At 36.5% G+C, this 288,358-nt stretch overlaps 3 pseudogenes; all 3 read right to left on the reverse strand.

Moving 5' to 3' along the window:
- LOC103694694 (transmembrane protein 106B pseudogene) lies at positions 39,191 to 39,840 on the reverse strand (annotated as a pseudogene).
- On the reverse strand, positions 197,077 to 197,623 carry LOC103694695 (ribosome biogenesis regulatory protein homolog; annotated as a pseudogene).
- On the reverse strand, positions 200,546 to 202,221 carry Tmem106b-ps4 (transmembrane protein 106B, pseudogene 4; annotated as a pseudogene).
- Positions 202,222 to 288,358: the final 86,137 nt, after the last annotated feature.

Below are 288,358 nucleotides of genomic sequence, written 5' to 3' on the forward strand. Positions count from 1 at the left end.
TTAATAAATTTTTAAATGTCCATTTATGGATTTAGGAGACATTATTTCCATGTACACATTCATCAGTGGACTTAGGTAAAAATTAGTTGAAAATCTAAAACACTATATATCAAGAAAATCATAATTAAATGGACTACATATATACAAACAATATTAAAAATTGAACTAACTCAAATGACTTAGAATCTCATCATAAGTATTTATCATCCTTAAACATTAGAAATGTGCAAGTAAAAACTATTCTGAGATATTTTTTCTTATCTTTCAGAATAACTTAATTAGTAACACATAAGAGAACTAGGTTTACCGGCTAATGGAATAAGTGGAATATTTCGATTCTCTTGGTGCCAATTCAAAGTTCTTTAGCAACTTTGAAGTAAGTATGACATTTCTTCAGGTAGTTGGGAATGTTTATACCTCAAGAAAACACTCCAGAGCATATAGCCAAATGTTGATTTTTCCTAATATAGAGACTGGTGCTCCACCATGTTCAGTTAAATTCTATTATAATATTTTAAATTTGCAAATATTAAAGTTTTCCCTTAACAGATGAATGCTAAAAGAATATATGGTGCATTTTCAGATTTGATAGCTACTTAATAACTACAAAAGGAAAAAGGAAATATGTAATTTTCAGGACAATGTATGGATCTTGTAAAAGTAACTTGGATGAGGTGATCCATATTCACTTTAATTTTAATATAAATTCTTCAATCTGTGTAACTGAATGATCGTTCATTGTAAGAGTCTAGGGAAGTGGGCAAGACTATCCTCATTTTGCGAAGTACAAATTATATTTATAAAATGTTGTATAAAAATAACCATAGATTTATTATAGGTGAAAGTACAGAAGAACAAATAGTGATTGGGTTCATCTATGAGAAAATCCAATAATAATTCACAGAAATTATGGAGTTTAACTTTCAGTAAACCTATGAAAGAGAAAATGAGTATCTGGTCTATATGAAGATATATACATACATACATACATACATACATACATACATACATACATACATATTAACACTGAAAGCATCATTCCCTGTACTTGTCTTTCTTCCTTGAATCCCCCAAGCCATTCCCATCCTCCTTTTTTCTAAGAAGGTGCTCTCCCACCTACATATCCAATTACACTTTAGCCCTCTAGCATCTCCCTTCTCTGGGAGATAAAGTTTCCACAGTGCCAATTGCATCCCGTCCCAGAGATGGCTGATGAAACAGAATCCACGGACTGGCCCACGTTTACTCTTGAGTTAGTCATAAAGTTCCTGAGCCTCTGAAGGGTAAACTTAATTGATACTGTTGTTCTTCATATTTGGTTCCAATCCATTTCAGCTCCTTCCATCATTCCACTGTTTCTCCTTTTGTGGTCATATGGCTCAGTCATATTGTTGGCTCTACATATCTGCATCTGTCTCAGTCAGGGGCTTGTAGAACCGCTCAGAGGTCAGCCATATCAGGCTCTCACCTGCAAGCACATCTTGTCATTATAATAGTGCCCGATTTTGTAGTCTGTGAATGAAATTGTTCTCATGGTGGCTTGGTCTCTGGATGGCCTTGCCTTCAGCCTCTGCTCCTTTTTTGTGTTTGCATTATTTTATACATAGTAATTATAGTTTATAATTTTTGAGATGTGCGATTGACCACATCTCTCCAGTAAGGGTTATGTCTTGTTACAGGAGGGAATATCTTATGGTCATATCTCCCATCTGCTAAGTATTTTAGATGACAACATCCTAGTAGTTTTGTAGGAGTCTCTTCAGTCTCTAACATCTGGAACTCTCCAGGGGTTGCCCAACTTCCACAACTTCGACTAATGTTTTTAATTTTTTGCATTCCCCCTTTCCTCTGGATTTCTCTCCTGTTTCTTCCCATTCTTGATACTTCCTTTTGTACATGCTTCAATCCCTTGTGCTAGTTCTTTACAGCCTTCTGTCTCCCATGATTATTTTGTTCTAAATTCTAAGTGGATTTCAAGCATTCAAAATTTGGCATTCTACACGGTTAACACCCAGTTATCATTAGGTTTTATTGTGGTTATTCTTAACTGTGGGGCTAACACACACTTGTCATTAAATACATCCCTAGTTATGGCCTTTTTGATCTCTGTTATTTCACTATTTTCCAGTTCCATCCCTTTACCTACTATGTTCTTGCTGTCTTCATTTTTAATACCTGAGTAGTATTCCTGTGCATAAACACGTAAAGTTTATATATTCATGTTACAGTTCAGGAATATCACAGTTGTGCCCCGCATACAGTTATTGTAAGTCAGGCTGCTATGAATTTATTCAAACACATGTCCTTGTTAAATGTAGATCTTGTTTGATTATATGTGGATAAATGATTTTCATAGCTGGTTCTTACAGTAAATGGATTTGCAATTTTCTATGAACTTCCACATTGAAATTCATAGTGGCTATAGAGGAAGTAGACCCACAGCAATGGAGGTTTGTTCCACTTTCTCTACATCACAGCCCTCTCTGCTGCTGCATAATTTTTTTTCTTTTAGTCATTCTGATTTATTTAAAGGAGAATCTCAAGTTTGTTTTTATTTGCCTTTTTCTAGTAATTAAGGATGTTGAGCATTTATTGATGTGTTTCTTGGGATGTGAAATTCCGGTGAGAATTTTGGTTTACCTTTCTACCCAGTTTAAAAGTAAAAGTTATTTGTTTGTTTGGGAATCTAACTTTTTGAGTTCTTTATATATTTTTGAGTTTTAGCACTCTCTCCGATGTAGGCTTGGTAAAACTCTTCACAATGAGTAGGTTCCTGCTTTGTCTTATTGGCTGTGTGCCTTAATGAAAGTTTTCAGTTTTATTATATTTCTTGTATTCATTGTTGTTTTTCGTGCACGATTCTGTCGCATTCTGTTGTGAAAATTATTCTCTTTAATTTGCAGTTTTCTAGGCACTTTCTGACACTTTCCCTTCTATTAGCTTGTGCATATCTTGTTTATATGGATGGACTTGATAAACTTGGACATTTAGAAAGACATAGAAATAGATCAATCTGCAGTCTGCAACATGCAGACCACAAGTTAGAGTAGCATTATTTCTTAAAACGCTCTCTGTTTTCCATTGTATTATTTTGGAATATTTGTCAAATATCAAGTGATCAAATGTGTGTGGGTTTATTTAAGGATCTTCAATTCTATTCCACTCATCTACCTGCCTGTGTTAAAAACACAAATTTTTCACTCTTTCTCTGAAGTACATCTTGAGGTCAGGAATGGAGATTCCAACATAATTTATGATATTACTGAGATTTTTGGGGCATTCTTGTTTTGTCTGTGACGTATTAAGTAGCAATGTAGTTGGAGGTTTCTTAATTTGGAGTTTCCTTTTGTTTAGATGACCACATTTTTACTATGCTTCTACTACTGCTCCATGAACATGTGGAATCCTTCCATCTTCTGATGCCTGGTTTGCATCAGAAGTTCTTTCCACAGAGACTTAAATTACTTGTCGTATGTTTTTCACTTGTTTAGTTCAAGTTTTTCCAAGGTATTTTATATTATTTTTAAGCATTGTGAAGTATGTTGATGCTTTAATGTCTTTCCCTGCACATTTCCCCTTTGTGAAGAGAAAGGACATTTTCATTTTGAGTTAATTTTATATACAGTCAATTTGATGAAGTTTTTTTTTTTAAACAAGTATATGAGCACCCTCCAAGGAAATGCTGGTTTCTTCTGTATACTATCAATTCATATGCAACGACTGAAAAATTTTTCATGTCTGATTTGGATCCATTTGACCTCCTTTTGTTGTCTAATTTCTCTAACGTGAACTTTGAGTTCTCTATTTTGTAAATAGGAAAATATTGGAAACTGCTGTCCCTGAGTTTAGTGGGTTGCTGCATGTTCCTCTCAATTTAATTTGATGTTTGCTGGTTAGCTTTACATTTCCTCGATTATTTTTGTTTTGTGCCTTGCAACAGAATCAGGTGACACACCAGGAGATGTTCTCTATATTGCCTCTGTTAAAAAAAGTGAAGATCAGGGAAGACAAATACTGAAGACCAAAGAAGCTTTTCAAATCTAGCTATGCAAGCACCCCATCACTGTCCAGGTGTCCTATTTAAACTTACTCCAAACATAACCTGTTCTCCCCAGAGGCTGGCCTCACATAAATATCATATGACTCTGATTATGAGAAAAAAAAACATGTGACTCTGCATTAAATGATACATCATGACAGTACTTCTTCAAGCAACATATAGGCAAATGTGATTCAATTAACTATTGAATGACAGAATCAGAGGGTGGTTAAATTAAGCAATTTATTTAGAACACATTTTTCCACAGATTTAAAGTTTCTCCAGCCCTATTTAATGAGACAGGAAGTGCTGACTTCCTGCCCTCTTTTCAGATATTTTTCATGACCCAACTCTTACATTGTGTACATGATCTCCTCTTATCTTTGATCCTGAACTGTATTATGAAGGGAACTGTAAGAAATTGGTGCAAGAGGTACGGGCAATGTGCTATAGAATGTGAGCTGAGAATGTCCAGCTTTGTTCTTAATAGTGTTTGTTTACTAGATACCAACTAAATGGAAGCATTGATTTCCAGCAAAATAATCCTGTCATCCAATAGATACCAGACTAAAGGACAGGTTTATCTGATCCATTGAGTTTTGATAATGCCTACCCTGGCTACTAGGGTTTACAGATACACCAAAGACTCTATACATCAGAACAAATGAGGGACTATCCAATAATAAGGAATGAAATAAAAAAAAAATTCTGTCGACTTTATCAGAGGTGAATTTTCATATAGACTTCAAACTTCTCGATGCTTCTAAACAATTTGATCTGTTTGTTCATGGAACCAAACATACAGCAAATGATATCTAAATATAACTCAGGGGCATGAAATTGCCCTAAAGTATACATGTGCAAAGTTCTGAAACCTATAACCCCTACCTGGCCTATGTGTCTTAAAGCTATGGTGGCTTCTGCTATAAGTGAATAAAGCAGATAAGTTGACTCTGGTTTAGGAACTTAAACACATATCCTCCATAGAGTTTTGTCTTTCTTTATAGGACAGGGGAGTTATGGCTGTTTAATGCATGTGTAAAACACAGCAGGTGCTTCTCATGAGTCATCGTAGTGTGTGGTTTGAGAAACACTCTAACATCAGCCCTGTTCTTCTATGGCCTCATTATGACCTAAGAGTTGTACCTATCTATGACTGTATGTGATAACAACCATGGTCCCTGGCATCTCTCTGTGTCTATTTAATGGATATTGTTTCAATTGATGAAAACCTTGAGTCATTTTTTTCTTAAATGAGAGCACCATCATTAACATAGAACCACATACACATGGACTCCAGCAGTTATTGTAACTGAAATGATTTGCACCAAACTGCATATCCAAAATCTTCTTCACAAATAGTTGAAATTATCACACTGACTAAGATCAGACTGTGAAAATCGAAGTCTAACATCATATATCATTAAAATCACCATGCTTTTTGTTATGTACACATTTCTCCTATGATATAGTGAAAGAGGTATCCTACTTGAGTATTCATAAAGTAATTGAAGTGATTCTGTATTGGCAAAGGAACTGCAGATCTAAGAGCTCCTGGAAAAAAACTAGCATACACACCCCAGAAGAACAGAGGGAAGATAATCAAACACAAGGCTAAATTAAATGAAGAGAGACAGAGAGAAAGATACAATGAGTCAAAAAAGACAAGATCTTGTTCATTTTAAAACTCCATAAGATATTTAAACCTTTAGAGAATCTATGGTGCCTGTATCCAAAGTAACAAAATCATTAAGGAAAGGGAGAAATAACAACATAATATGAGGAAATTAAGAAAAAAAAACATGTCTCACTAGAAAATCTTATACTCAACAGAACTTGGAAATTTAGGGAAAAAAAGAAATTGTAGACAGGTACCATGAACAAATCAAGTTCAGTTAAACTATCCACCCAGTCCCATAAAATTTAAGGAAATTGTAGTCCTTATAATACTCCCAACCATATAGTCTTGCACACATAATATCACGAAGTATCTAATATGGAAGGAGAGTGTACAAATCATTTTTGAAGCTTTAAAGACAGATGATTTGCATCCAATCCTAGATATTCTATTTTTATCAAAACATTCACTTCCATGAGAAATGCAAGAAATGTTAGTGCAAAATATATGTAACCACTCACTGTATTGGCATGCAATCAGGGTGTAGTGTACCTCTCCAAGTTAATGAACCCTGTAGCATTAGGCTGGCCCACTTGTCTAAGAGCAATGTTTGCTACCATTATTAGAGAAATTTATTCTTAAACTCATATAACACCATGCAGTTGATACTCTCTTCAAAGGAACACCAGAACATTGGAATTTTAGTGCATGTGTGAAACAGTAGCAGGTTCTATTCCTGACCCATCCTGGAGTCTGGATTGAAAAAAAAAAACTGCCATCAATCCTGCTATTCTCTTATCTGATGTTGACTGAAACATGCATATCAATGATTATATGAGGAAGCCAACATGGTCTAAATAATCTGTCTAGATATATTGGACACCTTACTTCCTATGAAAGTTTCTGATGCATATTCTCAAAATACACCAACTTCCAGTCGGTGCCTCCCTTAATTCATATTCTAGCACTGACTAGAAGGGAAGCAAACTAGTCACTTCAATGTCAAGCTCATTGACAAATGTGGCCAACTACTGAACTAACCTACATTTCTTGCAGTTCTAGCTGTTCAGAACAGTTCCAGAGGGGAGAGCACTACTTTCTCCTCTTCCCTCCTTGGTGCCACACTCCATTTTTCTTGCATCCTAAAGTAGGCATCCTGGAAAGCTTCTTGGCTCTAAAGCCTCCTGGACGTGCCCCTTTTCTCTTGAATTCTAACTCATTTACATCCTCCTCGCAGCCTCCTTTTGTCCTCTTTCCTATTGCATGTCGGTGACCCCAAACCATTCCAGCTCAAGTTTCTTGCTGTTTACAACAGGAAATAGGTCCAAATATTTCTTCTTTTGGGCTATGAAGTCCTTAAAGAGGGCAGAAACTTCCTCTACTTCTCTTAGCCCCGGAGCACTTTCTTCTTGGGGAGGATCTCCTGGAAGTGTCCCAACAAAGCACTGGTGACCATGGACACATGAATGGTGCAGCCCAGCTCCTCCTTACTCTGGTGTCTTGTAGGGTGCATGCTGGCACATCTTGGCATCTGCATTTTGAACATGCAGGCCAGGTTTCACTGATGATTCAGCTAGTTCTTGGGATGAATTATTTCTTGGCCTGAGTCATCTTGAAGAACTAGTCATTTCTTGGGTCAGTGCTCTCAGGCTCCTAGATCAGACACTCCTTAATGTCATCCCAAGTGCTTGCAGCCACAGGTGTGTCCCCACTCACTATTCACCTCGTTCAACACAAGGTTTGTCCTCCTCTTGGGATGGATGCCCTTAAGATGATTTAAGTGCTGCTGCCTGTCCCATGCACTTGCAAGCACACTTCCACCCCCTCCATGTGCCTCGTCGGTAGCAACCACAGTTTGTTGAAGAGAAGCTCCATGTTTTCCATGACAGTGCCCACAGCTCTGCCTCCAGTGAGGGCCTGGCCTTGCACAGCACAATAGGGAGGGTTGCTGTCAGAAGCCAATACGTTACCTAGGTCAATCTCCAGCTCTAGTTTCTTGTGCTACATGATGTGCTGCAGCTTTTCTGATTCCTGCTCTGCCTTGTTCAGCAGCTCCTCAGCACACTGCCTTTCCATGCCTTTAACTTAAGGATCAGACCACTCATTTTTGGTCATCTTAATTTTTAATAATGGACAGACTTTAAATAATGGACAGAAAGTTTACAATTGGATGTTTGCCCTATATCTAAGCACCTATGTTGCCACAACAAGGTAGTTTAAAGGTATAGGGAAAAATGCTGGCCTCTGGAAAGCAGTAAAAACTGTGGGAATTGGACTGGATACCACATGAATTGACCCTGGGTTTAAACATTTAAGGGAGAAGAATCTCCCAAATTCCAGGTTTTCACATCATTGGCTGTTAAGAAAGATGGTCTCCATTTCAAGGACTTAACGAACTCTCCCTATCCTCAGCAACTGAGTTGTAATGAAGTAGTGAGAACTCTGAAGCTCTGGAAGGAGAGTGTTTATGTGTGTTCCCTGGCTCAAAAGTGAGTCTTTGGAAAAGGTACTGTAGGTACTGGTCAGTCTGTGTAGGGTTAGCGAGCATGTAGGCTATGGCTTTTCCCAGTGATATCATCAGGAGTGCCTTCTCTGGAAATTCTCTTGTATCCAGGGGAACCTTAGAATCTTCTGTGATCTCACCAGTGTTGTGGTGACACAAATTGCCAGTGTGCTATACTTTCATAGCCTAATTGTTTCAGAAGCAGGTCTTCTCTCCAGGGTGCTCAGTCTATTTTGGAAGGAGAATCATATACTTGCAGAGACCAGACTAAGATAGAATGAGGCCAGCCTTCTATTATGTTGGAGAACATGACAAATAGAATAGTCCTACGTAAGGCCCAATGAGTACTTGCAGGGGTTGGGGATGTTCCTGGAGGAGGTTGGCTTGAGTTGGTACTTGCAGGAGTAGGACTTATGATTTGGAACCTCAGTCTTCCTAAATGGCTGATCAAGACAACAACAATTTCTGATCAGTAGTTTGACCGAGAGCCACAAATTAATATATGCAAAGACGCTTACTTGGAACTCTTTAATTACATGGGAAGTGTCAAAGAACACTAGGATGAGCCTCTGTAAAAATAACAAAGTGTCTCTCTCAGGATAAGCTGTTGAAGACCTTCATTCTTAGCAGTGTCCTGTAGGTTACATGGGTAAGTGATAGCAAGAGGGATACTCTCCTGCTCATGTATCAAAGTGTCATTTACTTTGTACTTGAACATGCATGATAAGAGATTCAAGTCATTACGCAGTTTGGAATCAAGGACATTCATGTGTCATATTAGCTGAGAATGTCCTCCAATTCTTCCTGTTTGGGCCAGCTTTTGCATTTATGTGGCAGAGGAATGGCACTAGGAAGTGTCATTTATGTCTATAATGGCATATGTCATCATATGGCTAGGATGGTGGGGAAGAGGGACATAGCTGAGTTCAGCTTAAAAGTAGCTTTCTTGCTCTGTCAGAGAGTCAGTGGATCTCTCAAAATCTTCATCCTCAGACTTCTGTTTTAGACTAAGCATAGTTTCTCCTGGCACTATGTCTTCATACATGCCAGTTTACTTGTGTTTACATACAGAGTTTGATCTGAAGGCATCATCCCAACCTTCCACAACCCTTGATGAGGAGAGTGCTTGAAGCATTTAGAGAATATGGAAATTGCTCTCCACAAAATGCAAAATGAGAGAAAAAACTCTGGAGAATACTGGCATATTACCCAGAAAGGACTTAAATGAGAGGTAATCTCAGTGAAAGTTATTAGTTGAGTGTTTTGAGGTGTCTTTTAATTTGATGTTTCCTCACTTTTCAGTTGTCTAAATTTCCATGGTGTCGTCATAGTGAAAATCTTTTTCCTGATTGTATTTTAAACACAGAATGTGAAGTTCAGATAGGAGTGTGATGGGAGCACAGGTTATTTTGATTCTGACAAAGTTAAATCATACCCTGTGGCCTGAATCACAGTCTGGGAATAAGGGTTGTAGTGTGTGGGCTCTCATTTTGTGTTTTAAGAAGGCTGAAAATGTGTTGACTTACAGGAATTTCTCTGTGCTATGTTTATGACCAATCATTGTTGTAGCTGACCTGGATGTGCTTGAGGTCCTAAAGGTCATGTGAACAGCTGGAGGGGCATATTACCACTTGCTGCCTCACAGTGTGTGACTGGATTTTCAACAGACTATCTTTGGTTTCTCTGATTTTATTCATTGTCCTTTAAGATAATTTGACATCATTGCATTTATTTGACATTCTAATTGTATTTGAGTGTGTGTGTGTGTTTGCGAGTGTGTGTGTGTTTGTGTGTGTGTTTGTGTGTCAGTGTTTGTGTGTAGTGTATTTGTGTGTGTGTGTGTGTGTGTGTGTGTGTGTGTGTGTATGTGTATGTGTGTTTGAGTGTGTCTATCCCTGAAGATCTGACCATTCTATGTTTTTGATTTGGCCTGAAAATTAGTCTGTCTCTATTTCCTTGGTATGATAGTGATGAGACTGGGAGCCTTACTTTGAGCAGTACAAATTTCACCTCTTTAAATTTGGATGCATATTGCAATTTCCTGGTGTGTTTTATACATTCTTTTTCCTACATATACTGATTAATTTCCTTTGGTTTTGGTTTTTGTGTAGCAATAGATTCTTCGATTGAGAATTCTTTCCTATGAACAGGAAAGTTGTCTTCTGCAGTTTATGTCAGAGATTTGTCTTTAGTACAGTGCCCTGGGATATTCTTGGCAATCTAGACTATTCCTTCACGCCTCCTCAGAAGCTCAGGCTGATCAGTTCCCTCCTTTTGTTTGCTGGGTCCTCTTTTCTCAGTTCCATAATAATAAGTTTAATAAGAACCATACCGACCCAGAACCAAGAAGCAACTGGGGGTCAAATCCTAAGCTAGCGTAGTTCAAGATTCAGTCTGATTTTATGTAATCTTTGGATTTCAGTTCATAAAGTTATTTGATCCTTGGAATAACTCCTACCACAGGAACAACTTTGAGTCTGAGATGCTCATGATGCAACAACAGCAAGTGATTACTGACCTGCAGAAAATTCTCTGGAATATCAATGAATGTTGTACAAATCTAATCAACTCACAAAAGAAAACTGATGAGTAATACACAGGGTGTGACCCTAGCACTAGGAATAGAATCTGTCCACACATTCTTGTCTTTTAACTAAAGTGATGATCAGGTTCTATATTTGAAGAATTCCAGGATGTCTGCCTTTAAAGGAGTCTCTAGGATTCTTACTTGTAGTTATTTTGGCCAAAAATAAACAGCCAGTGAATATATATATTCACTACAACAAGAGGAAACAAATTTTCTAACCTGATTTTAAACTGCTCTTAATGGGGTCTTGATCACTATTGTAACTACTTATAGTGGGAAAACTATCCAAAAACATTGGCATTACTTGGGGTAAAACACATGAATGAAGAACATGGATGTAAGGAGAAACTGCTGTGTGAAATCCATGTACCTAAGTGCCAAAACCTCTGACAAGGGCTCTTCTGCCCTCTTTTTCTTGGTGTATAGTGAGTGAACCCTAGAAGGTCATGTGGCTTTTTGCATCTTCTCAACATCCTGGACATTTCAATCATTACCTGCTATCAATTTCTTTCCAGATTGGCCTAAACTTGGCTTATTATTCTTTGGCTTTGGAGGTTGACCTGGAATTTTTTATTTGAAAGATTAATTTTTGTAGAGTTGAATTTACAACCAAGATGTTCAGGAGTTATGCCTAGGTTTTATCACATCTTTCCCTCAGACAGACCCTTAGGCTCAAAATAGTCCAGAGCACTCATCCTGTGTTGTATCCATGGCACTCATAACTATTGTTATTCAAAATCATTTGATCTGAGTGAAATCTATCTTTAAGGAGGTTTTAGAAAAGTGATGACCATCAGACATTGCTGGGGCTGTCAAATGAGAACCCATGTACAAATCTTCTGAAAATTCAACCTTTGATGCTGAAATTCCAGAACAAGAAGTAGGTGTTAGCAGAGAAACTGTGGGACATTAGTTTTGTAGTGGTAAACCTCAGAGTGGCCTTGAAGTGGAATTGTCCAGATATCTATCAGCCAGCAAGTGAAAATGTACAATGTTATCCAGCCCTTCCAAGGATTTTTTCTGAGTTTTGTTATACATACAACCATTTGGCATTAAATTAGTCAGTCTTATCTGAGTCAAAATATATCTGACAGGATCTCCCTACAATTCAAAGCATTTTTCCTTGGATTGTGGTTGTGGAGATTTCCTAGTTGTTTGTGCTGATAGTTTTGGTTCCCATGTCAGGTATGATATGGTAAAGGGAACCCCTATTAGTAAATGCTGCTCATTTTGCATTCACTGGGGAATAGTGAGTCAGAGGACTGAAGAGGTTCATATGTCACCACCAATGGTCCATTGTCTGAAATTAAGCCTACTGTCCAGAGCCGTGTGAAATTCCTAAGCAGGGTTGGATAACAGGTCAAGATACCTATTTTGAACTTCTTGTGTTCACTATGTACATATCCCTTTTTTTTTTTGCTTTTTTTCCTTAAGTTACATTAGTAACCTGGGTGATTTCTTATATTACATTTAATTGGGACACTAACCACATTCTAAAAGTACTCTGCTTGTATTTGTGAACAAATGTATTTGGTTGAATTCAAAAGTGTGTACGTCTGGGTGTGTGTCTGTGTGTCTGTTTGTCTGAGTGTCTGTATACATGCATGTTACCATGGGCAATATAATCTTCTAATGACCAATATGAGGAGACAAAGAAAGGAAGACTGCAGGATCCCCTGTAGCAGAAAGAATTGGTCACTGAGCAAAATGAATTGGCTGAGAAGATACATCATCATATCTGTGTCACTGAGATTATTTAAAAGCACGGGATGGGAGGACTCAAGTAGATTACCTGTACTTGTAAACAGTCCTTTCAGGTGTTTAACTTTCTACATAGTTCTCTGCAGTTGTCAGCTAGGAACAATTCAGAATATTGTTCTCCTACATTTAAAAAGAAATTCTGTCCACTATGTATACGTGATCCATATAGATTCTAGCTATTGTATATTCATCCCTCCCATCTGAGCTCTCTAGTATTTTCTGAGCCCATTGCCATTAAGTTTCCCGCAAATAGTTTTAGAATACTGATAAACAAAGTAGTGATATAGTTTATTTTATGCATGAGCATATCCTTTAGATTTCATTGCCTTCCATTGGGAAGATTTTCAAGCAGCATATTCTTGCTTTAATATCACTTTAGTGTGCATGTACTTCCTGAAATATTGATTCTTTGGCTCTTGACAATTATTGAGTTTTAAAGTGGAACCCAGGCAGATTTCTACAGTGGAGGAATACTGATTGCCTTCATTTCAGTTATGGCCAGGGGTCCCAACTCTTTCTATTTTTTTTTCTAGGTTGCCATATCTCTCCTTTACTGACATTAAGACATTGCAACATGATATTACACTATAAAACATAAGGATGATTGGTGTAATGTGCTGTTCACAATTCTATTTGTAGGAGTTTTTAAAATCTGAGAAAATATGCAGCCCTGTGAGACCCCTTTTCCTATTTTCTTGGGCATTAGAGAATGATCTCAGATGAAAAATCATACTGTATTATCCTGCTGAATTGTGCTGTTGTGTTTTGTATAACTGACATGACAAGTCCCCACCAGGCATTTTCCACTATTTAGTATGAAATACTCCTGTAGATGCTAGAACTGTTCATAGATCAGGACTCTAGCTCTCAGGGACAGAACTGTCCACTCGGAGCACTAAGTGTGCAAAAAAATGACAAAACCTAATTCATCTGATTCCTCATAACAGTAGCAATTTGGTTTGCACTTGAAAGAACATGAGGCATCACATGGAACATGCCTCATGTTTAACGATTTGAGGACTTCTAAATCAACAACCAACCACTCTGATTGAGGCATGTCTTCACATACCTTCGAAGAGATTTTTACCATCTTGCCTGATGATCTCCTATGTTTGCAAGGTGAGCAACTGGCTGTAGATGTATGTTGCAATAACTGCAACAATTGAATGCTGACTAAGGTACCTACTGTATTTGGTTTTTGGTTTGAATTTTGATTTTTTTATTTTTTTGATTTTCCTTGTTTACATTTAAAATTTTGTTATTTATCTGTTACTTTTTTATTAATTAAATGCTATATTACTCAGGATATATATATATATATATATATATATATATATATATATATATATATCTCATTGACTCCTCAATTTAAGTTGTTGTTTAGTAAATTAATGAGGGGCTATAAATAAAAAGGTGACCTCTACACATTCGCTCATAATAACCTCCTGAGTCATGTGTGGTTCTTCTTACTGTAACAGCACAAGTATAAAGCAAGAGTGTTTTTTTGCAATTCTCATGCATCTTAGGATTCATCACTGGTTTACAGACAGGCAGAGCTGCACAGGAAACTGTATTCTCGATGTAGTTTGTGTTTCATGCTCTGTGGATCCCAAAGTCATGATGAAAAAAAATCCTTGCTGTATGCTGGCACTCTGAAATTAAGCTACCTTTATTATCAAAAACAAAGCAGATACTGAGAAGTATTTCTCTAATACATTAGAGAAAATAAAAATATTCAATATGTGAATATAAAAAGAGGTCAGGACACACAGAGATATATGCCTGTGGATTCCTTCAAATATAGAATCAGCAATGACTGCAGATTTCAATAATTCCACCAATTTTGTAGGAATGAAGTGTTTTATTATTGTTGGTGGTTTGTTTTTAGTTATTCTTGATAATGATATTGTTGCTGAGTTCTATTTGATATATATTATAGCTTCTTTTGTTGAGGGGGTGTTTCGGGTTTTTACATTTTCATTGGATAATTTTTATCTATTTTTCAAATATTTTGCCCCTTTCCAGTTTCCACTAAGAAAACACCCTATTCTCTCCCCACAACCTCTGCCTCCATGATGGTGTCATTACACCAGACCATGCTCTCCCTCCCCCTTACCATGTTTATTTGCCAGCAATTCTGGCAGTGGAAAGCAAAGGGCAGTGGATTTCACGCAGACCAGACAGAGGATTGTTATTTGCCCCTTAGGTCCTCTGGGATTCAAATTCTCAAAAAGATGATAGATGTTACAGTCCCTGTACTTTTGTTATTCCTTGTGTGGTTCATTATTTGGACTGGATAACACCCAAATAAAGGGAGAAGTTTTTTGAGACCTGTAGGGACACATACAGGAGAAGTCATGCTAATGGTCTAAATTGCCAGGCATACCTCTAGGAGATTAGTGTGCTCAGGATCATGCCTTAGCATCTCAGCATTGTCAGGGTAGGAGTAAATCTCTCATATCTCATTCTGGAAGATATCGCAGACTGATGTCAATCAGATGAAATGAAGAAGTGAAGAACTCTCCTGGGAGTGGAGCTGGTGAGTAATGCCTGTTGATGCACAATCGAAGCAGTGTTTAAGGGCAAGATTCATACTAGATTTGGGATATGGAGCCTTCAGCAGAGACCACATATCTCTGGTAGAGAGTGTTTGTTTTCTAGACAAGGAAGGGTGAGGGGTGGTAAATCCTGCTCTTTCACAACATTAGATCTCACAATATAATATGAAGTGTTTTCCTCCAATCAATAAGTGATTACTGTGGTGTTGCCAGAATGACATGACTTATAAGACCATATGTAAGAGACATGATGCTTGGAGGAACAAATTTCATGTGCCTATAGATTTCTGCTATCAAACCAATGTCAAGACAAATCTACTATTTATGAATGACAGAGAGATTTACACAGAGTACCACCTTACAGATACAGAGCTACTTATGTACCATTACTGAAGTGATCAGAATGCGAGTTGTCTCAGCAAGTCCAGCAACTGGAATCCAACTCTCCAAACCTGAATTCCTTCTATAAGACCCATGTGGTTTAAGGAAATTACAAACCTGCCACACATTATCCTCTGATTGTAACGTTTTATGGAGGTGCAAGTTCTTAACCCACAGAAACTAAAAAATCTAGTTAATATTCCTATCTTATGGTCTACTTCATCCATCTAATATAATTCTGAAGATGTATTAGTTTGTGTTTCATTTGACGGATTTACTTGGCTATTTGCCCTGAATCTATAGAAACTAGGAAGACCTGATTTAGAGCATTTCATACCTTGAAAAAATTGGTTTAGGGAATGTGATCTTTGAGAATATGCAACTGAGCTGATTCTTATTTTTTGCCTTATTTTCAGTTTTTTTGTTTACATTTTAAATGTAATTCCCATTCCAGTTTCCCCTCAAAAAACCTGATATCCCAGCCCTTTCCTGTTTCGATGAATGTGATCCCTCTCCAACCCACATCCTGCCTCCTCTCTCCCACCATGATATTTCTCTAATCTATGGTATTACCCTTGAGAGTCCCAAGGGTCTTCCCTCCCATTGATGTCAAAATAAGCTATCCTCTGCTACATATTCACAGCAGATTGGTCATATGTCCATCTCTATGTTTTCTTGAGATGGTTTATTCCAGGAGAGTTTTGCATGGTCTGGTTTTTTGATATTGTGTTGTTCTTATGGGGTTGCGAATCCCTTTAGCTGCTTCAGTCCTTTGTCCAACTCCTCTGTTGGGGACTCAGTTCACAATTCAGTGATTGGCTAGAAACATCCGCCTCTGGTTTTGGCAAGCTCTGGCAGACCCTCACAGCAGACAGCTCTATTAGGCTCCTGAAAGCATCCATTTCTTGGTATGTGCAATTTTGCCTGGGTTTCGTGCTTCTATTCGGTCTGGATTCCTACAGTTTGGCCAGTCTCTTGACAGCTTTTCCTTCAGGCTTTGCTAGATATGTTTTCTCCATATGTCCACCTGTTATTATTTTTGCTTTCCATTCTATGTTCTGAAGCATCCACACTTTGGTCTTCCTACTTCTTGAGCTTCATGTGGTTTGTCAATTGTATCTTGGCAACTAGAAGCATCCCTTTAGTTTCAAAGCAAACATGCAATATATTATGATGTGAAGTTTCTCCTAGTGTCAGAGAAGCAAAGTTGGAGGCAGCAATACAAGGAAACAGGAACAAGAAAGCTTCCATTTAGTTAAGTCTTTGAGGTTTCTCAAAACACCAGTTTTAACAGAGTTGACTAATTGTTGGATTACTGGTAGCTAATTCATAGTTCTCTTTGCACTTTATGTATTTTAATCCACAATATTTTACTGTTTATTTTCAAACAGTTGGTAGGGGAATTTCTGACAGATTTTTTTTCCAAAGTATGCTTTTTACTGGTATAAAGGAAACCTAAAGACATTTGTGTATTTATATTGTATTCTACATTTCTTAATGTATTTATCAGTCTTAAGAGACTGTGATACATTGTTAGATTTTTTTGTAACACCAGAACACAGCCACGAGGTCACCTGAGATCTGAGTATGTGAATAGGCAGGTGTTCTCCAGGCAGTGGAAATTAGCATTAGAATACAGATAACTTCAAGGCAAGCCACAACTTTGGAAAGCAAAACACAACCTCCAACAAACAATCTAGGCTCCAAGGCACCCAAGGTCTATCTATTATGTTACAAAGTTTGACTCTCAATTCTTACATTTGGACGCACAATGGTGTGGTCTCCAATACCACAAGGGACAATGTTCTAAATTCTTTTAGAAGCCTGGTTTTTAGGATAAGAGTTCCATAAAAATATTACCTCAATTTAGACCTGTTTCCCTGGGTCGGCTCATGTCACATGTTATCTAGAATGACTCCATCCAGATTACCAGCTTTATGTCAACTTTCTGTTACCAATATTATACGTTTTTAACCATATCTAATAACTTGAAAGCCAATAGTCCATAACCAAGGCAAGTAGAGCATATTTATACATTTAAAACCAATGAGAAACAAAATTGAAGTGGCTACACCTATCTTTAATATATAGACCAAACATCATTTTTACCCTTTTATCTATGATTTTAAGAGAAGCACCTTGTCACCTGTTGAGTCAAGTAATAAGTCAGGGATTTTTTTAAGAGAAATAGCTATCAACTCTTGTATGAAGAAGCTGTTGGCGCTTTTAAGATCAGCTCGTGTAGACGCTTAGCTTCGGGTCAGCTTCTCCAGCTAATCTAGACAACTGGCTCTAGGCACAGGGCTCTAAAAACCTGATTGAAACTGTTTTTTATTCATTTGTTCCTTTTTGAAACGAGTTAAAACCAAGTCAAGGTGTGCACGACCAGCAGATAAAGTTTTTACCATTTTTTCTTTTGAACATGAAACATAAAACATTTAAACAACGAGAAACAAAAACCACAGACATACACTGACAGACATGGGGACATCCTGGTGCACCAGAGACAAACAATAGACAAATAGGGGAAAAAGCCAGATGGTGTTCAAGGCGACTATCCACTCGAGTGGCGCTGATATGGGCGATGGATTGTCTCAATTCCTGGACTAGTCCACCAACGTGTTGAAACCCAATTCTGTAAGATACTCTGGCGGTGGTAAGACCGCAGGGGGGCCTGGTGCTTGAGATCGATCAGTTTGTTGCATCTTTTCACTATCCTCTGTTTCTGACGCTTTTCGCCCTTCCCCCAACACTATCCGCTTTGCTGTTACAGCTGGGCAGTTCCCACGCGACCTCTGACGCCGTTTGGCGGTAGCTAGAAACTGCATTCCACAGCTTCTGGATTTCTTCCATGAAACGGAGGCTTCCTCTTGGCACCAGCGATGATGTAGCTTTCTGTGTCCCGGTTTCTCAGCACCAAATGTCCCGCGCGTGACTTTTCGCCAGCAAGGAGCACGCGGACATTAGAAATCCTTACTGTGACCACTTTATCAATCTTAGAAAAGGAAAAGCCTTTTTAGATTTTTTAAAATAGTTTCACATAATATGTAAATGAGACCACTTTGACTTCTCTCTTTTTTCATTTTTTCCCCTGGATAATCTTCACCTGTTGAATTGTTCTAGCTCAAAATACACATTCTGTACTTCATAGGTATGAAAAAAGTGTATATTCTTGTCTTGTTCCTGACTGTAGTGGAACAGCTTTGAATTTTTCACTGTTTAACATGATACTAGATTTGGGCTTGCTGGATCTTACCATTGTTATGTTGAACTATATCTTCTATAGCTATGGCTTCTCAAGGACTTCTGTCATGACTATTACATTGTTGATAAATGTATTTTAAACAAAACTTGTATTTATGGACTTAAGAAAGCTTACGTGGTCGAAGATTTTCTTTTTAATTTTCTCTTGAATCTGTTTATTGATAATATGTGTGTATAAGTAGAAATTAGTCTGCAATATTCTCTTCCTCTCTTTTCTGTCACTTGACTATGATTCTATCTCCCTCTCTCTTTCCCTTCCTGTTTGCCTCTTTCTCCCAATGTTTCAATCCCTCTCCTTTTTTTCTGTCAATTGTTGGGTATTAACAGATTGAAAATAGGTTCTTAATGTATGTGATCTTTTTGTCCAATTAATGGAATAGTGTAAGAACCTTTAAATGATCTTTAAATGTCTAATCAAATTGTAATATTGAATATTTGAAGTCCTATGACCTTTTAGGTGGGAGATTTTAAATCCATGCCTCTATTGGTTAGTATGGTTCTGTTTAAATTATGCACATTTAGCTGATTTAATATGGTTATATCAAATACATCCAGTATATCATGAATACTTTAAAACAATATTCTAGTTTTGGCAATGTAAATATAAAAATACAGGTGTTTTCTCCATGTTTTCTTTCTTCTCTTAAATTTTATTAATTCCACCTGTCCTTTTACCTAGCTCTTTACCTTGCCAAAGTTTATGACAATCTTGTTAATATTTTCCAAGAGCGAACTCTTGCTTTCATTATGTTTTTGTCCTCATTTTATTGATTTCATCCGTGATGAGTTTGATATATGTTTTACCCTTTCCACGAGGCTCAAAGTCATCCCAAGAGATGGGGCAAAGAGACTGTAGCTTCCCAAATTGAGGGTTTATCAGAGCAAAAGGATATCTTCAGGATAAGAGGAGTGTTGCCCTCATGACACTTACCAGCTGTGGTACCCTGCAGAACTTCAAGCTATTCAACAGTCAAGAATGCAGTGAAAAGACCTGAGGGCTCCTACTGCTAACTGCCATACTATGGACAGTTATTTACTCTGTTGGATGGTTGAACAATTATTTGTAAGGGTTTATCATGGAGCTAGTATACAATAATTTATTGTGGAATATATAAAAACATAGGATTCAAAGAAGTAGAGTGAGATGTAGGAGGCATAAATGGGAATATTATCAAACTACCTGGGTGGGAATTCCCAAACAATAAAATATTTAATATATATTTCTCAATGTTATGTATGTAGAAAATGTTTTATTTTTAGGATGTTTCATTAAGTTACTTTACAGAATTCTATTAACCACAACATGTCTGCCAATTCTGTGAGCTCTATGAGAGAGCATTATCTAATGTGTCATTAATAAATTTTAAAAGAACATCCACAGAAATAGTAAATATTATTTCCATGTACACATATAACACTGGGTTTATATAAAACATATTCATAAAACAAGTACACTATATATCAAGAAAAACATAAAATGGTCTACATATATAAGCATAATTTTCACAATTTAAGAAATTCAAATTAATTAGAACCTTAATAATTATCATCCATAGACATTGCAGAAATGCAAAGGAAAATTATTATGACATATTTTTCATACCATTTAGAAAAAAATAGCCTATTAACACATAAGAGAGCTCATAAGAGTTTAATGGGTTATGGATCAAGTGGAACATTTCGATTCTCCTGGGGGCAATGCAAATTTCTTTAGGAACCTTGGAAATCAGTATAATGTTTCTTCAGGAAGGTGGGTATGGTTATACCTTGAAACACAACTCCAGATCATATAAGCAAATGTTGATTCATCCTGGCATAGAGACGCTTGCTCCACCATGTTCAATGAACCTCTATTATAATATTCAGAATTTGAAAATATTCGACTTGTCCATTAACAGATGAATGCATAAAGAAAATGTGGTGAATTTTCAGATTGGATTGCTGCTTAATAATCGCAAAAGGGAAAAGAAAAGCATCCCATTCTCTGAAAAATAAACAGATTTGTAGAAGTCATCTGAATGAGGTGGTCCAGATCAAAAAGTACAAATGGGATACATATTCACTTTAATCTGAATGTTAATTATTCAATCTGTGTAACTAAATGATTAGATTATTGTAAAAAGCTAGAGACATGGGCTAGTCTGTCCTCATTTTGAGAAGTACAAATTTGCTTATGGATTGCTGAGGGATCCTATCAGTGAATAGAAAGGGTGACGAAGCAGGCAATATAGAGAAGGACACTTAATATTAAGGAACACTTGAGGCATTGAATGGAAGCCTAAGGGAGTAGAAATACAAATTTTTATTTCAATATTTGTGAAGGTAGCTTAAAATTTATTTTACATGCAAGGACAGATGACAAAATATTTATGCGTCCATCTATGTGAAATTTCAAAAAGAAGTAAATCACAAATTTATGGAGTTTATATTTCAGTATACCTATATAACAAATAATGAATATGTGGTCCATATAATATATATATATATATATATACATATGTATATACATATTATATAAAGAGACAGAGAGAGAGGGACAGACAGAGAGAGAGAGAGAGAGAGAGAGAGAGAGAGAGAGAGAGAGAGAGAGAGAGTTTACATTAAAAATGGCTTTCCTCAAATTGGTCTTTATTCATTGAATCCGCCAAGCCATTCTGATCATCATTTTTTCTAAGAGGGTGCTGAACCGTCTACATACACAATTCTACTTTAGCACTCTAGATAAAGGTGTTTCTCTTGGATATTAAATTTCAACTGCAGCAATTGCCTCCCTACTCAGAGATGTCAGACACAATTGTCTTCTCCATATGCTCTGCTCTCTATGTAGCAGAAGCCATGGACTGGCCCAAGTGTCCACTTAGTTTGTGGTAAAATTCCTCAGCCTCTGAAAGATAAACTTAAATAAATACTTATGTTCTTCATATTGGGTTCTAATCCTGTTCACCTCCTTCAGTGTTCCTCTCCCTCTTTTTTGTGGTCATCAGGCTCAGTTATATTGTGGGCTTTGAATACCTGCATTGTTCTCAGTCAGGTGCATGCAGATCCCCTCTGTGGAAAGCCCTATCAGGCTCTCACTGCAAACACATACTGGCAACAGGAATATATCCAGGACTTTGAGTGTGTTAATGAAATTGTTGTCACAGAGGTGTGGTCTCTGGATGGCCTTCCACTAAGCCTTTGCTTCTTTTTCTGGCTTTCATTATTTTAGGCACAATAATTATAGTTTATATTTTTAATATGTGGGTGCACCCACCCCTCTAATGTGGGGTATGTCTAGGTTCAGACGGCAGAATCTGTGGTCCTCTCTCTCTGTTGCTCAGTATTTCAGCTAACATTATCCTAGTAAGTTTGTAGGAACCTCTAGCATCCCTAGCATCTAGGATTTTTCAGGGTTTACCCAAGTTCCACATCCCCCACTGATACTTATTGTTATTCATTCAACTTTTCCTCTGGTTTAATCTTCTGTCTTCCCATAGTTACTACTCATTTTGTCCATCCTTCTATGCCTCTGACTAGTTCCATCCACCCCACTGTCTCTCATAATCATTTTGTTCCCTATTCTAAGTGGGTTTCAAGCATCAGCAATTTGGCCATTTACACTGTTAACAATCTTGTGACCAAAGATTTGTATAGTGGGCATTCTGTACTTTTGGACTAACATTCACATGTCACTATGTACATGCCATATTATGTCCTTTTCAATCTCTGTTACTTCAATATTTTCCTGTTCCATCCCTTTGATGTCTTAATTTTTAATACTTAATTACTATTCCTTTTTTATAAACATAGCAAATTTCTCCTTTAATACTTCAGTTGAGGTATATCATATTCAACCACTTGCATTGTTATATATGGATCATGTTTGAGTGAATGCCAAGAGGTGAGTTGTGTAGCACGGTCTTCCGGCAAAGCTCTTTGAAATTTTCTCTGAACCAACACGTTTCTATCTAAATTGGCTATACAGTTAGTAATCCCACCAGCAATGGAGAAATATTCCACGTTCTCGGCATTCTGGTCCCTTATGCTACTGCCTTATTTTTTATGTTAGCCATTGTAATTGGTGTAATGTACAATCTCAAGATCGTGTTGATTTGCCTTTTTCTGATAACTAAGGATGATTAACATTTCTTGGTGTATTTCTCAGGAATTGAGATCGCTCTGGTGAGGATTCTTGGTTTACCTCTTGACCCCCATTTAAAAGTTGGGTTATTTTGTTGCTTGAGTGTCTAACTTTTTCAGTTTTTCATATGTTTTGAATTTTAGCACTCTCTCAGATGTAGGGTTGGTAAAACTCTTTTTCAAATCTGTAGGTTGTTGTTTTGCCCTATTGACATTGTCCTTTGCCTTAACGAATGTACTCAGGTTACTAACATTTCATATATCAATTGTTGATTTTAGAGTCTGGTCCTTTGGTATTCTGTTCTGAATAATTTCTCAGATGCAAATGTGTTCTAGGCAGTTTCTTGGAATTTTCCTTCTATCAATTTCTGAATGTCTGATTATATGTGGATGTCCTTGATTGACTTGTCCATGAACTTTATAGTGGGAAGTAGAAATGGATCAATATGCACTGTGCCACATGCAGATTCCAGGTAGGTTAGCATCATTTCTTAATTTGCTTCCTGTTCTCCATTGAATTATTTTGGCATCTTTTAAAAATTCATGGGATCATAGGTGAGTGGGTTTATTTAAGGGTCTTCAGTTCACTTCCACACATTTACCTGTCTGTGTTAGAAACCCTATGAAGTTTTTGTTCACTATTTCCCTGTAGTATCTCATGGGGTTAGGAATGTTGATTCACACACAACGTCTTATATTATTGGGAATTATTTTGGCCACCTTGTTTTTTCTTTGAAGTATTGAGTTGCAATTTTGAGGCAGTTTGTAGTACGTTTTGTTTGGATGACCCTTCTTGACTATGCTACTTTTTCTGATCCATGAGCATGGGGAATTCTCCCATCTTCTGGGATCTTCTTTATTTCCTCAGAGAAAGAAATTTCAATTTTTTGTGATATGTTTTTTCATTTACTTGGTTGGAATTATGCAAGATATTTTATATTATAGTATTGTGAATGATATTGTTTCTTTAATTTCTTTCTTGCCCATGATGTTGTAAAATATAAAAAAAAAATAAAAGAGGTACAGTTGTCTTTTACTTCGCTTGGTCTGACACGGTGGTGCCCCAAGATATCTGCTAGATCTAGGTGGAAACACATCCCAACTCCTTGGCAGCCCAGTGACTCCGGCTGCCACACACTTGGCTACACTCAAATCATCACATGAAAGAAGACACAAAACAATAACCTTAGATTCATTTGATAAGATATAATTTCCTACCTAAACATACAAAGCCCAGTACCATTCATCCCTTAACAACATTGATAACAACATGTAAATACACAGAGCAAGATATTTATATCTGCCTACATTATCCTGCCACAGCTTCCATGCTTCTCCTCCTCCTCTCTCCTTCTCTCTTCATTCCAGTCTCCTCCTCTTCCTGCAAACTTTACTCCTGCCCATGCATCCTTCTCATCCAATGACAGTTCTCCTCCTATCTCGTACCTGCCTCACCTGTGACATCATCCCATATTTCACCCATTTTATCTATTTTAAAAATCTTTTTTCTCAAATATAAGCTGAGCACAACTATTATTATTTTGTAATTAAAAGAATAAAATATATCTAACACCCAGTCAAAGACTATATCAGATAAACAGAACATTTAGTTATGCATTCCACCTTAAGAAAGGCTTAATATCTATATTTTATCTTGGCTAGCTAGTATACTGTCTGATAACTATCTAATAAAATGTGTTTATTCAGATTTAAATAACTGGATAGGCTATAGACTATAATCAGTCTTTACCCCCATCAGAAATATGAGAATGACCAAATATCTATACACATAGGAAGCCTAATATGGCTCCTAGAACTGAGAGGTTGTAGATACAAATCTCCATTAGCACAGTTACCCGTTAGCAACATGTAAGTCAAGTCTTCAGCCTTCTGGCCCAAAATCAACCTGCAGACTCTTGAAATGCAGATTTTGAAGGGTTGATCACCCTGTCTTGGCACAGTTTATCAGTCAACTATTCTGCATAATTTGTCCTTTTTTTTTGGACATGAAGATGAAACAGGCAGTTTTTGAAGATGAAACAGGCAGTTTTGTCAAGTGGCTGCCTAGCCACAATGTATTGTCTCATCTGGAGGTAGAGATGTTCAAATTCTTCGTTAAATCCGCCAAAGAGGAACTGTTAGGAGCAGCTGTTTCTCAAGAAAGATAAATAACTTTAAATCTCAATTTTTTTGGATTCCTGACATTTTTAAAACTACCTATATAAGACAATTTTACTGTTTTCTTTCTATCTTAATAATATCTTGAAAGTACTCTCACAAAGTCAACAATATATTTGCTATTTGGCCCTTAAAACACATGTGTAATCAACTCAGAAATTTGTAATGACATCAATAAAAGGACTGACTCTAAACCTTGTACTTTTAAACCTTTAATTAATATATTCTATATCAAAGCAAAGATATAATTTCAGTTTAGTTAAAAAAATGAGATTATATCGGTATAAGTTAATCTAGTTAATTCCTCCCTGTTAAATTACAACCAACTCTAAATTCCTCATAAAAACAACTTTACAATAACCACTTTCAGCACCTCAAAGTCCATGGAATTGGGGTGACGACTCCTTTATAACTTCTTAAAGCTGTCTATGGGTATTCAGAAATACTATGTGGTTGGAGGTAGGAAGAATGAAGCAAATGCTGTAGCTTATGTGTCCTGACTGGATGCAGCTGAAAGTCCTTGTGACCAGGAATCCAAGTAGGCACACTCCGTAAAATACAACACTCAATACCAAAGTTTAGAATCAAAATTTCATTTTGTTTTATTCCCCTGCATTAATTTTTTTCATTGTCAACCTCTATCAAGTCTGATCAGTGTGACTCTGTGAGGTCTTCAGACCCTAATCACACTTTTTAAAAACACAAAGACAAAACCTTTTCACCAAAGAACTGTTTTCCTTAGTATGTAACCAGAAAAGCTTGTCTCTTGCACTCTTTTCCAGAGTAATAATATAACTATAAAACTCAAAGTCATGCTCATTATGAAAATTAAACATATTTTTAAAAAGGAAGTAAGGTAAATAATGAGCGTGATAGGCTTTTGTACTCTGTGATATCAGGAAATTAACCCAAATTCTTGTGTAGCACCTGTTAAGAGAATCTGAGCTTCCTGTTGTGGTAGATATAAAAAATAACCACAAATCCTCGCTATCTGGCATCAGTGAGCCATATGGCCTTTAGTGGGTAATTCATAAAGCAAATCCAATACTTTCTATCAATTCCAATATTAATAAGAAAGATATCAAACCAAGACTTAACACCAAAATATATCCATCCGTTAAGCTCTCTACCCGGATTCACAGATTTTCCTTTAACTTTAATAACTTCTGTAATATATGTCTGCATTCACTCTTGCTGGTTTTACAGACATTTATCACAACTGGCTACATGGAGTTATTGACCAATTTTTCCCTGTATAATTTCAGAACCATAGAAGAAAATCTACACGATTTGGGTAATCTCTTTACTCTCCTTAAAACAAATTTAAACACCTTCTATCGATTCTAAAACCAATAAGTAACTTAAAAGTCAGGACTTTACTCAAAATATATCCATCTGTTAAGCTTTCTACCCAGAGCCACAGATTTTTCTTTAACCTTAATGACTTCTATAATATATGTCTGCATTTACTCTCCCTGGTTTTACAGACATTCATCACAAGTCTCTCCTTGGAGGGAGTGACTAATTTTTCCCTATCTAAGTTCTGAACCGTGGATGAAAATCCCAACCTTACTCAGGTAATTTCTTTACACTCTTCTTTCTAAAAACAGACTTCATCACCTTTTAATAATACCTTGTAACTAAGAAGTAGCTTGTGTAACTAGGATTTCAACCCAAAATTCCCATATAGCCCACATTAAAAAGAATATGAGTATCCTGAAAGACTTTCTAAATGGTTTTCTTTTAAAAAACAGCTTTTAATCTCTAACTCTCTGAGCTACCATTAGTTATCACACATCCTGGGACCTACAACCCACAATCCTAGGCAACTTCCCTGTTTCTTTGTTAAACACTATGCCCTTGAGAGATCACATGACTTAGCATGGCACTGGCATCATCTTATTTATAAAATATAAACTTTCAACTCTTAGGATTTCTACTGGATTCTTGCCCTTCACATTAGTTCTCCATCTATTGTTGAAAAAATATTTTTGTGAAGAGAAAGGCCACTGTTGGATTTGAGTTAATTGTGTGTATAATCAATTTGAAGAAGTTAGTTTTTTTTCCAAGTACAGAATTACTCCAATAGGATATCTTGGTTGCTTATGTATACTATCATATCATCTGAGAAGAGTGAAAATTTAACTTCTTCCAGTCTGCTTTGTATCCATTTGATGTCCTGTGGTTTTCTAATTGCAATAACTTGTAATCTGGGTCCACCATTTTCTAAATAGGTAAAAAGAGGAGACCACCTTGTTTTATCTCTGAGATTAGTATGATTGCTTGATGTTTCTCTCCATTTAATTTGATGTTTGCTATTGGTTTGTTGTATATTGCTTCTGGTATGCTCAGTTATGTGCTTGCATCAGGATCAGCTGAGACATCAAGAGAATACTCTCAAGGAGAAGTCTAATTGCTTTTCTCAAAAAAGTGAAGATCAGTGAAGACGAAGACTGTGGACCAAGGAAGCTTTTGAAATCTAGCTCTGCAAACACCCCTTCACTCTTTATCAGTCATATTTATATTTATATTTATATTTATATTTTCTCCAAACACAAGATATTCTCCGCAGAGGCTGGTCTCTTTAAAACATCACATGATTCTTACTACACAAAAATCATGTGGCTCTGCACTACATGATACATCCAGACAATACTTCTCCAAACTGCCTTTAAGCAGAGTTAATACAATAGCCTTTTGAATGACAGAATCGTAAGGTGGTTAAAGGGAGTAATTTACTTCGAACTGATTCTCAAGTATATAAAATTTCTCCAGCCCTGTTTGATGAGATAGGAAATGCTGACCTCCTTCCCTCTTTTTAGAAGTTTATCATGAAACAAATCTTTCAATATGTACATGATCTCCTCCTATCTTTGATGCTGAACTATATTATAAAGGGGCCTGGAAGAAAACTGTGCAGTAGGTAAAGGAAATGTGCTACAGAGTTTTAACTGACAAATCCAACTTTGATCAGAAGAGGATATCTACATTAGATATCAACTTAGAAGCAAAGCTGCCCAGCAAAATAATCCTGACATACTATAGATAACAGTTTAAGAGACAAGTTTATCTGATCTAATGGTTTTTGTTATTGCATACCCCAGAAACTAGGGCTTACAGATATAACAAAGCCTCCATACACCAGTACAAATGAGGGACTTTATTTCCTAGTAAGGAATGAAGTGAACAAATGTGCTTAGTTCTTTTAACAGAGGTAAATTTCTATATATTCCTAGAACTTTCAAGATGCTTCTGAATAATTTGAAGTGTTTTTTTTTTTTTTTTTTTGAAAATAAAGTTACTGCCAGGTTTCTTTTAACAAAACCCAAGGCCATGAAATTACCCTGGATTATTCATGCCCAAACTACTATATCATAAAATGTCAACCTGCTCCATGTTGGTGAGAGATATGATGGTTACATCTATTAATGAAAGAAGCAGATATGTTGGGTCTCATTTAGAATCCTAAACACATATCTGCCAAAGAGTTGTGTCTTTCTTCATAGAGAGAGGGAGCTCTGGCTTTTTAATACATTAGTGAAATATACCAGGTACTCCTCCTCAACCATCCTGGATTACATTTTGAGAAACCCACTGACATCAATCCTGTTTCTCTGTGTCTTCATTATGACTTAACGGCAGTATTCATAAATGATGGTATGAGATAGAAACCATTGTCCAAGGCATCTTTCTATACCTACGCATTCTCTCAACAGATGAAAAATTTTACTCATTTTTTTCTTACATGTTAGTAAGATAAATATGGGCTCAATAAGTTATTGTAACTGAAATGTTTTGGACTAAAACTTATAGGAAGGTCTTTCTTCATTTAGAGAATAAATTTTGACTCTCACTAGGATGGTCAGATTGTGAAAAAGGAAAGTCTATCATCATAGGCTAGGAAAATCACTATGCATTTTTTTCTGCATATTTATGCTATGATATACAGGGAAAGAAGGATCCTCACTGCATGTTCATAAAGTAATTGGAGTGATTCTATACTGACATTTGAACTACATACCAAAATGCTCCTGAACAAAAAATAGCACACACATGCCAGAAGAGTAGAAGGGAGGAAATAAACACAATGCTGAATTCATTGAAAGAGAAACACGGAGAAAGTATATATGCTCAACAAAACCACGAACTTGTTCTTTGAAAATCTTTATAGGATGGAGAAACCTTTAGAATAGTTAACTAAAATGCAGAGCGATTTTACCCATAGTAACAATATCAGTTAAGGAAAGGTAAAAAGCAACAAGAGATGTGGAAATTAAAAAAAAATCGTGTCTCATTATAAAAGCTTACACTCAACAGAACTGGGAATCTAGCAAAATATGAAGTTATAGACAGATACCATGTATAACGTTAAATCAATTCACTAAGTCTCTAATGTGGAAGGAGAGTGTACAAAACTTTTTGAAGCTTTAAATAGAGCTGATTTGTACCCAATCTCAGAACCTCTAAATTTCCCTCAATATTTTCATCCATAAGATCATGATGTAAATGTTACTGCAAATTGTGTGTAACCACTCACTATAGTGACATGCAATCACTGTGCAATGTACCTTTCCAAGTGAATGAACCCTGCAGAATCAGGCTGGCCCACATGTCTAAGTTCTGTGGTTACTAAAACTATTAGAGAAGGGAATTAGAGAAGGGAAACTTAAACTCGTATAACATGAGACAGTTGAGGATCTACTCAAAAGAACAAAAGAACCTTGGATTTTTATTGAATGTGTGATATAGTAGCAGGTTGTATTCCTGAACCATCCTGAAGTCTGGATTGAAAATCCACTGCCATCAATCCTGCTATGCTCTTACCCGAAGTTGATGCAAACATGCTAACGAATGGTATGATGAAACCAACAAGGTCTACATCACCTCTCTAGGCTTTTGGATACACTACAAATTAAGGAAGGTTCTGAAGCAATGCTCTATATAGATGGTAACACCTTCAATAAACATTAAACCAGGAACAAATGGACTTTGGTGGGTTACTGCAAATGAAATGTTACAGACACTAGAGTTAGAGCCAGAATACATAGTGAAAATGTATATCTGCCATCACATGAGAGAAGAGTCACTATGATTAGTTACTACCCATGTGTATGGTATGATCTAAAGGGAAAGAAGTATCCTCATATTTTCCAGAAAGACATTAAAATCAAAATGTAATTCTTAGCTTTTCAGGTAAATATTTGCATTCCTCATGATTTTCTTGGTCTCAGGTCTTAAGATATCTAGTTAATGTCTGCATAGAGGACAGAGGCTTACAGGGTACTGATTTGTCTGCCCAAAACTGGCCAAAAGAACAGTGAGATATACTAACATTCTGATGACATACTGTGACTCACTGTTGTCTGAGACTCAATGGTATAACCATGGGAAAATTTAGAATGTACAAAGAAGAAAAGGAGAGCTTAAGCTCAAAGGTTAGTGTTGAACACAGAAAGGATTGCTATGACAGAAATTATTGGCAGGGTTCTTCTAACTAATATTCACCAGGATCCCTGTCTGGGTTCCCCAATGCTGAGTTGCTAACACTTAAAAATGTTGTAATTAGCCTTTTAAGGCTGTTTCTGTATATCTAAGCAATGTGTTAGGTTTGTATTAATGTAAATCTAAAACAATGATATTTCTTTCAGAAATGGGCATATATGAGGGTCTGATACAATGGTCAAGATGGGGAGACTGACTTCACTGATATCTGTCTGGAAGGGGAAGTTAAGTGTACATGATTGTTTTTAATGAAGTTTTTTCTAGGTGGGAAGATGTTTTCTCCACAAGACTGAAAAAGCTCAAAAAATACCTACAAGTTCCTCCAGGTACTGTTCAACGATTTTAACCACTCCCTCAAGATTGTTTTACATAGTAGCTAAACATTCATAATCAAAACTGAATAATTAAAGGTAATGATAATTGTATTCATGGGAAATTAATTGTCCATGTGGAATTCAAAGTTAAGATCCAGTGAAAATAAAGAAAAGGACGTTACAGGTTGCAGTAGTAAACTCTCATTATTGTCCAAGGAAGGGCGCATTGGCCTACCACTTACCTTTTACCGTTTGTACCACATACATGGAGATATTTTTCTGTCTATTTTATGATTGGAATACCTCATTCATTATTTCTCAGGCTCATACTTAAGCAGTTGGCCAAAATCAATAACTAATTATTTTTAATTTTCCAGGTGCTGTAGTTCTCCATGTAGACTATTTGCTGAACTATCTCAGAGATCCATTGACTTACTCAATATACCCCCACCCACCGTTCCCATTTTGACCTTTGTGATTGTGATACTACCTGCTCAAGGGTGTTGCCAAAAATGAGGAAATCAATTTGAAAAGGTTTTACATGATTTTTCCACACTTTCAACTTTATAGTTAGTCAGCATTTTACCATGACTTTTACATTTGATGTCTGTTCTGACAAAGCACGGAGAATTGGGCATAAGCCTGTGGGATTAAAAAACACACATATTTGATTCATTTGTATCATAAGAATGACAATTTTGTAGATTTATTCATTGAATATATACACCAAGATCACCTGGTGGAAAAATTCTATGAATCACAGTGGGAAAACCAGGCTGCAAAAGACCAAATAAGTATCCCAAATTTACTGGGGAGAAATCCAGGAAGACCAGCCTAAGTCCCAGGAACAAAGACTGAGAACAAAAGAAAGGAATGAATGGACCATCGCCCATGTGTATTCCCAGGTTTGTCTCTTGGGGCCCAGGGTTTCTTCTTTTAGAAACAAAAGGCTTCTACATGCATCAGCATTGCTCAACAATAGTCAAACACTGTAGGGGACCCAGAAGTGTCTGTCAATGGGGTAAACACTTCTGCGGGGACCAGGATGGTCCAACATGTCCCCCTAATTTTTATTTTAATTATTTTATTTCCAGTCTTAGGAAATTTTGGGGTGGTAAGCTCTTTCCTTTCTCTACAAAAATCTCTTCCTGTCTCAGAGTTTCCTTTCTTTGGCGAGAATTGGTCCCAAAAATTTGCCCATCATTGGCTTACTGCTTCTTGTGAAGTTTGAGCCCAATAAGGGCAGAGGGATTGTCTCCTACCAAGGAAAGCAAAACCTGCTTAGTCACAGCCCAAGATTTGCAGTGCTGTTTGCACATGTTATAAGAAGCAAAAGCTGACTGCTACAGTGCCCTAGGACCATGTACCAAGGGCCACAACATGGAGAACCATTGTCAAGCTGTTCCTTTTGATTTATATTTAGAATTCCCAATTGTCAGCAACTACTCCCGAAAGTTTGCTCTTTGTGCAGACACATAGGCTGCAATAGCAATGTCTGGTATAATAGCAGTGAAAATGTAAAAGTCTTTACCAAGGCACTTAAAGATCAGCCAACCTTCTCCCAAATAACTGTCAGGCAATGGAACCATGCCTAAGAACCGCACAACCAGGGAAAAGTTCTATATAAATGGCATTCCTGCAAAGTCACAGATTGAAATGGCAACATGAGTCACAGTGGCAATAACTACCGTGAGAATGAGGAGAGGTAGAGGTAACAGCTGGAGTTTGATCTTCTTCTCTGTCATGTAGCAGTACATGGAGTGTCTGAATGCAGGTCATGGTGGAACCGGACAAAAAGCAGGGGTAACAATGACTGCAACAATGACAAAATCTCCGTGACAACACAACATGAGGGGTAATCCTCCATGTTCTTCCAAGGGCACAGGAATGACTCCAGGAATTCAAACCACAAAAGCTAAATGTTCATGCTCCCACCATCAGCATGTCTCAACAACTACTCTGGCAGCTGGCACACTCTAGCAATATCCTGGAGAAAAAATGCAAATATGACCTCTTCTCCATATAAAATAACTGAACTGGATCATGCCATATGGCAATATGTAGATCCTCCTATTTAACCTAGACAGAAGTATGCCTAGTTGTAGGGTTCCATAAACACTCTAAGAGTTTCTTGGCATTCAAATTTTAAAATTTAAAATAAAAGGACCATTACAGTGACAAAATTACTTGATTTAGGGCTATTAGAAATTCTTTTGTAAAACTTTTAAATATCATTTTATGGCTTCTCTAAAATTTTAAGGAAGCTCACTAAATGAAAATGTTGCATAATTGCCAGGATGTAAAGAAACAGCTTAAAAACCATCATCTAAATCTAACTTGAAATGGCAGTTGGAATAAGTAAACAGATTGTAGTTTTCTCACAAGTTCCATAGCAATCTCTATCTGTTTGACTTTTTCTATTTACAAATATGTGTGAGTTAGTCAATATAACACTGGCAATCTTTAACCACAAACTTTAACTTCTCTTTGTGATACCAGAGCATAAACACAACTTTGGAAACAAAAACTCAACCTCAATCAAGTAATCGACTTTCTACATTTGAGTCTGTCCAAAACTATGAGTCTATGCCTCATGCTACAAAGTTTGACTGATAATTCCTTTGTATGAACACACGATGTTGCAGTCTCCAATACATTAACAAAGAGCCATTGCCCTAAAATTTTTATAAGTTTGATTTCTAGGATAAGAATTCCATAAAAAATATTATCCCAATTTAGACTAGTTTCCCTGGATTGGCTCATTCCACATGTTTCCTAGAATGACTTCATTGAAATAAGGTGACTTTATATTACCAATACTACAATTTTTAAGCATATCCAATAACTTAAAAGCCAATAGTCTATAACCAAGGCATGTAGAGCTTATTTATACATTTAAGACCAATTAGAAACAAAAATGAATTAGGTACACATATCTTTAATATTTATATCAAACACCAATTTTACTTTTTCTGATTGTGATTTTAAGAGAAAGATTTTGTCACCTACTACGTCCAGTCATCAAAGTCAGGGATGTTTGTAAGAGAAACAGCCATCAGCTCCCTTATCAAAGAAGCTGAGAAGCTGCTTGTACCTTTAAGTTAAGCTGGAACAGACACTTAGCTCCTGGTGTATGTCTCCAGCTGACCTACATTTCTAACTACAGGTGTAGGGCTCCAAAGGCTGATTGAAACTGTTTTTTATTTATCTGTTCCTTTTCTGAAATGAGGTAAAACCAAGTCAAGGTGTGAATGACTAGCAGATAAAGTTTTTACTATTTTTTCTTATCAACATGAAACACAAAACATTTAAGGAAAGGAAAACTGCAGACATAAACTGACAGACATGGAGACCTTTGTACACCAAGGACAGACAAGAGACATAGATGGAAAAAACTAGATAGTGGACAACCAAAGGGACCCATATAGCCTTCCTATGGAACCCAGAACCGGAAATAGGCATTTCTACAACAGGAGCTAGCAAAAAGGAAAGATGTAGAGCTTATTTTGACTTCCTTCTGCCCCTAGGAGAGCTCTGAAAAAGCTTAAGCTCATTTTCCTTCTCTTTTTCCAAAGCAAGCATGGGGAGTCTGGGAGGACTGGTTTTCTAAAAACCCTTTCTGTCTCATGTCTAGGATGTATAAACTAGCCCAAAAACTAAAATATAGCTCTAAAAGAACACATACACAAAAACACTTTACCATGACCTTGCCCTTCCCCCCCCTTTTTTTCCCACAAGATTTGCTTAGGCCAGCCCAAATCACCAAGGCTGTTTCTGGTCCATCTTACCCCAATTTGTCCTTCTTCCTTTACCAACCTACCTTCCCAGATGACCTGTCAGAAAACCTCTTTTCTGATCTCGGTGAGACCTCCATTTGTCAATGCCCACTCCAGCATGGCACCAAGACCTGGGTGTAAGCCTGCAGAGTTAAAAAACACACATATTTGGATCATTCATATTACAAGAATGCTAATTCAGTAGGTTTATTCACCAAATATATTGCCAAAGTTCACCTTGTGGAAAATTCCCGGAAGCAAAGCCTTAAGGCTTCAGTAAGGAAAGAGCCAATTCATGCTCCAAATTTTTGGGAAGAAATCCAGGAAGACCAGCCTAATTCACAGGAAAAAAAAAAGAAACTGAGATCTAAAGAAAGGAAGGAATGGACCATTGCCCAGGTGTACTACTTTGGCAGGGCTTTTTTTTTGTTAGGAAAAAAAGCTTCCAAATGCAACAGCAGGGCTCAGCAGGAGTCAAACATTGCTAGGGACCCAGAAGTGTCTGATCAGGAGGTCAAAAACTACACAGGACCCAGAAGTTTCTGATAAGGGGGTTAAACATTTTAGGGGACCCAGGAGTATCAGGCAACACTCTTTTCAAGAAGGCAGAACCCTCAGACTACAGTGTCTAAGGGACCCCCTCAGGCACATAAGGAAACATGAAAATTGAGTTTTCACTTGATCTGAGGCTTCTCATTCCCTATCTATCCTTCTTTTTCTTAGCTATATTATGAATAGAGGATCTTGGTCCAAGTCACAACTAATGTGTGCATGGACCTTGGAATTTTGGAAGGTAGATATTAGAGAAGAGATGGTTGATGTCACTACATATCAGGAAAAATTGGGCTGAATTTGGGCTCACTGATTTCTAGTTTAAATTTCTGATGTTATGGGATATGCTGACAATGTGGGACTTTAACTTTTTTACAATGCAAATAGAAGTTGTTTAAGATAAAAAAGACAATGAAATAGGGAAATACATCCAGGACAGAAGTAAACATGTAATCTTTGGTTAAGGTTACTCATTTATAATCTCAGCATGAGTTCTGATTGAGTTCCAGGCTGCCTTGCATGGCAACATAGCAAATTCCAACCCAGCATTTGCTAAAATCTAAAACAATAGCCAATGGAAAAAAGAAAAAAGACACCAGCTACAAACAAAATGACAACTATTTTTTTTGAATAACAATGTTAAGTACCATTATTTAGTGTGGTTCTAAAATTTTGCCCAAATGTACTACGTAAACAATCATCAAGAAGCACTATACTTTAATTATAGTTGGTGCCAAAAGAATTGTTGAATTTTCCTAATGCAATGGGCCTTTTTATTACCATTGTAACTTTGTTTTCTTGCAAGCACAATCCATAGAGGTAACCAGGTCACAGGCTTCACATATAACTTCTACTGACAATGAAAGTTAAAAGCAACACCAGGAACCAGTACACCTTTACATACTTGTAGTTTCTACCCATTCTTGCTGTTTTGATCAATATACAAGCTTTTTTAAAAATAGGCAAAAATATAGAAATCAATCTACTATAACCTAGAAATTTAATTAAGCTTTACATAGCATCAAAGTCAAAATAGAAAGTCAAGTCTTAACTTCTTCCTGGTTCTTAACCTATTATTTCTGTAATTCTCATATTCTCAAAATACACAAACTTCAAGTGTGTGTCTCCATTAATTCACACTGATTCAGAGGAGTCAAACCTCTCCCTTCAATATCAACCTCATTGAAGTAATCCTTCACTTCTGGAACCAGTCTACAGTACATAGTTTTAGCTTTTTAGAACTATTCCAGAGGGAAGATCATTACTTTCTCTGCTTCCCTCCTTGGAGCCACACTCCTTTCTTCTTGACACCTAAACAGGTGGCCTGGAATGCTGCCTACCTCATAAGTCTCCTTTCTTTTTCTGTCCCTGATTTGAAAATATACCGTTTCTCTTGCCCGAAGGTCCTAGCTGGCTGCCCCCCTTTACTCTTGACATTTTTGCTCTCTTTCCTACTCTTGGCAGACTCCGATTGGTCATCTTCCCTTATCTCCTTGTTGTTGGTGCTTGACACATCCAGCTGAGGTTTATTTCGATTTGTTACAAGACATAACTCCAATTGTTTCTTTTTCTGGACAGCAAAGTCCCCAAAAGAAGCCTGAAACTTCTTCTTTTCACCTAAGCCCCAGGGTACTTTTTCCTTGGGGCATCACTCCTGGAAGGAGCTCTCCAGAAACACTGCAGACCTTGGACAATTGCATGGTGCAGCAGCTCCTCCTTTCTCTGGTGTCTTACAGTGTAAAGGCAGGTTGAGGTTGGCATTTGCATCTTTTATATGTGGGCCAGGTTCCACAGATGTTTCAGCTAATTATTGGCCATGTGTTCTTTCTGTACCTGAATCCTCTTGGAGAACTGGTCTTTCATGGGGTTGGTACTCCTAGCCACCTCGATCAGCCTCCCTGAGTGTCATTCTGTGCAGACTTGTAGCCACAAATCTGTCACCACTGGCCATTCACTGGCCATGTACTCCAACTTGCATACATTTAAAAGTGTAGGAAAAAATATGGGCCTCTGGGACACAGTAAAAACTGTGGGAATTGGATTGTATTTAACATGAATGAACCATGTGTTTATACAATTCAGGAAGAAAAATCTGCCTTGGCAAAGGTATTTAGAACTTTGGGTTTGAATAAAGATATTCTATCCCTATCAAAACCTTAAACAACTCTCTGTATCCTTAGCAACTGAGTGGTAATGAAGTAGTAAGAACTGAGTTGAGCTTAAAGATAGCTTTATTGATCTGTCAGCAATTCACTGTACTTCTAGAACTGTTGGTCCTCAGATTTCTCTTTGACACCAAGCATATTTTTTCCTGCCACTATGTCCTAATATATGCCAGTTTACTTGTGTTTTCTACCAACAGAATTTCCTCAGGAGGTATCATTCCAACACTCTACCACCCCTGTTGAGGAGGAGAGAATGAAGCATTTGAATAACCTTAAAATATCCACAAGATGCAAAGGGAAAGAGAGAATATTCACATATTACCCCTGAAAGAACATAAAGGACAGGTATTCACAATGCATGTTTTTTGTGACTGTCTTGTGATGTATGTTAAGCACAAATTTCCTCACAACACAGTAGGCTACATCTCCATTGTATCCTAGTGTTCAAAATCATTTTCCTGATTGCATCTTAAATACAGAATGTGAAGTCAGATAGGAATGTGATGAGGGCACAGGCTATTTTGATTCCTTATAAAAGTAAATCATAATGTCTGGCCTGAATCATAGACTCGGAATATGAGTGGTAGTGTACAACTGTCGTTTTGAGCTTTAAGAAGCTTGTACATGTGTTGACTTGTAGGAATTTCTAGGTGCTGTTTTTATGACCAATTGTAATTGACCTGAATGTGCTTTGGGTTCGATAGTTTATGTGAGCAGCTGGAAACGCCCATTCCCTCTTACTGCCTCACAGTATATGATGGTATTGGCTACATGGGTATCATTGTTTTTCTATGATTTTGTTCACTGTACCTTGAAATAATGCCACATCATTGTATTTATTTGATATTCAAATTCTATTTGTGTGTTTGTTTTGCATGTGTGTGTGTGTGTGTGTGTGTGTGTGTGTGTGTGTGTGTGTGTGTGTGTGTGTGAATTCCTTAAAGTCTGGGGATTCTATGTCCTTGATTTGGCCTTTGAATTAGCCTGTTTCTATTTCCAGGGTATGATAGTGACGGGACTGAGAGCCTCAAATTGAGGACTACAATATTTCACCTTGTCTCACATTTGATGCAGAATGGTACCTCCTAGTTGCATTATAAATTCTTTCCCCTTTAAATATGGATAATATTCCTTGTGGTTTTCGTGTAGCAATAGATTCTGTGATCAAAAATACTTACCTAATAACAGAGGAATAGTGTTCACAAGTTTAGGTTGGAGCCTTGACTGTGGGACTGTGGCACAGGGTCCTGGAAGGTACTTGGCAAGCTATTCTATTGCTTCAAGCCCCTTTATGGAGCTCCAGCAGATCTGCTTCCTCCTATTGTTGCTGGCTCTGCTGTAGCCATGTCCATAATAATGAGCTTAATAAGTGCTAAAAGGACCCAGTACCAAGGGGCAAGTGTGTGGCATGTCCTAGGCTGGTATAGTAGAGGGTTCAGCCTAAATTCATGTAATCCTTAGATCCTTATTTCAGGACTGAATTAAATTTTTGGTAGATGTATAGATTAAATCTATGACTTTTATATAATTACTTTTTGAGTTCTATGTAAGTCTCAATATAGATTAAATTTATTACATAAAATTTTAATATTGTAAGTAAGTCTCAATTTTTCACCTTGTGAAGAAAGGTGGCAAGAAAGTCAATCACTCAACTTAGGATGGAGGATAAGCTCTTGTTAGGACCAAATCTTCAACAAAGAAAATAAAAAGTTCAGAAACTGAACAAAGATCAAGTTCGGCTATCTTCACTATCAACATCTCAGTGTAAACTTTAGACATGCTCAACGAAAAATGTTCTTCAAGTTATCACCTCCTAACAGACTGATGATGTCTCTGGTGTGTTATTGCATCCATCCCCATCTCCTTTTGCATTTATTGTTGTGCATGAAAGACATTTATATATTCAGATTGGGTCAACTGTTAAGTTGTGTTTTATCCACCATCAAAATACTGGTAACTCTCTTGAGATATCTTCTCAGTGTCCCAAGTATGCTGTTGTGACAGTAACTTGCATTTTCAGTACTATGCTGTATACTTTCCTGGAGACCATGATAGAGAAATCATGCATGTAACTGATTCCGTCTACAATAACTGTGGGTACCATATTATCAACGTGCTTCACATCAAGTGGGCCAATGTTAGTTACATTGTTTGTGTGCTTTCTCAGTCAATATTTTTGAAAACTGAACTTGAGCAATTCTGTTGATTTTTTCAACTTCAACAGAATAATAGTTATTTATTACATTAAGCATGCTGTGATATTTAAATCTACGGTTTGCTTTTCAGATCTTAACTGACAAAGGCTGATTTTACACCCATGAACTTCACCTCACTAGATCTTAGTAAAAGAACAACAAACAAACATACAAACAAACAAACAAAAAGCTACAGCCAATCCAGACAGGAGCAGGCAGAAAAACACAAATACCCTCACATACAACTGTTTCTCTTGACCACAACCACTTATCACTACACAGAATCAATGACACCAGTTGGTTTTCTTGACAGAATGTGAGAGTCATCTTTGTTTTTTCTGTCTTTATTAAGCACTCTAGTCAATTCATTCCTCATAGTGTCTGTTGATGTGACTCCATCATAGCAATCTTTTCTATTGGAATACAAAGGTAAAGGACTCCCTTAAAAGGAATGCTAGATCCCCTTTGTTTCCTCTCCGCACTCTCAGTGTTTATGTCTTGGTGCTTTCAACTCAACATAGATCTCAGATGCCCTGAACATGAAGTGCTGTGTAGTCCCAGAATGCTCAGGCACTGGCAAGCTGAAGGACTGCTTCACAGCGTCCCTCTTCCTAATTTCCATTCATTATCAGAGCACAGTGAAGCTGCTGCTCTTTCCACCAAGAAGTACCAGTCTAAGTATGGGTAAAAAATCATTAAGATTAAATGAAAAGTGATAAATCACTCTGTGTGTGTGTGTGTGTGTGTGTGTGTGTGTGTGTGTGTGTGTGTGTGTGTGTGCAGAAGCTTCTCCTCCTGAATGGCATGGGAGAATTAGACTTCTAGAGAAAAATTATCTATGCACTCCAGAAAGGATCTGACCAGATGTAGTTTATGGACATCATAATTCTCAAACTCTGAGGTAGTGGTCCTTAAATTCTTACTTCCCTTCTCAAAAGATAGATGTTACTTCCTCCTTTCTAGAAAGCTACCATTCTAGCTGAGGACTGAAACAGGGGCCTTTCAGTTATCTTCCACAAAATTCCAACTTCAGAGATGGACAGAAACTTCCCAAGATGGTTCAACAAAGAAGGGATCTTAGAATAGATAAGTTTTGTGCATAGTGATTAAACAAGGTACATTTTCTGATTCTTCCACCATTTTCTGATGTCCCTTTAACTGGCAATGCTTCTGTTTCAATACTGAGACCTCTTAATTAAAGTGTCTCTCACGTTCACTCTTCACTTTCAGATACTCCTGGTCTCCCAATCCTAAAACAAAACAAAACTGTCTTTTCTATTTGTCTCATGATTATTTGTATAAGGAGAACTGCTCATTTGAAAATAGTGTCTATGTATGTGTGTCGCTGAAGTCCATCAGAATTCACATTGGCAGGAGGCTTTTCTACCAGTCCTTCAGAGGGGTATAGGCTCCTTTGTGAACCTTGGTTGGAGCTGAAGCCTGGGCCTTAGCTGGAGCTGTGGCCTCTGCCTTGGTCCGAACCTTTGACTTTGTCGGCCAGAGCCTATGACACTTGGCCATCTAACTTCAAATCCTCTTCCCAAATATCAGGTGAGCAATAAAAGTCAGATAGCGGAAGTTCTGAATGGGTCATTTTGGCACCTTGGGCTTGATGGCGTCAGGCTTCATCAGATCCTTGATGTCCTCTGCTCATGCACTCACTATCTTTGCTTTGTTGGGCTTCATGTCAAGATATATGTTCCTCCGAGTCTTGGGGTGAGTTCCGCTAAGAGATTCATATCTTAGTGACTCGTGTTTCTTGATGCCATTTCTGTGCTCTTTGAGGGACTGGTTATAAGTAGTGTTGTTCTTGGACTTGGCTTTGTCTGTACAGTAAGTTGAGGCTCACACAAACCCTAGGATAGGAAAGGAAGGAGCAAAACTGAGGTTTTTCCCAGACTGCACTGTTGCTCTGACACCAGTGGATCTGTGCATCTGTAATTCCTTAAGTGGGCATGTGAGGAGTGACATAAACAAACAAGCAGGCAAAACTTGTACCTTTAAATACTTAAAAAGGAAAAGTCTCTGTAAAAACCCTCTCTGTCAGTCAAGTTCCCTACAAATGATTAATTGCAGCTACTATTTTGCAATATCTCTTTCTGTTATAGGCATCTCCTTTTCCTGTTAACTTTTTACATCATGACTTCCTCGTGTTTCACCTTTTATGCTTCTTATGTGGTAAAAGTTCTCAAGAGAAGAACATATGAGCTTAGTGCTTTGCTTAGATGGCGTGTACTCTGCCTGGTAGAAATAGCTTCTACCACTACAGTCCTTTAATTTTGTCTCCTGCATGTCAGGTTTGCTTCTGAACAAAAAGCTCTTCATTTCACAAAGCCATAATCCTCAGTAATGAAAATGATCCTTTTTTTCTCTTTTTCAGATCTGGGGACCAAACACAAGGCCTTGCACTTGCTAAGCAAGTGCTTTACCACTGAGCTAAATCCCCCCTGAAATGATCTTTCAAATCTTTCAGTTCTTTATTCATTTGTAGTCTGAAACTGTTTTTTTTCTACTAAGTGATGTGTTTGATGACATGTGCATATGATTTAAAAAACTGTGATTATGAGTGCTGCCTCCAATATTTAGTCTATTAACTTTTCAGTCTTCCCCTTATTAAATTCCTATGATGACTAATTCTGCTTGCTTTTATAATTTCCTTATTCTAATTCTTACTAGTCTCCAACCCCCCCCCACCTTTTGGAGAGAAACAAAGCTCCTCTTATTATCTATATTTCTTTGACAATTTTGGCTTCCTACAATTACATTAAGTATATTATTTGTGCAACTTCAATACTTTATCATGAAACTATTATTTGATAATTATCTTTAATTGAATTCTAAGGTCTCATAGAATTTTGCAGTGGGGATAGAGAATCTTTATGATAATGCTTCAATTTCATCATGACACTGAACCTATATGTAAAAGTCCATAGGTTATATGGTGCAGAGAGATGTGCTTATCTGTTTTTGATTCCAAATTTCCTGAAAAGAGAGTCCTAAGTGAGTCAGATACCTGGCTCATCTATTGGTCCTAGAAACTGAACCCTGGTCTCAGGTATATGTAGAAAATACTCACTGATGAAGGCCTTTACATGGCAACATCTATCTTAGGTTCTGAAAAAAAGGATAAAGGGAAAGTAGACCTGTTTAGAATGGTTCTTTGTATCCACTCCATTCTGGGTTGCCTGTAATGTGACAGGTCAGTTCACAAGGCAACAGCAAGCAGCACCTTGATCCACTCCAGAGATGCACCATGAGTCCAATAATGTTGGGATCACAAACATGAACAGAGTGGTGGAACTACATACCATATACAGCCAGGTCTCTGCCATGGCTTGTGTCAGCAGGAGGGACCAGGAAGAATGTCAGAATTTCTCTGCTGTGCCACTCTCAGGGAAGTGAAGAGCAGGGAAGACGCAAGACTTATATGTGTTGCACATCTACCTCTATAACCAAGCCAAACTCAGTCTCTGTCACTTCAGTTGAATCCCTTTTATACTCTCTCCAAACATCACATGCCTTCCACTTGTCTTTCCTCTGCACCTATCTTGCCTAACATGTGTGTCTTTTTGTTTGATGTCATTCTAACAAGTGGCCTGAGTTCACAGAAGTGGTAGAAAACTGCAGCATACCACAAGAAATTTGTGGGAGCATTTCACTTAATGCAGTACCAACAAATACAGTTCAATTACACAATGTGGGTTAGAATAATACATTTGTATTGTTAACAAAGAATCCTTCATCAAGTATCCTTTTGCTTACTTACATTAACATAATATCCTTTCACCTTGTTTCTGTCAGTTACACATTCTTTTATGTGTTTGCCCCATCAAAACATTATCCAACAGATTTTTAAAAAACTATTTTATTTCGAATTCTTACGTTTATTTTATTTCAGTCAGAAAGCAGAAACCCTGCTGCCCAATATAAGCTTGAAGAAGGACTAATTGAGCAATTGAATGTAACCAATTGTCAATCAAAAAAAGAAAGTGGAAGTGAAAGACTGGAAGGATGTAAGTGGATATGTATATATGTATGAATACATGTGTATACATATACATATGAATTTATGTATATATGTATCTGTTTGTGGTTTGGTTTCCTTGGGAAAAAATTCATGTTAAGAAGTAAAACAAAGAGAGTTTACTTTGGTTTATCCTGGTGAAAACAACATGGTGGCAGACGGTTTAAACTGTGCAACATGCTGAATTCACAGACATGGAGGAGAAAGAAATGAATATTGTCACTCCACTGACTTTATCTTCTTCTCTTTTTAGATTCAGATTATGTACCTACTTTATGCCAACAATCATGGTGTTGGGAACAATCTTTTCTCAGTCAGATATTTCTGGAAATCCTAAGGATATGTACAAGTTGATCATGATCATGGTGATCATTAATATTATTAGTCACAGTTTATAAAGAAACAAGGGAGGCTACCTTTTCAACTATGTTGAATACACATTATTTCTTACACATTTTCCAAATAGCAACATATTGCTAGGTATATTTTATGTTTATTTGTTTTATTGTTTTATTTTTTAGAGATAGTTCTGGAACTTGCTCTAGAAACCAGGCTGGCCTCAAGCTCTGGGTTACACCTGCATCTGCCTCCTAGTGCTATGATTAAATACATTCACCAATATTGTCAAGGGAAGTAATTCTTTTTAAAAATATTGTATTTTAAGTTTTAATTGTATGCATGTCTTTCTCAGAGTGGGTATGTATATAAGATTTCAAATGCTTATAGAAAACATAGTCCCCTGTAATTGAACTTATCTGGATCACCCAGATATTGGTACTAGAAACTGAATGTCAATCCTCCATCAAAACAGTAATCCTTAACCACTGAGACATCTCGCCTTTCTTGAGTCTTCTTTAAAAGATAACTTTTAAATACACAAGGGAAAAATTACAGATAATAGAAGTGACCAGAAGTTTAGAAGCTGAAAATCAGAAGTGAGTCTATAATATGATTGTTAGTGTCAGATTCTCTTAAGGACTGGACATGGGAAGGAAAACACACCAGGAAGATCCAAGGCTTACTCTTCAATTCCCAATAAAGAAACCAGATAAAGGTGTAAGCACATAGGCGGACATGTCCTCCTGAGTTGCAGGGAGGAGGATGGAACAACCATATACATGTAGAGATGGGAGAGAAATAGAAGTGGAGAAGTTCATATGCTGTGAATAGAGGCCAAACTGGAAAAGTGATGGTATCAATGCCCAACATATCAAGAAGAGACCAAAATGTCTACAAAAAATACCCATTCAGTTGGTTTTGTTCTGTCCAACTACTCTTGGGACTGGGGCCTGACCTGGATTGCTTAGTACAATGACCTGAGTTTACTTTTTTGTTTTTTGTTTTCTATTATTTCAATTAACAATTTGTCCTGCTTCTCTGCAGGACCTATTCAATTAGCTACATCATATTGTCAAGTACTTTTGCAGAGAGGCTCAGTCAGAGCATGACAAATACAGAGTCAGATGCCTTCAACCAACCATTGAACTGAAAATGTGGTTCCCATTGGAGGAGTTAGAGAAAGGACTGAAGAAGCTGAAGTGGTTTGCAACCCTGTGAGAACAACAATACCAACCAACCAGAGCTCCCAGGGACTAAACCACCATCCAAAGAGTACACATGGACAGAACCACGGCTCCAGGTACATATGTAGCAGTGGAAAAACTTATTGAGCAACAGTGGGATAAAAAGTCATTGGTCATGACAAGGCTGGACTCCCCAGTGAAGGGAATGTAAGGGTGGGGAGGTGGGAATGAATGGGTGGTTTTGTGGGGGAACACCATCAAAGAAAACTGTAGGGATAGAATGGGGATTATGGAGAGGAAACTTGGAAAAGGGATTACATTTGAAATGGAAATAAATAAAAACATTCCAGTAAATTATGAAAAAACGGAAAAATTATTCTTAACTGACCTTGCACATTCCATACAAATATCTTTACAGAGCAGAAAGAGGTGAAGTATGGGGACAAAGTGTCCCTATTATACTTAGTTAGGAATACCTGGCTGTTGACAGGAAATTGTGTTCTGGAACTTAGAAGGAAATCCAACAGCACCCACATTCCACCTCAAACAAAATGATGAACACCACTACTTACATGTGGAGTTTACAATCATAGGAAATGCCATAATTTTATCTGCCTTGGGGTAGGATTTGTTGGACTATGTGTTTGAGCATTCTAACAATAAAGACCGTCCTAATGCAGTGTGAGGTAAGATCTCACAGAGGGCTCCTTTGCCAATCAGAAATATGCCACCAAGGCACTGTCACCCCAAACACCAGAGGAAGGAGATGCACCCATGTCCCCAGCATAAACCATGAACCTTATCCAGTGTTCCTGGCCATATAAAGGAAAGGCACAGCACATGCTCTAGAGCATCACATTGGAGTCATCATGGGAGGCAGATGCTTGTACCAAATTGATGCAGCAAGGGATGCGGACATTTGCACTCGGGAATGTGGAGACTCCTTACCTTCTGCTGCCTCCCTCCTGACCTGGAAAGCACAATGGGCAGTGGTGGCATCTGGGATGGTGTTTTGACACAGCATGGAAGGTGAGTCACTCCCGGGCCCACCCCATGAAAGGGGAGATGGAGGAAGAAAAAGACCATAGAAACCTTACTGAAACAAAACTTCGTAGAACCAACACAGAGCTTCAAACATAACATCCCATTTGGCCAGTTAACAAACTGAATGGGAAATGGAGATTTACAGTACAATATAGAAACATAAATAACCTTACAGGCCAAATGAAAGAACAATTACAAGATTTAGAAGACATTTTCCTAAGAATAAGACAAAAGGCAACCTAAATGGCTAATCACTGTAGATTTTACAGACTTTTTTGGAATTCCTTTACACCTTAATTCTAGGAAACAACTATATTTTCATAGGAAGGAAAACAATAGCAAATTACCAGGGTCCCACAAGGATATAAGAACAATTCAATCATAGTACATAATACAATTTGATGGGAATTATATTCATTTAAAAGACCACAGGAAGTCACTCTCAATTTGTATGTAGATGATTTCTTCCTTATAAATATCAAATGAGAAGTAGAAAACAGTAGCTGATTTAATAGCACACTTCACAAACAAAAGATGGACCATCAATAATGATAAGCTGAATGAACCAGGAGAGGAAATAAAATTCCTCGAGGTAGGGGTTGGGGAGTTAGCTCAGTGGTAGAGCGCTTGCCTAGCAAGCGCAAGGCCCTGGGTTCGGTCCCCAGCTCCGAAAAAAAAAAAAGAAAAAATAATCCCTCGAGGTACACTGGTCCATTAAAGGACTATCCTACCACTTGAAGTAATTAATAAAATAAAATTAAAACTTATCAAGTTTGCAAAATAAAACAGAATCACAACATCTCATAGGCCTTTTGATATTTTTTAAAATAAATACCTTATTTACAGTTGTTGCTCCAGATACTATATAACATAATTAAAAAACATCTGACTTCAGCTCAGGACTGCGCCCGGAAGAGATAGTAAAGACCATAATACAATATACGCAGAAATACAATAATTTAATCTATCTTAATATAGATGATACTGTAATAATAGATATTCTATTTCTCTATCCCATTCCTTCTTGATCTTGTCCTTTTATTATTTTTATTATGTACTGATTTGTCCCTCTCACTTCCCCATCAATCATGTATGCATGCTGGCTCATAGTTCTCAACAGAGACTATGAACAGGTGTTATAAGACCACAAGAGAAGACAAATGCCAGCCCAGTACTATATCCAGGAAAACTCTCCACTAACATAAATGTAATTGTGATAATAGAGGAAGGAAACAGCATATTCACACAGCACAAGGAAATAAAAGCAGTGTTAAGACATGTCTCTCCAGTAGCTAATTTTCTGCCTAAAAACAGATAATATTTTCAGAAAGATATAATGATGTAAGAAGAATATGGGTGCCCCTCCTCGCAGGATAGTAAGTAAAGGGTGCATAATAAGTAATATAATGAGCTATAACATGTTGCAGTAGGAAGAAAAATATGATTTGAGCATATTATTGATCATGGAGAAACAATCAATCCAGGTCAGATGTGCCTTGGGATATAACAAAGCCATATAGCACCTGGAGAGTGGGTTTAGCAGTAAACAGCCTCAATGTTGCCTCCATAAGAAGCCTGGAGCTAGGACCTGAGGAAAGTAAATATTGGAGAAGCAATAGTTGAGACCACAGAGCAGCAAAGAACTGTGAATGTTGAACTTTGTTCACTGATGTCTATTTTAATTTTCTGGTTATATGGGAGATTGTAAGGATGTGTGAATTTATCATTTTTTTTTATTTATGCAAAGGTAAGTATATTAAGATAAAAAAAGAAGTCATGCCAGCAAGGCACAGTGTTCAGTTCTCACAAGCCTCCCACAGAAACTCCTGTCTTCACATGTGATTCCTTTCTAGGTATGAAACAAAGAGTATGGTAAAAGACATCATCACACATGTTACAACTTCACAATGATGAGTGCTTCAGAGGACTACACGATTTCGTATCTCTGAGGAAAACATTCTTGGAATGCAATCTATGTATATGGGAATTACCTATTTTTTTTTACTGGATGTAGGTTATTAATTTTGGCCAACTGCTGTTTTCTTTTGAGGCAGTTTTTCTGTTCTTCTTTATTGTTTTTGTGGTGCACACTTGCTCTGCTCACTTTCATATACCAAGTTGCTGGATTTGCAGACATAAGATTGATTTTTTTTCCAATGGCGTATACTCCTCATACTTACAGTGCTCTTGTGCTCTCCTCGGACCAGAGTCTAAACCACACTAGGAGAGGGTTGGACTAGGTGGGGAATGGCCACTCCATATTAATTATGCAGCTCTTATTGTTATATGAAGTCAACTGCACTTGGAAATCTAAAGGACACAGGTACACACACACACACACACACACACACACACACACACACACATATCCTTGGAAATAATGGGAGTCATATCCCCACCTCTGCTATGAGCAAAGAGATGTGAGTCCCTTGGATATAATAAAGGTACAGGTCTAAGCCCCAAGACTCCAGTGAAGTTTCAGGAGTTTCCATATTGCAGTGGTTGTCAACTGAGTACTGAATTGCCCTCAGGGTGTATTAGGCAATATCTGGAGACTTGAGAGGGAGTTTTGTTCCTATTAGTTAACAGTTACTGAGGTGAGGGGAAGAAATTTCTGTTAAGTGCTCTATCCCTTGGGAACTTGCTCACTCTCTCATAAGTGAAACCCAATCCAGTCTCAGGCTAAAAATCGTAATTAAACTCCATGTGTTATGATCAAAACCAGGGGAATAAAAGGATATGAAAGTAGAAAGAGCAATGATAAGGAACAGAAGAAGAAGAATAGGAGGAGGAAGAGGTGGAAGAGGAGGAAAACAAGAAAGAGGAGGAAGAAAAGGAGGAGGAAGAGAAAGAGGAGGAAGAGGAGGAAGAAGAGGAGGAGGAGAAGGAGGAGGGTGGAGTAGAATGTGGAGTTGGTTTAGATGGAGTGAGAGAGAGATGATGGGAAGGAATCTTACTCAAGGATATTAAACCCATATACTGTCAAATAGATTTTAAAGAGTTTAAATGGGGCAGAAGAAGGGGCTCTGTGGTAAAAAGCACTGATTTTTCTTATAGAGTTCCTGATTTTCATTACCAGCATGTACATGGTGGTTTGCAGGTATCTGTAATGGGAATCTGCGATCTTTTTTGGTGTGTTTTTAGGCAGTGACAGTGTACCCACATACATGAAAGACAAAGATTTTTTTTAAAGGTTTAAATGACTTAATTCACTGAGTGCAATAAAGTAACTGTGTGTGTGTTTGTGTTTGTGTGTCTGTGTGTGTGTGTGTGTGTGTGAAATTAAGAAATTATATTTCAGAAGTACATACAAGCAGACAAGTAGTAGTGGAGGTGAGCTTTGCAATCACTCCCCACTTATAGGGCAGGATTTTTCAAGAAATATAATTAAAAGGATTAAATTATAAAAGACACCACTGGGGCTAAAGTCCTGGTCAAAGTCTGATGAGTGCCTAGCATACAAAATGCCCCTGGGTGTACTCTGTAGCCACAAATGAGAGACAATGACACTATTGAAAATGTGTTTGCCGGACAGGACAAGCAAAGAAGAGAGAGCAAAGAGGTTTGGTAATCCCAAAAGTGCGTAGGAAGCTGGAATTTAAGTCCTAGGGAAGTACCATGCACAATGTTTCTTAACACAGGCGAAGGAATGTGTTTTCTGCTGCCTGTCGTTATGAGGAAAGCTTGTTATTTCTGAGAGATAGACTTAAGTCAGAGGCAAAGAGTTGTCCCCAGGATTCCTTGAGACCCTGAGACTATCAATGTTGGAACTTCTAGAGTGAGTAGTTGATTGGCAGGGGCCAAGGCACAGATGTCTGTCACAGAGACCAGTGCAGTATCTCTTTGACCAGAAACAACATGTTTCATGCTAGAAGTTACAGGACATTTTCTCTACAGGACTCCTTGGAAGTACTGCCAGTTTTAGAGGCCAGTGGGTCTTGCCTGCAGTTCTTATGAAGTAAAATGTAAGCAGGCTGATGACCTACAAATGAATTTGACAGCATTATTCTGATATGTTTTTATTTTCCAAAAGATGTGTGCTGGATTTGTCTCTCAGTGGTACTTGATTAAATCTGCCAAAATCATTAGGAAAAGTGTATGAGGTATGAGTACTAGGATTAAAGGCTTACAACACCATATCCAGCCCTATCATCTGGAACAAAGGGAGCAGCTAGAGGCTATGAATGAGTGGTGTCAACATCAGTGGAAGAGTGAGTGTATACACCAAGATGATGTACTGTGCGTGTGTGCTACAGTGATCAATGTCATTCCAGCTAGAGATGAGATTCAGCCTTTGTGGAATGTGAGTTTGCTTTGCTGGAGTAAACTTACTGGAAAACTTTGGTTTTGTTTTGTTGTGATTGATCATTGACTTGGGGTGGTTTGCCTTCCTCTCTGAGCATGGTAACCAGGATGCCCTGGACAATCAGAATAGTGCCAAAATCAAAGAACTTTTGATAAAGTGCTGGGGCTATATAGCACCCATCTGGATTGACTGCCTTCCTGCCCAAGACTTGGAAAATCATAGCAGTGTTAGATGGCTCTTCCTCCTGATCAAAGATATTACCCTAAGTAATGCCCCGATTGTTTTCCCTCTTCCATGGCACAATCAATAAAATCAAATAAAAAATAAATGAAGTTACTGGTTATGTATTTGAATAAGGCAAATTCTCCCTTAATATATATACTAGTCCCACTACACCAACATATATCTCCAATTCTGTGGCAGACCCAGTGTGTGCAAACACCACACAGTTTCTTGAACTCAATTAAACAATGAAAGAACATACCACACAATAGCTTCTGACTCAATTGATAAAACATAATTTGATCATCTAGACATACAAAATCCTACACTCATTCACACTTTAAGAATAATAATAGCAACCTGTAAATACACAGAGAAATTTTAATATTTGTGGCAATATCCTCTCAGCTCTTCCCTCCTCTCACTCCCATCTCTTCCTCCTCTAAAACTTTTCTCCCTCCCTTCCTTCCTTCTCTCCCAGTGATAAGCTGTACCTGCCTTCACATGTATAGTAACATCACCCTACAATCAGAGGTGCAGAAAAAAGGAAATGCTGTAATGTTACATTCTTGTTGTTCTTGTGGAGGACTTTTTATGAAAATAATAAAAGTCCTATTTTCTACACCATATTCTGACCACAGTTTCCAAACCCAAATCTCCTCCTAGAGCCTCATCACCCACACATAATCTCTCCTACCTGCGCTTACGTTTTGATTATACATCCATTTGAGACATCATTGGAGAGAAACAATAATACCTTCTACTGTGGTTTCAATTTGGAAGTGATATTTTGCTAGGAATTTCAGTATTATTTCTTTCTCCTTAATAGATCTTTATTTTGACCTATTGCACAGCCTTGTTTTGTAAAAAAAATAATTTAGCAAATACACATGTACCAAGAAGGGGCTTTGGGCTAATTTTGAAGAAAGTATTTTGAAAATTTTCCTTAGGAAAGCAAAGTTGAAACAAATCTACACAAAGGGGTCACTAGAGTTAATTAGGATTACTTGTGTATATAGAAAATTTTTTCTTTGTTTTCTTTTTCTCTTTTCTGGAGAAATTCAGCTGGTCAAGTTGGTGTACATCATTAATACCAGTACTTCTCTTTTAAGAGATTTTTCTTCTTATTTACAGATGAGCACTAATTGAAGGATTGTTTAAATTTAAGAATTATCTTTTGTTTGTTTCTTTCTATCCTCCTTCCTTCTTCCTTGGATTGATCTATGAAAATGAAAAGTTTTGTCACATAAGCATAAGTAACCTCTAGCTCATACTATTGTAAAGTAGGAAGAACTTCCTGACCAAAAAGTAGAATAAACAATAAAAATGGCTACCAGTTCCTCTGCCTACAGGTGACACAGGGAAATACTAGAAAGGTGATACTGTGATGATGTGAAAATTTAGAGCCACGTTCCTTCAAATTTGTCAGTGTTCTGCCTTCAGTTTCTTGTGGATAGAGATTTTTTCAGGAATTCAGATTGTTAAATCATAACATTCAACAATCTTCCGATCTTATTTATTGTGTGTTTGCTTCTTAGTCCTGGTCCAAACACAAATCTTTGTCTCCATTTTTGTCCTTGTTCTGTCTCCCAAACACTGGCTCTCAAGTTTCTAAGGCAATTAAGGGGAATGGAAATCCAAATTAGATATGCTGCCCTTTCAGCTCTCATCGTTCACAATGAAATGGGGGTACTGATTAAGATAAACTGCAGGAGTAAATGAAACAGAAACTCCTGCTGCTAGGAAAAAGAAAGAAATTGGTGCCTTAGAAGCTGAAGAGTAAATATGAGGAAAACCTTTCACTTTGATATGCTTCTCAGATGTTCTCCCCATCCAATCAGACACAGAATTCAGAACACATAGAGATTTATTACATCCTCAAACAGCTGTGACAAGAGAAAGGGAATACACTGTCCATCATTTTAATCCAAAGTGGCTCTTTCAACAGTTATATTTATGTATCTGAATAGGCTTATTACAGTAATTCTCAACCCTACTGGGTCAGAAACCCTTTGTGATCGAATGGCCCTTTTATGGGGTTCAAATATCAGATGTCTTGCAATCAGAAATTTACAATAAAACTCATAACAGTAGCAAAAGTTACAATGAAGTAGCAATGAAAATAATTTTGTGTTTGGGGTCACAATAGCATGAGGAACTATATTAAAGATTTGCAGCATTAGGAAGGTTGAAAGCCTCTTCCTTAATGCATGGGTGTCAATTACAATCATAATTTAAGAGCAAGCATTGGGGCTGGGGCAGTTCCAAGCATTTGCCCTTGGGCATCACTCTCGGAGCTTTGCGAAGCAGACAGACAGACATCAAATCATGATTTCAGATCTCGCTTGGAATTCCATTCTAAGGGCAAATTTGTGTCCAACTAAAAGAACTCATTTTTGATAGTAAACATGGGCACTGTTGAGGCCAGAGCAGAGCACGGTGATAGAACTTTTGCCTAGCATTCTTAAGCACAAGAATCAATCCTCAGCACTTTAGGTAAAAGGAAAGGAAAACAGGGGGAGCAGAAAAGAATAAAATCCCTGGAAGAACTGAGAGATAAAGCAGTGTGAGCCAAACAGCTGAATAGTATCCAACTAAGTACAGAATCATAATACTATATTCTGCTGTGATCTCTTTCATTTGTTCAGTGACTTGTATGGGATCAACGTTATCCAAGAATATATACAACAGAAAAACTAATTTACAATGAAATATTATAACACATCCTATTATAAAATTCCATTACATACCATACCATATGTTCCCTGTGCCACTCTCAATTCTAGTTTCATCTTAGTTTGTCATTCAGTAGTAGCCATTCTGCATGCATTCAACCAACACTCATATGTGTGCTCAGAGGGCAGTCTTTAGAAGATCTCATTAGCATGCTTCAGTTTTTAAATATGACTCAGAATCTTCTCTTTCAGTTTTGAAAGTTAAGTTGCATTCAGAAAGTCTTCCTGCCATTACATAATGGAGAAATGTGGGACACACTCCTCATAAATAGATCATCAGGCACAGATGGATAATTAGACATAAATAATTGTGTAGGAGGAGAATGCATATTCTGAATGCCTTGCCATGAGAATGACAGGATGCATCAGTGGATAGAGGTGCTTACTGCCATGCTTGATGACCTGAGTTCCAACCTGAGAACCCAAGTGTTAAACGGAGAGAACCAACTCCCATGGATTTATTTCTGAAATGTAGTGGCAAACATCACACACACACACACACACACACACACACACACACACACACACACACACACACACACAAACACACACACAGTGAGAGAGGCGGGAGACAGACAGACAGAGAGAGAGAGAGAGAGAGAGAGAGAGAGAGAGAGAGAGAGAGAGAGAGAGGGAGAGTAGAGAGAGAGAAATTGATTACTTGATTAATATCTAGAACTATTATCACATTTTATATTTTAAAGAATCTTCAGTTCTTTCCTCACGAATATTTACTTGTAAATAAACTCTATTATTCTCTAGTCCTCTTGGCTAAAAAATATTTCTTTTTTTTTGTTTTGTTTTTTTTTTTGTTTTCTTTTTTTTATTTTTTATTAACTTGAGTATTTCTTATATACATTTCGAGTGTTATTTCCTTTCCCGGTTTCCGGGCAAACATCCCCCTCCCCCCTCCCCTTCCTTATGGGTGTTCCCCTCCCAACCCTCCCCCAATTGCCGCCCTCCCCCCACCAGTCTAGTTCACTGGGGGTTCAGTCTTAGCAGGACCAAGGGCTTCCCCTTCCACTGGTGCTCTTACTAGGATATTCATTGCTACCTATGGGGTCAGAGTCCAGGGTCAGTCCATGTATAGTCTTTAGCTAGTGGCTTAGTCCCTGGAAGCTCTGGTTGCTTGGCATTGTTGTTCATAAGGGGTCTCGAGCCCCTTCAAGTGTTGAGAGATTTTTAATAACTACTTCTTTTTCTTTAGGAATTATAGGATTGGTTAGATGGTTTATCTGTTACTGATTTAATTTCATACCTGGTGATTGTCTAGAAATTTTTCTATTTCTATATTTTTCAGTTTTTGTTAATATAGAATTTTGCAGATGGATCTGATGGGTATTTTCAATTACCTCAACTTCTGTTTCTATGTCTCCCTTTTCATTTCTAATTTTGTTAATTTTGATACAGTCTTTCTGTCCTCTGGTTATTCTGCCTCAGTGCTTATCATTCTTGTTGATTTTCTCAAAGAACTAGCTCTTGGTTTTGTTGATTCTTGGTACAGTACTTTTTTCTTTCTACATGGATAATGTTAGCCAGGAGTATGATAAGTGCCTGCCATCTACATCTCTTGTTTTCATCTCCTTCCTCCTCCTCCTCCTTCTCCTCCTCCTCCTCCTCCTCCTCCTCTTCCTCTTCTTCTTCTTCTTCTTCTTCTTCTTCTTCTTCTTCTTCTTCTTCTTCTTCTTCTTCTTCTTCTTCTTCTTCTTCTTCTTCTTCTTCTAAGCTTTATGCTTTGCTGTCAAACTGCTCATGTATGCTCTCTTCTGTTTCTTTTTGCATTCACTCAAAGCTATACGTTTTTCTCTCAGGGCAGCATTCATTGTACCTCATAAGTGTGGGTAATTGTGCTTTAATTTTCATTAAATATTGAAAATATCTTTAATTTATTTCTTTCTTCCATGACCAAGTTATCAACTTTTAAGTTAGTGTGGAATTTCTGTCCTTTCTATTGTTTTTGACCAACGGACTTAGTCACTAATTATATGATAGGATGCACAGGATTATTTCTATTTTCCTGTATTTCTTGATGCTTGTTTTGTTACTAACTTTGTGGTCAAGTTTGGAGAAAGTACCATGAGGTGGTGAGAAGTTACATAGTTTTCTTTTCGGTAGAATGTTGTATAAATATCTATTAAGTCCATATAATTCATAACTTTGGCTAGTTTCTCTATGTATCTGTTTCATTTCTGTTTTCATAATCAGTCCAGTGATGAGAATGGGGTGTTGAAAATATATACTATTATTTTTCGAGGTTCAATATGTGATGTGACTGTGTGATTTACTTGTGTTTGCCTGTATTTTTTAAGGAAGCTATTTATCTTTTTCTTAATGGCCTCCATCATCATGATAAATTTTATTTTACATCTAAATCTGGCTCTCTGCAGTATTTGCTTTGGTGAAAGAACTGTACTCTTATCATGCCATGTAGTCCTGGTTTCTGTTTCTAAGGTTTCCATGCTTGCCTCTCACCATCAGCTTTTCTGTGGTGTTAACTTGTCTTGCTGACTGTGACTGTGGCTTGATCAACCTTCAGGCTTGTGTGTCAGAACTTCTATAGACCTCCCTTTTTTCAGCAGGATCCGGGAAAAGAGAGCTCTGCTCTCATGTATATAGGCATTCCTGGCTACTCTTTTTCAGCTGGTCTCCCTGGAAGAAACAAGAATTCTACACTTGCTGCTCATATCCCTTTTTACCCAGGGGTCACAAATGGAACTAGGACATTTCCTCTTGGGTCAGGAATGTGTGAAAAATGTTACTGTCTCTTCTCCGGGTCAAGTATTCTCCACTATGGGATTTGGGTGCAGGGAAATGTGTTACCTCTTCAGTTCATTTCCAGGTGCAGCCAGAAACTAGCAGCATCCTGACAATTACTATTCTAATATTTCAATATCCAGAGACATTATGCATTTACTTTTTAGGCTAGGTATGTGGGCAGAAGTGGGCAAAAGGGGCAGATTGTCTTGAAGTCAGTATGGTCTGTTTTCTGAGAGTTCAGCTCTCCCCCAATATGCAATTTGTGTGCAATTTGTGTGTTATCTGTTCATTTCATTTCTGGACACAGTCAGAAAATGAATGTGTCTTCCAGAAGAATTCTTCTTTGTGTGTCCTGAATCCACCAGGCAGGTTACTTGGAACAAAAAACTTAGTCTTATTTTTGCTCTCATGTTTGTAGGTGCTCCAGTTGACTTTCTTTTACCTCTCATCACAGTTTGAAATCTAAGGGTCTTGCCCTTAACTGGTCCTTGGTCTTGGAACTCAAGGGGCACATATGGCACTAGGCAATTTCTTTGTCAGTCAGGCATGTGGGCCGAATGTAGTTTTCTCCTCTGCAATCTCAGGAGTGATGGCACTTCTTGTCTCCAATCCTTTTAACCTGAAGTTGTGCTTTATTTTTCAAAGGATTTTCCAATATCTAATGGCATACTCCTGAGATTTTTTTCCTTTGAGCTTGTTTATATACTGGATGATATTGATGGATTTCCATATACGGAAACATCTCTGTATCCCTAGTCTACTTGATCAAGGTAAATGACCATTTGATATATTCTTGCGTACTAATTCTAAGGATTTTGTTAAGTATTTTTTGATATATATCCATGAAGAAATTTGGCCTAAAGTTCTTTCTTTGTTTTGTACACCAGTAGATTCATAGAGCAAATTGGGGAGTCTTGCTTCGGTTTTGATTTTGTTCAATGTTTTGAGAAATATAGGCAGTTGGTCTTGTTTGAAGAGCTGAGAGAATTCTGCAGTAAAACCATCTGGCCCTGTCCATTTTTTTGAGTCGTGGCTGTGCATGACAGTGCATATTTCCATAAAGATTATGAAAGGGGTTTAATGGCTTAATGACATCAGTTTATTATCAGTAGCCAGTATATGTCTATAAAATCATACATTTCTTCTAATTTTTTTCATGAAAGTATGGTTTTATGGTTTTGAAGAAGGATCTGGAGTTTTATTTTATTTTGTTTTGTTTCATTATAATTTTTCTCAGATTCTTCTGTTATGTTTCTTTTCCCTTTTTATTTTCCAAATTTGGATAATTACTCTCTGCTGTCTTCTTTCCCTGACTAAGGACTAGCTATCATGTTGATTTTCTGAAAGAACAAGATCCTACATTTCTGGATTCATTGCATAAATCTCTTTGATTCTACTTGGTTTATTATTGACCTATACTTGACTATACCCTTCTTACCTTCTCAGTTTTAGAGCTTTCAGATTGGCTTTTAAGCTCCTTGCGTATGAATAAACCAATCTATATGGAGTCATGTTATTCCCTTTCCCGGTATCTGGGCAAACATCCCCCTCCTCCCTCCCCTTCCTTATGGCTGTTCCCCTCAAAACCCTCCCCCCATTGCTGCCCTCCCCCATAGTCTAGTTCACTGGGGGTTCAGTCTTAGCAGGACCCAGGGCTTCCCCTTCCACTGGTGCTCTTACTAGGATATTCATTGCTACATATGGGGTCAGAGTCCAGGGTCAGTCCATGTATAGTCTTTAGGTAGTGGCTTAGTCCCTGGAAGCTCTGGTTGCTTGGCATTGTTGTACTTTTGGGGTCTCGAGCCCTTTCAAGCTCTTCCAGTTCTTTCTCTGATTCCTTCAACAGGGGACCTATTCTCAGTTCAGTGGTTTGCTGCTGGCATTCGCCTCTGTATTTGCTGTATTCTGGCTGTGTCTCTCAGGAGAGATCTACATCCGGCTCCTGTCGGTCTGCACTTCTTTGCTTCATCCATCTTGTCTAATTGGGTGGCTGTATATGTATGGGCCACATGTGGGGCAGGCTCTGAATGGGTGTTCCTTCAGTCTCTGTTTTAATCTTTGCCTCTCCCTTCCCTGCCAAGGGTATTCTTTTTCCTCATTTAAAGAAGGAGTGAAGCATTCACATTTTGATCATCCGTCTTGAGTTTCGTTTGTTCTCGGGATCTAGGGTAATTCAAGCATTTGGGCTAATAGCCACTTATCAATGAGTGCATACCATGTATGTCTTTCTGTGATTGGGTTAGCTCACTCAGGATGATATTTTCCAGTTCCAACCATTTGCCTACGAATTTCATAAAGTCGTTGTTTTTGATAGCTGAGTAATATTCCATTGTGTAGATGTACCACATTTTCTGTATCCATTCCTCTGTTGATGGGCATCTGGGTTCTTTCCATTTTCTGGCTATTATAAATAAGGCTGCGATGAACATAGTGGAGCACGTGTCTCTTTTATATGTTGAGGCATCTTTTGGGTATATGCCCAAGAGAGGTATAGTTGGATCCTCAGGCAGTTCAATGTCCAATTTTCTGAGGAACCTCCAGACTGATTTCCAGAATGGTTTTACCAGTCTGCAATCCCACCAACAATGGAGGGGTGTTCCTCTTTCTCCACATCCTCGCCAGCATCTGCTGTCACCTGAGTTTTTGATCTTAGCCATTCTCACTGGTGTGAGGTGAAATCTCAGGGTTGTTTTGATTTGCATTTCCCTTATGACTAAAGATGTTGAACATTTCTTTAGGTGTTTCTCAGCCATTCGGCATTAGTCAGCTGTGAATTCTTTATTTAGCTCTGAACCCCATTTTTTAATAGGGTTATTTGTTTCCCTGCGGTCTAAATTCTTGAGTTCTTTGTATATTTGGATATAAGGCCTCTATCTGTTGTAGGATTGGTAAAGATCTTTTCCCAATCTGTTGGTTGCCGTTTTGTCCTAACCACAGTGTCCTTTGCCTTACAGAAGCTTTGCAGTTTTATGAGATCCCATTTGTCTATTCTTGATCTTAGAGCATAAGCCATTGGTGTTTTGTTCAGGAAATTTTTTCTAGTGCCTATGTGTTCCAGATGCTTCCCTAGTTTTTCTTCTATTAGTTTGAGTGTGTCTGGTTTGATGTGTAGGTCCTTGATCCACTTGTACTTAAGCATTGTACAGGGAGATAAGCATGGATCGATCTGCATTCTTCTACATGTTGCCCTCCAGTTGAACCAGCACCATTTGCTGAAAATGGTATCTTTTTTCCATTGGATGGTTTTGGCTCCTTTGTCAAAAATCAAGTGACCATAGGTGTGTGGGTTCATTTCTGGGTCTTCAATTCTATTCCATTGGTCTATCTGTCTGTCTCTGTACCAATACCATGCAGTTTTTATCACTATTGTTCTGTAATACTGCTTGAGTTCCGGGATAGTGATTCACCCTGAAGTCCTTTTATTGTTGAGGATAGCTTTAGCTTTCCTGGGTTTTTTGTTATTCCAGATGAATTTGCAAATTGTTCTGTCTAACTCTTTGAAGAATTGGATTGGTATTTTGATGGGGATTGCATTGAATCTGTAGATTGCTTTTGGTAAAATGGCCAATTTTACTATATTAATCCTGCCAATCCATGAGCATGGGAGATCTTTCCATCTTCTGAGATCTTCTTCAATTTCTTTCCTCAGTGTCTTGAAGTTCTTATTGTACAGATCTTTTACTTGCTTGGTTAAAGTCACACCGAGGTACTTTATATTATTTGGGTCTATTATGAAGGGTGTCGTTTCCCTAATTTCTTTCTCGGCTTGTTTCTCTTTTGTATAGAGGAAGGCAACTGATTTATTTGAGTTAATTTTATACCCAGCCACTTTGCTGAAGTTGTTTATCAGCTTTAGTAGTTCTCTGGTGGAACTTTTGGGATCACTTAAATATACTATCATGTCATCTGCAAATAGTGATATTTTGACCTCTTCTTTTCCGATCTGTATCCCCTTGATCTACTTTTGTTGTCTGATTGCTCTGGCTAGAACTTCAAGAACTATATTGAATAAGTAGGGAGAGAGTGGGCAGCCTTGTCTAGTCCCTGATTTTAGTGGGAATGCTTCAAGTTTCTCTCCATTTAGTTTAATGTTAGCAACTGGTTTGCCGTATATGGCTTTTACTATGTTTAGGTATGGGACTTGAATTCCTATTCTTTCCAGGACTTTTATCATGAAGGGGTGTTGAATTTTGTCAAATGCTTTCTCAGCATCTAATGAAATGATCATATGGTTCTGTTCTTTCAGTTTGTTTATATAATGGATCACGTTGATGGTTTTCCGTATATTAAACCATCCCTGCATGCCTGGGATGAAGCCTACTTGATCATGGAGGATGATTGTTTTGATGTGCTCTTGAATTCGGTTTGCCAGAATTTTATTGAGTATTTTTGCGTCGATATTCATAAGGGAAATTGGTCTGAAGTTCTCTTTCTTTGTTGTGTCTTTGTGTGGTTTAGGTATAAGAGTAATTGTGGCTTCGTAGAAGGAATTCGGTAGGGCTCCATCTGTTTCAATTTTGTGGAATAGTTTGGATAATATTGGTATGAAGTCTTCTATGAAGGTTTGATAGAATTCTGCACTATACCCGTCTGGACCTGGGCTCTTTTTGGTTGGGAGACCTTTAATGACTGCTTCTATTTCCTTAGGAGTTATGGGGTTGTTTAACTTGTTTATCTGTTCCTGATTTAACTTCGATACCTGGTATCTGTCTAGGATATTGTCCATTTCCTGAAGATTTTCAAATTTTGTTGAATATAGGTTTTTATAGTAAAATCTGATGATTTTTTGAATTTACTCTGAATCTGTAGTAATCTCTCCCTTTTCATTTCAGATTTTGTTAATTTGGACGCACTCTCTGTGTCCTCTCATTAGTCTGGCTAAGGGTTTATCTATCTTGTTGATTTTCTCAAAGAACCAACTTTTGGTTCTGTTGATACTTTCTATGGTCCTTTTTGTTTCTACTTGGTTGATTTCAGCTCTGAGTTTGATTATTTCCTGCCTTCTACTCCTCCTGGGTGTATTTGCTTCTTTTTGTTCTAGAGCTTTTAGGTGTGCTGTCAAACTGCTGACATATGCTCTTTCCTGTTTCTTTCTGCAGGCACTCAGCGCTATGAGTTTTCCTCTTAGCACAGCTTTCATTGTGTCCCATAAGTTTGGGTATGTTGTATCTTCATTTTCATTAAATTCTAAAAAGTTTTGAATTTCTTTCTTTATTTCTTCCTTGACCAGGTTATCATTGAGTAGAGCATTGTTCAATTTCCACGTATATGTGGGCATTCTTCCCTTACTGTTATTGAAGACCAGTTTTAGGCCGTGGTAGTCTGATAGCACGCATGGGATTATTTCTATCTTTCTGTACCTGTTGAGGCCCGTTATTTGACCAATTATATGATCAATTTTGGAGAAAGTACCATGAGGAGCTGAGAAGAAGGTATATCCTTTTGCTTTAGGATAGAATGTCCTATAAATATCCGTTAAGTCCATTTGGCTCATGACTTCTCTTAGTCTGTCGACATCACTGTTTAATTTCTGTTTCCATGATCTGTCCATTGATGAGAGTGGGGTGTTGAAATCTCCCACTATTATTGTGTGAGGTGCAATGTGTGTTTTGAGCTTTAGTAAGGTTTCTTTTACGTATGTAGGTGTGTAGGTGCCCTTGTATTTGGGGCATAGATATTTAGGATTGAGAGTTCATCTTGGTGGATTTTTCCTTTGATGAATATGAAGTGTCCTTCCTTATCTTTTTTGATGACTTTTAGTTGGAAATTGCTTTTATTTGATATTAGAATGGCTAGTCCAGCTTGCTTCTTCTGACCATTTGCTTGGAAAGTTGTTTTCCAGCCTTTCACTCTGAGGTAGTGTCTGTCTTTGTGTCTGAGGTGTGTTTCCTGTAGGCAGCAGAATGCAGGGTCCTCGTTGCGTATCCAGTTTGTTAATCTATGTCTTTTTATTGGGGAGTTGAGGCAATTGATCTTGAGAGATATTAAGGAATAGTGATTATTGCTTCCCTTTATATTCATATTTGGATGTGAGGTTATGTTTGTGTGCTTTCATTCTCTTTGTTTTGTTGCCAAGACGATTAGTTTCTTGCTTCTTCTAGGGTATAGCTTGCCTCCTTATGTTGGGCTTTACCATTTATTATCCTTTGTAGTGCTGGATTTGTAGAAATATATTGTGTAAATTTGGTTTTATCATGGAATATCTTGGTTTCTCCATCAATGTTAATTGAGAGTTTTGCTGGATACAGTAACCTGGGCTGGCATTTGTGTTCTCTGAACGTCTGTATGACATCAGTCCAGGATCTTCTGGCCTTCATAGTTTCTGGCAAGAAGTCTGGTGTGATTCTGATAGGTCTCCCTTTATATGTTACTTGACCATTTTCCCTTACTGCTTTTAATATTCTTTCTTTATTTTGTGCGTTTGGTGTTTTGACAATTATGTGACGGGAGATGTTTCTTTTCTGGTCCAATCTATTTGGAGTTCTGTAGGCTTCTTGTATGTCTATCGGTATCGCTTTTTTTTTAGGTTAGGGAAGTTTTCTTCTATGATTTTGTTGAAGATATTTACTGGTCCTTTGAGCTGGGAGTCTTCACCCTCTTCTATGCCTATTATCCTTAGGTTTGATCTTCTCATTGAGTCCTGGATTTCCTGTATGTTTTGGACCAGTAGCTTTTTCCGCTTTACATTATCTTTGACAGTTGAGTCAATGATTTCTGTGGAATCTTCTGCTCCTGAGATTCTCTCTTCCATCTCTTGTATTCTGTTGGTGAAGCTTGTATCTACAGCTTCTTGTCTCTTCTTTTGGTTTTCTATATCCAAGGTTGTTTCCATGTGTTTTTTCTTGATTGCTTCTATTTCCATTTTTAATTCCTTCAACTGTTTGATTGTGTTTTCCTGGAATTCTTTCAGGGATTTTTGCGATTCTTTCAGGCATTTTTGCGATTCCTCTCTGTAGGCTTTTACTTGTTTTCTAAGGGAGTTCTTCATGTCTTTCTTGAAGTCCTCCAGCATCAGGATCAAAAATGATTTTGGAACTAGATCTTGCTTTTCTGGTGTGTTTGGATATTCCATGTTTGTTTTGATGGGAGAATTGGGCTCCGATGGTGCCATGTAGTCTTGGTTTCTGTTGCTTGAATTCCTGCGCTTGCCTCTCGCCATCAGATTATCTCTAGTGTTACTTTGTTCTGCTATTTCTGACAGTGGCTAGACCGTCCTATAAGCCTGTGTGTCAGGAGTGCTGTAGACCTGTTGTCCTCTCTTTCAGTCAGTTATGGGGACAGAGTGTTCTGCTTTCGGTCGTGTAGTTTTTCCTCTCTACAGGTCTTCAGCTGTTCCTGTGGGCCTGTGTCTTGAGTTCACCAGGCAGCTTTCTTGCAGCAGAAAATTTGGTCTTACCTGTGGTCCCGAGGCTCATGTTCGCTCGTGGGTGCTGCCCAGGAGGCGGCAGCAACCAGGAAGACCTGTGCCGCCCCTTCCGGGAGCTTCAGTGCACCAGGGTTCCAGATGGTCTTTGGCTTTTTCCTCTGGCGTCGGAGATGTGTGTGCAGGGAGCAGTCTCTTCTGGTTTCCCAGGCTTGTCTGCCTCTCTGAAGGTTTAGCTCTCCCTCCCACGGGATTTGTGTACAGAGAACTGTATATCAGGTCTGTTTCTATCAGGTTCCTGTGGTGTCTCAGGCAGGGGTCCTGCTGCTCCTGGGCCCTCCCCCACGGGAGCCCAGAGGCCTTATACAGTTTCCTCTTGGGCCAGGGATGTAGGCAGGGGTGAGCAGTGTTGGTGGTCTCTTCCGCTCTGCACCCTCAGGAGTGCCCACGTGACCACGCTGTTGGGTCTCTCTCTCACCGGGTCTGGGAGCAGAGAGCTGCTGCGGGCCGGGATCCGCGGGTGTGGGACTTCCGGTAAACACAGAACGTGCCCGGTCCTAGAGAAATTCTGCTTCCTTGTGTCCCAAGCTCACCAGGCAGCTTTCTTGCAGCAGAAAATTTGGTCTTACCTGTGGTCCTGAGGCTCATGTTCGCTCGTGGGGTGCTGCTCAGGGGCTCTCTGCAGCGGCAGCAACCAGGAAGACCTGTGCCGCCCCTTTCGGGAGCTTCAGTGCACCAGGGTTCCAGATGGTCTTTGGCTTTTTCCTCTGGCGTCCGAGATGTGTGTGTAGGGAGCAGTCTCTTCTGTTTTCCCAGGCTTGTCTGCCTCTCTGAAGGTTTAGCTCTCTCTCTCACGGGATTTGTGTACAGAGAACTCCAGAACAATTAATTTTTAATTTTATTGTATAGCACTATTTTAGCTGTGCACTGTGTGTTTATGTATGCTTTGACTTCCTTTTCATTAAAGTCTATAAAATGTCTTTAATGTCTCAATTTCTTCCCTAACCAAGTTATCATTGAATATAGAGTTGTTCATCTTCCAAGTTTAGCTGGGTTTTCTGTTGTTTTTCATGTCATTGAAGACAATAATTATTCCATATTGATCTGGGCTCATAGAATCCATGTGGATAATTCGATTGATATATATCCAATAAGGATTGTTTATGTCTGATTATACATAAAGGCTTGTTTATGTCTGTTTATTATTGGTTTTCTCTAAGGAAGACAGAAAATGAAACCTGTTTAATTAGATCTTTCAGTCCAGCTACATATGTAGACACATTTTTATCCACTGTCTGGTAGTCAGTCTGTGTGTCTGAGTGTCTTTAGTCTGTCTCTGTGTGTACATGATGCATGTATGTGTATATCATCAAATTCAGTTTGCCAGACTTCTGCTATACACATTTGGTAAGCAAAGCATCTCGTCTACAATAAGTCAAATAAGCACTAATCTTCTGATAAAGATTCCTACAATATTAGCTGGGTCCTCTTGGTATCATTTAATGTCTCCTATCTCTCACTGGATTCCACATAGAGTAATATTTGTTCCTTGACCAAGTTGGAGAATAATTCATAAGTACGTTATACTCCATCCACTACACATTAGACAAACTCTTCCAGTAATCCATCACCTTTTGAAGGTTAGCTAGCATCCTAGGCACAAAAACTGAATAAGTTTACCCTTCTCTTGCTATGTTTTAAAACAATGATTCTATTTGGAATAATTATTAGACTCATTGGGGAAATGATCCCATCCCACAACTCCCTGTACCCACATCTTGTGAAGAAGATGGAAGAACACCCAGAAGTGTGAAAAATCCTGAGACAAAGTGCAACTTCTGAGGAATTTTGACCACATCCTTAGACCAAGAGGAAACTGCATATATCTCAGAAAACAGGAATATAGGAACAGATACCTGTAGGTATCAGTGGTTGTGGTCTGTGTCCAGAACTGAACTGACATGGTCAAACAGCTGCTTGCAACCAAATCCCAAGGGGGTGAAACCTGGACCCTTGAAAGGGCAGACACTCCTTAAAAATTAGAGGAGACTAACCTTTACTCCCATGAACAAAAATGGAATCACCTAGTGCCAGCTGTGCCCACTGATCTCTAGGTCCTATGAGCCATCAGGGGTAGAATCTGTCTGAATTCTGCAAGCTTAAGGGATGGAAGGTAGTCACCAGGATTGCCTACACACCTGTGAGCAGAGGCATAACCAACTTTTCTACTACAAGTGACCTGATGGGTGGATTCAGGACATACAAAGAAGGTAGTCCTCTGGGACAGGATACTCCAGATTGCTGGCTGTGCCCTGAAAAATTTATTTCATCCCACAGCTATATATGCACAAATCCTGTGGGGAAGAGAGCTGTACACCCAGAAAGGTGGATCATCCTGAGACTGCAGGACAGACTGCCATTTCTGAGGACATTTGACCACATCACTCAACCAAGGGGAAATTGCATAGTGCCTCAGGTCACAGAAATATAGGCAAAGTAAGGTTCAGGTACCTGAGCTTCTAGTCTGTGCTCTGAATGGAATAGAACCGGTCAAACAACTCCTTGAATCCAAATCCTATGGTGGAGAGAGTTGGACCCTCTGAAGTGTGGACACTTCTGAGAAATCAGAGGAAAATACCCTGTGCCCACATCCCAACCCAAGAGGGAATTGCCTAGTTTCAGCTGTGCCTCATGAGTGCAGGTATTAGTGGCAGTCAGTGGCTGGACACTTTTGATTACCGCCTGCTTCAAGAACAGAAAGAATGTCACCAGTAGTGCCTACACACTTGAGGGTTCTAAGAAAAGGCTGAAAGAAAACAGGAAAACAGTTCTACAAGAGTATTGACATAGAGGCCTACAGAAGGGTCAAACCACTGTCAGAAACAACAAAACAAACTAACAACAGAGACATCCTGATGGCAAGAGGCAAGCACATGAACCTAAACATCAGAAACGAAGACAACTTGGCATAATCATAGCATTTTACTCCCACCAAAGAAAATACAATATTCAAACAAATCAGAAGTATAAAATTTAGATTTAAGAGTCACATTTTATGGTAATGATGGAATGCTTTAAGAAGGACATAAATAACTCCTGTAAATAAGTTCAGAACAACACAGGAAAACAAGTAAAAGCCCTTAAAGTGAAAACACAAAAATTACTGAAAGAATTGAAGGAAAACACAACTAAATGGGTAAAGGAATTGCACAAAGTCATCCAGGATATTATAATTTAAATAGAAACAATAAAGAAAGCACAAAGGGAGACAACCCTGGAGATAGAAAATTAAGAGAAGAAATCAGGAGTCATAGATGCAAGTGCACAATACAAGAGATCAAAGAGAGAATCTGAGGGACAGAAGATACCAGGGAAACAATTGACACAATCTTCAATGAAAAGGTGAAATGGCTAAAGCTCCTTTCTTAACACATCCAGGAAACCCAGGACACAACGAAAAGTTCCAAACTAAATAAAATATATATAGAAGACAGTGGAGACTCCTAGTTTTAATGGCCAGTAAATATGTCCAAAAACTTGTAGGAGAAAAGAAAAAGATACCAATAAACAAAGAAACTTACAGAGCACAAAATAGATTGGACAGAACAGAAATTCCTCCAGTTACATCATAGTCAAATCACCAAATAAACAAAACAATCAAAGAATATTTAAAGCAGTAAAGAGAAAAGATCAAGTGACACATATACAGATATATAAAAATTGCATCAGACTTCTCACCAGAGATTGCAAAATTCAGAAGACCCTGGAAAAATGTCATACAGATCCTAAGAGAACACAAATGCCACCACAAGATACTATATCCAGCAAAACTCTCAATATTAATGGAAAATACAAAATATTACACGATGAAACAAAATTTAAACAATATCTTTCTACATATCCAGCACAACAAATGATAATAAGTAGAAAACTACAATAATAGCTGGGAAACTACATCATAGAAAAGCAAGAAAGTTCCCTTCCAACAAAACAGAGGAAAGACACACAAATATAATTCCACCTCTAACAAGGAAAATAACAGGAATTAACACACACTATTCCTTAATATCTTTCAGTATCAACAGACTCAATCACCCCCCACCCAAATTAGGCATAGAGTAACAGACTAGATATATAAAGGGGACCCAATATTTTGCCCCATACAGGAAACACATCCACCTCAGAGACAGACAGTATGTCCGAATAAAAGTCAGAAGAAGAACTTTCCAATTAAACACTCTAAAGAAACAAGCAGCAGTATCCATTCTACTATCTAAACAAATTCATTTTCTAACAACAGTCGTGTCTGGGGAAGCTGGCTCTCCACCTCTAGACTGGCCACAGAGTCACATGCATGACTTCGTCAATCAAGGCAGATGCTCTTACCTCTCTTGAGCGCTACCGAATCAGAATCTCTGGGGTGATTGCTAGAAGTCTGAATCTGTGGCAATCTTCCAGGCTAAAGCAGGTCACACCTAACATCTTTATCTAAAATCTATCGATACTCTAGGATCTATCTAAATCGATACTCTAGGATATTTCATATTTGTCAAAGGAAAAATCCACCAAGACAAACTCTAAATTTTAAATATCTATGCTCTAAATACAGTGTACCTACATTCATAAAGAAACATTTATAAAGATCAAATCATACATTGAACCTCACACAACATTATTAGGAGATATTAACACCACACTGTCATCAATTGACAAATCATTGAAACAGATTAAAGATAGACAAGGAGAAATTAAGAGAAGTCATGAACCAGAGGGTCTTAACAGTTATTTATAGAGCATTTCATCCCAAAAGAAAATGATAGACCTTCTTCTCAGCACTTTACATAACCTTCTACAAAATTTATCATATAGTCGGTCAAAAAAAACAGGCCAAACATGTACAGGAATTTTAAATAATCCCTTGCATCCTATCAGATAGTCATGGACAAGGACTGATTTTCAATAACAATAACAATGATGAAACCCAAATATACATGGAAGGTGAAAAACACTCTAATCCATCATAACTTGTTCAAAGCAGAATTAAAAAAAAAGAAATTAAAAACTTCTTAGAATTTACTGAAAATGAAGGCACAGAATACACAAAATTGTAGGATACAATAAAAGAAGTGATATCAGAAAAACTCATAGTTCTGAATGCTTACAAAAAGAAACAGGGGAGAGCATACATCATCTGCTTGATGTAACACCTAAAAGTAAGGAAGGAAACACACCAAAGAAGGGTAGAAAGCAATGAACCATGAAAATCAAGGCTGAAATCAACAAAGTAAAAGCAAAAAATGTGGTGAGGATGAGTGATGAATACCCAAAACTGCAGACATCCTAAGACCACAGGACAGACTACCACTTCTGCACACCTCTGATCATATTCCTGGTCAAGTGAGAAACTGCACAGTGCCTCTGGTACCAGGAATATAGGAACAGTCAGCTGTAGTACAGACAGTATTTGTGGTACTTGTCTGTGCACAGGACTGAATTGAACTGGTCAAACATCTCCCTGCACCCAATACACTAGAGGAGAGAAGTGGAACTTCAGATGTGTAGACACTCCTGAAAATTCAAAGTAGACTACCCTCTGCCCATAGTCAAGATGTAAGAGGAATCACCTAGTGCCAACTGTGCCACCTGGGTGCAAGGGCCTAGAAGCAATAAGGGGTAGGATCCTCCTGATTCCTGCCTCTACCTAGAGCTGAAAGACAGTCAATTGGAGCACCTATGCACTGATATATAAGAACGTGTTCTGAGAAAATACTGAAAGGAAAGAGGAATACCATTCTACAGGAATTCTGACACAGAGGCACAGAGGAGGGTCAAGCCACTCTCAAGACAAGCAAACACCAAAGACAACCCAATGGCTAGAAGAACTTAAGCAAGAGAAAATAATAACGCTTTTCATAATCAGAGCCCACTTCTCCCAACAAAGAAAATTCTGGATATACAAACATGCTGGAAAAGCAAGGTTTAGATTTAAAAATGACATTTTATGATAATTATGGAGAATTTAAGGACATAAATAACACACTTAGAGAAATTCAAGACAGTACAAGTAAACATGTAAAGGATCTTAAAGAGGAAAATCAAAATTCCATGAAGGAATTAACAGAATACACACTGTAGAGTTGAAGGAACAAAACTGTCCAGAATTTAAAATGGGAAAATAAAAACAATAAAGAGAGCACAAAGGGAGACAATCTTGGAAATAGAAAACCTAAGCAAGAGACAAGGAGTGCAGATAGAGGAAGCTCATCAGAATATAAGAGATAGAAGAGAGAATATCAAGGGCAGGAGATACAATAAAAATTATCAATGAAACATTTATGGAAAATGAAAAAGGCAAAAGGTTTCTAGCCCAAAGCATGTAAGAAATCGTGGAAATAAATAGAAGATCAAGCATAAGGATAATAGATAGGGAAGACAGTAAAGACTAACAACTTAAATGGCCAGTAAATGTATTCAGCAACTTTATAGAAGAAAATTTCCCTACCCAAAAATAGAGATGCCAATAAACATATAACAAGCCTGAGGGACTCCAATAGATTGGATGAGAAGAAAAACTCCTCCCCTCACATAGTATTCAAAATTTTAAATGCACAAAAGAAAGAAATTGAAATCACTAACCGGAAAAGATCAAGTGACATTTAAAGATAAACCTATAACAATTGCACCAGACTTAATACAAGAGATTATGAAAGCCATAAGATCCTGGACAGATTTATACAGACCCAAAGGGTACACAAAAGTCAGTCCAGGATATTATATGCAGCAAAAATATCAATCAACATAGACAGAGAAAACAAAATATTTCTTGGCAAAACCAAAATTAAACAATATCTTTCTAGAAATCCAGGTCCACAAAGGGTAATAGATGGAAAATTCAGGAATAGAAATTATTCCACACAGAAAAATAAGATTACAATATTCTTGCAATTAAATCAAAAGAGAGACACTCAACCATGGTTTCATATCTAAGAATTTAAACAACAAAGACAATCACTATTCCGTAATATCTCTCAACATCAAAGAACAAAATTCTCCAATAAAATGACATAAGCTAGCAGAGAAGATACAAAAAGAGGACCCAGCATTTTGATGCATGCAGGAAAAACAAATCAGATAAAAAGACATATACAGTCTCAGGATAAATGAATGGAAAATAATGTTCCAAGCAAATGTCTTCAAGAAACAAGATGGAGTTGCCATTCCAATATCTAATAAAATTGACTTTCAATCAAAAGTCATTAAGAAAGGTATGGAAGAACACTTTATATTTATCAAAGAAAAAATCCAGCAAGATGAACTCTCAGTCTTAAATAACAATGTTTCAAATGCATGGGCACCTACATTCACAATAGATACCTTCTAAAGCTCAAAGCAAACATTGCACCTTATACAATAATAGTAGGAGATTTCAACACCCAACTCTCATCAAAGCACAGATCATGGAAATAAAAAAAAAGAAACATAGAGAAACTATCAGAAGTTTTGGAACAAATGGATTTGATAGATATTTATAGAACATTCCATCCTAAAACAAAAGGATATACCTTCTCAGCACCTCATGGTATCTTCTACAAAATTGACCATATAGTCAATCCAAAGGAGTGCTGAACAGATACAGGAAGATAGAAATAATCCCAAGCATCCTATGAGATCATCAGCGAATAAGATTGGTCTTCAATAACAGCAATAACGTCAGAATGTTTATATATTCAGGGAAGTTGACCAACAATTACCCAATGACTAAATGTTCAAGGAAGAAATAAAGAAATAAATTAAACACTTCTTAGATGTTATTGAAATTGGGGATAAAACATACCCAAAATTATGGGACACAATGAAACTGATGCTGAGGGGAAACTTGTAGCTCAGAGTGCCTGTAAGGAGAAACAGTAGAGAGCATATGTCAGCAGCCTGATATCATACCTAAAAGCTCTAGGAAGAACAGAAATAAATAAATCCAAGAAGAGTACAAGGCAGGAAATAATCAAGCTCAGTTGAAATCAACCAAGTCGAAATCAAGAGGACTATACAAAGAATTAACAAATCCTGTATTTGGTTCTTTGAATAACATCAAGATAGATAAACCCGTAGCCATACTAACCACAGGTCACAGAGACTTTAATTAAATTAACAAAATTAGAAATGAAATGGGAAATATAACAGTAGAATCTGAGTAATGGAGAAAAATATGATCATCATCTACATAAATAGCCGATATTCAACAAAAATGGAAAACCTTGAAGACATATATAATTGTCTAGCAAGATATGAGAAGCACAAGTCATCTACAATCACATAACTCCTAAAGAAATAGAAGCAGCCATTAAAAGTGTCGCAACCAATAACTGCCCAGGATCAGGTTGGTTTCAACGAGAATTCTATCAGACCTTCATAGAAAAACCTCATACCAATAATGCTGAAAGGCAGTATTACAGACCAAGAATGATAAACCTGTCTGGTATTGGTACAAAGAAAAGGAGGTAAGATCAGTGGAATAGAATTGAAGATCCAGAAATGAAAATACACACCTAGGTTCACTTTATCTTTGTTGAAGAAGCTAAAACCATAAAACGGAAAAAAGCATTTTCAGGAAATGTTTCTGGTTCAACTAGAGGTCTGTCTGTTGAAGAATGTAAATTGATGCATTCTTATCACCCTGTAAAAAGCTTCAATTCAAGTAGATGAAGGACCTTCAAATCAAGCCAGGGTCAGACTATTAGAAGAAAAATCTGGTAAAATCTCCATCACATGGGCATTCAGAAAATATTCCTGAACTAAACACCAACGGCTTATTCTCTCGATCTGGATTCAACCAATGGGACCTCAAAAAATTGCAAAAATTCTGTAAGGCAAAGTACACTCTCATCAGAACAAAATGGCATTCAACTGACTGGGAAAAATCTTTACTAATTCTACATATGATATGTAAAATATATATCAAGAAGGTAGACTCCAGAGAGACAACCTTATTAAAAGATCACGTACAGAACTAAACAAAACATTCTCAGTTGAAGATCACCGAATGTCTGAAAAGCACCTAAGGAAAGGTTCAACATCCTTAGGCATGAGTGAAATGCAAATTAAACAACCCTGAGTTTCCACATCACACCACTCAGAATGGCTAAGATAAAAAATTCAGGTGACAATACATGCTGGTGAAGCTGTGGACAAAGAACAATCCTCTGTTTTTAATGGAATTGCAAACTTTTACACTTTATAATTCTGTCTGGAGTTTCCTCAGAAAACTGATCATTGCACTGCCTGAGGACCAATATATATTTCTCCTGGGCATACATCCAAAACATGTTCCAGCATACATCCTACACACATGCCATAGCAGCCTTATTTATAATATCCAGAAACTGGAAAAAAAAAAGTACCACTTCGACAGAGGAATTGATACAGAAACTCTTGTATATTTACACAATGTAGTTCTACTCAGCTTAAAAAAAAAGACATCATGAAATTCAAATGGATTAAACTAACATTTATTACCATGAGTGAGGTAAACCAATCAATGAAAAACAGAGTGGTATTCATTCACTGATAAGTTGTTATTAGTCCAATAGCCTGAATATCCAAGATACAATCCACACATCACATGAAGATCAAGAGGAAGGATAACCATAATGTGGATGCTTTACTACTTCTAAAAAGGGGGAACAAAAATATTCATAGGAGACTAGATATGGTGGAAAAATTGCAGTACAATCTGTAGGAACAAAAGCCATTTAGAGACTAACGTGTGACATATATATATATATATATATATATATATATATATATATATAATGTCCATCAAAACTAGATAGGATTGATGGAGCTAAGGAGTGCATGGTGTCATGTTATATCTCATTAGACTCACAGCCACAGCATATCAAACACAGATGTGTATGCTAACATCAAACCACTGAACTGAGAATGGGAATCCCACTGGGTGATTTAAAAAAAGTATTGAAAGAACTGAAGGGGCCTACCACCACATAAGAACAAGAGTGCCAAGGAATCAGAGATACAAGTGACTAAACCACTATCCTTATACTATATATGGAATGGACCTTGGCTCCAACTGCATATGCTGCAGAGGATGGTCTTTTGGTAACCAGTATGAATCTGCCAAGTTGGACCCCTACTGTACAGGAATGTCATGGGACCTGCAAGGGGGTTGGTAGAGGACGTGAACACCCCTGTAGATGATGTCAAGTGGGATTGGATAAGGGACTGATATTTGAAATGCAAATAAAATCTATAAAAGAGAATGAAAAATGAGAAAAAATAAAAGGAAATAAAATGAAGACCCAGAAATGAACCCGCACACCAAAGGTCACTTGGTCTTTGACAAAGGATCTAAAACCACCCAGTATAAACAAGATAGTATCTTCAAAAAATGTTGATGATTCAGCTGGAGAACAGCATGTTTAAGAATGAAAATTTACCCATTGTTATTATCCTGTATAGTTTATTTAGTTCAAGTGTACAAAGGACCTCTACAGAACCAGATCCACTGAAACTAGTAGAAGAAAAGTTGGAGAAGAGCATCAGCAAGTGGGTACTGAAGAAATATTTCCAAACAGAAAACCATTGCCTTATGTGCTGTGATCAAGAGTTGTCAAATGGGACCACATAATATTTCAAGCAAAGGCCATTTTCTTTAGGACAAAACAGCCCTTGGGAAATTGGGATAAGATCTTTACCAATGGGCATCCAAGAGAGTGCTAATATCAAATTTATATAATTAATTCAAAAAGTTAGACTCAAGAAAGTCAAATAACCCTATTTAACACGACCAGTACCCAGTTAAATTAAGAATTCTCAGCTGAGGTATATGGAATGGGTGAGAAGTTCCAAAGGAAATGTTCATTATCCTTAGTCATCAGGGAAATGCAGATCAAAACAACCCTGAGATTCCACCTCACACCAGCAAGAATGGCTAATATCAAAAAGTAAGGTGACTGCAAATGCTGGCAAGGTTGTGTAGAAAGAGGAACTCTCCTCCATTGTTGGTGGAATTGAAGATTGGTACAACCATTCTGGAAATCAGTTTGGAGGTTCCACAGAAAATATGATATGGAACTACCTGAGTACCCAGCTATACAACTCTTGGGTATATACCCAAAAGATGCCGCAACACATAACAAAGACACATGCTCCACTGTGTTCATAGCAGCCTTATTTATAACAGCCAGAAGCTGGAAAGAACCCAGATACCCTTCAACAGAGGAATGGATACAGAAAATGTGGTGCATTTACACAATCGAATATTACTCAGCTACCAAAAATAATGACTACATGAAATTTATAGGCAAATGGATGGAACTGGAAAATATCATCCTGAGTGAGCTAACACAATCACAGAAAAACACACATGGTGTACACTCACTTATAAGTGGATATTAACACAAATGCGCAAATTACCCTAGATGCACAGAACACATGAAACTCAAGAAGAATGACTGAATTGCAAAGGCTTTACTCCTTCTTTATAAGGAGAACAAGAACACCCTTGGGAGGGAAAAGGGAGGCAAAGTTTAGAACAGAGTCAGAGGGAACAACCATTCAGAACCTACCCCAAATGTGGCCCATGCATGTACAGTCACCAAACTAGATAAGATAGATGAAGCATAGAAGTGCAGGCTGACAGGAAGTGGTTGTAGACTCTCTGAGAGACATAGCCAGAATACAGTAAATACATAGTCGAATGCCATCAGCAAACCACTGAACTGTGAACCGGACCCTGTTGAAGGAATCAGAGAAAGTACTGGAAGAGCTTGATGGGGCTCGAGACCCCATATGAACAACAATGCCAACAAACCAGAGCTTCCAGGGACTAAGCCACTACCCAAAGACTATACATGGACTGACACTGGGTTCCAAACACATAGGTAGGAATGAATAGCCTAGCAAGAGTACCAGTGGAAGGGGAAGGCATTGGTCCTGCCAAGACTGAACCCGCAGTGAATGTGATTGTTGGGGGCAGGGCGGTATGGGGGGATATCGGGAGGGGAACACCCGTATAGAAGGGGAGGTGGAGGGGTTAGGGTAATGTTGGCCTGGAAACCGGGAAAGGGAAAAGCAATGAAATGTAAATTAGAAATTCCCAAGTTAATAAAGATGGAAAAATCAGACACACACAAAGAAACAGACACACACACACACACACACACACACACACACACACACACACACACACACACACACACAAACATCCATTTGATCAATAATGTCAGGAAAGTATCTAGGTCTTTAATATACTCTTTATACAGTATTTGCTGTATAGATGAAAATGTGTGTATGTGTGTATGTGTTTATGTGCGTGTTTGTGTGTGTGTGTGTTTGTGTATGCACGAGCGCACATGTGTGTGTGTGTGTGTGTGTGTGTGGTATGTGTGTGTGTCTGTTGTGTGTGTGTTTCTCCATCTTTAACGCAATCAATAGAATTTCACCAAATACAGCAACTTTAAATTGCAAAACATGGTTAATATTTTTATATTGCACTTTTGATTAGTCTGTTTATGACCTGTTGCCCATTTAGCATCTTTTAGATTGTATCTCATGATCTCTTATTCTTGCTTTCTCTATTAGACGGATCCTGTCCTATATTGAGTAAGTTTATATCCAGGGATCATCTGATTTCCTGTTTACTAGACTAATTCAGGCAGTTGATTCAATCGTGATTATGAGGTTACTCTTGTGTAAAAATGTTGTTTTATGACCTCACCAGCAGTATATAAGGCATGGAACAAGCAATTCAGCTTTCTGTCATAAGGCAGAGAAAGAGCTATGAGGTTCTTTTCAAAGACTGTTCTATCTTCTTTGTTAAAACCTCTGTTGCAAGATTTTGTTAGTATAAGTAACAGAAAATTGCCATGAACCTTGAATTCATATTTCTTGGGAGCATTGTTCTTCCAACCATTTTGGTCTTCCTCAAGATTTTACTAGAGGTAAGCTGTATATAGGCAATTGTAAGAACATTGACATAGGACAGAATGTGGGTGGGCAGATATTTATAAAACCATGGAAATACTGAAGGAACTACTGAAATGAAAGAATTGCTCCATTCCTGCATGATAGATCTGTTACACTTGATCCATTTCTAGTTTGAGATATAGAAGTTTCTAATCACCGTCTTCAATAATCATTGATTATAAGACAAATTTAAATGACTTATAAGGTATTAAACTCTGTACAGAAACTCTGACTCAGCCTGAATTGACAAAAACACTTAAAGTACTTGATACTCAGCATCATATTAAACTTGGGTGAATTCCCTTACTTCCTCTCTTTTGTACAATTGCTTATGTTTACTTCTTTTTTTCTCCTAAATATATGTTCTCTGCTATTGACCTAATGTCACAAAAGAAAAGACTTTGAAAGAGTATCAATGATAGATTTGGGTTTGCTAAATAGAGATCATCATGGCTCTATGAGGAAACCAAATGATTTTTTCTTATATATTTCTATGCACAAAACATGTTTTCTATTTTCTTGTATGTTGTTAGTATACTTTCTACTTTCAATTTCCTTTTTCTATGCAATTTCAAGTGCCTTCATTTATTGATTGTGGCTATTTATGAATATATTTTAGCCCTCTTCTAAAAATCCCTTTTTAGATTTGCAATTTTGGAGTATATTTTCTATCTTTCTTTTCATTTCAATTCATCAAAAATATAACTTCACTATACTAAACATAATAACGTTATAAATCATGGAATGCTTTAAAAATTCATTTTCTCCATTTTTCTTGGGTATTTTTGTTTGGTTGGTTGGTTGGTTTGCTTTGTTTTTGTTTGCATGTCTTTGCTTTGATTTTGAAATTTGTTTTTTTTTATTTTTTTACTTTGTTTATTTTCCTATTGCAGATTTTCAACTATCTCTCACTTTGAGCTTGGAAATTTGACACTAATTTCAATTATATTCATATCCAATTTTTGTACATATGCTTTCTTTTGCTTGTATCAACTGAAATGCAACTGAAGGACAATTTGCCATAAAGATCACAGACATTGCTGGATAATAACACTGAAGTTCTCTAGGTAAGACATTTCAAACTGGCCTCCATTTTTTTTTGATTCAGTCTATGCTTCCCTGAATATTACATGTCTGTGTTGCTCTTTAACAAATTGCTATCTATATCTCTTAGGTAATTATGTTCATTATCAAGTAGAAGTTATTATGAGCATGACCACAAATGTCTAGGCTCCATATATAAACGACATTTTCATTTTACAGATAACACTGTACAAATAGCCACCAAAGTTAGCATTTTGTATAGCTGTAAGAACAACACCTTCTCAGTAAAACAGGAACACTGCTGTGACTCTTCTGGTGAACAATTTCTATCATGTTATGGCAACTACATCCCATATTCAGTAGCCATGTTCAGGCAAATCCTAGTTCATCTGGACATCATAGAATGACAACTGGCTTGAATAAAGAAAAATAAAGTCCTATCTGTGAGAAACCCATTATTCCACTTAAATGCTAAGCAGATATATACTATGGATGTCATAATAGACAGAGTGAAACCAGCCAACAAATTGTTGAAATAATTAAATACATTTTCTCTTTGTAAATGATTATTGGGATTTTAAAAACCATTCTTATTGTTTAATATTTTTATAGTTCAGTTATTCTTTCACAATCTACCATCCTAGACTTCCTCATCCTGTCTACAAGAGGTTGTCCCCATCTAACACTCACCACACCTTTCCTCTCCTATTCCTGAGGCTTTAAATCTATTTAGGGTAATTTATTGCTTATCTCATTGTGACCAAACAAGCAGTCCTCTGCTGTGTGTGTATTGCTTGTTTCAGGTACTGTAACAGAGCTGCCTGGTGAATGGCTCAAAGTTTGAAAGACATTGTTGTATTCCAATTACTTGAGAGTGCTAATCTTCAATGAGGTAACTCTCGTCTTATGTTATAATGGATTTTTCATTAATTCAACCACATTTGTCCCCACATTGATTTTGTGGAGTATAAATTATTTGCAATTGTTACAGTAAATCAATTATTAGGTCTGCCATAGTGTAGCAAATGTAGACTCCTGTCTTTAACAAGAGTATAGCTTCAGTTAGAGTGTCAGGAGTGGGAGCCTTCTCTTTAGCTCTATCTCAGTTGGAGACTGTTACTGAACACCATTTCCTTCAGCCTCTTCTACGGTACATTTCCTACAGTTTATTTTTTCCTACTTATTGTATTTTTTTGTTTGGAGGGATGGAATTTGGCTTCACTCAAGATATGAGGTGACGGACACATGACACATGACAGGTAATCAGTCATGAAACAGAATGTAGATTGTAATTAATGGGTTGTTTTAGTGGCAAACCATTCAGAGAAAAGCCTACCTATATGAACAAGTTATCTTTAAACTTGTTGTGAGCCTGAGTCTTAATCTGGAAGCTTGGGATTGCAAAAATAAGACTTAATTTCTACAGATTCTAGAGAAGAAACTAGCTTCATGTCTAAATGTCCAGAGTTTAATGTTTAAAGGTTATCCACTAACTTATTTGGTGGAGACTCTTCTAAGGCAGAAGAGCATTTGGCTGCTATGCCAGGCCCCTCTCAGCATGCACATTTTAGTATGAACAGTACTAGACATATGTGGTGCATCCTTATGTGGGGCAGACTCTAAAGGGCCATTCATTCAGGATCTACTCCAAACATTGTCCCATATTTCTATCTATGCATATTTCTGGCTCCCTCTTCTAAAAAAGATTGAAACATCCATCATTGTTTACCCATCCTTCTTTTTGTTAGTCGGTGAATTTTATCTTTTATCCAAGATTTGGGCTAATATCCTCTTATCATTGACTTCTCACCACAACTACTTTCTCTGTGTGTGCATGTGTGTGATTGATTTACTTTGCTCACCGTGTTTTCTAGCTCCATCTCTTTGGTTATGAATTTCATGAAGTCATTGTTTTTAATTGAAGTACTCCATTGTGTAAATGACTATATTTTCTGTATCCAATACTCTTTTGAAGGATATCTTGGTTCTTTATAGGTTCTGGCTATGTGTGTTTGTTACATGTTGCAACTTCTTTTTGGCATATGTCCAGGACTGGTATTGATTGGTTCTCACGTAGTACTAAATCAAATATTCTAAGGAATCTTCAGGTAGATTTCAAGAGTGGCTGTATCATCTTGCAATCAAACCTACAGTGAAAAAGAGGAAGAGTGTTCCTCTTTGTCTACATCCTTGTCTGCATCTGAGATAACCTGAATTTCAGCCACTCTGACTGTTATAAAGTGAAATATTAGGGTTTTTTTAATTTTCGTTTTTCTGATGGCTAAAGATATTGAACACTTCTTTAGGTAATTCTCCACCATTTTATATTCTTCATCTGAAAATTTGTTGTTTAAGTATGTATCTTAATTTTTAATTACTTGATTTTACTGGGGTCTAACTTCTTGAGTTCCTTGTATATATTAGATGTTAGCTCTCTTTCCGACGTAGGATTGGAGAAGATCTTTTTGCTGTTTTGTCCTAATGGGAGTCTCCTTTGTCTTACAGAAGCTTTGCAGATTTATGATGTCCCATTTGTTAAATCTTGATATTAGTGCATAAGACATTGTGTTCTATTTGGAAAATTTCCCAAGTGACCACTTGTATATTTGGGCTTTCTGTTATTTTTATTGTTGTCAAAGACTGGCCTTAGTATGTTGTGATCTGTAATTATGCACGGAAGTATTTTAATAATTATTTTTATCCTGTGAGTCCTGTTTTGTGACCAATTGTATGATCAGTTTTACAGAAGCCACCATGAGGTGCTTAAAAGGTGTCTTTTTTTCTTTGTTTTTTGGATATACTTTGTTTTTTGTTTATTTCTTTTTTTTATTGTACTGAACTTTTCTAGAGTTATCTGTTACATCTGTTTTGTTCATAACTTCTTTTAATTTTTCTATGTCTTTTATTTTCTGTTTCCAAGATCTGTTCATTTATGAAGAGTGTGATATCAAAATCTTCCATTATTATTGTGTGTGTTACCTTGTATGCTTTCAGATTTACAATTTTTCGTTTATGAATGCAGGTGCCCTTTCATTTGGAGAATAAATAATCAAGATTCAGTGTTCATTATAGGTATTCTCAATTTGATGAATATGAGGTGTCCTTCCCTAACTTTTTGGTAACCTTCGGGTGTAAGTTGATATTATTTTATATTAGAATGGCTAGTCCTGCTTTATTCATTGGACTATTTACTTGGAATATTTCCATCCTTCTTCTCTTAGGTAATGTCTCTCTTTTCAATAATGTGTGTTTCCAAAATGCTTCATAATGCTGGGTCCTTTTTAGATGTTTAGTCTTTTAGTGTATATCTGTTTAATGGGGAAGAAGATACTTGATATTAAGAGATATTTAAAAATGGTGATTTTTTAAAAGGTAAATGTATATTTACTATTTATGTGGCTCCCTTCTTTTGTTACAAGTAGATTTCTTTCCTGCTTTTTCTAGGGTGTAGTTTCCATTCTTGTGTTGGAATTTTCCATCAAGTATTGTTTTTCAGAAGGATATTGTTTAAATTTCGTTTTGTCATAAAATACATTGGTTTCTCCAACTAAGTAATTTACAGATTTGCTGCATATAGTACCCTGGGTTGGCATTTGTGTTCTCTTAGGGTCTGTATGAGATCTGTCCAGGGTCCTCTGGCTTTCATAGTCTCTGAGATGCTTGGTTTAATTCTTATAGTTCTGCTGCTACATGTCACTTGACCTTTTTCAATTACTGTTTTTCTATTCTTTCTTTGGTTTTTGCATTTGGCGTTTTAACTATTATATGATGGTTTGAATTTCTCTTCAGGTCCAATCTACTTGGTGTTCTATAGCCTTCTTGTATGTTTATGGGCATCACTTATTTTAGGATATGAAAGTTTTATTCTATGATTTTGTTTGAGATATTTACTGGGCCTTTAAGTTGGAACACTTAATTTTCCTCTATACCTGTTTTCCTTATGTTTGATTTTCTTATTCTGTCCTGGAGAAAGGACTAAAAGAGCTTGAAGAGGCTTGAGACCCCATGTGAACAAGAATTCCAAACAACCAGAGCTTCCAGGGATTAAGCCATTAACCGTGAACTGAGGCTGGGCTCCATATTCATACATAGAAATCAAAAGCCTAGAAGGCGTATCAGTGGAAGGGGAAGTCATAGGCCCTGACAAGGCTGAACACCTAGTGAAGGGGAATTTTGCAGGGAGTGTGGTAATGGGGGAAGGATATGGAGGGGAACATCCACATAGAAGGGGAGGTTGATAGGCTACGGTGATGTTGCCCTGGAGACTAGGAAAGGGAATACCATTTGAAATGTAAATAAGAAATATGCAAATTACTAAAGAGGGAGAAAAAATAAGTGTTCCACTTATAAAGGAAAAAGGATGGACATGTAAATTATATGAGCAAAACAAAACAAAAACAACAACAAAACATACAAACAAACAAATCTTGTGAGCCAAAGATCCTAAATTAAGAAGCCCTGAATTCTACCCAGATTCCTGAAGCACAGGGTTCCTGAAGTAATAAGTACTATGTTAGAGGGCATTAGGTTTTGTGACTTTTTGCAACACAATAATGATGAAAAGGTCCACTTTTTTCAAATTCATGAAAAGAGTGCAAGGATCATGAAACCCAGTATGACTTTATGAACAAAATTGCAAACAAACTCCAATTTATTTTTGATGAAGCAGAGAAATTTTAATAGTCAAAACAAATAGGAAGTGTGGAGTTAGAGCACTCAGTAACTGCCTATAGAAGATTCTGAAGGGCAAACCTCCAAACCTTGTCCATTCGCTGCAAGAATTATGAATGATTTGGTACTCCTAACACATTTGAAACACCACTGTTTTATAATTAAATTTCCAATGTTTTGATGGTGTTGTACACAAATACAACTTATTCTTTTAATTGGATTTTAAATTTAAACTTCAAATATTATACTTTTCAGGGTTCCCTGGACATATCATCCAGAAAAATCACCTCCCTTTGATATTTAAAAATACCGAGACCCATTCCTTCTCCTTCCTCCCCCTCCCACTCCAGAACACTATGTGACATTGTAAGTCCAACCTTGTCAAGACCATGGGCTTCACCTTCCCTTGGTGCCCAACATATGCAGCTGGAAATATGGCTCATCTTTCAGTAGGGGTTTAGTTCCTGGGAGCCCAGTTTGGTTGGTATAGTTTTTTTAATGGCATTGCAAGAGTCTGCATCTCCTTCAATCCTTTCTCTAATTCATCGAAAGGGCGGTCCCTTCCCAGTTCAATGGTTTGAGTTTGCATTCACCTCTCTATTTTTCATCCTCTGCTTTTGTCCATGAGGAAACATCTATATCTGGTTCCTGTGAACTTCATAAGTTCATATCCTTCATATAAATATCTGCCACATATGGTGTAGTTTTTGAATGGCCATTTATTCAGTCGCAGCTACAAATTTGCCTCCACATCCATCATATGAGTATTTTTCTCTCCCCTTTGAAGAAGGACTGAAGTAACCACACTTTGACCATCCTTCTTCTTGACGTTCATGTGGTCTGTGGGTTGTATCTTGAAGAATTCGGACATATAGGCTAATATCCGATTTTAGGTGAGTGCAAGCCATGTGTATTCTTCTCTGATTGCGTTACCTCACTTTGAATAACATATCCTAGTTCATTTTATTTGGTATATGCCCAGAAGAGGAATAGCTGGGACCTCAGGTAGTGCAATGACCATTTTTCTGAGGAAACAACAGAATGATTACTGGAGAGGTTGAACGAACAGTGGAGGATTGTTCCCCTTTCTCCTTATCTTAGCCATCATCTGTTATTTTATCCTAGCCATTCTGAAAGTTGTGAGGTGTAATCTTAGGGTTGCTTTGAATTTCATTTCCTTGATGATTAAGTATGTTGAGCATTTCTTTAGGTCCTTCTCAGCTATTAGATATTACTCAGCTGCGAGTTCATTGTTCAGCTCTGTACTCAGATTTTTATAGAATTATTTGAATCTCTGGAGTCTACCTTGTAAATTTCTTTGTATATTTTTGGTATTAGCCCTCTATCAGCTCTAGGATGGGTAAAGATCTTTTCCGAAACTGTCGTTTGCCTTTTTTTTTCCTGAGGACAGTGTTCTTTGTCTTACAGAAGCTTTTCAGTTTCATGTGAATCCCTTTGTCAATTCTTGATGTGAGAGCATAAGCCATTTGTGTCCTCTTTAGAAAAACTTTTTTCCATTACCCATATGGTTGCAACTGTTCTCAATTTTATGATCCATTAGTTTGCGTGTACCTGTTTTGATGTGGATTGTCTTGATCCACTTGGACTATAGCTCAGTACAGCGCAATAATACTGCTTCAATTTTCATTCTTCTACAAGCTATGGTCCAGTTGAACCAGCACAACTTTTCAAATTGCTCTTTTTTCTATTGGATGGTTTGTCACATATCAAGTGACCACAGGTGTGTAGGTTCATTTCTGGGTCTTCAATTGTATTCCAATGATCTACCTCCCTATCTCTGTGACAAAACCACACAGTTTTATGACTATTGCACTATAATAGTGCTTAAGGTCAGGGATGTTGAGTCCCGAGAAGTTGTTTTATTCTTGAGGATAATTTACACTGTTAAGAGTTTTTTTGTTATTCAAAATGAATTTGCAAATTGATCTCTCTAGCTCTATTAAGAACCAAGATGGAATTTTGATGAAGATTGCATATAATCAGTAGACAGCTTTTGTCAAAAATGTCATGTTTACAATATTAATCTTGCCAATCCATGGACATGGAAGGTTTTTCCAACTTCTGAGATCTTGATTTTCCTTCTCCAGACACTTGGGGTTCTTCTAATACACATATTTCACTTGTTTGGTTAGAGTCACACCAAGATTTTTTTTATTACTTGGGAGTATTGTGAAGGATGTGATTTCACTAAATTCTTTCTCAGCCTGTTTATTCTTACAGCAGACGAATGCTACTGATTTTGTTTAATTTTATACTCAGACACTGCGGAAGTTTGTTATCAGGTTAAGTAGTTCTCTGGTGGAACATTTTGTGTCACTTAATCATATCATGTATTATCACTTATCATATCATGTGCAATTAGTGATAGTTTCTTCTTTTCCAATTTGTACCCATTTGACCTCGTTGTGTTGTCTGATTGCTCTTGCTAGGCCTATGATTACTATATTGATTAATAAAGGAGATAGTGTGTAGCCTTGTCTAGTCCCTGATTTTAATGGGATTGCTTCAAGTTTCTCTACATTTAGTTTAATGATCGCTACTGGTTTGCTCTATATTGCTTTTCTTGTTAAGGAATGGGACTTGAATTCCTTACCTTTTCAGGACTTTTATCATGAAGTGTGGTCAAATACTGGCAAATGCTTTCATAGAGTGTAATGAGATAATTATGTGGATTTTTCTTTGAGTTAGTTTATATAGTGGATTATGTTGATGAATTTTTATGTATTGTCCAACTCCTGAATCATTGGGATGAGGCCTACTAGATAATGGTGGATGCTTGTTCTGATTTGTTTTTGAATTCAGTTTATGAGGATTTTATATAGTATTTCTTGCAGCAATATTCATAAATCTGCCACTTGGTTTTCCACTTGCTTTTTATTGCTTCAGGAAATTGGCCTGAAGTTCTCTTTCTTTCTGTGACTTTGGTATAAGAATAATCGTGGATTATTAGAAAGAATTTAGTACTGCTCCATCTGCTTCAAATCTGTGGAATAGATTGGACAGTATTAGTATGAGGTCTTCTATGAAGGTCTGAAAGAATTCTGCACTAAACACATCTCGTCCTTGACACATTTTGATTGGTAGACTTTTAATAACTTGTTGTTTTACATTAGGAGTTATGGGGTTGTTTAGATGGTTTATTAGTTCCTGAATTAATTTTGGTACATAGTCTCTCTCTTGAAAATTGTCCCTTCCCCCCATATTTTACAGTTTTGCCGAATATAGCCCCTTGTAACAGGATCTGATGATTCTTTTTGTTTTCTTTTGTTTTAATTCCACAGATTTTGTTATTATTTCTCTCTTTTCTTTTCTGGTTTTATTAACTTGGATACACTCTCAGCATACTCTTGTTAGTCTGACTAAGGCTTCATGTTGATTTTCTCAAAAAAACAGATCCTGGTTTTGGTGATTCTTTGTATAGTTCTTTTTGTTTCTACTTGGTTGATTTCATCTCTGTGTTTAATGTTTTTCCTTCTTTCTTCTCTTCTTGGGTTTGTTTGCTTCTTCGTATTCAAGAGCTTTTAAGTGTGCTTTCATGCTTCTAATGTATTTTCTCCCTGTTTCTTTTTGCACTCACTGAGTACTATGAGTTTTTTTTTCTTAACCCTGCTTTCATTGTGTTCAATAAGTTTGGTTATGCTTTTGATTTTTTTCTTCATTTCTTCCTTGATCCAGTAACATCAGGTAGGGTTTTAATCAAGACCCATGTATATTTGAGCTTTGTGTCCTTTTTGTTGTTATTGTAAAACACCCATAGTCCATGGTTATATGAAAGGATGTAAGGGATTGTTTCAAGCTTCTCATACCTGTTGAGACAAGTTTTGTGGCTGACTATATGGTAAATATAGGAGAAGGTACAATGAGGTGCTGAGAAGAAGGTATATTTATCATTTTAGGAAGAAATGTTTTATGAATATCTGTCATGTAGTTTTGGTTGATATCTTCTGTTAGTTTTTCTATGTTTCTATTTATTTTCTCTTTCCATGATTTGTCTATTAATGAAAATGTGTTGTTGATATCTCCTACAATTATTATGTGAACGTAAAACGAGATTTGAACTTTAGTAAGGTATCCTTTATGAGTGTAGCTGCCCTAGCATTTGTAGCATAGATATTCAGGATTGACAGCTCATCTTGGTGAATTTTTCCTTTGATGAATATCACGTGTCCTTCCTTATCTTTTTGATAACTTTTGGATGAAAATAAATTGTATTTGATATTAGAATATGTCTTTTTATTGGGAAATTGAGTTCGTTTATTTAAAAAGAAATTAAGGAATAGTGATTTTTGTGGAATTATGATTTTTGGTTTTAAGTTTTTTTGTTTGATTGTTTGTTTATTTGTAACGAGATAACTTTATTTAGGGTATAGTTACCCTCCTTTTCTTGCAATTTTCCATATATTATCCTTTGTAGAGCTGGATTTGTAGAACGATACTGTGTAAATTTGATTTTGTCATAGAGTATATTGTTTTCTTCATCTATGTTAATTGTTACTTCTGTTGGATATCATAGTGTCAGCTGGCATTTGACTTCTCATAGTGTCCATATGACATCCTCCTAGGATATTCAGGTGACTCTCACAGACTCTGGTGAGAAGTATGGTATAGCTTTTATAGGTCTGCCTTTATATGTTACTTGGCCTTTTTATCCTTTTGCTTTTATTATTCTTTCTTGTTTTTGTGCATTTGGTGTTGAGAATATTATGTGACAGGAGGGATTTCTTTTCTGATCCAATATATTTGGAGTTCTGTAGGCTTCTTGTATGTTTATGGGCATCTCTTTCTTTCAGTTAAGGATGTTTTCTTCTGTAATTTTGTTGAACTTATTTACAGTCCCTTTAAGTTGGAAGTCTTCAATTTCTTCTGTACATATTACCCTTAGGTTTGATCTTCTCATTGTTTCTTGGATTTCCTGGATGTTTGTGGCTAGGAGTTTTTTGCATTTTTACATTATCTGTGAGGAATGTATCTATGCTGTCTATGTTATCTTCTGCCCCTGAGTTTCTCTTTTGTATCTCTTGTATTCGTTAGCTATGCTTGCATCTATAAATCCTGATCTCTACCCTATGTTTTCTATCGCCAGAATTGTCTCCCTTTGTGCTTTCTTTATTGTTCCCTTTTCTATTTTTGACTCTTAGACAGTTTTGTTCAATTCCTTCATCTGTCTGGTTGTGTTTTCCTGTAATTCTTTAATGGATTATTGTGTTACCTCTTTAAGTGCATCAACTCTTTACATCTTTTATCCTGCATTTCTTTAAGGGAGTTATTTATGTCCTTCAACACCATCATCATAAAGTTTGATTTATCCTTAAATCTTGCTTTTCCATTTTATTTGGATTTCCAGAATTGGTTATGTTAGGAGACCTGGGCTTTCAAGATGCCAGGCCGTCTTTTTTTCTGTTGCTTAGTTTCCTGTGCGTGCTTCTTGCCATCCAGTTGTCTATGGTATTTGCTTGTCTTGTTGTCTCTAAAATAGATTTTTAGCCTCATCTACTCTTCTGTGCAAGCACTCCTGCACATGATTTATTTTCAGCTAGATCTGGGAAGAGAGATCTCTATTCTCAGGTGTTTATACACTTTTGGCAAATGGCTTTGAACTATCCATGCAGGCAGAAAGAAATGTCCTGCCCCTTAGTGCTCCTAGGTCCCTGTGCTCAAGGGAGACAGCTGGCATTAAGCAATTTCCTCTTATGTCATATTTGAGCAGAAGGTAGATGGTTTCTCTGAGTTCCCAGAACTGTCATTACTTCTGAGGGTTCAGTGCTCTCCCCCATGGGATTTGTGTACAGCATGTGGGGGACTGGTAGAGTTCATATCTGGGAACTTACAGAAACCAGCAAGTTCCTGGTACTGACAGCTTTTATATTTCTCTGCGCAGAAGCACTATGCAGCTTCCCCTTGAGCCAGAATGTGGGTAGAACTTTACAGAAGTGTCAGTCTGTTATGAGGTCTCAATATTGTTTACAGATCTTGCAATACAACTCTATCCTTAATGGCATATGGATGTAGGTTTTTCATTTCTTTCTTTCTTTATTCTTTATTATATGTTTTACTTTACATTTCAAATGTTATTCCATTCCTGATATCCCACCCATAAATACCCTCTGCCACCACCACCTTCACCTTCTTCTGAGTGTTTTTCCTACACAACCACTCCCACTGTCAACCCTGACATTCCCCTACATTGTCTTGTCCAGCCTTGTCACCACCAAGACTGTCTCTTCCCATTTGTGTCCAACAAGGCAATCCTATCCTACATATGCAAGACAGAGTGAGCCATATGTCTGTTTATGTGTACTCTTCGGGTAGTGTTTAGGCCCTGGGGACTCTGATTGTTTGATATTTTTGCTATTGTTGAGTGTTTGCAAGCCCTTGAAACTCCTTCAGACATTTCTCTAATACTTCCAATGGGGACCCCATCTTGAGATCAATGATATCCTGGTAGCATTCACCTTTTTATTTATCATTCTCTGGCTGACTATCCATGTAAACAGCTGTATCATGCTGTTGTCCACATGCATTTCTTGACTTCATCACTAATTAAGTTATGTAGCCCAACATATATCAAGTATACATGTTTTACAATGTTCATAACAGCCTTATTTATAATAGCCAGAAATTGGAAAGAACACAGATGCACTTCAATATAGGACAAGATACAGAAAATGTGGTACATCTACATTGGTGGAGTTCTACTCACCCATCAAAAGCAATGCGTTCAGAATCTTCTCATTTGTTAAGCTAAACATAGTAGGTATTAGCTTTATTTGTGCTAAAAAATGTACAGTAGGCAAAGGTAAAGTCAGTACATAACTTGTTGTAGTTGTTCCATTATCTTTAAATCCCTACAGGGTCGAGAGAGATGACTCTGTAAGTACCTTTTTACTATCATGTACCCGTCCTTCTCACATTATTATATAGCCTACTCATTTGTAAATCACAAGCTCATTCAGATATTTAGCTGTGGGATTCTGGATTTATTTCTATCTGATTTCTATCTGATACTGAATGAAGTCTCTCATCAGCTAGTCTCTCAAAAGCTAGATTTTTTGAATGTAAGCATAGCAAAATATCAAGTTTCAGACTTTGTCTGTCTTACATGGAATGAGTGCCAAATTGTCCCAGAGGATGTTATCTTTGTTTGTTTAATATTTCTGTTCTTAAAGTTTCTGTTTCATCAGCATGTCTTGTTAACAGGGAAATAATTATGTCAATGGTTTACACAGCGTGCTGAAAAGAGCACTACAGATTCCATATACCCTGTGTAGGTACCCAGCAGCCAAAATCAAAATTACAGCAAAAGTGTGTTTTTTCAGGGAGGTAGAGTAAAAGAAACACCCCTCCATTGTTGATCATAATTACACAGACATTTTGAAAATCAATATGGGATTATTTTTCAGAATATTGAGAATTGTTCTTCCACACTGAGATCATTTACATATATCCCAAAAAGTGTACCAGTCTACAATAATGACATATATACACATATTTCACAGAAGTTTTTCTTTTTTTTTAAACAGAAACATTCTTTAGTTTATTAAATAGCATTAGTTTACTAATTCCACTTATATATAATGAATAGACACAAATATTTGTTCTCTTGATCTTTAAAATATTTGGCTTTTTAGTAACTAGATTGTTTAAACTCCTTTATTTCTAATGCTAGAAATTGGAACCATTCTAACGAATCCTCAACTTAAGAATGAATACGATTATTTTGCTTGATGTACACAGTTGAAAATTACTGAGCTACTAAAATCAAAGTCTTCAAGGAATTTCAGCAAATATTAGTAAGTAGAAATTAGTACCATATGGGAGATTATACAGACCAAGCATGATGAGTATGGTAGATACTCATTTTAAATGTAAATTCCATTACACATAAAGGGTGGAATGGCTAATATGAAAACTATGTAAAATAAGTAATAAATATAATTCAAGACTGTCCACAAGGATCTTAAAAAGCAGGGGAATATAGTCATTGTAGGCAGATATGGAATGGGATTTGTGCCACAGTGGATAAGGAATGGAATAAGCTGTGGTTTGAGGAGTGGGGAGATGAGTAGTAGGAGCGGGTTAAAAATCATTAAATTAATTCAGAATCAAGTGTGAGAATAACTGGAGAGTTTTACCAGTGGAATTTCTGTGAAGTACGTGGATGCGGGTATAAACTACGGTACTAATGATGATTAATTTTTAGATGGTTTCAAATATTTCCTTGTTGTTATTTGGATGTGGGGTGGGGTGGAAGTGGTATTATATTACAATCACAGTACTCACTTTTGCTTCCAAATTCCAAACCACCATATTAAACTCTGCTTTCTGTTTCTTTCATATTGTATGAAAATGGAAATTACAATGTCAGTTCATGAATACTCAATTTTTTTAAATTCTTTCAATATTACTTTTTGAATTTGAATTTTTTGCGGTAATTTTTTATTTCCATTTCAAATGTTATTCACGTACCAGCATTCCTGTATATAAACCACCTGTTTTATTCCCCCTCTCCTTTTCCTATGAGGTGTTGCCCCATTCAGCCACCCACCCTTTATTAATCCCTCCCCTCATATTCCCCTATATTACTGGATCCAGCCTTCTTGGGGGTCTGCAGATTGTATCTAGAGCAATTCAAGATTTTGTACTACTATCCACTTTTCATTGAGTGCATATCGCATCGTAGTCCAGTTATCATTGAGTGCATTGTTTGATTGTTTCTTGGTTTATTCTTTGGGAATATGTGTGTGTGTGTCTGTGTGTGTGTGTCTGTGTGTGTGTGTCTGTGTGTGTGTGTGTTTGTGTGTGTGTGAAAGGGGGTAGCTCACTCAGTATAATATTTTCTAGCTCCATCCATTTGCCTAGGAATTTCACGAAGTCATTTTTTTTTTTTTTATTTCTGAGTAGCACTTCATTGTGTAGATGTACCACATTTTCTGTATCCACTCCTCTGTTGACTTACATCTGGGTCCTTTCTACCTTTGGGCTATTTTAAATAAGGCTGCTATGAACATGGTGGAACCTGTATCCTTGTTTATGGTGAAGAGTATATTTTTTGAGTATATGCCCAGGATGGTAGAGCTGGCTCCTCAAGTAGTATAAAATCCAATCTTATGAGTAACTTAAAGATTTATTTCTAGAGTGTTTGTATCATACTGCATTCCCAAAAATGCAGGAGTTTTTCTCTTTCTCCACAACCTTGTTGGCTTCTGTTATAAACTGAGTTTTTGATCTTAGCATGTGTGTGGCATGGAACCTAAGAGTTGTTGTGATTTGCATTTTCCTGATGACTAAGAATGTTGAGCATTTCTTTAGTTACTTCTCAGCCATTAGGTATTCCTCAGGTGAGAATTGATTGTGTAGCTCAGTACCACAATTTTTAATAGGCTTAATTGTCTTTCTGGATTCTAACTCCTTACGTTCTTTGTATATTTGCATATTAGCTCTCTATCAGATGTAGGACTGGTAAAAATCTTTTCCCATTCTTTTGATTTTTGTTTAGTTCTAATAACAGTACACTTTTTCTTACAGAAGTTTTTCAGGTTTAAGAAGTGCCTTTTGCCTATTGTTAATCTTAGAGCATAATAATCCTTTGCTATTCTGTTCACAAAATTTTACCTAGTGACTATGTGTTTGTGGGTCTTCCCCACTTTTGTCTATTAGTTTAAATGCATCTGGTTTTATGTGCAGGTCCTTGATAAACTTGGATATCAGCTTTGAAAAGGGCAGTAAGAATGTTTCTCTTTGCGTTCATCTACCTGCTGACTTACACTTGAATTTACACCATTTGTTAAAAATGCTTTTTTTCCAATGGTTCATTTTAGCTCATTTTTTAATATAAAGTTTTCTAGGTATTTTAGTTTATTTCTGTGTCTTGAATATTCTTCAATAAATATATCTGCATGTCTGAGTACCAATAGCATGGATGTTTGTTTGTTGTTATTGTTGATTTTGGTTGTTGTTTTGTTTTGTTTTATATTTTGTTTCTGTTTTTCTTGTTGTTGTTGTTGATTCCAGAATTAATTTGCAATACAGCTACAGGTCAGGGATGGTGACTTCTCCAGAAATTTGTATGTTGTTGAGGATAATTTACTCTGCCCTGTATTTTTGTCAATCCATTTGAATTTGCAAATTGCTCTAGTTCTTTTAAAAATTGAGTTGGGATTTTGTGGAGATTGCATTCTTTCTGTAGATTGCTTTTGGCAAAATGGACAAAGCACCTCTACATCCAATCCATTTTACAGTATCTGCAACTGAATTATAGAAGAGGATTATGAGTTTTCCTTCTAATTTTTTTCAGAATAGTATACATGAAAATGAAGAAGTAGTCCATGACCCTTACTGTAAGCAAGGGAAGAGTTCACTAAAACAGGTCATGATTTTAACCTCATTACATTGTTTACCCACTTAAAACACTTTTTGTTTTCTAGTCCATTAGAAGCAGAATTACTGCTAAGCCTTAGCTGTTATGGCACCACTTGCAATCTTAGAATTTTCAAAATCTAATAAAATAGGTTTTTCTTATTTTTTTTTACATTCCTTCTAGTTCACTGCATACCCACCAAAGGTAGTAGTGGGAAGGAAAGTTTAATTGAGCAGTGGAGGAGGAGCAACTATACAGGAACACATATTTGGGAAAATTCAAATCTTCCTTGACAGGATAGCAGCAATTCAGTAACATGAAACACCATCTTTAAACCTGTCCACTTCATTTGTGTATTAATGAAAAAACATTAGCAATTAGATCCAAAAGAAAGGATGAGTCTCTGCCAATCAACCTGAATCCATGAACACATCAAAATCAGTTCATAAATCCAGAAGAGTTTTCTTGTACATTTCTTTCCATGAAGAAATCATGACTAGCTAAAAGGGCAAAATGATCACATGCTACAGTGTCTTCAGTGAAGTAAAGCATGAATAAAGTTCAAAAAGTTCAGCAAAGCATGACAAATAGAAAAAAATATGTAACCTTTTCTAATGAAGACAAGTGAAAACAAATCTAATGAAAACTAATATAGAGTGGCAACGCCAAGCATTGCACAATGCCCTTCCCTTTTTTTGTTATTATTATTTCTTTAGTAAAGTTTGTGGGCTCTGTCAAGCGTCTATTCTAGCAAAAAATATATGCCTTCTTTTCAGCCAACCTATAGAAAAATACATCATTTTCTTTTCACAACAAACTATTAACTCATATTTGTGATTTGACACAAGAAAAACAAGATGTAAAACAAATAATTCATCCTCTCATGTGCTTGATCAAGATTATTCTCTCATACATGTCTTGTGATTAGAAAACTTCCAGAAAACATCATATGAAACAACTGATCTCTAAAGAAACAAATACTTTACTTCACATACCAAAGTCAAAATAAAAATTTAGTTAAGATATCCCTTAATTTTGTATTTCTGTGTTTTCAAGAGCATTTATCAGTTGCAGAAGGCTCAATTAGGCTTGCCTCACAGGCAATATTCTTACTCACAGTCATTTCTGCTCAGGCATGAATGTCAAGTTCAAGTCTACAGTGTTTAGTAATTATCAAATTCAGTTTCAGTTTTACATTGTCTTACACATCAAACTTTTTCACAAGCAAGTCTGTTTCAGAGAGCTGGCTTAAATTAAAGTGGATATCTGGTAGTCTTAAAGATAGAGAGTTCATAACATTAACATTTTTATATGTCAATGCGAAAAGGACATACTGAAAGCTTTGAATATCTGTAGAAAGTATGGAAGGAATTCTTGAGAATATAGGGGAATAGGCACTCACCTAAGGCAGAGTTAGGCTTCTGTTTCTAAAGGACACTTTTGATATAGACATTGGTGAAATAGAGAAAGAAAATGCAGTATCTGCAATCACTGCGGATAGCAAATGGTGTTCTGATTATTGGGTTCATTTTTTAAATTGGAAAAAAAAGTCTGAAAAGATACTACTTTGCCTTTTTTTTGAGCCTAAAAGATGTAGCAATAAACAAAAGGTTTTTAGTCACTTCAAACAAGATTTAACTGTAACATGCAATCAAAGATCTCTTAAACAAGGAACAAAGGAATTTTACAAACAAACCATGCAAGAATCATCATCCATTTACCCAATATGTCCTGGGCAGAAAGTTCTGGTGTATTGCTCTGAAGGACAAAAGAAAGAAACACTTTAAGACAAGCAAAGTTTGAATATTATAAAGTGCATTTAGCCAATATAATGAAGTAGGACATAGAAAGACATCAGGAACAAACTGAGAAGAAATAAAGTCTTTGTTTATAAAAAAAAAGTCTCCTTTTAAGTCAGAGTCCAGTAAATATGTAAAACTTAGAAATAACAAATATATAATAATAATTACCAAAACACAAAAACAAAACAAAACCAAAACAAACAACAGCAAAAAACAGCAAAACATAATGTACACTGTCCAAAAGAAGCAGACAATTTGGTACAGTTTTGGAAACCTAATGAGAGACAAACAACTAATTTAGGGTCAGTCACATTTAAATTCGTCTGGGACCCTTCTGTACACTGCCCTGTGCCTCTGCTTTATGTGGGTTGAATACAGCCCATACCACTGTTTGTTTCATTGTTAGGTTTCTGTAGCCTATATAATCGCAGATTATTTGACACTGTCTTCCAATGAAGTGTCTGTCTAGTTTGATTCTATTGTTTATTTTCCTATCTCTTTGATAGTACTTCTGAAGCTCCATCTCATGTGGGTCTCTGTGCCTCTACATTTCTTTCCATTGGCAGCTGAGTGAGGTTTCTCAGGATATAGTTATGCTACTCTCATATCTGAAAGAATAATAGAGTAAAACTGATGATGTCAGGGATTTTTCACAACTTTTGCCAGTCATTCATTTTCCATTCACTCTGTGTTCTATCTTTGTCCCTATATTTCTTGAATGTAGGGCATCAATTGAATGAGTTGTAGTTCTTATTCTTTCCATGTGAGAATAGCCTGGCTACAGGAGGAGGCCATAGTCAAGATTCATGTATCCCATTAATAGCACTCTTAAATAGAGTTGCTTTCAAAAATACCATAAGGCTTCCCTATTCCTTGCTCCATATTAGTATTTGACTACTTCAACATCAATATTTATATGAGAAACTGGTCAGGAATTATCTTCCTTTGTGAAAACTTTGTGGGCTTTATATGGTAAAGAACCAGATAGTGATTTTCTACAGTGTTGCTTCTGTTTATATTTCACAGAATTATTTGACAAATATTTGTAGTCTTTCCTCCTTGAAAGTCTGATAAAAATCTGTACTAAATCTATCCTGCCCTGGATTTTTCTCTTAGTACTTTTTAAAAATTAGCTTCTATTTTCTTTGGGGTTTATAGAAATATTTCCATAGGTTATACATTCTAAATTTTACTCTGTTGTTATTTCAATTTTTTATCTCTGTTGAGTACAAATTCAAAGAAAGACTTAATGCTTCTTTTAATTTCTTTTGTGTTTGTCACTATGTTTCTCTATTCATTTCTCATATAGGTAATACTGTTACTGTTTAATTTTTTTAGTGAGAGAGTTTGAATAAACGTTTTCCAATGTTGTGGATTTTATATCTTTCTTTTCTAGTATTTCAAATTGTATTCCCCTTTTTGGATTCATGGGCAATAAACCCATATTATGTATGCCTGCCCTTTTACAATATGTGTTTCCCCTCTCCAAACATATCCCGTTTCCCACCTCCCTGCAATGACATTCCCCTACACTCGTGTGTCATGTAATGGCAGAAATAAGGGTTTCTCCAATTGGTGACCAACACATCTGTTCTTTTCTTCATATGCAGCTGGAGTCATGTGTCTGTTTAGGTGTAGTCTTTGGTAGTGATTTAGTTTCTGGGAGCTCAATTTAGTTGGTATTGTTCTTGAGGTGTTGCATGTTCCTTTAGCTTCTTTAATCATTTTTTCTAATTGCTCCAACCCGAAGACACCTTCTCCATTCAACTGTTTACTGCAAACATTTGCCATAGTGACATGCTCTGGCTGAAACTCTCAGGGAAAAGCTATATCAGGCTTCTGTAAGCATGTACCTTTTAACTTCATTAATATTATACAGTTTTTGGAGATACATAAACATATGTATATCATACATACATGCATACATACATACATACATACATACATACATACATACATATGGAGCAGGTTCTCACTCGCCATTCCTTCAGTCTCTGCCCCAATCCTTGTCTTCATATCTCATCATATGAATATTTGTGTTCCCTGTGTTAAGAAGGACTGCAACATCTGCATTTTGGTAAACCAACTTCTTGAATTTCATGTGGATAGTGGATTGTATCTTGGGTAAATTGAGTTTTGAGCTAACATCCATTGAGACCATTGCTGGACACAGTAACCTAGGTAGATTTTTGTATTCTCTTAGGGCATGCTTGACATCTGGCCAAGATCTTCTGGTTTTCATATTCTCTGATGAGAAATCTAGTGTAATTATGTTATGTCTGTCTTTTCATGTTCCTTGACCTTTTTCCTCTATGCTGTTTATATTCTTGTTTTGTCTTGTGCATTTTTTGAATGTTGGTTTTGTATTGTTTTAATTATTATTTATTTTTGTTTTGTTGTTTTTCACTATTGTGTGTCAGAAGAATTTCCTTCCTTGTCCAATCTTTTGGACTTCTGCAGTCTTCTTATATGTGTTTCAGCATCTTTCTTTAGGTTATGGAAGTTTTCTTCTATAATTTTGTTAAAGATGTTTTTTGCCCCTTTAAGTTGAGAGTGTTCATTCTCTTTGTTCCATAAAATCTTTAGGCTTGGTCTTCTCATTTTATCTTAGCTTTACTGAATATTTTGGGTTAGGAGATATTTTTATTTTATATTATCTTTGATAGCGTGTTCAATGTTTTATAGGATATTTTTGGCCCCTGAGATTCTCTTATTTATTTCTTATGTTCTGTATGTGAGCCTTGTGTCTCTGAATGCTAAAAACTGTCTTAGATTTTTCTGTCTCCTGGGTTATCTCGCTTTGTGCTTTCCTTATTGTTTCTAATTTCCATTTTTAAATCCTAAAAGCTTTTGTTTAATCTCCTCTCTTGTTTCGTTTGTTTTTCTGTAGGGATTAATCCCTTCTTTTCAGGATATTTATGTTTCCTCTTTAAGGGCATCTCTTTGTTTACCTCTATTGTCTGTATTTGTTTAAGGCAGTTATTTATCTTCTTCTTAAAGTCTTTATCACCATCATGAGATAGGATATTAAATTCAATCTTGCTTTAAAAGTGTGTGTGTGTGTGTGTTAGAACATTCATTATTTGCTTTGGTGGCAGAACTGGACTCTGAGGATACCAAGTAGTCTTGATTTCTGTTGCTTCAGTTCCTGTGCTTGCCTATGTCATGAGGTTTTCTCTGGAATTACACTGTTTTCCTGTCTTTAACATTGTCTTGACTCTCTGGTAGGCTTGTACATCTGCAGTCCTTTAGACCTGTTTTCTTTTATCAGGGTCTGTGAATAGTAGCTGCTTCTTGGTTTGTGACATGAAGCCCCCAGGTGGGTTACTTAGCATAGAAGAGTTTGTATTACCTCTGTTCTCAAGTATTTCCACACTACTGGCAACAGAATTTAAGCTCTTGGTTTAAGCAGAAACTAGAAGTGACCTGCCCCAGACTGCTCCTAGTTCCCAATGCTCAGAAGGAACAAAGTGCACAATGCAGGTTTCCCTTGAATCAGGAAAGTGTGGAGAAGTCATTGTCTCCTCTTAACTCTGAGGATTTTTACCACTTCTGTTAGTCTAGCACTCTCCCCCACATGAGAATGCAGGGATCCGTGGATCCAGTTCAGTCCAGTTCCAGGCTTGGGCCAAAACTGGAAGGTACCTGCCAGTGATTGCTCCTATATTTCTGTATCCAGAAGCCACTAGACAGCTTCTTCTTGGACCAGAAATATGAACAGGAGTGAATGTCTCCCCTGAGTTCTCAGGATTGTCCGCACTTCTGAGAGATCAGTTGTCTCCCACTCAGAATTTTGGTACAGAGAGCTGTGGTACCAGTTCATCTCGGTGCATATGCAGAAACCTGAAGTGCCCTGTCTTAGAAAACTTCTCCCTTTGCATGTCTTCAGACCACCAGAGTTTTAATTGGAGCAGAAGACTTGGTCTTACTTCTGGTCTCAGATGAGTCAGTTCTCCTGGTGACTGTTTTGGTTCTAGTAACAGTCAGAAACCTGAAAGGTCTGTTCCTAGTTTCCACAAGGCACAGAAGACATTACATGTTTTCCTCTTGTGTCAGGATTTTGGGCAGAAGTAGTTATTTCTTCGGAGCTCTTAGGATTGTCCTCACTTCTCAGAGTCTAGCTCTCCTTTACTGGATTTGGGTGCAGTTCTTGATTTCTTAAAGATCCAGCTTATGGTATCTTGATTTTTTGTTTGTTTGTTTATAAATGATTGATTTCAGTCACAGATTTGATTATTAATTCTTTGGGCCTTTTTGTATGTTTTTTGCTATTTTGTTTTGTTTTGTTCTGTTTGTTTGTTTTCCCTAGAGCTTTTATGTTTTCTTTAAACTGGTAGAATGAAAACTCTGCATTTTCTCAAGAAAGGCAGATAATGCTAACTATGTATATTCCTCTTAGCCCTGTTTCATTGTGTCACACAAGTTTAGGTATGTTCAACCCTCATTTTTTTGAAAGCTAGTATTTCTTGGATTTTTCAATGATTCTTTTTTTTAACCTGGTGGTTATGTAGACGGTTTTTCTTTTTTCATTAATATTTAGTCTTTTTGTTGTACTCCAGCTTTATTTCATGCTCTTCTAAGAAGCTGTATATTCTGTACCATTTTTTAAAATATGTTATAGCTTACTCATTTGACTGATCATATTGTCAGTTTTGAAGAAGGTTCCGTGACGTGGTTGATTAAAAGTTATATGCTTTCAGGTTTAGGTGAAATGTTTTATAGGTCTTTTTGTCCACATTATATACCTGTTTAGTTTTTGTATTGAAGTTCTGTCAATTGTTGAAGTCCTGTGTTCCTGTATGCCACAATTAATATGTGGTGTTCATTCAGTGATTTAAGCTTTATTAATGTTTCTTCTTTGAATGAGGTTCTCTTTGTATTTTCTAAGGAAATTTCTTGAGAAATGAGAAAAATCACTTGATGCATTTTCTTTCCTCTGATGTGTATGCTTTTGCCTCTTATCCTTGGTTTGTTTTAGATGCATATTTATATTATTAAATATGGATATGGCTATGGAAGTTCATTTCTAGGGGGAATTTTCTTAGAAAATGTATTCAAGTCCTTTTTTCTGTGCTTGTAGATATCTATGTTGCTGAGTTCTGTTTCGTGTAAACTGCAGAATAATGAATTCTGTTTAAAAATTCATTCTGTTAGACACAGGCTTTTGTTAGAGAATTGATTTTATTGATATTATGAGATATTAATGATCAACAATTCATTTTTTTCTCATTATTATTTAATGAAGGTGTGTGTGTGTGTGTGTGTGTGTGTGTGTGTGTGTGTGTGTGCGTGAATTTTAGTGTGTCTCTTCTTTCTCTTGGGCTGGTGCAAAATTAGTAATTTATTTATTTCATGGTACATTTAAGCACTTTAACACTTTGTATTAGAGTTTTCCTTCTAGAATTACGTACAGGGCTGAATTTGTGAAAATGAATTTTTAAAATTCGTTTTTATTGTGGAATATCTTAGTATATCAATCAATGTTGACTGAAATTTTGCTCAATATATTAGTCTTAGCAAATTTCCTTTTCCTCCTAATGTCTGTCTCAGCACTTCTAGCTTTTAGAATCTCTGTTAGGAATTACAGAGTAAATGAAATAATCTTCAATAGTAGCTGACTTTACATTTTCTGTTGCCAGTTTTAATATTTTTATTTCTTTTAGGTTTCAAATTATTCTGATGTAATAATATTAAAAATTCAACATAGGACATCTTTCCAACCTTGGAACATTTATGTTCCTTGACAAAATTGTGTGCAACATTATCTTTAATATGGGCCATACATGGTAAAATTATGGGACAACTGTATACCCGCTATGATGTTCAAATATACCTTTCTATCAATAACCACAGTTATGTATTTCTAGTTGCTATGTTTCATTCCTGCAGCTCTTAAGGAAATTGAGCATCTCTCTGTTACATGACCTCATGGCCTTTAGTCCATGGTGACTCTTTATCTTCTTCCTAAATGTCCTTCTCCTTCCTTTAGGCTTCTTTCTGCTTCTCTCTCCTTATGGTCCTCTCTCCTAAAGCACATAAAACCTGAAGACTACATGTGTGATTTCTTCCTATACACTTGCTGTTTGTATCATTATTAACTAACTGAATTTAATATTGTGTCAGGGTCTCATTCAGTGACTAAATGCAGATTCTAGGATTTGGGATCCAGCATTTTTCATTACCATAGAAAACAAAAGAGAAAACCTCAACATTATACAACAGGATAATTTTCTTTTCAAAGACATTGTAGTTTGTATTTTGTACAAGTGTATGCTTATAGTCATCTCTATGATTTTGTGCAATATGTTTTCTGCTGAACAAATTCTCCTCTTCCTATTATCCGAAGGATTTTTCTATATTGTTCTATTTTATATTTCCCCTGGTTGTTTTGTTTCATTAATATTTTAGATTTTACATTTTTGTCCTCTGGTATATATGTTTCCTTTATACCTTCTATCCTTACATTCTTTTTTTCTAGCCTTTCTGCTTATTAGTGATTCCTTTATGTTTGCATCTTTTTATCTTTGATTTCAATCTCAAAATCTGAGATTGCCATATTCTCAGAAGTTTTCATTTTCTAATGTTTCTGTTGTTGTTGTTTTGTTTTATTTTATTTGTTTTTATTTGCTTCTATTTCTATTTTAATTTCTTGAATAGTTTTATGCATGATCTTTATTTGCTTGATTGCACAGTGCTATAATTTTTGGTATTTATTTTATTTCTCCTTAATGTCCTCTAATTCTTGCAGTGGATAATCTTGTGTTTCCTTAAGAAATGTAACAATGCAATGTTGAACAACCTCTAAATTTACAGACTAGATTTATGATCACATTGCACTTCATTTTTGGTATGATAGCCAGAATTTGTTGTAGGTAGATCTCTGGGTTCTGGTATTTTGTCAAATTACCTTGGTTCAAATTCATTGTATTTTTATGCTTTTATTTAGCCCGCCCTTCCTTCCTCCCTTCTTTCCTCTCTTTCTTCTTTCTTTCTTTCTTCCTCTTTTTCTTTCTTTCTTTCTTTCTTTCTTTCTTTCTTTCTTTCTTTCTTTCTTTCTTTTGGCCCTTGGTATTGGTTGTAGATTCTGGTACCCACAAAACTCCTATGCAAAACAGAAATATCTGCAGGCTAAAAAAGGGATGCCAGGTAACACAACTCCGCTGATTATATATAAGGCAGACAAATATATCAAGCAATTCTCAGGCAGTGTTGTAAGTTTGGATACCCACAGATACCTATAGAGTAGTAGAATGCTTCTGGTAGTCACCAAGGATCCTCAGCATATAAGGGTGATCCTAGAGACAGATCGTGTTGGTTAGAAATCAAGACTCAAATTTCTTCTCTTTTTTGTCTCAATTTTCCTTGACTTTTTTTTCTTTTTTTAAATGTAGTGAACTACTCTTCTAAATAATACATTTATCACAGCATGATTTTGTCTATGGGTTTCTTTAACTGCCTCTGTCCATTCTTGTTTAAGACATTTCAGTATACACTTCTGTCATGTTTCTGTCTTAATTAAAGAATAATAGCTATGTTTTCCTTTATAGAAGCCTTGTTCCTCCACATCCCATAATCGACTGAGTCTACAAGATATCCTCCACTCATCAGGCTTCCATTCTCCCCACAATTGTTTGATGTTCCTATTTTACATTTCTTCTACTCTCTTTCTTTTCTTTTCTTTTCTTTTCTTTTTTTTTTCTTTTTCAGAGCTGGGAACCGAACCCAGGGCCTTGTGCTTGCTAGGCAAGCTCTCTACCACTGAGCTAAATCCCCAACCCCATTCTTCTGCTCTCAAATGCAGTTTGGTTCCCTTTCTCAATACAACTCTAAATATTATTTTTTTTTTCCTTTTTAATGGTATAAATTTTTTGCTTGCTCCTGTGTTATACTCTTGGATACATTTCCCAAGACGCCTTTTTTCTCTAGAAAAGGTGTGCTTATAAATTTCAATATTGAGACTTACACAATTCTATTATGAAATCATGTTTTACAGTATTGTAAATTTTCTTCCTTTGGCTTGCTTTTTTTTATATTTTGCATACTTATTTTTTCCTAATTCTAGAAACAGTTTTTAATTTCTCCTCTGATCCAGTTGTCATTTAGTAGAGATTTGTTCAAATTTTTGGAATTTATAAACTTCATTTTGTTTTAGTAGATTTTTGAAGTCTAGTTTTAAATTCAATAAGAACCAAGGAGTTATTTGAATTCTCTATATTTGTTAATGGATGATATGTGAAAGGAAATATATGCAATTTGGGCCAGGTTTCCATGAGGTTCTAAAAATGAATAGTCATTTCTGTTTATATTTGGCTCATAACCTTGTTTACTTTCATATGTTATCTCTTTAGGGTACCTCTTATTGACCTGCAATTGATTAGTATAATATTTTGAAGTGTCTCATACATCCATGTGTAGTTTGATGTGAGATTTAAGTTTTAATTATGTTTCTTTTACATATGTGGATATTCTGATATGAGTGCATTTGTATATTATCAAGTATTTTAGCTTACAGCTTTTAATTATGCTTACTTATTCAGTAAATTGTTATTGTTTTGATTATTATGAGGAGGAATGATTTACATTTATGGTAAAATATAATTGGTGATTTGTGAGTTCCTTGTATGGTTGTAGCCAGCTCTTTTTATAGGATGGGGAAATTTTTCTCTTTGATTTTGTAGAAAAATTTTTGTAGTCCTTGACAGTGTGAATTTATCTTCAACTTTTGTCAATCTTACATTTGGTCTGTACATACTTTACTAGATTTTCTTGATGTTTTAGGTCAAAAATTTCATAGGGTTTACATTTTGTTTATCTCATGTATCACTATCTTCTATCATATGTTCTAACTCTGATTGTTTTCCCTTATGATTTTTTTATTCTGTTCTTGTTGGTTAAGTTTTTGAAGCTGCTCTCTTTCCTGTATGTTTAATCTGCAAGATTCCTTCACTTTATGTTTTGCTTATTATTTCTGTTTTATTTTCAGTTCATGACCAGTTTTATTTATTTCCTTTACCTGTTTCATTGAATGTTCCTCGACTTGCTTTGAAAATATTAGAAATGTTAAACATCTCTTCCTGTTTTATGGAATTTACCGGTTTTCGGTGAGGCAATATATTCATTTTCTCTTTAAAGCCATATATTTTATTTCAAAGGTTGTATTTAAGGGAATTTTCTTCTTCATCTCTTGTCCTAGAAAATTAAGTCCATGCTGTAGTGTGACAGTACTGCTCTTAATGTGTTATGTTGCTGTTACTCTTGTTTCTCATGTATTTGGAATATCGTTTAGCCATGTGCTTAGCCATTGAGAATTCTGGGTAAAGAATTAGACAAGCCTTATATGATTATTCCCCAGGGAGCAGTGCTTATGAGGGCAATCATGAACTAACAGTTCATAGTGCAGTAGGTCTGAATTTTTTTTTATTTTAGAGGTCAATTGGTGGCCAGCAGCAGTCCAGTCAGAATATATTGCTTTTGAAAGAGTACCTGGCACAGCGGAGATCCTTATGCTCCGAGGGTATTGTCAGAGGAATGGAGTAGCGATTTGACCTGCGCGTTATTTGGTTTTTATTTTTTATTTTATTTTTGTCTTTTTTGTTTGTTTGTTTGTTTGTTTGTTGATTTCTTAGTATGTTTTGGCAGGGAGCAGCAGTAGAAAGGTCCATTCTAAACTGGCAGAACTATATCTAAACACACAACCCCTAGGGTGGGCCAAGAGCACGCTCAATGCAGCTTGAGATGTCAGAGTGGACAGAAAAAGACTGTAAATTTGTTCTTTCTCTAAAGCACTATTTTATTTATTTATTTATTTATTTATTTACCTATTTATTTATTTTTGAGAAACAAAATCATGGAAAGTGGAAAGGTCCAGGGAGATACCCTGAACTTTATGCAGGTGACCTTTGATGAAACACACAACATTGAGAATATGGAAACAAAAGTGCCCAGGTAAATTATCAAGGTAGGATCCGTATTGGATGAATGGTGTCAACAACCTACCTAGAAAGTTTTTGTCCAAAACTGTTCATGTTTAATATAATAAAAAACAATTTAAGGAAAAATAATGTTGGAACTGTTAACAAATAATGTGAAAAACATAGGATTCATCTAACCAGTAGAGATCAAATCCAAGGCAACTCTTTGTTCACTTCAATGTATCTAAAGGTACTGAACCACAAAAGCCTTCAGATCCAATAACATATACTCAATGATACCCATCTGAGGTCTACCACACAGAAGCAACAAAGTTGAAACCATATCAGTATACACTGAAACAGGAACAAACCAGGACCAAAGCCATTCAAATACTAAAACCCCTGAAAGTAACATAGGCACCTAAACTTAGAGATAGACCACACATCAAAAATATCTATATTTCTACCAGAAACTCTAAATATCTTAACTGATTTGAAGTACAAAAAAAATCTTATAAAAATTATAGAGGTCTTTAAATGGCAAATGAGTAAGTACATAGAAATATTTAGTAACATGCAATAAAACATATGAAATAAATAAATAAAACTGAGTATGATTTGAATAAAAGGAAAAAAGGACCAATGAAGAAAATAAATCGTGTGGTAATCAGAAAGATGGTAGCTGTGAGAAGAGATTTGTAAAAACTGATGTAAGGAATACCAAAACAATGAAGGAGATGGAAATGGAAATCTCAGATATAGAAGATAAAATTAAACAAAATGATACATCAGTCAAAATATAGGTAATGCAAAAAAGTTTCTGGCAAAATCATACAGGATATCTTGAATATAATGAAAATAAACTAAGCCTAAGAATAATAGAAATAGAAGTTAAAGAATCTCAGCACCAAATCCTTGAATATATTTTCAACAAAATTCATTAACAGAACATTTTTGAAATTAAGGAAAGAAAGTGTATAAAAACACAAGAATTTGACTGAATATCATTACTACTGGATCTTAGAGAAAATCAAATATCCACAACACAACATCTACAGAACAAATAAAGAATATTAAAAGTAGCAAAATGAAATATTCAAAAAATAATACACATGAAGAACAATTAGAATTATATTTGATTTGTCAATAGAGAATACCAAAGGTAGAACTTTCTGGGCAGATTTCTTATATCTTCTAAAAAAAAAAAACAGATGCTGAGTAAGACTACTACTATATCTATAAAAAGTCTCAATTACAATAGACTAAGAAATGAGACATTTCAAGACAATTCAAGTTCAATCTATTCCTATCCAAAAATCTGTCCTACATAAATATTACAAGAAAAAACATCAACACAATGAGGATATCTTCATTCAAGAAAATTCAGAAAATAAGTAATGCAATATTAGTAAATGCATAGGAAGGACATATTTGAATTCACACACACACACACACAAACACACATACACACACACACACACACACACACACACACAGACATACACATTCCACCAACATCAAGGTTTCCAGAATTAATATTGACTTTTCAGTAATCTCTTAATTTCCCAATAAATAGGAAAAACCAAATATAACCGATTTAAAGAGTGAGAGTGATTGCAAAATTAGATAAATGCACCAAACCCTAATATTATATACAAATTTTATATTTGCTGTTTAGAATTTGTGAAATAAATGTTTAAAACTATCTTTTCTCCCTAATATTTTCAAAAGGAATTCAAAAAAGATCAGTAGGACACAATAAAATGATGTAGAACTTGAGTGCAAAGATATATCCAAACATCCCAAGATTAGATGCCAAGATGAACAAGACTTCTCCGCACACATATGCATGTGTATGCACGGTAGAAGGTGATAGAGACACTCAAGAATATTACCATACTGCATGTCAAGAAAGTTCCTTAATTGAATTCATCAAGCAGATTATTGACTACAAAATCCTTATTCAAGCTTTCTACACAATGATAATGTGGTGATGCTCAAAGTTTTAATCAAAGTCAGCAAATGGAGGAGAAACTACTAGCCATACAGCACCCAGAATAAATTGGATGAGAGAGGATATGGCAATGTTGTTTTATCTTTTCTGTTTCATTCTGTTGTTGTTGCTGTTGTTGTTGTTGTTGTTGTTGTTCTTATTAGTTTGTTTTTCGATTTGTTGATTTTTGTTCAATTAGGTTTTTTTGTTTGTTTTTTGTTTTGATTGTATTTATTTTGATATTTGGCTTGTTCTTTCTGTGTCCACGTTTTACTTTTTGTTCACTATAGAATTTAGATTAGAGTGTAGAAGTGAATGCACAATTCTAACTGAGGCCTATAGTATGTAAACTGATTGTTCTCTGGATTCTTTTGAAGCTGTACTTTGCTACTGGATGACACAATTAGATTTATGAGGGTGTTCCAATACTCTTATGTTTCATTGGTGCAAATGTTCATTTTAAGTTAGAAATATTCTATGTATTTTACTATTTTTATATGTGATTATTATGTATACAACATTTTGTTTATATTTACAATTATTTATTTCCCTTTCATCATCAGATTCTTAAACTTTCCTATTTCAATAGGTACATATTTTTAGTTTTTATATATTAAATTCTATTAGAATATTGTTTTAACACCAGTGATTTATTATTGCATTTCAGTATTTCATTTTGAATAAATAGTAAGCATTTTGTTACATGATTGAATAATTATCAGCATATTGGGGTGTTTGTGGAAAGAAGAACATTAATGTGTTTGTGTTACATAATACCAGTCTGTAGTTCTGGCATTCTTGCCAATCTGAAATGACAATAGACTTTTAGTATAGCGGAATTAATTTAGTACTGTAGAATATGAATTCTGAGTGGAGTGTCTCCCACAAGGTTTGGCAATTGTTAAATATATATTTTTGATTGAACAAAAGACTAACAGTAGAGAAAGATAATGCAGACCTGGCAGGATAGTGAGAAGTTCGTATGTAGGGAGTGTCTCAGGAATTGGCTGAAGAATTGAACAGGAAATAACACAAAAAGTTATAATCTTGGAAGAGAGAGGAAAAAGTATTTATGTTACTGGGGATAGTTTCCTTGACCAAGCACAGTAGGAGGATTATGAGAAAGACTTGGCACTAACTCTAGAGCCTTTAGTACATTAGTGTTTGGAACTGGATAAAGACATGCGAAATATTATGTAAATTAAAAACGATTAAACATGAAGACTATCCAGAGCCACTATTGGCAGAAATCCTGTAAAAAGGGAGAGAGGAAGACCAATGGGTGGTGAAAAAAATGAAACAAAAAATGGGCTTGTGAGAGGTGCAGGCAATTACATACCCAAACACCAAGAAAATAATTGTGCAGCATATCACATAGGAAACAATATTACATCAGTAATTGAAAGTATATCCCAGAAATTAGCACAACCATAACACTGGAAAGATAGAAATTGCAATGAGTGGCAAAATATGCTAAATGGACAGATCACTAATTCATACTAAGGACAGATGTTAATGCAATGGAAAATTGGAAGGAATTTGAGTTACCTACATAGTATAAATAGAACTGCCTTAAGTTGCAGGTAAAAGTTTGCTAGCTTATACCAGGGCAGCCAACAATGAAATTCAATAGCACACGTTGTGATGAGATGAAAGATACTATTGTTGAATATAAGCCCCCACGATAATAATGAAGAAAGATATCTCAATATTCTTTCCCAGAATTCATGCACATTTATAAGCATATAAATATATGTATATGCACAGGGATTTATGCCAAGAATTGAGTACAGTGTGATGGTCATTTTCTTCAGTGGATATGAGTACAGTCAGGTCATGAAGATATTCTCAGATCAATCCTCAGTGACATGTTAGAGTTTATCACAATGTAAAAATTGTCATCAACCCCATTATAATATTCAGGTTTTCGTGCAAACAGAGTACTCACTGATAAATGAAGAATTCCAATTCAAATATATAATACTGAGTCTATATACATAGTTTTTCGTTTATCCCTTTGGCTCTTATTATGGCTATATTTGGTTTAAATGGCTCTTCTTTTCTTTTTTCTTTTTTACCATTATTTATTTTTTGAATATTTTATGTATTTATATTTCACACATTATCAGTTTACATTTTTCCCCACCTGAACATACCTAATTCATTCACAATCACCCTAATTCTACGTTGGTGCTTACTCACCGTTCTTCCCTATCCTTACCTCAGTATCGTCGCATTCCCATACTCGAAACTTCAAGTGTTTCCTGCATGAAGAGCCTCCCCTCCAGTTGATGCCAGACAAGATCATTCTCTGATACATATGCTACTCTAGCCACGGGTCTTTTCATGTGTACTCTTTGGTTGGCGCTTTAATCCCTGAGAGTTCTGGGCTGCATCCTTGGTTGATATTGTTGTTCTCTCTATTTGGGTGCATAGAACTTCAGCTCCTTCAGTTCTTCCCCAACTCCTTTGATTCCAGTGTTCAGTCAAATGGTTGGTTGCTAGATTAAGTCACTGTATTTGTCAGGGTCTGGCAGACCCTCTCAGTAGCCAGCTTAACCATGTTCCTGTCACCCAGCAGTTCTCAGTATCTGCAATGTTTGGTTTTCATGTCTATATATAAATCTGTGGGGTGCAGTGGGGAAGTGACAGACTCTGGATTGACATTCCATCAATGTCTGATCCAAAATTAGTTGCTGTATGTCCTTTTGACAGGAGCAGTTCTGGGTTAAAAAGTTAGAGATGAGGCACCAGCAAGACCTGAAGAGACCCGGTCAAAAGCTCCCTGCACCCAAAACCACAGGAGAAAGGGAGAGCTAAACTTGCAGAAGGGGAGACAGGTCTGGAAAGACAGAAGAGACTATACTCTACCTGCATTTCTGACTCTAGAGTAAAATATCTAATGCCATCTGGGACATTGGTGCATGGGGCCACCCAGGAAAAGGTGGGAGAGGCCCTTCTGGTTGCCACCCTCACAGAGACCTCAAAAGCAGTCCCCCAAAAGCATCTTCAGCTCCAGGACCACAGGTAAGACCAACTATTTCGCTCAAAGTGACCTGCCTGGTGGACTCAGGACACAAGCCCACAAGAAAAGCTGAAGACCAGTAGACAGGAAAGATTACATGCCTGAAACTGGAGAATTCTTTTCCCATAACTGGCTGAAAGAAAACAGGACAACAGATCTACAGCACTCCTAACACACAGTCCTATAGGACGGTCTAGCCACTGTCAGAAATAGCAGAACCATATAAAACCAGAGACAACCTAATGAGGGGAGGCAAGCACAAGACCCAAAGCACAAGAAACCAAGACTATATGGCATCATCACAGCTCAATTCTCCCACCAAATAAAGCACTGTATATCCAAACACACCAGAAAAGCAGGATTTAGATTTAAAATAACATTTGATCATGAAGATGAAGAACTTCAAGAAAGACATAAAGAACTCAATTAGAAAAACACAGGAAAACATAAACAAGTAGAAATCTATAGAGATGAATCACAAAAATCCCGGAAAGAATTACAGGAAAACACAATCAAACAGATGAAGGATTTAAAATAGTAATAGAAGCAATAAAGAAAGCACAAAGGGAGACAACCCTGGATATAGAAAACCAAAGGAAGAGACAAGAATCTGTAGATAGGAGCATCACCAACAGAATACAATAGATAGAAGAGTGAATCTTAGGAGCAGAAGATTCTATAGAAATCATTGACTCAACTGTCAAAGATAATGTAAAAAGGAAAAAAAAAGCGACAGATCCAAAGCATACAGCAAATCCAGGACTCAATGAGTAGATCAAATCTACAGATAATAGATATAGAGGAGAGTCAAGACTCCCAGCTCAAAGGACCAGTAAATATCTTCAGCAAAATCATAGAAGAAAACTTCCCTAACCTAAAAGAGATGCCATAAACATATAAGAAGCCTACAAAGCTCCAAATAGATTGGACCAGAAAAGAAACTCCTCCCATTGCATAATAGTCAAAACAGCAAATGCACAAAACAAAGAAAGAATATTAAAAGAAGTAAGGGAAAAAGATCAAGTAACCTATAAAGACAGACCTATCAGAATCACACTAGACTTTTCACCAGAGTCTATGAAAGTCAGAAGATCCTGGAGAGATGTCATACTAACCCTAAGAGAACACAAAGGCCAGCCCAGGTTACTGTAACCAGCAAAACTCTCAATTAACTTACATGGAGAAACCATGACATTCCATGACGAAATCGAATTTACACAATATCTTTCTTAAATTCTAGTCCTACACAGGATCATATGTAGTAAAGCCCAACATAAGGAAGCAAGGTACCCCTTAGAAAAAGCAAGAAACTAATCATCTTAGCAACAAAACAAAGAGAAGGAAAGCACAGAAGTATAATCTCACATCCAAATATGAATATAACAGGAAACAACAATCATTATTCCTTATTATCTCTCAACGTCTATGGACTCAATTTCCCCAAAAAAGACATAGATGAAAAAAGTGAATAAGCAATCATGACACTGCATTCTGCTGCAAAAAGGAAACACACCTCAGAGACAAAGACAGACACTACCTCACACCGAAAGGCTGGAAAACAATTTTCCAAGCAAATGGTCTGAAGAAACAAGCTGGAGTAGCTATTCTAATATCGAATAAAATTAATTTTCAACCAAAATCATCAAAAAATAGATGAAAGGACACTTTATGTTTATCAAAGGAAAAACCACCAAGATGAACTCTCAATCCTAAATATGTATGCTCCCAATAACAGTGCACCGAATTTCATAAAAGGAACATTACTAAAGCTCAAATCGCATATAGAACCTACTTCAATAGTAGTAGGAGATTTCAACACTCCACTCTCATCAATGGACAGATCATAGAAACAGAAATTAAACAGAGACATATTCAGATTAAGAGAAGTCATGGACCAAATGGACTTAACAGATAGAATATTCTATCCTAAAACAAAATGATTTACCATCTTTTCACAAACTCATCATACTTTCTCCAAAATTAACCATATAATTGGTTATAAAACAGGCCTCAATAGATACAGAAAGATAGAAATTATCCCATGCGTCCTATCTGACCACCATGTGCTAAAGCCCATCTTCAACAACAATAAGGGTAGAACGCCCACATATAAAGTGAAATTGAACAATGCTCTACTCAATGATAACCTGGTCAAGGAAGAAATAAAGAAAGAAATTAAAGACTTCTTAGAATTTAATAAAAATTAATGTAAAACATACCCAAACTTAATGGGCTTAATGAAAGCTGTGCTAAGAGGAAAACTTATAGCTGCGAGTGCCTGCAGAAAAGAACAGGAGATAGCATATATGAGCAGCTTGACAGCACACCTAAAAGCTCTAGAACAAAAAGAAGCAAATACACCCAGTAGGAGTAGAAGGCAGAAAATAATCAAACTCAGAGCAGAAATCAACCAAGTAGAAACAAAAAGGACCATAAAAAGGTTCAACAGAACCAAAAGTTGATTCTTTGAGAAAGTCAACAAGACAGATAAACCCTTAGCCAGACTAATGGGAGGACAAAGAGACTGTGTCAAAATTAACAACGTCAGAAACGAAGTGGGAGACATGACTATAGAATCAGAGGAAAATAAAAAAAATCATCAGATCCTATTACAAAAGCCTATATCCAACAAAACTTGAAAACCTGCAGGAAATGCACAATTTCCTAGTCAGATACCAGGTACCAAAGAAAATCAGGAACAGATAAACCATTTAATTAACCCGATAATTCCTGAAGAAATAGAGGAAATCATGAAAGGTCTCCCAACCAAAAAGAGCCGAGGTCCAGATGGGTTCCATGCAGAATTGTATCAAACTTCATTAGAAGACCTCATACCAATACTATCCAAAATATTCCATAAAATTGAAATAGATGAAGTGCTACCGAACATAGAAAGAAAACTTCAGAACAATTTCCATTATGAATATTGACGCAAAAATACTCAATAAGGTTCTGGCAAACCGAATCCAAGAGCACATCAAAACAATGATCCACCTTCATCAACTAGGCTTCATCCCAGGCATTTAGAGATGATCTAATATACAGAAAACCATCAACGTAATCCATTATATAAACAATCTGAAATAAAAAACCACATTATCATTTCATTAGATACTGAGAAAGCATTTGACAAAATTCAACACCCTTTCATGATAAAACTCCCGGAAACAATAGGAATTCAAGGCCCATAGCTAAACATAGTAAAAGCCGTATACAGCAAACCAGTAGCTACCATTAATCTAAATGGAAAGAAACTTGAAGCAATCCAACTAAAATCAGGGACTAGACAAGGCTGCCCACTCCCTCCCTACATATTCAATATAGTTCTGTAAGTTCTAGCCAGAGAAATCAGACAAAAAAAAAGGAGATCAAAGGGATGCAGATCGGAAAAGAAGAAGTCAAAATATCACTATTTCCAGATGATATGATTGTATATTTAGTGATCTGAAAAGTTCCACCAAAGAACTTCTAAACCTGATAAACACCTTCAGCAAAGTGGCTGGGTATAAAATTACCTCAAATAAATCAGTAGCCTTCCTCTAGACAAAAGAAAAACAAGCCAAGAAAAAAAAAATAGGGAAATAATACCATTCATAATAATCACAAATAATGTAAAATAACTCAGTGTGACTTTAACCAAAGAAGTAAAAGATTTGTATGATAGGAACTTCAATCCTCTGAAGAAAGAAATTGCAGAAGACCTCAGAATATTGAAAGACCTATCATGCTCATTGATTGGCAGGATTAATATAGTAAAAATGTCCATTTTACCAAAAGCGATCTACAGATTCAATGCAATCACCATCAAAATACCAATTCAATTCCTCAGAGAGTTAGAAAATTACAAATACATCTGGAAAAACAAAAAATCCAGGATAGCTAAAACCATCCTGAACAATAAAAGGACTTCTGGGCGAATCACTATCCCCAAACTCAAGCAGTATTACAGAGCAATCATGATAAAAACTGCATGGTATTTGTACAGACACAGAAAAATAGACTAGTGGAATACTATTGATGAGACAGAAATGAACCCAAACACCTATGAATGGGTGGTCATTTTGCTCTGTTCTAAACTTTACTTCCCTATTCCCTGTGAAGGGTATTCTTGTTCCCCTTTTACAGTATGAGTGAAGCATTCGTATTTTGTTCATCCTTCTTGCGTTTCATGTGTCCTGTGCATCAACGGTAATTCGAGCATATTGCTATCCACTTATCAATGCATGCATACCATGTGTGTTTTCTGTGATTCGGTTACCTCAGTAGGATGATATTTTCCAGTTCTATCCCTTTGCCTATGAATTTCATAAAATCATTATTTTTGATAGCTGAGTAATATTCCATTGTGTAGATGTACCACAATTTCTTTATCCATCCCTCTCTTGAAGGGCATCTGAGTTCTTTGCAGCCTCTGGCTATTATTAATAAGTCTCTATGAACATAGTGGAGCACGTGTCTTTTTTATATGTTGGGGCATATTTTGGGTATATCCCCAAGAGGGGTATAGCTGGATCCTCAGGCAGTTCAATGTCTAATTTTCTGAGGAACCTGCAGACTGATTTCCAGAATGGTTGTACCAGTATGCAATCCCACCAACAATGGAGGAGTGTTCCTCTTTCTCCAGATCCTCGCCAGCATCTGTTGTCCCCTGAGTTTTTTATCTTAGCCATTCTCACTGGTATGAGGTGAAATCTCAGGGTTGTTTTGATTTGCATTTCCCTTATGACTAAAGATGTTGGACATTTCTTTAGGTGTTTCTCAGCCATTCAGCATTCCTCAGTTGTGAATTCTTTGTTTAGGTTTGAACCCCTTTTTTTAATATTGTTAATTTTCATAAGTACTTTATGTATTTTGAGTATAAACCCTCTATCAGTTGGAGGATTTGTAAAGATCTTTTCCCAATCTGTTTGTTGCCATTTTGTCCTAACCACAGTGTCCTTTGCCTTACAGAAGTTGCGCAGTTTTATGACACCTCTTTTGTCTATCCTTGATCTTAGAACATAAGTCATTGCTGTTTTTTTCAGGAAATTCTCTTCAGTGCCCATTTGTAAGAGATGCTTACCTACATTTTCTTCTATTAGTTTGAATGTATCTGGTTGGATGTGGAGGTCCTTTACCCACTTGGACTAAAGCATTGGACAGGGTTATAATCATGGATTGATCTGCATTCTACTAAATGCTGACCTCCAGTTGAACCAACACCATTTGTTGTAAAAGCTATCTTTCTTCTATTGGATGGCTTTGGCTCCTTTGTCAAAAATGAAATGACCATAGGTGTGTGTGTTCATTTCTGGGTCTTCAATTCTATTCCACTGTTCTATCTGTCTCTGTACAAATACCATGCAGTTTTTTTCACTATTGCTCTATAATACTTCTTGAGTTCAGGGATGGTGATTCCCCTGGAAGTCCTTTTATTGTTGAGGATAGTTTTAGCTGTTCTGGCTATTTCATTATTCCAGATGAATTTGGACATTGTTCTGTCTAACTCCATGAAGAAGTGGATTGGTATTTTGATGGGGATTGCATTGAATCTGTAGATCGCTTTTGGTAAAATGGAAATTTTTACTATATTAATCCTGCCAATCCATTAGCATGGGAGATCATTCCATATTCTGCAGTCTTCAATTCCTTTCTTCAGAGGCTTGAAGTTCTTATCATACACATCTTTCCCTTGCTTGGTTAGAGTCACACCGAGGTATTTTACATTATTTGGGACTATTATGAAGGGTATAATTTCTCTAATTTTTTTTCCTTGACTTGTTTCTCTTTTGTCTAGAGGAAGTCTACTGATTTATTTGAGGTAATTTTATACCCAGCCACTTTGTTGAAGGTGTTTATCAGGTTTAGTAGTTCTCTGGTGCAACTTTTGGAATCACTTAAATATACTATCATATCATCTGCAAACAGTGATATTTTGACTTCTTCTTTTCCAATCTGTATCCCCTTGACCTCCTTTTGTTGTCTGATTGCTCTGGCTAGAACTTCAAAGACTAAATGGAATAAGTAGAGAGAGAGTGGACAGCCTTGTCTAGTTCCTGATTTTAGTGGGATTGCTTAAAGTTTCTTTCCATTTAGTCTAATGTTAGCAACTGGTTTGCTGTATATGGCTTTTACTATGTTTAGGTATGGGCCTTGAATTCCTATTGATTCCAGGACTTTTATCATGAAGGGGTGTTGAATTATGTCAAATGCTTTCTGAGCATCTAATGAAATGATCATGTGGTTTTGTTTTTTTCAGTTTGTTTATATAATTAAGTTGATGGTTGTCTGAAATTTAAACCATCACTGCATGCCCAGCAAGAAGCCTCCTTGATCATGATGGATGATTGTTTTGACATGTTCTTGGATTCAATTTCCATGAATTTTATTGAGTATTTTTGCGTTGATATTTATAAGTGAAATAGTTCTGAGATTCTCTTCTATGTTTCATCTTTGTGTGATTTATGTATAAGAGTAATTGTGGCTTCATAGAAGGAACTAGGTAGCACTTCATCTGTTTCAATTTTGTGGAACAGTTTGGAAAGTATTGGTATGAGGTGTTCTATGAGGTCTGATAGAATGCTGTACTGAACCCATCTTGACCTGGGCTCTTTTTAGTTGGGAGAACTTTAGTGACTGATTCTATTTATTTAGGAGTTATGGATTGTTTAAATGGTTATATGTTCCTGATTTAACTTTTTTACCTGGTATTTGTCTAGGAAATTTTCCATTTCCTGCAGATTTTCAAGTTTTGTTGAATATTGGCTTCTATAGTAGGATCTGATGATTTTTTTAATTTCCTCTAATACTCTAGTCATTTCTCCCATTTCATTTCTGATTTTGTTAATTTGAACACAGTCTCTTTGTCCTCTCTTTAGTCTGGCTATGGGTTTTTCTATCTTGTTGATTTTTCCAAAGAACCGACTTTTCATTCTTTCGATTTTTTGTATAGTCCTAGTTGTTTCTACTTAATTGATTTCAGCTTTGAGTTTGATTATTCACTGCCTTCTACCACTACTGGGTGTATTTGCTTCTTCTTGTTCTAGAGCTTTTAGGTGTACCATCAAGCTTGTGATATATGCTCTCTTCTTTTTTTTCTTTTTCTTTTTTTTTCTGCAGGTAACCATAGCTATGAGTTTTCCTCTTAGGATGGCTTTCATTGTGTCCCATATGTTTTGGTACCTTGTACATTCATTTTCATTTAATTCTATGAAGTCTTTAATTTCTTTATTTCTTCCTTGACCAGGTTATTGTTAAGTAGAGCATGATTCAATTTCCTTGTATATGTTGGCGTTCTTCCTTTATTTTTGTTGAAGACCAGCTTTATCCCGTGGTGGTCTAATAGGGCACATGGGATTATTTCTATCATTCTGTATCTATTAAGGCCTGTTTTATGACCGATTATGCGGTCAATTTTGGAGAAAGTATGATGAGTTTGTGAGAAGAAGGTAAATCCTTTTGTTTTAGGACAGAACGATCTATAAGTATCGGTTAAGTCCTTTTGGTTCATGATTTCTCTTAGTCTGTATTGGTCTCTTTTTAATATCTGTTTCCATGATCTGTCCATTGCTGAGAGTGTGGTGTTGAAATCTCCTACTATTATTATGTGAGGCGTAGTGTGTGTTTTGAGCTTTAGAAAGGTTTCTATAATGTATGTAGGTGCCTATGTATTTCGAGCAAAGTTATAAAGGATTGAGATTGCTCTTGGTGGATTTTTCCTTTGATGAATATGAAGTTTCCTTACTTATCTTTTTTGATGACTTTTGTTTGAAAATCGATTTTATTCGATATTAGAATGACTACTCCAGCTTGCTTCTTCAGACCATGTGCATGGAAAGTTGCTTTGCAGTCTTTCACTCTTAGGTAATGTCTGACTTTTTCTCTGAGGTGTTTTTCCTTTAGGCAGCAGAATGCAGGGTTCTCATTGCATTCTCAGTTTATTAATCCTTCTTTTTGTTGGGAAGTTGAGTCCATTGATTTTGAGAGATAATAAAGAATAGTGATTGTTGTTTCCTGATATATTCGTATTTGGGTGTCAGATTATATTTGTGTACTTTTCTTCTCTTTGTTTTCTTGCCAAGACGAGTAGTTTCTTGCTTTTTCTAGGGCGTAGCTTGCTTCCTTATGTTGGGCTTTACCATGTAGTATTATTTGTAGGACTTGAATTTAAGAAAGAAATTGTGCAAATTTGATTTCCTCATGGAATATCATGGTTTCTCCATATAATTGAGAGTTTTGCTGGATACAAAAACTTGTGATGACATTTGTGTTCTCTTAGGGTCTGTATGACATCTCTCCAGGATATTCTGGCTTTCATACACTCTGGGGAAAAGTCTAGTGTGATTCTAGTAAGTCTGCCTTTATAGGTACTTGACCTTTTTCCCTTACTTCTTTTAACATTCTTTCTTCATTTTGTGCATTTGGTATTTTGACTATTATGTGATGGGAGGAGTTTCGTATCTGGTCCCATCTATTTGGAGTTCTGTAGGCTTCTCGTATGCTTATGCCATCTCTTCCTTTAGGTTAGGGAAGTTTTCTTCTATGATTTTGCTGAAGATAATTACTGGTCCTTTGAGCTGGGAGTCTTGACTCTCCTCTATATCTATTATCTGTAGGTTTGATCTTCTCATTGAGTCCTGGATTTGTTGTATGTCTTGGATCAGTTGCTTTTTTTTTTCCTTTTTACATTATCTTTAACAGTTGTGTCGATGATTTCTATAGAATCTTCTGCTCCTAAGATTCACTCTTCTATCTATTGTATTCTGTTGGTGATGCTCCTATCTACAGCTTCTTGTCTCTTCCTTTGGTTATCTATATCCAGGGTTGTCTCCCTTTGTGCTTTCTTTATTGCTTCTATTCCTATTTTAAATCCTTCATTTGTTTGATTGTGTTGTCCTGTAATTCTTTCCGGGATTTTTGTGATTCCTCTCTATAAATTTCTACTTGTTTATGTTTTCCTGTGTTTCTCTAATTGAGTTCTTTATGTCTTTCTTGAAGTTCTTCATCTTCATGATAAAATGTAATTTAAAATCTAAATCTTGCTTTTCTGATGTGTTTGGATATACAGTGTTTTGTTTGGTGGGAAAATTGAGCTGTGATGATGCCATGTAGTCTTGGTTTCTATTGCTTTGGGTCTTGTGCTTGCCTCCCCTCATCAGTTTGTCTCTGGTTTTATATGGTTCTGTTATTTCTGACAGTGGCCAGACCGTCCTATAGGACTGTGTGTTAGGAGTGCTGTAGATCTGTTTTCCTGTTTTCTTTCAGCCAGTTATGGGGAAAGAATTCTCCAGTTTCAGGCATGTAATCTTTCCTGTCTATTGGTCTTCAGCTTTTCTTGTGGGCTTGTGTCCTGAGTCCACCAGGCAGGACACTTTGAGCAAAAAAGTTGGTCTTACCTGTTGTCCTGGACCTGAAGTTGATTCTGTGTGGGCTGCTTTTAAGATTTTTGTGAGGGTGGCATCCAGAGGGTTCTGTCCCACCTTTTCCTAGGGGCCACATGCACCAGGGTCCCAGATGGCGTTATGTATTTTACTCCATAGTCAGATTTCTATCTGCATGCCCTTATCCAATGCAGAACTATTTTTCATGTTTAGTGACCCTACCTAAATGATCTGAATCCCGAGGAGGGGGAGTCTCTTAATGAACATTGCTTCAGTCTCTACTCCAAACTTTTTCTTCATATCTCCTCTTATAAACATTTTTCCTCCTTATCAGAAGGACTGAAGCTTTCCAACCTTAATCATCCTTCTTCTTGAATGATGTGGTATGTGGATTGTTTCTTGAATAACCTGAGCTTTTGTGCTAATATTAAGTTATTGATGAGTGTGTTCCATATGGTGTTTGCTTTTCTGTTTTTTTGTTTGTTTGTTTTTGTTTGTTTGTTTGTTTGTTTGTTTGCTTACTGGATTGGTTTACACCACACAACATGTAAGATGGTACTTTATAGTTCCATTCTTTTGCCTATGAATTTGATGAAGTCATTGTTTTAAATAGCTGAGTGTATATGTACAACATTTTTGGTATTCATTACTCTGTTGAAGAACATGTCTGTTTTTTTCCCAGCTTCTGCCTATTATAAATAAGGCTGCTGTGAAAATATTGCAGCATATGTGTATTATATGTTTTTTTCACATATAGGTATATGTAGAGGAGTATTATAGCTCGGTTTTCAGGCAGTACTGTGTCCAATTTTCTGAGGAACCTCTAGAATGACTTGTACAGTTCTTCTATCACCTTTCAATCCCACCAAAATCGGAGGATTGTTCCTCTTTATCAACATCTTCATTAACACATGTTGTAACCTGGTATCTTGTTCTTAGACCTTTTGCATGTTAAGTGGAGGAGTCTCAGAATTGTTTTTTTACAATTTTGAAAATTTTATTGACTATTTTATTGCGTTGATATTCATAAGTTAAACTGCTCTGAATTTCTCCTTTGTTTGGTCTTTTTGTAGTTTAGGTATAAGCATAATTGTCCCTTCATAGATGGAACTGGTTACTGTTTTTTCTGATTCTATTCCATGGGACTATTTGGAGTGTATTTTTATGAGGTCTTCTATGACGGTCTGATAGAATTACCTACTAAACTCATCTGGTCTTGGGACTTTATTTTTGTTTGGAGATTTTTAATAAGCTTCTATTTTTAGGAGTTCTGGGAGAGTATAGGTGTATTTTTTTGATCACGATTAATTTTGGTACATGGGAACTTTAGAAATAATTGTCCATTTCATCTGTATTTTTCAGTTTTGTTGAGTAAAGGCTGTTATAGTAGGACCTCTTGCGTTCTGGATTTTCAGTATGTTTTGGTTTAGGAGCTTTATGTGTTATGTTATTCAATTTCTTTGACAGTTGTATTACTGTTTTCCATGAAATATCCTGAACCTGTGAGTCCCTCTTCTGTTTCTTTTATTATGTTTATGATGTCTATGACATCTGATCTCTTTCCTAGAATTTTTTTCTCTAGAGTTGTTATCCTTCATGATTTCTTTAATGTTTTCATTTTCATTTTTACATCCTGGATGGTTTTGATCCATTCCTTTATCTGCTTTATTTTATTTTCCTGGAATTCTTAAAGAGAATTTTGTGTCTGCCTTTTGAAGACGTCTACTTGTTTAGGTGTGGTGTTATGTATTTCTTTAAGGGAGTTATTAATGTACCTCTTAAAGTCCTCTATCATCATCATGAAATGTGGTTGTAAATCCAAATCTTGATTTTATGGTTTGTTGCCATATCCAGTATGTTCTTTTGTTAGAAAACTCATCTGTTATGATGACAATATCCTTGGTTTCTGTTGCTAAGATTCATGAGCAGGCCCCTTGTCATCTGTTCCTCTTAGGTGTTGTCTAGTCTTGCTGTCTCTTACACTGGCTTGAACCTCCTATAAGCCTGTGTGTCAGCATTCTGAGAGTCTGGGTTAAATCCAGCAGGATATGGGTCCTGGGAGTTTTGTCATAGGGACACCTTCGGAAGTAGGAGTCGATGAGAAAAAATCCTGCCCCAGAATATTCTTCGCTCCCTATGTCTAGAGGTCTCCAGGGGGCAATCTTCTTGGAGCAGGAATGTGATGAGAAATAGTGATCAACACTAATCTTTCAGGATTGTCAGCCCTTCTTGGAGTCCACCTCTCTCTCCCACTGGATATGTGTTAGGGTAGCTGAAATCCTGGGTGGTTTTAGGCTACAGGTGAAAACTGAAAAGATTTGTGTCAGACTGCTCCTGGTTTTCTGTGTCCTTACTACTGCAGGTGTTTCTCTTGAATCTGAAGTTGTTATCTTACCTCTCTTCTCAGGTGTGTCAGATATTTTGATATGTATTCATCTCTTGGTGCATGAAACATATTTTCTCTTTTTCTTTTTTGTGTTTTGTGTAGATAAGTTATCAGTGGATCAGTGACTTCACTGAACAAATTAGGTATTGTTCCTCTTGTTTCTATTTTGTGGAATAATGCAAAAAATATTGGTACTAGACTGTCTTGGAATGTATCCTGCACTAAAACAACCTTTTTTTTTTGAAGAGGTTTCATTCTTACATTTCTTGTATTTCTGATTATATTTCATTAATGGGTTTATGACAGTTGAGTCTTTTTAGCTGATCCTGATTTAAATTTGCTACCTAGCATCTGACTGAAAAATTATCAATTTCATCTATATTTTCTAGATATTTTTATTATATAACTTTTTAAGGTAGGATATTATGATATTTTAAAACTTCTGTTTCAGTTCTCCCTATAAATTACTAATTGTGTTGATTCGGGTAATGTCTCTGTACCCTTTAGTTAGTATTGATAAGGTATAACTATCTTGTTTTTTGTTCATTGTTTTTTTTTTTTTTTTCAAAGCACCAGCTCCTGATTTTGTTGATTCTTTGTATAGTTCTCTTTATTTCTGTATGGTTTTTTCAGTCATGACTTTGGTTATTTCCTGCAGTTTTCTTTTCTTGGTGTATTTCCTGCTTTTGTTACAGCATTTTAGAAATACTGTGAAGCTGCTAGTGTAATTTCTCTCCATTTTCTTTTTGGTAACACTGAGAGCTATGAGATTTCCTTTTAGTTTTGCTTTGTTTTCCATATATTGAGCATATAGTTGTTCAGTTTTCATTTGTTTGTGTAATTTTTTGTTTGTATGTTTGTTTGGTTGATTATTTTGTTGTTAATGAAGAACACCCTCAGTACATGGGTGTCCAATAGAATACATAGGATTAATTCAAAGTTATTTTACTTCTTTAGGGTTGGTTTGATGTGAACCTGATATTATGGTCAGTCTTAGAAAATGTGCCATGTGTAGATATGAATAATTTACATCCTTTTGTTTTAATCTTAAATATTTTGTAGATATCTTTTAATCCATTGAGTTCATATTGTCTACTTTTTTTTTTTTTACTTTGTCCTTGTTTAGTTTCTGTTTCTTCGTCTTTCTTTTGGTGAGAGTAGAGAGTTGAAATCTTCCTTATTCTTATATGATATTCAATGTGTGTTTTGACCTTCAATACTGTTTCTTATACAAATGATGTTTCTGACTTTGGTCATAGAGGTTCAGAATTAATATTAAATTTAGGTAGATTTTTTCATTGATCAGTATGTTGTGTCCCTCCGATTTTTTGATAATTTTTGTTTCACAGTCTATTTTATGAGATATTATAATGACTACTTCAGCTTGTTTCTTGGTGACTGCTGCTTAACAGTTCTAGACATTCATTTTGTAGTTTCTGTCTTTCTCACTGAGTTTTATTTCTTATATGTAGCAAAATGCTGTCATGTAAACATACCTTGTTTATTACCTTAAGTGCTTTTTGATGAAGTGTGGGAGGACTTCAGTCCCATGATGTTAACAAACACGAAGGAATAATGATTTCTGCTTCTTATAATTTTTGTTTTTAGAGGTAGAATAATGTTTGTGTGGTCCTCTTTTTTTAGGTTGGTTGTAATTAGAATGTTTTCATGATTTTCTGTAGAGAATAGTGTTTTCATTGTTTTATTTCCATTATCTTCTGTAGGGCTAGATTAATGGAAAATATACTTTAAATTAGTTTTGACACGCAATACCTTGGTTTCTGCATCTATGCTAATTGTTTCTCCATCAGTGCAAGCTATAAGAACTTGGCCTGGATTCTTTATTCCTCGTTGCATTTATTACTTTTGACCAAGTCTTTTAGAATGTGCTGAGAAGTCTTGAGTGGCTCTAATATGCCTCAGTTCATAGGTTTCTTGTCTTTATTCTCTTAACTCATTTAATAGTATTAATTTTTGTGTACATTTTGTTTTATAATTATTATGTGATGGGAGGAATTTCTTTTCTGAACCAATATGGTGTGTATTCTGTAGTCTTCCTGTGTGTTTATGAACATCTCTGTCTTTAGATTAGTGACATATTTTTCTAAAATTTTGTTGAACTTATTAGCCCATTGACTTTAAATCCCCACTCTCTTCTATTAATATCATGTTTGGCTACTTCTTTGTCCTGGTTTTCTTGAATATTTTGATTTAGAATATTTTTGATTTTTGTATTTTCTTTGACTGTTGTGTCAGTGTCTTCTACGGTATATTCTATTTCTGAGATTCTCTTCCTTCTACTATATTCTGTTAGTGATGCTTGTATCTGTGACTCCTCCTCTGTTCCCTAGTCTTAGGTTTATAGAATGAACCCACTTTTTGTTTTGTCTAATATATATGTATGTATGTATAGATATATATGTATACACACACACACACACACACACACACACACACACACACATATATATATATATATATATATATATATATATATATATATATATATATATATATATATATATTTGTTTTAGTCATAGATGGTTTGGTCCAATTCCCTCTTCTGTTTCACTTTTTTTTCTGTGTATTTCTTTAAAAAAAACATGTTTTATCCTTAAGAGCTACTACTTGCTTACCTGTGCTCTGCTATATTTCTTTAAGGGAGCTATTTTTTCCCCCTTTTTTTCTTTCGGAGCTGGGGACCGAACCCAGGGCCTTGCGCTTGCTAGGCAAGTGCTCTACCACTGAGCCAAATCCCCAACCTTTATTTTTTCCCTTTTTTTAAGAACAATATTTTCTTCCTGATATTGGCTTCTACATCACAATCTTGCCTTTTAGATTTGTTGGACTGCACAGTGCTATTATGTTTTGGGAGAACTGCATATTGGATTTATGAAATAAAATAGGTTTCTCTTACTTCTTTGGCTTGCCTCTCATTAAATGATTTCTCTGGGGTTAAGAGACTTGCTATCTCTGACTGAAGCCTGTCCCTCCTGTGTACCCGTAATTCAGGCTTTGTCATAACAGCTACTGCATGTGATATCTCTCGGTGGGGGCAGGTTGACAGAGGATAGAACACAGCTTCCATTGCCAGTAATGGTGGAAATCAGAAGGAACTGCAATGATCCTGCCTCTCCTTGTTACTGGGGAAATTCCAGTTAAGTCAAGTGTGGGTATAAGAGTTACCCGTCTCATCTCTGATCTTAGATGTTTCAGAAATCTTGTGTCTAGCTGACTGTGGGTGTGGGGTAAATGTTTTCCACATTTGGAGCACAGATTCTGCTCCTGGGCACAGATGCAAACCTTAGTTTTGAAAATATTTTAAGTCTTGCACCCACAGGTATAAAACAGTATGCTGTTTTAAAATGTTAAATTCCTTTCCTGTTCGAATATAGAAGAGTAAATACTCAAAAAGCACTGCGGAGATCAAGTTTGGTTATAGTGATAGATTTAAAGGAACGTATGTACATAATACCTAAAATTGTTAACACCAAAGTCACTTGTTTTTCATTTTAAAAATTTCAACAAAAATACAACATTGTAAATTTTAAAAAAGTTGTTAGTATTTGACGGAAGAAATATTTTGTGTTATTTGTGAGTAGAAAGATTTAATATAAATTCTCAGAAGTAACATCATTTCTAACTCAAGTGCATAATACATTTTCTTCAGTTGAAAAATAGTCTACTAGAATAAGATTTGATTGTTTGCCTTCTTGGTTTAAGCTACACCACTGGAATTTCTCTTTCATGTAAGATTCTCTACCTCATTTAAAAACTATTTTTTCTCAACTGTATTTTTTTAATTTCTGAAAAGTTATTGAAGACATTATTAGAAAGTGAAACAGTTCTGATATCTATTAAGATATAAACACCCCAAGCTTTTTTCTTATCCAAAGGACATTAGAACAGAAATTTTAGATGTTATTGCTTAGAGTCTTAATTATACTATAGAAAAAATTGACTATCTTCTGATGATTGTATCATACCAGGTAAATATTGGAGTTTCTGAGAAATCTGAAAATTTATTAGATTTTAGCATTGTACCCCATGATAAGGTAACACTGGTCCTTTATCATTTGGTAGTGTGGTATCATTAAAAATACATAAGGGATGGTATCATTAAAAATACATAAGGGACACAATTGCAGAAGAAATAACTGTGTCTTATTGACTCGTGAGCATTATTGAGAGTCCTGGTACAGGAAATATTTAAAATTACAAGAAAATATCCTGAAATATTATTGGATGAATCAGAAATATATTTGTAGAGGAAAAAATAATAGAAAGGGATAAATGTGTCATTTTATAAATTATATACTATTTATATACAATACATGTATTGTACATAACTATAACTACAATTGAGATCTACTTATGAATACCAATAACTGTTATTCAAATCAAAAAAGTTTATTATAATTCTTTCAGCATTGACCATGTGGTAGTGCCATACACATAGCTTAAAGCAAACTATATAATTGAAATTTATTGAAACTATATCGAAATATACTAAGAGAATCATTAAAAGCACATTGCATGCTTATTTTTTTCCTTTTATGAAATTTGAGATGCAGACATTTTGGACTACTCTTATTTTCTTTTCTGCTACTGAAGAAAACATAAAATATATGAAGAACAGCAAAAGAGAGCTCTGAAATTTTATGTAAGATGAAGGAAAGGGAGTGATAGACTTGCAGGATATAGAATTCAGAGGAAGATGAGAAAGAACAAAAACATGGAACTTGGAGTAAAATAGAGGTCGAACAAAGAGCAAAAAAGGACTGTACCAAACATCTACACATTTGTGGCAGAAATGAGCTTGGTCTTCACCCAGTGCTTCCAATGCTGAGGTAGAACATTCATTGAATACACTGTGTGCCTATCAAGCTTCCTTTCAACACTGTGCTGTCTGGTCAGCCTTCAATGGTAGATGGCATGACTAGATATGAAGTGATTTAAAATGACAATATGGGTTTAAATGCTTTGTGGCACTTCTGTTCTCAGAGTTAAATGAGCGGGTAGATTTACAAATAGAAAAATCTGATTGGGATGGGGCATATGTGAATATATATAATATATTTATAATATATATATGTGAATATATATAATATAATTATATATATATTATATATATATATGTGTGTGTGTGTGTGTGTGTATACCACACATTCCATTTAATTTGCCAAAAATAATGTCTATTTACACAAATATCAAAAATATCAAAGAAAAACCTATCTGTACATGAATATAAAATAAAATAACATAAGATTACATATTGTAAGAAACTGACATTTATAAAGAAAACTCAATTTGTGAATCGTGCATATATTAGGATGAATTAGTGAAATGATAAACTAAGTGTACAGTAACTGTGACACAGTAAACACATGCCTCATTTTCTTTTTTCTGTGTACATTTTTGACAGATTATTTTAATGTCAAATACCACTTGTATATCTTACAAAATTAGAAAATAATGAAAAATAAGAATGAGTTTTCACAAGATCCATAGTAATAACAGACATAAATCTAGAATAATCTTATTCAATATAATTTTCTTTCACATCAATGTTGCCTCAATTGTAACAAATGTTAGAGGACTGCACTTATGGTTTATAAAAAAGCTTTTACTAGATAAATGCTTATATTTCTACTTATGTTGCCCTTCTACTAAAAAATCATAAAAGAATAGAAGAGAAAATAGGAAAAAATAGGAAAGTTCAAACAAAGCCAAACAAATTGATATACTAAAATACTTCAAAAGATAACATGGTAGTGCTGTGCTTATCTGTTAATGTATCAATAGGAAGGCTACATAATGTGCTTTATTTTACCTTGTACTAAACATGTAACCAGTGTAGTTTGAGTATTTCCTGGTTGTAACTAGTATTTAGAGTGTCAATACCCATTATTGCCAAACAGTAGATTCATAAAACATTCATAAAACTGTATCAAACAAAAATATGTCAAGTTCATGTTGGAAACATATATTCTTAGACAATATAAATAACCTATGAATACAGCAAATTATGTGATACCACAATTTCAAACACAAAGTTCAAGGTTTGTCTAACACACACACACACACACACACACACACACACACACACACAGAGAGAGAGAGAGAGAGAGAGAGAGAGAGAGAGAGAGAGAGAGAGAGAGAGAGAGAGAGAGAGAGAGAGAGAGAAACATACTCATGTTTAAAGAAAAAAGTCATTCCCGGTATACATTTTATTAGTTAGTTTAGTTCCTGTTATTTTTTTAATGTATTCAGCTAGAAGGAAACTTGAAAATAGAAAAGACTCACTTTAGGCTGCTTTTTATGAGGAATAGATTTATCAGAAAATGAAAGGCATGACACAAGACTTAGTCCCTGGAAGATCTGGTTGGTTGGCATTGTTGTTCTTATGGGGTCTCTAGCACCTTCAGCTCTTTCAGTCCTTCCTCTGATTTTTACAAGACTGGGCACTTCTCAGTTAAGTGCTTTGCTGCTACAATTCATGCTCTACATTTGACATATTCTAGCTGTGTCTATCAGGAGAGATCTACACATGGTTCCTATCCACTTGCACTTCTTACTTTAATCTATCTTATCTAGTTCGGTGGCTGTATATGTATGGGCTACATGTGGGGCAGGTATGAATGACCATTCCTTCAGCCTCTGTTCTAAACGTTGCCTCCCTATACACTCCTATGGGTGTTTTTGTATTCCCTTTAAAGAAAGAGTGAAGCATCCAGGTATTGGTAATCCTTCTTGAGTTTTATGTTGCCTGGGCATCTGGAGTATTTCAAGCGTTTAGACTAAGGTACACTTATCAGTGAGTGCATACTCTGTGCGTTTTCCTGTAATAAGATTACCTCACTCAGGATGATATTTTCTAGTTCCATTCAGTTGCTTATGAATTTCATGAAGTCCTTGTTTTTGAGCAGTACTCCACTGTGAAAATGTAACATATTTTATATATTCATTCCTCTGTTTAACGGCATCGGGGATCTTTCCAGCTTCTGGATATTATAAATAAGACTGCTATGAACATAGTGGTACCTGTCTTTCTTGTATTTTGGAGCATCATTTGGGTTTATGGCAAGGAGATGTGTATGTGGGTCCTCAAGTAGTACAATGTCCAATATTCTGAGAAACTCCAGACTGATATCCAGAGAGCCTTTACCAATTTATAATCCCATCAACAATGGAGGAGTGTTCCTCTTTCTCCACATCCTCACCAGCATTTATGTTTCTTCTCAATCTGAGACCTGACCAAGAAGACCTCTTCTCTACATGAGTTTGGGGCCTTGTATGAGCTAATGTATTTTACCTGATTGGTGGCTTAGTGTCTATTTATAATTCTAGGTTCCATATTAATGTAGACCCTTGGTGTTTAATGGTTGACCTCTTCCTTAGCATATTCAAACCTTTCCATAATTCAACAAGTTCATTGTTCATTTGCTTTCTTCACTTTAGATCGATGAAAATATCTGGATCTGTCTCAGGCAGCTCATTTTTGTGCCTCTTGGAAAATAATAGGTTCCTGTCTCTAAGCATAACACAGCATCATTTTTAATGTCAGGTCTCGAACCTTCTCCTTGAGATGGAAACTAATTTGTCTTGGTCATTGACCCTCCTTTCCCTGAAACTTTTTTTATTTTTGACAATGTATTTTATTTAGACAGGAGCAATTCTGGATGAGAGTTTTTTGACTCTGAGATATTAACCAATTGCTCCACTTGATGATCCATTTGTCTACTGTATTTGGATTACATTTCATCTAAGGTCCCTGCATTTGTGTCTTGAGAGTCTGTCACGTATTGGGTCTCTTCAACTAAAAACACTCTATGAATCCTGGTTCCAATCTTTCACATGGCCCGTGGAGAATGTCTTCTTCCCTCTTCCTAATTCATGATCATTTTACAATTTTTGACTCCCTGATCCCTTTACCACTCAGGTCTTGTCCTTTCTCTGTTTTCCCATGATTGCTTTCATCTCTCTAACAAGTGGGATGAAGGAATTCTTACTTGGTCTTGGAGCTTGTTGAATTTTGAGTTCTTTGGATTTTATCATGTGTATTTTGTGCAGTTTTCCTAATGTTCTCTTATCAGTCAGTTCTTGTTCCCCTTTTAAAAAAGAGTGAAGCATCCACATTTTGATCATTTTGATCAAGTATTGAGTTTAATGTGCTCCGTACATATATGACAATTCGAGTATTTGGGATAATCACTTATCAATGAGTGCATACCATGTGTGTTTTCCTGTGATTGAGTTATCTCACTCATGATGATATTTTCCAGTTCGATCCATTTTCCTATGAATTTCACAAACTCAATGTTTTTGAGGTGGAATCTCAGTGTTGTTTGGATTTGCATTTCTCTTATGACTAAAAACGTGGAACATTTCTTTAGATGCTTCTCAGCCATTTGGCATTCCTTAGGTGTGAAGACTTTCTTTAACTCTGAACCCCATTTTAATAGGATTATTTGTCTCCCTACAGTCTAACTTCATGAGTTCTTTGTACATTTTGGATATGAGCCCTATATCAATTGTAGGATTGGTAAGGATCTTTTACCAATCTGTTGTTTGCCATTTTATGCTAACAATAGCATTCTTGGCCTTACAGAGCTTTATAATTTTTGGAGATCCCATTCGTCGATTCTTGATCTTAGAGCATAATCATTTGGTGTTTTTTTTTTTTATTTTTTTTCAGGAAATTTTCTCCAGTGCTCATGTGTTCAAGATTCTTCCCCATGTTTTCTTCTATTAGTTTGAGTGTATCTGGTCTGATGTGAAGGTCCTTGATCTACTTGGTGTAGGGAGCAGCACATATAGATAAAAGATGGTGCTGACATGTGGTGGTGGTTTGTGGTTAACACCCACAAAGCGTATGTCCTGGCATTTCTCAGGTAGCTATCAGGCTGGAGTGATATTAATGCTAGTGAAGTATTTCATGTTCCACCAATCCCTAGAGGACAATTATATAGCCATAGCCTGTTTTGTATATAAGGCTGGTGCCTTTGTTGATCGGGGTCCCCATATCAACAATGAGGTGTTCTTGCAAAAAAGGCTGTGGAGAATAGTCCAACGGTGTTGCGTCTTCCTTGCTGGACGAGGTGGGCATTGCAACTGGTGGCCTTTACGGAGACCTGAGGATATCCTCGTGGATTCAGAAAGTTTCAACCTCAGGACGGCAATGTCAGTAAGTTCCTGGATGGGACAAAAAAGCTCCTGGATAAGGGACAATAAAGTTCCTGGATAAGGGACAATAAAGCTCCTGGATAATGGACAATAAAGCTCCTGGGTGAGGGACTATAAAGCTCCCGGATAAAGGGACAATAAAGTTCCCAAGTATGGATAATAAAGTTTTCTGGATTAAGCAGAGATGATGAAAGCCTTGGTTTAGAGACAAAAAGGTTTGTGGAACACAGCAATGTTTTTTTTTTCCCCAATTGATCCTCTGTGAATTGGACTAGCACTTTTGCTTTTACCCTTTTTGTGTGGTGGTGTTGTTTCTGTTTGAATTACCACCATCCCGGGCATGAGTGCATTTGCTGGGAAGAGCACACTAATGATGAACTACAAGATCATATGTAAATAAACACATCAGCCCACCCTGCTCATAAATAAGCTTGTAAATCTTGGGAAATTCACACTCCACCCTGCTCCTGACAGCTCTTCAGGAGCTTCTTGGTCAGGGTAAGCTTAAAATCGAAAAGAAAATCGTGTTGAGTTTTCTTCATGAATGTGACCGTTGTGCTCCATGGTTTATAATGTCAGGATTTCTTACTTTGAGAGCATGGGACAAGTTAGGGAAAGATCTAGATAGCAAAATAACAGAGGGCAAGCTTAAACCAGGGACAAAGCCACTTTGGCGAATGGTCCATGCCTGCTTAGAAGATAAACGATGTGAAGAAGCTGCTAGGACAGGTCAGAAAATCCTTATAAAGCAACAAGAAAGTATGTCAGAAGGAGAGAAAGTTTTGAAGGAAGGAAAGAAAAGAAATGGAGGAAAGGAAGTAAAAGAAAAGAGAGAAAAAACCAAGGAGAGGATAGAGGAAGACAGGAGTAATAGTCCAGACCTAGAGACAAAGAAAATATATCCTTCTTTAAAGGCATTGATCTTGGGAATATCTAGTGACTCAGAGCTTTGGAGAATGACTTGGCAGACCTTGAGGAAGAAACTGCTTGTAAATAAAAGTTCCCCAGATAAGGCCTCTGGCTATGGAGCAAGTGTAGTGAGTAGGAAATTTAATTTTATGGACCCTGCTCTAGTGGCGGTGGGTTGGTTGATAGCCAACATAATTTTTTGAAACATAGTGTTTTATCTGTGCTTCTGCTCGCAGCCCACACAGGAGGGGGGAGCGAAACTAGTTGTGGAGCTGCTGCAGTGAGCATGGGGATTCTCATCCTCACCCAATTTTTCTGGCTCTTCAAGAGCTGTTTGAAAGAAAAAGGCTTAGGATGAAAAAAAAGCAATATAGATTGATTTCTTAGTGAGTGGGATGCCATTGCACCTTGGTTCACTGTCTCTGGGAATCTCACGGAGGACAGCTGTGATAAGCTGGAGAAGGATTTAGATTTTGCTTGGGAGAGAAGAACCTTAAAGGCGGGGGAGGACTCTAAGTAAAACAAGAACAAGAAAGGAATTTATCCATCCCTCAAAGAACAGGATCAGAAAAAAAATTCCAGTTACTTTAGTGGCCTGACCTTCAATATTTGCTCATAGAAGGAGAGCGTTCATTGAGAGAAGTTTTTCAAGGGAGCCTACTTTATCTTCTAGCCTTATTCCAAGAGAGGATTTGATCTCCAACATTAAGTTACCTTTCCCGATGGTCATGGTTAAGATAGAGTGTGCCTTTGATGCTATTCCCTCAGCAGCCAGTTTCTGCCCCTATGGTCAGAATACCCCACGTTTGGGGACAAGGGAGATCCTGAAGTAGTTTTAGAAAAAGTCTGCAGCAGACTGTGAGTAACTTTGTTTTGCCAGATAGAACAGGTTTTACTCTAAGATGATAAGAGGAGAAAGTCTTGGCATCTGCTTTTCAGCTTCCTCCAACTGGAGGCTGTGGCCAAGATCAAGATTAATGTTTTCTTTTCCATGGGCCTTTAGCCCGCTGAGACAGTTTGATAAAGGGCTGCTACTGAGGTCCTGAAAGTCCCAGGTGTACTGGTTACAATTCTTTTGTCAGCCACTTGTCGAAAAGATCATTTAAAATCATTGAATGACTTTCAGAAGTTACTAGGAAGCATAAATTGGATTCGACTCTATATTAAAATGCCCAATGTAGAGTTACAACCACTCTATGAGACCCTGGAAGGGAATTCTCAGCTTACTTCACCCTGTGCTTTAACCAAGGAAGCACGATTATCCTTAAGGAAAGTAGAAGACAGACTGGAAAAGGCATTGCTAAGAAGGTACATGGAAAAGGAAGATCTCCTTTTCTGTATACTGAGAACCTTTCGTCAGACATCAGGAGTGCTATGGCAACAAGGACCGCTTCTTTGGATTTATCCCCATATTTCTCCTAATAAGACAATTGAATATTACCCTTCTACCTTTGCACAGGTTGCTATGTTAGGTGTAAAATCTTTCATTCAGCATTTTGGTATTGTACCCAAGAAAATTATTATAACTTATACTACAGCGCAGATGGAAACATTGTGTGCCCTGATAGATGATTGGACCATATTACACTGCAGTTTTGATGGAGGGTTTGACAATCATTATCCTAAGGATCCTTTGTTCCAATTTTTTACTGAATATCCAGTGATCTTTCCTAAGGTCACTGCCTAAGAGGATGTGCCTGGAGCGTTAGATATTTATACAGATGGCTCCAAAACAGGTGTAGGTGCCTATATGGTTGATTATCAAGAACCAGTATTAATTCAATACAGTTCAGGTACCCCCCAAATTACAGAATGTAAAATTGTATTGGAAGTTTTTAAAATATTTCTTGATTCTTTTAATTTAATTTCTGATTCTGCTTATGTAGTTAATGCTGTGCTAGCACTTGAAATTTCAGGGCCAATTAGTTCAATTAGTACTGTATGTCAAATTCTTTTAGAATTACAAAAATTTATTTGGGCCAGAAAAGATAAATTTTTCATACAACATATTCAAGCTCATACTAATTTACCTGGTCCCATGGCGAGCAATAACGCCCTGGTGTATGCTAGTATTCGTAGAGAGTTTATTTTTCATGCAGCTCTGGTTGATCTCACTAGAGAATTTCATCAAAAGTTTCATGTTCCTGCCTTCACTCTTCAACAAAAATTTAAAATCTCTAGAGCTGCAGCTCGTGATGTGGTATTACGTTGCCAGAATTGTGTTCAATTTCACCACACTTCTCAGGTGAGAATTAAACCTCGTGGTGTGATTCTGCTAAAAATTTGGCAGATGGTGGTCACACACATATCTAAATTTGGAAATTTAAAACATGCTCATGTTTCTCATATGTTCCATATTATACATGCCACTCTGATGACCACGGAAAAAGCTCGTAATGCCATTAGTCATTGCTTAGAGGCCTGGGCACCCTGAGGAAAGCCTCATAGTCTCAAGACAGACAACCGGCCTGCCTACTGAAAAGTCCTTTCAGGCATTTTGCCAGACAATGCAGATCAAGCATACTACAGGATTACCCTACAATCCCAAGTGTCAAGGAATTGTGGAAAAAGCACATCATACCTTAAAAGAGCTTACACAAAAACAAAAGAGGGAATTGCCAGTGGCCGAACACCAAAAGAACAACTTTCTTTACATTTATTTACTCTAAATTTCTTAATTTTGGATGCGCATGGCCACTCTGCTGCGGATCGCCATGCTGCCACTACACCTATTACTAATGAGGAAGTAAAGTGGAAGGATGTGTTAACTGGAGAGTGTTATAGCCCAGATCCAGTGATTTCGAGATTGAGGGGAGCTGTTTGTGTTTTTCCACAGAATCAAGACAATCCAATTTGGGTGCCTGAGCGTTTGACTCGAAAACTGCCTCCTGCTACTCCTGACAATGGAACTACACATTCTATTATGGCTGGGAATGGTAATACAGGTTGATTCACTCACTCTGTGGGCTATTGACAGATCCTGGCCAGTACTTATGCCAGTTCATAGCAATTCTACTGTTTTGCCAAGTTTTTTCTCCACCTCCTGTTTGCATGATGTTCCCTGTATAGTGCCTAATGGAGAATTGCCCACTTGGCATCTGGCTTTCTATTAGCTAATCAATGAATTGATTTAATTCAAGAACAAATTGAAGCACTATATCATATGACACAGCTGTCCTGCGTTTCCTCCCTTAGAGATTTATGCATTACTCATTTGCAAGCTAATTTTTCTCAGTATTCTCAACAGAGCAAACAAATCTCGAATTATCTGAAAGAAAACTGGTCCATGAAAGCGGAGCACCTATCGAGACAATTGTTGATGCAGATTGCTGTCCTTAACAACACTAGATTTGAACCTATCACGTTTGGAGATTTCACCTCATGGATTACCAATGCTTTTTCTTTTTTTAAAGAATGGGCTGGCATGTTTCCCTGGGGTCCATTGTCCTTTCAGGATACAGAGAATATCTATGGCTTTTCTGCCGTTTACAACGAGAACATGCCAGACACAAAGCAATCGTTTACCAGGCTATGGTCGACATTGAAATTGGTGCTTTTCCCAACATATGGCTGGCCTCTTTGAAAAATTAAGAGTTGGCCCTAGATCGTATTTTGTCACTGTCATGTGAAGTCATTGTATCCAGAGACAGGCATCTTTCCTTGGGCTTGGACTAACCTAAGACAGGGGCCCGGTAGCGATAGGGTAACCCAGTTTGGGAAAGCCAAGCTTCCGAGAGGAACGACCTAAGACAGGAGCAATTTCAATATTGACGTGACACCCTGATCTAGACCAGTAGTAGACAGAGTTGGCTACACCCCGTATGAACATATGGGCTGGTCAAATGCTCTCTGCCCAGTTTCTCCCCCAATAAAAACACACATGTAGACCAGAATTGTGTGTTACAGAATAAGTTCATTTATTGCCATTGGGATGCAGTCCTAACTGCAAGAGTGGCTCGCCATAGCCGAGCTGGGCACTCTGTGAGACGTGTTTGATCTCTCTCAGACCACTACCGCCATCTAATGGCTCTCTTTTTTTTAATAATACAAAAAATGGAGGAGTTGTAGGGAGCGGCACATATAGATAAAAGATGGTGCTGACATCTGGTGGTCGTTTGTGGTTAACACTCACAAAGCGCATGTCCTGGTATTTCTCTGGTACCTATCAGGGTGGAGTGATATTCATGCTAATGAGGTATTTCATCTCCACCAATCCCTAGAGGACAAGTATATAGCCATAGCCTGTTTTGTATATAAGGCTGGTGCCTTTGTTGCTCGGGGTCCCCATATCAACAATGAGGTGTTCCTGAAATAAAGGCTGTTGAGAATAATCCAACGGTGTTGCCTCTTCCTTGCTGGACGAGGTGGGTGTTGCAACTTGGACCTAAGATTTGTACAGAGTGATAAGAATGGATCAATCTGGAATCTTCTACCTGCTGACTTCCAGTTGAACCAGCATCATTTGCTGAAAATGCTACCTTTTTCCCCTTGGATGGTTATGGCTCCTTTGTAAAAACTCAAGTGACCATATATGTGTGGATTTATTTCTAGATCTTCAAATCTATTCCACTGGTGTATCTGCCTGTGTCTATACCAATTCCATAGTTTTTATTTCTATTGCTCTTTATTACTTCTCGAATTCAGGAATATGGATTTCCCCCGGAAGTACTTTTATTGTTGAGGATAGTTTTAGCTATCCTGGGTTTTTTGTTATTCCAGATGAATTTACAAGTTGTTCTGTCTAACTCTATGAAGAATTGGATTGGAATTTTGATGGGAATTCCATGAGTCTGTTGGTCGCTTTTGGTAAAATAGTCATTTGTACTATATTAATCCTGCAAATCCATGATCATGGGAGATCTTTCCATCTTCTGAGATTTTTTCACTTTCTTTCTTCAGAGGCTTGAATTTTTTATCATACATATCTTTTAATTGCTTGGTTAAATCACACCAGGGTACATTATATTACATGGGACTAATATGAAGAGTATTGTATCCTTTATTTCTTGCTCAGCTTGTTTCTCTTTTGTGTAGAGGAAGGCTACTGATTTATTTGAGTTAATTATGTACCCAGCCACTTTGCTGAAGGTGTTTATTAGTTTAGTATTCTCTGGTAGAACTTTTGGGTTGACTTAAACATACTATCATATCATTGGAAAATAGTGATATTTTGACTTCCCTTTGATTTCTCTTTGTTGTTTTATTGCTGTGGATGAAACTTCAAGAACTATAATGAATAATGAGTGAATAGGTGTGGGCAATCTTTTCTTGTTCCTGATTTTAGAGGGATTGCTTCAAGTTTCCCTCCATTTTATTTAATATTAGCTACTGGTTTCCTGTATATGGCTTTTACTATGTTTATGTATGGGCGTTGAATTCCTGTTCTTTCCTGGAATTTTATCATGAAGGCGGGAATTTTATCAAATGCTTTCTCAACATCTAATGAAATGATTTTGAGGTATTTGCCTTTCAGTTTATTTATAGTGGATTATGTTGATGGTTTTCTATATACTACACCATCCCTGCATACTTAGAATGAAGCCTACTTGATCATGATGGATGATTGTTTTGATTTGTTTTTTAATTTGGTTTGTAAAAACTTTATTGAGTATTTTTCTGTCGATATTCATAAGGGAAATTGGGCTGAAGTTCTCTTTTATTGTTGTTTCTTTGTGTGGTTTGGTTATAAGAGTAAATGTAGCTTCATAGAAGGAATTCAGTAGTGCTATGTCTGTTTCAATTTGAACATTATTGGTAGGAAGTCTTATATGAAGGTCTGATAGAATTCTGCACTGAACCAATCTGGACACAGGCTCATTTTGATTTGGAGACTTTTAATGACTACTTCTATTTCTTTAAGAATTATGGGATTGTTCAAATGGTTTACCTGTTCTTGATTTAACTTCGCTAGCTGGTCTCTGTCTAGAAAATTGTCTATTTCCTCAAGATTTTAAAGTTTTCTTGAATATAGGCTTTTGTACTATGATGTGATGATTTTTTGGATTTCCTCTGATTCTGTTGTCATGTCTTCCTTTTCATTTCTGATTTTGTTAATTCGTAAACACTCACTCTGTCCTCTACTTATTCTGGCTAAGGGTTTATCTATCATGTTGATTTTCTCAAAGAACCAGCTTTTGGTTCTGCTGATTCTTTGTATAGTCCTTTTTTTTTTTTTTTTTTTTTTTTTTGTCTACGTGGTTGATTTCAGCAATGAGTTATGAGTTTGATTATTTCCTTCCTTCTACTCCTCCTTGGTATATTTGCTTCTTTTTGTTGTACAGCTTTTCTTTCTTTCTTTTTTTTTTTTTTTTTGGAGCTGGGGACTGAACCCAGGGACTTGCACTTGCGCTAAATACCCAACCCTTCTTATAGAACTTTTAGGTGTACTGTCAAGCTGCTGATATATGATTTCTCCAGTTTCTTTCTGCAGGCACTAAGCTATGAGATTTCCCCTTATCACATCTTTACTTTTATCCCATAAGTTTGGGTATGATTTACCTTCCTTTTCATTAAATTTTTAGAAGTCTTTAATTTCTTTCTTTATTTCTTCCTTGACCAGTTTTTCATTGAGTAGTGCTTTGTTCAACTTCCATGTATATGTGGGCATTCTTTCCATATTGTTATTGAAGCTCAGCTTTAACTCCACTTGAACTGATAGAATGCATGTGATTATTTGTATCTTTCTCTATCTGTTGTTGCCTGTTTTGTGACCAGATATATGGTCAATTTTGGAGAACATACCATGAGGTGGTGAGAAGAATGTATATCCTTTTGTTTTAGTATAAAATGTTCTATAAATATAGGTTAAGTACATTTGGTTCATAACTTCTGTTAGAATGTCAATGTCTGCTTAATTTCTGTTTCCATGATCTTTCCTTTGATGAAAGAGGGTGTTGAAATCTCATCTACTATTGTGTGAGGTGAAATGTTTGGTGTCACTTTTAATAAGATTTCTTTTATGTATATAAGTGTCCTTGTATTTGGAGCTTAGATATTTAGGATTGAGAGTTCATCATAGTGGATTTTTTCCTTTGATGAATGTGAAGTTTCCCTCTTTACCTTTTTTGATTACTTTTCTTGAAAATCGTTTTTGTTTGATATTAGAATGGCTACTCCTGCTTGCTTCTTCATACCATTTGCTTGGAAAGTTGTTTTCCAGGCTTTTACTGTGAGGCAGTTTCTGTCTTTGTCCCTCAAGTGTATTTACTGTAGGCAGCAAAATGCTGGGTTCTCATTACATATGCAGTTTGTTAATCTGTGTCTTTTTATTGGGGAATTGAATCCATTGATCTTGAGAGATATTAAGGAATAGTGATTGTTGCTTCTTGTAATCTTCGTATTTGGATGTGAGGTTACGTTTGTGTGCTTGTCTTCTATTGTTTTGTTAAAAATGATTAGTTTCTTGCTTTTTGTAGGTTGGAGCTTGCCTTCCTGTGTTGGGCTTTACCACTTATTATCCTCTGTAGGGCTGGATTTGTTGAGAGATATTGTGTAATATTATTTTTCTCATGGAATATCGTGGTTTCTCCATCTATGATAATTGAGAGCTTTGCTGAATTCATTAACCTGGGTTGCTATTTGTATTCTCTTAGGGGCTGTATGACATCTGTCAGTGATCTTCTGGCTTTCATAGTCTGTGGTGAGAAGTCTGGTTTAATTCTGATAGGCCTTCCTTTATATGTTGCATGACATGTTTTTCTTACTGCTTTTAATATTATTTGCTTTGTTCATTTGGTGCTTGACCAATTTGGTATGTGGTGGGAGGAGTTTCTTTTTTTGGTTCAATCCAATTGGAGTTCTATAAGCTACTTGTATGTTTGTGGGCATCTCATTCTTTAGGCTAAGGAAGTTTTCTTCTATAATTTTTTGAAGATATTTACTGGTCCTTTTATTGAGAGTCTTCATTCTCTTCTATACCTGTTATCCTTAGGTTTGATCTTCTCATTGTGTCCTGGATTTCCTGTATGTGTTTGGTCAGAAACTTTTCCATTTCACATTATCTTTGATAGTTGTGTCAATGATTTCTATGGAATTTCTGTTCCTGAGATTCTCTCTTCTAACTCTTGTATTCTGTTGGTAATGCTTGTATCTACGGCTCCTTGTCTCTTCCTTTGGTTTTCTACATCCAGGGTTGTCTCCTTTTGTGCTTTCTTTATTGTTTCTGTTTCCATTTGCAATTACATCACCTGTCTTATTGTGCTTTCCTATAATTCTTTTAGGGATTTTTGTGTTTCCTGTCTAAGGGCTTCTACTTGCCTACTTGTGTTTTTCTGCATTTCTCTAAGGGAGTTATTTAAGTCTTACTTAAAGTCTTCCAATATCATGATCTAATGTGATTTTAAATCTAGATCTTGCTTTTCTTTTGTGTTTGGAAATTCAGTGTTTGGTCTGGTGGGATAATTGGTCTCTGATGATGCCATGTAGTCTTGATCTCTGTTGCTTAAGTTCTTGCACTTGCCTCTTGTCATCGCATTGTCTCTCGTATTACTTGTTTTTGATATCTGACAGTGGCTTAACTGTCCTATCGGATTGTGTCTCAGGAGTGCTGCATACCTGTTTTCTTTCAGCCAGTTATGGGAACAGAGTGTCCTGATTTCAAATGTGTAGTCATTCCAGTCCACTGGCTTTCATCTGTCCCTGTGGACTGGAACAAGTATGAACTTACCCTATTTTTTCTAGGTCCCTGTGTGCAGAGGGCCCAGATGGCACTAGTTTTTTTTTCCTCTACAGTCAGAAATGAAGGCACAATGTAGTCTCTTCTGGTTTCCCAGGCATGTCTTCCCCTCTTAATGTCTAACTCTTCCTCCCACAGGATTTCTGGGTAGGGAGCTGTTTGACTGGGTCCTTTCATATCTGGGCACAGTCTGGAACACAGGGCTCCTGCAGTTTGACTGCTGCAATCTTCTCATGGCCAGAGGTATTATACATTAAGGATGTTGGCAAAGAGGGGTAGAGTTGGTATTCTCTCCTGGTCTGCAGTCCCAGGATTGCCCATATTTCTGTGAAACACTCTCTTTCCCACGTGGTTTGGGAACAAGGATTTGTGGGATAAGTGAGGTCTGAGCGCAAGATAGAAACTTAAAGTGTCTGGTCCCAGACGAATTTTGCCTTTGTGTTTCCTGAGTCCAGCAGGCAGGTCACTTGTAGCAGAAAAGTTGGTCTTACCTCTGTTCTCAGGCCTGAAGTCACTCCTTGGGGCTGGTTTCAACTGTAACTGTAGGCAGGAACTACAAGGGACTGCTCCTACATTTATTGGGTTCCTGTGCACAGGAAATCCAAATGTTGCTACAGAGTTTTCCTCTGGAGTCAGAAATGTGGATAGAGAGTGGTCTCCTCTGTTTTCCCAGGCATGCCTTCTCCTCTGAAAGTATAGTTATACCTCCAAAATAATTTGGCTGCAGGGAACTGTTTGACCAGGTCCTTTCAGCTCTTGGTGCAGTCTGGACTGCAGGGCTCCTGAAGCTCTCCTTTTTACTTTTATGCCCCTTTCTTATGCAGGACACCTGTCTCTATGTGACTCTACAGTTGTTCCATTCACAATTGTGTGTGTTCTTAAAATAACAGTCAGTCTCAATAGAATGTACCTGTTTAGAAGCACATTCTTCTTGTTGCTGGTTTGGAAAACAGACCATCCTGTATGAGGTTCCTTAATTGTTTACAAAGCAGTACGGATGATACATGCCTAGGACTTTGCTCTTGTTCTAGGGCAAGTTATAACCTAGAATTACCACTGTGTGGGTCTGCTTTCTCACACAGACAGGGTTTTTCCCTGGGAAACAATGCCAGAAAACCCTTTGTGCACTTTCAGTTCTTCAGTGTGAACACTTGGAAACTTACCTGACTCTCTCCATCCAGGATTTCAGTCTACCTGAGTGAACTCATTTTACTGATTAGACTAGTTATTGGCCATTGGCTACTCTTTTCTTTTTTGTATTTTTCAGGTCAGTCTGTACAATTTGTGTGTATTATTGTGAATCTTTATTTATTTGTATAGTAACTATTGCTGTATCTGTTTACTTTTTAATTGTGGGATTCACTTTGCATTAATTTCTATGTTGTCTCAGGTATAAAGACCAGTTAATGACTTCTGGTTCTTCACTTAATTCATATGTATGTGATGATTACAGTATTACCTACTTCACAGAATAACAATGAGTACTTGAGTAAATAGATGTTGACAACCACAGGTTGAGTTTTCTATGCTTTGACCAGAGGCCACAGTCTTTGTACAGTGTCTTATAGTTGGTCTCCACTTTAATTTTTGAGTCAAAATTTCTACCTGGATTTGAAGCTTTTCATTTTACTGAACTGGCTGAGTCCTATCATCTGTCTCCTGTCACACAATGATGGATCTAGAAAGAAGTATGCAGCACTGCATCAGATTTTATGTAGATAAGGATCTGAACTGAGGCCCTCATGCTTGCAGTCCACGAATGTTACTTACTGAGCATCCTGCTATACCTTAAAAACAAGCAAGCAAGCAAGCAAACAAACAAACAAACAACACAAACTTTCAAAATTTTTTTCCTTCCTTCTGCCTGTTGGCAGCAATGGCTTCTTTTCCTTCCTTGTTTCTTCTTTTTCTTTGTCCATCTTTCTTTTTCTTTGTCCCTCTTTCTTTTTCTTTCATCTTCTTTCTTGCTTCTTTCCCCTCTGTTCTTCCTTCTTATTTCTTCTTTCTGCCCACCTGCTCTTCCCTTCTTTCTTCTTCTTTCTGACTTACACCTCTCTTCTTCTTTCCTCTTTGTCTTACTCTTCCTGTCTTCCTGCTCCTCCTCCATCTTTTTTCCCTGTATCTTTTTTTTGTTTCCATCTTCATTCTTTTAGTGGCAAGATTTCTCTGTCTAGTCCTGGATTTCCTGGAACAGTCTGTAGATGATGCTAGCCTCTACCACAAGAGACCTACCTACCTCTGTCTCCAGAGTGCTCTTATTAAACCTGTGTTACCATTGCCTGAATTTTGAAAACATTTTTTATTGTTACTTACACTATGTATTTGTGAACAACAAAGTTTAAATCTATATGCTTTTACAGCTAAAATGGTGGCAGAAACTGACAAGTTTTATTTACTTTTACACAATATGACCATTTTAAAGAAAGAACTATATTCTAAGTCCTGCAAGATATTTCATAACTGTACTTTACAGGCTGAGAGTATTTACAAATAGTTGAAGCAAGAATGGATTAATTAAGGGTTTGATGGATTATCTTCACTACAATGGGAGTTACTGTATCCAGGGAAGGACAAACCACCAAGTATCTCTAATAAGTTTGAATTTTACCTCTTTCTAAATAAAGTTGTTATGGTTTATAGAACTTGTAGGTTTCATAAAACTCCAAATACATAAAAGGTATATGAGATTAAATATATTTCTGCAGGGGAAATATTAGCCAGCCAGACCAGCAGGAGTGTGATGTGGTAGAGAAAAATAGAGCTGTTACAAATTGAAAAGGTTGAACTCTTGCTCTTAGTATGTAATAATCTACAAATATCTTTCCTCAATCTCAGTCATTAAGAGCATCATACTTTTCTGGCTTAATTTATTAGAATTTTATTCAGTATATTTTATGAATTAATTTTACTTGCTTATTTTATTACACATAGTGTTTCCTGTAATAATAAATATTCCATAATTTCATGTCTGAACAGTCATGATTTGCTCATGAATCATATTAAATTTTTGTGGGATAATCAGCTCACCATTTTTGTGCTCAATTATGATTTAGGATAACGTCTGTCATTTCAATTTGGGTCTTGGATAGTGACTTCTTCTCAATTTATGGCCAGTTATTTCAGCCTATATATGGTAGAACTGAAGTTTTCAGAAGCTAGAGGGATCAGTGTTCACTAATTTTCCATTGGTCAAAGATTACTGTGCCCATTTCCAATATAAAGTTAATTTAAGAGCTATCTATGAGATGCAACATATGATCAACCAGATAAGAAAATAAGACCTTTATGAGACAGGTGGTAGTGGAGCATGCCTTCAATCCCAGCACTTGGAAGGCAAAGGCAGGCAGAAACTTTGAGTCCTAGAGCAGCATGATCCTCAAATAGATTACCAGGATGGCGAAGGCTATATAGAGATTTCCTATCTTGAAAACCAAACTAAAACAAAGAAAAGAGACTTTTATTATTAGGCTCTGGCACTGGATGATAGTGTTAACAATAACTGAAGATAACATCATTAACAATTACATAATCGTCTTCAACTTTACGCACCTGTTGCATGCATTGAAACATAGCTCAATAGAATTGTACAATTTACAACATTTTAACAGGTTTCAAGAATAATTTAATTATTTCAAATTGAACAACAAGACCAATGAAGAAAAAGCTTATTGTCCTTTGTTGTATTTACACTTCTTTATTTCCAAAATAAAATTCTGAAGCAATCTGGAGGGGTCAAGGGCATCACAAGAAGATTTACAGAGCATGTTATAGAAAATAATTTAATCCCAATCTAGGGTTTCTACCGTGCCTTTGATCATTCCATTCCTGAATGAGAAACACGTCTATTATTATTTACTCTAATGCTTAATCAGCACTAGAACTGAGCAGCTATCTAAGGTCTACGCTATTAGAGTCTACTTTTTATCAATAACCCCAAGTTATTACTTACATTTTTCATCTGGACTATGCTGAATTACAATTGGTCAGCCCTCAGAAAAATGCTTTTCTGACTCCTAACCAATTGAGTCTTTCTCCTCTTTCCACCTTCTAAAACTCCTCCTACGTCTCCTCTGGCACCAATCCCAGAAAGAGACTAGACCACCAAACATGGAGAATACAGGGGCTCGACCTAAGACTCATTCCCATTTGTAGCAAATGTGCTTCTTGTCTTCATGTTTGGCCACTAACAAGAGGAACAAAGGCTCTCTTTTCCCTTGTTTACTGCCTTTGAATAGCCTTCTCGCTGGATTGCCTGGTTGGGTCACAGTGGGAGATAATGTACTGGTCCTGCTGGGAATAGCTATTTCCAGTGGTACTCCATTCAAGTGGGGCTCTCCTTTTCCATAGAAGAAGCAGATGGGACATTCGGGGGGAGTAACTTCTATGGGTGGAACTGGAAAGAGAGTAGGGATGTATGATTTTGATGTACATTGAACAAAAAATAATTATTGGTGAAAATACCAAATTAAATTCTGCATACTTCTGATGAATTTTGGGCCTTGGGTGATTTACAAGAACAAATAGATACAGGATCTTGTAGACATTCACATAAATGAACTTACAGAAGATCAAATTAAGAAATATTTGACATAAACACATTCAGTAAATATAAAATTATAAAGCATTCTCACTAGCACATATAAGCATAGTATGTCCCTTTACCTACAATAAAATATTACAATAGTGAAAACTTCAATACAATATTTAAAATTGAATAGAGTGAATTATTCTTAAGACACAGTATTCCAAATATTTAAAGGCTTATAAAATATGCATATTACTTTATTCAAGAAAAATAATTTAACATTTTAAAATGGTCATTGTGTTTCCAGACATTGAATAAATTTCCAGACTTTTTTGATCAGTTCAGGCTGCTAATATTCCAGTACAAAGAATTGGGACCGTGATAGAATATTTTATGAAAATTTCATTTATGCATATCAAAGTCATGTAAATTTATGACATAATAAGTGTTTCTTAAAGTGCCTATTGATTATCTTTGATACATTATATGTAAGAGTTAGAATAAGATATAATATTTTATAGCAGATTGATGGTGTTTATAAAGTTCAATACATTATACAATACTTGTATAACTTCATTATTAAACATGAACAAATTGGAATCAAAGAAGAATCTTGGCAGCTACAGGTTTTTCTAACTAGCTTCCTTCTGCTTTAATAAAATACTATGACCAAAACAAATTCAGGATTTAAAACCTTTATTTCACCTTATGGTTGAAGTTCAGTTTGAAGAAAATTTAAGGCAGAAACACAAAAGTAAATGCAAACCTATCACACATAAACAAGAAATGAGAAGTTAAGACATGTGGTACACCATCTAATGAAAAAACTTTTAATTAGTGTTATGCAGGAGACACCAGGTCACTGCATATATGTTTTCAGCATGTTCATAGATAAATTTTCAGCACATTATGGAAAGGAAAATATGTATGCACCAACCCCCTCTCCCAGAGCAGCACAAGGAGAAAACTTAATAGGAAACAGGTACTTTCTCAGTAAATCGCTGAAATCCAATACCAGTTGTAGCACTTCATACAAGTCCTAAAAACAATAACAGGGAATCCAAAATAGTGTACCGAACAAAACTGATGATTTAAGGATAGTGGAAATTTTCTATGACATTAAAACCTAAACAAACAATATTCAAAAAACTAAATAAGGGAGATATAGTAAATAATATTTCTCCTTGAAGTTGGAATTTTGTATCGCAGAGAGAGTTAGATTGTAGCAACTCTTAATTATTAAAGAAAATACATGAAGAAAACACAAACAACAAGAACAGTATTACGACTACTTACCAGACATATCAATACTTGTAAATATCTGTGTCATCAATTCTCCACTCAACGGAAAGATCAAGAAAGAATGGGATAAAGAAATATAACACATAGACCTATATATGTCAGTACATAGAAACATAGATATGTATATGTACAAACATTTTGTAAAAGTTTAGAAAAGAGACATAAGGAACATCCATTCAGAGCCTGCCCCACATGTGGCCCAAATATATACAGCCACCAAACTAGATAAGATGGATAAGATGGATATGCAGGCCAACAGGAATCTTATGTAGATCTTTCTCGAGAGACACAGCAAGGATACAAGCAAATACATAAGCGATTGCCATCATTAAGCCTCTGAACTGAGAATGGGCGCCCCCGTTGAAGGAATCTTAGACAGGACTGAGAGAGCTTGAAGGGGCTTTACAATTCATATGAACAACTATGCCAACCAACCAGAACTTTGAGGGACCAAGTCATTACCCAAAGATTATACATGGACTGATCCTGGACTCCAACTGCATATGTAGCAGTGAATAGCCTAGTATGAGAATGAGTGGAAGGGGAAGCTCTTTCTCCTGCCAAGACTGAACTCCCAGTGAACATCCCAGTGGAGGGATGGTGGTAATGGGGGGAGGATTGGAAGGGGAACACCGACACAGAATGGTAGTGGGAGGGGTTAGGGGAATGTTGGTCCAGAAACCTGGAATGGGAATGACAATCGAAATGTAAATAAGACATACTCAATTAATAAAGACGAAAAAAAAAGAAACGGAGATATGTTATTTTGTACACACAGACAGACACATATAAATGAGTACATATTTGGTGTAAAGAGCAGAGTTCCCATCTGCCACCCTTTATTTTTAGACTCAAGCTTTTCAAAGCTTCTTAGAATAAAGTTCTTTATAAAATTACCATACAGAAAGCATGTTAGGCAAAAGGGAGTTAGAGAAGGATGTTGATAGTAAGTTCAAAGCAATATTTCATACTCTGAACATATAAGTTCAAAGCAAGAGTATAATATAGCCTTATCTCTTAAGGTTTCATATATATTCATACTCCATATTCAGACTCATCAGAACATCCCATTACCGAAGGTTTTGAGACACCATGTCATTGATCCGAATTGAACTTAGGAAACCTGGAAGAGCAATAGGTGGTCTTTACTGCTGATCTCAATGATCATTAATTTGTTCCATTCCTATTTCCTTCCTAATGCAACTGATGAAATCTCATTTAACTCCTTATAATGCTGACTTTTCTTACTATCCTGTGAGGAAGGAACCCATATTCTTTATTATTACTTTATTATATCTTTCTGAAAAAAATGATTATAACATCATTAAATATTCTTTGTAAAAATATTTGAACCAAATCACGAATTGTATAAAGTCATCAATTCATCTAAATAACATTATTTCAGTGAAAGTTCCTCTTCATGTGGCTCTGCAGATAATTTGTCGAGTTGGGTGGGCAGATGCTGAGGAATCATTAGCATATGTAAGAAGGAGCAGCAGGTCATGAACATCAGAAGGGAGAAGTTCTTGGATAAAGTGTCTGTGCCCCATGCCTCTCGGACTTCACACATTATAGGGCATTCATAAAGATGGACCAACTTTAGGAAATGTCCTGGCTATACTCATTCCTACATTGCTTGTGTTACTAGACATTCAATATTTTGTTTACTTCTAGGAAGAACCTGAACATCTAGGGAGTTGTGTTTAGCCTTGACACTCATTTTACATCGGAACTAGGTCCATGACAGAGAATTACATTAGTATGCATTTTCTTGTTTCAGTCACCAACCACAAACACAAAAAAGGCTCAGAGGGAGGTAGCACAGAATCCTGTGAGTAAGTGTGAATCCTGATTCCATCCCATGGCCTAGGCAATGAGAGTCAAGAAAATAAAAGGCTGTTGGGTAAGAGGTAGGGCGAGACCAAGAGGAAGAATGCTAGTCTTACCTAGAAATCTCACTATAAGGAAATAGGTTGGAATATGAGAGGCACACAGGCAAGAGTCTGATGAGATTAGACCTGGCAGAACCATGCGGTCCACTTAAATTGAACATAACTCAAATATGAGGTCAAGACAGCAAACAAGAAAATTAGAAATAAAGCTGCTAGTGATATACAGATCAGTAGAACAGACATGGAAGCTGAAGTAGGACCCTGATGTGATTTTGGTCGACATATTTATAAAGGATAAAACCATAGTGCAAGAGGGAGGAGGGTAGATACTGTCCAGTAACATTTTGACATAGGAGATTGAGCAAAGAGATTGCATCAATTAGTATAGAAGTTGGTCTCTGGGCCTGGGAACATCTTCTTTTTTGACCATGCCAAAAAGGTGAAGATGTTGTACCTGAGACATGTGATTTCAAGCAACTGTTTGTTCACATTAGAAGCTGTTAAGCTGTTGGGAAGTGCTCAGCTCTAGTGGAGAGTAGGATCTAGAATTTATTATTAAATGAAATCTTAAAGTGAAATAGGAACACTTAGAATAAGTTTCTTTCACTTATTCTCAACACAACAATACAGATCTAGGAAAATTACAGGGCAACTAGTGAATATTTCTAGAGAGTTTGACAGCTGCCACGGTTCTGATGACAAAAGTCTATTCAAATGACCTAGGTGTAGGGCAAGTGCTACAAACTGACAATCCAATGGAGCCTTTCAACCTAGGACTTGGACCAGAATCCCTGGGACTAATTCCCATTTTCTGGTCCTCATCATGGATACAGCCAAGTCAGTCTGCAGGAAGCATTCTCCAGGAGGGCTGTAGCTTACTAAGCAAGTACAAGGAAAAGTACTTGACCACTGGTGTGCTTTGAGACCTCCAGAACCACCCCGCAGACTGATATATTGCTGGCCTGTAGATGGCATAATACTGCAGAGATATTGAGCTCACAATGGGTAATTCAGTAAGCTGATATCTTTTCTGAGAGGCACAGAATCTTGCTGGTGGAGAAAGAGTTGCCAGGATCTCTGAAGCCAGGTTCACATTCCATGATAGTGGTCCTTTGCTATTACAGAGACAAATGGCCCAGAAAGACCACAAAAGTACACACTGTATGCTCTGTCTGTTTTTATTGTACTGCAGGGTTCTCACCAGGCTAGAGTTGAGTCAATGTTTTAGCAATATATGTCATGATAAAACAGTAAAGGTAACTGTATTCATACTCTTTAAGAGTTACAACTCCATGATGTCAGTGATTTTAAGGTATGATTTCCTATGAGAATATACACCCGTCAAATGATCATTTGCACTTACCTTGTACAAAAGACAAGGGTTAGGATCTAGGATCTAGATGGGATTAATTTTCTCTGACAATTGAATAACTGAAAGAGGAGAAATTCACAGTATCACAGAGAGCAGTGTCATGGGTATTTCCATGAAAGCAGACTCCACTACTTGGGTTTAAATCAGTAGAATGTCTGTATTAGCCAGCAGGCAATAATGCTGGGTTCTAGGGATCCAATGGTTGCACCAAGAATTTCTCAGGATTAATTTAAATTACAAAAGCCTTATTTAGTATGATATACTTCAAATAATAGCGGGTAACCAGAAGAAGAAGTAGAATATCCCAAAATCCTGGTTAGAACATTCAGAGACTTTCTCAGAACTATGGAGTGAGGCCCCAAAAAAGTAGATTACAGAGTAGCTAACCAAAAGTAATAAGGGAACAGGAATACATGTCTTCAAACACTGTCTCTTTCTCCCTCTGCTTTCTGTCTCTCTGTCTCTTGCTTTATCTCCCTTTTTTCTGTCTGTCTCTCTATGTCTGCCTCTTTGTCCCTCCGTCTTTGTCTCTGTGTCTCTGTCTCTGTCTCTGAATCTATCTTTGGCTCATTCCCTCCACCTTCCTCCTTCTCTGAAGGATACAATCCATTTTTCAAAGGAAGGTCCATTTACTAAAGACCCACATCTGCATAACAGCATGTCAGTTTAGGAGGCAGTGTTCAAACTTATGAACTCCAAAAATTATTTCACACTCAAACCACAAAAGTTAAATCTCGAGGAAAGTATAAATGACCATGACATAGTAAAACAGATTAGATTCATATAAATTACATTTTCTTATATTATCAATTTTTATAGCTACATTAAGAGAACAAAGACAGTTATCAATAAAGAGCCTTTAAAGTACATTAGTGAAAGTGTGACATCAAAAACGAGAAATCCTTCTTCTACACTTGAGACTCGACTTAATGGAAGATTTACTCATCTGTAGGTGAAATCTAAGGTAGAATGGAAATGGGGTCCATGATCTTCCTACAATCCATGTGAATCTCAGAACGGATTATTTGCACCATCACCATGAAGTTTTGTGTTTACTTTCTTTTGAAATCCTTGACACACTTAAAATTGAACCTAACAGAACCCAATACTGAACTCTGAGTTGCCCTAACTTTAACCCTCACCCACAGGACACTAGGACTTATTTGTGATAATTTTCCTCCTCCCCTAAATTATGTGAAATCCTTCTCAAGGGACTGATCTGAACTACAAAACTTTTGAGGAAGAATAGTATTATCAGCTATTATAGACACTGATTCTTGTACGTCAATAACTTTCTTTTTTTTTTATTAATTTTGTTCTCTAAGCATTGACTATTATTTGACAGAACATATTTTCCAGGACTCCCAAAATCTCCTTTCCTTCATTTTGGAGCAGCCTTGCACTTGAGGTAAGGAAACAACAACAGTTGAGCAATACTATCTCCTACAACAATTGCATCTCCTTTTTACATATCCTTGCTGTCCCCATATGTGGATGAATAAATAACTCCCCCTCCCACCTCCCCATATTTGTTTACATGCAGCCGTGCCAGCAGCCAGCAGGGAGCAATGGGTTTCACTTAGACCTGAATAGAAAGAAGATTGTTAATTGCCCCTTAGACCGTCTGGGATTCAAATACTCAAAAGGATGAGCCATCTCTCCACTCCCTGTTTTGGACTAATGTTTCTTCCTTGTGTGGTGCATTAGTTGAATCACACCCAAAGAAAGAGAGAATTTATTTTTAGACCTGTAGGAACATTTACAAGTGTAGTCATGCTAATGATCTAAACTGCCAGGTACACATGTAAAGTCTTTAGTGAGTTTGGGATCATGTCTCAGCATCTCTGCATGGTCAGGGTTGGATAATATATCTCACATCGCATACTGGAAGGCAAAAAAGACTAAAGCCCATTAGATGAAATGCAGAATTGAGGAACTCTCCTGGGAGCAGAGATGGTGAGTAAATCAAGTTGATGAACAATCAAAACAGTGTTAAGGACAAGCCTCAGACTAGACATGGAATATGGAGAATGTTTTCCTTTTTTTTTCTAGATTAGGAAGAGAAAGTGGTGATTGATGCTGCTCTTTTACCACATTTATAATAGGAAGGGTTTTACTTTATAAATAAGTGATTCCTGTGATGTTCATAGAATAATATGCCTTTTAAGACCATATGTCAGAGACATGATGCTTAGGAGAAGGAATTCCATGAGTGTACATACTTCTGCTCTCATAAAAGGTCAACACAAATCTATTCTTTATGAATGATAGAGAGATATGCCCAAACTTCCACTTTGCAGATACAGAGCTATTTCAGTAGCATGCCTGAGGTTATCAGAGTGTGAGCTGTCTCAGCAAGTGCAGGAACGTGCCTTGAACACTCCAAACCTGAACTCTTTCCATAAGACCCATGTGGTTTAAGGAAAGAACAAACCTGCCACACCCTATCCTCTGATTCTAATCTTTTTGGAGGAGCAAGGTCTTAGCCCATAGAAACTAAGACATCTAGTTAATGTTCTTATCTTATACTCTAGCCACTCCATCTAATGTAATCATGAAGAGGTATTAAATTGTGTTTCATTTGATAAATTTCATTCACTATTTATTTTTGTTGCCTATCAGCTGTAGAACCTAATAAGGTCTGGAATAGATCATTTTGTCTACTGAAAAATGGCTTAAGGGAAGGTGATAACTGAGAATATATAACTGAGCTAAGAGTTATTTTTTGCCTTTTTTATTTTTGTTTACATTTTAATTGTTATCCTAAATCCAGAATTTATGTGTTGAAACTCTCTGTCTCATAAAGTGGATTTTTTTAAATAATTCAAGTATTTGGAGCAACTAATTTAACAATGGCTGATTATGAATTGGGAGTCCAAGGAACCTGGCTCTGCTCAATGCATGAGGAGGCTGTTGTCTCAACTTGTCCTCAGAATATTCTTGAATCCTGAATAAGCTTGCTCTGATTTCCTTCGAAAAAATGCTCATGCTAATAAGATGAGTGCAATCCGATTACAAATAACAACTTCATGATTGTAATCCTAAATTCTGTTACCAGAAGAAGGAATGGTCAAGATTTTATCTGGCTTAAAAAATTGGTGGTTTAAAAGTGAAATTTCCTACCTCACAGATTCAGACTGAATTAAGCAGAAATTCATCACAGTTGTGCCCTCTATTTTTGGTTTGAGTTAATTCCAGATGAAGTTCAAGATGAAAAACAAGAATAACAATCATAATTATATTCTGCTCTTCAATAGTATTCTTGAGCACTTGATGCACTGAAAGATCTAAAGGTTAAAGTAAGTGTAGAGAGAAGATACTTCTAGTTTTCTCTCGAGCTCCTGGTCATGATGACTTTTAAGTTACTCATTATGACAATATAGATTTATCAAATATGGCTAAATGACTTATCTCTCATTTTTGAGAGACAAGGGGAGGAGTAATAAGTCAATTTCATAAAGCCTGTTCTTTCCTTAAAAGTGTGGATTGAAATTCAAATAATTATAATGTATTTTACATTACTTGTTCCTGAAATGAAGATAAGAGAGTGTAAACTAGTGGTCTTTAAACAAACAAACAAAAAATTAAATAAAATGAAAAAGGCACATAGGACCTGACAGAAAGAGTTTTTGCCAGACCTTTTCATTTTGGCCTCGAAATTCTCCAGATCAATTTTGATCATTCCATGCTTTGTGAGATGGAAAACTCTTCCTCCATTAAACAGAAGAATCTAGGGAAAGGCACCTGGTGATGCCCTTGTTTGTAAAGATCCATTAGAAGCATCCAATTACTTTCAAAGCAAAGACGCTGTATTTTGTTACTTGAGGTTTCTCCGTGTCAGAGAAGTAGGGTCATAATCAGAAACACTAGGAAACAGAAACAAGAAAGATTTCATTTAATTAAGCCTTTGAGTTTTCACAGAACATCAGTTTCAACAGACTTGTTTCTATGTAGGTTTACTTCTGGCTAATTCATAGGTGTCTTTGCATTTAAGAATTTTAATCCACAATATTTTATTATGCATTTCCAGACAATGTTAGGGGAAATTTCCCAGAATTTTTCACAATATTTTTTATTGGCATAAAGGAAGGTTAAGGACTTTTGTGTGTTCATATTGTATTCTGCATTCATAAATTTTTTATCATTCTCAAGTGACTGTACATTTTTAGAGTTTTTAAAATTGTATGTCATTTGCACTGAGAACATTTTGATTTTCCCATTTTTCATTTGGAATTCTTGAATCTATTTCAGTTTTCTTATTGTTCTAGCTAAGATGACAAATACTGCATTTCATGAATACGAAAACAGTGTATATTCTTGTCTTTTTCCTGGTAGAATTGGAACTGCTTTGAACTTTCACTCTTTAGCATTATGCTAATGGTTGGATTGTTGTACCTTGCCGATATTGTGTTGAAAAAATATCCTCTATAGCTTTAGCTTCTCCAGGATTTCTGTCATTAAAGAATGTTAGATTATGTTACAGGCCATTTTATTTTGCACCTAATAAGTTGATGGTGTCTTTTGTGTCTTTTATCATTTTATGTTGTAGAATACATTTTTCACATATGTATGTTAAATCATACTTTATTTCTGGGTTTAAAAAGCTTACCTGGTCAACGATCATTTTTATATATGGTCCTGAATTTGAATCACAATTATTTCACAAGGATTTTCAGGAGAATATGTATGTATGGGGGAAATTAGGCTGAAATACTCTCCCTCTCTTTCTCTGTTATACTATTACTTGTCTGTAATTCTATCTCCCTCTCCTTTTCCCTTCCTGTTTGCCACTTTTTCCCCATGTCTCACTCCCTTTGATGTTTTGTTTGTCAATTATTGAATAATACCACATTCAAAATAGAATTTTAATGTAAATGATCCTTTCGTCTACTTTATAGAATAATCCAAGAAAATTTAAATGTACTTTTTTTCTTTTCCTTTTTTCGGAGCTGGGGACTGAACCCAGGGCCTTGCTCTTGTTAGGCAAGAGCCCTACCACTGAGCTTAATCCCCAACCCTTTAAATCTTTAAATGTCTAACCTAATTATGAAATAAATCATTTAGGTGGGAGAATTTAAGCACATGGATCTATATTATTGTTCAATATAGCACTGTTTAAGTAATGCACATTGGGCTGATTTAATACTGGTATATCAAATCTTGTAAATCATGAATACCATAAAAGAATGTTATAGATTTTGGAAGGTAAATGGAAAATGACTTGTTTTCTCTATTTCTCCTTTCTTCTCTTTAAGTTTACTAATTTTAACATTTCTTTTACCTAACTTGGTCAGAGTTTATGACACTCTTGTTAATATTTTCCAAGGACGAAGTCTTCCTTTCACTCATTATATTTTGCTCCTGATTTTATTGATTTATGCAATGATGAGTTGGATATGCATATTATACCCCTTCCATAAGGTTCAAATGCCATCTTAAAATATGGGAAAAAGAGACTGTAGGTGTCCAAATTGATGGGAGAAAAGAGGAAAATAATGTCTTCTGGATATGAGGACTGATACCTCATGAGACCTAGCAGTTGTGGCTCCCTGCACAGCTTCAAGCCAGTCAATAGTCAAGAATGTTGCGAAAATGTCTGAAAGCCCCTACTCATAACTGACATACTAAGGGTAGTAAGTGTCTTCTTTTGGAGGGTTGAACAATTATTTGTAAGGGTTTATCACAGGGTTATTAATCAGTAATTTAATGTGGAAGATGTACAAACATTGGATTCAAAGAAAGAAAGAGAAATGTGGATGGCATAAATGGAATAATTATCATCCAAATACATTGGTGAAAATTCCCAAACAAAAGAATATTGAAAGTATATTCCTCAATGTTATCGATATGGAGAATACTTTATTATATATGGATCTTTCATTAAGTTACTTTAATGAATTCTATTAGCTAAAACATGTCTGCCAATTCTGTGAGTTCAGTGGGAGTTTATTATCTAATTTATCGTTAATAATTTTTAAATGTCCATTCATGTGTATACTAAAATTTATTTCCATGTACACATTCATCAATGGGCTTATGTAAAAAATTGTTGAAAATTAAAACACTACATATTAAGAAAAACATAATTAAACTGGGCTACATATATAAGAATAATATTCACAGTTGAAGAATCTCAAATGTCCTAGAAATTCATAATAAATATTTATCATACTGGGATATTACAGATGTGCAAGTCAAAACTTTTCTGACATTTTTTTAATAACTTAGTTTAATAACACATAAGAGAACTTCGTGGGTTATGGAGTTAGTAGAACATTTCAACTTTCCTGATGGCAATGCCAAGATCTTTAGCAACTTTGAAGTAAGTATGGTTTTTCTACAGGTACGTGGGGTTGGTTGTACCTCAAAATAAAACTCCAGAGCATATATCCAAATGTTGATTCTTCCTAATATAGAGACCCTTGCTCTACCACGTTCATTGAAATTTTTTTCATAATATTGGAAATTTGGAAATATTCAAGTTTTCCCTTAACAGATGAATGCGTAAAGAAATATGGTGCATTTACAGATTGGATTGCTGCTTACTAACTAAAAAAGGAAAAAAAAGAAAGCATGTAATTTTCAGGATAATGAGTGACTCTTGTAAAAGTCAGCTTGGATGAGGTGATCCAGATCACAAAGTTCAAATGTAATACATATTCACTTCAATTTTAATGTTGATTCTTCAATCTGTGTAACAGTATGATCAGTTTAGTGTAAGAGACTAGGAAAGTGGGCAAGACTGTCCACTTTGGGAAGTACAAATTTATTTATGGATTGCTGTCAGGATAAGGAGTATAGAATAGGAAGAGACAGGGAAGAGGCGGACAATGGATAGGGGCAGCTAAAATGAAGGAATATTTGAGGCATTGAATGAAAGCCTAACGGTGAAAAACTCAAATTATTTTTATAATTTTTTAATAAAAGTAACCAGAGATTTATTATAGGTGCAAGGACAATTAGTGATTGTGTTAATCTACGGGAAAATTCAAAAATAAGTCACAGAAGATCTGGAGTTTAGTTCTCATTAAACCTATGAAACAGTAAATGTGTACCTGGTCCATATGGAAATATACATACATACATACTACATACATACATACATACATACATACATACATACATACATACATACATGCGTACACACACGCATGCACACACACACACACACATACACAAACACACACACATATAAACACTGAAAATGTCATCCCCCAAATTTTTCTTTCTTCCTTCAATCCCCAAACCATTCCAATCCTTTTTGTTTCTAAGAAGGTAAATATCTCCATCTACATATCCAATTCCACTGTAGCCCTCTAGCATCTCCCTTCTCGGGGATATAAAGTTTCTACAATTGCATCCTGTCCCAGAGATGGCAGATGAAGCAGAATCCATTGGCTGGCCCATGTTTGCTCTTGAGTTAGTCATAAAGTTCCTGAGTCTCTGAAGGGTAAACTTAATTGACACTGTTGTTCTTCATATTTGGTTCTAATCCCCTTCCACTCCTTCAGGCATTCCACTAACTCTTCTTTTGTCGTCATCAGGCTCAGTCATTTTGCTGCCTGTAAATAATTGCACCTGACTCAGTCATTTGCTTGCAAAACCCCTCAGAAATCAACCACATCAGGCTCTCATCTGCAAGCACATCTTGTCATTACAATAGTGTCAGGTTTTGTAGTCTATGAATGAAATTGTTGTTATGGTGGCTTAGTCTCTGGATGGATTTACCTTAAGCCTCTAGTCCTTTTTTGTCTTTGCATTATTTTATACATTGTAATTATAGATTAAAATTTTTGAGATGTGCGGTTGTCCCCATCTCTCCAATTGGGGGCAAGACTATCTGCAGGAGGCAATATCTTGTGGTTCTATCTCCCTATTGCTAATATAATCCTAAAAGGTTTGTAGCTCACCCATCCCTAGCATCTGGGACTTTCCAGGGGTTGCCCAAGTTCCATACCCACTACAGATGTTCATTTTTATGCAATCACCCTTTCCCTGGATTTCTCTCCTATCACTTCCCATTTTTGCGAAACCCCATTTTCCATGCTTCTCTAACTTGAGCTAGTTCCCTAGACCCTTCTGACTCCTATGACTGTTTTGTTCCCAATTGTAAGTGGGTTTGAATCATACACAATTTGACCTTCTACACTGTTAACACTCAGGTGATCAATGAGTTTTATGATGAGAATTCTTAACTTTGGGGTTAACACACATTTTTCACAAAATATATCCCTAGTTATGTCCTCTTTGGTCTGTTATTTCATAATTTCCAGTTCCATCCCTCTACTTATAAAGTTCTTGCTGTCCTCACTTTTATACCTGAGTAGAATTCCTTTGCAAAAATATAGCACACTTTATTCATTCTTCAGTTGAGGCATATCACAGTTGTTTCTACGATACATCTATTATAAGTAAGGCTGGTTTGAACATAAACACATATCCCGGTTATATGTGGATCATGTTTGAGAATATGTGGAGAAGTGAGTTTTATAGCTGGTTCTTAAGGTATAGTGATTTGCAATTTTCTATGAACTTCCACACTGAAATTCATAGTGGCTATAAAGCTAGTAGACCGAGCCGTGAATGAGGACTGTTCCAGTTTCTCTACATCCCAGCCGTCTCTGCTATTTCATTTTTTTCATTTTTGCCATCATAATTTTTGTAATGTAACTTGACATTTTCTTTTTTTTTATTAACTTGAGTATTTCTTATATACATTTCGAGTGTTATTCCCTTTCCCGGTTTCCGGGCAAACAACCCCCTCCCCCTCCCCTTCCTTATGAGTGTTCCCCTTCCCACCCTCCCCCCATTGCCGCCCTCCCCACAACAGTCTAATTCACTGGGGGTTCAGTCTTAGCAGGACCCAGGGTTTCCCCTTCCACTGGTGTTCTTACAAGGATATTCATTGCTACCTAAGAGGTCAGAGTCCAGGGTCAGTCCATGGGTAGTGGCTTAGTACCTGAAAGCTCTGGTTGCTTGGCATTGTTGTACATATGGGGTCTCGAGCCCCTTCAAGCTCTTTCAGTTCTTTCTCTGATTCCTTCAACGGGGGTCCTATTCTCAGTTCAGTGGTTTGCTGCTGGCATTCGCCTCTGTATTTGCTGTATTCTTGCTGTGTCTGTCAGGAGCGATCTACATCCAGCTCCTGTCTGTCAGCATTTCTTTGCTTCATCCATCTTGTCTAATTGGGTGGCTGTATATGTATGGGCCACATGTGGGGCAGGCTCTGAATGGGTGTTCCTTCTGTGTCTGTTTTAATCTTTGCCTCTCTCTTCCCTGCCAAGGGTATTCTTGTTCCCCTTTTAAAGAAGGAGTGAAGCATTCACATTTTGATCATCCGTCTTGAGTTTCATTTGTTCTAGGGATCTAGGGTAATTCAAGCATTTGGGCTAATAGCCACTTTTCAATGAGTGCATACCATGTGTGTTTTTCTGTGATTCGGTTAGCTCACTCAGGATATTTTCCAGTTCCAACCATTTGCCTACGAATTTCATAAAGTCATTGTTTTTGATAGCTGAGTAATATTCCATTGTGTAGATGTACCACATTTTCTGTATCCATTCCTCTGTTGAAGGACATCTGGGTTCTTTCCAGCTTCTGGCTATTATAAATAAGGCTGCACTGAACATAGTGGAACACGTGTCTTTTTTATATGTTGGGACATCTTTTGGGTATATGCCCAAGAGAGGTATAGCTGGATCCTCAGGCAGTTCAATGTCCAATTTTCTGAGGATCCTCCAGACTGATTTCCAGAATGGTTGTACCAGTCTGCAACCCCACCAACAATGGAGGAGTGTTCCTCTTTCTCTGCATCCTATCCAGGATCTGCTGTCCCCTGAGTTTTTTATCTTAGCCATTCTCACTGGTGTGAGGTGAAATCTCAGGGTTGTTTTGATTTGCATTTCCCTTATGACTAAAGATGTTGAACATTTCTTTTGGTGTTTCTCAGCCATTCGGCATTACTCAGCTGTGAATTGTTGTTTAACTCTGAACCTCATTTTTTAATAGGGATATTTGTCTCCGTGTAGTCTAAGTTCTTGAGTTCTTCATATATTTTGGATATAAGGCCTCTATCTGTTGTAGAATTGGTGAAGATCTTTTCCCAATCTGTTGGTTGCCATTTTGTCCTAACCACAGTGTCCTTTGCCTTACAGAAGCTTTGCAGTTATATGAGATCCCATTTGTCGATTCTTGATCTTAGAGCATAAACCATTGGTGTTTTGTTTAGGAAATTTTTTCCAGTGCCCATGTGTTCCAGATGCTTCCCTAATTTTTCTTCTATTAGTTTGAGTGTGTCTGCTTTGATGTGGAGGTCCTTGATCCACTTGGACTTAAGCTTTGTAAAGGGTGATAAGCATGGATCGACCTGCACTCTACTACATGTTGAACTTCAACTCCAGTTGAACCAGCACCATTTGCTGAAAATGCTTTTTTCCATTTGATGGTTTTGGCTCCTTTGTCAAAAATCAAGTGACCATAGGTGGGTGGGTTCATTTCGGGGTCTTCAATTTTATTCCATTGGTCTATCTGTCTGTCTCTGTACCAATACCATGCAGTTTTTATCACTATAGCTCTGTAATACTGCTTGAGTTCAGGGATAGTGATTCCCCATGAAGCCCTTTTACTGTTGAGGATAGTTTTAGCTATCCTGGGTATTTTGTTATTCCAGATGAATTTGCAAATTGGTCTGTCTAACTCTTTGAAGAATTGGATTGGTATTTTGATGGTGATTGCATTGAATCTGTAGATCGCTTTTAGAAAATGGCCACGTTTACTATATTAATCCTGCCAATGGGAGATCTTTCCATCTTCTGAGGTCTTCTTCAATTTCTTTCTTCAGTGTCTTGAAGTTCTTATTGTACAAATCTTTTACTTGCTTGGTTATAGTCACACTGAAGTACTTTATATTATTTGGGTCTATTATGTACGGTGTCGTTTCCCTAATTTCTTTCTCGGCTTGTTTCTCTATTGTGTAGAGGAAGGCTACTGATTTATTTGAGTTAATTTTATGCCCAGCCACTTTGCTGAAGTTGTTTATCAGCTTTAGTAGTTCTCTGGTGGAACTTTTGGGATCACTTAAATATACTATCATATCATCTGCAAATAGTGAAATTTTGACTTCTTTTTTTCTGATCTGTATCCCCTTGACCTCCTTTTGTTGTCTGATTGCTCTGGCTAGAAGTTCAAGAACTATATTGAATAAGAAGGGAGAGAGTGGGCAGCCTTGTCTAGTCCCTGATTTTAGTCGGATTGTTTCAAGTTTCTCTCCATTTAGTTTAATGTTAGCAACTGGTTTGCTGTATATGGCTTTTACTATGTTTAGGTATGGGCCTTGAATTCCTATTCTTTCCAGGACTTTTATCATGAAGGGGTATTGAATTTTGTCAAATGTTTTCTCAGCATCTAATGAAATGATCATGTGGTTTTGTTCTTCCAGATTGTTTATATAATGGATCACGTTGATGGTTTTCCGTATGTTAAACCATCCCTGCATGCCTGGTATGAAACCTACTTGATAATGGTAGATGATTGTTTTGATGTGCTATAGGAATCGGTTTGCCAGAATTTTACTGAGTATTTTTGCGTCGATATTCATAAGGGAAATTGGTCTGAAGTTCTTTTTCTTTGTTGGGTCTTTGTGTGGTTTAGGTATAAGAGTAATTGTGGCTTCATAGAAGGAATTCGGTAGTGCTCCATCCGTTTCAATTTTGTGGAATAGTATGGATAATATTGGTATGAGGTCTTCTATGAAGTTCTGATAGAATTCTGCACTAAACCCGTCTGGACCTGGGCTCTTTTTGGTTGGGAGACCTTTAATGACTGCATCTATTACCTTAGTCGTTATGGGGTTTTTTAACTGGCTTATCTGTTCCTGATTTAACTTGGGTACCTGATAACTGTCTAGGAAATTGTCCATTTCCTGCAGATTTTCAAGTTTTGTTGAATAAAGGCTTTTCTAGTACGATCTGATGATTTTTTGAATTTCCTCTGAATCTTTAGTTATGTCTCCCTTTTCATTTCTCATTTTGTTAATTTGGACACTCTGTGCCCTCTCATTAGTCTGATTCAGGGTTTATCTATCTTCTTGATTTTCTCAAAGAACCAACTTTTGGTTCTGTTGATTCTTTCTATGGTCTGTTTTGTTTCTACTTTGTTTATTTCAGCTCTGAGTTTGATTATTTCCTGCCTTCTACTCCTCCTGGGTGTATTTGCTTCTTTTGGTTCTAGAGCTTTTAGGTGTGCTGTCAAGCTGCTGACATATGTTCTTCACTGTTTCTTTCTGCAGGCACTCAGCGCTATGAGTTTTCCTCTTAGCACAGCTTTCATTGTGTCCCATAAGTTTGGGTATGTTGTACCTTCATTTTCATTAAATTCTAAAAAGTTTTTAATTTCTTTCTTTATTTCTTCCTTGACCAGGTTATCATTGAGTAGAGCATTGTTCAATTTCCACGTATATGTGGGCATTCTTCCCTTATTGTTATTGAAGACCAGTTTTAGGCCATGGTGGTCCGATAGCACGCATGGGATTATTTTTATCTTTCTGTACCTGTTGAGGCCCGTTTTTTGACAAATTATATGGTCAATTTTGGAGAAAGTTCCATGAGAAACTGGGAAGAAGGTATATCCTATTGCTTTAGGATAGAATGTTCGATAAATATCTGTTAAGTCCATTTGGCTCATGGCTTCTCTTAGTCTGTCTATATCTCCGTTTAATTTCTGTTTCCATGTTCTGTCCATTGATGAAAGTGGCCTGTTGAAATCTCCTACTATTATTGTGTGAGGTGCAATGTGTGCTTTGAGCTTTAGTAAGGTTACTTTTACGTATGTAGGTCCCCTTTTACTTTGGGCATAGATATTTAGGATTGAGAGTTCATCTTGGTGGATTTTTCCTTTGATGAATATGAAGTGTCCTTCCTTATTTTTTGATGACTTTTAGTTGAAAATTGATTTTACTTGATATTAGAATGGCTACTCCAGCAGGCTTCTTCCGACCATTTGCTTGGAAAGTTGTTTTACAGCCTTTCACTCTGAGGTAGTGTCTGTCTTTGTCTCTGAGGTGTGTTTCCTGTAGGCAGCAGAATGCAGGGTCCTCGTTGCATATCCAGTTTGTTAATCTATGTCTTTTTATTGGGGAGTTGAGGCCATTGATGTTGAGAGATATTAAGGAATAGTGATTATTGCTTCCCGTTATATTCATATTTGGATGTGAGGTTATATTTGTGTGCTTTCATTCCCTTTGTTTTGTTGCCAAGACGATTAGTTTCTTGCTTCTTCTAGGGTATAGCTTGCCTCCTTATGTTGGGCTTTACCATTTATTATCCTTTGTAGTGCTGGATTTGTAGAAAGATATTGTGTAAATTTGGTTTTGTTTTGGAATATCTTGGTTTCTCCATCTATGTTAATTGAGAGTTTTGCAGGATACATAACCTGGGCTGGCATTTGTGTTCTCTTAGGGTCTGTATGACATCAGTCCAGGATCTTCTGGCCATCATAGTTTCTGGCGAAAAGTCTGGTGTGATTCTGATAGTTCTGCCTTTATATGTTACTTGACCTTTTTCCCTTACTGCTTTTAATATTCTTTCTTTATTTTGTGCGTTTGGTGTTTTGACTATTATGTGACGGGAGGTGTTTCTTTTCTGGTTCAATCTACTTGGAGTTCTGTAGGCTTCTTGTATGCCTATGGGTATCTCTTTTTTAAGGTTAGGGAAGTTTTCTTCTATGATTTTGTTGAAGATACTTTCTGGTCCTTTGAGCTGGGAGTCTTCACTCTCTTCTATACCTATTATCCTTAGGTTTGATCTTCTCATTGAGTCCTGGATTTCCTGTATGTTTTGGACCATTAGCTTTTTCCGCTTTACATTATCTTTGACAGTTGAGTCAATGATTTTTATGGAATCTTCTGCTCCTGAGATTCTCTCTTCCATCTCTTGCATTCTGTTGGTGAAGCTTCTATCTACAGACCCTTGTCTCTTCTTTTGGTTTTCTATATCCAGGGTTGTTTCCATATGTTCTTTCTAGATTGCTTTTATTTCCATGTTTATTCCTTCATCTACTTCATGTGTTTTCCTGGAATTCTTTCAGGGATTTTGCAATTCCTCTCTGTAGGCTTCTACTTGTTTATTAATGTTTTCCTGTGTTTCTCTAAGGGAGTTCTTCACATCTCTCTTGAAGTCCTACAGCATCATGATCAAATATGATTTTGAAACTAGATCTTGCTTTTCTGGTGTGTTTGGATATTCCATGTTTGTTTTGATGGGAGAATTGGGCTCCGATGGTGCCATGTAGTCTTGGTTTCTGTTGCTTGGTTTCTGGCACTTGCCTCTCGCCATCAGATTATCTCTAGTGTTACTTTGTTCAGCTATTTCTGACAGTGGCTAGACTGTCCTATAAGCCTGTGTGTCAGGAGTGCTGTGGACCTGTTTTCCTCTCTTTCAGTCAGTTATGGGGACAGAGTGTTCTGCTTTCAGGGCTGTAGTTTTTCCTCTCTACAGGTCTTCAGCTGTTCCTGTGGGCCTGTGTCTTGAGTTTACCAGGCAGCTTTCTTGCAGCAGAAAAGTTGGTCTTACGTGTGGTCCCGAGGCTCATGTTCGCTCACGGGGTGCTGCCCACGGGCTCTCTGTGGTGGGAGCAACCAGGAAGTTCTGCGCCTCCGTTTCCGGGAGCTTCAGAGCACCAGGGTTCCAGATGGCGTTTTGTGTTTTCCTCTGGAATCAGTAATGTGTGCAGAGTGCAGTCTCTTCTGGTTCCCCAAGCGTCTCTGCCTCTCTGAAGGTTTAGCTCTCCCTCCCACGGGATTTTGGTGCAGAGAACAGTTTATCTGGTCTGTTCCTTCAGGTTCTGGCAGTGTCTCAGGCAGGGGTCCTGCCGCTCCTGGGCCCTCCCCCACGGGAACCCAGAGGCCTTATACAGTTTCCTCTTGTGCCAGGGAAGTGGGCAGGGGTGGGCAGTGTTGGTGGTCTCTTCTGCTCTGCAGCCTCAGGATTGCCCACCTGGACAGGCGGTGAGGTCTCTCTCCCACGGGGTCTGGGAGCAGAGAGCTGCAGCGGGCCGGGATCCGTGGTAAACACAGGAAGTGCTTGGTCCTAGAGGAAATCTGCCTCTGTGTGTCCCGAGTTCACCAGGCAGGTCTCTTGCAGCAGAAAAGTTTGTCTTACCTCTGGTCCCGAGGCTCAAGTTTGCTCGCAGGGTGCTGCCCACGAGCTCTCTGACATTTTCTTGTAACTAAGGATATTGAGCATTTCTTGATGTGTTTCTTGGGAATTGAAATGATTCCGATGAGATGTCTTGGCTTACAATAATCTCTACCCCAGTTTAAAAGTTGGGTTATTTGTTTGTTTGGGATTCTAATTTTTGGAATTCTTTGTCTATTTTGAGTGTTAGCACTCTCTCAGATGTAGGCTTGGTAAAACTCTTCCCAGTGAGTAGGTTGCTGTTTTGTCTTATTGGCAGTGTTTTTTGCCTTAATGAAAGTTTTCAGTTTAATGATATTTCATATATTCATTGTTGACTTTAGAGCATGATTGTTTGGTATTCTGTTCTGAAAATTTTCTCCTGTGAAAATAAATGTTTTCTAGGCACTTTCTGACACTTTCCCTTCTATTAGCTCCTGCATAACATGGATATCTTTAATCCATTTGGATGTGAACTTTTTAGAAAGATGGAAATGAAGCAATCTGCATTCTGAATTAGGCAGACCACCATTTAGGGTAGCATCATTTCTTAAAATGCTTTCTGATTTGCATTGAATCATTTTGGAATTGTCAAATATCAAGTGACAAAATATGTGCGGATTTATTTAAGGATCTTCAATTCTGTTCCACTCATCTACATGTCCATGTTGAAAGCACTATTTTTTTTTTTACTCTTTCTCGCTAGTACATCTTGAGGTCAGTAATGGAGATACACACAAAAGTTTTTGAAACATTATCTTTTTTTCTCTGAAATATTAAGTAGCAATGTAGGTGGAGATTTCTAAATCTGCAGTGTGCTTTTGTTTAGATGACCACTTTTTTACTATAGTACTTCTACTGCTACAGGAGCATGTGGAATCCTCCCATCTTCTGAGGTCTCTCCATTCATTTCTTTCCTCAGAGATTTAAATATCTTGTCATATGTTTTTCACTTGTTTGGTTCAAATTATTCCAAGATAGTTTATTTCTTTGCAAGCATTTTGATGAATGTTGGGCTTTAATGTCTTTCTCTGCACATTTATCCTTTGTGAAGAAAAAGGTCATTGTTTGGATTGAGTTAATTTTATGTACAGTCAATTTGATGAAGTTTTTACCAAATATAGGATCACTCTGCAAGGATATGTTGGTTTCTTATGTATTCTATCAATTTAAATGCAAATACAGAAAAACTTCCTCTCTGATTTGTATCCATTTGACCTCTTTTTGTTGTCAAAGTTTTCTAACTTGACCTTTGAGTACTCTATTTTGTAAATAGGAAAACACTGGAGACAACCTTGTCTTTTCCCTGAGGTTAGTGGGACTGCTTCATATTTCTATCATTAATTTGATGTTTCCTGTTGGTTTGCTTTATATTTCCTCTATAATTCTTATTTATGGACCTTGCAACAGAATCAGCTGAGATATCAGGAGAAGTGCTCTATCTTGCCTCTCATAGAAAAAAATGTGAAGATCAGTGAAGACAAAGACTGAAGACCAAAGAAGCTTTTCAAATCTAGATATGCAAGCACCCCATCACTGTCCAGGTGTCCTATTTACACTTACTCCAAACATAACCTGTTCTCTCCAGGTTATGCCTCACATAAACATCACATGACTCTGATTAAGCAAAAATCATGTGGCTCTGCATTAAATTATACATCCAGACACTACTTCTTCAAGCAACCTTTAGGCAAATGTGATTCAATTGCCTTCTGAATGACAGAATCAGAGGGTGGTTAAAGTGAGCAGTTTTCTTAGAACAGATTTTCCCAAAGATTTAAGTTCCTCAAGGCCTGTTTAATGAGACAGGAAGTGCTGACCTCCTGCCCACTTTTCAAATGTTTTTCATGACCCAACTCTTACACTATGTGCATGATATCCTCCTTTCTTTGATCCTGAACTGTACTATGAAAAGAACTGTAAGAAATTGGTGTAAGAGGTACAGGCACTGTGCTGCATGTATGAGCTGAGAATGTCCAACTTTGTTTATAATAGTATTTGTTTATTAGATACCAAATAAATGGAAGCATATATTTCCAGCCAAATAATCCTGTCATCCTACAGATACCAGACTAAGAGACAGGTTTATCTGATCCAATGAGTTTTGGTATTGCCTACTCTGGACATTATGGTTTACAGATATAGCAAAATACCAACACAAATGAGGATCTTTATCTACTAATGAGGAATGAAGTGAACAATTTTGCTCAGGTCTTTTATCAGAGGTGAATTTTGTTATAGACCTCAAACTTCTAGATGCTTCTAAACAATTTGATTGGTTTGTTGATGGAACCAAATATACAGAAAATGTTATTTAAACAAAACTCAGGGTGACGAAATTGCCCTAAATTATATGTGTGCAATCTTCTGAAACCTGTAACCCCAACCTTGTCAATGTGTCTTAAAGCTATGGTGGCTGCTGCTATAAGTGAAGGAAGCAGAAAAGTTGACTCTGGTTTAGGAACTTAAACACATATTCCCTATAGTGTTTTGTCTTTCTTCCTAGAACAGCGGAGCTCTGCCTGTTTAATGCATGTGTAAAACACAACAGTATCTTCTCATGAGCCTTCAAAGGGTACAATTTCAGAAACCCTCTAACATCAACCCTGTTACTCTCTGGCCTCATTATGACCTAAGGGTAGTTCTTATCTGTAATTGTATGTGATAACAACCATGGTCCCAGGCATCTTTCTTTATCTATCTAAATGACATTGTCTCAACTAATGTAAAACTTGAGACAATTTCTTTCTTAAATGAGAGAATCATCATTAACATAGAACCACATACATATGGGCTTCAGCAGTTATTGTAACTGAAATGATATACACTCAAATTGGAAATGCAGATTTTCTTCCCAAATAGATGAAATTATCACACTAAGATGATCAGACTGTGAAAAGGGAAGTCTATCATCATATACCAAAAAAATCACAATGCTTTTGTTACTGTACCTATATGTGCTATGATATATAGTAAAAGAGGTATCCTCACTGAGTATTTATAAAGTAATTGGAATAATTCAATACTGGCAAATGAACTGCATATCTAAAAGCTCCTGGACAAAAAGTAGCAAACATACCCCAAAGAGAAGACAGAAACAATTAAACACAATGCTGAATTCAATGAAAGAGAGACAGGGAGAAAGATGCAATGAGTCAACAAAACCAAGAACTTGTTCATTGAAAAACTCAAAAAAATAGTTATTCATTTAGAGAAACTAATTAAAAGGCACGTTGGTTGTCTGCAAGTAACAAAATCATTAAGGAAAGGGGAGAAATAACAATGTATAATGAGGAAATTGAAAACAATCATGTCTCACTAGAAAATCTTATACTCCACAGAATTTGGAAATATAGGGAAAAAAAGAAATTGTAGACAGATACCATGTACAAAGTTAAATCAACTATATATCCTGTTAAACTATATATCCAGATCCATAAAATTAAAGGAAATATTATTTCTTATAACACTCCCAACCAAATAGTCTTGCACATATGAGGGCACTAGTTACCTAATATGGAAGGAGAGTATAAGAATCATTTTTGAAGTTTTAAAGACAGATTATTTGCATCCATTCCTGACCATCTATTTGCATCAAAACATTTATATCCATAAGATCATGCAAGAAATTTTAACGCAAAATATGTGTAACCACTCACTTGTTCCTGTCCAAGTTAACCCTGCAGCATTGGGCTGGCCCACTTGACTAAGAGCTGTGGTTGCTACCATTAGTAGAGAAAATAATTCTTAAACTCATATAACACCGTGCAGTTGAGGCTCTCTTCAAAATAACACCAGAAGCTTGGAATTTTATTTCATGTTTGAAACAGTAGCAGGTTCTATTCCTGACTCATCCTGTAGTGTGGATTGAAAAACCCACTGCTATCAATCCTGCTACCCTCTTATCTGATGTTGACCCAAACATGCTCATCAATGATTGTATGAGGAAACCAACTTGGTCTAAATAACATGCCAAAATGTATTGGATACCCTACATCCTATGAAAGTTTCTGATGCAATGTTCTGCACGGAAGGTAAAACCTTCATTAAACATGGAATCAAGAACAAAGGCACGCCAGCAGTTACTGCAAATCAAATGATACAGAATCAAGACTTAGTGCCACAATACATGGTGAAAATTAATACCTGTCACTGCATGAGAGAAAAGTCACTATCCTTTTGTTACTTCCCATGGTCACGGCAGGATTTAACGGGAAAGATATGTTTTCACAGCTTCCAGAAGGCCATTAAAAACAAAGAGTAATTGGGATGTCTCCTGGTTAATATTAACTATACTCCATACTCTCCTTGCTTTCAGGGCTTAGGATAACAACTTAATGTCTGCATAGAATCCAGAGGTTAGCAGGGCACTGAATTGTCTGCCCCAAACTGTCCCAAATTATCATGGGATGTACTGAATTTCTGCTGACATACTGTGAGCCCCTGTTGTCTGAGACTCTATTGCACAACCATGAAAATTTGAGAATGTACAAAGGACAAAAGGAGAGCTTGAGCCCAACGTTTTGTGGTCGACAGGATAGATAAGATAGGTCCAGAATAAGTTATTTGCAGGGTACTGGTATCTAACCTTCACCTGGTTCCCTGTTTGGGGTCCACAATATTTAGTTGCTCACACATAAATATGTTGTAACTAGTCTTGACGTGCTGTCCCTTTATATCTAAGCAATGTGTCATTTTGGAGTAATATGGAAGGGGAAGCCCATGGTCCTGCTAAGACTGAACCACCAGTGAACATGATTGTTGGGGGGATGGCAGCAATGGGGGGAGGATGGGGAGGGGAACACCCATATAGAAAGGGAAGGGGGAGTTTGGCCGGGAAACCGGGAAAGGGAATAACATTCAAAATGTAAATAAGAAATACTCAAGTTAATAAAAAAAAGAAGAAAAAACAAAAAACAAAAAACAGTAATACTTGTTTCAGAAGTGGGTAGATATGAGGGATTGAGACTATGGTAAACACTGGGAAACTGCCTTCACTGAAAAGTGGCCAATAGGGGAAGGAAAGAGTATGTGGTTGTTTTTAGTGAAGCCTTTTCTGGTAGGAAGATGTTTTCTCCACCAGACTGAAAATACACAAACCATAGCTGCAAGTTCTGCCAGGCAGTGTTTCAAGATTGTTTCAAATAGTAGCTGAACATTCATAGTCAAAACTGACTAATTAATGGTAATGATAAATATATAGGCTTGGAATTAATTTTGCATGAGGACTTCAGAATTCTTTTCCATTGAAAATAAAGAAACAGATGTTACTTGTTGCAGTAGAAAACTCTCATTAGTGTTGAAGAAAGGGTGCATATGGCTCTGACTTACCTTGTGCCAATTGTACAACATAAATAGAGGGACGGATCTGTATAATTTTGCGTATGAAATACCTTCTTCTTTGTTTCTCAGGCTCACAGATAAGAACTTGGCCAAAATCAAAAACTAATTATTTTTCAATATCCAGGTCCTCAAGTTCTACATAAAGGCTATAAATTGAACTATCTCACAGATCCATTGCATTTCTGACTTCCCCAACATCCATCTAGTTTCTACTTTGAGTCAATTCATGGTGCTACTACCTACTCACGGGAGTAGTCCTAGGGTAAGAAAAAAATGTGTAATGAATTTACATAATTTTTCCACTCTTACAGCTATGTGGTAGGCAGCATATTACCCTGGCTTCTCCAGACCCTTGTCAGTATGACGGAAGTTCCAGGTTACTGTACCTAAAAGATTTCTTTTTTTTTTATTAACTTGAGTATTTCTTATATACATTTCGAGTGTTATTCCCTTTCCCGGTTTCTGGGCAAACATCCCCCTCCCCCCTCCCATTTCTTATGGGTGTTCCCCTCCCCATTCTCCCCCCATTGCAGCCCTCCCCCCAACAATCTAGTTGACTGGGGGTTCAGTCTTAGCAGGACCCAGGGCTTCCCCTTCCACTGGTGCTCTTATTAGGATATTCATTGCTACCTATGAGGTCGGAGTCCAGGGTCAGTCCATGTATAGTCCTTGGGTAGTGGCTTAGTCCCTGGAAGCTCTGGTTGCTTGGCATTGTTGTACATATGGGGTCTCGAGCCCCTTCAAGCTCTTCCAGTTCTTTCTCTGATTCCTTCAGTGGGGGTCCTATTCTCAGTTCAGTGGTTTGCAGCTGGCATTCGCCTCTCTGTTTGCTGTATTCTGGCTGTGTCTCTCAGGAGAGATCTACATCTGGCTCCTGTCGGTCTGCATTTCTTTGCTTCATCCATCTTGTCTAACTGGGTGGCTGTATATGTATGGGCCACATGTGGGGCAGGCTCTGAATGTGTGTTCCTTCAGTCTCTGTTTTAATCTTTGCCTCTCTCTTCCCTGCCAAGGGTATTCTTGTTCCCCTTTTAAAGAAGGAGTGAAGCATTCACATTTTGATCATCCGTCTTGAGCTTCATTTGTTCTAGGGATCTAGGGTAATTCAAGCATTTGGGCTAATAGACACTTTTCAATGAGTGCATACCATGTGTTTTTTTCTGTGATTCGGTTAGCTCACTCAGGATGATATTTTCCAGTTCCAACCATTTGCCTACGAATTTCATAAAGTCATTGTTTTTGATAGCTGAGTAATATTCCATTGTGTAGATGTACCACATTTTCTGTATCCATTCCTCTGTTGAAGGGCATCTGGGTTATTTCCAGCTTCTGGCTATTATAAATAAGGCTGCAATGGACATAGTGGAGCACGTGTCTTTTTTATATGTTGAGGCATCTTTTGGGTATATACCCAAGAGAGGTATAGCTGGATCCTCAGGCAGTTCAATGTCCAATTTTCTGAGGAAACTTCAGACTGATTTCCAGAATGGTTGTACCTGTCTGCAATCCCACCAACAATGGAGGAGTGTTCCTCTTTCGCCACATCCTTGCCAGCATCTGCTTTCACCTGAGTTTTTGATCTTAGCCATTCTCACTGGTGTGCTAACAGCTGCTCTTAGCACTCCTGTTAAATTCTTACAAATGATTGTATTCCTTATTTATATGCCTTCACTCCTGGGTCTCTATCTGGGTCATTAGGCTAATGTCAAAGTCTTTAGATGGCCCTGATGAGACCCGTATCCTTGGACAATGATGGAAACATTGAAGATACTTTAGTCCAACTTGGCACCCAGAGCTTCTTCAATCCCATGCCTCCCTCTTTCACTGGCAAACAGCTACATAAAACTTCAGGATCTGGTGACCTTGAGATGGCTTCCACATTTGTGCTGATTTTCCTGACCCTGAACTGGATTCTTCTCTGAATAGGAAAAATCTCAGGGTTGTTTTGATTTTCATTTCCCTTTCTTAAGGAACTTAAGAACACATGAAAATTGAGGTTTCACTAGATCTGAGGTTTCTTCATTCCCTATCTATCCTTGTTAGTCTTAATTATATTATGAATACAGGATAATCGTCCAACTCCCATCTATCTCTGGCCTGGACCTGGAAATTCATGAAAGTAGTTATTGGAGAAGTGATAGTTGTTGAGACCATAGAGCCGCAAATGTCATTGCCTGTTGAATTTGATCACAGATGTCTACTTTAGTTTTCTGGAGACATGAGAGATTGTGAGGATTTGGGACTTTAACTTATTTTTTTTTACTTATGAAAATATAAGTTTATTAAGACTTAAAAAAAATGGACAATGGAACGGGCAAAACCATCCAAGAAAGAAATAAACATGGCATCTGTTGTTTGTGTCTGCTCACTTGTAATTTTAGCACTTGTCCTAAGTGAGTTTCAGGCAAGCAGCCTTGCATGGCTCCATAGTGAATTCCAGCCCAGAATTTGATAAAATCTAAAACCTAAACCAATTAAACAATACCCACTGGCTACAAAGAAAATGACATCTTCTTGAGTAAGAAGATTAATTACCATTATTTAATGTGGTTCCACAGTATTGGCCAAATATATCACCTGAATTAACATCAAAATGCACTATACAGTAATTTTACATAGTTCCAAAAGAATTTTTGATCTTTCCTAATACAATGGTCATTTTTACAACCATTGTAACTTTGGTTTTTGAAAGCAACTCCATATTTCACAGGTCACTGTCTTCACATACAACCTTTACTGATAGTTATAGCAAAAAGCCACACCAGGTATCCGTATACCTTTACATAGTTGTAATTTCCAAATATTCTCCCTGCTTTAAACAATATGCAAGCTTTTTTTCCAATAATAATGCAAAAATGTAGTCACCAATCTACTATAACCTAGAAATTTGGTCAACCTTTGTCTAGCATCCAAAGTCAAGATAATAAGGCAAGCTTTAACATCTTCCTGTTTCTGACCATTTTAATTCTGTAATCCTCATATTCTCAAAATACACTAACTTCCACTTAGTGGCTTGATTAATTCATAGTCCAGCATTGATTTGAGAGGAGGCAAACCTGTCCCTTCAATGTCAAGCTCATTGACAAATGTGGCCAACTACTGAACTAACCTACAATACTTGCAGTTCTAGCTGTTCAGAACAGTTCCAGAGGGGAGAGCACTACTTTCTATTCTTCCCTCCTTGGTGGCACACTCCATTCTTCTTGAACCCTAATATAGGCAGCCTAGAATGCTTCTTGGCTCTCAAGCCTCCTTTCATTTTCTCTCCCTGACCTGGCTGTCTGCCCTTTCCCCTGTCCAAATTTCCTCGCTTGTTGTGCCCCTTTTCTCTTGCCTTTCTGACTCATTTACATCCCCTCAAAAGCCTCCTCTTTGTTCTCCTCCCTCATTGAATGTTGGTGACCCTTGACAATTCCAGCTGAGGATTCTTGCTCTTTACAACAGGAAATAGCGCCAAATATATCTTTTTCTTGGCTGTGAAGTCATCAAAGAGGGGCAGAAACTTCCTCTCCTTGTCTTATCCCAGTGATGTTTTCTCCTTTGGAGGAGATCCTCTAAGTGTCCCACCAAAGCACTGGAGATCATGGACATGTGCAACGTGCAGCCCAGCTCCTTCTTATGCTGGAGACTTATAGGAAACAGAGAGCAAAGCTTGGTATCTGCATCTTCTGCATGCAGGCAAGGTTTCATTGATGGTTCATGCATTATGTCTTGGCCTAAATCATTTGAAGAACTGGTCTTTCATTTGGTCAGTGGTCTTAGGCTCCAAGATCAGCCATTCCTTATTCTCATGGCGAGTGCTTGCAGAAACAACTGTGTACCCACTGGCTACTTACCGCATTCTTCACAAAGTTGGTCCTCTTCTTGGAATGGATGCCCTTAAGATGATTTAACTGTTGCAAGCCAGTGATTGGTTTTGGCTGAGCAGAGGCTTCTTCTAGGGCTGGCCTGTTTCAGACACTTGCAAGCACACTACCACCATCTCCTCCATGTGCCTTGTCTATAGCTGCCACAGTTGGTTGGGGAGAAGTTGTATGTTTTCCCATAACACTGCTGACAGATCTGCCAGTGAGGGCCTGGCCTGGCACAGCAACATCTGTAGGGTTTCGGTCAGAAGTCAATAGGTTACCTAGTTAGATATCCAGCTAAAGTTCCTTATGCACCTGATGTGGTGAATCTTTTCTGCTTCCTACTGCTCTGCCTTGTGCAGCAGCTCCTCAGCACACTGACTTTCCATGCCTTTCTCTTGAGGATCAGATCGCTCATTTTTGGGCATTTTAAATTTTAAGAATGGACAGAAAGTTTAAAATTTGATATTTGCCCTATACCTGAGAACCTATGTTGCCACGTCAAGGGAGTTTAAGGGTGTAGGGAATATTATTGACCTCTGGGAAACAGTAAATACTGAGGGAATTGACTGTATGTGACATGAATTTACCCTGGGTTTAAACACTTCAGGGAGAAGAATCTCCCTAATGCCAGTCAGGTTTTCAGATCTTTGGGTGTTACAATACTGCTCTCCCATATCAAGACCTTAATGAACTCTCCCTATCCTCAGCAACTGAGGTGTAATGAAGTAGTGAGAACTCTGAAGCTCTGGAAGGACAGTGTGTGAATGTGTGTTCCCTGGCTCAAAAGTGAGTCTTTGTCAAAGGTATTCAAAGAACTGATCTGTCTGGATAGGTTTAGCTAGCATGTAGGCTGTGACTTTTCTCAGTGACACCATCAGTAGTGCCTTCTCTGGAAATTCTCTTGTATTGAGGAGATCCTTAGAATCTTCTGTGATTTCACCAGTGTTGTGGTAACACCAACTGCCTGTGTGCTATATCTTCAGAGCCTAATTAGTTCAGAAGCAGGCATGTTCTACAGGGTGTTCAGTCTAATTGGGAAGGAGAATCATATACATGCCGAGAACAGACTAAGGTAGAATGAGGCCAGCATTCTATAATGTTGGAGGACAAGAGAAATGTAATAGTCCTAGACAAGGCCCAATGAGTACTGGGGAGAGGTAGCGGAGCTTCCCGGACATGGTTGGCTTGAGTTGGTCCTTGCAGGAGTAGGACTTATTATTTGGAACCTCAGTCTTCCTAAAAGCCTGACCCAGACTCAACAATGTCTGATCACTAGTTTGAGAGAGCCACAAATTAATATGTGCCAAATGGCTTTCCTTGTAGCTCTTTAACATCACAGTGAGCGTCATAGTATACAAGGATGATCCTCTGTAAAAATAACAGAATGTCTCTCTCAGGCTAGGCTGTTGAAGACCATCACTCTTAGAAGTGCTATAGGTTACATGGGTAAGTAAGAGCAAGAGGGAGACCCTCCTGGTCATATATGAAGGTGTCATTTACATTGTACTTGAACACACATGTTTAGGGATTCAAGATGTTAAGCAGTATGATATCAAGGACTTAGCTGTCCATATTACCTGGCAATGGCATCCAGTTCTTCCTGTTTGGACCAGCTTTTGCATTTCAGTTCCAGAGGAATGACATTAGGAACTGTGGTTTATGTCAATAATGGCATATGGTGAGGATAGTGCGGAAAAGGGACATAGATGTGTTCAGCTGAAGGTAGCTTTCTTGTTCTGTCAGAGATTCATTGACTTTCTGGAAATGTTCATCTTCAGACTTCTGTTTTATACTAAGCATAGTTTCTCCAGGCACTCTGTCCTAATATATGCAAGTTTACTTGTGTTACATACAGAGTGTGCTCAGAAAGCATCACCCAACCCTCCACAACCTCTGTTGAGGAGAGAGAATGAAGTATGTGGAGAATGTGATAATTGCTCTCCACAAGATGGAAAATGAGAGAAAACAACTCTGGAGAATACTGGCATATTACACCAGAAATAACTTAAATGACAGATAGTCAGAGTGCAAGTTCTTTGTTGATTGTTTTGAGGTATATGTTAAGCCCACATTTCCTCACAATACAGTTGTCTACAGCTCCAGGGTATCCTCCTAGTGAAAATCATTTCCCTGATTGCATTTTAAACACAGAATGTGAAATTGAGATAGGAGTGTGTTGGGAGCCCAGGCTATTTTGATACCTATACAGTTAAATCATAGCCGGCGGCCTGAATCACAGTCTAGGAATAAGGGTTTTATTGTGTGAGTTCTCATTGTGTGTTATAAGAATCCCGGATATGTGCTGACTTATGGGAATTTCTATGTGCTGTGTTTATGACCAAACATTGTTGTAATTGACCTGGACGTGCTTTAGGTTCAAAAGTTCATGTGAACAGCTGGAGGGGCATAATCCCAATTGCTGCTTTACACTGTGTGACTGAATTGTCAACAGTGTATCTTTGGTTTCTCTGATTTTATTCATTGTCCTTTGAGATAATGCAACATCATTGCATGTATTTGGCATTCTAATTGTATTTGAATGTGTGTGTGTGTGTGTGTGTGTGTGTGTGTGTGTGTTTGAGTGTGTGACTGTGTGTGTTTGTGTGTAGTGTCTGTATGTGTCTGTCTGTGTGTGTGTGTGTGCGTGTGTTTGTGTGTATGAGTGTGTTTGTGTATATCCCTTAAGAACTGGGGATTCTATTTCTTGATTTGGCCTGAAAATTAGTCAGTCCCAATTTCCATGGTATGATAGTGATGAGACTTAAAGCCTTACTTTTAGCAGTAAAACATTTCACTTCTTCTCACCTTGGATGCACATTGAAATTTCCTGGTGTGTGTTATAAATTCTTTTTCATATATATATATATATATATATATATATATATATATATATATATATATATATACTGATTATGTCCCTATGGTTTCTATATAGCAATAGTTTCTACGATTGAGAATTCTTACCTAAGAACAGGAAAGTTGTCTTCAGGGGTTTAAATAGGGGGCTTGTCTTTAGTACAGCCTCCTGGGGTCTTCTTGGGAACCTAGTCTATTCCCTCAAGCCCCGTCAGGAGCTCAAGCTGATCAGATCCCTCCTTTTATATGCTGACTCTGGTTTTCTCAGGTCCATAATAATAAGCATAAGAAGGTCCAAATGGACTCAGTACCAAGGAGCAAGGGTGTGGCAAATCCGAGACTGAGGTAGTTAAGGATTCAGTCTGAATAAATGTAATACTTGGATCTTAGTTCATAAAATTATTTGATCATAGGATATTGTGTTTTTCTTATGGGGTTGCAAATTCCTTCAGCTAGTTCTGTTCTTTGTCCATTTCCTCCACTGGGGACCCAGTTCCTAATTCAATGATTGGCTGTAAGCATCTTCCTCTGCTTTTGGTAAGCTCTGGCAGACCCTCATAGCAGACTGCTCTATCAGGCTCCTGAAAGCATCCATTTCCTGGTATCTGCAATTTTTCCTGGGTTTGGTGGCTGTATGCGGTCTGGATTCCCACAGGTGGGCCAGTCCCTGGACAGTTTTTCCGTCACCAAAAGATAGAAATGATTGGAATGAAAGGATTCATCTACTTTTCCTACACCCCGTGGACATGATTACTTTTCAGGGGCTCTTTAAGAGCATAGATTCTCCACATACGGCTAAATGACTTATCTCACATTTTGAGGGACATTAGAATGAGCACAAAAACAATTTCAAAATGTCTGTTGTCTCCCTAAAATAGTGTGGATGGAAATTAAAATAATTATAATCTATCTGTTAGGATTTGTTCCGCAAATGAAGATAAAAGAGTGTAAATTAGTAATCTTTAAACAAAGAATAAAAAAGTACTAAAAGAGTAAACACATAGTGCATGACAGAATCAGTTTTTGTCAGGCCATTTGATTTTGTTCTTGAATTTCTCCAGATCATGTTTTGGTCATTCCAGGCTTTGTGAGATGGAAAATCCTTCCTCTCATAAAAAGGATAAACCACAGAAGACCACTGTGTGATCTTGTTTGTAAAGAACAAGTAGAACGCTCCATTTACTTTCAAATAAAACATGCTTTATATTATGATTTGAAGTTTCTCCTAGTGTCAGAGAAGCAAGGGTGGAGGTAGCAATACTAGGAAACAGGAAACAGAAACCTTCCATTTGGGTTTGCCATTGAGGTTTCTCAAAACATATGCTTTAACAGACTTGTGTCTATGTTGAATTAGTTCTAGCTAATTCATACTTCTCTTTATATTTTAAGTACTTTAATCCACAAATTTTATTATTTACTTTCAGACAATTGTTAGGGGAATTTCTTACAGATTTTTTTCACAGTTTGTTCTTTACTGATATAAAGGAAGCCTAAGGGCTTTTGTGTGTTTATATTGCATTCTGCATTTTTGAATGTATTTATCAGTCTTAAGAGATTGTGACACATTTTTAGAATTTTTAAAATAGTGTCACATAATCTGTAAATGAGACCACTCTGAGTCATCCATTTTTTCATTTTTTCCCCCAGATTTTCTTCAGTTGTCATGTTGTTCTAGCTAAAAATACACATTCTGTACTTCATAGGTATGAAAAGATTGTATATTCTTGTCTTGTTCCTGATTGTTGTGGAACTGCTTTGAATTTTTCACTCTTTAGAATGATGCTAGCCTTGGGCTTGTTGAACCTTGATGTAGTTATATTAAACTGTATCTTCTATAGCTATGGCTTCTCAAGAAGGTCTGCCATTAATGAATGTTGGATTTTTTACAGGCTCATTTTTTTTGCACCTAATATGATGGTGATGACTTGTGCCTTTACTTATTTTATGCATCAGAATATAAATGTTTATAAGTGTATGTTCAATCAAACTTTTATGTCTGGACTTAAGAAAGCTTACCTGGTCGAATATTTTCTTTTTTTAATTTTGTCTTGAATCTGTTCATAAGTATATTACTGATAATATATGTATATAGGTAGAAATTAGTCTGTAATACTCTCTTTTCCTTTCTTTTTCTGTCACTTGACTGTAATTCTATCTCCCTCTCTCTTTCCCTTCCTGTTTGCCTCTTTCTCCCCATATTTTACTCCCTCTCCTTCTTTTCTCTCAATTGTTGTGTATTGCCAGATTGAAAATATATTTTTAATGTATGCAATACTTTTGTCTAATTTATGGAATAGTCCAAGAAACATTAAATGCTCTTTAAATGTCTAATAGAATTGTAATATTAAATATATTAAGTCCTATGATCTTTTAACAGGAGATTTTAAATATATGCTTCTGTCACTGGTTAGTATGGTGCTATTTAAATTATGAACATTGAGCTGATTTAATATTGGTATATCAAATACATCCAGTAAATCATGAATACTTTAAAAGAATATTCTAGTTTTGGGAATGTAAATATAAAAATACTTGTGCTTTCTCCATGTCTCCTTTCTTCTCTTAAAGTTTATTAAGTCCACTGTCTTTTACCTAGCTTGGAGATCGTTTATGATAATCTTGTTAGTATTTTCGTGGAACAAACTCTTCCTTTCATTAATTATGTTTTTGATCTCATTTTACTAATTTCTGCCATGTTAAGCTTTTTATACATGTTATACCCCTCCCACAAGGCTCAAACGCCATCCAAAAACATGGGACCAAGAGAGTGCAGGTGCCCAAATTGAGGATGTATCAGAGGGAAAGAGTATCTTCAGGATAAGAGGAGTGTGGCCCTCAGGAAGCATAGCATCTGTGCTAACCTTCAGAGCCTCAAGCCATTCCACAGTCTAGAGTGCAGTGAAAAGACCTGGGATCTCCTACTCCTAATTGGCATAATATGGACAATCATTGCCTCCTTTTGGAGGGTTTTACGATTATTTGTAAGGTTTTATCATGGGGTTTTTAAACAATAATTTAAGGTGAAATATATACAAACAGGATGCAAAGAGATAGAGAGAGTGGTAGGAAGCAAAAATGGGAAAATTATCATCGAAAGACATGGGTGGAAATTCCCAAACAATAAAACATTTAATGTATATTTCTGAATTTTCTGTATGTAGAGAGTGTTTTATTATATAGGGCTGCTTCATTAAGTTACTTTATGGAATTCTATTAATTAAACATGTCTGCCAATTTTGTGAGCTCAGTGAGAAAGCATTATCTAATTTGCGATTAAACATTTGAAAAGGACATCTACAGAAATAGTAAAAATTATTTCCATGTACACATACAACATTGGGATTATATAAAACATATTCATAAAACTAAAACACTGTATATCAAGAAAAACATGAATAAAATGGTCTACATATATAAGCATAATTTTCCAAGGTAAGAAATTCAAATGACTTAGAAACTTAATAATTATCATCCTTAGACAATACAGAAATGCAAATCAAAATTATTCTGAGATATTTTTTCATACCTTTCAGAAAAATATAGCCTAATAACACATAAGAGAGCACATGTCTGCTGGGTTATGGATCAAGGGGAAGATTTTGTTTCTCCTGGGGGCAATGCAAACTTCTTTAGAAACCTTGGAAATCAGTATAATGTTTCTTCAGGAAGGGGGTTATGAGTATACCTCGAGATACAACTCCAGGGTATATGTGCAAATGTTTATTCATCCTAACATAGAGACTAATTATATTAGTCAGAATTTGGAAAATTCACCATGTCAATTAACAGAAAAATGCATAATGAAAATGTGGGGAATTTAAAGATTGCATTGCTGATTAATAATTGCAAAAGGAAATACGAAAGCATGTCATTCTTTGGACAATAAATGGATCCTATAGAAATCACATTGGATGAGGTGGTTCAGAACAAATACAACAAATGGGATACATATTCACTTTAATTTGAATGCTAATTCTTCAATCTGGGTAACTAAATTATCAGGTTAATGTTAGGAGCTAGAGAAGTGGGCCAGTCTGTCCTCATTTTGAGAAATACAACTTTACTTATGGATTCCTGAGGGACACTGTCAGGAACAGAAATGTCAAATGTGAAGTGATAGGGAAGAGGTGGACAATGGAGGGAAAGTAAGGAGGGACAAATTAAAGAACATTTGAGTAATTGAATGGAAGTCTAATAAAGTAGAAATACTAACTCTCTCAGGTGCCATTACTTACCACACAGCCTGGGACCCACAGTCTGCCAGCCCAGGCTACATCCCTGTTTTTTCTCTCAAATATAAGCTGAGCACAACTATTATTATTTTGTAATTAAAAGCATAAAATGTATCTAACACCCAGTTCAACACTAGATCATTTAAACCACACATTTACTTATTCATTGCAGGTTAAGAAAGGCTTAAAATCTATATTATATCCTGGTTAGCTTGTATACTATATGATAACTATCTAATAAAATATGTATATTAAGAGTTAAACAGTCGGAAAGACTATTAGAGTGTAATCATTCTTCAACCCTGTCAGGAATCTGAAAATGGCCAAATATCTCTACACAAATGAAGCCTAACACAGCTTTTAGAACTGAGAGGTTGTAGAGACAAATTTCCACTAGCACAGACCCCTGTTAGCAACCTGTGAGTGCAAGTCTTCAGCCTTCTGGCCCAAAATCAACTGACAGACACTTGAAATGCAGATTTCATAGGGCCGATCACCCTGTCTTTGCGGTGTTTATCAGCCAACTATTCTGTATAATTTTTCTTTTTCAGGTCAGTATTAGTCTACAGATGAAACTGATTTTTGCAAGGATATAAAATTTCTCCAGCCCTGTTTGATGAGATGGAAGTACTGACCTCCTTCGCTCTTTTTAGAAGTTTCTCATGACCCAACTCTTTCAATATGTACATGATCTCCTGCTATCTTTGATCCTGAACTCTATTATAAAGGGGCCTATGAGAAAACTGTGCAATTTTTAAAGGCAATGTGCTACTAAGTTTTAGCTGAGAAATCAAACTTTGATCATAATTATGAGCATATGTATATTAGATACCAACTTAGTGTAAACAAAGGTGCCCAGCAAAATACTCCTGATATCCTATATAACAGATTAAGAGACAAATTTATGTAACCCAATGGTTTTAGGTATTGTGTGCCCCACATACTAAGGCATTCCCTAATAAGGAATGAAGTGAACAAATGTGCTTAAATATTTTAACAGAGTTGAATTTTATCTAGACCTAGAACTTCCAGATGCTTCTGAACAATTTGATGTGTTTTTTTTTTCTTTTCATGAAATTAAAGGTACTGCAAAGGGTGTTCAAACAATACTCAAGGCCATGAAATTGCCCTGGATTATTCATGCCCAAACTCCTATATCCTATAAAGGCAACCTAGTTCATGTTGCTAAGATATATAATGGTTATAACTCTTAATGAAAGAAGCAGAAAAATTGGGTCTGGTTTAGGATCTTAAACATATTATCTGCTAAAGATTTGTGTCAGAAGGGACACAGACAGAGGGGACAGAGGGGAACTCTGGCTTTTCAATGCATTAGTGAAATATAGCAGGTTCTTCTCCTGAACCATCCTGGAGTACAGTTTGAGAAACCAACTCATATCAATCCTGTTTCTCTGTAGCCTCATTATGACCTAAGGGCAGTTCCCATGAATGATGATATGATGTAATGTTCATTCTCTCAACCGATGAAAAAGTTGACTAATTTTTTTTCTTAGATGGGAGCATCATCATGAATGTAGGACCAAATATATACGGGTTCCATTAGTTATTGTAACTGAAATATTTTGAACTCAAAACTTATAGGAAGGTCTTTCTTCCAATAGAGTAGAATTTATGACTCTGACTCAGATGGTCAGATTCTGAAAAGGAAAGTCTATCATCATAGATCATGAAAATCACTATGCATATTTTACTCTGCATATTGATGCTATGCTATCCAGAGAAAGAAGGATCCTCACCTAGTGTTCACAAAGTAATTGGAGTGATTCTATAGTGACATATGAACTACATACCTAAACACTCCTGGACAAAAATAGCACATACATGTCTGAAGAATTGATGGAAGGAAATAAACACAATGCTGAATCCACCTAAATTAAATTTCATTAAAATTGAAACACAGAGGAAGATACACAGAGTCAACTAAACCATGAACTTGTTCTTTGAAAATCGTTATGCGATGGAGAAACCTTTAGACTAGTTAACTAAAAGACACAGCGATTTTATCCACAGTAACAAAATCAGTAAAGGAAAGGTAAAATAACAACAGAAATGTGGAAATTCAAAAAATCATGTCTCATTCAAAAAGCTTATACTCAACAGAACTGGGAATCTAGGAAAAAATAGGAAATTATATACATGTACCATGTACAAAGTGAAATCAATTCACTAAGTCTCCAATGTGGAAGGAAAGTGTACAAAACATTTTTGAAGCTTTAAATACAGCTGATTTGGATCCAATTTCAAAACGTCATATGTCTCTGAATATTTTCATCCATAATGTCATGAAATAAATGTTACTTCAAATTGTGTGTAACCACTCACTATAGTGACAAGCAATCGCTGTGCAATGTACCTTTCCAAGTGATTGAACCCTGCAGAACCAGGCTGGCCCATTTGTGTAAGAGCTGTGGTTACTACCACTATTACTACCACAGTTAACTCTGTGTCAGAAACTGAAACTCATATAACTTCAAGTAGTTGAATATCTCCTCTAAGGCACAAAAGAATTTTGGATTTTTATGGCATGCATGATACAGTAGCAGGTTCTATTCCTGAACCACCCAGTAGTATGGATTGAAAATCCACTACCATCAATCCTGCTATGCTTTAACCTGAAGTTGATGCACACATGCTAACCAAGGATTGTATGATGAAACCAACATGGTCTATATCATCTCTCTACAATTTTGGATGCACGATATATTAAGAAAGGTTCTGAAGCAATGCTCTTCATGGATGGGAACAACTTCAATACACATGGAATGAGGTACAAGTGGACTTCGTGGGTTTAGTGCAAATGAAATGTTATGCACACTAGAGTTAGAGCCAGAATACGTGGTGAAAATGTATACCTTGCATCAAATGATAGAAAAAGTCAGTATGATTTTGTTACTACCCATGTGTATGGTGTGAGCTAAAGGGAAAGAGTTATCCTCATATCTTCCAGAAGGACAGAAAAATCAAAGTGTAATTCTCAGCTTTTCAGGTGAATATTTGCAATATTTTCTTCGTTTCAGATCTTAGGATATCAAGTTAATGTCTGCAAAGAGAACATAGGTTTACAGGAAATGGATTTGTCTGCCCCAAACTGGCCCAAAGTAAGGTGGGATATATTGACATTCTGCTGACATACTGTTACCCACTGTTGTCTGAGACTCAATGGTATAACCATGGGAAATTTGAGATAGTATAAAGAACAAAAGGAGAGCGTAATCTCAAAGATTGGTGTTGAACAACAAAGATAGGATTTCTATACAAGAAATTATTGGAAGGGCTCTGGTAACTAACCTTAACCAGGGTTCTTGTCTGGGTACACAATACTGAATTGCTAACACTTAAATGTGTTGGAAATAGACTTGTAAGGTTGTTCCTGTATATCTAAGCAATGTTTTATGCTTATAGTAATGTAAATTGAAACAGTGATATTTCTTTCATAAGTGGGCAAAAATGAGGGTCTGAGACAATGGTCAAGCCTGGAAGAATAATTTCACTGATATCTGTCAGAAAGGGAAGGTTAAGAGTACATGATTGTTTTTAATGGAGACTTTTCTGGGTGGGAAGATGTTTTCTGCAAAAGACTGAAAAAGCTCAAAAATAATTAGAAGTTCCTCCAGGTATTTTTCCAAAAATTTTTATCATGCCTGCAAGATTGCTTTACATAGTAGCTGAAAATTCATACTCAAAATTGAATAATTAAAGGTAATGATAATTGTGTGCTTCAGAAATTAATTTGAAGGTGGACTTCAAAATTGTAGTCCAGTGAAAATGAAGAAAGGACATTACAGGTTATAGTGGAAAACTCTCATTAGTGTCAGAGGAAGGGTGCATAGGCCTCCCATTTACCTTTGACCTATTGTACCACATACATGGAGATATTTATCTGTCTATTTTATATTTGAAATAGCTCATTCATTGTTTCTCAGGCTCACAGGTAACAATTGGCCAAAATCAATACCTAATTATTTTTCATTATCCAGGCACTCTAGTTCTCCACATAGGCTATTCATTGTCTCAGAGATCCATTGGAATTCTGACTTCCCCAACATCCTCCCCCTGCCTGTTCCCATTTTGAGATTTGTCATTGTGATACTACTAAAGGGAGTTTCAAACGGTAGTAAAATCAATTTGGAAAGTATTTACATGATTTTTCCACACTTTCAACTTTGTGGTTACTCAGCATTTTACCATGGATTTTGCAGACTGTCGATGTCTGCTCTGACATAAAGAATAGGGCATAAGCCTGTGGGATTAAAATACACACATATTCGGGTCATTCGTATCATAAGAATGACAATTCTGTATCTTTATTCACTGAATATATAACCAAAGTTCACCTGGTGGAAAAATTCCAGGAAGCACTGTAGAAAAAACTGAAGGCTTAAGTATTCAGTAACAAAAGACTGCATATATATCCCACATTTACTGGGGAGAAATCCAGGAAGACTAGCCTAAGTCCCAGAAACAAAGACTGAGAACAAAAGAGAGGAACAAATCTGACCATCAACCAGATGTATGCCCAGATGTGTCTCTACTGGCCCAGGTCTTTCCTTTGTTAGGAACAAAAGGCTTCTACATGCATTAGCAGGGCTTAGCAGTGTACAAACACTGCATGGGCCACACAAGGGTCTGACAATGGGGTCAAACACTTCCGATATCCAATGATGGTCCAACAAGTCACCCTATTTTATTTTTTATTAAGCAGCACCTGTCTTAGCACATTTTGTTGTGGCATCCTCTTTCCTATCTCCGGAAAAACTCTGACAGTCTCAGAGTATCCTCTCTTACGGCGAGGATTGATCCCAAAGAGTTGCCTATCTTTGGCTTATTGCTTCTTGTGAAAGCTGAGTCCAATAAGAGGAGAGGGATTATCTCATACCAAGGAGAGCAACAACTTCTTTGTCACTGGCCAAGACGAACAGTGCTGTTTGCTCATGTGATAATAAGCACAAAGCCTATTGCTGCAGTGCCCTAGGGCCAAGAGAACGGTAGCCAAGAAAAACATTGTCAAAATGTTCCTTTTGATTTATATTGAGAATTCACAATTTCACCAACTTCTCCTGAAAGTTTGCCTTCTGTGCTTGCCTTAGCAAGAGATTGGGGAAGGACAATTTGAGTCACTGGAGATACAGTGACTGAAACAGACTTTTCTGATACAATAGCACTAGTAATGTTAAAGTCTTTACCAAAAGAGTTCAAGATCAGCCGACCTACACCCAAACAACCAGCAGGCAATGGAAACATGCCTAAGATCCGCAAAATCAGGAACAAGTTTCATGTAGATGACATTCCTGTTAATCCACAGACTGTGAAATGGCAACACCAGTCAAAGCGGTGATAGCCGCCAGGGCAATGAGAAGAGGCAGGGGTAACAGCTGGAGTTTGGTATTCCCCTCTGGCATATAGCAGTGCATGGAGTGTCAGAGTGCAGGCCATGGTGGGACAGGATGCATAGCAGGGAAAACAATGACTGTAGCAATGACAAAGTCTCCGTGACAACACAAGGTGAGGGGGAATACTACACCTTCATCCAAGGGGACAGGAATGACTCCAGAGACCAAACCTGAAGAGCTGAATCTTCATGCTCCCATCCTTCAAATGTCTCAAAAAGCAACTCTGGCAGCTGGCACTCTCCTGCAATAGCCTGCAGAAAAAATGCAAATATGACCTCTTCTCCATATAAAATATCTGAAATGGATCATGCCACATGCCAATATGTGAATCCTTCCATTTCACCTTGGCAGAGTATGTCTCGCTGTTGGGTCCCATAAGCAATCTAACAGTTTTGGCTTCCAAATTTTAGAATGTAAAATAAAAAAACCATCACAGCAAGAATATTACATAATATAGAGTATTAGCTCATCTTATGTAAAACTTTTTAATATCATTTGATAGCTTCTCTAAAATTGTAAGGAAGCTTAAAAGAAAACCTGTCATAATTGCCAGGATTTAGGGAAATGACATAAAAATAATCCTCTAAATCTATCTTGAAACAGCAGATGAAATAAGTAAACAGGCTGTACTGCTCTCAGAAGTTCTATAACAATCTCTATCTGTTTAACTTTTTCTCAATTACAAACATGTGAGTAAGCCAATGTAACACTGGCAATCTTTAACCACAAACTTAAAGTTATCCTTACAATATCAGACCGCAAGCATAGTTTTGCAAAGTAAAACTCTACCTCCATCAAACAACCTGGTCTCTAAATTTGAGTCTCTGCAATACACTGAGTATATCCCTCATGCTATGAAGTTTGACTGATGATTCCCGTGTATGAACACACGATGTTTCAGTCTTCAATACCTTATCAAAGAGATATTGCCCTAAATTTTTTATAAGTTTGATTTTTAGGATAAGAATTCCATAAATATATTATCCCAATTTAGACCAGTTTCCCTGGATTAGCTCATGCCACATGTTCTCTAGAATGACTCCACAGAAATTATGAGTTTTAAGCTGATTTTCTATTCCAATACTACAATTTTTTAAGCATATCCAATAACTTAAAGGACAATAGTGGAGACGCTACCTGGATTTGAAGGGACCCAGTCAAAATCTCCACACACCCAAAACCCGTGGAAGGAAGAGGTAAACCTTCAGAGGGGCAGACACATGTGGGAAGCCAGAAGATATTACATGCTGCCCATATTTCTGAGTCAAGATGAAAACACTTAAAACAATTTGTTTTTTTTTTTTTTGGTTCTTTTTTTTCGGAGCTGGGGACCGAACCCAGGGCCTTGCGCTTCCTAGGCAAGCGCTCTACCACTGAGCTAAATCCCCAACCCCTTAAAACAATTTGGAACCCTGTTGCACAAGGGCCCTGGGAAAAGGTGGTGCATGCCCTCCTGGTAGCTGCCCTCACAGAGAACTCAAATGCAGCCCCCAAACAGCAACTTCAGCTGTGGGATCAAAAATAAGAACAACTTTTTCTGATCCAAGCAATTTGCCTGTTGGACACAGGACACATGCCCACAGGAACAGCTGAAAACAAGTATACAGGAAAGACTACATGCCTGAAAGCAGAACACTCTGTTCACATAACTGTCTGAAAGAAAACAGGAAAACAGGTACAGCACTCCTGACACACAGGCCTATAGGACGGTCTAGCCATTGTTAGAAATAGTAGAACAAAAAAAAAAAAAACCCACCAGAGACAACCTGATGGCGAGAGGCAAGCGCAGGAACCCAAGCAATAGAAACTGAGACTACATGGCATCACTGGAGCCCAATGATAGCAAACATTGAATATCCAAGCACACCAGAAAAGCCAGATCTAGATTTAAAGTCACAATTGATCATGATGAGTCAGGACTTCAAGAAAGACCTAAAGAACTCCCTTAGAGAAATGCAGGAAAACATATATAAACAAGTAGAAGCCTAGAGAGAGGAATCACAAAATCCCTGAAAGAATTCCAGGAAAACACAAACAAACAGTTGAAAATGGAAATAGAAGCAATACAGAAAGCACAAAAAGAGACAACCCTGGATAGAGAAAACCAAAGGAAGAGACAAGGAGCCATAGATACAAGCATCACCACAGAACACCAGAGATAGAAGAGAGAATCACAGGAGCAGAAGATTTCATAGAAATCATTAACACAACTGTCAAAGATGATGAAAAATGGAAAGAGGAACTGGTCCAAAACATACAGAAAATCTAGGACTCAAGAGAAGATCAAACCTAAGGATAATAGGTATAGAAGAGAATGAAGACTCCCACCTGAAAGGACCAGTAAATATACTCAACAAAATCATTGAGGAAAACTTCCCTAACCTAAAGAAAGAGATGCTCATAAGCATACAAGAAGCCTACAGAACTCCAAGTAGATTTGACCAGAAAAGGAACTCCTCCAATCACATAATAGTTAAAACACCAAATGCATGAAACATAGAATGAATATTAAAAGAAGTAAGTGAAAAAAAGTCAAGTAACATACAAAGGCAGACCTATCAGAATCACACCAGACTTCTCACCAGAGACTATGCAAGCCGGAAGATCCTGGACAAATGTCATAGAGACCATAAGAGAACACAAATGCCATCCAGATTACTATATGCAGCAAAATTCTCAATTAATATAGGTGGAGAAACCAAGATATTCCATGACAAAACCAAATTTATACAATATCTTTCTACCAATCTAACCCTACAAAGGAAAATAAATGGTAAATCCCAACATAAGGAGGCAAGCTACCCTCTAGATAAAGCAAGAAGCTAATTGTCATGGCAACAAAACAAAAAAGAAGGAAAGCACACAAACATAATTTCATATCCAAATACAAAAGTAACAGGAAGCAACAGTCACTCTTCCTTAATATCTCTCAACATCAACGGACTCACCTCCCTAATAAAAAGACATCAATTAACTTATTGGATATGCAATGAGTACCCTCCATTATGCTGCCTACAGGAAATGAACCTCAGAGAAAAAGGTAGATACTACCTCAGAGTGAAAGGCGGGAAAACAACTTTCCAAGCAAATGGCCTGAAGAAGTAAGCTGGAATAGCCAGTTTATATCGAATCTAATATCGAATAAAATAAATTTAAACCAAAAGTCATTAAAAAAGATAAGGGAAGACACTTCATATTCATCAAAGGAAAAATCCACCAAGATGAACTCTCAATCTGAAATATCTATGCTACCAATAGAATGGCACCTACATACATAAAAGAAACCTTAGTAAAGCTCAAAGCACACATTGCATCTCACACAATAATAGTAGGAAATTTCAACACGCCACTCTCATCAATGGACAGAACATGGAAAGAGAAATTAAACAGATACATAGACAGACTAAGAGAAGTCATGAACAAAATGGACTTAATAGATATTTATAAAACATTCTATCCTAAAACAAAAGCATATTCCTTCATCTCACAACCTCATAGTACTTTGTCCAAAATTTACCATATAATTAGTCATAAAAAGGCCTCAATAGATAGAAAAAGATAGATATAATACCATTCATCCTATCAGAACAGCATGGGCGAAAGAATGGAAATTGAATAATGCTCTACTCAATGATAACCTGGTCAAGGAAGAAATAAAGAAAGAAATTAAAGACTGCTTAGAATTTAATGAAAATAAAGGCACAACATACCCAAATTTATGTGGCACAACAAAAGCTGTGCTAAGAGGAAAACCCATAGCCCAGAGTGCCTGTGGAAAGAAACAGGAGAGAGTATATATCAGCAGCTTGAGAGCACACCTAAAAGCTCTAGAACAAAAAGAAACAAATATACCAAGGAGGAGTGGAAGCCAGGAAAAAAATCAATCTCAGGGCTGAAATCAACCAAGTTGAAAGAAAAAGAACTATACAAAGAATCAACAGAACCAAAAGTTGATTCTTTGGGAAAATCAACAAAATAGATAAACAATTAGCCAGACTAACAAGAGGACACAGAGAGTGTGTCCCAATTAACAAAATCAGAAATGAAAAGTGAGACATAATAAAAGAGCCAGAGGAAATTCAAAAAAATCATCAGATCCTACTACAAAAGCCTATATTCAACAAAACTTGAAAGTCTGCAGGAAATGGGCAATTTCCTATACAGATACCAGGTACTGAAGGAACAGATGAACTTTAAAACAACCCCATAACTCCTAAAGAAGTAGAGTCAAACATTAAAGGTCTCCCAAACAAAAAGAGCCCAGGTCCAATTGGGTTCAGTCCACACTTTTATCAGACCTTCATAGAAGACCTCATACCAATACTATCAAAACTATTATACAAAATTGAAGTAATGGAGTGCTAATGAATTCCTTCTATGAAGCCACAATTACTAGTATACCTAAACAACACAGAGACCCAACAAAGAAAGAAAACTTCAGACCAATTTCCCTCTGGCAAATCGAATCCAAGAGCACATCAAAATAATCATCCATCATGGTCAAGTAGGTTTCATCTCAGGCAAGCAGTGATGGTTTAATATATGGAAAATGATCAAGATAATCCACTATATAAAAGATATGATCGATAAAAACCATATGATCATTTCATTAGATGCTGAGAAAGCATTTGATAAAATTCAACACCCCTTCATGATAAAAGTCCTGGAAAAAATAGAAATTCAAGGCATATACATAAAATTATAGAAAGTCCTATACAGCAAACCAATATCTTACACTAATCTCAATGGAGAGAAGCTTGAAGTGATCCCACTAAAATCAGGGACTAGACAAGGCTGTCCATTCTCCTTTTTTTTTTTTTTTCGGAGCTGGGGACTGAACCCAGGGCCTTGTGTTTGCTAGGCAAGCGCTCTACCACTGAGCTAAATACCCAACCCCTAGCTGTCCACTCTCTACATACTTCTTCAATATAGTTTTTGAAGTTCTAGCCAGAGCAATCAGACAAAAAAGGAGATAAAAGGGATCCAGTTGGAAAAGAAGAAGTTAAAACATCACTCTTTGCAGATGATATGATAGTATATTTCAGTGATCCCAAAAGTTCCACCAGAGAACTACTAAACCTGATTTAAAAAAAAAAACCTTCAGCAAAGTGACTGGGTATAAAATTAAGTCAAATAAATCAGTAGCCTTCCTCTACACAAAAGAGAAACAAGCTGAGAAAGTAATTAGGAAAATGACAGCCTTCATAATAGTCCCAAATAGTAAAAAATACAATGGTGTGACTTTAACCAAGTAAGTGAAAGATCTGTATGATAAGAACTTCAAGTCTCTGAAGAAAGAATTTGATCTCAGAGAATAGAAAGATCTGCCATGCTCATGGATTGACAGGATTAAGATAGTACAAATGGCCAGTTTACCAAAAGTGATCTACAATTAAATGCGATCCCCATAAAATACCAATCCAATTCTTCAGAGAGTTAGACAGAATGATTTGCAAATAAATTTGGAATAACAAAAAAACCTAGTATAGATAAAATTATCATCATCAGTAAAAGAACTTCCAGGGGAATAACTATCCCTAAACTCAAGCAGTATTACAGAGCAATAGTGAGAAAAATTTCATGGTATTGGTACAGAGACAGACAGATAGACCAGTGGAATAGAATTGAAGATCAAGATGTGAACCCACTTGTATAGTAACTTGATTTTTGACAAAGGAGCCAAAATCTTCCAATGGAAAAAAGATAGCATTTTCAGCAAATGGTGCTGGATCAACTGGAGGTCATCATGTAGAAGAATGCAGATCGAAAAAAGCTGTACAAAACTTAAGTCCAAGAGGATCAGGGACCTGCACATCAAACCAGATACACACAAACTAGTAGAAGAATAAGTGAGCAAATAACTGAACTGAGAACAGGACCCCCGTTGAAGGAATCAGAGAAAGAACTAGAAAGCATGAAGGGGCTCGAGACCCCATATAAACAACAATGCCAAGCAACCAGAGGTTCCAGGCACTAAGCCACTACCTAAAGACTACACATGGACTGCTCCTCGACTCTGACTTCATAGGTAGCATTGACTATCCTAGTAAGATCACCACTGTAAGGGGACACCATGGGTCCTGTTAAGACTGAACACCCAGTGAACGTGATTGTTGGGGGGAGGGTGGCAATGGTGGGAGGATGGGGAGAGGAACACTCATAAAGAAGGGGAGGGGGAGGGGATAGGGGGATGTTGGCCCGTAAACTGCGAAAGGGAATAATACTCGAAATGTAAATAAGAAATAATCAAGTTAATAATAATAAAAAGAGGAAGAAGAAGAAGAAGAAGAAGAAGAAGAAGAAGAAGAAGAAGAAGAAGAAGAAGAAGAAGAAGAAGGGGAGAAGGAGGAGGAGGAGGAAGGGGAGGGGGAGGGGAGGAGGAGGAGAAGACGAAGAGGAAGAAGAAGAAGAAGGAGGAGGAGGAGGAGGGGGAGGAGGAGGAAGAGGAGGAGAAGTGGGGAAACATTTTGAACACATGGACACTGGAAAATTTTTCGTTAACAAAACACCAATGGCTTATGCTCTAAGATCTAGAATCTACAAATGGGATCTCATAAAACTGCAAAGCTTCTGTAAGGCAAAGTACACTGTTGTTAGGACAAAAAGGCAACGAACAGATTGGGAAAAACTCTTTACCATCCTCCAACTGATAGAGGACTTATATCTAAAATATACAAAGAACTCAAGAAATTAGACTGCAGGGACACAAATAACCCTATTAAAAATGGGGTTCGGACCTAAACAAAGAATTCACAGCTGAGGAAAGCTGAATGGCTGAGAAACATCTATAGAAATGTCCAACATCTTTAGTCGTAAGGGAAATGCAAATATAAACAGCCCTGAGATTTCACCTGACACCATTGAGAATGGATAAGACCAAAAATTAAGGTGACAGCAAATGCTGGTGGGGATGTGGAGAAAGATAAACACTCCTCCATTGTTGGTGGGATTCAGTCTAGAACAACCATTCTGGAAAGCAGTCTGGAGGTTCCTCAGAAAATTGGACTTTGAACTACCTGAGGACTAAGCTATACCTTTCTTGGGCAAATACCCAAAAGATGCCCCAACATATAATAAAGACACATGCTGCACTATGTTCATACCAGCCTTATTTATAATAGCCAGAAGCTGGAAAGAACCCAAATGCTCTTCAACAGAGGAATGAATACAGCAAATGTAGTACATTTACAAAATGGAATATTACTCAGCTATCAAAAACAATGACTTCATGAAATTCATAGGCAAACAGATGGAACTGGAAAATCTCATCCTGAGTAAGGTAACCCAATCACAGAAAAACACTCATGGTATGCATTCATTGATAAGTGGATATTAGCTCCAATGCTGGAATTGTCCTAGATGCATAGAACACAGAAACTCAAGAAGGATGACCAAAATGCGAATGCTTCACTCCTTTAAAGTATGAACAAGAATACCCTTGGCAGGGAATAGGGAGGCAATGTTTATAACAGAGGCAGAAGGAACAACCACATAAGAGCCTGCCCCACATGTGTTACATACATATACTGCCACCAACCTAGAAATGATGGATGGAGCAAAGAAGTGCTGTCTGACCTGAACCTAAGAGACTCAGCCAGAATACAGCAAATGTGTAGGCAAATGCCAACATTAAACAACATAAATGAAACCGGGACCCCTGTTGAAGGAATCCTAGAAAGTACTGAAAGAGCTTGAAGGGCGTTGAGACCCCATATGAACAATAATGCCAACCAATCAAAGCTTCAAGGGATTAACCCACTACTCAAGACTATACATAGACTGACCCTGGACTCTGACCTCATAGGTAGCAATGAATGGCCTAGTAACAGCACCAGTGGAAGGGGGAGCCCTTGTTCCTTCCAAGACTGAACCCCCAGTGAACATGATTTTTGGGGGGAGGGCAGTAATGGAGGGAGGATGGGGAGGGGAACACTCAAAGAGAAGGGGAGAGGGAGGGGTTAGGGGGATGTTTGCCTAGAAACCGAGAAAGGGAATAACAATCGAAATGTAAATAAGAAATACCCAAGTTAATAAAGATGAAGAATAAAAAAAAAAGTAAAGTGTTGGTTGATGGAGGAAGACACCCAAAGTTGATTTCTCTCTTCCATATGCATAAAGACATGCATTCACCTATGCGCGCGCGCGCACACACACACACACACACACACACACACACACACACACAAAACAACAAAACACAAACAAAAACAACAAAAAACAAGCAAAGAAACAAACAAAAATCCAAACCATGAGTAATAAGTCACCCACCCAAGATCATCTGAGAAACTATTATTAAACCCAGCTAATCGTACCGTTGAGAAGAAGGGCTCTAGTAGGTGACAGGGAGGTGTGAGGGAGTGGGCAGGGAAAAAAAGAAAAAAAAATCCAATATTCTATAACCAATGCATGTATGGCTTATGTATACATTTAAAACCAATTAGAAACAAAAATGAAATGGCTACACACATCTTTAATATTTAGACCAAACACCATTTTTACCTTTTCTAATTGTGATATTAAGAGAAGGAATTGTCACCTACTAAGTCCAACAATCAAAGTCACAGATTGTTGTAAGAGAAACAGCCATCAGCTCCCTTATCATAGAAGCTGAGATGCTGCTTGTCCCTTAAATTCAGTTGGTACAGACATCCCCTGGGGAGCTTCTCCAGCTACCTAGGCTTCCACCTATAAGTGTAGTGCTCCAAAGGCCAATTAAAACTGTTTTTTTTCTATTTATCTGTTCCTCTTTTGTAATGAGTTAGAACCAAATCAGAACATGAACAACCCCCATATAAAGTTTTTACCATTTTTTCTTATGACCATGAAAAAAAATATTTAAACAATGAGAAAAGAAAACCACAGATATAAACTGACAGACATGGAGATCTTGGTACACCAGGACAGACAAGAGACATAGAGGGAAAAAACTATATAGTGTACCACCAAAGGGACCAAGATATCCTACGAATGAAACCTAGAACGTGAAATAAGCATATCTCCAATAGGAGCCAGCAAAGGGGATGGATGTATTCTACCATCCTTCTGTCCCTAGGAGAGCTCTGAAAAAGCTTAAGCTCATTTTCCTTCTCTTTTTCCAAAGCAAGGATGGAGAGTCCAGGTGAACTGCTTTTCTAAAAACCCTTTCTGTCTCGTGTCTAGCATGTAAAAACTATCTCTATGCAGGGTCGAAAAACTAAAATGTAACTCTTAAAGAACACATACAAAAAGACACTTTACCATTACCTTGACACCCAACCCCCCCTTTTTTTCCAAGTTTTACTCATCCTTGCCCAAATCACTGAGGCCATTTCTTGTTCATCTTACCCCAATATGTCACTCCTTCTTTGCCATCCGGCTTTCCCAGACCATCTGTCAGAAAATTTCTTTCCTGATCAATGAGACGTCCATTTGTCAATGCCTACTCCAACATGGCAACAAGAACTGGGTTTAAGCCTGCAGGATTGAAAAAATACACGTATTTGGATCATTCATGTTATAAGAATTCCAATCCAGTACCTTTATTCACCGAATATATACCCCAAGTTCACCTGGTAGAAAATTCCAGGAAGCAGAGTGAGAAAACCTGGCTTAGGCTTCAGTAATGAAAGACTAAATTCATGTCCCAAATATATTGTGGAGAAATCCAGGAAGTCCACCTAATTCCCAGAAACAAAAACTGAGATCTAAGGACAGGAAGGAATGGACTATTGCCCAGGAGAACTACATGGCCAGGGCTTTCCTTTCTTAGGACAAAAAGCTTCTAAATGTATCAGCAGGGCTCAGCAGGGGAGAAACACAGCAGGGGACCAAAAAGGTGCTGACAAGGGGTCATACACTGCAGGGACCCAGAAGGGTCTGACAAGGCTGGTCAAACACTGCAGGGGACCCAGGTGAAACCAGCAGCATACTGGTCAAGAAGGCAGAGGGCTCAGATAAGGGTGTCTAAGGGACCCCCTTGGGCATTTTAGAATTCTTGAAAATTGAGGTGTCACTAGATCTGAGGCCTATTCATTCCTTATCTATTCTTGTTTTTCTTAGCTAAATTATGAATACAGGATCATGGTCCAACTCACAACTAACTTGTGCATGGACCTTTGAATATGGGAAGGTAGACATTGGAGAAGCAATGGTTGATGACACACAGAGCAGGAAACAACAATGCTTGTTGAATTTTTGCTCACTGATTTCTAGTTTAAATTTCTGATGTTATCGGATATGGTGAAAATGTGGGACGTTAAGATATTTACAATACTAATATAAGTTTATTAAGAGAAAAAAAAACAATGAAACATGGAAATACATCCAGGACAGAAATAAACATGGAATCTGTTGGTTGAGGCTGCTCATTTATAATATCAGCACTTGTCCTGAGTGAGTTTCAGGCAACCTTGCAAGGTTACATAACAAATTCCAACCCATCATTTGCTAAAATCTAAAACCCAAACACAAGGGAAAAAAAGACCTAGCTGCAAACAAAATGAAAAACATTTTCTTCAGTAACAATGTTAATTACCATTATTTAGTGTGGTTCTAATATTTTGGCGAAATGTACCATCTGAACAAACATCAAGAAGCACTATACTTTATACTTGCTGCCAAAAGAATTTCTTAATTTTTCTAATACAATGGGCCTTTTTCTAACCATTCTAACTATGTTTTCTTGCAAGCACACTCCACATTGACATCTAGGTCACTGGCTCCACATACCACTTCTACTGACAGTGAAAGTTAAAAACAACACCAGGGACCCGTATATCTTTATATACTTGTAGTTTCCACCCATTCTTGCTGTTTGATCAACATACAAGCTTTTTTACAAAAAATAATGCAAAAATATAGAAACGAATCTGCTATAACCTAGAAATGTAATTAAACTTTACCTAGCATCCAAAGTAAAAATATAAAGTCAAGCCTTAACTTCTTCCTGGTTCTTAGCATATTATTTCTGTAATTCTCATATTCTCAAAATACACCATATTCCAGTCAGTGTCTCCATTAATTCATAGTAGCACTGACTAAGGGGAGGCAAACCTGTCCTTTCAATGTTAAACGCATTGAGGTCAGCCTCCACCTCCTGAACCACCCTACAGTACTTAGAGTTCTAGTGTTTCAGAACTGTTCCACAGGGTAGTGCACTACTTTCTCATCTTCATCTTCGCTCCTTGGTGCCACACTCCTTTCTTCTTCACACCTAAATCAGGTAGCCTGGATTGCTGCCTGCCAGATAAGCCTCCTTTTTTCTGTCCCTGACATGGCAAAATAACCTTTCTCTTGCCTGAAGTTCCTAGCTTGCTATCCCTCTTTACTCTTGTCTTAGCTCTTTTTTCTCCTCTTGTTATCCTCCACTTGGTCATCCTCTGTCTTCTGCTTGTTGTTGTTCCTGGACACATTCAGCTGACGTTTACTGCTCTTCATGACTTGAAATGGCTCCAATTGTTTCTTTTTCTGGGCTGCAAAGTCCTCAAAAAGAGGCTGAAACTTCCTCTTCTCACCTAAGCCCCAGGGCACTTTATCCTTGGGGAGGCACTCCTGGAAGGGTCTCTCCCAGAAGCACTACAAACTTTAGACACTTGAATGGTGCAGCCCAGCTCCTCCTTACTCTGGTGTCTTATAGGGTGCAGGCTGGCTGAGCTGGGCATCTGCATCTTATGCATGTGACCCAGGTTCCAGTGATGGTTCAGCTAATTTTTGGTCCTGTGTTCTTTCTTGGCTTGAATTATCTTGGCAATCTGGTCTTCCATGAAGTTGGTTCTCCTAGGCACCTCAATCAGCCACCCTAAGTGTCATTCAGGGCAAACTTGTAGCCACACGTGTGTTGCCACTGGCCATTCACTGATCTTATAAGCCAACTTGCATACATTTAAATGTGTAGGAAAAAATATTGGATTCGGGAAAACAGTAAAAACTGTGGGAATTGGATTGTATGTCACATGAATGGAATATGGGTTTATACAATTCAGGGAGAAAAATCTCCCCCAACAAAGGTCTTTAGATCTTTGGGTGTGAACAAAGTTGTTCTACACATATCAAGACCTTAAACAACTCTCCCTATCCTCAACAACTGAGTGGTAATGAAATAGTAAGAACTCTGAAGCTCTAGAAGGAGAGTGTGTGAATGGGTGTTCCTTGGTTCAAAAGTGAGTCTCTGCAAAAATGCACTCCAGAAATAGGTCAGCATAATAGAATTATAGTATCTAGGCTATTGTATTGCCCAATGACATCATCAGTTGTGTCTTCCCTGGACATTCTCTTGTATCCTGGAGAACCCTAGAGTATTCTGTGATGTCACCAGTGTTCTGGTGACACCAACTGAATGTGACCTATCCCTTCATAGTCTAATGTGCTCAGAAGCAGGCAATTTCTCCAGTCAGCTCAGTCTATTTTAGATTGAGAATCATATACATTCAGAGACCAGATCAAGACAGAATGAGGACAGCCTTCTATCACATTCGGGAACAAGACAAAGAAAATGGTCCTGGGAAGGCCTGGTGAGGAATGGGAAGGTGTAGTGAGTATCTGGAAGAGGTTGACTTGAGCTGGTCCTTTTGGAAATAGGACTTATGATGTGAAGCCTAAGTCTTCCTAAAGTGCCAACCCAGACTCAACAATTTCTGATCAGTAATTTGACAGTGAACCAAGAATTGGTTTATGTCAAGTGTCTTTCCGTGGAGCTCTTTAAAGTCATGGGGAATACCAAACAATACAAGGATGAGACTCTGTAAAAATATCAAATTGTGTCTCAGGATAATCTGTTGAAGCACCTCATCCTCAGAAGTGTCCTGTGCTACATGGGATATAGATGAAAAAAGGGATACTCTCCTGGTCATACATCAAGGTCTCAGTTTCTTTGTACTTGAACACACATGGTTAGGGATTCAAGATATTAAGCAGTTTGGATTCAAGGACTTATCTATTTCTCATTAGATGTTAGTTGATAATATCCTCCTGTTCTTGTTTCATCTAGCTTTTGTATTTCAGTAACAGAGGAATGACGTTAGGTAATGTGGTATATATCTATGGTGGCATATGTCATCATATGGCTAGGATGACTGGGAACAGGAACATAGCTGTGTTCAGCTTAAAGATAGGTTTACTGCTCTCTCAGTGATTCACTGTACTTCTAGAACTGTTTGTCCACAGCTTTCGCTTTCAGACTAATCATATATTTTCCTGGTACTATGTCGTCTTGTACTCCAGCTGATCTGTGTTATCTACCAACAGAATTTACTGAGGAGGCATCATTCCAACACTCTACAACCCCTTTTGAGGAGGACAGAATGAAACATTTTAAGAACATGAATATCTCCACAAAATCTAAAAGGAAAGAGAGAATCTTCTCATATTAACCCAGAAAGATCATAAACAACAGATATTCACAATGCATGTTTTTGTTTACTGTCTTGTGATGTCTGCTAAACCCATATTTCCACACATGACAGTAGACTACAACTCCATGGTGTCCTAGTGGTCAAAATCACTTTCCTTATTACATCTTAAATAGAGAATGTGAAATTCAAATAGGAGTGTGATGGGGGCACAGGCTATTTTGATTCTTGTAAAAATAAATCATAGAGTGTGGCCTGAATCACATACTGGGAATAAGAGTATTAGTGTATGACTGTCGTTTTGTGTTTTAAGAAGCCTATAGAGGTGTTGGCTTGTAGGAATTTCTAGGTGCTGTTTTTATGACCAATCATTGTTATAATGGAGGTGTGTTGGGTTCAATAGGTTATGTGAGCAGCTGGAGAGGCCCATTCCCTCTTACTGCCTCACAGGATATGACTGTATTGGCAACAGGGTATCATTGGTTTTCTATGATTTTGTTCAATGTACTTTGAGATCCTGCCACATCATTGTATTCATTTGGTTTTCTAAATGTGTGTGTGTGTCCCTTAAGATCTGGGGATTCTATGTCCTTGATTTGGCCTCAGAATTGTCTCTATGTTATGATAGCTAAGAGCCCCACTTTGAGGAGCACATTTCACCTTGTCTCACCCCTTGATGAACAATGGTATTTCCAGGTGTGTCTTATAAATTCTTTCCCCTTTAAATACTAATAACATTCCTTTGGGTTTTTGGGAAGCAATACATTCTATGATTGAGAATTCTTACCTAATAACAGGAAGAATCGTGTTCCCAAGTTTAGGTTGGAGCCCAGACTGTGGCACAGGTTCCTGGAATGTACTTGGCAAGCTAGTCTATTCCTACAAGTCCCCTCAAGGAGCTCAAGCAGATCACCTCCCTCCTATTGCTTGCTGGCTCTGCTGTCCTCATGTCCATAATAATAAGCTTAATAAGTACCAAAAGAACCCAGTACCAACGGGCAAGTGTCTGGCACGTCCTCAGCTGGCCTAGTTAAGTGTTCATCCTGAATTCAGGACTGAACTATATTATTGATAGATGTACAGGTTAAATCTATAACTTGTATATAACTACTTTTTGTGTTCAATGTAAGTCACAATATAGATTACATTTATGACTTTTATATAATTATTTATTTTATTCTAAGTAAGTCTCAACTTTTCACCATGGGAAGAAAGTTGGCAAGAAAGCCAGTCACTTAGCTTAGGGTGGAGGAAAAGCTCCTGGTAGGAGCAAATCTTCAACAAAGAGAATAAAATATCCAGTAACTAAATAAAGACCAAGTTCTGTTGGCTGGACTGTCAACATCCCAGTGTAAGCTTTAGACTTGCTCAACTCAAAATGTCCTTCAAGGTAGCAACTCCTAAGTTCTGATGATGTCTCAGGTGTGTTATTTGATCCATCTCCATCTCATTTTTTGTTTATTGTTGTGCCTGAAAGACATTTATATACTCACATTGGATCAACTTGTAAGTTGTGTTTTTTTCCACTATCAAAATACTGGTAACTCCCCTGAGATATCTGTTCAGAATATCCCAAGTATGCTGTTGTTACAATAACTTGCATTATGAGTAATATTCTGTATACTTTCCTGTAGACCAGCATACAGAAATCATGCATATATCTTATGTCCTCTACAGTAACTGTGGGTCCATACTATCAATGTGCTTCACAACAAGTGGGACAATATTAGTTGCATTGTATAAGTGTGCTTTCTAAGTCAATGTTTTTGAAAACTGAAATTGATCAGTGATGTTTTCAACTTCAACAGAATAATAGTTATTTATTGCATTACGTGTGTTGTGATATTTAAATATATGGTTTGCTTTTGAGATCTTAATTGACAAAGAACGATTTTAACAACAATGGACTTAACTTCACTAGATCCTAGGAAAAGAAAAACAAACACACAAACAAACAAATTTACCACAGCCAATCCAGACAGGAGCAGGCAGAAAACACATATGCCCTCACATATAAATTTTTTTCTCTTGGCCACAACCACTTGTCAGTATGCAGAATCAGTGCCTCCAGTTGGTTTTCTTGTCAGATTGTGAGAGTCATCTTTTCTTTTTATGTCTTTCCTAGCCAATCCACTACTCATAGTGTCTCTTGAAGCTATAGCTATTTTCTGTACTGGAATACAAAGGCAAATGACTCCCTTAAAATAAATGCTAGATCCCCTTTGTTTCCTCCCCATCCTCTCAATGTTTATGTTTCAGTCCTATGAACTCAACATGGTTCTCAGTTGCCCTGCACATGAAGTGCTGTGGCTCAGCATGGCCTCAGGCTCTGGCAAGCTGCAGGATGGGGTCACAGAGTCCCCGTTCCTACTTTTCATTCATTATCAAAGCAGAATAAAATTGCCCTTTGCACAGAGCAGTACCACACTTAGTATGTGTAAAAAAGGGTTAAGATTAAATGAAAACAGATAAATCCCACTGTCTGTGTGTGTGTTTGTGTGTGTGTGTGTGTGTGTGTGTGTGTGTGTGTGTGTGTATGTGTGTATGCAGAAGCTGCTCCTGCAGAAGCTGCTCAGGGGCTGGGGATTTAGCTCAGTGGTATAGCGCTTACCTAGGAAGCGCAAGGCCCTGGATTCGGTCCCCAGCTCTGAAAAAAAAAAAAAAGAAGCTGCTCCACCTCAATGTTACAGAAGACTTAGACTTGTAAGGAAAAATTATCTTTGCACACCAGAAAGAGTCTGACCAGGTGCAGTTAATGAACATCATAACTCTCAAACTCTGAGGTAGGTAGTGGTCCTTAAATTCTTACTTCCCTTCTCAAAAGATAGATTTTACTTCCTCCTGACTACAAAGCTCCCATTCTACCTGAGAACTGAAACAGGGGGCTTTCATTAATCTTTCTCAAATTTCCAACTTCAAAGACGGACAAAAACTTCCCAAGATGGTTCAACAAATAAGTTATTTTAGAGTAGACAAGTTTTGTTCATAGTGATTAAAAACGGTACATTTTCTGATTCTTCAACCATTTTCTGATGTCCCTTTAGTTGTCAAAGCTTCTCTTTCAATACTGAGACTTCTTAAATAAAGTGTCTCTTACCTTCATTCTTTACATTCAGATAACCCTGGTCTCCCATTCCTAAAGCAAAACAAAACTGCCTTTTTTTAATTCTCAAGAATATTTGGGTAAATAGCACAGGAAACTGATCATCTGCAAATAGTTTATATGTAGATGTGTCACTGAAGTCCATCAGTATTCACATTACCAGAAGACTTTTCTACCAAGCTTTCAGAGGGTTGTGGGCACCTTTGTGAACCTGAGCAGGAGCTGTAGCCTGGGCCTTTGCTGGAGCTGTGATATCTGCCTTAGCCTGAGCCGTGGGCTTTAACTGGCAGAGCCTTAGATACTTGGTCATGTAGCTTCGAAACCTCTTCCCAAATGTGAGGTGAGCAATAAAAGCCAGACAACCAAGTTTCTGGCTGAGTCATTTTGGCACCTTGAGCTTGATGGCCTGAGGTTTCACCAGAGGCTTCATGGCCTCTGCTCATGCAGTCACCGTCTTTGCTTTGTTTGCTTGCATCTTCTTCAGGTCTTTCTCGTTGGGCTCCGTGGCAAAGTATATGTGCCTCAGAATCTTGCGTTCAGTTCCCGTAACAGATTCACATCTCTGTGACTGGTGTTTCTTGATGACATTTCTGTACTCTTTAGGGACTGCTTATATGTAGTGTGGTTCATGGACTTCACTTTGTACAGTAAGTCAAGGCTCCCACAACACCTAGGATTGGACAGGAAGGAGCAAAACTGAGGTTTTTCCCAGACTGCACTGTTGCTCTGTGATCAGTAATTCTGTGAATCTCTGATCCCTTAAGTGGGACTGTTAGGAATGACTAAAACAAACAACCAGACAAAACTTGGACCTTTAAATCAGAGCACAAATCATGGTGATTCTTGTGTTTACATATGACCCTTATCATCATATATTTTAAATTCGAAAAGAATTGTGTCTTTACTTTTCAACTCATGGTGATGAGAGATCATTATTCTCCAAGATTTGAGTTTGTGTTCTATTCAGGAAAAGAGTTAAGGGTGCTTTTATGGTACTTCCTCTCGATTGAGGAACTAGGAAGTAAACAATTTACTATGAATCCTGAGTGTAAGGTATTTTACTACTGCGGCTCATTTGCTTCTCTGACTGTTTTGAGGTGAGCAGATACAGACTCAGCTTTAGCACTACATAGTAAAAGAGCAGGAGACTAGATAATGTAACCCTTCTGTATCAAAATGAGTTAGAATAGCTTTAACTGAAGTCTGAGGAAGAAAACTCTAGGGCAGTCTGTCTTTGCTTTTCATCTCTGCACTTTTATAACTTTCAGGGTACAATATCACATGGTTTCATGTTCTCTATGAGTTTGTGCATACATTCAAGTCATAATTTGAATAAAGTTGTGTTTGACAGAGAATATCTATATGTATATCATCTAGGAGATATTTTCTGGCTGAATATTCATCATTTCATGATCCCTGCAGAGTTAAAAATTATAACTAAGTTGCCCTTGATGTGTTTAATAGATAAACTCATGAATAATTTTAACTATAGTTCTTGGAATTGTGGTGTATAATTTTAGCTCCATCTATATGAGCTTTGTTAAATGGTTTTTATAACCCACTGGTATTTGGTCTAGGATTTGTAAGTCAGTTATCTCAGGAACAAGCATGCAGTTCTGATATAAAAAGGGCTCAAATATTTTTTCTCTGTGATACCATTATGAAATGCTGGCAAGGTTAACATGCTGGTTGTTTCTGCACAATATTTGTATTTCTTCTTGTGTACTATTGTAGTTTTTCTTTTTGACTCCGGTATTTTCCAAACCTACAGATTCTATTCTCTAGCCAATCATTAATGTCCTTCTCTGCTTGAGAAGTATATAGGTTCTAAATACTACATGTCCACAAAGCTATAAATTCCATGGTCTCATGTAAAAGAGAATCTTCATACTTGGCATTTATTAAGCAAAGTACAAGTTTTGAAAATAATTATTCCAATAACATATATGCAAGCAAAGATTGATACCTACTATGTAATTTCGAGTAGGCCCCAAGTCCAGGCAACATTATTAGGAAAACTCAAATATCAAAAACAAGGTCCAGACAAAGAGGATGACCGTGATACACAAGGTAACTTAATCATGACTCAGATGAGAAAAGCATGATATAACTGTACACTATGTGCATCTGCCAAACAGTATGGTGTATCCCTTCTACACGAACCTCTGTTATATTACTCTGCTGCAACTCTGCCTTGAAGTAATTCTCAAACTACCTGGTTAAGAGCCAAAACTAACCAGAATGTTTAAGCTATTTGTTTTTTTCTTCCATTACCACACTCGCTGCAATCATGAAATCACTAAATTGTCAATTATGGAATTTCAGGTATTTAAATAAAATCAAACCAAACTTAAAAAAAAATATTGGTACAAGTAAATAACAGTAGGAGAGCTTATTTGCTGGTAAACTTCCTGTCCATCATTTAGATTATTCCTGAGGTTCAAGTTGTACTCTGTGACCATGTGTGAGAAAACTAGTTTGTAAATTCATATCACCAGGAGCAGAACAGCATTCAGAGGAAGGTTTCTGCATCTTCTAAAGCAAAGGGAGACAGCTTAATTAGGGAAAGAGAATTGACTCATTTCCCTGTTTAGTTGTGCAGTCATGCACGCACCATAAACAATTTGTTGCCTCACCCTCAGTCAAAAGAAATAGTGAGGACATTTAAAGGCCAATATTTTTATAGAGTCCATAAGGCCTCATAGACTTTGTCTTAAAATGATATGACTGCTGCAGCCTCATCAGACCAAACATACCAGTTTCTGTGTTTCCTGGTCTAATCTGATATTAGGGATATTCATCAATACATATCCTAAGATAAAAAAAAATTAACAACTTACCCAGCCTATGCTAAAGTTTTTAGAAGCATATAGGCTTTGTAGCCCACCATCATGTGCTCAGCCATAGGATTTATGATTTATTCACACAGAATGGTCTATCAAGTCTTGAAAGAAAAAGTGCTTGCATAAAGATTGTTAGTATTTCCAATAGTAAATAAATTTCAATTTAGATTCAAGATGATGCCTCTCTCTAATAAAAGCACATTCCTCCAAATCTGTTTATGTAATGTTGGTTAGGAAAAAGTGGTGTGTCGCCAAATTCTAAATTAATGAGATCATGAACCCTTACTTTTACAGAGTATAAAGTTCTGTACAAGTACAAAACTTAAGAAGATGAGATAGTGACGGAAGATAGAATAATAAATAAAACTCCAGATAAGAAAGATCTCAAACCAAGAGTTGTCTTTTGGAGGACAAGCTAGAAGGGTGTTGTGACCATTAATATCTTCAGATATAGGTTAATGCTCATTGATTTTCCATAAGAGAGATGAGCCCAGGTTCTCATCAAGTGAAGTGTGTTCTTAAGGTATCATTCATGTTGGTTTTATGGTATCCATTGCGGGAGTTTTTTCACATATCTTTTTAAGTCACAGAATGTGGACCTGCATGTCATAGACCAAATGTACTTTAGATAAGTATAACTGTCTGTACTTGAAAATGGGATTTGCCCTTGGGGTTCCTTATCCTCTACAACAGCTAGAAAATTTTAGTTTTTCCTCCTAGTCAATATTTGTTTAAGCAGATTATCACCTAGTTGACAGACTCTCTCAGGGATCAGCTGGGGAGATGTTTGACTCTAGATTTGCTGAAAGCTCATGTTAACCTGTTCAGCCAAAAATAGTGTTCCTTGTTTTTTATCTGGATTATCTATGGAGATAATATATGAAGTCACAATTGTGTTACCTTTGCCTAGCATATGAACTATCATGGAACTCGTTGCACAATCTTACAGTCAGAAGGAAGCACATAGAGATGAAAGATTCAGCATCCATTTTCTTACTTTATGGGCTGAAATACTATGTCCAAAAGGAATTCCCCTGCCTGAATACACTCAGAAAACAACCACATATCTCTTTTCAAAAATTTATAATGTTATATGTATCAATGCTTCAAATGTTGATGACAGGTGAAATAAATGTTTCTATCTTTGAAGTTTGTATAATGTAACCTGTGACAAGTTTATGGTTACTAATATTTGAGTTAAAATTAATGTCATTGACAATGTAATTCCCTGTATTACTTAGACTTACACACTGTTGTTATGGCGAATTATCATCATTATGTATTTTTAGATTGATTGTAACTTACTATAGTATAATTTCACTGATTGTATATTGTCATTGTGCATAGATTTTTCTGGGATGGTATTTCAGCAACCTTTATTTGTTTTGATTTCAGTTTCATATTCTTGGTATTCAGACAGAGGCTTGCAAATATTAGAAGAGATTCAAAAATGTTTGTGTAAAACATAATGATTTTTCTGAAAATGTTACTTCCCTTAATTCAAGGCTGCACAAGTTCCCTCTAAATGAATAAATATGCACTTGAAGTGCACTTGAAGTTCAAAGCAATGGCTGAAGATTCTCTTGATCTTTGTGAAAAGAACATGAATTTGGGGGATGGGAATATTTTGTTAGAATAGAGGAAATAATTATCGTATATTTATGTTTCCCATGATTGTAAAATACATAAAGACTAAGGCAGTTAAATTCTTGACTTCCACAGTAGTAACTGGGGAGCACTTCCAATTTTAAATACATTGTTTGAATCTTATTGCTTATAATCATCCTCTCTCTCAACACCAGCAGGCAGTTTGACTGTGTACTGGCCAGACTGATAAATATGTATTGGGATAGCATTTTGTACTCTGTGGGAAGGTAACTAGGGAGCATGGGAATATCAATATCAAGATAGACTAAACCAATATCTTGGTGGATGACCTTTACTCCTAAAAGCAAAACATTCACCAGAATGTGTGTGTGTGTGTGTACACATGTGTGTGTGTGTGTGTGTGTGTGTGTGTACACGTGTGTGTGTGCATGGGTGTGTGAATTTTATTTATTTTCATTGTAATTTTATTATTTTATTTTTCTTTGTTATTTTATGGATTTACATTTGAAATGTTATCCCCTTAACCTCTTTTCCTATACCCTCGCAACATTCTGCTGCGTCAATGAGAGTACTCCATTCATTCCCATCCACTCCATCCAGAAAGACCCAGCTTTATTCTACATTTGGGATAAAGTCCTCATAGAAAAAATGACTTTTTCTCCCATTGATGCTGGACAATTCCATCTTCTGTCACATATGGGACTGGAGTCATGGGTCTTTCCATTTGTACACTTTGCTTGATGATTTAGTACCATGGACTTCCTCTGAAGTTTGGTTGGTTGATATTTATGTTCTTCCCATGGTATTGCAAATCCCTTCAATCCTTTGCTCTCTAATTCCTCCTTTAGGGTCCTTTTTTTCTTTTTTCATTTCATTGGTTTCTGCAAAATTATCATCTGTATGATTGGGGATCTGAAACAGCTTCTATGGAGATGTCCATGTCTGGCTCTTGTGAGCAAGTGTTTGTTGGAATAGGAATAGAGACAGGTTTTAATGGCAGCATACGGGATGGATCCCCAGATAGGGCAGTGTATTAATGTCATTTTCTTCAGTTTTTGTTCCATTCTTTACCCCTTTGTTTTGTCCTGTGATTATTTTAAACTCCCGTAAATGTAGAAATGAAGCATAAACATTTTGGTCTTTTAATTGGGCTTTTTATGATCTGTGACTTTTTCCTCCTTAGATTTTTAAGATTTTTTTGTCTAATATCCACGTATCAGTTAGTGTACACAATTTCTGTTCTTTTGTGGCTGGGTTACCAGACTCAGGATGATATTTTGCAATTTCATCCTTTTCCTCAGAATTTAATTGATGAGTAGCTTTCCATTGATTAGATGTACCACATTTTCTGTATCTATTCCTCTTTTGAAGGACATCTGCGTTCATACCAGCTTCTGGAAATAAAGCTCCATGAAACATGGTGGGGAATGTGTCCTTGTTATATGTTGGATCATATTTTGTTTGTGTGTCCATGAGAGATTAACTGTGTCCTCAGGTAGTACTGTGTTCCTTTTTTTGAAATATGTCAAGACTGATTTCCAAAGTGGTTTTTATCAGCTTGAAATCCCACCAACAATCGACCAGCGATCCAATTTTTCTATATCCTCAACAGCATCTAGAGTAACTTGAGATTTTAATCTTAGCTATTTTAAATGGTATATGATAGTACCTTAGGGTTCTTTTGATTTGCAATTCGTTGATGACTGAGGATGTTTAAAATTACTTTAGGTGCTTTTGTGCCATTAGGTATTCTTCAGGTGAGAATTTGATTGTTTGTTTGTTGTTGTTATTGTTGTTTAGCTCTGTTCCCCATTTTCACCACATTATTTGATTTGCAGGAGCCTAACAGCTTCGATTTTTTGTACATACTAGATTTTAGCACTTCATTGGATGTTGAATAGGTAAAGACTCTCTTCCCAATCTGTTCGATGATGTTTTGTCATATTGACAGTGTCCTTTGCCTTCTATAACTTTGCAATTTTATGAGTTCCCCTTTGTTGACACTTGGTTTTAGCGCATAACATATTGCTGTTCTGTTCATGAAAAATTTCCTCTGTACCTTTGTATTCAAGGATCTTCCCCATATTTTCTTTTATTAATTTCAACATACATGGATATGTGGAGTTCTTTTAACCTCTTGGATGATACCTTTGTACAAGAAGCTAAGAATGCATCAGTTTCTATTCTACATGCTGACCTCCACCTCCATTTCAACCAGCACTATTTGTTGAAAATTCTATCTCTTATCCATTTGATAGTTTTCACACCTATGCCAAAGTTCATGACATCATTGGTGTGTGGGTTCTTTTCTGGGTCTTCAATTCTATTCCATCGATTATCTGCCTGTCTCTGTATCAGTACTCTGCAGTCTTTACCACAATTGCTCTGCAATACAGTTTAACATCAGGTACAGTGATTTCCCCAGAATGACTTTTGTAGATGAAAGTAGTTTCCACTACCCTTTTTTTCTTTTTTAAATGAATATGAAAATTTTATCCCTAATTCTATGTAGAACATTTCATCTTAAAACAATTATGTATATATATATATATATATATATATATATATATATATATATATATATGTGTGTGTGTGTGTGTGTGTGTGTGTGTGGTGTGTGTGTGTGTGTATTCCTTCTCAGTACCGTATGGTATATTTTAAAAATAAACTCATAAATATTGAATAAACTTAACATTTGATAAGAGGTTTCGTGAAAAATAACTAGTGTAGATTTACTGCTGAAAATTTACTTAAGCTTTTTCACATATTCACACTGGATCCAAAATTCAATTTACCATGGGAAACAAGTATGAAAATGCAGGACAGAAGATATCATTCTTAACACTTCAAAAATGAATGAATAAGATCATAAGACTGGCTTTCCTCATTTGTTGTTTGAAACAAATTCCCTGTCTTTAAAAAACAATAATCAAATGCAGATATATTAGGCTTCACAAACTACAGTGCAGAAATAACCTACACAAGGAAAAAGATTCAGAGATGAGGCATTATTTTTCTTTTCACACTTTACATTTATTTTTCATTTATGTCAGTGTTTGGTGTGATATGTGTATGTCTGTGCAGGACATATATTCAATGATAACAGAAACCAGAAAAATTACATTGATGTACCAACATGGAAGAATCTCAAGGTTTTAACCAAGCTGTGTTGGGAATCCTAGGCCCATACTCTGAAAAAGCAGATAGTGCTCTTAAGAAATGAGTACTTTTATTTTTCTATGACTTTAATTTGATGTTTTAGCAAACATGATTGTTTTTTCATACTGGACACACTCGTCACAATTTCCCGGAGCCTTGTCAAGAAATTAGATTTTATGGTTGGAACAAAATGGGGAAATAACAGGCTATGCTCTAGAGCTCTGTGAAAGGGAAGAAAGGTGTCAATTACGTATAGAAAAATTACTAATTCATCGCTTCTCGGCCTTTTGGCTAAGATCAAGTGAAAAATTACTAATTCTAGGTACCACCAAATCTACTTACATATCACTGCAAAAACTCTGAGAGTTAAGCTGCTTGCTAGCCATTGTCACTCTTGATGCATACTTGACTAACCAAGTAATCCAATTAAACCTTCATGGCATATGTTAGAGAAAGATTCTTGGTTTAAAAATGTGCTCATATAGCAGACGTGCACAACAATGAAATGTACAAATGTGATTAGATGTCAAAGATGGACCTCAATGAGATTAGTAGATTCATGGTTCAAAAGGCACAGCACAAGGACTCAAGTGAAGCTGTAAAACATGAGAAGTGTTGGATCAGCTTTTGGGGGATGAACAAAATCTGAAGTACAGCAAGAAGACAGGACTGCATTTATGTCAAGTCTGGGGGCTCTCGAGCTGCAAATATATCTGTAACAGGGGAATCTAATTGATGAGTATCTAGGACACCAGTATTCCTGAAGGAGAATAAAATTGGGAAAGACTTGAATAAACAAGGACTGCTGGTACTATTAGTGAGCTTATTAGAATAGATACTTTTGAGGATCCAATACAGTTATGGGTAGAATATATTAAAGAAACTTCCAGAGGTGGTCAGATTACTTTGATACAGCATTTGTCACATGATACTGGAGACTGTCAGTGTCTCTAAACTAACTTGTCCCCTAACTCTAGGGTAGCTAGTGTCAGTAGAAGTGTTCACTGTGGAGGCAACACTGAAGTCGCTCCAAAAAAAGATGTTTCCAAGTGACACAATGCAGCTGCACAAAATTGGGCCAAGATCAATTATTCCTATTTGACTCAATTAGCCTATACGCTCAGGCCAACCAGGAAAGTTAGAAAACATAGGAGTAAAAAACAATGCTTCATCAATAACACCAGGATAAAACTGAATCAGAAACCAACAATTACACTGATGTTCACAAGAAGAACAGTCATTAGACAGGAGTTTTAATGATACTAGACATCACTACTTTATCTCTTTTCATTTTATTTACAGCTGTATAAAATTCTGCAAACATAACATCCAAACACTTTGTATTCCAATCTAGTATTTATGTTGCTTCTCTTTGATAAGTTCAAATTTCATATTTCTGAAGCTGCCTAAGTGAGGAAGAATTCTTCATCCACATATATGGACCTTACTTTATGCCCTAGAACTCACAAAAAAATAATCATGTCTGGGCAGGTTCTGCTGTTCCATTGATGTGAGGAGGTTGAACACATAGGGTCATTAAGCCTGAAAAGACATCATGGCAGTAATACAGATATTACAAAATGTAATCTATCAATGCCAGCACTCTTCGATCCAAATATTTATGAGTGGCATATATGACCTAGAAATGCTGGTGGATGAGGAGGTAGAACATGATTAATATATATCACTCCAATATCTCATCACTTTCTGAAATTTCTATTGTCCATTTCAGGCTTCTGAGATACTATTTTAATTTGTTACTCTCAAAAATCATAAATAAAAACAAATAAATCTATAGGCAAAATAATAAATGCATCTGAGGGATAGGCCAATTCTACCAGAGATACAATCTACCAAGTTAGTGTTTAAAGTAAAAAAAATACTTGAGACAGGCTTCTCAGAACATTTTAGCAGACAAGTACGTCCACTTGCTTTCCTGAGAACTTTGCTGTGTTCTGCAACATGTAAAACAGATTCACACTACTCAGCATATAAAATGTAGTGTTGAGAGAAAATAAAATGTGACTTCCTTCCAGTTTATAGTTAGCAGGTCTTGGTATATTTTAAGAATTTTCACAAGCGAGTTCACTAACTCCATCTTAAATTCAGTTTTCAAATTAAACATGTGCTAGCATGATTCACTAAAACTTTCTCTGGTGACTGTGCAAGGTAGGATTTACCTACCAAACTACATCTAATATCTAGACTTCACTGCAGAGGTTGGCAACACTTATTCTAGGCTGTTTGTTTGTATTCAATGATAACATAGGCTATAGCACTTCTCATCCTAGGAAATGACCATTCTCTACTCTTATGTCTCAACAATCAAAATACAAACAAATGAATAGTAGTTTATGTTAGTGAAAATCCAGAGAGGTCTTAGTCACGCAGAAAGTTAGTGATGATAGAAGGACTATTTGAACAAAGAAGATGTTACATTTTTATGGGAAACAGAAGAAATGAGGAGATAGAACCTATGACGGTTGAGATATCTAGGCATAAATTTATTAGTGCTTTCCATTTCTAAAAACATATTGTATTTCATAAATATCTAATTTACAACAAATTTTTTGGCCCAAAATTTCAAAATTTCCATGTTTAGGACAGGTTTTTAAACAGACATAATTCCTAACAATTTTCTAACTAGCACTATCTCTTTAGTTAATACATCATTATGGGCTACAGTAATAAAAGAAAAAAATCTTGCAAGCAATAAATATGTTTCTAACTCTTTACACATTACCCAGGACGCCAACATCCTTACATTGCTTTTTCTACAGAAAATGAGTTCATTATTTTGTGAATAAATATTCAGACATGAGCAAAGATGTCCATAGAAACGTTCCACACAGCAGCTGCCTCAGACAGATGCAGATGTCACCTGCCAAATGCTGAATGATAGTTAGACTTATTGAAGAATAAGAGGAAGTATTGTGGTCTGGAAAGGAAATACAAAAAGAAGGCCAACAGATACAAGTAACCTGGAAACTTGGGTCATTCTATACCTGAACGAACAACCAAAAAAAGTCTGGATCCTGGACTCCACAGACTTAGCAAATATCTTACTGTGTCACAGAAAGAATCAGAATACAGGATAACCCAAAATGTATTGCCTGTATTAAGGATTTTTTTCATAATTGTTCTCTCTTCTCTGGCATCAATGTGAAAGAAAATTAGCCTAGCAGAGATTTGAAATGTCAGGATGAGGTAATTGTCAGGTAGGGTATATGAACACTCAGAGAATAAGATGAAAAATGGCTCGTAGAAAGACTATGTGAAGGAATTGTTGGGTAAGGGACAGTAAGAAGGATGAAGAATAAGCTTATAAAAATAAATTTAAACAAAATAATTCCAGTAATATAGCATAAATAGAGAACTTGGAAAGAACGCTTAAAGCCTTTGGATTGATTCTCAACACTCAGAAAAAAATCAAAATAGAAAAAAAGTCAAAAGTACATATAATAAATTAAACCAAAATAAACTCAAATTAAACCAAAATAAACAGTCTTGGCAGATTTCCCAACATACCTTAATATTGAACTTTTTAATCATGTCAGAGTGTCTGTCTAATTACAATTTAAATGTAACTGTATTATTTGTTAGCGTGTGTGTGTGTGTGTGTGTGTGTGTGTGTGTGTGTGTTATAGTTCTGCTTATCCTGTAACTGAATATATAAACTAGGCAGGCCTTGACCTCAGAGAGCAATTTGCCTGCCAAATGAAGGGATTAATAAAGTTTAGCTACTGTGCCCTTCACAAAATGTAAAAGAAATGATATATAATATATCTAAGAGCAGGAAAATAAATTACTAAGGCTTAGAAAACATGCTCATCTTTTTGCAACTAAACAGAGATAGGGGAATATTACTGGCCCTGCAGTGAACTGACTACAACCTGTTTATCTTTAAAAATTAATGAATTAATATCATTAGTTTAGAATTTGAACTGTTCTTTTTATGTTTAAATGTCTGTAATAGTGGAGCAGGGAATATAAAAAGAAAACACAAATCAAAGCTTTGATCTTTTATTCACCAGTAGTATGTAGGAGGAGAAGAGGCCATTTAACTATATTTGTTAGCTCTATAATCATATTACATGCATTTAATTGAATCTTGCCATTAACAAATAAACACCTGAACCTTCTTATGTTGGAAAACTTGTTAAGCAAATATGAGTTAAAGACCTATAAGTCCTATGTAGTTAGGAGGTTCCCTATTGTTTAATATTCAATAGTAGGCCTCCATTTTAGATCCAGTGTACAGAAACCTATTGTATTTAAACACACAGTGAACACCTTCCAGTTGGTAAATTTCGCTCATGTGTATGTCTGCACTACAGTACTAGCTTCCTTCTCCCAAAGTACTACTGATTGACAGACATTCTCTGAATCACCCTTAGTCATCCCTAAAATGATAATAATTATATCTATTATTCTTTTAAAAAAGGCAACACAATTGCATCATCTTTCTTGTTTCAACAGTACTTTCAAAATGTGCCAAAATATAAAGATCGAACACACAGGATTTCACAGAGAAATATAGTTTATCTGTCATAAATTAGTAAGAAAGCATCAAGGAAACTAATCACAATATTAAGAACAATGGAGATCTATCAGGAAATTATGATAAACTGTCTATTTTCATGGATGCAATGCCAAGTTCAACAAAAAACTAGAATGGGCTAGCAAGATATTAAATTCCATGTTCATAGTGATAGGTACAGAATAAAGTATAAGATGATACCAAAACAGAGTGTACATTAAAAAATTATTTCAAATCAATTAAAAAAAACAAAAAATAAACAAAACAAACAACAAAAAAAGCAAGAAATACAAATATAAATACAACAATGTAAAGATACAATACTCATAATGATGAAAGAATACACTTAAGAGGTGCAATTAAAACATATTTTTCAAAGGTTATAAATTCATTAAGTTTTCTTCAAGTTTAGAATATAACTAAAAATTTTAAGTGATTTTTATCACACTGTGGAACTTCCTAAAACATCAACCAAAATAGTTATAAAATAAAAGATTACTGTTAAATAACTATGGTAGAAGGAAATGACAGAAAGCTCTTAAGAGTCAAAAGACTTTAGAGTTAATATGAAATCTGAGAATATACCTTGGTATCAAATTCCATGTTCAAGTCCAATGATAACTAAAAGTAGGCAAGACTTGTGAATATGTGAAGATGACTATGTTAACTTAGTTCATGAGTTAACATGAGTGAGCTCCTGTTTCATCAACTAAGTTGTACCGTGAAGTATAATTGAAAAAATTGAAGTATGATTTCTCCAATCTAAATAATTATTGTGTTCCTCTAATCATGAAGTATCCAAACACTTTTAAGGTAAACACTTTACGATGAGTTCTTAGTGAGGAGGTTTCCTTCCCTAGGTATTGCTATTTATTTTTCCATTTTGAAAGGAACATTTTTTTCAGGAAGACAATATCTATTTGTCTTTCAAAATTGGGTCAGGGAATAAGTGGGAATATGGATATTTGGGAGGATAACTTAATTATATATGTGCATGAATATTGCTGATAATGACTTTGTTTATTTGTGTCTGTCTGAGTTCTCAAGATGTAATAAAATGTGTACTTCTTGAACTGATGTGAACTTTGCTCAAGAGAGGTATTTTCCCTTAAAAAAGAAAGAAACAAATAAGTTGAAATTATCTTGATTCTCATTTTTGTGAGAATGGATTGTATGAGGAAAAAAATAAAAAACGTTTGGTGACTTCATTCGGAACGGGTATGATGTGTTGTATATGGACAGTGATAGTTGCACATCTATATGTATGGCATTTTATCACTGTGTAACTGCATATGTATCGAAACCAGTGTAGGAAAATGTAGAGGGCCGCAATATGTTCGCCACCACTAGTTGGCACTGTCTTCCACTGAGCCCCACGTGGTAGGTCAGGATAGACTCCGCCATTGCAAGATGGCGCCAACCTTCGCCGCGCCAGCCGGTCCCCCCTTTCAGGAAATTAACTGTGCGCATGTGCAAGAGTGCCTTTGTGCCAGGTCTTTGCTCACTCCGGGGCGTGCCTTATGAGATCATGGGTAACAACCAATCAGGTGTGGGTGCGCTGCACCAGGGTTTTATAAGCGCCCCATGTTGGCGCGGCGTGGCTTTTCCTCTTCTAAGATTAATAAAGTGGTTGCAGTAAGGATTTCTAATGTCCGCGTGCTCCTTGCCAGCGAAAAGTCGCGCGCGGGACATTTGGTGCCGAGAAACCGGGACACAGAAAGCTACAACATCGCCGGTGCCAAGAGGAAGCCTCCGTTTCACGGAAGAAATCCAGAAGCTGTGGAATGCAGGTAAAAACTCTGAGAGACAATGTTTACCCTTGATCTGCTCCAGCTCAGTCCCCTGCCAGACGCGGCAGGTGCCGCTATGATTGCTCTGGCAACCCTCGAGTTGTTTCTATTGACCTTTGAGTTTCTAGCTATCGCCAAATGGCATCAGAGGTCGCGTGGGAACTGCCCAGCTGTAACAGCAAAGCAGAGTGTTGGGGGAAGGGCGAAAAGCGTCAGAAACAGAGGATAGTGAAAAGTTGCAACGAACTGATCGATCTCAAGCACCAGACACTTCCAATTTGGAAGTGAAAGATTGGGGAAAAAACAGCCCGGGTGAGAAGGGAGGAGGTAAAAGGAACACAGTATTTTGGGAGAAAAACTTTGTCTTAGTGCTTATGAAAGGTGTACTTAAGCTCTCGCGCAGGCTCTGGGGACGCCGCGGCATCCGGGCGCTGACGCGACAGCTTTACAGAGTCATACTGATCAGATTTGATAGAGGCAGACCGCCTGAAAATTTATTCAGGAGAATCAAACAAAATGACATCTCAGTGCCCGTGCACAGCCTGATAGAGTTAATGTAATTGGGTTGTGAGTAAAAATACTCAGGGCTGTGTTTCACTTCCATACCATTGGCGAATGTCGGTCATACTGCTCAGATATTATCTCTCAGTATCTTACAGAATTCGGTTTCAACACGTTGGTGGACTAGTCCAGGAATTGAGACAATCCATTGCCCGTATCAGCTCCACTCGAGTGGATAGTCGCCGTGAACACCATCTGGCTTTTTCCCCTCTTTGTCTATTGTTTGTTTCTGGTGCACCAGGATGTCCCCATGTCTGTCAGTGTATGTCTGTGGTTTTTGTTTCTCGTTGTCTAAAAGTTTTATGTTTCATGTTCAAAAGAAAAAAATGGTAAAAACTTTATCTGCCGGTCATGCACACCTTGACTTGGTTTTAACTCGTTTCAAAAAGGAACAAATGAATAAAAAACAGTTTCAATCAGGTTTTTAGAGCGCTGTGCCTGGAGCCAGGTGTCTAGATTAGCTGGAGAAGCTGCCCAGAATCTAAGCGTCTACACGAGCTGATCTTAAAAGCGCCAACAGCTTTTTCATACAAGAGTTGATAGCTGTTTCTCTTAAAAAGATCCCTGACTTATTACTTGACCCAACAGGTGACAAGGTGCTTCTCTTAAAATCATAGGTAAAAGGGTAAAAATGATGTTTGGTCTATATATTAAAGATAGGTGTAGCCACTTCAATTTTTTTTCTTATTGGTTTTATATGTATAAATATGCTCTACTTGCCTTGGTTATGGGCTATTGGCATTTTAGTTATTGGATATGGTTAAAAACGTATAATATTGGTAACAGAAAGTTGACATAAAGCTGGTAATCTGGATGGAGTCATTCTAGATAACATGTGACATGAGCCAACCCAGGGAAACAGGTCTAAATTGAGGTAATATTTTTATGGAACTCTTACCCTAAAAACCAGGCTTCTAAAAGAATTTAGGACATTGTCCCTTGTTGAGGTATTGGAGACCACACCATTGTGCATCCAAATGTAAGAATTGAAAGTCAAACTTTGTAACATAATAGATAGACCTGGGGTGCCTTGGAGAATAGATTGTTTGTTGGAGGTTGCGTTTGGCTTTCCAAAGTTGTGGCTTGCCCTGAAGTTATCTGTATTCTAATGCTAATTTCCACTGCCTGGAGAACAGCTGCCTAGTCAAGTACTCAGAATTCAGTTGACCTCGTGGCTGTGCTCTGGTGTTACAAAGAGAACTTAAAGATTGTGATTTAGGATTGCCAGTGTTACATTGAATAACTCAAACTTATTTTTAATTAAGGAAAAATCAAACAGGTAGTGATTGTTACAGGATTTATAAGGACTGATGGGTTTTTAGAACTTGTGAGAGCATTACAGCCAGTTTCCTTACTCCAACTGCCATTTCAAGACAGACTTAGAGGATTGATTTTATACAGTTTGTTTTCGTCATAACAATTGTGAGTTTTCATTTCTTGAGCTAGCTTATAGTTTTAGAGAGCCCATAAAGTGATATCATTAAGAATGGCCAACAGCCTCATATTAGGTAATTTTGTTGCTTCTTCAGTGTAAGAAGTTAGAACTTAAATCTTTCAATGTATATGGAAATTTTTACTACAAACTTTGCTCTCAAAATGAGCTTTAATATTTGGGGAGTAGCTGTTACACTACTCCAGATAAGAATATTTAAAGCTAATTTTAAGCTTCTAAGGATATGTTAATTGGGTAAGTACCTCACCTTACCAGAGGACTTAGGTCTTTGTTATGCACATTGGTAATAAAGCTTCAGCTGTGTTAGTACAGAGTTGTAGACTAGAGTCATGGAAGTATTTTAAATAGAAACCTGGTAAAACATATCTTATTCCAAACAACAGTTAATTGGTTACTAGGAAATACTGCTATTTGGCCTATTACATATACAAATTTTTCAGACAAAATTGATAATTTTACTCTTTACATGCTTTTGTACTTCCTACATAGTTGTGCGTACAGCCCATAGGACATGCGCTTAGTAAATTTATAGGTGGTTCATCTAATGAAAAGGCTACATATATGATTAGATCACTTGTTTATTCTCTTGAGTTTCTATTGCTTCAATACAGATTATTAAATTCCATGCCTTAGCCACTGTTTTTAAAATGTTAAAAAATCAAGCTTTTTATTCTTATACTGATAGCCAATGTGTGGCTTGTGGTTTACAATTGATTTCAATTACTTAATGCTTTATTAGAGCCAAGTTTTCTACATGAAATCAGTGAGTGATTTCAGTGTAAATGTCTGACAACTCACTGTCCCTTCAGTGCTCTGGCCCAGAAAACTAAACAAAACCATAGACCCAGCTCTTTAAAAAGGGTAATAGAGTTGATAACACACCCTCACGAAAAGAGGAAGACTCCATTTGTTTACTTTCAACTCCCAGCTCCACCCTGCCAGCTCAGGGATTTCTAGTAAGACTGAATCTGGACAATATTTACAAGATTTGACATTTCTAATTAATGCTTATGTTTAGGTAAATAAAGTTTGTGAGGTGCTAGAGAAATGGCTTAGTGGTTAAGAACACTAAATACTGTTCCTTTATAGGACATTTAAGAACTCAAACTGGATTGCCTGGGCTCTTTAGCAAAGGGAGGAAAAGATACCAGACAGATTATAGTCCTTACATAAGAACAATTATTAAAAAAAAATCTCATTCTTTATATATCCAATACAATTATGCTGGAGACAATATTTTGGTATACAAGTCAATTTATAAATACAAGTGCTCAGTGTCCTCAACTTAATCCTCGAGGACTTACCTTAATAAATAATATCTTTACTATATCTTAATAAATAAAAGGGGGGAGTTATCCCTGTATGCTAAAGAATGCTCCTTTTATTTCAATTTTAAAAATTTGGATGCCAAAGTTTATGGCACCCTACAACTAGGCATACTTCTGCCTAGGTGAAATAGAGAGATCCACTTATTGACATGTTCCTGTCCAGATATTTTTTATGGGGAAGAGGGAATGTTTGTGTTTTTTCTACAGGATGCTACAAGAGTGTGCCAGCTGCCTGGGTGGTTGCTGAGACTTGCTGATCCTGGTTATTCAGCTCTCCTGGTTCGGGTTCCTGGAGTCATTCTTCTGCCCTGAGAGGAAGATAGAAGATTCCCCTTCATCCTTTGTCATCACAGAGATTTTGCCATTGCTGCAGTCAGTGTTACCACTGCGTGTGTTCCCGTCCCACTGTGGCCTACTATCAGACTCTGTACACTGCTGCTTCCTGGAGAAGGCTGGACTCCAGGTGTTACCCCTGTCCTTTCATTTTCCTGGTGACTCTTGCTGCCTTAACTGGTAACTGGTGTTGTCATTTTACAGACTGTAGCTTCACAGAAAGCTACCTGTGTAAAGCTACAGTGACTGGAGAAATCTGTCCTGGTTATACAAATCTCAGAAATGGTTCCATTGTCTGCTGTTTGTTCCAGAGAAGAATGACTGATCCTGAACTGTCCTGGAAAAGACCTTGACACTTTCGCTGCTATTGTAGCAGCCATTACTGCTACAGACATTGTGTCTGCAGTGTCTGGAGTTATCCTCCCCCAATCTATTGTTAGACAAGTACAGTGGGTGAACTTTCTGGAGTAGTTACTAACAATTGGGAATTCAAAATTGTATTATAAGAGTGGCTTGACCACGGCCCTTGGTGGTAACAGCTGAGGAGGACCATATGAGGTGCTCACTACTCATTGGGAGTGGCTCTGTTTGATGCAGCCCTATGCTGTGGATCAGTATTCATACCATGGATGGTTTACAAACTCAGATCTCAACAGTAACGTGACAAGGCCGTTATCACTCAAGCACTTGTGGCCATTGTACAAAGGGCCTCACCTGGAATTTGGTTATCTTGTTCAGGATTTACTCTGTATCTGAGTTCCCTGCTCCTGCACCCCATGGATCTGTGGGTCCATTGCACTGGGAGGAGAGGGATACTCTCTGTATCTGAGTTCTCTGCTCCTGCACCCCATGGATCTGTGGATCCATTGCACTGGGATTGAGAGAACTGAGTGTTTCTTTGATCAGCCCTTGCACATCGCTGAGGTTTCCTCATTGCACATGATCATTTCTGCTATAAAATTATATAAATTATCAGGGTGAGATGTAGAGGGCCACAATACATTCGCCACCACTAGTTGGCGCTGTCTTCCACTGCGCCCCACGTGGTAGGTCAGAATAGACTCCGCCATTGCAAGATGGCACCAACCTTTGCCGCACCAGCCGGCCCCCCCTTTCAGGAAATTAACTGTGCGCATGTGCAAGAGTGCCTTTGTGCCAGGTCTTTGCTCACTCCGGGGCGTGCCTTATGAGATCATGGGTAACAACCAATCAGGTGTGGGTGCACCGCACGAGGGTTTTATAAGCGCCCCATGTTGGCGCGGCATGGCTTTTCCTCTTCTAAGATTAATAAAGTGGTTGAGTAAGGATTTCTAATGTCCGCGTGCTCCTTGCCGGCGAAAAGTCGCGCGCGGGACAGGAAAATATGAGTAAGAGAAATGAAAAATCTTACAGCAAACATTCATATTTGTGTGCTTTATATAAAGTAAATAATAAACATCAAAGGATCATTTGATGGTTGATTTGTTTATGAGATGGGGTTGCATTGGAGTGTAAGATTATAATTATTGCCTGTCGACAACCATGAGAAGTTCGAGCTCCACTATCAGGGTTAACATAGTCAGAGACTGTGGAGAGTCACAGTTTTCTATGAATGAATATCTCTCCTAAAATATAAATTCTCTACAATCTTTCCTTTCTTAATAGGGATCTTAACTATAGCTTTAACCCTAAAATCAGAAGGTCTACTGCTGCCAGCACCAGTCTCCATGATTAGTTAACTGATGATATACACTACACTTTTTAGGTGCTTAGCATGATATATTTCTAGTACATGTCTCTTCACTTAAAATTGTAACTCTAGTTTGTGTAATTTAAATTTTTAACACCCTATATTGTTATCTTTATTGGATACTTTTATTTACATTTCAAATGTTATTCCCTTTTCTGTTTTCCTGTTCTAAAGTCACCTATCCCATTCACCCTCTCCCTTCTTCAATAAGTTTGTTACTTAGCCTGAACCTCCCACCCCATCTTGCCTCTCTGTCCTGCTGTTCCTTTAGAAATGAAGATACAACTCAATCTAAGAAGCATTGATTATCCTCTAAATCTATGTATATAGATAATGACCTCATGGCATGTCTCAGTATCACTTTGCAATATCTACCATTATCTAATTTCAAAGCCTGTTTAGGCTGTTAAAAACTTGGGTTACTAGGATGTTTTTCAATAACAAAAAATAGAAATTATATAATGTTCTCTAAAGTAAAATTGTTAAGTAGAATAACTGTGAGCCGATCAAAACAAAGGAAGCAAAATGCTTATAATACAATAGGAAATTTTTCTTTTGATATTCCATCATATTCACTGTTAATCCTTCAATTGGATATATAAAAGTTAGCATATATATATATATATATATATATATATATATATATATATATATATAACTAACTTTAATTTTCATGGCCTGATTTCACATTAATTACTATATTCACTTAAGGATGTCTTTAAGGATATATATATTGGGCTGAAATTAAACACTCACACTTCCAGGATATCTGTCATTCATTCTGTCAATTCGTTCTTCTTTGTTCTTTTTAAAAGTTCCCATCATCTGTCTTTTATTAAGACCTTTTTATTTTTAAAATTTTACTCTTCTTTTAAACCATTGCTAACCTCTATTGGTTACTTTGTTTCTTTTCCTTTATATCTTGCAAATATTCTTTCATTTTCTTTCCTTTTTTCTTTCTTTGTCCTCTGATATAATATTTCTTTAATAGAAATTTATACCTATTATAATTATAGAGAATTATGAGCACTCTTTTATAGGGTTCTGTAAGGCATTATTTGTAGTTAGTAGATTTATATCTTCACATTACAGATACATTTGGCTTTTGTCAGGCAAAAATGATAAGAAGCTATTTAAATACAGAGTATGATTATTAAAAACAATGAACAACATGCCAACGAACCAGAGCTTCCAGCAACTAAGCCACTACACCAAGACTATGCATAGACTGACCCTGGGCTCCAACATCATAGGTAGCAATGAATAGACTAGTAAGAGCACCAGTGGAAGGGGAAGCCTTTGGTCCTGCCAATACCGAACCCCTAGTGAACGGGATTGTTGGGGGGAGGGCTGTAATAGGGGAGGATGGAGAGAGAATACCCAAAGAAAAGGGGAGTGGGAGGAGTTAGGGGGATATTGGACTGGAAACCGGTAAAGGGAATAACAATTGAAATGTAAATAAGAAATACCAAATTTAACAAAGATGGAAAAAAAAAACAATGAATTTCGGAGAGTTGCATTGATTTATAACCCTTTCATCTTGCCTTGCAATCATACATCCTGTGTTTGTTCACATATTATTAAATTATTTTTAACATTCAGGTACTTCACTTAACATTGATCATCAATTTTGGGAGGTTCTAAAGGTAAAAATTGAAATGCCATCAAGCTATCCTTTTTAAATAAAGGCAGTCCTAAAATAATAAAGAATTCCTGATCCTAAAAGGAAGATTGTGTTTGAAAAATCATAATTTTAGTTAAATGACGCCTAAGATTTACAAAGTCCATAGTATAAAGATCACATGTTCATTTTAGCTAAAAGAGAAGCTAAACTGTGGCAAGATGACAAATTACTGGAAGACTGTATCATTTGTTATGGATGTAGGGAAGCATATTTCACATTTTTTCTCTCTATGTTTAAGAAAATAACAATATGTGTATGGTGGAGTTGACATAGAGACATAAACCTCAAATAGATTGCAGATTGACACAGATTATGTTGATAACTAAGGATATGTTTCTAATCTATCTAGATAGTAGTTGATTACTAATTGAGTACATATATAACCATAAGGTTGCCAAGAAAAATACTCCAGTGGATTAGGGGATTGATTTTCATATGATACTGGGCAATTTTTCATGGACTATTTGCTTAGGATCTCAGTATGCTACTTACATACTTCTGGTAATACATTCATTGATATGTTCTATCTCTCCTTTTTGTTCTTCCTCTTATCAAGGTCCTGTCTTTATATTTGTATTTTATTTTCCACACATAGGTTAAGTAATCATTAATCAATCTCATGTTACATTTTTTTCATTTTAGGTAAATGTCACAATATTGTCCAAATCAAGGAAATTTGAGAGAGGGAGTACACTGAAATTGAGCTTAATGCCATTAAGATTCCAAAGATGGGAGATACATACAATAAATCGATTCAAGGGATTTCAATGTCAATGTGAGAATGGTGGAACAGAAATATTACTTCAATGATTAAATAAAAAAAAGTTACTACACATCAATTGTACAACTAACAACAAATATATACAGAGAAACAGCGTTTAATATTAAAAATAATCCTCACATTATAGCAATATAGCAGTCTACAAAAAGATGTGCTCAGAAAAGTGCTTGATCTTTATATGGTCCCCCAGCAAGTAGAATGCCTCTAGTTTCAGAACCATTCGTCAGCCGATGAATTTCATTTTCTTTATTGGGTCACCTTTCCAGGTCTCAGTAGGAGTGTCGTCCAGTGTCTTGAGTTCCAGTGATAATTTGTTTGCATGATAAATACAAGATTATTGCATATGTGTTTAAAGAAAATAATTTCCATTCCCATTGTCTTCAATCCATTTACTTAACAACACTTGATACTTATTTTTCAAAAAAGGTTTCATTTTTCTTTTGGGACAAAAATTTTCCAATCATAATTCCTCTTCTCCATCCACAAACTCTGATATATTACTTATAGTTCCTTTCAATTTTGTAGCTGTAGCATAACAAACTATTTTAAATATATTAATTATTTGTAAGTTCTACATCATGGACACCAAACTCATTCACTCCCTATGTCCTTGGACCAACACTTCATTATTTTCATTTTTCTAATATATTATTTTTCTAATATATATTATTTTTTTCTTTAAGTTCGAGGCTATAGTCCCAGTATGCCCCACATTATACCCTATTATCCAACTATCTTAGCTTGAAAATGTTCAATTTAGTGATTTATGGGTCTATTCAGAGGCCTCTGGCTCCTCCTATTATATCAGAATATACCTGTTCGGTCATGGATATTTAAAAAGTTCGATGAGACAGTTTTCTCGCTATATCACTGCCAGGACATTGATCATCATCATCTCCAAGTATGCTTATATTTGTTGTTGTCCTGAATCTGACTTGCTAATATTGTATTTTATTTCAATATTTAATTCTGGGGTATATTCTCAGAGATAATCAGGGCATATTAAGTAAACCTAATTTGGTTCTCCACAATGAAGATGGATATAACCATGAGGCTGTGGAGGGCAAGTATCAGGCCATTGGTGGCCTTTAAGTTCATAGGAAATTATCTATATATAATAACTACAAAGTACATAAAATTCCACATGACACTTTGCAGAAATATTTTTGTAACTACCTGTTCAGTGACTCCCTCATTACTTAATAAGAGTGAATGAGGGGACATCAGGGATGAATGACAAAGTGTTCTCATGAATAGGAGGAACAGATAGGAAAAGAAGGAATCTTTAGAAAAAGTAAAAAAAAAATAGATCAATTACTTTTATTGGAATAAGAGACATATTACGATGCAAAATTTGCTTCTGGGAAGCTATGTCTTTGAGAAGCACTAGTATAAATGAGGGTCCTAAAACATTTATCTAAAATTGAGTAATGAACATTTTGATGTTTAATTCCATAAATGAGCACCAGAACACTGAAAGAAACATGTAACTGCTCTCTAATCTACATAAAATGGTGAATTCTAATGACCTCTAGTACAGGTTAAGCCATAACCACCGAATCTCTAGAACGAATATTCCTGTAATGCGTAGTTTAAAAGTACATGCCATTTACATCATAATGAGCTTACTGAATATCTATCATGTTTTCACCAACCTGTGTAAAACGTTTATCTCTCATATGTCTGTCTATTGTAACTTGTAAAAGTATGCTTGGGAATGAAATCCGGTATAAGGAAATGGGGATTACAAACTAGGCTGAAATGGAAGCCAACTGTTTTGTTTTGTTCTATAGTTATCAATGTTTCTTCAAACACCAAAATAAAACTACAGAAAGATTACATAAAGCTGACATAAATATGACTTCTTTAGTAAACTTCTTTTATAATGATTATAATATACATCATTATCCTTAGAGAATTATAAATAATGCAGTGTCAATATTTAAATTTATGTGAATACAAATTACAATTTTAGTTGAATAATGCCTAGAAAAATACACACAGGTATACACAACTATGTGTTTGTATTTTTAACATACTATTTGCTAAACTATCAATATGTGCTATATTTCATATGTAAATAAGTCAATTCAAATCTCTGTTCATATTAGCAGTTATTCTTCATAAGTGAACGTTTACTCAACATATTTTTTATCTTTCTCTGTTCAATACTGACATATTTTCATTTTAATGTAAACCTAAGAATGCAATGCATTCATGAGTTATATAGTGAGCAGTTTGTGAGATTACCTAGGAATTAAGAGCATTGGGTGCTTTTCAAGGGAACATGTATGTCATCATAAATATTCAAAAGAATTTCGCAATCTTCTCTATTTGTAACCACAGGATTTTTCAGCCTCTTCAGGGCCTGAATGCTTAGAAATATCACAGTATCTTTATATAGTATCTTTATATATGTCAAATGGTTTTGAAATATAATTGATAATTTAAGAACTTTTAGAATGAAACTGGATAGAGAATGAGTTTATTTCTTTTGAAATTGATTCATTTTCAAAACATTTTTTGGATCAAAACATAGTAATTCCAAAGAATGGTGTATGGTTCCTTAGAAACCCTTCTTGGCAGGAATTTAGAATTGTAAACACTATACTTATTTAAGGCTAAATAAAATTGTAATATATTTTCAAAAAATTTAATTCCAGATACTGTAATCCTGGTAAAATACTGATAACGTAAGAGATATTAGAGCTTAGGTGGACCATATAAATCTCGATTTGAGTATGTTACTTAATCTGATTAATTGTCATGATAGAAACAGATTTATTGTACTTTGAAGTTTATCTGGAGACAAAATTTATTCCATAAATGTGAAAGAGTTGTTTCCATTATGCACGCCATTCGCAGCCAGCAAATGTATATACATATATGTGTGTGTGTGTGTGTGTGTGTGTGTGTGTGTGTGTGTGTGTGTGTACATACACATAACATATTAGGAAACATGAGATCCTTCAATGAGTTTAGGCTTGGCAATCTGATTTAGATTCCTGGATCTCAGGTGAAAGTAGATGTTTAGATATCTATCTAGATTTAACCCCAAACTAAAAAAAGATGTCCTTCATATGTCTAAACATATACAGATAGAAAATATCACACACACAGCCCTATACAAACATATTAATTAAAAGAAGTCCTATATTGAAATTTTCTATTTAATATTAACTAACCTACAAGGGAATCCCATTTGATTTGTCTCTTCTGATCTATGAATATAGAATGAAAATAATGCTTTATAAGGTATAAGACAGTAGTTGTAAAATATTTATTTTAGTTTAAGGGTAATTACTATGAAATTATTCTTATTTTTAGAAGTAAAACTATTATCTCCTGGTAGAATGACACCCTGGCTTACTTTTTGGAGAGACTGCTGGAGGGTATACAGAACTCTTCACAGGCTCCCTCTTCCTTCTCTGACACAGCTTCTTTTTTCTTTACCTTTTATTAATATGTAGATTTTGTGTACAAACTTTCTTATTCAAAAACTCTGTACAGAACAAAACAAATTTATGTTGTTATTGTTGAGTCAGCATGATATTGGCTCAAGAATAGCATTCGTTGTGCTTTTTATTGGATGATTTTTCCAAAGTTGATCTTTGACTTGAATGCCAGTGCATTTTACATAATAGGTGCCAGGGAAAGTAATGCTACATAGTAGAGATTCTGCATCAATGAATAACAAAAATTAATTAAGTTACTTAAAATCTGCAAGTGTATCAACTGTAAGCACATGACTGACATCATTTTGATAACATGGTGGAAAACTGATATGGGACTGTCAATTGGAGATTGTTTTCATTAAAATCCTATATTTATTTTATTTTGTGATTGATTATTTTTTCTCTGTTTTGTGAATCAAACCTAGGACTTTAAGAATTCTGGGAATGTACTCTACACCAAGTCTATATATATATATATATATATATATATATATATATATATATATATATATATATATTATTTTACACTTTATGTCCTGTTTAGTGCCAATTCCTGTTTAACATCTCACACAATCACCGTTCTGATTTCTTATGAGCAGGTGGTGATGCTCTGGGTAGCTGCTAACCCGGCACAATAAGTCTCTTCGAGGTAACTGACATCCCATTTTGTGGCAGAAATACAAGTCAACTTAGGTATAAATACATCTCCCATGTTCAGGAAACAGCTGTTAGAATAAACTGTGCTCAACTTTTTCACAACTCACCTTAAAGGCAAGATATGCATCTCATATGTATGTGCAGGAAAGCCTTTGTCGAGCATGTGTATGCATTTTAACTGGTCGCTCAACCACTTAAAGGCTGAAATGTCCAAGATAAGTCACTCTGTTAGTGTTTTCATTAAGTTTCTATCCCATTGGAGGGTACAATCCATCTTTTTTTTTCATAATAATCCTAACGCCCCAAATGCTGTTTAACTCTGGGAATCTGAATCTCTCATGTAGTGTGAATCCTCTCAGAGGACAATAATGCTAGACTCCTGTTTGTAAACATGAGAGATTATGTTCAATAGTGTCATGGATTAGTGCTCAAGTATAACATGAGTCTCAATTATGGGCAGTTATTTGCTGGCCATTTCCTCATAGATTTTGAAATTCAACAAAAGGTTAGAATCATCAAAATCCTGTAACATTTACACTAGCATTATTTCTTTTATTATTGTGCCCCTAAGAAAGAGGGTTATTTAGTAAATATTAGGGCATTGATTCTCACTATGAATTTGCCATATCAAGGTTGTTGTGACTTTTCAGGACCATGTAAAATTATGTTTGTATGTATAGTCTAATTGCTGAGAAATAAGAGCAACAACTGGTCATTGTATAGGCTATTGGTGCCTATTGCTTAAGTGATCCCTGAAGAGAGGGCACTAGCCTATTACAAATGCAGGAAATCTTTTCTGCGAGGCCCACATAGTAGAATAAGCTGGTTAGAATAGATTTGAAATTAATTTGTAATTTCATTTTAGGAAAAGGCATCCAAAGAATATTGTCATTCTTGCTTACTTCCAAGCAGGGCACAGTCTGAATTGTGGGACGAGTGGACATTCTGGTCTGGTGAAATGTGTTAAGAAATCTATCTTAGTGATAAGTAATACTTTATACCCTGGGAATGTCGGACTAGATGCTATTGTAGAATTTCTTTATAACTAAGTTGGGATGGTAATTTTCTCTGCAGATTTACTTGAGCTCATTTCTGATTCTTGGAATCCAAAATGCGAGCTAGTATCATAGCACTCTGTTCAGGACAGTCGAATTTTTAGAAATGGATTAAATGTTTTAACGATGTATATTAATCCTTTTACAATGCATCCTTATTTGCAGCATATGTATAGATTTTGAATACGTGTAAAATGAGGAGTCTCATGGATGGGTGAAGATTGCATTTTCTATTGTAATGCATGTTTTAAGGTCTTCGAAGTCCCAGTGACCCTTTGTGTTTTCCTGCACACAAAACCTGAATTGCAAAACATGCCCATTCTCGCCAGTTATCTTATTTGGTTTCTGGAACAGAGATCTAAAGTTCTTTTATTGTTGCATCAAGTTCTTTTATTCTAAGGCAGTTCTAGAGAAATGAAATTTTCCATGTGTTGAGAAGTAAAATTTGAACATCACTTTGGAACTAAAAAATTGATTTTGGAATTATGTGTTGTAATTATGCATAAGCATAAAACTAATTAGAAGAAAATATCATGGTTTAATACATGTTAACTTCTAAGTCCATTTCTTTCCTGTCCCTCATGTGACAGCAGATGATGGTAATGATGTGGAGAAAGAACAACACTACTCTGTTTCTGGTGTTTTGCAAGCTGGTTTTACCTCTGTGAAGCTGGATAAGTGTTCAAACTCACCTGAAGATCAATAATATCACCCAGTAAAATGCCCTGGAGCTCTCAGAGACTAAACTAACAGCTAGAATTACACATGAAAGGAATCATGTATCAGAGACATATGAGGCTCAGGATGGACTTATCAATGACCAGTGAGAGGCCCTTGAAGATGTTCCGGTTCAAGTCACCCTATAAAGGAATACCAGGTGTGAGAGATGGAGGGAGTTGCTGAAAGGATTAGAGAATTCACAGAGAGGCAAGCAGAATGTACAAGTGATAGCGTGATGCCAGAAGGTAAATTTCGAAAGAGTACACCATGTGAAATGCAAGTAAATATGATATCAAGTAAATATATATATATATATATATATATATATATATATATATATGTAAATAAAAACAAACAAACCAATGAATACATATAAAGGGTCCAGGGCAGGGTCATTATTTGGGATGTAAATAAATAGGTAAGTAAGTAAGTAAGTAAATAAATAAATAAATAAATAAATAAATAAATAAATATTTTTTAAAAGAGTAAAGGAAGAAATATAAAATAACTACACTTGTGAAACAAATGATACTGAGATCTAGATTGGGGTATTGAAGGCATTTTTCCTTGTTTGCTTGGATTTATTAAAGTACATTATAAGAACAGAATGTGTTTTGTCTCGCTGCAAATGTAATAGGCTCAGAATGTACATAAGATGTATATGACTTGTATCAGAAGTGAAATATAGGGGTATACTGTCCTTCATGAACTTTGTAAGATAATTTCACAATTTGAATATTATTGCAAGCAAGGTTGTTTTAAATCCTTAATTGTCCTTTGCCCTGTAAAATACAGTTGTTGTTTAGATGAATTAAGCAAATTAAATCATACTATTCAACAAGTAGTTCTTAGGTGAGCAAAACTGTGACAGGCAATGCTAGTGAATCATATTTTAAATTGAAGTATGTTTAAATACTTGGACTAACTAGAATTCACTCTTCAATGTTTTTGAAAATAGACTTTTGTAAGTAAAGGTTACAGTGTGACACTTAGAATAAATGTCTCCATTTTATTTTCTGAGGCATGTTAAACGATGTATTCTATATAGGTTCCTAACACTAAATGCAGATACATAAATGCTGAAAGAATTCTATAAATGTTTTATGCTTTCTTTGATATAATTTATGGTTTTCTGAGACATAGAAACTTGCTATATTCCTATGTGTTGAAGAATCTTCTTCACTTTGTCTTCTATTAATTTCAATGTACTGGGTTTTAGGTGGAGGTCTATTATCCAGGTCAACTAGAACTTGTTCAAGGACCTAAGACGGGTTGATTTCTTTTCTTCTAAATGCTGACCTTCATTTCAACCAGCAGCAGTTTATGAAAATGCTATCTTTTTGTATTGGATAATTTTAGCTCCTTTGTCAAAAATCAAGTGATCTGGGGTTGGGAGTTTAGATCAGTGGTAGAGCTCTTGCCTAGCAAGCGCAAGGCTCTGGGTTCAGTCCCCAGCACTGAAAAAAAATCAAGTGATCATTGGTGTGTGAGTTCATTTCTGGGTCTTTAATATTATTATATTGGTCTACAGGCTTGTCTCTGACCAATACACATTCAAGTTTTTTAATACAAATATATATATATATATATATATATATATATTACACACATATATATATTACACACATATATATATTACACACACACACACACACATATATATATATATATATATATATATATATATATATATATATATATATATATATCTTGAGGTCACAGAAGCTGATTCCCCTGAAGTTCTTTTATTGTTGAGAATAGATTTCACATTCCTATGATTTTGCTTTTTCAAATGAATCTGAAAATTGCTCTTCCTAATTCTATAGAGAAAATTCGTTTAATAAGGAAGGATATATCATCTTCACAGCACCTCATAGATAATTCTTATAAAACTGAACATAAAATTGCTCACAAAATGGGCCTCAGTAGATACAAGATGAGTGAAATAACCACATGCATCGTATGAGATCCATAGAAACTTTACACCCAGTACAGTAGGCCCCTGAACAAAACTGGTAGTGTTTTATTACAGAACATTTCTTCCTCAAATTTTCCACGTACTCACAGTGGACACAAAATTGTAAAGAGCCAGGGAAATCAATAGAATGATGAAGCAGATTGAAGATACCATGCTCATCACGACTAGAAGGAATTATGAAGACCATATATGTAGTTTTTCTCATACTTTGCTAGAAAAAAAGTCTTATCTGTTGAAAAAATAACTTGCCTAGAATTGATTTAAAAGATTAGCATGAGGTGATAATCATGTAAGGTATAGGACCAGACAGAGAAGATGAAAAAGGACTAGTAGAAGGATGATGGAAAGAGTGACTGGTTAGGAGACAGTAAGGAAAATAAGGAATGAGTTTAAAAAGTAAATTTAAACAAAATAAGATTGGTGATGTAGTATAATTATAATACTTGAACAGAATGCTTAAGGACTTAGAATTGATTCGCAATACCCAGGAAAAAAATCAAAATAAAAAATCTAATATTCAAAAGTAAATAAATACAGTAAATTCAACCAAAGGAAACTCTAAACGTATACAGAGTTATAGGTAGATTTCCCAACATACCACGGTGTTGATTATGTTAGTTATGTCCATAGAGCCTGTCTAGTTATAATGTAAATGAAATTGAATTTGTGTGTGTGGGTGTTTGTGTGTGTGTGTGTGTGTGTGTGAGTGTGTGTGTGTGTGTGTATGTGAAAGAGAGAGAGAGAGACAGAGACAGAAAGAGACAGACAGAGAGAGAGATAACAGGAAAAACTCATGCAGTTCTGCTTATCCTCTAACCAAGTATATAGAATGGGATGGCCTTGATCTCAGAAAGCAATGTGTCTGTGAAATGAAAGGGTTAAAAATATGAACCACCCTGAACATACTTTATTGTTAAAAGAAATGCTATGTAACGTAGAGCACAAAGGTAAATTATTAAAGATTAGAAACATGCTCATCATTTTACAAGTAACTTGAGGTAGGAAACAATGGACTAACACTATGTTTAATTAAGAAAACAAATTTAAGTTTTAATAGCATTGATTAGATAACAAACTATGTTCTCTACTAATAAAAAATCTATAACTGTAGAGTAGGATATAAAAAAATACAGATCAATACTTTGATATTCTGTCTCCAATAGTATGTTGGAGGATGTTTATTACATCTGTCTGGTTTATAATCATATGTCTTGTAGTCATTTCAAATCCTGCCCCTAACAGGGTAAAATTCTGAACCTCTCAGTGGCTACTTTATTAAGGAAAAGTTAGTTAACAGAGCTATAAATCTTGTGTCACCAGGACCTTCTCTCTTTGTGAAGGCCCACTTTTGGGACTCTATTTTAGACCTACTGTACAGGAACCTGTTGTTTAAACACATAGTCACTACCTTCCTTTGGTAAATAAATTTTTATCTGTGTGTCTGGATTACAATTATGAACCTTCTTGTCCAAATTATTATTGATTAACAAATATTCTCCAAGTCATCCCTAATCAGCCATAAATTGACCATAATCGTAATCATTATTCTTTCACAAAGTAACTTAATTCCATTATCTTTCTGCTTTCATCTGTATATTCAGCATGCGAAAAAAAATTTTAAAGACACACATTTTAAGTTTCACAGAGAAATGTAGTTTATCTGCAGAAATTAGTAGGGAGGTATCATGGAAACTAATTAGATATTGAGGAACAATTGAGATCTGTCAGTAAATTCTGGAAAAGGGTCAATAATCATGATCTCTTTGCAAGTTCAATAAAAACCTAGACAGGGTTAACAAAACCTACACCAAATGTCCTTAATGATAGGTACAGAATGTATCAAAGGATATACCATCACAATATATACATTAAATAAAATACATGAAATTAATTTAAAAAGCAAACAAACACTCAGGAAGTGGTACCATACTCATGGTAATGAAAGAATACCCTTAAGAGGGGGAAGTAAAACTTGTATATTTCAAAGGTTACAAATGTATTAAATTGTCTTTGGATTTTAAATAAAACTGTAATTTCATGAATTATTTTATCATGCTATGGAAACTCCTATGAAAGATCACCCATAAATCTTTTAAATTAAGATAATTCTGGCAAGTAACAATGGTAGAAGGAAAAAACAGGATGATTATAACAATCAACTATCTTTAGACTTAACATGGAAACTCAGACTTTGCCTTGGTAGTAAAGTGCATATTCAAGTTCAGTGAAAACCAAAAATATTGCTAGTTTTGGGATTATGTGAAGATGTCTAATTTAAATTAGTTCATGAGCTAATATTCTTAACATAAATGTGAGAATTCTTGGCAGATTTCTCAAATAAGCACATCGAAATATTGAAGTATGATATCTATAAAAGAACAAAAACATATCTGAGTGAGGTGGAAGAGGCATGACAGAGGAGTTCTACAAGCCTATCATTGTGCGCAATGGACCCAATGACAGTTAAAATTACTATGAGGAAATTGTTTTTGTGGTGGTTGTTATTGTTGTTGTTATGATTTGCTTGCATTTTTTTCAAAAAATACAAAAGTACTTTTATTCTAATTTTTCAGAAAGAGATAAATATCTTATTACCATTTATTACACAATGAAAAGTATAAATTTAAGTATTTAACCATTAGTTAAAATAAACAGATCAATTGCAATTGCCGCAGAAGTCTATGATAGGTTCCACCAGTTTTCTTCACCCAATTGAGAAGCTCATACAAGGAAAAGGTAAAAAACTTTGAAACTGTGAATCATCTTTGCACATTTTTGGTCTTCTGGTAAATTTTCTCTGATTCCCGTGGACATCTAGAGAGAAGCTGTGTGGTTAAGAGATTTGCATAAAAAAATGTAACTTCTGGGGTTTCATGACATTCATATTTTGAAGTGTATGGCTTCAGTAAGAGAAATAAAAATTATAATAAAATGTAATCCTTTCAAATTTCTATTTTTGTAAAGATATGCACTCCAAGAAGAGATAATTTACCAATGGGGAAAAGTGGGAAAAAAATAAAGTATTGGCCGAATTCCCAAATATCTTAGAATGTTTATATTCATATTAACATATGCATTTTAGCATATTTCCTTTTGGTCCTTTTCGCTTACACCCACAGTGCAAACTCAGATTATGTTAATCTAAGTTTGGATGTTTCTTTTATTTACATATTCAGCTTTTCTTGGAGCATCTCTTTAGGGAAGAAAATGCAACTCTGTACTCTGACTTGTATGTAAAAGGCATGCCACTCTCCCTGTGGTGTTAATGTATCCCTACACTTAAATCCCTACATCTTCCTACATAGTTGTCACCACAACAGTATCAAGAGAAAAGTTACTGGTACCTACATGCAGGACCCTCAAAAAGATTTCTTCCAAATACTTGTTAATGTGTGGTTGAGGATCATGTATTCCAAATGCCTAATTGGGAAATTCTAATAAAACTTCTCACAAAGAACTAGTTTAGGCCTAAGAAGCTCTTCTAAAAAAAAAGTACCTCAGTTTAAGCTCAACATTGAAACAGTTGGAGAGGAGCAGGTATTCTTTTATTCCAAAGACAAAGGCATCTTGCACAATACATATGACACATGCATTTTGGTTTCAGTGGGGATAAGACAGTATTGATAATATGTGTCTTCCCTTATGCCTCTGCTAAAAACTCATGGGCTAACTTCTAAACCTAAATGTTCCAAAGCATCAAACTCACTGATACTGGGAAATGTAGAATGAACAATGACATACCTAATTCTTAAGAAGACTAACACTGTCAATTAATCTACAAAAGAAATAAAATGACTAGCAGTCCAACAAATGTGTAGCAGATATTCATATGCTCCTCATGCAGGAAGACAAACTATAGAACTTCTGTCTCCTAGATGCTGTTCCTCTAACTGGGCTGATGTACTAAGTACTATTTGTTTGTTTGTTTTTTTCATGGATTTAATTTAAGTGAGTGTGGTTTCACCAACACTACATAATGCTGAGTTTGAAATCTCAATAGAATATTTAGTTTAGTGGAAATGGTGGACAATAGAACTTTCTGAGACATGCAGTTCTTATGATTTTCTGATTTATTACACAACACATTTCTATTGTTCCAGTGCCATTTGTGGCAAAGTTTATTTGGAAGTTAAGGTAAACAGGAGTATACTAGGATTCTTCAGTTTGAGTTTGGTCACTAAATTTTGAGTAACTAACTTGGTCATAATTGCCTTCCTGGAAATAAAAAAAGAAAAATGATTGCATCCCATTTTCATCCAACATAATTAAAATTACATAGTTGGATTCTTAGTTGTGTGAACCATATATTATTTCATTGTTTGTGGTCACAACATGTCATGAGTATCTGGCCTTGATGCATCAAATTGATGTTGGATGGTTACTCTTCAGAATATTTATTTACAAATTGTAATTATAATGTGTTTACAATATTTCACTTTGCTCTATTCAAAGCCTTTCTTTTATTCATACTTTTGTCCCTCCAGTTTAATAAATGTTTATTAGTATGGCATATTATACATCAACAGGGAAAGGTCAAATATAAATATTCTGAAATATACAAGAGACTCATCTGAGTAATTCAACTCTGCTCAACACTCTAGAACAAAGTAGAGATTGATTAAGTTAGGAGTAACTTTCTTGTAAAGAGAGAACAGTGAAATTTCTAATATTTTTATTTTGTAAGTGTTTGAGGGAAGATGGAGCCTGAACTGTCCTGGAAGTCAAGTTTTACAGTCGAATTTACTGGAAATTTTTAGACATATAATTAATCCAGTCTCACTATAATATTGTGACACCAATATTATACATAGTATTATTTTTATATTATTCAGTACCAAATTCCTCTTCCATTTGATTCTACAACCAAATTTTGTTGTTGTAATTATATAAAAATAAAACGGTAACGTTTGGTCTTTTACCCTACTAGGTCCTACACCTCAGTGCCCCAGATATCTGCTAGATATCTTGGCGGATGATAGCCCAGCCACACACTTTCTTACAGTCAAACTCTCACATAAAAGAACACACAACACAGTAATCTTAGATCCAATTGGTAAGATATAATTGCCCACTTAAACATACAAAGCCCAGTACCATCTATCCCTTGCACCTTTTATTTGCCAGGTCTCCAGTTTCTCCTTCTACCACAACGACTCCTCACTTCTCCCCTCCATCTTTTCTTTACTCACTCTCCCAACTATATCAACTCTTCCATGGTTTAGTTTCTCCTTCTCCCACAACGACTCCTACCTTCTCCCCTCTCTCCATCTCCCGTCTCCTCTAACTTTTCTCAGTTCCCCATCGTGCCTCTAAACTGTCCCTTCCCCACCTATCTTCATTTCTCCTCTCTCCACTCTCTCAACTGTTCAATCGTTCTCCCCCCTGCTCAGGAACTACTGGTTCAACTGTCACCAACTGTCTTCTCTCACCCTATTCTCTGAATAATCCCTCTCTCACTCCTGACTCCTCCCTCTGCCCAAATCTAGCGCTCTTGCCTTTATTTTACAAATTCAGAGAGAACTCCAAGGCAAACCACAACAATTTATTAATTTAATTAAATATTCAGATAATTTTCCTCATTAATATATACTACATGTTCTTACATATTTGTGTAAGAATACTACACTAACTGTAGAACTATATACTTCTCAGATATTTGCTGTTTCATTTTATATTGTATTTTTCTACATGTCTATTGCCTCAGTAATTCCTATCCTTTAACATTTATTATTCCCTACAAATATCATTCATTCTTTCTGTGTTTTCTTTCAAGGCTCATTGTTACTTTTTAATTATTAATTAGAAAATTTATTTTTCTTGTGAAATAATGTTTCAAAAGAGAACCGAATCTATACAACTAGAATTTTATATTAGTTCTATAATATGGTATTCTTATTAGACATCATTTATTATTAGTACATATGTTGTAAAATGGAAAGTGAATTTGTCATTACATGGTAATAATGGCAGAAATAGATACCGGTATGGGTAGCAGATAAATGTTTCTTGACAGCAGGCAGAGTCTCATATTCTTAGGTTTACTAATTTGTGACTTTTCTTTTAAACTAACATTTTACAAATATTCCATTTGTTTTTAATATGCCGATAATTCATTCTGCCTTGGTGTAGTCATTGTAGAACTTGTAGGATAAAAGATAAAAAAAAAACATCGGTCCAGTTTAAGACTCTCTTTTGAGCGACATGCTAGCAGTTATTAGATGTCACAATGCTTTGGATATGGTGAATTATTATTTCTATATTTTGGGAACACAAGGATATGGCTAAATAGTATGCAATGCATTTGTGGACTATAAAGAAACAAAATTTCAGAACATAGAGAATTGATGGTAGAATGTTCAATATACATAATAGTTAGAGAACAACACATTTAATACTAGACCTCCGAAGGATAAATAAAAAAAAATAGTGTTGTGCATTGGGATCTCAATAAAGACACAGCCATCAAAAGAACACTCCATAATTACTCAAATGATACATCATAGAATATTGAAGACCATCTAGTTTGTATATATGTCAATCATTTTGTAAATGAAGATAGATCATGGTCTCACTGGGCTGTGTATAGCAGCTCAAAATTTAAATGGATTTTATACATTTTTCCTGGTTAGATTTCAAAGCATTTAGGCATCTATATCGAGCTCATGTTTCATCAACTATGCCATTGCCTGAAGTATAATTGAAAAATAAAGAAAATGATTTCTCCAAACTACATAATTATTGTGTCATTTCATTTATCAAGTATCACAGCCTGTATATGGTAGCTCGTTACTTGAGCCTTAATTGGAGTTCCTCAGAAGGGGATAACCCCATCTTGGGTTCACAATGTACTTTTACCCATTTGAAAATAAAATGTTCTCAGAAATGAGAGATATCAGTATGTCTTGTTTAAATGGTACATGGAATCAGTGTGGGCATGGATATTTGGGAGCATGTGCATTATTTTATGTGTCCACGTGTATCATTGTGGATGATTTTGTGTTCCTCTGCCTTTCTGGTTTCTCAAGTAGTAATCACATATATACTTCCTGGTTTGATATTGACCTTGAACATGACAACAAAATTTCCCTTAAAAAAAAATTGAAATGATCTCATTTTTCTCTGTGTGAGAATGGGTACTATAAGGTAAAAGTACGTAATTGTTAGTGTCTCCATTCTGCACTGGTGTGGTGTGGTGTTTATGAGCAGTTTTTAATGCCTATCAACATACAAGAATGGCATCCTATTATTATTATTGGCATATGTGTTTTAGCCACCAAAGATGATGATGAATAAGGGAAGTACAATATAACAACCCACATTCTTATTTGTGTGATTTGTATGAAGTAAATAATTGCATATGAACAGATCATTGATGGTTGCATTGGGTATGAGATATGATTGCATTAGATTGTAAGATTATAATTATTGCCAACACCAGTGAGAATTTCCAGAACCAATATCCTGCTTCAAAGATTCTGAGACTGTTGAACAGGAGTATTTTCTATGGACAGATTCATCTACTAAATTACACATTCTCTACAAATGTTCCTGTCATCATGACTTGGTAGTGATCTTACATATGGATTATCAGTCCCTAGTCCTATCATAAGAAGGTCTACTGCTGCCAGCACTAGGTCCCATGATAGGGTAGCTGAGACCATGCACTATATTATTTATTTGCTTAGCATAATATATTTGTGGTAGATATCTCTTCAATAAGAATTTTAACTCCAGTTTTTATAATTTTATGATTTTGAATTTTTTATTGTTTTATTGCATATTTTTGTTTACATTTCAAATATTATTTCATCTACCATTTTTCCATCCACAAGCCTCCTATCTCACACTCATTCTTCTGTGAGGGTGCTATCCCTTCTCCACCAACCATCCCTTTCTATCTCCCCAACCTGACATTTCTTAAGGAATGAAGATAACTCTCAATTCAAGCTTTATTAATATCTTTTAGATGTATTTCAGTTGATAATGCCCACAAGGGATGTCTCAGAATCACAATGGAATATTTCTTATGATTCGATTTCAATTCAGATTTAAGCTGTTAGAAGCAGGAGTAACTTGGAGGTTTTTCAGTAGGTAAAGGACACAAGTAACTTTAATTATATAATGATCTCAAAAGTAAAAATATTGAGTGAAATAACTGTGAGCACTCCAACAAAAATACATTATACACTATAATCTCTTTCCTATAGATATTATATCGTAATTACTATTAATTCTCTTCCACTGGAAAATCACACATGAACATTTTCCTTCACTTCCATGGTCTCTTTTGACATTAATTGTTAGATCTGCTTTAGGACACCTTTAAGCATATTGATTTTGGACAAAAGAAAAAAAAAAAAACAAACTACAGCCAGGATATCTACCAATCTTTTTTTTCTCTGTTCTTTCTTCATTGCCTAATTTTCATTACATTATCTTATATTCAATATTTTTAGTTCACATCATTTGTATTTTATTAAGATTTTCTTTGTGTCCTTTTTAAAATTTCATTTCTAACTTCTGTTTCTGTAATAATGTCTCTTTCTATGCTTATTTTGTATTTCTTTACATTTATTTCTTCCTCTTCTTTTTTCTTTTTTACCACTTTTCTTTATTCTTTCATCTGATAAAATATTTCTTTCAGAGAAACATATTTCCATTATAATTATACGAAATTCTGGGCACCCTATTACAGTACCACATTAGGCATTATATGTAGCTAGTACATTTATATCACCACATTGAAGATCCTTGTGACATTTTTCAGGAAAAAAATTATGAAAAGTCGATATTTACACATAGAGATAAAATGCTCATTAAAAGCAATGTATTAGGATGAGATTAATGTGCCTATAATTTTATGGTTTTTCCATCTTGTCTTGCCAGAACACCTCTTCAGTTTATGTTCAATTACAATTAAATAATTTTTAATATTCAGGTACTTCAGTTCAGCTCAGTCATGATTTTTGGAAAGTTACAAACTTCAAAGGTGAAATGCTGCCATCATGCTGCATTTTTCCAAATATAGACTGTTGAACAGTAATAAATACTTCCTGATCGTAGGAAGAAAAATGGGTTGCAAAAATTATAAATTAAATCTTGGTATGTTCTAAGATTTATAAAGCTCATATAAAGAAGGACCACATATTCCTCTTAGCTTAGAGAGGAAGCTAAACCATGGCAAGATAGAATATTACAGAAAAGTGCGTTTCATTTGTTATGCATATAGGAAAGCATAATTCAAATTCTTTTCTCTCAATGTTTAAGAATATAATGGTGAGTGCATGGTGGAGTAGACATAGAGACATAAACCACAAATAGATTGTAGAATGATCCAGGCTATGGTGAGGAATAACTGAGGAGAGTTTTCTAATCTGTTTAGAATAGTAGTTTATTACTGATTGTGTGCACATAAAAGCATTAGATTGCCAAGATGTATGGCAGTGGATTAGTAAATTGAATATCATAATATGAGCCTGTGCATTTATTTCTTGGACAACCTGTACAGGATAACAATATGCTTATTACATGCTTCTGCCAATGCATTCATCGAAACATTCTGTTCTATATTTTGTGCACCTTCTCCTATCAGTATCTTTTAATTTATATTTGAATTAAAATTTTCCTCACCCAGGTTCAGCTAACTGGTACTCAATGCCATGTTCCTTTTTTTTTCTTCTTTTCATTCAATGTCACGATATTGTTAAAATTAAGTAAATGTGAGATAGGAAAGAAACTGAAATGGTGGATTTTGTCATTAAGGTTCCCAAGATGGAAGATTAAGGGATTTCAATGTCAATATACATCATGTGAAAATGACAGAAATAGTATTCGAATGATGAAATAATTTTTGATATACATGAAATATACAACTAAAAACAAATATAACGAGATAGACTTCTATTTATGCAAAATGATCTTCACTTGTTAGTAATATAGCAGTCTATGAAGAAATGTGCTCAGAAAAGTATTTGGACTTTATACAGTTTCTGAACAACTTGGATGAGTCCTGTCTCAGAACCATTTCTCAGTCTATGGATTCCATTCCTTTTTTTTTTTTTTGGTTATATTTTTCAGAGCTGGGGACCGAACCCAGTGTCTTGCGCTTCCTAGGCAAGCCCTCTACCACTGAGCTAAATCCTCAACCCCTTATGGATTCCATTCGTATCAATGTGTCACCATGCCTGGCCTCAGTTGGGGAGTCCTCCAGTGACTTCTATAACAGATCATAGTTTTGTTGCATGATACATATAAGATTATAGAATATCTGATTAAAATAACAATTTCCATCCCAATTATATTTATTCCATTTACCCAACAGATCTTGATACTTATATTTACCTTTTAAAATTGATTATTTTTTATATACAACTTTACCATTCCCAATTACTCACCTACATTCATTAACTGTGATGTATTCTTTGGATTTCTTTTCAATTTTGTGGCCATAGCAGAATAATTGTTTGTTTTAAATATTTATTAATTATAAAGTGTACATCATGCACACCTATGTCACTCCCTTCTCTACATTTCATTATTTCGTTGCTCTCCTAAGTAAAAATAATGTTTCTGTCAAAGCTGTAGTCACAATATACCCTAAAATATCCACTTTTATCCACCCATCTTTGCTTGAAAATGTTCATTTTAATAACTTATTGATTTATTCAAAGGCCTTTTGTTTCTCCTACTCAATCAGTATATTCCTGGTCTGGCATGGATGTGTAAGATGTATGAGACAGTCTCTGGAAAACTTGTAAGGTATTGATCCTCATCATCACCATGTGTGCTTATATTTAAACGGCTAATGCTTGTGTTTTATTTTCAATCTTTCTTTCTGTGGAGCTAAGCAGACCATAATAAATAAAACAAATACAATTCTACACAACGATGAATGGAGGGGGTCACGAGACTTTGGAGGACAAGTATCAGACCATTGCTTTGCCTTTAAGGTCATGGATAATACTGTATATGCCACATTCTCAAAGTCCATAACATTCTCTATGGCCTTTGCAGAAATATTTCATTTCCAGTCATGATCTTAGGGTGATACTTGTATCCTCATGTCGAGTGCCTGCTCCATTAATTAGTAGAGGTTTATGTGGATAAATGAGGGATAATGTGACAAAGTGTTCTCAAGAATTAAAGGCATAGATAGTAAAATAAGGAATCTGTAGAAAATAATCTGACAGAAAGGCATGTTTTATAGGAGACAGTCATACATTATTAGGTAAGGATTGCTTCTGGAGTAGTATATTTTTGAAGAAATCTAGTATAAATGAGGGTTCTAAAATATTTTCTCCAAAATGTAAATGTTTCTGAAGTTCAGTATTGAAAAATGTGCATTTTATCTTCATAAATGAGCATCAGACCACTGAGATAAACACAAACCCTCTAACTTCTCTCTAATCTACACAAAATATAGCCATTTTTACTGAACAATCAACATTTTGATTCCCTTGGTGTACTGTACAGGGTGACATCTCATATTTCTTGGAGAGGATAAGCCATAAAATCAGAATATCAAGAATTAATGTTTCCCCATATGAAGGGCACTTATTGGCATAAATTTTAAATTGTAAATGCTTTATTTATTTAGTTCTAAGTAATTATTATAATATATTTACAGGAAAGTTTATTTTCAGACACTGTATTCCTGATAAATTTCTAAAAAACCATAATGTATTAGATCCTAGGTTCACGAAAAAATCTAGATTTGAATATGTTACTTCATCCATTTAATTCTGATGGTAGGAACTTATTTTCAAGTTCATCTGGGCATATATTTTTCCTGTAAATGTAAAATAGCCGCTAGAATTTGCATGTCATTGACAGTTGGAAAATGTGATTGAACTGAAATATTTATTATGAGCCTGGAGACTTTTCAATGTGTAAAAGTTTTGGTTTGTTAGACTTTAAAATTTTATTTGTGTCCTTGATTTCAGATGATGTTGGATATTAAGATCATAAATCCATATTTATCCTTAATGTACAAAAAATAAGCTTGTTATGTGTACACACGAATAGACAGCAGAGAGTACCAACACTCACTATGCTATACACACATATCTATGTGAAAAGAAGCTCTGTGTTGAATTTTCTATTGGCTATTAACTAACCTGCAAGATTATGCCATTTGATTTGTTTCTTCTGACCTATGTTTATATTATTAAATTAATGCTTTGTTAGGTATAAAACAATGCTTGTAAGATATTTAATATAGTTTCAGAGAAGTGACAGTAGAACTATTTTTATTTTTAATCGAAAAAATATATACCTCCAGTTGGAATGGCACCCTGGTTTGCTCTCCAGTGTATTCTGGTTGAGTTCTAGAACTTCACCTGAATCCCACTTCCTTCTGTCACACAGCTTTTTCCTTTTATAAATAAGCAGGTTTTGTATATGAACTTTCTTATTTGCAAATTCTATACAATAAAATATATAATTATGTTGTAATTTTTGAGTCAGAATATTTTTAGAAATATTTCAGAAATTTTGGGTCAAAATATTGACTCAAGTATTGCATTCACTTTGCTTTTCACTGTATGTTTCTTATAAAAAAAAGTTTTCTGAGTTGAAAAGCAGTGCATTTTACATAATGAATTCCAGGAAAGGTAGAGCTAAACCATAGAGATTCTGTCTCAACCGATAAACAAACACAAAATAATTCTTATACTTAAAATTTGCAAGTGTATCAAGTACAGGGACATGAGTGACACCTTTTCTGTTAGCATGGTGTAAAACTAAACTGGCATTGTGGAATGGAGAATATTTTGACTGAGTCCCTACATTTATTTTATTTTATTTTCTGTTTACCAATTTTCTTCTCTGTTTCCAGAATCAAATCTGGGACCTTATGTATTCTGGTCTTGTACTCTAACCCTAAAATAAATTGTTAATTATTCTCATAATATTATGTTCAGCACTACTTCCTGTTTACCACCTCACACAATCTTTTCCTCAATGTCCCTTTCCATTATCCTCTGAGAAGTGAATGTATCCCTTGGAATCTCCTTAGTTGGCAAAATAAATCGTTTTGAGGTTAGCGATCTTGCTGAAAATGATGGAAAGAGAAGTCTACTTAGATATACATATCCCATGGGGAGGAAACAGCTTTTAAGGTAGCCCATGCTCAACTGTTTCAGGACTCACATGAAGACCAAGCTAAATGTCTACTACATATATACCGGGGGGGGGGAGCTTTGTTTAGCATGTGTATGCACTTTGATTGGTTTTTTAATTACTCAGAGCCTGAAGTTTGGAATGTAAGTGACTCTGCTAGTGTTTTTATTAAGTTTCTATCCCATTGGAGGCTGTGATCGCTCTTCTTGTTCTTCCATAAGTGTCCTCAAGCAATGGACTTTTTGGGCACCAATATCAGTAGAAACCCAAGGGAAATGTCAGAAGGAAAAAGGGTGGTAGATGCAGTGGGGAACACCTTTTTACAAGAATGACTGGGCTATGGGATATGGAGCTTATATCCATAAAACTGGGAAAAGGGAATATCACTTAAAATCTAAATAAAAAATATACAATAAAAACAAACAACCATAAAAATCAAAAACAAACCAAAAAACGAAAAATTACAACAAAAGTCAAACATTAATTTTAAAATTTAGAATATTAGTATAAACTGCATTGATGAAACATGGTTGTATATTTTTGTAATTCTAGCATTTAAAGAATATCACATATGTATGTCATTTGTATCACCATTGTTAACCATGTATGAAATGGTTTAGTGGAAAATTTTTCTATATGTAATGTATATGGCTTGATCTGCACGATAAAAAAAGTAATTCTCAAGCTCCAACTATTCTTTACCTGTGGGAATCTGCATCTCTCATGCAGAGTGGATCCTCTCAGAGGACAGTAATGCTAGGAAACTGTCTGAAAACAGAACATAACATCATAAATCCATATTTATCCTTAATGTACAAAAATGTCCTTGATTGGTGCTTAGCTATGTGAAGAATCTCATTTTTAACCAGTTACTTGTTGGTCATTTCCTCAAGGATGTTGCAATTTTACAACCATCAAAATCCTATTACGTTTAGTCAGGCATTTTTCATTCCTAATACTCTGCTCCTGAGAAAGAATGTCATTTAGTAAGCATTACAGCATGTATTGTCACTGTCATTCTGCATTGTCAAAGCTTCTCTGAGTTATCACCACTATGTGAAAGTATGGAATTTTTTTTGCATAAACTCATTGTTGAAAAATAAAAGCAGTGACTATTCATTGTACAAGGTGTTTGTGGCTATTGCTTAAGTGATCCCTGAAAACCGGGAACCAGAATAGAAAAAAATGCAGTAAAATTTTCTATGCGTGACAAGTATTACAGTATGCTTGCTAGTGTAGAATTATCTGGGATTTCCATTTTATGAGAAGTCAACCTTGTATTTCTTGTTCAGTTGAAAGCAGGGCAAGGTCTGAAGATTTGTGATCAGTGGGCATTCTGCTCTGTTGGGGGAGATTAACCTCTCACTGATAAGTAATACTTTATATCATGGGAATTTGTGGCCAAGCACTGTGATAGATTTTCTTTAGAAGGAAACTGCATTTGCAAATTTCCTTTAGACTTATTTGCACTCATTTCTGATTTTTGGAATTTAAAATTTTGTCTAGCATGAGAGCAGCCTGAAAAGGGCAGTTAATTTCTACAAAACGAAGAAATGCTTCAAGGATGTATAGTAATCATTTTCTAAACCCTAATTTTCTGTAGCATAGGTGTAGTACTTGAATGCTTGGAAAAAGAAACGAGAGTGACTCGATTGTCTTTTCTACGCTACTTACAATTTTAAGGTCCATGAAGTCTCAGTGACCCCTGTGGGTTTTCCTACACTCAGAACCTATATTCCTGGACAAGCCCATCCTTGCCTGTTTACCTTAATTGGGTTCTGGGACAGTGACCTAAGGTTGTTGTAAGGTTGGTGAATAAAATATTATTACTCTCTATTGCAGATATAGAAAAGTGAAATTTGAATGTATTAAGATAAAGAATGTCAACATTACATTTCAGCTCAAAAATTTAGATATTGGATTTTCTGTTTATAATTAATATAACTATAAAATCAGTAGAATTATGGGACTGAAGCCTACCATGTTTAAAATTAATCTTTAATTCATTTTCTTCCCTTTGGATTGTCTTAAACTTTAAAATATCATGGAAAGCATTCAGAATGATCTAGCTTGGTGAACCTGCCCTGTGAAAATATATACCTCCGGATCTGTTTCTAATATTGTCTAGAACCATAATGCTGAGTCACTATTGTGTTGATTCATAGCCTGACTTATATACTTTATGAAGTTGATTGTTTACTATGTGTCTAGTTATTTCATTGAGGTCTAGTTTAAATATCTGAGCAAATTTGTATGCCGTGTCTTTTTTTAAGAGATTTTTCTGAACCTTTTAAAAGGATTATATAGGGAGGACTTCTAGATCTCACAGTTTGTGTAGTAATGCATAAAAGGATTTATTAGTTTTAAAACTTAATATTTTATATATTCAATCCATTGTCCTTCTTAACTCTGGAAGGCACAGCCAGGTTTCCTCACCTATGTGATAATAGAGGTTATACCTTTTGTTCTAGTGATGGTAATGTTGATCTCAATGCTTTCAATGTACAAGACAATCACATTTACTCATTCATGAAATTAAAATAAGAGTGGAATAGAGATAGATCAATGATGAAAAGACTACTTTCTCTTTTGGAGGACCCTTGTTTGATTCCCAGTACATATTGTCACAGAGACATCTGTGATTTGAGTTTTTGGTTATCAAAAATGATTTCTGACATGTGTTTGCACTATACATGTGATATGAACAGATACTTAAGCATAAACAATAAACTAACACATGAAAAAATAACAAAATTTGAGAGAGTATACACCAGCAGATTGACAGCACACATAAAAATTCTAGAATGACAAAAAGCAAATACATCCAACAGAAGTAGAAGGCAGGAAATAATGAAATTTAGGTCCAGAATTACAGAATAGGAAACAAAAAGAACTCCACAAAGAATCAACAAAACCAGGAAATGTTTCTTGGAAAAAATCATCAGATAAATAATACTTTGTACAGATTAATCAGAGGGCACAGGGACATTATTCAAATGAATAAAATTAGAAAATTAAAGTGTGACATAACAACAGAACTTGTAGAAATTAAAATTTTTCATCAGATCCTATTACAGAAACCTGTACACAACAAAATTGGAAACTTGTTAAAGAATGAACAAATTTCTAAATGGAAATCAGGTATTTAGGTTTAATTAGGATGAGAAAAACCACAATAGCCATTCCAGTCATCCCTAAAGAAATTGAAGCTGGTATTGGAAGTCTCCTAAACAAGAGATTTAAAGGTCAATAAATGATGCTAAATAAACATCAGGTCAAAGATTTAAGAATGTGAATCAACCGATTTTTCTTACGTTGTACAAACCTCACTTCCAAGTAGATCAAGGACTCCATATAAAACAGGATAGATTCAAACTAGTAGAGGAAAATGTAGGAAAGGGCCACAAAGGGCACTCAGGGAAATATTCATGAAGAGAACACTAATGACTTATTCTCTAAGATCTAGAATTGACAAATGGAATCTCATGAAAATGCAAAGCATATATAAGGCAAACAAAATTTTTATTAGGACGAATTGGAAAGCAAAGATTGGGAATATATCTTTACCAACCATATATCTGAAAGATGTCTAATATCCAATATATACAAATACACATGAAGATATACTCCAGAGATTCAAATAAACCTATCAAAAAATTGAGTGCAGAGCTAAACAAAGAAATCTCTGCTGAACAATATTGAATGGCTGAGAAGTACTTCAAAGAATGTAGTATATCCTCAGTCATCTGGGAAATGCAAAGCAAAACCACCCTGCCACTTCACACCAATCAGAATGATTAAGATCAAAATCTCAGGTTGCAGTACATGTGCCAGTCACCACACAGGAACAAGCAATGGCAGCACAAACCACTTTAACTAGCAAGCATTACAAATTATCTGAGTCCTCAATGGTAGAAGGAAGCAGCCCCTGGGTCCTCACCAGAGGTACTTGTCAAGATTCTGTCTTTCGCAGAACCACAAGCAGATCTTACATCTCAATGAAAGGTGAACTAGTATATGCAAGTCATTAGAACAGAAAAATGATGAGGAATACAGCAAACAAATTCTAGAACCCTCACCAAATGAACGGAAATATTTATCTCCCTTCTGTACATCATGTATCATTTCACTTGGTTACAATAGCTAAATATCCTTGCACCTGTGTCTGCTACAGGAATACATTCTATCACATGCACATTTAGCACATCAAACTTACAATGGTGTGCCTAATAAAATATCATTTGATATAACAAATTTTTATGAGAAGCAAAAAGTTTCCACTTCAAGAAAATATTTTAATGTCTCAGATTTTAATTTTCCTTTTCATCTGTATTATAAATTCCTAAATATCACTGTAAAGATCAGGGCAAAATGAGCTGAATAGAACAACTCTTAAAGAGGTTTCGCAGTCAGGCACATGTCTAAATTCCAGCCCCTTGAAAGACTGTTTGACATATTAATTAAATAAGGACGTTCACACACAGTCTGTACAGCAATAACTGACTTTCATCCCAAAAAGTCAAGACTGTAGGATTTAATATCAAACTTCAGATACAATACTATGCCTCAGGTTTGTACGCTAACTTATTTTAAATTCAAATTAATCAAACTGCTGCAGAAAGTTATTTTATGCATCTAGATAATGATAAGTTTTTCTTATGATTCCTTTTTTATTTCTTCAAGTTTATTATTTTATTTTCCCAGTTAATTACATTTGCTTTATTTTTGCATGTATTTAGTTATATTCTGGCTTTCTTAATATGTCTTATTCCCACTAATATCTTTCTCCTTCAACATCACACACACACACACACACACACACACACACACACACACACACACACAGACCTTTTTATCTACTTCCAGATATAAAAGAAACTGTGTCTGAGCCTTGCTAATTTCACGTACAATAATAATTTGTAGTTAATTTCAAACATATTACTGAAAAGATCAAGACTTTCCTTTTTATAAAAGTTTGGAGGAATGTGAGTTCCATGTCCACATACATAGTCCACATCCTTTTGTCCAGTGGGGGGAATCTAGGCTGGCTAAAGAGCTAGGTTGTTCTGTACAGTCCAGGAATACATACGAATGTGTAAGTATCTCTATGGATTCCTTAATGATATTTCAGATATATTCTGAATAATGATGTAGCTGTGAAATTTGCTGCTTTAATTTTCTGACTTCATTTTCCTTTTTATTGATTTTCACAGGTGTTTCATAAATTCATATTCCTATATTAATTCTCTACCCCCTTCTTCCACAGGGTATTTAAGCAGTATACCTGGAGTGAGATGAATATACATAGCCTTAATAACTTACAGTTCCCTGAATTCTAGGAGTGTTGAATATTTTCCAAGTATCTATTCGTCTTCTTTTGAGAATTGAAAACACAGTATAATATTGGATGATTTTACTAAGATTGAATTAAGAATGTTGTTGATTAGGTTTTGCACTTTTTTATTTTACCTCTTTTAAAAAATCATTCACATCACATACTCTCACCACTCCCTTTTATTAACCCCTCCAAAAACTCTTTCACCATCACCCCACCCCAAGGGTACAGGTTATTTGACCCTCTCATGGTTCCTTTGTAGTTCTTATCAACATTGGGCCACTAAAACCTTACTGGTATACTTCCCTAAGAGATCCCATGTTCCAACCACTGTTTGGGACAAGTCTCTCCAAGAACAACCATGACAGATTCCTGTTTTAATGCATAACAGAATATCATAAATAGTGTTGGGAACTTTTCATTTTTAATAGAAGAGGTCTCATGTTTTGGTGGTTATTTATTAGCTATTGCCTAAGTCTCTGTTCCATCACATAACCAGGCATTTCACCTAGATAGGAGACAATTTGGGTTGACATTTTTTTTGAATGAATTGAACTCCCAATAGCTCCATTGGGCTTATTTATTGACTAACGCAGACAATCTCTTTACATTTCATGTCCTCAATGTTGTGAATTTTGTTAAGGACACCACATTTGATTCTTGTGACCATTCTTCATATCAATTCTTCTTCTCATTCTTTCTCTCATCCTATACCCCCATACTTGTTAAATGATTGATTTCATTCACCATCTTGGTGATCTACCTATCCCTTGTGTCCTTACACACAACTGATCTTGAACCACTACGTTCCTATCATCATCTTTTATCTCCTACAGTTTCCTGCCTCCATCTGTCAATTCTGACTATAATGTCATCCCCCGCTAAATGAGATTTAATCATCTTGCCTTGATTCTTTCTTCAGCCTCTTTGGATCTGGGAGGTATGTGTATCCTGTGTTTAATGGCTAATATCCACTTAGTGGTGAATTTATAACTTGAATGTCCTTTGAGGCAAGGCTAACCCACTGAGGATAAGATTAAGTTCCTTTTTTGTTCCGGCAAAATGTATGATATATTTATGTTTGAAAACTGACTAGTTTTCAATTCTGTTAATGAATCACACTTTCTGTATCCTTGCTTTGGTGGGCAGATAACAACTAAATGGGATGTTTGGTTCTCCTGTCTATCAAAACTAAAGCTTCACAATATATCTTGAAGAACATGTACTACTGGTATGGTAGGGCATCTTTTGAGTATATTCTCAACAGTGATATATCTGAGTCCTCAAGTAGAATAATTTCCAATTTTCAGCAATAATACCACATTGATTTTTCAAAGGGTTATATCAGCTTGCAATCCGACCAGCAGTGAATGAGTGTTCCTCTTTGTCTAGATTCCTGAAGCAAGTGTGTCAATTGACTTCACCCTTGCCAGTTTGATTGGAGTCGGATAAAAATTCAGGATTGTATTGAATTACATTTATAGATGACTAAGGACTGTAAAAATTTCTTAAATGCTTCTGAACCTTTTGAGCTCCTTTTGTTGTGAATTCTTAACTCAGTACACAATTATTTTATTGAGTTATTCATGGTATTAGTCAGAATTTAGCTTGTCCAACTCTTTTTTTTTTATTAACTTGAGTATTTCTTATATACATTTTAATTGTTATTCCCTTTCCCGGTTTCCGGGCAAACATCCCCCTCCCCCATCCCCTTCCTTATGGGTGTTCCCCTCCCAACCCTCCCCCCATTGCCGCCCTCCCCCCATAGTCTAGTTCACTGGGGGTTCAGTCTTAGCAGGACCCAGGGCTTCCCCTTCCACTGGTGCTCTTACTAGGATATTCATTGCTACCTATGGGGTCAGAGTCCAGGGTCAGTCCATGTATAGTATTTAGGTAGTGGCTTAGTCCCTGGAAGCTCTGGTTGCTTGACATTGTTGTACTTTTGGGGTCTCGAGCCCCTTCAAGCTCTTCCAGTTCTTTCTCTGATTCCTTCAACGGGGGACCTATTCTCAGTTCAGTGGTTTGCTGCTGGCATTCGCCTCTGTATTTGCTGTATTCTGGCTGTATCTCTCAGGAGCGATCTACATCCGGCTCCTGTCAGTCTGCACTTCTTTGCTTCATCCATCTTGTCTAATTGGGTGGCTGTATATGTATGGGCCACATGTGGGGCAGGCTCTGAATGGGTGTTCCTTCAGTCTCTGTTTTAATCTTTGCCTCTCCCTTCCCTGCCAAGGGTATTCTTTTACCTCATTTAAAGAAGGAGTGAAGCATTCACATTTTGATCATCCATCTTGAGTTTCACTTGTTCTAGGGATCTAGGGTAATTCAAGCATTTTTATATATTTCGGATATTAGCCTTCTGTTGGATGTATGTGAATGAATTCCCAATATTAAGTTTGTTGATTTATCCTACTGAGGATTTCTTTTATCCTACAGAAACTTTTCTATTTCAAAATTCCCATGTATCATTTGTGTTTCTTAGAGCATGTTGTCATGTTATGGATAACTTTCTTTGTGCTGATGAGTACAAGGTTCTTTTCCAATATGTTTTCTTTAAACTGAGTGATTTCAGTCTTTAATACCTTTGGACTTTATGTTTGGGCATGGTAATAAATTTTGGATTTATTTTCATTTTTCTACATACAAACTTTCTGTTAAATCAGCACCATTTATTAAATATGCTTTCCATATTCGGTTGTATTTTTTCAACTACTTCATCAAAATAAAATGACCACAAGTTATGAGCTTTTTTTTCTGTCTTTGATTTTATAACTTTATTTGACCTGTCTGTATTTTTCACTATCTCATGGAGATTTAATTACTTTTTCTTTTTAGAACAGCTTGATATTAGGAATGGTGATTTCCCCAGAAGCATACATGCAACTTAGCAGGACACCTGAGAGCTCTAAAACAGAAAGAAATAAACACACTAAAGAGGAGAGGAATAAAAGAAATATTCAAAGTTGGTGCTGAAATCAGTTAGAAGGAAAGAAATGATATAAGACTCAACAAAACCAAGACCTGTTTCCTTGCGAAAATCAACAGGATATATATATATATATATATATATATATATATATATATATATATATATATATAATCAAGAATATTTTCAATACTTTTGTGTAAATGCTGGGGCTGCAAGACCACAATGGTTGTTCTTGCAGTAGGAACAAATTGCAGCTTGCATGACCAACTTGTACTTGATAATAAGAAACTGCTGTTTAGAATAGATGCTTTCTTTGTACCAATGATACTGTGGAGATATCAAGCTCTAAAGCTCATCAGTATGAGATTGCTGAACATTGCTCTCTTTCTTATGGGGTCTGTGTTGTTAACTCTGTCCCAAATCACCTACAATCATCAAGGGAATCTATGGTACAGAGAAGAGTTATCAAGGTTACATGCGACATCTTGCTTTATATATGGGATTCAAAAGCATGAGCCTGAGATATAGAGTCTCAGTCTCACCCGATGCCAATGGAATATTTGCTTCATCATCGTGTTCTGAATGCTTTAGAATGCCCCCTTTAGTTTTGACTATTGCTACAAGAACTGTACTTGGGATTTCAATTGATCTCTTTTTTTCTCCTGGTGCTGCTGTTAAGCCCCCCTTGAGTGATTTGGTCCCTTAGTGTTGTCTTCTAGGGAAGGTGAGATTGTGAACCTTATTTCTGTTTTCTTTTTCTTTTTTCTCTCTTCATTTCCTTGGCATTTCTACTTTTATACTCTCACTGGTGGACTCTTTTTGAGGGTCAGTGTGTTGTATCTTTTCCTTCTGGATGGTTTTAGCTCCGTGGTCAACTACCAAGTGCATAGTTTTATTCTAGAGTCTTAAATTATATTTCATTGATCTCCGTGTTTGTCTCATTACTAATACCATTCCTCTTTTTTTTTTTAGAAAATCACTTTTACTCCCTAGTAGGGGATGAATTGTGTGAGGGGTTGGGCTGTGAAAAAGACCCTGATTATTTGTTGAAATATGTCAAAGTCCCAGTGACCAAAAGGGAGTGCACGACTTTCCCAATCTCCCAAAAGATCAAGCCCATCTCACATAGATACAGCTCTCCACTGCCCCATGTAGAGGAGTTAAGACAGTGCTGTCACTTAAGGCAATACCCCAAGCCCGTTCTCCACAGATGAGAACCTGAACACAGACCATGTTGGATCAAGACAGGTCAGTCGTATAGAAGCAGGACCACATCCCCAAGTATGTTTATGGCCACAATCACAGGCCAAAGCAGTAAGTAATTGCTGTCAGACCCTAACCCATCACAACAATGTACTGAAGAATCTTATGCAGAAATATTAAAGGTTTGCAGGTATTATTAAATCCTCTGAGAACTTGGGTTAAAATAGTTGTTACACTGGCACTTAGGGAAGGGAACTGCTTTCCTGAAATCTGTCAGAAGCTCCCTTCAACCCTAATCTATGCCCAGGTGGTTCAACCCAGTCCCAAGTCCTGCAGCAGCTTTGAAATGGATTTGGAGCAGTACAAGCAGTGGGCATAGTTCTCCTTCCATGCATGAGTTCTCTCCATTTCACTTAAACCTGAACACCATGTTGGACAAGATATCTCCATGGACAAATCCAGAAAGAAGGCCAACAGAAAGGGATGATCACACAGGTGTGTTTTACTGTGGAGTATAATTTTCTCTATCCCGAGTTTTTACTGTTCCAAATAAAGGTGAGAAATTCTCTTTCTTTCACTCTAAAGTAGTGAGTCAAAATTTTGATGGTAATTACATTGAAACTGTAAATTGCTTTTCATAAAATGGTCATTTTTACTGTGTTACCTCACCTAATCCATGCATGTAGGTGATCTTTCCTCTGAGGTTTTTTATTTTCCTTCTTCACAAACTTTATGATCTTGCCATACAGATCTTTTACAAGCTTGGTTCAATTCACACTATGATACATTACATCTCCTGTGACTGTTGTGAAGGACATAAATTCCCTAATTTCTTTCTCATTCAATTTAGCCTTTGAGTAGAGGAAGGCAACTGATTCATTGGACTTAATATAATACCCAGCCACATTGCTGAAGTTGTTTATCAGCTATAGTTTTCTGGTAGAACTTATCGGGTCAATATGTATAACAACATATCATCTGCAAATAGTGATATCATAACTCACATCTTCTCATTTTGTTTCTCTTTGATGTAGTCTAGACGTCTAGAACTATATTGAATAAATGGGAAAGTAGGCTGCCCCTCTTCTTGCTTTTTAGTGGGATTGCTTCAATGTTTTTCTCTTTAATTTCATAATGTATACTGCTTCTCTCTTTATTGTTTGTCTTATATTTAGATATTCGTTTTCATATTCTGATGTCTCCATTTTTTTTTACATTTACAAAATCTCAAGGAAAAAATTGAATTATCTGTCTAGAAAAAAACAATTTATGGGGTCCTGCAATTCGTGATCTAATAAAATTAACTACAGTTTTAGGATGGTTTTGTTTTTGTTGATGTTTTCTTTTCTTTTATTGGATTTTTTTATTTACATTTCAGATGTTATTTCCTTTCCTGGTTTCCCAGATATAAGCCCCATTTCTTACACCCCACATGTCTTCTATTAGGATGTTATCCTCCGAAACCACACAACTTCCAAACCCCCTCACATTACCCAAAGTGGTGGGTCTAAACTTGGCAGAAACAAGGGATTCTCCTTCCATTTATGCCAAAAATGGCCATCCTCTACTACATAAACCATTGGAGCCATGGGTCTTTACACATATAAACATTGTGTAGAGATTCAGTCACTGGAAGTTCTAATTCCTTGGCACTGTTTTTATATGTGGTTACAAGCTCCTTCAGCTCTTTCAATTCTTTTTCTAATTCCTCCAATAAGGGTCCCAATCTGAGTTTAACAGTTTGCTGCTAGCATTTGCCTCTGCAATTAACATGCTCTGGTTGTACCTATCAGCAGACATCTATATGCAGGTTCTGAAACCATTCATTTCTTAGCTCATCTATACATGTATACATGAGGGGCAGACTTTGAATGGCTGTTCCTTCAGACATTGCTCTAAACTTTGCCTCCATATTCCCAACTATGGAAACATTTGTTTCCCATTTTCAAAAGGAGTAAAGATCAGCATTTTGCACATCCTTTAACCTGAGCTGTATGTATTCTGTGGACTGCATCTCGAGTAATTCAAGGTTGTGGGAAAATATCCACTTATTAGTGAGTGCATAACATGTGCGGGTTTTTGTTGTTGTTGTTGTTGTTTGTTTTGTTTTTGTTTTTGCGATATGGTTATATCAATCGGGATGATAATTAACAATTCAGTCAATTTTCCTATGAATTTCATGAATTAATAATTTTGATACTTGAATTATTTTCCATTTGTGGTTGTACAATATTTTCTGTATCTATTCTTCCGTTGAAGGGCATCTGGATTCTTTCCATGTTTTGGCTAATATCAATAAGGCTGCAATGAACAAAGTGGAGCATGTACCTTCGTTATATATTATATGTCATTTGTGTATATGCCAAGAAGTATAGCTGTGTTCACAGGTAGCACAGTGAACAATTTTCAGAGTAAATTACAGATTGATTTCCAAAGAGAATGTATAAGTGTGCAATCCCACCACTAATGGAGTAGTTCTCCACATCTTTGCCAACATCTCTTGTCACCTGAGATTTTGATCTTAGCTATTCTAACAGGTGTGAGGTAGATTCTCAGGGTTGTTTTGATTAGCATTTCCCTAAAGAATAAGGCTGTTGAGCATTTCTCAGGTATTTCTCAGTCATTCAAAATTCTTCAGCTGATAATTCTGTTCTACCTCTGTACAACATTTTGTAATAGGGTTATTTGTCTCTGTGGAGTGTAACTTCACAAGGTTTTTTTGTATATTTTGAATAATAACCTTCTTTCATATATAGGATAGTTAAAGATCTTTTTCCAGTCTTTTGCTTGCCATTTTGTCCAAATGACTGGGTACTTTGTCCTACATAATCTTTTCCATTTTATGAGGTCTCATTGGTCGATTCTTGATCTTAGAGCTTAAGCCTTGGGGTTTTGTTCTGAAAAAATATCCTCAATGATTATGTGATTGAGACTCTTCCCTAGATTTTCTTTTATTATTTTGAGTTCATCTAGTTTGAAGTGTAGTTCCTTGATCCATAAAGACTTAAGTTTTGTACAGAAAAATAACAATGGGATGATTTGCATTCTTCGACATGCTTAACTCCAGTTGAAATAATACAATTTGTTGAAAATGTTATCCTTTTTTGCATTAGATTGTTTAGTTCAAGTGACTGTAGGTGTGTGGGTTCATTTATATTCCATTGATTTACCTGCCTTTCTCTGGAAAAATGCCAAACATTTTTTTCACTATGACTTTGTAATAGTGCTTGACATCAGACATCGTGATTCCCCAGATGTACTTTTTTTCTTTTTGGCTATAGTTTTAATTATCCTGTTTTTGCTTTGTTTTCTTTTGTTTCTTATTTGTTTATTGTTTTTTTTTGTTTTGTTTTGTTTTTTGCTATACTAAATGAATTCAGGTATTGCTCATTCTAACCATATGAAAAATTGAGTATTAGTTTGATGGAGATTGCATGGATTCTGTTGACTGCTTTTGGCAAAATCATGATTTTTACTATAGATTGCTTCATCTTCTGAGATCTCCATTTTCCTACTCAAAACTGTGAGATTATTTTCACCAATATCTTACACTTCTTTGGTTAGAGTCAAACATAGGTATTTTATATTATTTAGGACTATGTGAATGGTTTGCTTATCCTAATTTCTTTTTCAGTCTATTTATTCTTTGAGTAGCAGAAGGGTACTGGTTTGTTTGAGCTAATTTTATACCCAGTAACTTTCCTGGAGTTTTTTATCAAGATTAGTTGTTTTCTTGTGGAACTTTTGGGGTCACTTAATAATATTATCATTTCATTTCCCAATACTGTGATTACTTCCTTTCAAATTTGTATCCCTTTGAACAAGTTTCGTTTTCTGACTGCTCTGGATAGGATTATGATCACTATACAGAATAAGTGGGTAGACAGTGGACAGCCTTGTTTAGTCCCTGACTGTAGTTGGATTGCTTCAAATTTCTCTCCATTTAAAATAATGCTAGGTGCTGCTTGGCTGTATTTTGCTTGTACTATGTTTATGTTTGGCTTTGAATTTCTGATTTTTCGAAGAATTTATCATGAAGGTGTGTTGATTTTTGCCAAATGTCTTCTCAGCACCTAATGATATGGACAGGTTTTTTTTTTCTTTCCCCATTGAGTCTGTTTATATAGTGGATTATATTGATGGATTTCCATATACTGAACCATCTCTGCACGGTGAGAAAAACCCTACTTGATCAAGATGATTGATTGTTTTGATATGTTCTTGGATTCAGTTTGCAAGAATTTCATTGAGAATTTTATCATCAATATTCTTAAGGAAAATTGGTCTTAAGTTCTCTTTGTTGGGTGTTTATGTTATTTAGTTAAAGAATAAATGTGGCTTCATAGAAAGAATGTGGTAGTGCTCCATCTGTTTCTATTTTGTTGAAAAGTTTGGACAGTATTGGTAGGAGGCCGTCTATGAGGGTCTGATAGAATTCTTTAGTAGATTCATCTGGTCCTGGGGTTTGTTTGATTGGGACATTATTAATAACTACTTCTATTTCTTTAGGTATTATGGGATTGGTTAGATGATTTATCTGTTACTGATTTAATTTTGGTATCTGATATTTGTCTAGAAAATTGTCTATTTCCAGATTTTCCACTTTTTGTGAATATAGGCTTTTGAAGATGGATCTGATTTTTTTAATTATCTCAACTTTTGTTGCTGTCTCCCTCTTCATTTCTAACTTTATTAATTTTGATACAGACTTTGTGCCTTCTGGTTATACTCGCACAGGGTTTATCAAACTTGTTGATTTTCTCAAAGAACCAGCTCTTCTTTATGTTAATTCTTTGTACAGTACTTTTTCTTTCTATGGTTAATTTTAGCCAGGAGTTTGATAACTTCCTGCATTATACATCTCTTGGTTTATCTCCTTCTTCTTCTTCTTCTTCTTCTTCTTCTTCTTCTTCTTCTTCTTCTTCTTCTTCTTCTTCTTCTTCTTCCTTCTTCTTCTTCTTCTTCCTCCTCCTCCTCCTCCTCCTCCTCCTCCTCCTTCTTCTCCTCCTCCTCCTTCTCCTCTTCCTCCTCCTCCTCCCCCTCCTCCTTCTTCTTCTTCTAGTTCTCCCCCACCTCCTCCTCCTCTTCCTCTTCCTCCTCCTCCTCCTCCTCCTCCTCCTTCTAAGCTTTATGGTTTTGGGTGAAACTCCTCATATATGCTCTCTTCCCTTTCTTTTTGCATTCACTCAAAGCTATGTGTTTTTCTCTTAGCTCAGCATTCATTGTATCTCATAATTGTGGGTAACTTTGACTTCATTTTCATTAAATACTAAAATGGCTTTCATTTGTTTCTTTAGTTCTTTCATGACCGACCAAGTTATCAACTTCCATGTAAATGTGGAATGTCTGTCCTTTTTATTGTTTTTGACAAATAGCCTTAGTCAGTGATTATATGATAAAATGCACAGGCTTACTTCTATCATCCTGAATCTTTTGAGGCTTTTTTAACCAATATTGTTTTCAATTTTGGAGAAGGTACCTTGAGGTGCTGAGAAGTTACATAGTTTTTTTTTTCAGGGATAGAATGTTTTATAAATATCTATTAAGTCCATCTAATTCATAACTTCTGTTAGTTTCTCTATATATCTGTTTCATTTCTGCCTCCACAGTCATTCCAGTGATGAGAATGGAGTGTTGAAATTATATACTATTATTTTGTGAGGTTCAATATGTGATGTGATTGTGTGAGTTTTTGTGTTTTCCTGTATTTCTTTAAGTAAGTTATTTAGGTTTTCCTTAACACCCTCCATCATAATCATGAATGTGATTTTGATCTAAATCTGACTTTCTTCTCTGATTGAATATCCATTATTTGCTTTGGTGAGAGAACAGTATTTTGATCATGCCAAGCGGTCTTGGTTTCTGTTTCTAAGGTTTCCATGCTTGCTTCTCAACATCACTTTTTCTCTGGTGTTAACTTGTCATGCTGACTGTGACTGAGGCTTGATCTCCCTATTGGCCTGTGTGTCTGCACTTCTATAGACCACCTTTTTTTAGGAGGATCTTGGAAAAGGAATCTCTGCTATCATGGTTATAGGCGATCCTAGATACTGTTTTTCAGCAGGTGTTCCTGTCAAAAATGAGAAGCATTCTACGCCTGACTGGTCATAGGCACATTTACACAGGAGGTACAAATGGAACTAGGCAATTTTCTCTTGGATCAGGAATGTGTACAAAAAGTAATTGTCTCCTCTGTGGGTCAAGCATTCTTTCCAGTGGGATTTGGGTATAGGAAACTGTTTGACCACTTCAGTTCATATCCAGGTGCAGCCAGAAACTGGCAGAATCCTGACAATGACAATTCCAATATTACTTTATCCAGAGGCACCATGCATTTGCTTTTTAGGCAAGGCATGTAGGCAGAAGTGGGCAGAAGTTGCAGATTGTCTTGTGTTCTTAGTATCGTCTGCTTTCTGGGAGTTCAGCTCTCACCCACCATAGAATTTTTGTGCAGGAAGCTGTGATCAGTTCAGTTCAGTTCTGTAGACAGTCAGAAAACAAAATTGTCCTCTCCCAGAAGAATTCTGCTTTGTGTGTCATGAATCCACCAGGCAGGTTACTTGGACCAAAACGTTTAGTCTTATTTTTGCTCTCATGTGTGTAGATTCTCTGGTTGACTTGCTTTTATATCTCAGCACAGGTCCTGCCCGTAACTTCTCCTTAGTCTCTATACTCAAGGAGCACATATGGCACTAGGCAATATCTTTGTTGGTCAAGCATGTGAGCCAAATGTAGTTTTCTCCTCTGAACTCTCAGGAGTGATGGTACTTCTTATCTCTAATCCTTTTATCCTGAAGTTGTGCTTTATGTTTTAAAGGATTTTTCAATATCTAATGAGAACTCATAAGATTATTTTCTTTTCAGCTTGTTTATATACTGGTGTATATAATGGATTTCCATATACAGAAACATCCCTGTATCCCTAGGATGAAGCCTACTTGATCAGTCAATGACCACTTGATATGTTCTTGGGTTATAATTCTGAGGATTTGGTTAAGTATTTTTTCATAAATATAGATGAGGAAATTTGTCCCGAAGTTACCTTTCTTTGTTTTGTAAACTAGTGGATTCATAGAACAAATTGTGTAGTTTTGCTTTGGTTTCGATTTTGTGTAATGGTTTGAGAAGTATAGGCAGTTGGTATTGTTTGAAGAGCTGATAGAATTCTGCAGTAAAACCATCTGGCCCTGGGTATTTTTTTTTGAGTAGTAGTTGTGCATGAGAGTGTATATTTCCATAAAGATTTTGGGTTTTGATGGCCTACATCACAACAGTGTATTATTAGTAGCCAGTATATGTCTATAAAATACTACATTTCTTCTAATTTTTTCATGAATGTATGGTTTTATGATTTTGAAGATTGAACTGGTGTTTTATTTTATTTTGTTTTGTTTCATTTTGATTTTTTCTCAGTTTCTACTGTTATGTCTCACTTTTCACTTTTGATTTTCCAAATTTCGATAATAACTGTCTGCTGTCTGCTTTGTCTGACTGAGGGCTAACTATCGTGTGGATTCTCTCAAAGAACAAGATCCTACAATTTTTGATTCATTGCATAAATCTTGCTTAATCTACTTGGTTTATATTTGACCTGTACTTGAATATACCCTTCTTATCTTCTCTGTTCTAGAGCTTTCAGTTTGGCTTTTAATCTCCTTGCATATGAATTAAGCAATCTTTATGGAGCCATGCAGAATATTTAATTTTCTGTTGTATTGTATAGCTCTGCTTTAGTTGTCCACTGTGTGTTTATGTAAGTTGTGACTTCCTTTTCAATAAAGTCTAAGAAAAGTTTTTAATGTCTTATATTCTCCCCTAACTTAGTTATCACTGAATAGAGAGTTGTTCATCTTCCAGATTTAGCTGGATTTTCTGTTGTTTTCATAATTTTTACATAGTGATTTGGGCTCATAGAACACATGTGGTTAATTTAATAGACTTGAAATCAATAAGCATTGTTTATGTCCGATTATACAGTCAATTACCGAACAAGTACCATGAGGTGACATATTCTATAGATATCTATTAAATACTTTTGTTTCATAGTTTTTACCAATTTCACGGTTTCTCTTTAGATTATATTTCCATTGTCTATCCATTGACTACAGTAGATGGTTGAAGTGTCTTTTTGTTTTTGAATGATGTTCAATATGTGATTTATGCTTTAGTATTGTTTCTTCTACAATTATTCGTACACATTCATTAATGTCATAGATGATCAAAATGGGAGTTTGACTTGGTGGATTTTTTTTTCTCATTTTTGGTATAACTAGTGTCCTTCATCATTTTATAAAAACATATTTTGTGGAAAGTTTATTTTACTATACTTTAGAATGAGTTTCCCAGCTAGTTTCTTGAGATCATTTGCTTGGATTTTTTTCAGTATTATTCTTTGTGGTACTTTCTGCCATTGTCCTGAGTTATTTTCTTTTTGCAGTAAAATGTTGGCTTCCAGTTTAAATATCCAGTCTGTTATCCAAGGTCTTTTTATTGGGGAATTGTGTCCTTTCATGTTAAGATATATTGAAATCCAGTGACTGTTGCTTCCCATTCCTTTGTTTGCTTTTGTTGTTTTTACTTGTTTTTTGTATTATTTTGGATTGTTTTATCCTTTTCCTTTTTTCATTCTTCCTTTTTTTTTCTTTTTTGTCTAGAGGTAGAATTATGTTTGTGTTGCTATCATCTTTGTTTTATTTTCTTGAAAATAATTTTTTTAAATTTTTATTTAATTGTAGTTTGCCTCCTTATGAGTAGAAGTTTTCCAAGTATTATCCTCAATAGGGGATGGATTACTGGACATATACTTTTTTTCATTTGGTTTTGGTATGAAATGTCGTATATTCTTCACGAATGGCAATTGAGAGTTTTCTTAGGTATAATAGAGTGGGCTGTAGTTTCTGATTTCATACGGTCTACAGGATATCTACTTAAGGTCTTCAGAATTTTAGACTTTTTTTTAGAATTCTAGTTTAATTCTAATAGGTATGATTATATGCTATTTGACTTTTTCTCTTACTATTGTTAATGATTTCTCCTGTGCATTTTATATTTTCATTATGATAGAACAGATTTTTGTTTTCTTGTCCAATCTGTTTGATGTAGGCTCCTGCTATGTTTACAGGCATCTATTTATTTATGTTATGTTTCAGGAAAGTTTTCTTCTATAATTTTAAGGTATTTGTGATCCTTTCTGTTTGGAAACTTTACAATCTTTTTTGCCTACTGTTCTTAGGTTTGTGTCCTGGATTTCTTCAATGTCAATTTAGAGCTTTTTTGACTTACATATTTCCTTTCATTGTATCAATATCATCTATGTCATCCTTTATGAGGCTCTTTACCTCTTGTATTCTGTTGTGGATGGTTACATCTTTGATTCTGGATCTCAATCAAAAGTTTTCTTCTCTTGAGTTGTCTTTCTTCCTTCTTTCTTTAATGTTTCTGAATCTGTATTTATATCATAGATTTTTTAGTTCCTTCACCTGTTTGAGAGTGTTATCTTTCTAGTAGAGATTTATAGGTGGCTTTTTTAAGACATTCTCCTTCTTTACCTGCATTCTCCTGTATTTATTTAACGCTATCACATATGTCTTTCTTAATTTCTTCAATCATTTTATTGAGATGGGATTTTAGATAAGAATCTTTCTTTTTAAGTCTTTTGGGGTATCTGCAGCTTGCCCTGCTGTGCAAATTGTGTTCTGATTTCCCACATAGCATTATTCTTTTCGTGTTCATGTGTTTGGACTTTCTTCTCACTACCTGATTTGTCTCACGTTTATGGATCTTGCTGTCTCTGTAGTCTTTCCTTCCAGCAAACCTGTACCTCTGGAACTGTTTGAAATCATAGGTGGCAAACTGTCTCTTGTTTTTGTTTTCAAGGAAGCCAGAGCACAGCCTTCATACTTGGGTGCAGGTGCAAACATGAAGGAGCATGTAGCTCTTTCTTGGAGAGTTTCCTCTATCAGCTTGTTCAGGGTGTGTGTGTGTTTGTGTCTGTGTGTATAGGAGGAGTTGTTTGGGCAGTATCAGGGCTCGGTCCTCCCCTGTTATACTGAGTGTGTCAGAAAAACTTGTTGGTACCTTTCTTTCATTCTTCCTTCCTTACTTTGTTTCTTTCTTTCATTTTTCTTTTTCATTATTTGTGTGTATAATTTATTTTATTCATTATCTGTTCATTTTTTTCACTATAAAGAGAAGACCGTAGGGCTTTATGGTCTCTGTTCTATCCCATAGTTTTTGAAAATGTTGGGGTTGTAATTATCAGATCACTACTTGCAAAAAAAATGAGTAATGGAGTTATGTGATCAAATAAGAATTTATGACAATGATAAAGTCAAATAGTGGAAATAATAATATGGGAAACAAATGCCATATACCACATTAAAATTAACTTCGTGAAATCTGGTCTAAAGGAAGTACATTATATATACTAAACATTAACTTTAGTAAAAGTCAAAAATATTGTCCTGCAATTGTTATTTTTATTTTTGGCAAAAATATTTAGTGACTATAGTGGAGGAAATTATGAACCACAGACATAAAATATAAATTTTTACAATGTATGTTTTACTCTATCTACAGTATTAATAATTATAAACACAGTTTCACAATATATGTTTCCATTGAATTTAGGTTGATTCAACATAAGAAAAATGAGTCATTGAGAATATTTTCAAGATAGATTTACTGTATAACAGATGTGTATTAATAAACTTTCAACACAGATAATCATAATTTAATTTAATAATATATAAAAATGTTGATGCTTTCAGGAAAAGACTTACCAAGTACTTCTTTAAAGAATTATCGAGTTGGGACTTGTGTATATATTCATTCCTTTCTGTCAATATCTGATTTTTTTGGTCAATGTGTTTTGGGTATTTTCTCTTTTTTTTTTATTTGTTTATTTTTTCCATGAACTGTTTTCTATCTGGTCACATGGCAATTGTCCATTGTGACTGAGAAGTGATCTAACCTAGGACTGAAGCCATATGGCAGATGGACATTGGAGACTTTTGTTAAGCAGATATCTCTATTTGAAAAAAAAAGGAATATTTATTAAATAAGAAATGTTTAATTGGGAATGGTGTTAGGGTATACAGCATGAGATCCACAAATATATTAGAAAGGATAAGTATGTAGGTAGATTTTACTGTAGTTTTAAATGCCAGTGTTACCTTTTATCCATGTTTTGTCTCCTCATGATCTTATAGATTAAGAACAACATCAAAATGGGAAGAGGAGTTGAGAAGACAGAATGTCAGGACATTTAGACACTGGAAGATGTTCTCTGTCAAGCAGTCTACTTGAAACTCTAGTAGTTAATATGGGTTTTGGACACAGTGAGATATTTGTGCCTGAGTTGGAGAAAAGGTCTTGGTTAAAGTAAGAGTTGGAAATTAATTGGATAAACTATCTGGGGAAAGAGGAGGTAGAGAAAGTAGAAATTCTTTTTTTTTTTGGTTCTTTTTTTTTTTTTCAGAGCTGGGGACCGAACCCAGGGCCTTGCGCTTCCTAGGCAAGCACTCTACCACTGAGCTAAATCCCCAACCCCGAAAGTAGAAATTCTTGATCAATCATCTTTCTATTTATTTCAGCATATACAATCAAGTTTGGGTCAAATGTAACTTCTTGAGTTTTGAGGTGAAACATAGAAACCAATGTTGCAGGAGGCTAAATATTGGTTCAGTTGATGGTAGAGAGGGAGAAATATACACCAGCATGAAGTTTTCCTGGTGTTCTGGAAGCATGGTCTTTGTTTGAGCAGGTGTTTTCTGTTGAAGAGAAACAAAGAGAATTTGGAACATCAACTTTTGTTCCATTGTCACTTTAATCAGAACAAACAGCTACTTCATGTTGTACAATACAATAACACAAAGTATGAACTCATTTAAATCCTGTGAAAGGATTATTGTTATTAATATTTAGGTAATTTTCTCTTGTAGACACATGTAATCAAATGCGGTAAAGTGATAATAATCTTTTTATTTTATATTATTCACTCATATTTGGAGTTAAAATCAAAAGAAAACTTCATAGTACTATTGTAAATTTCAGCTCTGAGTTTTTTTGCAATGTTAAAAGAAAAGGTACACTTATTTTCTCCAAAAAACAAACATAAACAAAAACAAACAAGTAAACAAAAACAAAACAAAAACAAAGAAGCAAATAAAAAAAAAGAAAACAAAAACACAGGTGTCTCTGTCATTATGGGATGCTGTGTTCATTGGCTATTGTAAAGGAAACTTGCAGTAAATGATTCAATTGATATGTAAATTGAAAACTGAGATATTTTTCTGAATGGAATGAGGTAGAAGAATGTAAAACATATATGTTTATAGACTTTTCTACAGAAGGAAATGAATTCTTCAGAGGTCTTATGAGTGAAAACCATTTTTGGATATTTTTTATATAATGAAATTTTTGAATTGGTCACAAGATGCAATAATGTTCATAGCAATGTTTTCATTGAGCAGATTAACAGACAAATTATCCCAATCATTTTAAAAGTTTTATTAGTAGAAAGAATTCTCTAAACCAGAGAAATGTAGAACAGAAAGAAGAAAAATGTCTGAAACATAGCAGAACACATTTACATTTACATTTTTTCATTTACATACCAAGGAATTGTTCATCCTGGTCCCTTCTTTCTTTCTTTTCTTGCTTCCTTCCTTCCTTCCCTTCTTTCTTTCTTCCTTCCTTTCTTCCTTCCTTCCTTTCTTTCTTTCTTTCTTTCTTTCTTTCTTTCTTTCTTCCTTTCACTCATTCTCCCCTTCTTTCTTTTTTCTTTCTGTTTGTCTGTCTGTCTTTCTCTCTTTCTTCCTTTCCTTCTTCATTTACTTATTTATATACTTGTTTCTCTCTTTGTTTATTTCTGTTGAATATTTTTATTTGCATGTCAAATGGTGTCTGTTGTCACAAATTCCCTCCTAGAATCACACTCACCATATTGTCTGTATGACACTGCTTTCCCACTCACCTACCAATTCCCTCCTAATCTCCCAGTCAGGCATTCCCCAACACTGGGGCATTGGAGCTTTCTCAGGTTCAAGGGCCTCTCCTCTTATTGAAGCCTGAAAAGGACAGGTCATCCTAAGCTACATATGAGGATGGATTGACCCGTCCCTCCATGTATATTTTTACTTTGTAGATTAGTCTCTGGGAACTCTGGGAATCTGGTTGTTTGATATGGTTGTTCTTCCTGTGGCAAAGAAAACCACTTCTGCTTCTCCACTGCTTATGACCCTTCAACTGGGGACCATGCTTTCAATTCAGGGTATTGTTGAGTGCTTTTGACTATGAATTTCACAGGATCTTGACAGGCCTCTTAGATAATAGTTAAATCAGAATCCAGTTCATGCTCAGAATCCAATCAGAACATGTTCTTCTTGGTATCAGCCATATTGTCTGAATTTGGTGACTGTATGTATATGTGCTGTATCCTTAGGAGGGACAGCCTCTGAATGACCATTCCTTCTGTCTCTGATCAAAGTTTTGTCATCATTTCACCTCCTATGAATATTTTTGTTCCCTTTCATAATAATGACTGAAGCATCCACATTTGGTCACCTTTCTTCTTGTGTTTCATGAAGTCTTGGATCTTGGGTAATTCCGGCTATTTGGATAAGATTCACTTATCAGTGAGAACATAACATGTGGGATTCTTTGTGATTGGGTTATCTCAAATAAGATAATATATTTTCTTTTTTTGTTCTTTCTTTATTCCATGCTTTCCTTCTTGTTTGCCTGCTCTCTTTCTTTCTTTCTTTCTCTCTCTTTCTTTCCTTGTAAGTTTGTTTGATGAAAATTGTATTATTTAAATAGATATATTTCCTTATTTACATTTCAAATGATATTCCCTTTCCTGGTTTTCTCTCCATTTGCACCAAACCCACTTTGCCCAGACGGGTGACCCCCATGCACCACTTTATCCACACATAAACACATTCATTCCCCTGCATTGGGAGTCCAACCTTGGTAGGACCAAGAGCGTCTCCTTCCACTGTTGCCCCTATAAGTCTATCTCTATAACATGCAGTTGGGGCCCAGGGTAAGTCCATGTCTTTTGGTAGTGGTTTAATCCCTGGAATCTCTGGTTGTTTGGCATTGTTGTTCTTACCTGTCAGCTCTTTTTTTTTGAAAGATATTTATTTATATAAAAAAATCTAGAAACAAGAAATCAGATTTGAAACAAAAGTAACAGAAATCTTTTTTAGGAAAAGTGATGACGTAAAGACTTAGAATCCTACTCATTTCCAGAGAAGTTTCATTTCCGCACAATTCTAAACAATTTTCTAATTTCTTTCAATTCAGGTAACTATTACAAAAACCTTAGCATGACATAAACAATTAAAAAATATTTACACTCTAAGCATATACTCAAGAGATATTCATAGATCTACTGAAATATGAAACTATTTCCTCAAAACCTTTATTTTTTTGTTTGTTTTTTTCTGTTTTTTTTAATATTTGTTAACTTGAGTATTTATTATTTACATTTCGATTGTTATTCCCTTCCTGGATTCTGGGCCAACATCCCCCTAGCCCTACGACCTCCCCTTCTATATGGGCTTCCCCTCCCTATCCTACCCCCCACTATCACCACCCCAAAAGAATCACATTCACTGGGTGTTCAGTCTTGGCAGGACCAAGGGCTTCCCCTTCCACTGGTGAACTTACTAGTTTATTCATTGCCACCTATGGTGATGGAGCCCAGGGTCAATCCACATATACTTTTGCGAAGTGGCTTAGTCCCTGGAAGCTCTGGTTGCTTGGCACTTTTGTTCATATGGGGTCTCAAACCCATTCAAGCTCTTCCAGGCTTTTCTCTGATTGCTTCAACGGGGGTCCCATTCTCAGTTCAGTGGATTACTACTGGCATTCGCCAATGTATATTCTGTATTCTGACTGTGTTTCTCAGAAGAGATCTACATCCAGCTCTTCTCAGTCTGCACTTCTTTGCTTCATCCATCTTGTCTAATTGGATGGCTGTATATTTAATGGCCACATGTCGGGCAGGCTCTGAACGGGTGTTTCTTCTGCCCCTGTTCTAAATTTTGCCTCCCTATTCCCTGCCAAGGGTATTCATGTTTCCCTTTTAAAGAAGGAGTGAAGCATTCATATTTTGGTCATCCTACCTGAGTTTCATGTTTTCTCTGCATCTAGGATAATTTGAGAATTTGGGCTAATAGCCACTTAATAGTGAGTGCATACCATGTGTGTTATTCTGTGATTGGGTTACCTCACTCAGGATTATATTTTCCAGTTCAATCCATTTGCCTATAAATTTCATAAAGTCATTGTTTTTGATAGCTGAGTAATATTCCATTGTGTAGATGTACCATATTTTCTGTATCCATTCCTCTGTTGAAGGGCATCTGGTTCTTTCCAGCTTCTGGCTATTATAAATAAGGGTGCAATGGACATAATGGAGCATGTGTCTTTGTGACATGTTGGGGCATCTTTTGGGTATATGCCCAGGAGACGTATAGCTGGTTCCTCAGATAGTTCAATGTCCAATTTTCCAAGGAACCTCCAGACTGATTTCCAGAATGGTTTTACCAGTGCAATCCCACCAACATTGGAGGAGCATTTGTCTTTCTCCACATCCTCAACAGCATTTTCTGTCACCTGAGTTTTGGAACTTAGCCATTCTCAGTGGTGTGAAATGAATTCTCAGGGTTTTTTTGATTTGCATTTCCCTTATGACTAAAGATGTTGAACATTTCTTTAGGTGTTTCTCAGCCATTCAGCATTCCTTAGCTGTGAATTCTTTGTTTTGCTCTAAACCCAATTTTTGATAGGATCATTTGTCTCCCTGCAAGTCTAGCTTCTTGAGTTCTTTTTATATTTTGGATATAAGCCCTCTATCTGCTGTAGGATTGGTAAAGTTCTTTTTCCAATCTCTTGGTTGCAGTTTTGTCCTGACAGCAGTGTCCTTTGTCATACAGAAGCTTTGCAGCTTTATGAGATCCCATTTGTCAATTCTTGATCTTAGAGCATAAGCCATTGGTGTTTTGTTTAGGAAATTTTCTCCAGTGCCCATATGTTCGAAATGTTTCCGCACTTATTCTTCTATTTGTTTGAGCGTATCTGGTATGATGTGGAAGTCCTTGAGACACTTGTATTTTAATCTTTGGGTGATAAACATGGATCAATCTGCATTCTTCTGCATGCTGACCTCCAGTTGAACCAGCACCATTTACTCAAAATGATATCTTTTTCTTTTCCATTGGATGATTCTGACTCCTTTCACAAAAATCAAGTGCCCATAGGTGTGTGGGTTCATTTCTGGGTTTTCAATTCTGTTCCCTTGTTCTATCTGTCTGTCTCTGTACCAATAACGTTCAGTTTTATCACTATTGCTCTGTAATATTGCTTGAGTTCAGGGACAGTGATTCCCCGGAAAACCTTTTATAGTTCAGGATAGTTTAACTATCCTGGGTTTTTTGTTATTCCAGATGAATTTGAAAATTATTCTGTCTAACTCACTAAAGAATTGGATTGGTATTTTGATGGGGATTGCATTGAATCTGGAGATCGCTTTTGGTTAAATGGCCATTTTTACTATGTTAATCCTGCCAATCCATGAGCATGGGAGATCTATCCATCTTCTAGGGTCTTCTTCAAATTCTTTCTTCAGAGGCTTGATATTCTTATCATGCAGATCTTTTACTTGGTGGGTTAAAAATCACACCGAGTTTTTTCATATCCTTTGGGACCATTATGAAGTGTAACATTTCCCTAATTTCTTTCTCAGCTTGTTTCTCTTTTGTGTAGAGGAAGTCTACTGATTTATTTGAGTTAATTTTGTACCCAGTCACTTTGCTGAAGGTGTTTATCAGTTTAGTACTTCTCTAGTGGAACTTTTGGGTTGACTTAAACATACTATCATATCATTGGAAAATAGCGATATTTTGACTTCTTCTTTTCCAATACGTATCCCTTTGATTTCTTTCTTTGTCTGATTGCTGTGGATAAGACTTCAAGAACTATATTGAATAACGAGTGAATAAGCTGTGAGCAGCCTTTTCTTGTTCCTGATTTTAGTGGGATCGCTTCAAGTTTCCCTCCATTTTATTTAATATTTGCTACTGGTTTCCTGTATATGGCTTTTACTAAGTTTAGGTATGGGCCTTGGCTTCCTATCCTTTCCAGTACTTTTATCATGAAGGAGTGTTGAATTTTGTCAAATGCTTTCTCATCATCTAATGAAATGATTATATGGTTTTGTTTTTTCTGTTTGTTTATAAAATGGATTACGTTGATGGTTTTTAGTATATTAAACCATCCCTGCATGCACGGGATGAAGCCTACTTGATCATGGTGTATGATTGTTTTGATGTGCTCTTGGATTCGGTTGGCCAGAAATTTATTGAGTATTCTGTGTTGATATTCATAAGGGAAATTGGTGTGAAGTTCTCTTTCTTTGTTGCATCTCTGCCTGGTTTAGGTATAGGAGTAATTGTGACTTCCTAGAAGGTATTCGGTAGCACTCTGTTTCAGTTTTGTGGAATAGTTTGGATAGTATTGATATGAGGTCTTCTATGAAGGTCTGATAGAATTTTGCACTGAACATGTCTGTACCTGGGCTCTTTTTGTTTGGGAGACCTATAATATCTTCCTCTATTTCTATATGAGTTTTGGAGTTGTTTAAATTTTTATCTGTACTTGATTTTACTTCGGTACCTGGTATCTGTCTAGGAAATTGTCCATTTCCTAGAGATTTTCACGTTTTGTTGAATATAATGTTTTGTAGTAGGATCTGATGAGTTTTTGACTTTCCTCTGAATCTGTAGTTATGTCTTCTTTTGCATTTCTGATTTTGTTAATTTATACAAATTCTCTGTGTCCTCTTGCTAGTCTGGCTAAGGAATTATCTATCTTGTTGATTTTCTAAATAGCTAACTTTTGGTTCTGTTGATTCTTTCTGTGGTCCTTTTTGTTTCTACTTGGTTGATTTCAGCTCTGACTTTGATTATTTTTACTTTTACTCCTCCTGGGTGTACTTGCTTCTTTTTGTTCTAGAGCTTTTAGGTGTGCTGTCAAGCTGGTGACATATGCTCTATCCTGTTTTTTTTTTTTTTTGTTTGTTTATTTGTTTTTTTTTTTTTCAGGCACTCAGATCTATGAGTTTTCCACTTAGTACAGCTTTCATCGTGTCCCATAAGTTTGGGTATGTTGTACCTTCATTTTCATTAAATTCTAAAAAGTCTTTCTTAATTTCTTTCTTGTCCAGGTTATCATTGAGGAGAGCATTGTTCAATTTCCACGTATATGTGGGCATTCTTCCCTTATTGTTATTGAAGACCAACTTTAGCCCATGGGGTTCTGATAGCACACATGGGATTATTTCTATCTTTCTGTATCTGTTGAGGCCCATTTTATGACCAATTATATGATCACTTTTGGAGAAAGTACCATGAAGTTGTGAGATGAAAGTATATTCTTTTGTTTTAGGATAGAATCTTCTATAAATATCTGTTAAGTCTATTTTGTTCAGATTTCTCTTATTCTGTCTATTTCCCTGTTTAATTTCTGTTTTCATTATCTGTCGATTGATGAGAGTGGGGTCTTGAAAGCTCTTACTATTACGGTGTGAGGTGTAATGTGTGCATTGAGCTTTAGTAAGCTTTGTTTTTTGTATGAAGAGGCCATTGTGTTTGGAGCATAGATATTTCGGATTGAGAGTTAATCTTGGTGGATTTTTCCTTTGATGAATATATTTTTTGATGACTTTTAGTTGAAAATCAATTTTATTTGATATTAGAATGGCTATTCGATGTTGCTTCTTCAGACCATTTGCTTGGAAAGTTGTTTTCCAGCTTTTCACTCTGAGGTAGTGTCTGTCTGTGTCTCTGAAGAGTAATTCTTGTAGGCAGCAGAATGCAGGTTCCTCATTGTGTATACTGTTTGTTATTCTATGTCTTTTTATTGGAGAGTTGAGACCATTGATGTTGACGGATATTAAAGAATAATGGTTATTGCTGTCTGTTACATTCATATTTGGATGTGAGATTATGTTTGTGTGCTTTTCTTCTCTTTGTTTTGTTGAAAAGACGATTAGTTTCTTGCTTCTTCTAGGGTATAGCTTGCCTCCTTATGTTGGGCTTTACCATTTATTATCCTTTGTAGTGCTGGATTTGTAGAAAGATAGTGTGTAAATTTGGTTTTGTCATGGAACATCTTGGTTTCTCCATCTATGTTAATTGAGAGTTTTGCTGGATACAGTAACCTGGGCTGGCATTTGTGTTCTCCTTGGGTCCGTTTGATATCTGTCCTGGATCTTCTGGCTTTCATAGTTTCTGGTTAGAAGTCTGGTGTGGGGGCTGGGGATTTAGCTCAGTGGTAGAGCGCTTACCTAGGAAGCGCAAGGCCCTGGGTTCGGTCCCCAGCTCCGAAAAAAAGAACCAAAAAAAAAAAAAAAGAAGTCTGGTGTGATTCTGATAGTTCTGCTTTTATAGGATATTTGACATTTTTCCCTTACTGCTTTTAATATTCTTTCCGTGTTTTGTGCATTTTGTTTTGACTATTATGGGATGGGAGGAGTTTCTTTTGTGGTCCAATATATTTGGAATTCTGTAAGCTTCTTGTATGTTTATGGGCATGTCATTCTTTAGGTTAGGGAAGATTTCTTCTATGATTTTGTTGAAGATATTTACTGGTCCTTTGAGCTGGGAGTCTTCAATCTCTTCTATTCCTATTATCCTTAAGTTTGATCTTCTCATTGATTCCTGGATTTCCTGTATGATTTGGACCAGTTGCTTTTTCTCTTTTACATATTCTTTGACCATTGTGTTGATTATTTCTATGGAATCTTCTGCTTGTTAGTCTCCCTTCCATCTCTTGTATTCTTTTGGTGATGCTTGTATGTTTTCCTCTGTTTCTCTAGTTTGTTCTTCAGGTCTTTCTTGAAGTCCTCCAGCATCATGATCAACTGTGATTTTAAATCTACATCTTGCTTTTCTGGTGTGTTTGGATATTCAGTGTTTGCTTTGGTAGGATAATTGGACTCCAATGTTGCCATGTAGTCTTGTTTTATGTTGCTTGGGTTCCTGCACTTGCCTCTCATCATCAGGTTGTCTCTGGTGTTATTTTGTTTTGCTATTTCTGACAATGGCTAGACTGTCCTATAGGCCTGTGTGTCAGGAGTGCTGTAGACCTGTTTTCCTGTTTTCTTTCAGCCAGTTATGGGAAGAAAGTGTTCCACTTTTGGGCATGTAGTCTTTCCTGTCTACTGGTCTTCAGCTGTTCCTGTGGGCCTGTGTTGAGTCCATCAGGCAGGTCATTGGAGAAGAAACGCTGGTCTTACCTGTGGTCCCGCAGCTCAAGTTGGTTGTGCTGGGCTGCTTTTGATCTCTCCATGAGGGCAGCAACCAGGAGGACCTGAGCTCCCTATTCCCAGAGCTCCTGTGCACTGGGATCCCAGTTGGTGTTAGGTGTTTTCCTCTGGAGTCAGAAATGTGAGCAGAGCGTCGTCTGTTTTAACTTCCCAGGCATGTCTGCCCCTCTAAAGTTTTAGCTCTCCCTCCCACTGGATTTGTGTGGAGAGAACTATTGACAGGTTCCCTTCAGGTCCGGGTAGTGTCTGGGCTGTGGGGGATCTGTTGTTTCAGTTCCCCTATCTTCTGGCTCCCAGGGGAAGTATATAGTTTCCTCTTGGTCCAGAGATGTAGGCAGTTGTAGGCAGTATTGGTGGTCTCTCCCGATCTGCAATCTCAGGTGTTCCCACGTGTCCGGTGGTGAGCTCTATCTCCCAAGGGGTTTGGGAGCAGTGAGCTGTAGGCTGTGATCAGCGAGGTTGGGGCTCCAGCTAAAAAGCAAATATGTCTGGTCCCAGAGGAATTTTGCCCCTGTGTGTCCTGAGTCCACCAGGCAGATCGCCTGGAACAGAAAAGCTGATCTTACCTGTGGTCCTGTGGCTCAAGTTGTTCTTGGGGTCTGATTTTGAGCTGTCCATGAGGGCAGCAACCTGGAGGGCCTGAGCTGCTTTTTCCCAGAGCCCCTATGCACCAGGGTCCCATATGGCATTAGGTATTTTCCTCTTGCGTCAGAAATGTGGGCAGAGTGTTTTCTCTTCTGGCTTCCCAGCGTGTCTGCCCCTCTGAAGATTTAGCTCTCCCACCCATGGTATTTGGGTGCAGAGAGCTGTTTACAGGTCCCCTTCAGGTCCGGGCTGTATGTCCAGCTCTTTCAATCCTTCTTCTAATTCCCACAAACAGGTTCCTGTTCTCAGTTCAGTAATTTTCTATGAGCATTCATTTCTATATTTGACATGTTCTGTATGTGTATCTCAGGAGACATCTGTATCTGGTCCCTTTCAGAATGTGCTGTTTAGCTTAATTAATATTAATATTATCTAGTTTTTTGGTTTTTTGTTTTTTTTTTTTGTTTTTTGGTTTTTTTTTGTTTGTTTGTTTGTTTTTTTGTTTTGTTTTTTTTGGAGCTGGGAACCAAATCCAGGGCTTTGCGCTCTACCGCTGAACTAAATCCGCAACCCCAATATTATCTAATTTTGGTGACTGAATATATAATGTTGTCCACATGTGGTGCATAGCTGTTCCTTCAGAGGCTGCTCTAAATCTTGCCTCCAGATCTCCTCCTTTCTAAGTTTTTGCTCCCCCTTTTAAGGTAGTGGGAATATCTGCATTTTGGAAATGCATCTTATTTAGCATCTTGTGGTCTGTGGATTGAATCTTGTGTAATTTGAGCTTTTGGGCTAATATTCACATATCAATGAATGCACAGAATGTATGTTTTTCTTTGATTAGGTTAACTCACTCAGGATGATATTTTCCAGTGCATTCCATTTGCCTGTTAATTTCATGAAATCATGGTTTCATGAAATCATTGTTTTGATAGTTGAGTAGTATTCCATTTTGTAGATGTACCATATTTTCTGTATTCCTTCCTCTGTTGAAGGGCCTCTAGGTTCTTCCTAACTTCTGGCTATTATAAATAAACTGCAATGACCATAGTGGAGCATATTTCCTGATGTATGTTGGAGCATCTTTTGGATATATACCCAGGAGAGGTATAGCTGGGTCCTCAGGTAGTGCAATAGACAATATTTTATGGAAATTCCAGACTGATTTCAAGAGGGGTTGTACCAGTTCACAATCCTACCACCAATGGAGGAATGTTTCTGTACTCCACACCCTTTACAGCATCTGATGTCACCTGAGTTTTTTCACCTCAGCCATTCTGACTAGTGTGAGTTGGAATCTAAGAGTTGTTTTGGTTTGCATTGCCATGATGAATAAGGATGATGAACAACTCTTTAGGTATTGTTCAGTTATCAATATCCTTTAACTGAGAATTGTTTTTGCCTAATTTTTAATATGGTTAATTTTTTCATGGGAGTCTAGTTTCTTGAGATCTTTGTCCATTTTGTATATTGTCCCTCTATCATAGGTAGGATTATTAAAGACCTGCTGCTTTCCTTTTTATCCAAATACCTTTGCCCTTTGACTTACTAAAGCTTTGCCATTTTAAGAGGTTCCATTGGCCAATTCTTGATAATATATATTATATTATATATTTATATTCTTGATCTTAGAGCATAAGTCATCACTATTTTTTTTCAGAATAATCCCCCCAATGCCTATGTTATTGAGACTCTTTCCCAGATTTCCTTCTATTAGTTTGAGCTTAGCTGGTTTGAAAATTTGACCACTTGTACTTAAGCTTTGTACAGTTTGATAAGAATGGAAAGATATGCATTCTCCTACATGTTTACCTCCACTTGAATCAGGATCAACTGTTGAAAATGCTATCATATTATCATTGGATGGTTTCGTTGAAGTGAGCATCAGTTTTTGAATTCATTTCTACGCCTTGAATTCTATGCCATTGATCTACCTGCCTGTTTTTGTTCTAGTGCCATACATTTTTATCACAACCACTCTGGAATATTTCTTGTGGTCAGGAATGGTTATTCCCCTGATGTTATTTTTTTGTTGACTATAGTTTTAATTATCCTGTTTTTGTTTGTTTGTTTCTTGTTTCCTTCTGTTCCTTTGTTTGTTTGTTTGTTTTTTTCATTTTTGCTTGGTTTTGTTTTTTGTTCTCCCAAATGAATTTACAAATTGTTCTTATAAACCCTATTCAGAATTGAGTTCAAATTCTGAGGGGGACTCCATTGAATCTGTAGATCGCTTTTGATAAAATCAACATTTTTTCTATATTAATGCTGCAAACCAAGACACTGGGAGATCATTCCATCTTCTGAGATCTCCTTCAATTTCTTTCTTCAAACTATTGATGTTCTTATCATACAGATCTTACACTTTCTTGGTTACAGTCACACCATGGACTTTTATATTATATTATTTGGGTCCACTGTGAATTGTTTTGTTATAATAATTTCTTTCTCAACCTGTTTATCCACTGTGTAGAAGAAGGCTACTGATTTGTTTGAGTTAACTTCCTACCCAGTCACTTTGTCGAAGTTGTTTATCAAGATTAGTTGTTTTCAAGTGGAACTTTTGGGGACATTTATTTATACCATCATTTTATCGCCAAAATCGTTGAAACCGTTTAAACCGAGGCAGAGAAATTAACAAAATCATGAATCAGAAGGTCTTAACAGATATTTATAGAACGTTTCTTCCCAAAAGAAAATGATAAAATTCTTCTCAGCACTTTATGGAACCTTCTACAAAGTTTACCATATTGTTAGCCAAAACACTGGCCTCGACAGGTACAAGGATATATAAATAAACCCTTGGATCCAGAGCATCACGGATAAAGGCTGGCCTTCAATAACAATAACAATGACGAAACCCATATATACATGGAACTTGAAAAACACTCTACTCCATGACAACTTGTTCAAAGCAATATCTTAAAAAGAAGAAATTAAATACTTCTTGGAATTTACTGAAAATGAAGGCACAGAATACACAAAATTATAGGACACAATAAATATCAGAAAAACATAGTTCGGAAAGCTTACAAAAGAAAGGAGAGAGCATACATCATCAGCTTGTAGTAACACCTAAAAGTAAAGAAGGTAACACACCAAAAGAGTAGAAAGCAAGAAACAATAGTGTTCAAGCCTGAAATCAACAAAGTAGAAACAAAAAGAAGGTGAAGATGAGCACTGAATACCCAGAACTGCAGACATCCTAAGGCCACAGAACAGACTGCTACTTCTGCACATCTCTGGACACATCCCTGGTCCAACGAGAAACTGCACCATGCCTCTGGAAACAGAAATATAGTAACAGTCCATTGCAGTACAGACAGTAATTGCAGTCGTGGTCTGTGCACAGTACTAAATTGATGTGGTCCAACAACTCCCTGTAACCAACACCCAAGAGGGAAAGAGCTGGACCCTCAGAGGTGTGGACTCTCCTGAGAATTCAAAGGAGACTACCCTCTGCCGATATTCTAGACCCAAGAGAGAATCACCTATTGCTACCTGTGCCACCTCTGTGCAAGGACCTAGGAGCAATCAGGGGCAGGACCCTTCTGATATCTGCCTGCACCTAGAGCTGAAAGACAGTCGCCTGGAACACCTACACACCTGATATCAGAGAATGTGTTCTCAGAAAATACTGAAAGGAAAGAGGAATACCATTCTAAAGGAGTTCGGACACAGAGGCATACAGCAGGGTCAAGCCACTCTCAAAAACAGCAAGACAAGCAAACACCAGAGACAACCCAATGGCTAGAGGAACTTAGACAACAGAAAATAATAATACTTTTTATCAACAGAGCCCAATTCTCCCAAAAAAGAAAATACTGGATATCTAAACATGCTGGAAAAGCAAGATTTAGACTTAAAACCAGATTTTATGGTAATAGTTGAGAATTTAAATAGAACATAAATAACTCCCATAAAGAAATGCAAGACAGTAAAAGTAAACATCTTAAACAGGAAAATCGAATTTCCTTGAAAGAATTACCAGAATACACAACCATAGTGTTGAAGGAACACAACCATCCACAATTTAAAATTGTAAAAATAAAACATTAAAGAGAGAAAAAAGGGAGACATCATTGGAGATAGAAAACATAAGGAAGATATATGGAGTGGTGTATACACATCACCATCAGAATACATGAGATAAAAAAGAGAATCTCAAGGGCAGAAGTTATTAAAGAATTGACAAGTGTGATCTCATAAAACTGGAAAGGTTCTGTAATGCAAAGGACACGGTTTTTAGGACAAAATGACAGCCAACAGATGATGATGATGATGATGATGATGATGATGATGATGATGATGATGATGATGATGATGATGATTATATTGTATAAAATTGACTTTCAATCCAGTCATTAAAAAAGATGTGGAAGAATACTTAATATTCATCAAAGAAAATAGTCCACCAAGATGAACTCTCAATCCTAAATATCTATGCTCCAAATGAAGACAGGGGCACCTGTCTTCACAAAGTAAACCTCTAAAGCTCAAAGCACACATTGAACCTCAAACAATAATAGTAGGTGATTTCAACACCCAACTCTCATCAATGCACAAATCGTGGAAATATAAAAAAGAAACAGAGAAACTGTCAGAAGTTATGAAACAAATGGATTTGGTAGACATTTATAGGAAATTCCATCCTAAAACAAAAAAGGATATACCTTCTTCCCAGGACCTCATGGTATCTTCTCCAAAACTGACCACAAATCAGTCAGAAAGGAGGGCTCAACAGATACAAGAAGAAAGAATTAATCCCATGCATGCTATGAGGGACTAGGTCTAGTCTTCAAAAACAGCAATAAGGACAGAAAGCTTACATATTCAGGGAAGTTGAACAACACTTTACCCAATGACTAATTGGTCAAGGAAGAAATAAAGGAAGAAATTAAAGACTTCTTATATTTTAATGAAATTGGGGATACAACATAACCAAAATTTTGGGACAAAATTAAAGTGGTGCTGAGTATCTCTGAGTGCCTGTAAGAGGAAACAGTAGAGAGCATGTGTCAGCAGCTTGACAGCACACCTAAAAGCTCTAGAATGAACAGAAATAAATAAAGCCAAGAGGATTAGAAGGCAGGACACAATCAAACTCAAGGTTGAAATCAACAAAGTAGAAATCAAAAGGTCTATACAAAGAATTAACAAAACCTGTATTTGTTTCTTTGTATATCATCAAGATAGAAAAATCTTTAGCCATATTAATGACAGGTCACAGAGACTGTAACAAAATTAGTAATGAAAAGGGAAATATAACAACAGAATCTGAGTAATAGAAGAATATGAACAGAATCTACTACAATAGCCTATATTCAACAAAACTGGGAAATCTTCAAGAAATATAACATTTTCTAGCCAGACATGAGTTAAATCAGGAACACAAATCATCTGCAATACCATAACTCCTAAAGAAATAGAAGTAGCCAATAAAAGTGTCCCACCCAATAAGTGCCCAGGGCCATGTGGGTTTCGACAAGAATTCTATCAGACCTTCATAGAAGACCGGATATCAATGCTGCCCAAGGGAGTATTACAGACCAAGAATGATAAAACTGTGTAGTATCGGTACAAAGAAAGGCAGGTAAGATCAGTGGAATAGAATTGAAGATCCAGAAATGAAAATACACACCTAGGTTCACTTTATCTTGGTCAAAGAAGCTAAAGCCATAAAATGGAAAAAGATAGTATTTTCAGGACATGATTCTGGTTCAACTGGAGGAATCCATGTTGAAGAAGGCAAATTGATTCATTCTTATCACCCTGTACAAAGCTTCAATTCAAGTGGATGAAGGACCTTCGAATCCAGCAAGATAGAGTCAAACTATTAGAAGGAAAAGTTGGGAAAATCTCAATCACATGGGCACTCAGGAAATTTTCCTGAACTAAACACTAATGGCTTATGCTCTAAGGTAAGGTATCATCAAATGTGACCTTAAAAACTTCAAAATTTCTGTAAGTCAAAGTAAACTGTCATTTTGAGAAAATGGCATTCAACTGACTAGGAAAAGATCTTTACTAATCCTACATCTGATATCTAAAATATATATCACAAACGTAGACTCTGCATGGTATTGGTACAGAGACAGACAGATAGACCAATGGAATAGAATTGAAGACCTAGAAATGAATCCACACACTTATGGTCACATGATTTTTGACAAAGGAGCCAAAACCATCCAATGGATAAAAGAGCATTTTCAACAATTGGTGCTGGTTCAACTGGAGGTCAACATGTAGAGGAATGCAGATCGATCCTTGCTTATCACCCTGTACAAAGCTTAAGTCAAAGTGGATCAAGGACCTCGACATCAAACCAGATAGACTCAAACTAATAGAAGAAAAACTGGGGAAGCATCGTGAACACATGGGCATTGGAAAAAAGTTCCAGAACAAAACACCAATGCCTTATGCTCTAAGATCAAGAATCGACAAGTGGGATCTCATAAAACTGCAAAGCTTCTGTAAGGCAGAGGACACTGTGGCTAGGACAAAATGGCAACCAACAGATTGGGAAAAGATCTTTACAAATCCTACAACAGATAGAGGCCTTATATCCAAATATACAAAGAAATCAAGAAGTTAGAACGCAGGGAGACAAATAACCCTATTAACAATGGGGTTCAGAGCTAAAAAAGAATTCACAGCTGAGGAATGCCGAATGACTGAGAAACACCTAAAGAAATGTTCAACATCTTTAATCATAATGGAAATGCAAAGCAAAACAACCCTGACATTTTACCTCACACCAGTGAGAATGGTTAAGATCAAAAACTCAGGTCACAACAAATCCTGGTGAGGATGTGGAAAACTACTCCATTGTTGGTGGTATTTCAGACTGTTACAACCATTCTGGAAATCAGTCTCGAGGTTCCTCAGAAAATTGGACATTGAACTACCTGAGGACCCAGCTATATCACTCTTGGGCATATTCCCAAAACATGCCCCAACTTATAAAAAAGACTCATGCTCCACTATGTTCATAGCAGCCTTATTTTTAATAGCCAGAAGCTGGAAAGAACCCAAATGCTCTTCAACAGAGGAATGGATACACAAAATGTGGTACATCTACACAATGGAATATTACTCAGCTATCAAAAACAATGACTTTATGAAATTCATAGGCAAGAAAATATCATCTTGAGTGAGGTAACTCAATCACAGAGAAACAAACATGGGATGCACTCATTGATAAGTGGCTATTAGTCCAAATGCTTGAATTACCCTATATGCTCAGAACACATGAAACTCAAGACGGATGATCAAAATGCAAATACTTCATTCCTTTTTAAAAGGGGAACAAGAATACCCTTGGCCGGGAATAGGGAGGCTAGGATTAAATCAGAGGCAGAAGGAATACCCATTCAGAGACTGCCCCACATGTGGTCCATACATATACAGCCACCCAATTAGACAAAATGGATGAAGCAAAGAAGTGCATACCAACAGGGACTGGATGTAGATCTCTCCTGAGAGACACAGCCAAAATACAGCAAATACAGGGGCGAATGCCAGCAGCAAACCACTGAACTGAGAACAGGACCCCCATTGAAGGAATCAGAGGAAGGATTTGAAGAGCTTGAAGGGGATCGAGACCCGATATGAACAACAATGCCAAGCAACCAGAGCTTCCATGGTCTAAGCCACTACCCAAAAACTATTCATGGACTGACCTTGGACTCTAACCTCACAGGTAGCAATGAATAGCCTAGTAAGAACATCAGTCGACGGGGAAGCCCTTGGTCCTGCTAAGACTGAAACCCTAGTGAATGTGATTGTTGTGGGGAGGGCGGCAATGTGGGGGAGTGTGGGGAGCGGAACACACATAAAGAACTTCAGAGGGAGTGGTTAGAGGGATTTTGGACTGGAAACCGGGAAAGGGAATAACATTCAAAATGTAAATAAGAAATACTCAAGTTAACTAAAAAAAAACAGCAAAAAAAAGGGAAGGTATACTCCAGAGAGACAACCATATTAAAAAAAAATTGCATATAGAGCTAAACAAAACATTCTCAGCTGAGGAACATCGAATGGCCCAAAACACCTAAAGAAATGTTCAGCATCCTTTGTCGTCAGTGAAATGCAACAAAAAGACCCTGAGATTCCACATCACATCACTCAGAACAGCTAAGATAAAAAACTCAGGTGACAACAGATGCTGATATGACTTTGGAGAAAGAACAATCATCTGTTGTCAATGGAATTGCAAACTTTTATAAAACTTTACAAATCTTTCTCGAGGTTCCTCAGAAAATTGGACATTGCACTATCTGAAGACTTACATATACAAATCCTGGGGATATTTCCAAAATATTTTCCAACATACATCCTACACATGTGTTCTACAATGTTCACAGCAGCAGTATTTATAATATTCAGAAACTGAAAAGAACACTGTACCACTGCAACAGAAGAATGGATACAGAAACTGTTTTATATGTACACAATTTAGGTCTACTTCAAATAATTCAAAAGGATTAAACTAAAATTTATTAACCTGAGCAAGGTAAACCATTCAAAGAATAACTCAGTGGCATGCACTCAGTGATTACTTGGTATTAGTTCAAACGCCCGAATATCCAAGATACAATCCACAGATTACATGAAGCTCAAGAGGAAAAATAACCAAAATATGGATGTTTCACTCTTTCCTAAAAGAGGGAACAAAAATATTCATTGAGGCAATATGGTGGCAATAATTGCAGTACAATCTGTAGAAAGAACAGGCATTTAGTGACTGTGTCACATGTGGCATATATATATCCATCAAATCTAGATAGGATTGAGGAAGCTAAGAAATACATGCTGTCATGTTATATCTCATAAGAGACACAGCCACAGCATATAAAACAAAGATGTGTATGCTAACATCAAACCACTGAACTGAGAATGGGATCCCCATTGGGAGATTTTGACAAAGTATTGCAAGAGCTGAAGGGGCCTCCCAAGACACAAAAACAATAATGCCAGGGAATCAGATATCCCAGTGACTAAAACACTATCCTCATACTATACATGGACTGTCCCTTGGTTCCAACTGTGAAAGCTGCAGAGGATGGCCTTTTGGGTACCAGTATGAGGGGAAGCCCATTGTCCAGCCAATGTTGTACCCTCACTGTACAGGAATATCTTGTGGCCTGGAAGCAGGTTGGTTGAGTAGATGATCACCCTTATAGATGAAAGGGAGGGGGACTGGATAAGGGAATGATATTTGAAATGCAAATAAAAACTGTAAAAGAAAATAAAAGAAGGAGAAAAAAGAAAAGAAAGTACGTATGAGGACTCAGAAATGAACCCACACACCTAAGGTAATTTGATCTTTGACAAAGAAGCTAAAACCATCCAGTTTAAAAAGCATAGTATATTCAACAAATGTTGGCGATTCAACTAGAGATCAGCATGTTTAAGAATGCAAATTTATCCATTGTTAACATCCTGTATAATGTTCAAGTTTAAGTGTATTATGGACCTCCATAGAAAACCAGATCCACTGAAACTAGTAGAAGGAAAGTTCAAGTAGAGCTTGAGCAGGTTGGTACAGGGGAAATTTTTCCAAACAGAAAACCAATGTCTTATGTGCTATGATCAAGAATTGTCAAATGGGACTGCATAAAATTTCAAAGCTTCGGTAAGGCAAAAGCCATTTTCTTTAGGACAAAATGGCACTCAGGGAACTGGGATAAAGTCTTTACCAATGGGCATCCAGTAAAGTGCTAATCTCAAATATATATATAATGAGCTCAAAAAGTTAGACTCAAGAAAGTCAAATAACCCTTTTTAAAGCATTCAGTACCTGGTTACATCAGATATCTTCAAGAAATTATTGATCAGAGTGTGTGTGTTAGTGTGTGTGTGTGTGTGTGTGTGTGTGTGTGTGTGTGTGTGTTTCTCATCTTTAACTGGTTCAATATAATTCCATCAAATTAAGCAACTTTAAATTGCAAAACATGGTTAATATTTTTATGTTGCAGTTTTTTTTATTAACTTGAGTATTTCTTTTTTTTTTCATTTTTTTTTATTAACTTGAGTATTTCTTATATACATTTCGAGTGTTATTCCCTTTCCCGGTTTCAGGGCAAACATCCCCCTCCCCCCTCCCCTTCCTTATGGGTGTTCCCCTCCAACCCTCCCCCCATTGCCGCCCTCCCCCCATAGACTAGTTCACTGGGGGTTCAGTCTTAGCAGGACCCAGGGCTTCCCCTTCCACTGGTGCTCTTACTAGGATATTCATTGCTACCTACGGGGTCAGAGTCCAGGGTCAGTCCATGTATAATCTTTAGTTAGTGGCTTAGTCCCTGGAAGCTCTGGTTGCTTGGCATTGTTGTACTTTTGGGGTCTCGAGCCCCATCAAGCTCTTCCAGTTCTTTCTCTGTATCCTTCAATAGGGGACCTATTCTCAGTTCAGTGGTTTGCTGCTGGCATTCGCCTCTGTATTTGCTGTATTCTGGCTGTGTCTCTCAGGAGCAGTCTACATCCGGCTCCTGTCGGTCTGCTCTTCTTTGCTTCATCCATCTTGTCTAATTGGGTGGCTGTATATGTATGGGCCACATGTGGGGCAGGCTCTGAATGGGTGTTCCTTCAGTCTCTGTTTTAATCTTTGCCTCTCCCTTCCCTGCCAAGGGTATTCTTTTTCCTCATTTAAAGAAGGAGTGAAGCATTCACATTTTGATCATCCGTCTTGAGTTTCATTTGTTCTAGGCATCTAGGGTAATTCAAGCATTTGGGCTAATAGCCACTTATCAATGAGTGCATACCGTGTATGTCTTTCTGTGATTGGGTTAGCTCACTCAGGATGATATTTTCCAGTTCCAACCATTTGCCTACGAATTTCATAAACTCGTTGTTTTTGATAGCTGAGTAATATTCCATTGTGTAGATGTACCACGTTTTCTGTATCCATTCCTCTGTTGAAGGGCATCTGGGTTCTTTCCATTTTCTGGCTATTATAAATAAGGCTGCGATGAACATAGTGGAGCACGTGTCTCTTTTATATGTTGAGGCATCTTTTGGGTATATGCCCAAGAGAGGTATAGCTGGATCCTCAGGCAGTTCAATGTCCAATTTTCTGAGGAACCTCCAGACTGATTTCCAGAATGGTTTTACCAGTCTGCAATCCCACCAACAATGGAGGAGTGTTCCTCTTTCTCCACATCCTCGCCAGCATCTGCTGTCACCTGAGTTTTTGATCTTAGCCAATCGCACTGGTGTGAGGTGAAATCTCAGGGTTGTTTTGATTTGCATTTCCCTTATGACTAAAGATGTTGAACATTTCTTTAGGTGTTTCTCAGCCATTCGGCATTCCTCAGCTGTGAATTCTTTGTTTAGCTCTGAACCCCATTTTTTAATAGGGTTATTTGTTTCTCTGCGGTCTAACTTCTTGAGTTCTTTGTATATTTTGGATATAAGGCCTCTATCTGTTGTAGGATTGGTAAAGATCTTTTCCCAATCTGTTGGTTGCCGTTTTGTCCTAACCACAGTGTCCTTTGCCTTACAGAAGCCTTGCAGTTTTATGAGATCCCATTTGTCGATTCTTGATCTTAGAGCATAAGCCATTGCTGTTTTGTTCAGGAAATTTTTTCCAGTGCCCATGTGTTCCAGATGTTTCCCTAGTTTTTCTTCTATTAGTTTGAGTGTGTCTGGTTTGATGTGGAGGTCCTTGATCCACTTGGACTTAAGCTTTGTACAGGGTGATAAGCATGGATCGATCTGCATTCTTCTACATGTTGCCCTCCAGTTGAACCAGCACCATTTGCTGAAAATGCTATCTTTTTTCCATTGGATGGTTTTGGCTCCTTTGTCAAAAATCAAGTGACCATAGGTGTGTGGGTTCATTTCTGGGTCTTCAATTCTATTCCATTGTTCTATCTGTCTGTCTCTGTACGAATACCATGCAGTTTTTATCACTTTTGCTCTGTAATACTGCTTGAGTTCAGGGATAGTGATTCCCCCTGATGTCCTCTCATTGTTGAGGATAGTTTTAGCTATCCTGGGTTTTTTGTTATTCCAGATGAATTTGCAAATTGTTCTGTCTAACTCTTTGAAGAAATGGATTGGTATTTTGATGGGGATTGCATTGAATCTGTAGATTGCTTTTGGTAAAATAGCCATTTTTACTATATTAATCCTACCAATCCATGAGCATGGGAGATCTTTCCATCTTCTGAGGTCTTCTTCAATTTCCTTCTTCAGTGTCCTGAAGTTCTTATTTTACAGATCCTTTACTTGATTGGTTAAAGTCACACCGAGGTACTTTATATTATTTGGGTCTATTATGAAGGGTGTCGTTTCCCTAATTTCTCTCTTGGCTTGTTTCTCTTTTGTATAGAGGAAGGCAACTGATTTATTTGAGTTAATTTTATACCCAGCCACTTTGCTGAAGTTGTTTATCAGCTTTAGGAGTTCTCTGGTGGAACTTTTGGGATCACTTAAATATACTATCATGTCATCTGCAAATAGTGATATTTTGACCTCTTCTTTTCTGATCTATATCCCCTTGATCTCCTTTTGTTGTCTGATTGCTCTGGCTAGAACTTCAAGAACTATATTGAGTAAGTAGGGAGAGAGTGGGCAGCCTTGTCTAGTCCCTGATTTTAGTGGGATTGCTTCAAGTTTCTCTCCATTTAGTTTAATGTTTGCAACTGGTTTGCTGTATATGGCTTTTACTATGTATAGGTATGGGCCTTGAATTCCTATTCTTTCCAGGTCTTTTATCATGAAGGGGTGTTGAATTTTGTCAAATGCTTGCTCAGCATCTAATGAAATGATCATGTGGTTCTGTTCTTTCAGTTTGTTTATATAATGGATCACGTTGATGGTTTTCAGTATATTAAACCATCCCTGCATGCCTGGGATGAAGCCTACCTGATCATGGTGGATGATTGTTTTAATGTGCTCTTGAATTCGGTTTGCCAGAATTTTATCGAGTATTTTTGCGCCGATATTCATAAGGGAAATTGGTCTGAAGTTCTCTTTCTTTGTT

Source organism: Rattus norvegicus, chromosome Y (genome assembly GCF_021556685.1).
Source record: "Rattus norvegicus strain SHRSP/BbbUtx chromosome Y, alternate assembly SHRSP_T2T, whole genome shotgun sequence".
Lineage (NCBI taxonomy): Eukaryota > Metazoa > Chordata > Mammalia > Rodentia > Muridae > Rattus > Rattus norvegicus.